General features: G+C 45.4%; 1 protein-coding gene across 1 annotated transcript; it reads left to right on the plus strand.

Moving 5' to 3' along the window:
- Positions 1 to 120258: 120258 nt before the first annotated feature.
- Positions 120259 to 233958, plus strand: LOC119186041 (sodium-coupled monocarboxylate transporter 2-like). Its single transcript, XM_075869692.1, has 14 exons — positions 120259 to 120320; positions 121384 to 121435; positions 130637 to 130704; positions 136887 to 137044; positions 138746 to 138886; positions 140791 to 140920; positions 160928 to 161016; positions 161657 to 161766; positions 208496 to 208563; positions 209430 to 209516; positions 218650 to 218819; positions 228315 to 228418; positions 230176 to 230273; positions 230347 to 233958. The coding sequence occupies exons 2-14, from the start codon at positions 121423 to 121425 to the stop codon at positions 230482 to 230484; spliced, it is 1374 nt and encodes a 457-aa protein (XP_075725807.1). The 5' UTR covers positions 120259 to 120320; positions 121384 to 121422; the 3' UTR covers positions 230485 to 233958.
- The last annotated feature ends 50085 nt before the right edge of the window (positions 233959 to 284043 follow it).

Raw genomic sequence — 284043 nt, forward strand, 5'->3', positions numbered from 1 at the left:
GCGATCGTTGTACAGCCTCTGTTCGCACAGCCTCTGTTCGCGCTTTTCAGACACAGCCAAGTAACAACTGAGACGCTTATTCGCGTTCATCTGTACCAGTGAGTACGTTTCGTGCGTCATTTACGCGAGAGAAACGCGGGGCACGTTTCGATCTGCTTGCCATTCTGCGCGTGACCATTCCTTCGCCTTTCACGCTCATTCCTTTACCTCATTCCTCCGCTTTTCCGGCAAAGCTGTGGCTTTTTATGTGAGACCTAAGTTCCCAAAATACAAATATGTTTATGAGGGACGGCGTAGTTGGGCGCTCTGGAAATTCCTACTACCTGAGGTTCTTTACTTGCACCTCAATTTAAGCACATGGGTGAGAGTGTACTGCCACAGTTACTTTGCGCCAAAGCAGTAATTTCCGACCAAAAACGTCGCTAAAACAGCGAGCAAAGTGACCCTGGTGCTTTCTGGAACTTGAATGCCAGCACAGGGGTGACACGTCATCCAGATTACGTGACAGGTGGGCGCCCCGCTACGCTTGGAGACACGAATTTAAAAGAACACCACACGCTCATCACGGCGTTTCGCAGACCGTAACGACGACACGCTGAACTCGGTGAACTCGGTAACGGCGACAGTACATGATGTATATAAAAATTTGGCATATCCCACGTACGTTGCAAATTGACTTTATGCGAACCAGGCACGTGCAGGCTGACTGGGTTTCAATGTTTTGATTGTGCAGAACCTGAGAAGTTGCACTAAATGCACGTACTGACATATGTTAAGCAGCCACACATGTTTTACATCATCAATTGTCCACAAGTGCGTACCATGCCCGCAGCAAGAAGGATATTGGCAACATCAATAGCAGTAATCTGATATCGTGCGCTACTGCTCGCAAAAATTGTAGCCCTGGACATTGACACAAGACACCTGGTTAGAATTTGTGTTAACCCAACAAGACAGCCCTATCATAGGAGCACATATGTAATATTTATAATATTGCAAAGCCAGTACTGCAACCACAATTGGCGTTTCGCGAACACTATAGGATCTCCATATTCCGGGACCTGGCATGGTTCGGTGGTGGAATGCTTGATTGGCATGCAGAGTGCCAGAGTTCGATTCTTGCGAGAACAATGAGATTTATTCACTGCATTCGTCAGGTCAACGCTGGTTATATCCAATTTTTCTTGATGATAAAGCATTTAAGCTACCCCTGCTTCTTCTCGCCGTTCTTAAGTAAGTTTTATCTGTTTATCCCCTGTGGCACATACCAGCATAACAGTGGCACGCACGCCCCCTCGGGTATGTACCGATGTTTTTTTTTCTGGAAAGTGTTTGACAATGAACGCGACGGGATCGTGACATCATCCAAATTATGACCAGTGAGTTGTAATCATCAAACCATTTGTCTCTTCCATACTAATTTGGTTTACTGCAAGCTCAGGAAGCAATCATGAGAGCACCGCGATGTAAGTTCCTACATATATGAACAGATATGCATATAGACACTCAAAGTGCCTACAGAACGCAAAGAAATGCTTCACATTTATTAAACCACCATTATTACTATGTATAAATTAGGATGTGTGGAAGAGTTGTTTCGTGGCGTGCGCTGTGAATTGGAAGGTTTGACTCCCAGTGACAAAACTTTTTCAGTTGTTTATTCTTCACCATCTGTTGGTGCACATTTTGTAACGTCATATCTATGACGGCAATACGTCGGTAGAGCCGTGGTGGACCTGTGCATTGAATACTTTTGTGTTAAAAATGATGCTTCAAAGCAAACACACTTTGCCTCGAATGAGTTGTGAGCCCAATATGAAAGCACTGGCCTGCAGGTTGGTCGCTACGGTGATCCCTGCCTAAAGCATTGCCAGAATCTTTCAGCAAATTTGTCTTGCACATGATTTCAACTTATCGCCACACATGTCAACACAGCGAAACTTTTTTAAGAATTTAGCTGGCCAGAGTAAAAACTTATTGCCGCAACAACATTTACCAGAACAACGTTAACCTTGAAAGATCACTTGTCGATACGTGTCGCCGCATGAGAACGTTTTTATACAAAGTCGAATTTAAACTTTTACTGCATTTTCATGAGCGATGTTGACAATTATAAATTATTGATTGATTGATATGTGGGGTTTACGTCCCAAAAACACCATATGATTATGAGAGACGCCGTAGTGGAGGGCTCCGGAAATTTTGACCAGCTGGGGCTCTTTACCCAAAGCTGAGCAGTCGGGCCTACAACATTTCCGCCTCCATCGGAAATGTAGCCGCCGCAGCCGGGATTTAATCGCGCGACCTGCGGGTCAGAAGCCGAGTACCTTAGCCACTAGACCACGGCGGCGGGGCTCAATAATAAATGAGGTCGTTCGTAAGAGCACAAGAGAAGCAATCATTCAACCATATGATTACTTAAGAAATATAAGTATGTCAGCAAAAGGAGACGATTGTCCGTATATATGAACTTACTAACACGTGGCAAGCACACGTATTGTTAGTTCATCGATTTTTGGGGGCCCGTTTCATTCGGATGTATTCAAACGAATCATAAAAGTTTCTTCATTTTGTCTCTTTCTGTACTAAACAAACTAGATTATGAACAGGTCTTAATAAGGTTTTGCGTCTTTCACAAGCTAATATTATGCGACATTAGAGGAGCGAATACACTTGTCGCGCATGAGCGCAGCTCACGCGTGGGCTGTGGTCAAGCGTAATGTCTACGCACGCAGGTAGGAAACTATTATTGTAGCTTATAATAACTCACCCCACAAACCCAGCGGCTGAAGAAATGTAAAGGATAAAGCGTTCGAAATTTGACGTCACGTTAAGTTTATGCACATAATTGGTATTCAGATAAATCTTCCTCCGCTTTGAGCACTCATGCAGAAATGTTTTGGTGAATCCTGATGCTGGATATATCAGTGAATTTGGCCGACCAGTCGCAAAAATCTTTACGCAAGCGATGTAGTTGGAAATGGCCCATGAAGTTCTTGGTTTGTGTTGTAAAATTTGAATCTTGTCCATAACGTTGAACTGGTGAAGAAAGAAGCCATTTAATAAGATTGAGTGATCCTTCTGAAAGCTACCTTTATGGGCAGAAAAGATAAGTTACAAGCGAGTACTGCTAATTATTGTCATTCGACACACTAAAATGAGAATGTAAAGTATTCAGTCACTGATACCTCGCTCTCTGAATTGTAGGTGCCACGTTAGCACGATACCTATTTTTTATTCTAGCTCACTAATTCATCTAGCAGCTTTATGGAGTTTAGTTGACAAACATTCAAGCACCCTATACTCAATTTCATTACAAGTGCTTGCTGTATTTAAGAAAAAGAGCACAGACGCAAAGCTGCGCAGAAGCGCGCACGCGTGATGTACCGATCATGAAACGCGTATAGATGACGCAGGACGTATGATTGACACATGGATAAATAAATGTAATTTCAGTAAGGCTTATTTCCATCGGATATTATTTTACTGGCGGAGCCCAGACGGAAGGCACAAAGAACCACATTTTTCCTGTAAAAAATGAGAACTGAGTTCTACAGTATTCAAAGCACGGCAAATTGTGCTGAATATCAAGTGTCGAGAGCCAGCGGCTCTGGTAGCGACCCCTCTGCAACTGCAAGTGAGGCCCAGTATTAGCGAGCGTAATCATATGGCTCAGCCCACATAGGCTGAATAATGACAAGGCTGGCTCATTATTTGACGACAAAGGCATTTGGCTCAGCCGCTATTGGTGGAATGATAGCGAAGCTAGCCCATTATTGCCTGCAAAAACTTAAAAGTAGTAAGGTGGTCCAACTTGGATGCCGAACATTAATGGCTCACCTTGTAATGGCTTACTTCCCGAAGAATGGAGTAAGATTAGGCGTTGCATAGCTCTCGAAAGAACAATATCGGTGAGACAATGTGTGCTGCCTGAGACCGCATGAACTGGTGCAGTACCTAGTGCTCTCGCCTGCTGTCTGCCATTTCGAATATGGGCACACAAATGCATCAGCCAGGAAGTGCTCGCTCAACTACAGAACATGCAGTTTAATGTACCTGAAAATCGGCTGTTTCGACTTGCGAACTAGTCCTGATGCTACTGTCATGTCTGAATAGCGCTCAGCTTTGTGCAGCTGGTAGCCCCTCAGAAGTTTCTCGATATGTGCGTTCACTTGCAAAATCTGCATGTGACAAAATTTCGGCCTCATTGCTGAACAGCAACACAAAATTTGGTTGGAGTAAACTGCTATGTTGCAAAGCAGCAGATACGGCATGAACCATGTCTATGACTGCATTACCCACAATGTTTTAAGCTTTGTGTACAGCTGATGTTCTCCAAGCATACAGGCGGTATAAGCAAAGAACTGCCTGCTACAAAGTGGCAGGTTAGTTGGGAACGATCAATTCTGGACGCTTCTTTATTTAGATAATCGAGAAAAGACAGTGTTTCTTAAATCTCAATGTTACGTAGGGAACTGATGAAGGGCCACGGTTTCTTCGTTAACATGTACGCTGATGCACCGAGATGAGTGGCTTCATTGTCTGGAAGGCCACCGTAGCCAGCGAAACAGTAAAAAGTGATGTTACGCCCTGGATGATGGAGTCAATAAATTAAAAAGATGCTTTGGTGACGGCAAGCCGGGCATGTTTCACTAGCATATCTGTAGTGTTTGTGCGCTTTAGGTATATCTAGAATGATGAAATGGTGCAAACTAACAATCGAATCGTACGTCGAGGAATGCAACTCAAAATGTGAAAGAAGCGATTGCGGCCGCACAAATTGGGGCTAAGTATGCATGTAAGCCCGGAAGCGAGGCGAAATGTTTTGTAATGCTTCATTATTAGAATATTTTTTTAATTTTATCGTGTGCGGTTCATGTTCACCTGCTTATTAATACTGTCGTTTGTAATATTTGCCCAAAGAATAATAGTTATACGGGATAATAAGGTTAACCAGTTCTGAAATACTTGGTTTTTCACGCAGGTGCCCTCCTCCCAGTAATACTCCGTCAAGCGCTGATAATAGGAGCTGGCCTAACTGCTGCCCTCAATGGCGTCCGAACTCAAATGAAACTGCGTTCCTCCCTACACATTAGACATTGCTTTGTACTGTACAAAAAATTGTAGTAGGTGATGACGGAAGGTGCCGGGAAATTTACATGTCAAGATCAACATATCTATGACAAACCTGTCGAATAAAGTACGCTAAGCTATTATATTCAGTAATAGTGTAATTCATAAAAGAATTAGAGTGGTGTTTCTGTAGCAAAAGAAAAACAGTCCTAGCAAAACACAGGGAGGCCTTACGAGGCTGTAAAATGTTCGTAAACATGGATGTGGTACCCAAGGAGGCCCCGGGGTACCGAGGGGTATGAACCATCGCCATCGTACCGACAGCGCTTCATCTGTTTACGCCTGTATACTGTTCCATGATGACAGCAAACAAGCCGCAGGCTAAGTTGTCAAAGATGAAAGACTCTTAGATCATCTTTTGCCGAAAACATTACGTAACACTCACTGTACAAGCCATTAGCTCTTACAACTCCATGATAGCTGCGAGCAGAATTCTCTACATTCGACTGTCTTGCCATTGGCGAATGAAGTCAGGTTTTTTACATGAATGGCTACAACTTCAGGCGTTTTAATGACACCCAAGGAAGTTCCAACGTTAATTTGACTACTCGCATCTGGCTCATAAACTAATCACAGAATCTAAAAACGTGAAGTTTCTTACACACTTCAGCTTCGATTGCGGCAAGCATTAGTCACCCGTGTGGCAGTGATCAGGTCACAGGATCATATTGAAATCAGCATTCGGCGACACTCCCACTACTCAACGATGAGGGAAACATTGTCTTGATTCCGCTTATATAATAGTTGTAGTTTGCCGTTCAATAAAAGTTCTAGAATTATGAGAGACACCTTTGCACTGGATCTTGCCAACTTCGGCCTTATCGTGTTCTTCAAAGGAGCACTGACATAATTTACTCATGCCAAGATTTTTGCGTCAGCGAGTAGCTATAGACCCCGTAGCAGCGATTCGCGACCTAAAACGCAACTGAGGGATGAGTAACTATCACTTTTATTGATTTATATTACTGGGATCTAGCACTATTCAAAAATGGCAAGCAATCCCATCATTTTTAGCGCTGGGAGCACCAGCAGTGGCACTACCTTACGGTCACCTTTAGATCACGTCACAGCTGACCATTTCTCCACAGAAAAAAGTGACGTCAGGCTCAGCTGCTCCGCAAAAATTTCGTCTTCTAGGCGGACACATTCCGTCATGCCTTGTCACCTGCATTGCGGTTCTCGCCGTACAAAGTGTCGGCTCGATCTGGAGCTTGGAATCCCCGCGATTCGTGAATTATTTTTGCTTCGGTCGATCTTTTGCAGAACAGTGATTCCGAAATGGACGCCAATCGAAGCAGTACTGCTGCGGTGCCCGAGGATGCACGCTTCAGCCACGTTCGCTCGTGTGTCTCAGTTAGCTATATTGTGTGTTTTGGCACACAAAGCATTCAAATATACGCAGAGAGTCAATGCAATATAGCTTTCGCAAATGAGCATCAGCGGAGAAATATAATACGTTTACTGTTTGTCAGGTTCTTTTTTGCGCCTCCAGATGGCCCCACCTATCTAGCCTCTCGCAGTTGACACGGTATTACCACTTTTACGTAGACGCAAAGTCTACAGATGAGCTAAAATTAAACAGTACCTGCATGTTACTTGTTAGCGATTATATCTGACTACACGATCTTCCACTTTTGATAGCTTGTGGTCATGTTGATGCGTAACACATATGTTATATGAAAGGACACCCTCATTGCGCTTTTTCCGTGCTTCGAACTAGACGACTGCAACTCACCTGCAACTCACAACGATTTCCCGAGGGGCTGACCGAGAAGCACACGTTTAATCATGCTCTTTTCTTTCGCCGTTCCTTTAAAGGTGTTGTTTTGTTGATAATTTCACGAAATCATTCAAATTGGTGCGATGTAGGTCAGACACGACGAGCCACGGCCGGACTTGAATGCACCTGCGCGCGCTAGCTGAACCCTAGCCTGCCCGTGGACAAGCGATTGCGTTTCTGCACTTCGGCGTCAGTCGACGCCACAATAAGAACACTCGGATCGTACACGTCATCGCTACAAGGACATCGTAACTCAGGATGGTATTTGTGGAATGTATCACACCGAACCTGTAGCACTAGTGTCGATGTCGATGGGCAGTCTATTTTTCGTTTTTTCTCCTTAGCTTTTCTATCCTGTTTTACAGCGAATTAAAATTACTTCTACGCGACGAATGCCATTCATATATCGCCAAGAAGATCTATACATACCAAGGAATCGAAGGATGGGCACATCTCGATCTTGAAATTTGATGTAAGTGCTCCTTTAACATGAACCTAAATCTACTTACAATGATCTCGAGCATTTCTCCGGCATCCGAATGCAGCCACCGCAGCCAAGATACAACAAAGTGATCGGGGTCTCGATTTTCTCAAGGAAATTATAAAGGGGAAAAAATATGAAAAGCGGGTTATAGAGGGCGAGTCAGGTTGCAATACTTCACTTCTTTGTTCATAGCCACGTGCTTGTGCTTGAGTGTTTTTTTTTGTTTCCTTGATCCTTTTGTGTACTAAACCTGTTGAGCTTAGCAGTTCCTAAATACTTCTTTTTTGTTATTATATAGCAACATTTCTTGTTGTTTTCCTTCACTGATCTATGCAACCACCAATTTTTCTCTTTATAATTATGTCTTCTTAAAAATGTAGCCCACTCCTTTCTGTAAGGCCCTCGGGCCCTGAGGGTATTGAAATAAATAAATTAAAATAAATAAACAATAAAATAGATGTACTATATTAACTTGGGCCGTAGCACATGTCATAGTTAAGGTCACCGTGTCAAACTGTGATTGCGTTGTACGAACGCACATGACAGGATACATATTTTAACACAGTGCAACAGCGGAGTGTCAGGGAGAACCCTAAGTATTGGCGGAAAAGTTTCCAAAGGACATGATGGCTTAACGGCGTCTATACCCACAACTGATGGCCGGCTTGGTATTTGTTAGAGCTCCACTGAAAACTATAGCGATGGCTGTTTCAAACTAGCATGTCGCCTACTTGTGTTGATGCGTAGTCCGACAAGTTGCCTGGCACTTGTTAGGCAACTTGTCGATATCTTCTTCATCTGGGAGGTTTCGTAGCATGTAGTCAAGAGTTATTCACGATCAATTCCAGAAGCTATACTCAGTCGAAGTATCGGCGTGATTTTTTCTACAACCCAGTTGTAAGTAAAAATTACATAAGGGTGCAAGACTCTCACATTCTGCTCAATGGCGACCCACAAGATTAACATATAGGCCATTGACTCTACCGTTTTTAGGCTATATACATGTGGCTGGTCGAGCATTCTTCTGCAGAGAGAAGTGTGGCTGTGTGTCGAATCACCTGAGTCACCTCCACCGTAAAAGGCGTTGATGCCTGCATAATCAGGAACTCTGGCTATCTATGTCACAGTACGTTGATTTAGATGGAGCACTTCGTCATTTTTCCAGCGCAGTATTTGAGTAGGCCGTTTATTTAGGCCCAGTGGGTGTCATACCGGCCCTCATATGATTTTTTTATTTCTTGCCAGGTGGTGACGTCCCGAACACACTCAATAGCTGAATCTATGTTTACCGACGGGGCCGGCTGTGCTATTCTACTGCCAGATGCAGCTATCCTTTGGGCATTATCGTAAAAGACCTGCGGCCACGGTATTTCCAGCGCGACAGTCGAGTCGACAATCGAAGCAATTTGAATGAGGTCGAAAACACTGTTTACAAGCATGAAATGAGATGGTTTGACCTTTGCCGAAACAAAAGTATAATTGCACCCCCCCCCCCCCCGCAAAAAAGTGAAAGAGAACAATATCAGGCCGAGTAGAAATAAATGCCGTTCATAATACCAAAAAACATCTTATATTACGTACACACGTGTTACAAGTCTACAGGCTAAAGTTGTCACAACAATCCTGATACGGGAGAACAGCCCGGAAATGTAAACCTATATATAGTTGTGGGATTCTGTGAGCTGAAGTTTTTAGCCAGACGACTGGTTCTGGTTCATGGCGAACACCAACATTTTCATTGCTTAAGTCCGCCAAAGCACCACATACACATCGCGCTAGAGCCTCACTAGTAGCCTCCGAGGTAGAATATACAGCGGTAAAATGCTCACCAGGGCCAACGAAAGGACTTTACCGGAAAGTATATTACATAGGGACCAGGTTACAAGCAACCGAAAAGCTTGAACTAGGTGCCCTATCAATCATTGTATAACGTTATTGCATTCAAGAAATCGTTCCACAGAAATCCTGCCGTCGGCATCAGCGTGGACACCTTTGGTTGAAAGCTAAATATAATAATCTTCCTTGTGACCGTGAAACCAAGAAACACGTGCGTAAATAAATTAATTCGGCAGATCCCACGTATTTTAGGAATCGACGTTATGCGAAGCATGCGGATGAAAGGTGGCCATGTTATAACTTTTTTATTCAACAACATCTTATCAAAGGACGCGTTCCACACACAGACATATGTTAAACAGTCACAGATGTTATTATGACCAGCTGTTCGCACTTGCATAACGGCGCTAACATAACAGGAGTATTGGCAACACCAGAAGCCATAACCTGACAGGAAGCACTGGTGCTCGCGAGGATGATAGCCCTCGACCCTGCTACTTGAACAAACTTAAGCGGATGGCATATAACTACAATCAAGGTTAACGCGACATGACGGCTTTGCCTTAAGAGTACATATGTAGTATTTGTAAAATTTGATAACCAGCCCAACAGCTGCAAGTAACATTGAACGAACATTAGGTTGCAGTTGAAAAGTAATTCTGAAACCTAGGGGGGATAAACAACAAGAGGGAAGGCAGGGAGGTTAACCGGGCACATGCCCGGTTTTCTACCCTGGGCTGGAGGAATGAGAAGGGCATAAAGGTGAGAGAGAGAGAAAAGAGAAGAAGAAGAGAAAAAAAGGATTGTCAGTCATTGGGCTGACGCGTATGCAGCGGTGGCACTGCACAAAAGTTAAAGGTGGTCACATAGGCCTGTAGTCCTCAAAAAGCACAAGACAGCTTTGACTGCTTTTTGAGCCGACGAAAGGCAATGAAGGTGTTCCGGTAGCATCTGCACAGAGAGTGGCCGATCGTCCAATTGTCGCAATGCGTCCGAAAGCTTCTGTCTTTCAGAGGCAAATCGAGGACAATGGCATATGAGATGGTCAATGTCTTCTTTGGAGCAGCAGACGTCGCATTCCGCAATGTTATTCAATCCGATGAGGGCTCTATATGCTTTCGTGAAGGCAACCCCCAACCAAAGGCGACAAAGAAGTGAAGCTTCACCTCGATAAAGTCCGGATGGAGGTCGAAGTTCCAGTCGAGGGTTTATTTGGTATAGTCTCGTATGTCTTATGCTTGGGGTGTTCCACTCCTGCAGACTCAGACTACGTGCCAGGTGACGAAGTTGCTTTGCAGCGTCAATCCTTGACAAAGGAATCGGAAGGGTGTGTTCTTCTTGGAGTGATGTGCGAGCCGCGTTGTCTGGGGAATCATTGCCACTGATCCCAAAATGGCCAGGAAACCACTGAAACTTGACCTCGTGGCCTGTTTCTGTGACGTGGTGAACAAGCTTGACAACTTCGTAAGTTAATTGTTCATGGCAACCTCGTCGAAGGACTGACTGCATGCTCTGTAGGGCTGGTTTTGAGTCGGAAAACACAGTCCATTTACTCGGTCTTTGGGATTTGATGTACTCTAGGGCGCCACGCAAAGCCGCAAGTTCTGCCGCCGTGGACGAAGTGACATGTGACAGTTTGATTCGCAGAGTGATTCCTCTAGCTGAAATCACCACCGCACCACCAGAACCAGACGCTGTGGTTGAACCATTGGTGTATATGTGCACGTCGTTGTTGTACATTTCGTGCAGATGGCTCAAGCTCAATTGTTTTAGGGCTGATGAAGGCAAATTTAATTTTTTGTGTATTTCTGGAATTGAAACACGCACTTGTGGAAGTGTCAGGCACCACGGAGTATACACCAGTTTCTCATCAGGCGTAAAACCTGACGTAAACGAGGCACGATGAGCACAGACAATTGCACTAAATTTCGTGCGGGGCCTCTCAGTAGCAAGGGTTGCCAAGTGGTGGGAAGGAGTCCTAGCATGTTGCCTGAGGTACGTACGCATCGTTTCAATGGTGATGTGCGTCATGATCGAGTAGTCCTGTGCAATGGCAATTGTTTCAGCTGTCGACGCGCAGCGGGGTAAACCAAGGCATATCCTAAGCGCTTGGGCTTGAATATTTTGGATTAAGCGCAGGTTCGTTTTGCACGTGTTAGATATAACAGGTAGGCTATACCGCAGGAATCCAGTAAATACTACCTTGTACAGCTGTAACATAGACTCGACAGACATTCCCCAACTTTCCCAGCAAGAAACCTGAATAAGTGACAAATGGCAGTCAGCCGCTTTTTCACGTAGTTTACGTGGGGTGTCCAAGACAGGTTTCGGTCGATTACGACTCCTAAGAACCTGTGACTCCGGCTGCATGACACCAACTGCCCGTTAATTGATATGCCGTAAGCGGACATTGGTTTTCTGGTGAAAGCCATGACTGCACACTTCTCACTTGCGATTTCAAGCCCTTGTTTGCGTAAGTGGTGCGATGTAACTGATGCTGCCTTCTGAAGTCGAGCGCGAAGTTGAAGTCGAGTCACACCTGATGTCCACACACAGATGTCATCAGCATAAATGGAAAGTCGTACACTGCTTGGTTGCTTGCCAACTAGTTTAATGAGTGTTAGGTTGAACAGCGTCGGGCTTAGCACTCCGCCTTGCGGGACTCCTCGGCTGCAGTAATACTCGGGTGTCGGGCCATTCTCTGTCTGCACGTGAAATGATGTATTCTGTAGGTAGCTCTGAACCAGCGTATATATCCTGCCACCGAGTCCCACTCCTTCTAGTGCGCTGAGAATGGCTTCGTGGGTGACATTGTCGTATGCCCCTTTAACGTCAAGAAACAGAGCAGCAGATAACCGTTTGCAGGCCTTCTGGTGTTCTACATATGTCACCAAGTCAACTACATTGTCAATTGACGAGCGGTCTCGTCGGAACCCGGACAAGGCATCTGGATATATTTCATAGAACTCTAAGTACCATTCCAGACGCGTTAAAATCATCCTTTCCATAACTTTTCCCACACAGCTCGCGAGGGCAATCGGGCGGTAAGAGGAAATGTCCAAGGGTGACTTGCCGGCTTTGAGAAGTGGAATCAGGCGACTTGACTTCCATTTCTGTGGAACCATGCCAGTTGGCCAGGAGTCGCTGTACAGCTGCAAGAGTTCCTGCCGAGCTTGATCTCCTAGGTGACACACAGCGCGGAAAGTGATGCCGTTAGGTCCTGGCGCTGAAGAGCGTGTACACAAAGCAAGCGCAGCCTTTAGTTCGTCCATTGAAAACGAAATCTACATTCGGGGATCACGTGAGGATACAGAAAAGTCGGGCGTCTTTGTCCCAGTGGAATTTCAGCCGCAGGCAATCCTTCGACAGAAAGAATCTGCGACATCAATCTCTTCGCAGCGTAAATGAAGTGCCAGAGATTTTAATGGATAGCGCTGAGTAATGGTTGTACGAAGACCCCGGACAGTTCTTCAGATTAGTGACAGAGGCTTTCTGGGATCAAAAGACTCGCAAAAAGATACCCATCTTTGCTTGTCCAACTTGTCCATGTGACGCTGTATTTTCTTTTGTGTGCGTCTGGCCACTCTCAGATCATCAAGTGACCTCGTGCGTCTATAATGTCGTTCTGCACGACGACGAATCGCTCGGAGTTTCCCGAGATCAATGTTCATATCAGTGCGAGATGAGCTCACCGGAAGCGAACGCGTCGTTGACTGTAGGGCACTCTTTATTGCGTTCTCTAGGTTGAAAGGTGAGGTGCCAACATAGTCTTCCATGATTAACTTGTATTTTTGCCAATCGGTGCACTGGACGGCTCTGGAGGACTTGAAACTTGGAAAGCGGTCAATCTTCAGGTATGTTGGGATGTGGTCACTACCCCTTGTTTCCCAGTCAGAAAACCAGTGCACTCTGCGTGTGAACGAGCGTGAGACGAAAGTGAGGTCCAGGCAACTGCTATAGGCCGATCCGCGCAGATAAGTGGGCTACCGTCATTCACGAGGATAAGTTCACATTCAGAAGCGAAAGACACTAACTGTCTACCTCTAGTGTTGACCCTGGAGCTTCCCCATAAGTACTGGTGGGCATTGAAGTTACCAGTTATATCCCATGGCTGGAAAGTTGAATTCGAAATTCCGCGCAAGCGCTCACGGTCTATACGACTTGATGGATGTAAGTAGGCTCCGATGATGGTGAATGTGGTCTTCTTGTTTTTTACTGTTATGGAAAAGTACTGGTTTTCTTCGTCAGGGGGTACAGGGAGATGAACATAAGTTAAGTGGTGCCGTATGAACACAATGACCTTGCTGCGCTCTTTATGGGTAGAAGACATAAAACACTCATATCCAGACAGTCTCATCTGAGCTGACAGGTTCGGCTCACAAATCCCAATTATGGAGAAGTGGTTCGTGAATACATATTGCCGGAACTCGGACATACACGCCCTAAGTCCTCTGGCATTCCACTGAAGCACAGACGCGTTCTTGACCTCTTCTCGAAAGGATAACATGTTGCGGGCCATCGTTTTACCTTAGAGCTGCAAGCACCGGACTCAAAGTGTCCAGAACGTGCAGTGCGCTGTGCGCTGATGGAATGTTCATGTTGCTTAGGAGCATGCGCATTGCGCTCATAAGGGTCTGCAACATGTTGATGACCTGGCGATCCTCAGTTGTCTTTTCATCAGTGGTTCGTGATGGCATCGAGGTTGGTGGGGATCGATGCACCTCTGAAACAGGATGTGTTCGTGGAAATGAAGGCCATTCTTCACGTGGTGGGAGTGTTGACCCTGATTCTGTTTTCGGTGTATCTGTCTTCACAGAGCTTGACGATGGGGGGCCAGTTCTTCTTGCTTGAGATTACGGGTCTCTATCGGTAGATGTCACGTTGCGTGATGATCTTCTGTGGTGACGCCGACGTCGCCTGACAGTAGCAGCGGCTTCCCTGTGCGTTAAATTGTCGTGCACCATGCGTTTCAGCACCGCGCGTTCATATCTCACTCGTGGGCAATCTTTAGACGACGCTTTATGAGCGCCATGGCAATTGGAGCATTTGAACGCAGTTGCGTGGCAGGTGTCCTCTGAATGAGGTTCGGCACACCGCGGGCACACGACACTGCTGGTACATACTCCTTTGACATGTCCCATCTTGAAGCATCTGAAGCATTGTAGGGGCTTCGGTATGTATGGACGGACCTGATGGCGAACGTGGCCAACTTTGACGTGTGGGGGAAGACTTTCTCCCTCAAAAACAATCTTCAGGCATCGTGACTGACCAAGCCTTGTGATGTGCTTGATGTGGATGTCGTCTGTAGTTGGCTTTATCAAGATTGGGAAATCGTCAGTGCGAATGGAAATGTCCACGTCATAAATGACGCCAACACTGCCCTTACAGTCAATGGGGATCACTGATTTAACTATGACTCTGTCGATTTCCGAGATGTTCTGTAGGCTTTGCAGTGCACTACGCTGTAGAACATCAACTGCCAGAACATTCCTCCGTGAGTTGATCCGGACGTCTTTAATTTCATTTGGAGCGAGTCCTTCGAGGTATGCAGAGAGGACTTGCCTGTTAAGCCGCCGTAGGTTAGCTGAAGGGTCCACAGCCATGACAAGTATAGTGTGTGGCCAACGCTGCGCGGTAGCCTGCACAGTTGATATACTCGTCGTCGACGATGTTCGTAGCAGTCTTCTTTTTGCATTGCGGCTCGTCACGACTGTGTAGTCATCCGCTGACTCGAAACCGTCGCAACAGAGCTCCGTTGCCTCGCTGTTTGTGCCACTTGAGGTGGTCCCTCGTTTCCTAGCCGCTGCCAGACGTAGCGGCTGTCCACCTCAAAAATCCTGAGAGGCTTCTTCATCCATTCTCGCAAGGAGGGAGCAGCAGCTCTCAGAGTTTGCAGTAAAACAAGTAGAAAATTTGAGACAAGGGTACAAGCGTTCTATGAAATAGACACTTCGTCGTCGTCCTCTGAAACCTGGCGCAGCACTGTGGTATAATACCTGAGTGCCACGCTGAATACCGTGCTTCGATTCCTGTTGGGACTCTGGCAATTATACTTTACATTCGTCGGATAAAACCTGCCATTGTCAGCTTTTTTTTAGCGTTCGCGAGTTGAAAGTGCACGCGCATCTGTGTTTTCGTCATTCTTGGGTAGATACTGAGCGTCAATCCCCTGCATCACATACCTTCGTACCAGTGGCACGTACCCACCCGAAGGTACGTGCCATTGTCTGGCAGAAAGTGTTCGACGACGTACGCGGCGGTATTTTGACATTAGTCGTGTCTTGACCAGTGCGTCATATTCGTCAAACTATTCTACTCTCACAGACTAATTTTAATTCATGTGAAGGTAAGCGGGTGATCCTGAGAGCACCCAGACGTAAGCAGCAGTATATATATATATATATATATATATATATATATATATATATATATATATATATATATATATATATATATAAATATATATATACCCTTACAAAAATTCTCATTGAAAAAACAAGGAGAAATTATTGAGAAATGCCAACAAATAGGATTGAAAATACATGAGAGTTCAATTAAAATATCATTGAAGAAATGGTCGACCAGTATTGAAAATCGGCCCATGACTTTCAATTGAAAGCCATCAATAGTTTATCTATGCAGAAACAATTATTTTTTGCATTTGACAGCGACTTTTCGCCGATATTGAGGTAGATGATATGATTAGAGGGAATTAGAAAACCCTCACTATTACAATCGCCTACGTCTGCAGACCACCCGAGCACAGGAATCGAATTTGGGACCTCATGCACGTGAAACAGGTGTTTTACTCATTGGAAAACACCGCCGCTGCGTGAAGCCAAGGTTTTTTTTTTTTTTTGCGGAGGTATATATATATACCAAGTGGATTTTTGGCAAATCGTCGGCGGAACTTTGAACTTTATTTGTACCATATGCATTTGTTAGCGCATGCATTTGATCAGCGCATAGTTTGTAGGGCTTCATGAACTCGAGACAACAACGGTGATTGCTTTCAGCTCCGACTGCGGTTCGTGGTGCACCGTTCCGCAAGAACGATTAACGTGCATTGGTGACTCGTGTTAGTGCTCTCCCGTGAATCGCGGGTGTTTCGCTGACTGAAATTCGTGGATACGAGCGCTACGACGCTGTGTTCGGTTGTCGAAACCTTCGTATGTTTCTCGCACGTGCGTGTGCTGTAAGCAACTTCACTTATTTGTGTCACAAAGTACACTCCCGTCAGTGCCAACAGCCTATTCTCAGCTATTTGAAAACAATGCACTTTTGCACGTAAACGTTGCACGGGTATTTTAGCGTGCCTACTCTAACATTTGTATTTCGTACGCGCGAACTGCCGCGGGCTGCACGCTGGGACAGCAGCACCTTTTTAGGGTTTCGAAGATTACTTATTTCCGCAATGAGAATTTATGCACATTATTTTGTGATATAGAGTGGTTTTTAGTCATTTTCGGTCTTTAACTGATCCTATTCATGGGAAGTGGCTACTATTACCTTTATTCAGCATCACACCACTGTTCAAGTGAATGCCGAAACGCGCACCAAGCTCTAGTATGACGTACACAAATTAACGATGGATAGGTCGGTCTCCCTCCAAATAAATAATGCTTCTGCGCATCTCTTTCGCGAACGTCCGCGTGCGGATGGGGTCAAGAAATGGTGCAGAACGACCCTTAAAATCATTATTGTTACTGCATGTAGTTCATATTTAGGAAACGGGGATATTTATAGCTGGTACATTATCTCCACAGCAGTACACTGGTTGTCTTGGTCGTGGTTCACTGTCAAAAATCCATGCGGGAATATGAGAATGGTACTTAATATTCAAAAGAGCCAGCAAATATTGGTGGCATACGCTCTCCTGCTGACTTCTGCACCTGACTTCTGTATACTTGATGTCCAAGCACATCATCGAATTACGCAACACTAATCAAACGTAACGAACAGATTTTCAATTTTGATGTTTCTCTGTCTCGCTGCCTTCCGTTTGTTTCTTTCTTGCCACGCTTTCCTAAATTCATCAGTTCAATTTGTCTTGTAGAACACAAGCGCCAACATATAGGCCAGTGTTTCAGAACTGTCCCGCATGCACTATAATGTGGCCGCACTGCGAACACGAAACTTCTCAGCTTCCGCGGTTCTCGCCTCTGTTTTCTTTTTCTATTCCCCCCCCCCCTCTTCCCGCGCGCGCACTGGAGAACATAAGCGGGCGTGCGTCTAAATTTTTTTTATGAAATATTGCTTACGAAATATTTTGTTCATGTTTTTTGATAGAAATGAGACAATATAAACTTTATTGCAAAGTGCTCAACAGATATATTGTTTACGAAATATTTCGTGCATGGTTCTTTGATAGAATTAAAGAAGACAATAAAATTTTATTGGAAAGTTCTCAACAAAAATATTGTTTAAGAAATATTTTGTCCATGTTTTTTGATAGAAATGAAACAATAAAATTTTTATTGCAAAGTGCTGACCAGAAATGTTGTTTACGAAATACTTCCTCAATGGTACTTCAATAAAAATGAGTAAATAACATTTTTATTGTAAATGCTCAACAGAAATATTGTCAACGAAGTATTCAAGCAAGTCAATGAGTATTGCGGAACCATTGATGATTAATAGAGTCAATAATTAGATCACAGTTCGACAATAAAAAATCAACAGTTACTTTCATAAGGATAGATACATAGATAGACAGACAGATAGATAGATAGATAGATAGATAGATAGATAGATAGATAGATAGATAGACAGACAGACAGATAGATAGATAGATAGATAGATAGATAGATAGATAGATAGATAGATAGATAGATAGATAGATAGATAGATAGACAGACAGATAGATAGATAGATAGATAGATAGATAGATAGATAGATAGATAGATAGATAGATAGATAGATAGATAGATAGATAGATAGATAGATAGATAGATAGATAGATAGATAGATAGATAGAAATGCACAAGCATGCCCTTGCAACTTTTGACGTTCGGGGTCATGCCTAAATTTTTGGGCAGTTGACACAGTTCAAGTACATTTAGCCTATCCTGTGCATTTGACGTAGAGATGGCGAAAAGGACATACCAAACACTCGTACTCGATATCCTTTTATTCAATAGCGCTTTCATTAGAGGAGAGAAACGGCAATCCGTCCACTCAGTACTATTAGCGTAACCCATGCTTCTTCTCATGAATGCACTACCGCGCAACGCCTCATGGGCACGACAAGCAGGGTTCATTCATGTAGTCCGAACTGCGCATACGCGAAGGCGTTTCGCGTCCCGCTGGCGTGGCTCTCGTGGATGAGTGCAGCAACTGTGTGGCATTCACATGACATCCTGAAATATTGCGAACTTACGATTAGGTGTTCACATGAATATTCAGATTCCATGCGTTATTTCGGATGTATGCAAATTATTTGTCTGGTTTCCCGCGAACAACAACAAAAAAAGAACTATTTAGAGAGTGAGGGTGCGATACTTCTTTTTGCGGTAATGTACGAACCCGGCTTATAAATTCACAGTGCAGATTCTCTTTTTTAGCTGAACAGGTTGTAACTATGGCATATTCGCAGCTGTGCTTCAGTGGAAAAAAATTAAACGGAAATATCATCGAGTGAACTGCCTGCGCCAGGTGTCCATGCCACAGGTACTAAACAAAAATGACTCACTGTGGCTACTCATTCTTTCTCAAAAGGTGCAGACGCACACGGGTATGTATAAAAGCAAACTAGGTCCACAGCTATTCTCTCAATTATAACTCCATTTTGACTACTAGAAGCATTGATTTGTGGGGTTTAACGTCCTAAAACCACCATATGATTATGAGAGACGCCATAGTGGAGAGCTCCGGAAATTTCGACCACCTGGGGTCTTAACGTGCACCCAAATCTGAGCTCACGGGGCTACAACATTTCCGCCTCCATAGGAAATGCAGCCGCCGCAGCCGGGAATCAAACCCGCGACCTGCGGGTCAGCACCCGAGTACCTTAGCCACTAGACCACCGCGGCGGGGCGACTACTAGAAGCAAAGTTTTGCATCTGTCTAACAGGCACTAGTTTCTGGCCCTCAACAAGGGCTTGTGTTCAACTGACACACATATTCCCCGAAATACTCGTAGTCAGTGGTTCCGCACGCGTTTTTTTGTAATCCTGCAGTAGTTTGATTTATTTGAAAGGGAAGTGTTTGAGAGTCACCGCTGTACAAGTGTCACGGAAACTAGCTCGAAGCAGCACACGTGAACGAACAACAAGCCCGTTGCGTAGGGACTCATTGTGTGAGTAGTTCGAAATGGCGCTAGTAGTAGAATACGCTGTGTTTGGAGCCTTGGTAGCAGTGAACTTATCCCTGGGTGTCTATTTCTCATTTCGGAGGATAAACTATTCCATCGGGGGCGGCACCACGAAGGATGAAGTCTTTCTTGGAAATCGAGTGCTCGGTATCCTTCCCCTTGCGGCTTCATCGGTCGCTTCTCTATACTCATCACCCGCACTGGTGGCTTTTCCGGCACACTTCTACGCTTACGGCTGGCACACATCAATTCTAGCTTTGGTGCCCTTTTTATTCTTGCCTCTGGCTACGCAAGTCATCGTACCGCTGCTCTATGGACTGAGGATTACATCAATATTCGAGGTAGGATGAATTACACAATATACCTTTTAATGTGGCTGGTTTCGCCATATGCTACTATAGATGTCCAAAGACATGGTTCAGACTTTTGTCTTCGCAGTTTGTGGGCCCAAGTTGAATTCGCTGGGGTAGTTGGGTGACTTGGCTGCTATTGATGGTTGAAGGACAGCTCGAAGGATTGACAGCACACCTTCACAACGGAGACAGGACGACGTACTACTAGCAGCTGAAGTTTTATTCCAAATCGTAGCAATATATACACACACATTACACCAACAAGATCAATAAACAGGAAATCGAGTGTTTTTAGCATAAACTGTCCTTCGTTAGCGCTGTCAAGCCGCGAGGTAGAATATCTTGATGCAACTAAATCTGGTGATGAAGCCTGCGTAAAGCCTTTATTTTACATACATACTCATTCTGCGGTTGCCTGTTTCATCTTCTTTTTTGTAATGTGTAGTGCATGTTATTTTACACCTCTAAACAAAGGTTCAACTGTTAGCACATTGTTCAGTCTCCTTCGTGCCTTTGAGGTATTTTTGCGTTCTTTTAAACATGAACCAAGTTCAAGTGTAGTCGAAGCAATTATCCATTCGTACTTTATGACTGAAAATGACCTGCATACAACGAGAAATGTTCAGAGAGATGGATGAGTAGCTTTATCGCAGAGTCGACGTCATAGTGCTGACGTATTTATTTAAATTTCGCTTTTGGGAATTTATAAGTGCGAAGTTAAACTACATGGCAGGGATAAAAAAGCAAAAGCTTCTGTTAGGAATGTAATAATGACCTCTCATCACGCTGCAATGCAAAATACTGTGCTTTTGACATTTCTACACGGACGACAGACAAAACGGGCGACTGGGAAAACCTGGGCCAAAAGCTACAGAAGTGCAACAGTCCCATGGTGCAGAGAAACCCAGGAATGACACGAACATAAATCTCTTAAATGTTGCCTATGAGAAGACAGCCTTAAACTACAAGCAAGCTCACACCTGCTATTTAGCGCCCAAGCTTCTCCAATTTTTCAGATAATTTTCTCGGGCTGCTAGAACGGTGATTGCATCCTGACAAAATCAGGATACTCAAAAGCGTAAGATCGAACTGACTGCTGTGCCATAAAATTGTTTTGGCACGCTGTGAGAGGCCATACTTATTCCATCATACGAATTTCACCGTAGGGGTGGTGTATTCAACCTTCTATCATCATGCATTGTGGTAGGAGATGGTGTATGCTGGCGTATGATGAGTGATGATGAATATCCGAGTGCTTAACGACTCTGCAGTGTTAGAAGCTTCGTGCTGAGCTGCGAAACAAAAATAATTGTACAGAAGGAGGAGCAGGAACTATCAGTATATAAAGAACTAAGTAAAAATGAAATTACAAATCGAACGCGGCACATCCGGTTCCCGAGCCGAGTTTTCTATAACCACTACGCGATGCTGACTTTTTTTTTTCTTCAATACTTGGAATCATTACCGGGAATCATTGTGTACTGGGCACAACACATGCGCTGAATTCGGACCTTTGTAGCAATGCTACTGAACTTAGTAACCTCCCGTTTAAATTTTGTTTTGTGCGTTTGTCGTATGCCTGACGTGATCTTCATCTCCTACTGAAATTTCCATTGAGATGTAGTATTGAAAACTAGGCAGTGCTTGTCTTGTGTCTGTCTATTTCTCTGTTTTCGTTTTTCGCGTTGTTTACCTCGAACAATGAAACTTCTATGTCAATGAAACGCAAAAAACTTCGACCAGTAACAAAAACATTGCAATATCTACTACGCTAATTACTGTTACAAATAAAAACTAAAGAACTCGAGTGGACCGAGGAGCAGGTGTTGTTTACCGGATATTGCTGCCAAGTTTAAGATTTACTTCTCACTGTTTCCCAAAGATGACATGCATAAAGGCTCAATGTCACCTCTATGCTCATTCGATAAATACGAAGGTATAATGCGTTGAGGAATCCTAAGTTTTTCACCTAACGTACAGTTAAGCCGTGGAAGCGCAGCAATATCGTTAGCTAAACCTGCATAAAAGCTCGACCGAAAAGAAATGCAGTAGCGGGAAATGAATTTGTCATTATATTGACTCAGTATAGCGTACAAATGGAGAAGTCTCTATTCTGGCATACGAGTCAAAGTACCGGTGAGCTCGAACACGCGAGCACGCGTCGAATAGCCTGCAACCATACATCGGTTGATGTGCAGGGTTCTTTATGAAACAGAGCGCTCAAAATAGCACGGAACAGAAAGAGATTGAAATAAGCACCCACTACCTGTTGAGGTCTCGGTTCATCCTGCTATCTGCAAAAGAGCAAGAATTTTTGGCATAGACACTTGGCTTTTTTTCGTTCTGTTCTTTTTTTTTCAGTGCTTCAATGAGTGCTAATTTATGCTCTGATGCTGCGATAACATTTCAGTTGGTAGTAATATCTTGTCCTAACCTTTTTTTGTGCCGTGTTTTTATATGTACTCTGTTTTACGAAGAACGATGAATCACTAACACGTCCAACCCTTCTGTTTTTGATTTGTAGCGGCTGCTTATAGAAATAGAGTGGAAAACTCGGCGCGCTTCCGCTATAGCTGTTGACATTCTCGCCTTGGTTTTGTTGCTGCAAAACACCTTTTAGGATATGTCACGGGCTGATAGCGGTGATATAAGCTCCCATAAGTGCGTACAGACAAAACTGGTAACCCAGCAGGCTGTGCAGTTAACGTTATACGGTTATACCAGCTGTGACGTCGCCGGCCTTCTTTGATACAGACACGACCTTCACTTATTTCGTTGTTGGTGCATATTCCTTCAGTGCAACCATTGCTAACAGCCCATGGCACGTGATCAGCTGCACTTTCAGAGCAGCACTTTCGCGGGAGTGGCATCAGTCAGCAGAAAAGCGCACTCCTTTCGCCTCCGTTTTCGGCAGTGCCTTTCACGTATAAGGTTATATCAGTTTCGCGGCTATTTGCCACGAATATGCGTGTTCGAACTCATATTGCTCACAAACGTACGATTGCTGGAAATGCGTCGCATTATTGCTCGTCGCTTCTTGCATGTACACCGCGCAAAAATTGCGTCATTTAGATCAAACGATCGATGGCACAGCCGCGTCGTAGAATCATTCGTGGTCTTCGTATTTGTGTACCCTTAAACCCAGAGCACCGCCGTGGTGGTCTAGTGGTAAAGGTGCTCGGCTGCTGACCCGCCGGTCGGGGGATCGAACCTCGGCTGCTGCGGCTGCATTTTCGATAGAGGCGTAAATGCTGTAGGCCCTTGTGCTCAGATTTGGGTGCACATTAAATAACCCAGGTGGTCTAAATTTTCAAAGCCCTCCACTACGGTGTCTCTCATAATCTAACGGTAGTTTTGGGACGTTAAGCCCCATATGATTATCAATCAATCAATCACTCAATCAATCAATCATCTGAAACCCACAAGCACCTATGGCACTCAGAATGGCTTGGTCCGTGCGCTGGGCCTAAGCCTTGGTTGAAATCTAGATTGTAGAATGAAATACTAGCAGTCGTAGTTGCTGAGGCTCTTCTGGAAGTATATTAAATATGATTGTGCATTTTGATGACACACGTATCTTTACTGTTAACTAGAAGTGTGGGGTAGGTACGCAAGAATTGCCAGAGTACCATTCCTAGCGTGGCGATATCAAGCGGTGGCTCTACTGTAGTCTACACGTTAGAAAGGAGCCATTGAACAGCAGAGTCCAGTACTTCTCGATAACTGCATGGCGATATAACACAATTTCTGCCGCTGTTCACTATGACAGCACTAATCGTCTGAAGATAAAAACCAAGCTTCGCATCGCGTATGTCAAACTGATGTCAGTACGTGCACAAAATGTAAACTCTCACGGCTGTTGTGCTCCACAAACGTTGAGGGTGATTATTGATGCCGCATGAATAAAAGAAGCGTGCCAGAAAGCGTAATCTTCGGCGTTGGCTTCTTTCGACTGTAAACATATTTTAGGGGCGAAGCTCCTTATAGCAACACCCGTTCGTTCCTCGTAGTCGTTGTAGTGTGTAACTAGTATAACATTCTGACCTCCAAGGTGATGCTGGTGAGAGATTTATTCTGTGCGTTGTTAAACAATATAAAATAGTGCTCAATGTACATGTCAATGGGTGCTAATGTGGAATAAGAGATAGGAGCATTCGGCTTTTAGTTAACGCGCACGCTGCGATCCCCATTAGAAGGCATTGGCGTGTACATTGAACACTATCTGACAAGAAAGGGTTGCTATGTTATACTCGCTGGGTGTAACCTCCTTCGTTTTGGAAAGGTTTAGCGAGCGTTGGGCCGTGGTGCCATGAATACAGTGAACTAGTATATACCATGAAATCGGGGTGGTTAAAGGTGGGAAGTAGACCGGAAGCACAAGCCGTAAGAAAGTGTGCGTGTGCCACCTCTCGTTTAGTCCTTGGAATGTCCGCTGGATGGCGGTGCTTCTATATGGGGAATAAGTGATTAAAAGATGCGAGATGGTGAAACTTGGAGTGTTGAATAGAGGAGTGAACAGACACACAGACAGATGCATGGATGGATGCATGAACGGATGCAGGGGCGGATGCATGGACAAAAGCAGGGATCGACGCACGAACAGATGCATGCGCGGACGGGCGGTGGACGCATGGACGGTCACACAGACGGACGCATGGACGGACGAATGCTTCGCCCCACTGTTCATCATTCATTCCGTGTATATGCTGGCAAATTTTTTCTGTGCAGTGAGAAGTAAACATTATGAATAAAGGATTTCACATACGACCATGTGCTTTACGATACTTACACTACCAACAACCGTGCTCTCATACCACCACCAAGTCAACCACCAAACATGTGTTGCATCTCTACTATCGGCCTGCGTTTTCCACTCTCACGTCCATTGGCTCTGCAGCACTGTCACCACCATCAATGGAAGCTTGTAACCATCATTACCATGTGCCACCAACTTTCCACTATCGTTATCATCAACTATTATGAGCACCATAGATGTCAGCACCGTCATTATTACTTTTATCACACCCACTATCCACCAAACATATTTGCCACCAATTCCAGCATCAAACAACTGATAATTTATCATTCATATTCTTTTATTTTATTTAAAATTTGTCTTCAGTGAATCAAAAACTACAAAACATGCCCTTCAGAAATTGAAATGCGTGGATGCTCACTTGATCCAGCGAAATATTAATCATTTAGTCACTCTTAAAGTCAGTACGTTTTTGTTACTATATCCCTTTCACTCCTGATTTTTTCGAACCAGCAGATAATTTGTTTCTCGTTAATTGGGAGTTACTACAACATCAAAGACACGAAAATATTTTTTTTCTGAGCATCTCATCAGTATACAAGAAAAATAGCTCCATTTTCTTCTTGCAAAACACCAGGACTTATGGTTGCCCAGTGAAATATGGTGAATTTAAGTACATATACTTATTTAACTCTGTAAGTGCAAGTTTTCGTTCTGAAATTAATATACAGCATTCACGTATTAGTTCGTCAAATTGTCGAATTCTGATTGTGAAATTCGGCGAGCGATACGTTAGGGTTAGGGAAAACCTGCTTTGTAACCAGCAAGGTAAACATTCTAGAAAGAATACAAAATATGCGATAGCTACTGATTTAATAGTTAACCAGTAACGTACCAATTGTTCTATGGTTGTGGCGAGTGTCATTGTCATCGCATTTGGCCGTTTTCTTTCCCGTTTTGCAGTGTTCCATAAAGAATAACGAGAAAAAAATTACTACCTAAGCTTGCGTAGGTGTATTGAGGATAGTTCGGATACTTTTTTCAATTTCTGACTTCTTTAGGACACATTTGGAAGTAAAATGTATTCCTGTTCTTTTTATAGGATGCCATGGCCAAAAGAGCTATCATATATCTGTATAATGTCGAAACCTACACCATTGTTGCAAATCATAGGTTAAAGGTAGAGCAAAAAATGCTGGAAAAAAGGATGAAAACATTGAAATTCTACTCGAAACACTCGTCTGTTTCGGAAAAGAAAGTTTATTTAAATAATTGTGAACTGTTGATGGTGGTATTTTTAGAGGATTGCGAGCGTGTGGCGGCTGCATGCCAAGAAATATGGCGACATCAAAGTCACCGAGTCATATAAACCAAGCATATTCCTTTCTAACCGGCTATTTTCGTTTCTCCAACTCGGATTTATTTCTCGCTCTCCCTATTTGACAAATGCGCTGACAGGTGCCCCATAGTTAAGCGGCTTTACCCCACTCGGGAGCACTGCTCAGTTCAGCTGCCGGTCGTTTTTGGTTCTGGGAACCGTAGTGACAGCTGCGTGGACTGATAGATGCGTGCGAGGGCTTGCATTACTTGCCTGTCCGTTTCCGGCGATTAAAATTCACTAAACGTCGCGTACTTTACTCTACGACAAGGTAGATGTACACAAAAATTTATAAAGAACACAATAAATTCATTATTCATTGTTACTACCTGAAATAAAGGCGGCGCCCATCGATTTTAGCGCCCGATATCTCAATCTGGCTTAAAAACTTCGCTTCAAAAAGATTGTGTAGTATACCTTCAGGTCCTATTTGAGGGAAACAACTGCGTCTGTGCCTAAGGTGCAATTGATGCCGGAAAAACAAAAAAAAGTTGAAGCTAACTTACCCACATAAAGCGTGCGAACCAGCATATGTGCATTCTAGAGATAATAATGATCCCGTTTAATATAGGTGAGAGCGAACCATAGAGACACTCAATGCGTAAATGTATATCTGCAGAAGATGAAGAGGAATTTTAGCAGCCCTCGTTGTCTGAATTGAACCTTCTACTATCAAGCTCGTAGTGAGCTGTGCTATCTAAGTGGCCGAGTGCAGTCCACGATTGTACAGTGGCACTAATAATCGCGTATTTTCAAGTTATCGGGAGTGACTTTGGCTTTTCTACGAAATCGCACCACCCCCACTTGCTTGCTTTCACTATCAAAGTTAACGATTTTCAATGTATCATCTCACGACAATGGAATGCCACTGCGAGAACTAGTGGGAGTGATGTGCCCTCACAGGGTCAAACGAGGGCGTAGTCAAGGAGAGGAGCTGCAGATTGAATCATCCCCTCACCCTCCCCGAATATTTTCATCTCGCTTCAATATGCATACGTACATATACCAAGCGAATTCGCAAACATACATAAAATAAAGTTGACCTCTATCCTCCAAAATAATTGTGGTTACGCCCTAACACAATGAATGATCATCCTGATAACGTGAGCATACTTCCCTTTCAGCAACACTGACAACCTTACAATGCCCTTCGCCAGAAGGTTCCGCTATGCAGCTCATACTAAGCAAGAAAAAATGTTTAGACACAGTGTAATTATTTCTAATATTAGTATAGCTAAACAAGATTACGTTTCTTTTCACGAAATCTGCGTCCTTTTGTACCAATTGTGCATAATTCGTAAAGATAATACATTCACTGTACAAATTGTAAATTCAATTTGGAATCAGCTGACCAGTTCATTTTTTTGTGGAAAACTTGCGGGATGCGGAAAATGCTTTAAAAGTTTGCAAGCCACCTTTTCCATTTAACAGTGCTGCCTTCGCCGATTTTGGCAGGTTTTCATAGGGTCCAAAACAACCGGTATCGCCAGCGCCTCAGCGATTCCTACAAGTAAACTAGAGAGAACAGTGGTGCTTGTGCTCGTGGGAGCTACAGAGCATGCCGCTTGAACGAGCTTGGGAATTACGGGTAGTGCGCACATTTGTCTACTATATTTTCTACTCGGTATGGATTCGCATGGAGCTGCTTTGTCACTAAATGACATGAGGCATGTGTTCAGCAGTTGTAATTCACCACCTTCGCCTTTTATCTTCACCGAATCAAATCAGCTCATGAAGTTCATAACGACCCATTCTTTACATTCAAAAGAATAAAAAAGCACGACAAGAAGATAAGTTACAAAAGTTTTCGAAGCATGTGAGCACTCAGAGTAGGCAACATTTTGTACTACGCATCATTCTCGTTGTGGTTCAACAATTGCAGTGCCACAGTCTCCTTTAGTAAAGTTTAGGAAACTGGATGGCCAGAAGAAAAGCCTCCAAGAGCCAGAGACGTTTTGCGACCACTCCGCAGAGCACAGGGCGCATGCGCAGGCACTTTGTAGAAGAGGTGGAATAAAGCAGTCATGTCCATGATTTATACAGGAAAGCTGACAACGCCCTGATGCAGGTGTTGAGATAAAAATTATATGCTATTGTATGCTTCTGTGAGACAACCATAACTTAACGAGACTTGTGCGAAATTCGCGCACGAATTACTTTTGTTTGAAACAGTAACTATTTTATTTACCCGAAGAGAAAAAATGCCCCACCTTCCCGAAAAGAATCGTGAGGAATTTACATGACTTCATGGCATCGAGAGAGAGAGTACCGTTGCGGTTAGACATTCGCCTTCACCGACTTGCGCCATCGCCCTAAAAGACGCCCATTCAGCGAACTATCGAGAGTGAGAAGCGAGTGGACGGGAGAGTAGGGCCCCAGCGTTCTCGGCTCGGCGTAGACGTTCCACAGCGGTGTCTCGAGCAGACATTTTTGTATTGTCTTGAGACGCGCCCAGCCAGCGAACGGTCGAAAGCGAGGCGCGAGCTGACGAGGGAGTGAGAAGCAGGGAGAAGAGAGAGCGAACGTAAAGAGACGGAGCAGAGAAGTACTGCACCTACTTTCTCCTACATTCTCTCGCACCACATGCTCCTCTGGTTAGGGGCGAAGCAAAGTGCGTGTGCCCGCAGCTGTTGCTATGGGATAGGGCGTGAGAACGGAGCAATAACACCACGCTGGGACACGGCCGCGGGCCACGCCGGATGCCTGGCATAGCCCGACTAAGAAATGTATTCGAATTTAAAATTTGTGTTTGTAACCTGTGATAGTTGTGCACATAAGGTTCTCACTGGCGCGAATGGGATGGTGCAGTGTATAACACGAATAATATCACCGGCAATATCTAAAATATTACCAGCAACAGTCCAATTGAATAACGATAATAAGTAACACCAGTAAGCAATCCAAAGGATCAATACCACCTTAATTCAAAGTTGAACTGTTCGATCTGCAAAATAAAGCTGTGTTCTTGTGAATAAACTTGTATTCCTACATGATTTCATAAAATTAAATACACTTGCAAGAGCCTTGAAATCACACCTGTTGTTGAATAGACTTGTAGCGGCCGGGAATGTCGGCTGCCGGAGGCAGCGAGAAAGGAGACGTGAAGCAGGTTTGGAGTTGCAAGGCAAGACTGTTTATTTCCACTCCGTGCGAGTGACGAGAGCTCCCCTCGACGAGGGAGAGAAGGAGGCACCCCCGCGTTCTTCTACAAGAAAGAGGAAACGGGGGCCACCAAGCGAGCAGACGTAGAATGCCGCCGGTCTAATCCCCGGAGCCGGCCCCGACAACACGTTGTTCCCCGAACACGGAGGAGGAGGAGCTGGCGCCGCGAGTAGGCGCGCTGACGACGGCCGGCTGCAGACGGGATAGAAAAGAATGCGGTGGTGCTTAGCAGCTTCCGCTACAAAGGCTCCCCCCCCTAGATTGCGGAGCTTTTAAAGAAGGACAGCAGTTACTGGCTGAATAGTGGAAGGTCACAGTCCAATGGTTAGCACTGAAATCGTACGTGAGAGGCTGCTTGAATGGAAACTTCAATATGAGCAGGCTTGGCGCGGTCAACGGCGACGACTTCTCGTTTCCCCCGCACGTCGATTGCGATGGTTTTGTTAGTACGTCCCAAAACTTTGAATGGGCCATCGTACGGCGGAGTAAGGGGCGGCTTCGTTGCGTCGTGTCGCACGAACACATGAGTAGCAGAGTCCATGTCAGGAAAAGTGAAAACTTTCCTGTTGCGGGCGATGCGAGGTGCTGTTGGCCTGAGTTGCGCGAGCCATGCGCGCAGCTTCTCGATGTGATCGGAGGCTGTTGGGGCGGAAGGTGTGTGGTCGGAGAAGAATTCTTCAGGGAGGCGCACTGTTGAGCCGTAGAGCGTTTCCGCTGCGCTGAAGCCGAGGTCTTCCTTCACCGTTGAGTTGAGCGTAGGCCAAGAAGAACGAGCGGGAGCTTCTGCACCCAGTGCTGGCGGTCGAGTTTCGCTGCCAGTGCGGCTTTGAGTTGCCGGTGGAAGCGCTCAACCATTCCGTTGCTGGCGGGGTGGTAGGCGGTTGTATGCTGCAGCTTCGTGCCGAGGAGCGTTGAAAGTGCGGAAAAGAGGTTGCTCTGGAATTGCCGTCCCCGGTCAGTTGTTATGCGGGCGGGGCAGCCAAAGCGGGACACCCATGTTTGAATGAAGGCCTGCGCGACGGTCTCAGCTGATATGTCCGCAATTGGTATAGCTTCGGGCCACCGGCTGTACCTGTCGATGCATGTGAGCAGGTACCTAAATCCTTGGCAGGGCGGTAGTGGTCCCACGAGGTCAAGGTGAACGTGGTCAAACCGCGACTCAGGAGTCCGAAATTCCTGTAGTGCAGCCCGATTGTGGCGAGTCACTTTCACTTGCTGACACGTTTCACATGTCCGAGCCCATCGTCGCACGTCCGCGTTGACTCCGGGCCAAACGAAGCGTTGCGTTATCAGCCGCTGGGTGGCACGGACACCTGGGTGGCTGATGGAGTGGAAAGTGTTGAATACCACTCGGCGAAAGTTCAGTGGGACAAAAGGTCGTGGTGCTGCCTGGGAGGTATCGCAGGTTATCGTGCTCTGGACGTAGGGAAGTGCAACCTCCGAGAGCACGAGTGAAGATCCCCCTCCCTTCAGTCTTGTCAACTCGGGGTCGTCCCGCTGAGCTGCGGCCATAGCTTCGAAGTCCAGGACTTCTGTGCTGGAAGCATTGACGCGAGACAAGGCGTCAGCTGCTTCGTTTTCGACCCCGGGAACGTGGCGGATGTCTGTAGAAAACTCGGAGATGAATGAGAGCTGGCGGATCTCTCGTTCTGAGTAGGAGGAACTGTTGTTTTTGAATACGTAGGTGAGGGGCTTGTGGTCTGTCAAGATGTAGAACTCACGGCCTTCGAGGAAGTAGCGGAAATGCTTAATGGAACAATAGATTGCGAGCATCTCCCTTCCAAAAGTGCTGTACCGTGCTTCTGCAGGCTTCAGACGTTTCGAAAAGAAGCCCAGTGGCTTCCACTGGGCGCCCTCCTGTTGCTGCAGCACTGCTCCGACCGATGTGGAGGAAGCGTCCACCATGAGGCGTGTAGGAGCTTCAGGCCGTGGATGAATGAGAAGGGTAGCCGCGGCTAGCTCGTCCTTAGCTTTCTGGAAAGCGTTCTGGTGTTGGTCAGACCAACAAAATTCTGGTGCCTTTTGGTCGTCTCGGCGCAGCAGGTCAGTCAATGGCTGGAGCACTCGAGCACAAGACGGAATGAAGCGCCGGTGGAAGTTTAAGAGCCCGAGGAACTCCCTCAGCTTGCGAAAAGATGTTGGAGCTGGAAACTTCTTGACGGATTCCACCCTCGATTCCAATGGCATAATGCCTTCAGCAGTGATGTGGTGGCCGAGGAAGTTGAGCGCCTCTACTCCAAACACGCACTTTTGAGGTTTCAACACCAGACCGTGCTCATCCAAACGCTGAAAGAGCTGGCGGAGGTGCTCTTCGTGCTCCGCAGGCGTTCTGCTGGCCACCAAAATGTCATCCAGGTAGACAAAGATGAAAGGAAGACCCCGGGTGACCTCATCCATGAACCTTTGAAAGGTCTGTGCGGCATTTTTCAAGCCGTAGGGCATGCGGACAAACTCAAACAGGCCGAACGGAGTTGTTATGGCTGTTTTTGGTATGTCCTGCGGTTCGACGGGGATTTGGTGGTATGCCGCTACAAGGTCGATCTTGCTGTATATTTTCGTACCTGCCAGCCGCGCGCTGAAATCGTGAATGTGTGGCAGAGGATACTGGTCCGGCGTTGTCGATGCGTTCAAGGCTCTGTAATCACCACACGGGCGCCAATCGTCGTCCTTAGGCACCATGTGTAGCGGCGATGAATGGTTGCTAGACGAAGGGCGAACAATTCCCAGCTGCAGCATATGCTCGAACTCCCTGCGTGCAGCTTGAAGCCTTTTGCTGGACAGCCGTCGTGGCCGGGCGGTGACTGGCGGCCCGGTGGTGACGATGTGGTGAGTCACGTTATGTTTCACCGGCTGTTCCGTGTTGCGGGGCTTGGTGAGCGAGGGGAATTCGGCCAGGACGTGGTGGTAGGCTGATACTGGCTGGAAGGCGCAGATGCCAGATGAGCAGATGTTTGACTCCAAACCACGTACTTTGAGAGATGTGTTGTTATCCTTGAGGCAACAGTCACGTACGCTCACATCCAGGTTGAAGTGGCTGAGAAAATCTGCTCCGAGTATGGCGAAATGAACATCCGCCACCACGAAGACCCAGCGAAACAGGCGCCTGAGTCCGACGTCTATTGTCAGCGAACGGAAGCCGTACGTAGCGATGGCAGTGTTGTTCACTGCCTGCAGCGACGATGTGTTCTTGCTACGTCGGCGATCCTCGGGGGTTGCCGGGACAATAGAGATTTCGGCTCCCGTGTCGACTAGCAGGCGCGAGTTGCTTACGCGGTCGACTACGAAAAACAGGCGGCTGGGTGGAGGGCCGATGTCGTAAGCCGCCGTTAACGACTGGCCGGAGCGTTTCCCGGAAACGAGCAAGGTTGAGTGCAGCGGCTAGCACTCGTGCCGAAACGACGGTGGTACCAGCAAACTCCGTCCTGTGTATCTCGTGCATGGCTTCTCTGGGAAGAGCTTGGGTGTCTTGAAGGGGATCGGTTGCGTCGTTGCTCGTCCTGTTGGGGAGTGCCAGATAGCACAAGTTTCTGCATGGTCTCGGTAAGGTGTTGCAGTTTCTCCTCAAGGCGCGACAGTCGATCTGGTTGCTCATGTGTTCTTGCAGCAGCTATGGGCGCAAAGGGTGGAGTTGAGTATTCCGTGATGCGATCGGCAAGTTGCGCGAGTCGATCAAGGGACGTCTCATTTGAACCCGCGAGAACCACGCGCACCGACTGGGGGAGCCGTTGCAGGAAAAGTTCACGAAGAAGTGGGAGCTGGCCGTCCTGACGCGCGTGCACACCGAGTAGTTGCCGCATACGGTGCAGCAGTTGGGAAGGTCGTTGGTCGCCCAGCTCTTCGCGACACAAGAGCTGCTGCAGTCTGCTTTCTTCAGGCGCCTCGAGGCGGTCCAGCACCGTCTTTTTGAGGGTGTCATATTCTTCTTGCGCGGGGGGTGAAACCAAAATGTCGTCGATAGCGTCGGCGATTTCGGGGGGCAGGGCTGCGACGACGTGAAGGTATTTTGTCGACTGCGAGGTGATGTGCCGGAGTTGAAAACGGGCCTCCACTTGGCTGAACCAAACTCTTGGATTTTTCGGCCAAAAATTTGGTAGCTTGAGTTCTGTGGCGATGACCGCAGGCGTGGAGGCAGCAGCGTTGTCTTCGGAGCTCATCGCGGCGTGTTCGTTGAAGCGTTCGGGTCACCAATTTTGTAGCGGCCGGGAATGTCGGCTGCCGGAGGCAGCGAGAAAGGAGACGTGAAGCAGGTTTGGAGTTGCAAGGCAAGACTGTTTATTTCCACTCCGTGCGAGTGACGAGAGCTCCCCTCGACGAGGGAGAGAAGGAGGCACCCCCGCGTTCTTCTACAAGAAAGAGGAAACGGGGGCCACCAAGCGAGCAGACGTAGAATGCCGCCGGTCTAATCCCCGGAGCCGGCCCCGACAACACGTTGTTCCCCGAACACGGAGGAGGAGGAGCTGGCGCCGCGAGTAGGCGCGCTGTCGACGGCCGGCTGCAGACGGGATAGAAAAGAATGCGGTGGTGCTTAGCAGCTTCCGCTACAGACTTGTAGCGAGTGAGGAAGACGTGACGGCGGCCAGCATGGTCGTGTCGTTGTCTCATCAAAGTCGATTTTGCCGAAGCCGAGCGGTGGCGGCTGCCACGTCCAAACTGTCAGGCGCGTGAGCTTGTTCAAACCCTCGCGCAGCTCGAGCTAGCATCAGCTGCGCGAGAGGCGCGGCGCGGTGATCGAGAAATGATGATGATGATCACGCATTACAGGGCTCCCCCCTAGCGCTTTGCGCGATTTGAAGTGTATATAACAAAGAAAAAGCAAGAGACTATGTACATGAACAACAATCTGCAAAATGTCCGTGTGGGAAGTCCAGTTTGTCAACGGGTAGTGACCATCGGGAACCATTGGGCCTGTGGTGGCCGACACTGGGAGTTACGCAGTGGACGAAGAAGTCAGCGTTCGGTTGCTTTTTTTGAACCCAAGTGGGTGACAGGATGATCAGCTGGGGCCAGCTGGGAGCGCACAGGGTATCGCAAGTGAGCATTGCAGGAAGAGGTGCGTTCAGGGTGAGGTGAGGGCAGGTGTTCAAAAGCTGATTTGGCCCCTGCGCGCGAAACAATGAGAAGTGGCGTAGTGAAGTCTTGCAGACCACCCATCGACAAACAACGGCTTAGAGGGTGCTTTCGCCGGCGTGCACCGCACTGGCGCCGATGTCGGTACGCAGGCGTCGTGACTTGAGCGGTATTTGAATATGAGTGGACTTGACCACTTACGTTGGCAGTGGGTAAGTAGCATTGTACGCGTCGAGTAGAGGTGAATGACGTATGCGGCTTGTAAAACGGTGTACCTACATTCAAGTTACACGCCAGCTGGCCCACGGTTTCCGTCAAGAACTCAGTAGGAGGCATGTCAAGTGATCCAGCAGATGTGGACTCTGGAGGAGGCTCAGTTGGCGTACCTTGCCTTGGGGAAGCACATTCAGTAGTCGGCGCACGTGGGTTCGTGTGCAGGTTGGTACGGAAGATGGGTACCTGTATGGCAGGCGTAAGATGTGCGGTCTGCTGTGACAGAGACGGACCAGGCACGTCGTCCTCAGGAGCGCCTGTCATAGTCGCAGCGTCTCGGAAGTTTGGCCGTGGTTGATGGCTGGTGGCTTTCACTTCGGCTGCGGGAGACTGTGCAGGTGATGCTGGTCGCTGCTGGCAGGACGCGCAGAGCGTTGAGGCTGGTAGAGAGTCCCTTTCAGACACTGGCGATAGTGAAGGTTCCGCGACCGGGAGTTGAATAGCGGGCGGAAGGTTGTCTGCGCCCGACTCCGAGCTGTGCGTACAGGTAGCTGCCGTCGAGTCGGGTGAGGCCACGGTGTCGCGTGCCGTCAATGTCACGGAAGGCGTGCAGGTGGCAGGCACGTGCGACAGAGCTGCGCACAGGGGCTCTGGGGAATGTACCTCTCGGAGGGTAGGTCAGTCGCAGTGGGGGCGTCTTCTACATCGTGGTCGCGGTCAGGTGCAGGAGTGGGTATTTCTGCGACCGCACCAGGAGTGGAAGTAGTCGAAGCCGGGGTGCTGAGGTAGCGGTCATTAGAGGGCTGCGGACCGGTTTGTACCTTGCTCTGCGATGCCTGGGAAACCTGCCAGGTGTAGGTAAACAGAAACGAACGGTACGTGTGGCCGTAACAGGCGAGAACCACAGTGCAGAGGTCATCGTTAGGCTGCGGGCTGGTGCTTGAAGTGGCAGCGAGATGGCGGAGCTCTACCGGGAGGGCGTCGAGAGAGAATGGCGTGCATCAGCGGCTGGTACGTGATGCCATTTACCGCAAGAACAGCGTCGAGCTGCATGAACTATACCTTGGGGTAGGTCGATTAGAATGGCGGCTCTGGCGGGCAGAGTCGCGGAAACATGGCAGCCGACTGCGCGTCGAAGGGCGCGTTCTCCGGGTCACCAATGTAGCAAGCGAAGAAGACGTGACGACGGCCAACGTGGTCGTGTCGTTGTTTCGCCACTTTATTATCAAAGTCGATTTTGCCAAAGCCGAGCAGTGGTGGCTGCCACGTCCAAACCGCCAGGCGCGTGAGCTTGTTCTAATCCTCGTGCAGCTCGAACTAGCATCAGCTGTGTGAGAGGCGTGGCGCGGTGATCGAGAAATGATGATGATGATGATGATGCACTACAGACTTCTCGAGTATTTAGGTCGTCGAATTTATTGAGGGTTCGTAGATATACAATGTGTGCTTGAATTCAGCCAAGAATTTACAGCGCTAAGCAAGCATCTCCCACACCTGAGTCTTCTTTTCCAATCATTAGGCTTTGACGAAGTCTTTCATGACATTCTTCGAACTTCCATAACATATGCTCTTAAGAAAGGCGTCCTTGCCTCGGTCAAGAAAAGAACCATTTTCAATATATCTGGTTAACATTCGTAACGACCGCTAGGTACTGCGCTCGCAAATTCATATCCTGTAAACTGCTTTGTGTACGAGTGCACATGGTCGGAGGTTGAAATCTTAGGCCCCATCACAGCTCTATTTAAGAGGCGCAAAATTACAAAGCATATGTGATCTGAAAGAAAACTGAACTAAAACAAACGGATGTTGCTATTAGAAATCGGAATAAAATTACAGCATGTCCACGGACTGAATGATGATGAGTGGAGCACAGCGTCCGTCTTCGCGGGCGTGCTTTCGTACGTTCGTCGATCCACGCTTCCGTTCACCCGTTCCTCCGTTATCCGTTATCCCGTTATACGTTCACCGTTATCCACCCGTTCGTTCTTGCACAGTGAAGGAAACACATTGATGGCAAGCAGGTCTTCGGAGGCTTTGGTCGAATGTTGTTTCATCTCTGTGTGTGCGCGCTGTGGCGGTCAGGACGGGCACTCGACCTCCGCTGTCAAGACCGTTCCCTCTGCTTTTTTGTGGCTCCCCGAATGCAGGGCGTTGGTTGGTGGTGGTTGAGGCGGAGGCAGTGGTGGTAGTTGTCGGGAAAGAGAAGTCAGGCGGTCTTCTGTGGTGATGATTCAGATTGTGCTGGTTATCCAAATGACATTGCATCTTCCTTGTGTGTTGAGTCATCTCTAACCAACTGTTTCCTTATGCTCTTTTTTTTCTTCACTGCTGGACACTCTCTAGGTGCAACTTCATGCAATCCGTGGCAGTTGAGGGATTCCAGGATAGTTGCTCGGCTGGATTATGCACTGTGGGCTGTGCACACTGGGGGGCGAACAACCACGTTTCGTCAAACTCCGCTTACATCGCCCATTTTCTGACACTAGGGCTTCGTTGTTGTCTCGGTGTAAATGGACTAATCACGTGTGGAAATCATGTGCCCTACCATCACGTAGGATCGCACTGTGCCACGTCTGGATATAATATTCACGCAAAGCGACTTACCAAATCATGATGTTTGAACGCAATTGGTGTGACCACTTGCTTGCTCTATCAGCGTGAGCAGATCGGTGAAGAAATGGTGAGGTCCACACCGTACACTAAACCAACAACCATGTTCTTGCTTCATAGAATAGGAGCGTGCCACCTTCATAACATCTCGGTCTGTGGTGTAGATCATTGATATAATGGATGGTTTGAGTAGTACGTCGGTGGCGAAGGCATTCTCGCTGGGGTTGACTCGTACGTCCTTGATTTTGTCAGGCGCTAAACACTCGGGTATTCTCGAGATAGGCTGCCGATTCAGGTTCCCGAGGTTGTCCGATCGCGTGACTGGCGGAAAACTGACGGCGTTTATAGCTATTCGAATTCACATTCGGCTTTACAGTAGAAGCTTGCTTGCTTGCTTGTTCCTGTATGCCTTGGCTCCTACCTACCATGAGGGATTACCCATTAAACCGGTGGTTATTGTAATAGAAAACACAAATTTCTAAACTTTGAAGAAAAAATAGTTATTGAGTAATTTAAGAAATATAAGAGCGGATATATATAGGAAGACTTACAAAAAAATTAGGTAAATAACTACTTATTGAAAGAAACAAATGAATGGCACTTTTAAAGAACTAGATTTTAATTAGATAAAAAAAGAAAAACGCACATTCTCATAGAATTTCTTTTTTTCTCAGAGACACAACACAAAACGAAAGAATTTCTCAGAGACACAACAAGTAAACCTTCTTGCGTCTCTGAGGAATTCCCAAAGTGCTACGCAGATGCTCCTGTTGCTGTGGCCCAGAGAAGAAGCCCCAAAAGAAAGGATGTTTTCCAAATTAGGAGTAATGCTTCATTTTCTGAATATACTTTCTAATTGGTTCTTCCTGTAGCTTGTGAAACGTTGGCAAAAAAGAAAAAAAAAATGATTGATGTTTGCTGGCTCAGGACAGTAAGAGGAAAGGAGAGGTGGCATCTGACCAGACCTGTGTGAATAGAAACTAAGAGGTGGTATGCGGCATTGAAATTTTGTATTACACACCTGAAATTTGCGAGAGGGGCCTCATTTATCATTCCAAGCAAAATAAAGATGACCGTATTCTTGAACTGGTGATTTATTCTTCACGGAATCCTGGAGTAATGAATATTTGCAAAATCAGGATTCAGTGACAAAACTTGTATCAGGTACAATAGACATTACAAGACCATCCAAAGACCACCAAGCGAGAGTGTAAGCCATCTCATTTATATATATCCCTCGGTAACCTGGCACCCACACTAATCGCACTGTACTTAAGTGTTTCGGGATTAAACAAGTGAAAGCATTCTGAAGGGAGTACTTGAATGAAGAAGCTAAGACTATCGATATACCTACTGAAAATGAATCAGTAACAAAACCTGCCGAATGATTGACTGAAAGTTTTCCAATAGCCAAAATAAGTGCTCAAAGCTCTGTAATAAGTATAGGAGTGTAATCTGGGAGACGTACTGAGAATGACCAAAACAATGTCTCTGAAAAGATGCCAATCCCCGCTTTCTTTTCACACATGGAAGCATCCGTAGTAATAGCATTAACAATTCACAGATGAAGTAAATAATCTTCTAATAAGCCTTTCAGATATCTGTCAGGTAGCAGTTTGGCAATAGAAGGAAATATATAATCAAGTTCAATTTTGTTTTTTGCCAATGAGTCATTTGAAACAATGCTGCCTAAGCTAACCTTTAAATGTTCTAGCTGCTCTTAAAAAAAATTTGAGGTCTTTAAACTGTAGACCATAACTCATTCAAAAATGTTCTCGGATCAAAAATGAATGTGAACTGGGAACGTCTAATTGAAGGAGCCTAAATATTTAAATATGCTTTATTGGTAAGCATGTGGAATCTACAAGCCAGGGGGTGGGGGGATTCGGGCTTCTAGATATAATACACTGTTCGCAGTAAATTTTGGAACCCTCAGATAACTTCTTAGGGTTTCTCGTTCTAAGATAACGAGCGGATTATTTTTATACGCTGGCCCGCTAGATTATCAAACGGAACCAAATTCTGGAAACTGGGAGAACATACATACGGTTCATTATAATTAGACTATCCTTGCGTAGGCCACTGGGGTCTGTACGAAGCTTCCGAATTGCTCTAATAGAACGAGTTGCCTTAGAAATAATACGTTTAGAGTGGTTTCGCCAAGTCAATTTTTTTATCATTGAACACTCCTAAATATTGAACACAGTCATTTTGTGGTATCACCTCGTGGTGACATTGAAGGAAAAATGGAGAATTCAAAGGAAAAACAGTCACTGAACTTTTGCTAACATTTAGAGTAATCTGTTGAAAACAAACTTCTAATATTGCTAAAAATGATTGTAGTGTAGAGTGAAAATAATGTATATCCCATGCAGCAGTGAAGAACGCAGTGTTGTCTGCACATACATACACTTGAACGTTATTGTGGAATAGAGTTGAACAGAATAAGAAAATAAAATAAAACGGAATATAGGACAGAAACTTGACAAACCTCTGTGTACTGACTATATTTTTTTAGATAAACCTCGTTGTCAACAATAAAATTTACTTCCCTATAGAAATTTGTAAACCCATCGATAATATACGAGAGGAGTTCAAGCTTTGTAATGTGTTGAGTAGGGTGGCATGTTCTGCACTGTCGTATGCCTTAGCTAAATCTAGAGTTACTAATGTTAAATAGTGAAGCCTATGTCGAAAGCTTAACGCGTCTTTCTAAATTTATATGTGCATCTCAAACTGAACATCTTGGTCTGAATCCTACCTGAAATGTACTTAGTACAGTTTTTGGTCATAAATTCAACGATTCTAAGGCTTAATATTATTTCAATTAATTTAATACAAGCGAAGTCAATGTGATTGGTCCTATGTTATCAATATGTGCACCTGCACCTTGTTTTTTAAGCAAGGTTATTATTTCTGCAATTTTCCAGTTTGAAAAAAATCGAGCCATTCCCAAGTGAATGGTTAACAAGATGAAGAAGATTCTGAAAAGACTTCTCGAATAGCGTTTTTAACATACATGTCGTAATGCCGTCTGAACCTGGAGCTGAATTGGGCAGAGACCGGACAACATGATAAAGTTATTCTATAAATACTCTTGCGAAATAATCCACACAGGATGGCTTGAGAAAGAATACTTGTGTTTGAGACGTAAAAAAGTTTTGTAAACTCACTGCAATATTATTTAATAAATCAGCCAATTCTTCGGAGGTCAGGACAAAGGACTTTATGGTTATGAATGTAGGAATAGCTTTTTTAGATCTAAAAAATCTGTAGAGTCAATTTTTGTTTCAATTTAAAAAATCCATACCGGTTTTTTTCATGTTGGGATTTCACCTTATAAACAGTTATTTTAAATATAGCTTTGACGTACTTATAATTGCTTCAATTAGTAGGGCACTCGTGAATAGCAAGTTTTCCCTGCAGCTTTTCTGCGCCGTACTCACGTTCACTGTCATAATTCTACCAGACACTTAAAATTTTTCTTGTACCGAGTCTATGATGAATTGCGAGTTTTTCTTACAGCGTTTCAGTACCGGACACAGACTCATGGTTTCAATGCTGGTTTCACACTTATTGCAAGAGGCCAAAGCTGACTGTGAAATTTTTTAAAATTTCGAGTGGCTTACAAAAGATCTAGTGTGATGATCTAATGAGACTAAGGAGTATTTGACGCGAATCATTATTGGGCAGTCATCACTATTAGTGGCGGTATCAACTATTGCCCGAGAAGAAATCGGAAGGCTAGAGCTAGGAAGCGACAAGTGTAGCCCAGATGTGGCATTACTTCAGATAAATGTGGGGTCCTTGGAATTTATACATGCATAGCCAGGTTTGCTAACCCAGTCCCCCAAACTTTTGCCTGATGCGTTTGTACAGAATCCCCATGTTACATAACGTGAATTAAAATTGCCCATATATATTGTCGAAGGCCTGCAGCGACTCTGAATGAAGTCAAGCATGCTTTCCTCCTTTACTCCAGTTGGAAATAGCTGTTCACGAAAGTAAGCGGCGCCCAACCAGGAAGTACAAATTTCTTTACTAGAACTTCGTAATCACATAATATTGCCCGGAAGACAATGTTTACTTTATGAGAAAATTCGGATGATATACAAATCGCTACTCCTCCCCTCCTCGTGTATTCGCATCCAAACGAAAACATTCATAATTTTGTAAATGACATTTTTTCAGATGATAACCAAGTTTCTTGTAATACTATTCATCTGGAGATTGTTGAGAAGTAAGCTATATTTTATCTGTTATCTCGGCAAGTATGGAACGGCAGTTCTATTGAAGCACTCTAAAGCACCCTATTTTGATGATAGCTAAGCAGCCGCAACAGCTTGGTTCAAAACAATATTCTTTAAAACATCATTCTTTGTCAAAGGCTCCTTCACACTTTTCTTTGTTTTTGAATGAAGATTCTGTATATTGCTGTTTGGGGATCTGGTATGTTTAAGGATTCGAGCATCCATCTCTACATCCTGAATATCCTGTGATTCGGAATCAGACAGAGAGTCCTGCTCAGTTCTTTGTGAGCTAGTAGGTCGAATCTCCTTATTACTAAAAGCATCCGACTGAGATCGAGGTGATGAATTATTTAGGCGGACAGGGTTTTGAAAGCTTTTGAATAGTTGCTCCGATATACCAGATAACTTGAAGCAAGAAATAACTTGAGGCAAGGTCTCAGATTTGTTAAGAAGCAGTGTTTCAAAAGTCTTTTCAACCGCTTTCTCCACGAGAGTGAAGGAATTGACTGAGCCATAGACGCATCCATAGGAGACAGGTGGTCGGGCTTTCACTCCAGCATATCCTTGAGTCCTGCTCAGTAATTTTGCTAGTTTCCCTGCGAGAGCAACGCCTTCTTTTAATTATTTGAATAACTTGCAGTTGCTTAGATGTAGCAGGAAAGTCAGAGTGCTAGGCTTTGCAATTGTCTTGACATGAGCAGCACGACTCCTTATTAGACTCGCAGTCGTTAGTGCTGTGATCGGCCCCGCAGATGCGACATCGGACTTTAAGTGACAACCGTTCATGCTATGTCCATACCTGCAGCATTTTTCGTACTCAAAAGGGTGCGGGGCAAGCGCTTCAACTCAATAGAGGAAAGGCCGGGCCTTCATCTCGGAAAGACGCGATGAACCGGTAACTGTGGCAATAACCGGCTCGGAAGGAACCCTCACGTTATTGACAAGCCTGTTGCAACAATAGAGGAATACAACACCTGCCTTTGAGAAAATATCCAAGGTTTCTGTTGGAGTTAAGCGGACATCTAATCCTTGAGCTAGGCCTTTACAACAAGCAAGGTGAGCGGGAATGTAACAGCACACTGAAGATGAGGCAACGCTGCTACACTTTAGAAGGTTCTTTATACAGGCATGGCTGGGAGAATGCCACCACGTCCAAAGTGACGGACCTCAGTTATTTATAGATAATGGGGAGACACCATCCGTAGCTCAGACTGGATGGCTTTGGGCGTCTTCATCCAAATAACTTCCACACTTATTGGAACCACAGCCACACGGATGCTTTTGATTCCGTTCCGCAGATAGAAATGCAGTGAAATATCCTGTGAAGAAGTGGAGGCAGACTAGAAGGAAACCCTCTGGCGCGGAGATGACACATACATCGAGAAAGGTATACCTAAAACGAAACAAGCTCAAACTGGGAAAATAACAGAGATTGAAGTAACCGCCGGTTACAACACTGCAAACCATCGGAAGTGTACCACAGCTTTGCCAAGCAGTGAAGCCTTAGAAAGGACGCCAAATGCTTGCGATGGAAGCTGGGTCAAAAGCACTTCGCTGAAGTAATCCACCCAGTGGTCTTCATCCTATTTAAGACAGTAAATTACCAACCGTATTCGGTCGAATTCTTGCGTAGTATGTTCTGCATTACAATGACAAATTATTAACTTAGGTAACGATTACTGATTCATAAAAATATTCGTATTCTGTGTTATTTGCATTTGAAAAGAATATACAAAATATTAGGTATTCTTTAAAGTAAAAGCTTACCAACACTTCAGACTACACAGAAAATATGTGTCCCTTAAAATAAAAATATTTAGTTATGGATTTTGATAAAGCTTTTACGTGATTCCTTGAATTTTCAATACTGCACCAGTGTACGCAGAATTTGTACACAGTGGTTTTTATATTCGTTGAGTTTTCCGCTAAAAATTTTACGTGCACGATTCGTGCCAAAAGATACACCGGTTAGCCAGCAGTAATCCTATATAAGGCACTCAAGTTCCGGCTCATAAACTTGCTGGAAATGTTTAAAAAAAACATATTTGCTTTCATGACATATATATTTGACGAGTGATTCACTCTGTTTCTCAAAAACTTAGTGATTTTTATTGATTAAACTTCTTTGTGAAAACTACCTACTGCCCTTGCCACTCGATTCTATAAGTGACTCAGTTCAGTAGACAGCGCTTGATTGACGGGCTGAGCGGGAGGTACCTTTGCAGCTACGTTTCACCAGCGCACAATTTTAAAGAACAATATATCAAAAGCTGAAGCAAACAACCAGATATCACATCCGCAGATAGTGAAAAACAACACCTGGTAGGTAGGCCCATTTGTTCCCATAAAAGTGTGTCAGGATGCCGCGAGGTCTAAAAGTAAGTCAGCCATTGAACTGCTGCCTGAGCCAATGTCATATAAGCTTGAAAATGAAACAGATATCATAGCATTTATTTAGCCGCCGTGAGCAGCTGGCGTCCATGCAGGCCTCGTGTACCGCTGACGGACGCCATTCCGCGAAGTATTTTCTGGAAGCCTCTTGTTGAGTGAAGCATTCTGTCCTATTTCTTTTGAGCTCAAGCATTTGCGAGACACTGCTGTAGAATTTTATAAAATATAGTTCAGAACAAACTTTGCGCAGGTCCGCACAGTTTCAAATAAACGAAACACCAGTGCGGGGATTCCAGAGTCCATAGTGCGTGAAATTATTAAGTGTGCGACCTAGCGGAAACGCGTGGTTGTGAACAAACCCCTGGTCATCGTCCTTCTACCTTTGAAATACAGGATATCCAGATGGCACCACAATTGGAATACGCTGTGTTCGGACTCTTGATAGCAGCGAACTTATTTTTGGGTCTATATTTCTCACTACGGAGGAGTAGATTTCCCCTCAGAGGTGGCACAGTGAAGGATGAAGTGTTTCTCGGAAGTCGTGCGCTCGGAATTCTTCCTCTTGCAGCTTCATCGGTGGCGTCACTCTATTCGTCCCCAGCACTGGTGGCCTTTCCAGCACACTTCTATGCCTATGGATGGCACACTATAATTACATCTTATGCGACCTTGCTACACTTACCTCTGGCTACTCAAGTTATTGTGCCAATGCTTCATGGACTAAGAATTACATCGATATTCGAGGTAAGAACAAGTGCTTCTACTGCATCAAATAATTTTCCCCGTCTCGCGAACAAACACAGTCGGAAAAATAAATTAATAATAGTTGAGGTAATTTATGTAACGGGAAAACTTCCGAATTATTTGTCGAGTCTTTATGAACGTTCTTGGCCCCAAAAGTGATCAATATTATTTAAATGATGTAAAGTGTCTACGCATGATTTTTGTAATATGGGTCTGTGTGATGACTAGGTGCAGAATCTTATTGTAGGCGGTTTGCTTCCCCAATGAATTGTTTTGTCTGTCGTCTGCATTTTTTTTGAACACTTGTTGGTTTATGCATAGGCAACACAGCAAGTGCATTGCATAATAGTCCAAAACGTTGAATTTCCACAAATCCTTTGAAAAGAAAGGTCATTTTCCTCATTTTTGTGCATAGTATGTCTGGATTCTATCTTTTGTAGTACAGATCTACTGTTTTAACTCTGTAACGTACAACGAAAGTTTAATAGAAATTGTTTACTTTAGTGCTTTTTGCGCACCATTGACATGGTGCGTGCAAAGGTTTCCATTTCTGAACTCATTGCACAAATGCGTGCACTAATGTGAGTATGCGCACGCATATTCCCACTTTGCAAAACTGAACACAACAGTATAAAATAGTGGTGAGTGCTGGCGCTAGAGTACCTGGTTCCTTCCGAGTGTGTGGGCTGCGGTTCGAACCTAGCGTCACGGAAAATGAAGGTTTATTGCGTTCATTTTTTATGTTGGTATCTTTCCTTGTGAGCGATTGACAGTTAGACGTGCAGGGCAAAATTGTTCTCAGTAAGTTGGGCGAGAAATCTATTGACTTTTTAGAAAGTTTCAAGGTGATAAATACTCTTGGCAGGAACTAAATTAGTTCTGTTATGTTAAAAATAGTTTCAGTTTCAAATCTAATATTCGCATTTATATGTCTAATGTGGTTTGCTGCATGGCATTTGGCTTCTCTTTTATTATGTACACAAAAGACAATGCAGTAGTTACAAAGACTTAGTTATTTAGACCAAGTGTTGTTATATTAACAGGGCCATGCCCATCATAGACTAGGCAACTGAATAAATTTATACCATTTGGAGGTTGATAATGCGGAGACATGCACAAAACACATTAATCAAGCTTGTGAAATTACCAACGCATATTTGTCGCCAAACACAAATTATTTTGATAGTGAGAAGCAGTGAACTACATTGAAATAATCTGTTTGGAATACATCTCAGCAGCACGTTTTAGTAAGCCAGAAAGCCCCGCAAAATATCATGTAAACATGTCTTCAGACATAATAAATCTTTTTTGTTGTATGAACTGTCTGTGAAAGAAACGCCAGGCCTGCGCAAAAGGCGCAGCACAGTCACTGCAAAATCGTGAAGACCTGCATTGGAGAGCCTTTTGTAAACACTATTTGGGTAAACGCTGGAAGCACGCATGCAAGGTACCCACTACGCCATGAGTATTCATATCTTGAGCATAGTAGGCTGGCATTTACCATGCTATCCTTCGGCATCCTTTGGAGCAGCGTGGTATCCGCTAAAGCTTTGTAACGAATCTTGTGTTGCATTCAGTGGCTGACGACGATACAAATATACGCCTGAAGTGGGTATTCCCTTCTAAAGCCGAAATTCTACCTAAGAATGTATAAAAGGCGTTATTAGAATACTACCTACTTCAATTGAAAATTCTCGTACTGCTATTGCTACAGATGCATCCATGTGTGAAGAGATAGCTGTCATGGGCGTCTTCTCAGAAAAATGTTCTTGGTCATTCTCAATACGTCTCTCAGATTACAGTCTTATATTTGAAGCAGAGTCTTTAGAGAATAATTTGCCCTTAGACAACTTTCAATCAATGATTCGGCAGTTGTTGTTAGTGATTCACTTTCCATATGTAGATCGATTGCCTCAGTTCCTTCACTCAAGTATTCCCCTTGGAATTCTTTCGCTTTTTCAATCCCAAATGACTTAAGTTCAGTAGGATTGATGTTGTTGCCTGGTCACCAAGGCATGTATATAAATGAAGTGGCTCACACTCTCGCTCGGTGGTCTCTAGATGGTCCTGCAACGTTCTTTGTACTTGATACCAGTTTTGTCTCTGAACCCCGATTTCGTAAATATTCTTTACTCCAGAATTTTATAAAAATTAGATTACCAATTCAACAATACGGTAATATTTCTTTTGCTTGAAATAATAAATGGTGCCCCTCTCGCAAATTTGATGTGTGGCCCGTGTTTTCAGATTTGAGTGCACGTTAAAGAACCCAGCGGTCCCAATTTCCGGAGCCCTCCACTACGGCGTCTCTCATAATCATATGGTGGTTTTGGGAGGTTAAACCCCACAAATCAAATCAATCAAACTAGAAGTGTGCATCACAAAATGGCGATGCCGAATTCGGCCTCTTCATTTCTTTTTATACAGGTATAGTCAGGCGCTATCTCGCCTTTGCTCTTACTGTCAAAAACCATAAAATATTGATCATTTTTATGTTATTCGCCGACGTTTCACAAGCCACAGAAAGAAACATTTAGAAACTATATGCAGAAAGCAGACGTTACCTCAATTCTGAAAATATCCTTTTCCTTGGGCATCTTCTCTGCGTCACTGCAACAACAGCGTGTGCCTAGCAATTTGTGAATTTCTTAGAGACACAAGGAGGATTGCTTGTTAAATTTTCTCTTTTTCGCCTTTTTTACCTAATAATATTGTAGTACTTTGAAATTAACATTAGCCATTGCTTTCAATTATTATGTATTTACCTACTTTCTTCGTAAGTCACCTTACAATTATATACTCTTACATTCCCGAGGTGACTCCGTAATAATTTTTTACTTGTTCAAAATTTAACAATTCGTTTTACCCATTACAATTACCACCAGTTCAATGACCGTCCCCTAATAGTAGGTACGAGCCAAAGCATATAAGAACAAGCAAGCAAGCAAGCAAACAAGCTTTTGTATAGTGTTGGATCATTGGCTGACCCACTCGTTACGTGATTCGCATTGTGTGACGCCTGGTTGTTTTCTTGGTGTTTCAAAACTCTTTATTATATTATTAACGCGATTCCTTTTCCGACATCAAACCTACCTAAGGCCAGTTATCGTACGAATCCCAAGCGCCGGCGTGGCTCAGCGGTACAATAGTCGGCTGCCACGCAGTGGACCCTGGCTGAATTGCACTATGTCACCACGTCCTTTCACTTTTTTCTTATATGAATTTTTGTTTCTTATTTCGTGCGATAGTGGTTACCGACACCGGTGGGGGCGGACAACTACCGCACGGCGCGGGACTTGAGTTGTGATCCGATAACAGCTTTTTCTGTAAAAAAAGACTTTCGGTGCGTAAGCCTAATGCATTACACTTCCTGCAAGTGTGAGCCTGGTTTTCCGGTGTATCCGTTCTAGGAAAGTGTAATGATACCTTAGCGCGTGAAATCATGAAAGCATATCCCATTAAAAAGAAACGAGACATGTGTGATGGTGATACATCGGTTGCTCCACAAAAGGGTCAATTTAATTTCTTCGTATCACTGTTAGTTTCATGGATATTTTTTGTCTTCATTTTTTTGTGACGTTTGCATGTGTGGGGACGTACGCGCTCGCGTGGTTTCCGCTGTTATATATGCCGCTGATTTTATGAAGCCATTTGGGCGTGACGCCCTGTGTGTTCTGTTCGTGTATTTTCGCATTTCAAAGAGCATGTACCGACAAAAAAGATTTATTATTATATACATTTCATCTATGGTGGGCGCTGCATTCGGTTCTCTTTCTATTATGGAGCTGCCGATCGCGCAAATTCTATGAGCCGCGCAAGATGTTTGGCGTTTCGCAACAACAATAGGGTGCTGCTCTCAGAAATGCAAGTTCTGCTTGGTTGTGTTAGGCCATGCACTGTGTCTTTCAAGTAGGATTTGCCGGATTCGCGAATCGGAGCTGTGGCGTCAGGTTTGCTTTCCCCAAGACTGATTGCTTGTCAAATAGTTACAGTGAGATACTGGGTGGTTTGATCACTAAGGGTGAAATATCAGACAGCAAGCCATAGCCCAGACTTCTGAATTTTGGAAGAGACGTACGCTTCATCACCTTCCAAAAAAGAAGAAGAAAACTGCTCAGCCTAATTACCTACACACCTTAGGCAACATATTCCTCCCTGAGGGAATTCCCAAGACTCTAAAAGAAAAGGTCAAAAGAATTTCGTGCCACCAGGCATCCGCGTTCACGAGCTGCTGGCCTCAAATCGGAGTATAGCCAACTGAATAGATTTGAACGACCACGAAATGCGCCTTTTGGAGGGTTTTGATTGCCTGCTGAAGATGGTGAAGCGTAAATGTTCATCCCAAATATACGACTAGTCAAGTGGTCACATATATTAGTACTAATGACCTCCAGCTTTTGCGGGCTGATAAGAAGGGTGGCTTTTTCGTGTTGTGAAAAAGTAGCGCCAGCTATAGACGAGAACTTCGCCCAGTGAAGACACAGCTGGACTAGAATGTATTCAATTTTGCTGTGCAAAGACCTGAGGCTTCACAAACTCTCAAACGCTATCAGTTCCACAAAGCATGCAGTGCTCAGTTTTACAGTGTAAAAACTCAAACACTTCTCATGCCATCTAGGTGCATTTTTAGCGAACAGGAATCGTGGCAACAATATGTAAGCAATCCTTTATGTTAGCATTCTAATGCGCTTGTTGTGGATGATTTTTTTCTTATTGAGAAGCCAAATGATGGTACGCGCAGTTCTTACTAGGCCTAAACAAGATGGCGATGCGTTTTGTGTTGATGTATTCACATTGAAGATTTATTTCGCTCGGTTCCCCACGCAGAGTTTTCAAGTGTAAGAAACTATATTGAGTGGAATGGCCTCCTTGCCTTCGAGAGCACCACTGTAATTTTTGTTGACAACATTATCACGTTGCTTGAGATTTAGCAGTGTGGCCCCGCCACGTTGGTCTAGTCGCTAATGTGCTCGGCTGCTGACCCACAAGCCGCGGGATCGAATCCCAGAAGCGGCAGCTGCGTTTCCGATGGAGGCAGAAATGTTGTAGGCCCGTGTGCTCAGACTTGAGTGCAAGTTTGAGAACCCCAGGTGGTCAAAATTTCTCGAGCCCTCCACTACTGCGTCTCTCATAATCATATGGTGGTTTTGGGACGTTAAACCCCACATATTCATTTATTTAGCAGTGCTCCACGCTCGTGTGTCACGATAATCTGGTATACATTGAGAGAAAAAAGATCTACACAGGTTCATGCATAACCTATTTCCCATGAAGCATATTTCCAGCGGAATTTGGCAGAGAAGTGGCTCACGTTATTAACAAGTAAGTGAAGATTCTAAGTATGTGTAATACTTTTTACTTATCTTATAAGCTAAACCTTCTTTCACAACTACTAACTCTGAGTGATATTACCGCTCTTTTTAGACAACTTGCCAAGCGAGTACTTTTTACGCATGAGCTTCCTGTTGGCATTTTGTTGAAATATTTAAACCCGGCTGTTCCTTTCTCGGAGACACAAACGTGTAGGACATATTTGTCCGCGTGCACGCAAGGCACTTCTACGGTTTGATTCACACATTCCAAACTTGTCACAACGGCCGTTGTTTCCAAGTGCATGGACGGAGCATTGTTGAAATTTTGTCCGCATAGAATGCAGGAAGGTTTCATTATGGAGGTCACGTGGCTGCAATAAGCTGGTTACCCTGGTTCTGTAATCATTGCAGACTCAGAAATCTCTCTCGAAAACAGAAGGGGTCGGTAAGAAATAGCCGTTGCTGAAAAGCCCCTGCTTGTGTTATACTTGCACAAGATGGCTCAAAATCTTTAAAAAAAAACGTGGTACAAGGTACCTTTGGTGTTATGGGCTCCCCGCAAGTTGGCTAGCCTGGGCCCATGAAGTTCCACTGCACCAAGGCCCTCCCACCAGTTCTTCTTGCTTGAGATTACGGGTCTCTATCGGTAGATGTCACGTTGCGTGATGATCTTCTGTGGTGACGCCGACGTCGCCTGACAGTAGCAGCGGCTTCCCTGTGCGTTAAATTGTCGTGCACCATGCGTTTCAGCACCGCGCGTTCATATCTCACTCGTGGGCAATCTTTAGACGACGCTTTATGAGCGCCATGGCAATTGGAGCATTTGAACGCAGTTGCGTGGCAGGTGTCCTCTGAATGAGGTTCGGCACACCGCGGGCACACGACACTGCTGGTACATACTCCTTTGACATGTCCCATCTTGAAGCATCTGAAGCATTGTAGGGGCTTCGGTATGTATGGACGGACCTGATGGCGAACGTGGCCAACTTTGACGTGTGGGGGAAGACTTTCTCCCTCAAAAACAATCTTCAGGCATCGTGACTGACCAAGCCTTGTGATGTGCTTGATGTGGATGTCGTCTGTAGTTGGCTTTATCAAGATTGGGAAATCGTCAGTGCGAATGGAAATGTCCACGTCATAAATGACGCCAACACTGCCCTTACAGTCAATGGGGATCACTGATTTAACTATGACTCTGTCGATTTCCGAGATGTTCTGTAGGCTTTGCAGTGCACTACGCTGTAGAACATCAACTGCCAGAACATTCCTCCGTGAGTTGATCCGGACGTCTTTAATTTCATTTGGAGCGAGTCCTTCGAGGTATGCAGAGAGGACTTGCCTGTTAAGCCGCCGTAGGTTAGCTGAAGGGTCCACAGCCATGACAAGTATAGTGTGTGGCCAACGCTGCGCGGTAGCCTGCACAGTTGATATACTCGTCGTCGACGATGTTCGTAGCAGTCTTCTTTTTGCATTGCGGCTCGTCACGACTGTGTAGTCGTCATCCGCTGACTCGAAACCGTCGCAACAGAGCTCCGTTGCCTCGCTGTTTGTGCCACTTGAGGTGGTCCCTCGTTTCCTAGCCGCTGCCAGACGTAGCGGCTGTCCACCTCAAAAATCCTGAGAGGCTTCTTCATCCATTCTCGCAAGGAGGGAGCAGCAGCTCTCAGAGTTTGCAGTAAAACAAGTAGAAAATTTGAGACAAGGGTACAAGCGTTCTATGAAATAGACACTTCGTCGTCGTCCTCTGAAACCTGGCGCAGCACTGTGGTATAATACCTGAGTGCCACGCTGAATACCGTGCTTCGATTCCTGTTGGGACTCTGGCAATTATACTTTACATTCGTCGGATAAAACCTGCCATTGTCAGCTTTTTTTAGCGTTCGCGAGTTGAAAGTGCACGCGCATCTGTGTTTTCGTCATTCTTGGGTAGATACTGAGCGTCAATCCCCTGCATCACATACCTTCGTACCAGTGGCACGTACCCACCCGAAGGTACGTGCCATTGTCTGGCAGAAAGTGTTCGACGACGTACGCGGCGGTATTTTGACATTAGTCGTGTCTTGACCAGTGCGTCATATTCGTCAAACTATTCTACTCTCACAGACTAATTTTAATTCATGTGAAGGTAAGCGGGTGATCCTGAGAGCACCCAGACGTAAGCAGCAGTATATATATATATATATATATATATATATATATATATATATATATATATATATATATATATATATATATATATATATATATATATATATATATATTATATATATATATATATATATATATATATATATATATATATATATATATATATATATATATATATATATATATATATATATAAATATATATATACCCTTACAAAAATTCTCATTGAAAAAACAAGGAGAAATTATTGAGAAATGCCAACAAATAGGATTGAAAATACATGAGAGTTCAATTAAAATATCATTGAAGAAATGGTCGACCAGTATTGAAAATCGGCCCATGACTTTCAATTGAAAGCCATCAATAGTTTATCTATGCAGAAACAATTATTTTTTGCATTTGACAGCGACTTTTCGCCGATATTGAGGTAGATGATATGATTAGAGGGAATTAGAAAACCCTCACTATTACAATCGCCTACGTCTGCAGACCACCCGAGCACAGGAATCGAATTTGGGACCTCATGCACGTGAAACAGGTGTTTTACTCATTGGAAAACACCGCCGCTGCGTGAAGCCAAGGTTTTTTTTTTTTGCGGAGGTATATATATATACCAAGTGGATTTTTGGCAAATCGTCGGCGGAACTTTGAACTTTATTTGTACCATATGCATTTGTTAGCGCATGCATTTGATCAGCGCATAGTTTGTAGGGCTTCATGAACTCGAGACAACAACGGTGATTGCTTTCAGCTCCGACTGCGGTTCGTGGTGCACCGTTCCGCAAGAACGATTAACGTGCATTGGTGACTCGTGTTAGTGCTCTCCCGTGAATCGCGGGTGTTTCGCTGACTGAAATTCGTGGATACGAGCGCTACGACGCTGTGTTCGGTTGTCGAAACCTTCGTATGTTTCTCGCACGTGCGTGTGCTGTAAGCAACTTCACTTATTTGTGTCACAAAGTACACTCCCGTCAGTGCCAACAGCCTATTCTCAGCTATTTGAAAACAATGCACTTTTGCACGTAAACGTTGCACGGGTATTTTAGCGTGCCTACTCTAACATTTGTATTTCGTACGCGCGAACTGCCGCGGGCTGCACGCTGGGACAGCAGCACCTTTTTAGGGTTTCGAAGATTACTTATTTCCGCAATGAGAATTTATGCACATTATTTTGTGATATAGAGTGGTTTTTAGTCATTTTCGGTCTTTAACTGATCCTATTCATGGGAAGTGGCTACTATTACCTTTATTCAGCATCACACCACTGTTCAAGTGAATGCCGAAACGCGCACCAAGCTCTAGTATGACGTACACAAATTAACGATGGATAGGTCGGTCTCCCTCCAAATAAATAATGCTTCTGCGCATCTCTTTCGCGAACGTCCGCGTGCGGATGGGGTCAAGAAATGGTGCAGAACGACCCTTAAAATCATTATTGTTACTGCATGTAGTTCATATTTAGGAAACGGGGATATTTATAGCTGGTACATTATCTCCACAGCAGTACACTGGTTGTCTTGGTCGTGGTTCACTGTCAAAAATCCATGCGGGAATATGAGAATGGTACTTAATATTCAAAAGAGCCAGCAAATATTGGTGGCATACGCTCTCCTGCTGACTTCTGCACCTGACTTCTGTATACTTGATGTCCAAGCACATCATCGAATTACGCAACACTAATCAAACGTAACGAACAGATTTTCAATTTTGATGTTTCTCTGTCTCGCTGCCTTCCGTTTGTTTCTTTCTTGCCACGCTTTCCTAAATTCATCAGTTCAATTTGTCTTGTAGAACACAAGCGCCAACATATAGGCCAGTGTTTCAGAACTGTCCCGCATGCACTATAATGTGGCCGCACTGCGAACACGAAACTTCTCAGCTTCCGCGGTTCTCGCCTCTGTTTTCTTTTTCTATTCCCCCCCCCCCTCTTCCCGCGCGCGCACTGGAGAACATAAGCGGGCGTGCGTCTAAATTTTTTTTATGAAATATTGCTTACGAAATATTTTGTTCATGTTTTTTGATAGAAATGAGACAATATAAACTTTATTGCAAAGTGCTCAACAGATATATTGTTTACGAAATATTTCGTGCATGGTTCTTTGATAGAATTAAAGAAGACAATAAAATTTTATTGGAAAGTTCTCAACAAAAATATTGTTTAAGAAATATTTTGTCCATGTTTTTTGATAGAAATGAAACAATAAAATTTTTATTGCAAAGTGCTGACCAGAAATGTTGTTTACGAAATACTTCCTCAATGGTACTTCAATAAAAATGAGTAAATAACATTTTTATTGTAAATGCTCAACAGAAATATTGTCAACGAAGTATTCAAGCAAGTCAATGAGTATTGCGGAACCATTGATGATTAATAGAGTCAATAATTAGATCACAGTTCGACAATAAAAAATCAACAGTTACTTTCATAAGGATAGATACATAGATAGACAGACAGATAGATAGATAGATAGATAGATAGATAGATAGATAGATAGATAGATAGATAGATAGATAGATAGATAGATAGATAGACAGACAGACAGATAGATAGATAGATAGATAGATAGATAGATAGATAGATAGATAGATAGATAGACAGACAGATAGATAGATAGATAGATAGATAGATAGATAGATAGATAGATAGATAGATAGATAGATAGATAGATAGATAGATAGATAGATAGATAGATAGATAGATAGATAGATAGATAGATAGATAGATAGATAGATAGATAGAAATGCACAAGCATGCCCTTGCAACTTTTGACGTTCGGGGTCATGCCTAAATTTTTGGGCAGTTGACACAGTTCAAGTACATTTAGCCTATCCTGTGCATTTGACGTAGAGATGGCGAAAAGGACATACCAAACACTCGTACTCGATATCCTTTTATTCAATAGCGCTTTCATTAGAGGAGAGAAACGGCAATCCGTCCACTCAGTACTATTAGCGTAACCCATGCTTCTTCTCATGAATGCACTACCGCGCAACGCCTCATGGGCACGACAAGCAGGGTTCATTCATGTAGTCCGAACTGCGCATACGCGAAGGCGTTTCGCGTCCCGCTGGCGTGGCTCTCGTGGATGAGTGCAGCAACTGTGTGGCATTCACATGACATCCTGAAATATTGCGAACTTACGATTAGGTGTTCACATGAATATTCAGATTCCATGCGTTATTTCGGATGTATGCAAATTATTTGTCTGGTTTCCCGCGAACAACAACAAAAAAAGAACTATTTAGAGAGTGAGGGTGCGATACTTCTTTTTGCGGTAATGTACGAACCCGGCTTATAAATTCACAGTGCAGATTCTCTTTTTTAGCTGAACAGGTTGTAACTATGGCATATTCGCAGCTGTGCTTCAGTGGAAAAAAATTAAACGGAAATATCATCGAGTGAACTGCCTGCGCCAGGTGTCCATGCCACAGGTACTAAACAAAAATGACTCACTGTGGCTACTCATTCTTTCTCAAAAGGTGCAGACGCACACGGGTATGTATAAAAGCAAACTAGGTCCACAGCTATTCTCTCAATTATAACTCCATTTTGACTACTAGAAGCATTGATTTGTGGGGTTTAACGTCCTAAAACCACCATATGATTATGAGAGACGCCATAGTGGAGAGCTCCGGAAATTTCGACCACCTGGGGTCTTAACGTGCACCCAAATCTGAGCTCACGGGGCTACAACATTTCCGCCTCCATAGGAAATGCAGCCGCCGCAGCCGGGAATCAAACCCGCGACCTGCGGGTCAGCACCCGAGTACCTTAGCCACTAGACCACCGCGGCGGGGCGACTACTAGAAGCAAAGTTTTGCATCTGTCTAACAGGCACTAGTTTCTGGCCCTCAACAAGGGCTTGTGTTCAACTGACACACATATTCCCCGAAATACTCGTAGTCAGTGGTTCCGCACGCGTTTTTTTGTAATCCTGCAGTAGTTTGATTTATTTGAAAGGGAAGTGTTTGAGAGTCACCGCTGTACAAGTGTCACGGAAACTAGCTCGAAGCAGCACACGTGAACGAACAACAAGCCCGTTGCGTAGGGACTCATTGTGTGAGTAGTTCGAAATGGCGCTAGTAGTAGAATACGCTGTGTTTGGAGCCTTGGTAGCAGTGAACTTATCCCTGGGTGTCTATTTCTCATTTCGGAGGATAAACTATTCCATCGGGGGCGGCACCACGAAGGATGAAGTCTTTCTTGGAAATCGAGTGCTCGGTATCCTTCCCCTTGCGGCTTCATCGGTCGCTTCTCTATACTCATCACCCGCACTGGTGGCTTTTCCGGCACACTTCTACGCTTACGGCTGGCACACATCAATTCTAGCTTTGGTGCCCTTTTTATTCTTGCCTCTGGCTACGCAAGTCATCGTACCGCTGCTCTATGGACTGAGGATTACATCAATATTCGAGGTAGGATGAATTACACAATATACCTTTTAATGTGGCTGGTTTCGCCATATGCTACTATAGATGTCCAAAGACATGGTTCAGACTTTTGTCTTCGCAGTTTGTGGGCCCAAGTTGAATTCGCTGGGGTAGTTGGGTGACTTGGCTGCTATTGATGGTTGAAGGACAGCTCGAAGGATTGACAGCACACCTTCACAACGGAGACAGGACGACGTACTACTAGCAGCTGAAGTTTTATTCCAAATCGTAGCAATATATACACACACATTACACCAACAAGATCAATAAACAGGAAATCGAGTGTTTTTAGCATAAACTGTCCTTCGTTAGCGCTGTCAAGCCGCGAGGTAGAATATCTTGATGCAACTAAATCTGGTGATGAAGCCTGCGTAAAGCCTTTATTTTACATACATACTCATTCTGCGGTTGCCTGTTTCATCTTCTTTTTTGTAATGTGTAGTGCATGTTATTTTACACCTCTAAACAAAGGTTCAACTGTTAGCACATTGTTCAGTCTCCTTCGTGCCTTTGAGGTATTTTTGCGTTCTTTTAAACATGAACCAAGTTCAAGTGTAGTCGAAGCAATTATCCATTCGTACTTTATGACTGAAAATGACCTGCATACAACGAGAAATGTTCAGAGAGATGGATGAGTAGCTTTATCGCAGAGTCGACGTCATAGTGCTGACGTATTTATTTAAATTTCGCTTTTGGGAATTTATAAGTGCGAAGTTAAACTACATGGCAGGGATAAAAAAGCAAAAGCTTCTGTTAGGAATGTAATAATGACCTCTCATCACGCTGCAATGCAAAATACTGTGCTTTTGACATTTCTACACGGACGACAGACAAAACGGGCGACTGGGAAAACCTGGGCCAAAAGCTACAGAAGTGCAACAGTCCCATGGTGCAGAGAAACCCAGGAATGACACGAACATAAATCTCTTAAATGTTGCCTATGAGAAGACAGCCTTAAACTACAAGCAAGCTCACACCTGCTATTTAGCGCCCAAGCTTCTCCAATTTTTCAGATAATTTTCTCGGGCTGCTAGAACGGTGATTGCATCCTGACAAAATCAGGATACTCAAAAGCGTAAGATCGAACTGACTGCTGTGCCATAAAATTGTTTTGGCACGCTGTGAGAGGCCATACTTATTCCATCATACGAATTTCACCGTAGGGGTGGTGTATTCAACCTTCTATCATCATGCATTGTGGTAGGAGATGGTGTATGCTGGCGTATGATGAGTGATGATGAATATCCGAGTGCTTAACGACTCTGCAGTGTTAGAAGCTTCGTGCTGAGCTGCGAAACAAAAATAATTGTACAGAAGGAGGAGCAGGAACTATCAGTATATAAAGAACTAAGTAAAAATGAAATTACAAATCGAACGCGGCACATCCGGTTCCCGAGCCGAGTTTTCTATAACCACTACGCGATGCTGACTTTTTTTTTTCTTCAATACTTGGAATCATTACCGGGAATCATTGTGTACTGGGCACAACACATGCGCTGAATTCGGACCTTTGTAGCAATGCTACTGAACTTAGTAACCTCCCGTTTAAATTTTGTTTTGTGCGTTTGTCGTATGCCTGACGTGATCTTCATCTCCTACTGAAATTTCCATTGAGATGTAGTATTGAAAACTAGGCAGTGCTTGTCTTGTGTCTGTCTATTTCTCTGTTTTCGTTTTTCGCGTTGTTTACCTCGAACAATGAAACTTCTATGTCAATGAAACGCAAAAAACTTCGACCAGTAACAAAAACATTGCAATATCTACTACGCTAATTACTGTTACAAATAAAAACTAAAGAACTCGAGTGGACCGAGGAGCAGGTGTTGTTTACCGGATATTGCTGCCAAGTTTAAGATTTACTTCTCACTGTTTCCCAAAGATGACATGCATAAAGGCTCAATGTCACCTCTATGCTCATTCGATAAATACGAAGGTATAATGCGTTGAGGAATCCTAAGTTTTTCACCTAACGTACAGTTAAGCCGTGGAAGCGCAGCAATATCGTTAGCTAAACCTGCATAAAAGCTCGACCGAAAAGAAATGCAGTAGCGGGAAATGAATTTGTCATTATATTGACTCAGTATAGCGTACAAATGGAGAAGTCTCTATTCTGGCATACGAGTCAAAGTACCGGTGAGCTCGAACACGCGAGCACGCGTCGAATAGCCTGCAACCATACATCGGTTGATGTGCAGGGTTCTTTATGAAACAGAGCGCTCAAAATAGCACGGAACAGAAAGAGATTGAAATAAGCACCCACTACCTGTTGAGGTCTCGGTTCATCCTGCTATCTGCAAAAGAGCAAGAATTTTTGGCATAGACACTTGGCTTTTTTTCGTTCTGTTCTTTTTTTTTCAGTGCTTCAATGAGTGCTAATTTATGCTCTGATGCTGCGATAACATTTCAGTTGGTAGTAATATCTTGTCCTAACCTTTTTTTGTGCCGTGTTTTTATATGTACTCTGTTTTACGAAGAACGATGAATCACTAACACGTCCAACCCTTCTGTTTTTGATTTGTAGCGGCTGCTTATAGAAATAGAGTGGAAAACTCGGCGCGCTTCCGCTATAGCTGTTGACATTCTCGCCTTGGTTTTGTTGCTGCAAAACACCTTTTAGGATATGTCACGGGCTGATAGCGGTGATATAAGCTCCCATAAGTGCGTACAGACAAAACTGGTAACCCAGCAGGCTGTGCAGTTAACGTTATACGGTTATACCAGCTGTGACGTCGCCGGCCTTCTTTGATACAGACACGACCTTCACTTATTTCGTTGTTGGTGCATATTCCTTCAGTGCAACCATTGCTAACAGCCCATGGCACGTGATCAGCTGCACTTTCAGAGCAGCACTTTCGCGGGAGTGGCATCAGTCAGCAGAAAAGCGCACTCCTTTCGCCTCCGTTTTCGGCAGTGCCTTTCACGTATAAGGTTATATCAGTTTCGCGGCTATTTGCCACGAATATGCGTGTTCGAACTCATATTGCTCACAAACGTACGATTGCTGGAAATGCGTCGCATTATTGCTCGTCGCTTCTTGCATGTACACCGCGCAAAAATTGCGTCATTTAGATCAAACGATCGATGGCACAGCCGCGTCGTAGAATCATTCGTGGTCTTCGTATTTGTGTACCCTTAAACCCAGAGCACCGCCGTGGTGGTCTAGTGGTAAAGGTGCTCGGCTGCTGACCCGCCGGTCGGGGGATCGAACCTCGGCTGCTGCGGCTGCATTTTCGATAGAGGCGTAAATGCTGTAGGCCCTTGTGCTCAGATTTGGGTGCACATTAAATAACCCAGGTGGTCTAAATTTTCAAAGCCCTCCACTACGGTGTCTCTCATAATCTAACGGTAGTTTTGGGACGTTAAGCCCCATATGATTATCAATCAATCAATCACTCAATCAATCAATCATCTGAAACCCACAAGCACCTATGGCACTCAGAATGGCTTGGTCCGTGCGCTGGGCCTAAGCCTTGGTTGAAATCTAGATTGTAGAATGAAATACTAGCAGTCGTAGTTGCTGAGGCTCTTCTGGAAGTATATTAAATATGATTGTGCATTTTGATGACACACGTATCTTTACTGTTAACTAGAAGTGTGGGGTAGGTACGCAAGAATTGCCAGAGTACCATTCCTAGCGTGGCGATATCAAGCGGTGGCTCTACTGTAGTCTACACGTTAGAAAGGAGCCATTGAACAGCAGAGTCCAGTACTTCTCGATAACTGCATGGCGATATAACACAATTTCTGCCGCTGTTCACTATGACAGCACTAATCGTCTGAAGATAAAAACCAAGCTTCGCATCGCGTATGTCAAACTGATGTCAGTACGTGCACAAAATGTAAACTCTCACGGCTGTTGTGCTCCACAAACGTTGAGGGTGATTATTGATGCCGCATGAATAAAAGAAGCGTGCCAGAAAGCGTAATCTTCGGCGTTGGCTTCTTTCGACTGTAAACATATTTTAGGGGCGAAGCTCCTTATAGCAACACCCGTTCGTTCCTCGTAGTCGTTGTAGTGTGTAACTAGTATAACATTCTGACCTCCAAGGTGATGCTGGTGAGAGATTTATTCTGTGCGTTGTTAAACAATATAAAATAGTGCTCAATGTACATGTCAATGGGTGCTAATGTGGAATAAGAGATAGGAGCATTCGGCTTTTAGTTAACGCGCACGCTGCGATCCCCATTAGAAGGCATTGGCGTGTACATTGAACACTATCTGACAAGAAAGGGTTGCTATGTTATACTCGCTGGGTGTAACCTCCTTCGTTTTGGAAAGGTTTAGCGAGCGTTGGGCCGTGGTGCCATGAATACAGTGAACTAGTATATACCATGAAATCGGGGTGGTTAAAGGTGGGAAGTAGACCGGAAGCACAAGCCGTAAGAAAGTGTGCGTGTGCCACCTCTCGTTTAGTCCTTGGAATGTCCGCTGGATGGCGGTGCTTCTATATGGGGAATAAGTGATTAAAAGATGCGAGATGGTGAAACTTGGAGTGTTGAATAGAGGAGTGAACAGACACACAGACAGATGCATGGATGGATGCATGAACGGATGCAGGGGCGGATGCATGGACAAAAGCAGGGATCGACGCACGAACAGATGCATGCGCGGACGGGCGGTGGACGCATGGACGGTCACACAGACGGACGCATGGACGGACGAATGCTTCGCCCCACTGTTCATCATTCATTCCGTGTATATGCTGGCAAATTTTTTCTGTGCAGTGAGAAGTAAACATTATGAATAAAGGATTTCACATACGACCATGTGCTTTACGATACTTACACTACCAACAACCGTGCTCTCATACCACCACCAAGTCAACCACCAAACATGTGTTGCATCTCTACTATCGGCCTGCGTTTTCCACTCTCACGTCCATTGGCTCTGCAGCACTGTCACCACCATCAATGGAAGCTTGTAACCATCATTACCATGTGCCACCAACTTTCCACTATCGTTATCATCAACTATTATGAGCACCATAGATGTCAGCACCGTCATTATTACTTTTATCACACCCACTATCCACCAAACATATTTGCCACCAATTCCAGCATCAAACAACTGATAATTTATCATTCATATTCTTTTATTTTATTTAAAATTTGTCTTCAGTGAATCAAAAACTACAAAACATGCCCTTCAGAAATTGAAATGCGTGGATGCTCACTTGATCCAGCGAAATATTAATCATTTAGTCACTCTTAAAGTCAGTACGTTTTTGTTACTATATCCCTTTCACTCCTGATTTTTTCGAACCAGCAGATAATTTGTTTCTCGTTAATTGGGAGTTACTACAACATCAAAGACACGAAAATATTTTTTTTCTGAGCATCTCATCAGTATACAAGAAAAATAGCTCCATTTTCTTCTTGCAAAACACCAGGACTTATGGTTGCCCAGTGAAATATGGTGAATTTAAGTACATATACTTATTTAACTCTGTAAGTGCAAGTTTTCGTTCTGAAATTAATATACAGCATTCACGTATTAGTTCGTCAAATTGTCGAATTCTGATTGTGAAATTCGGCGAGCGATACGTTAGGGTTAGGGAAAACCTGCTTTGTAACCAGCAAGGTAAACATTCTAGAAAGAATACAAAATATGCGATAGCTACTGATTTAATAGTTAACCAGTAACGTACCAATTGTTCTATGGTTGTGGCGAGTGTCATTGTCATCGCATTTGGCCGTTTTCTTTCCCGTTTTGCAGTGTTCCATAAAGAATAACGAGAAAAAAATTACTACCTAAGCTTGCGTAGGTGTATTGAGGATAGTTCGGATACTTTTTTCAATTTCTGACTTCTTTAGGACACATTTGGAAGTAAAATGTATTCCTGTTCTTTTTATAGGATGCCATGGCCAAAAGAGCTATCATATATCTGTATAATGTCGAAACCTACACCATTGTTGCAAATCATAGGTTAAAGGTAGAGCAAAAAATGCTGGAAAAAAGGATGAAAACATTGAAATTCTACTCGAAACACTCGTCTGTTTCGGAAAAGAAAGTTTATTTAAATAATTGTGAACTGTTGATGGTGGTATTTTTAGAGGATTGCGAGCGTGTGGCGGCTGCATGCCAAGAAATATGGCGACATCAAAGTCACCGAGTCATATAAACCAAGCATATTCCTTTCTAACCGGCTATTTTCGTTTCTCCAACTCGGATTTATTTCTCGCTCTCCCTATTTGACAAATGCGCTGACAGGTGCCCCATAGTTAAGCGGCTTTACCCCACTCGGGAGCACTGCTCAGTTCAGCTGCCGGTCGTTTTTGGTTCTGGGAACCGTAGTGACAGCTGCGTGGACTGATAGATGCGTGCGAGGGCTTGCATTACTTGCCTGTCCGTTTCCGGCGATTAAAATTCACTAAACGTCGCGTACTTTACTCTACGACAAGGTAGATGTACACAAAAATTTATAAAGAACACAATAAATTCATTATTCATTGTTACTACCTGAAATAAAGGCGGCGCCCATCGATTTTAGCGCCCGATATCTCAATCTGGCTTAAAAACTTCGCTTCAAAAAGATTGTGTAGTATACCTTCAGGTCCTATTTGAGGGAAACAACTGCGTCTGTGCCTAAGGTGCAATTGATGCCGGAAAAACAAAAAAAAGTTGAAGCTAACTTACCCACATAAAGCGTGCGAACCAGCATATGTGCATTCTAGAGATAATAATGATCCCGTTTAATATAGGTGAGAGCGAACCATAGAGACACTCAATGCGTAAATGTATATCTGCAGAAGATGAAGAGGAATTTTAGCAGCCCTCGTTGTCTGAATTGAACCTTCTACTATCAAGCTCGTAGTGAGCTGTGCTATCTAAGTGGCCGAGTGCAGTCCACGATTGTACAGTGGCACTAATAATCGCGTATTTTCAAGTTATCGGGAGTGACTTTGGCTTTTCTACGAAATCGCACCACCCCCACTTGCTTGCTTTCACTATCAAAGTTAACGATTTTCAATGTATCATCTCACGACAATGGAATGCCACTGCGAGAACTAGTGGGAGTGATGTGCCCTCACAGGGTCAAACGAGGGCGTAGTCAAGGAGAGGAGCTGCAGATTGAATCATCCCCTCCCCTCCCCGAATATTTTCATCTCGCTTTAATATGCATACGTACATATACCAAGCGAATTCGCAAACATACATAAAATAAAGTTGACCTCTATCCTCCAAAATAATTGTGGTTACGCCCTAACACAATGAATGATCATCCTGATAACGTGAGCATACTTCCCTTTCAGCAACACTGACAACCTTACAATGCCCTTCGCCAGAAGGTTCCGCTATGCAGCTCATACTAAGCAAGAAAAAATGTTTAGACACAGTGTAATTATTTCTAATATTAGTATAGCTAAACAAGATTACGTTTCTTTTCACGAAATCTGCGTCCTTTTGTACCAATTGTGCATAATTCGTAAAGATAATACATTCACTGTACAAATTGTAAATTCAATTTGGAATCAGCTGACCAGTTCATTTTTTTGTGGAAAACTTGCGGGATGCGGAAAATGCTTTAAAAGTTTGCAAGCCACCTTTTCCATTTAACAGTGCTGCCTTCGCCGATTTTGGCAGGTTTTCATAGGGTCCAAAACAACCGGTATCGCCAGCGCCTCAGCGATTCCTACAAGTAAACTAGAGAGAACAGTGGTGCTTGTGCTCGTGGGAGCTACAGAGCATGCCGCTTGAACGAGCTTGGGAATTACGGGTAGTGCGCACATTTGTCTACTATATTTTCTACTCGGTATGGATTCGCATGGAGCTGCTTTGTCACTAAATGACATTAGGCATGTGTTCAGCAGTTGTAATTCACCACCTTCGCCTTTTATCTTCACCGAATCAAATCAGCTCATGAAGTTCATAACGACCCATTCTTTACATTCAAAAGAATAAAAAAGCACGACAAGAAGATAAGTTACAAAAGTTTTCGAAGCATGTGAGCACTCAGAGTAGGCAACATTTTGTACTACGCATCATTCTCGTTGTGGTTCAACAATTGCAGTGCCACAGTCTCCTTTAGTAAAGTTTAGGAAACTGGATGGCCAGAAGAAAAGCCTCCAAGAGCCAGAGACGTTTTGCGACCACTCCGCAGAGCACAGGGCGCATGCGCAGGCACTTTGTAGAAGAGGTGGAATAAAGCAGTCATGTCCATGATTTATACAGGAAAGCTGACAACGCCCTGATGCAGGTGTTGAGATAAAAATTATATGCTATTGTATGCTTCTGTGAGACAACCATAACTTAACGAGACTTGTGCGAAATTCGCGCACGAATTACTTTTGTTTGAAACAGTAACTATTTTATTTACCCGAAGAGAAAAAATGCCCCACCTTCCCGAAAAGAATCGTGAGGAATTTACATGACTTCATGGCATCGAGAGAGAGAGTACCGTTGCGGTTAGACATTCGCCTTCACCGACTTGCGCCATCGCCCTAAAAGACGCCCATTCAGCGAACTATCGAGAGTGAGAAGCGAGTGGACGGGAGAGTAGGGCCCCAGCGTTCTCGGCTCGGCGTAGACGTTCCACAGCGGTGTCTCGAGCAGACATTTTTGTATTGTCTTGAGACGCGCCCAGCCAGCGAACGGTCGAAAGCGAGGCGCGAGCTGACGAGGGAGTGAGAAGCAGGGAGAAGAGAGAGCGAACGTAAAGAGACGGAGCAGAGAAGTACTGCACCTACTTTCTCCTACATTCTCTCGCACCACATGCTCCTCTGGTTAGGGGCGAAGCAAAGTGCGTGTGCCCGCAGCTGTTGCTATGGGATAGGGCGTGAGAACGGAGCAATAACACCACGCTGGGACACGGCCGCGGGCCACGCCGGATGCCTGGCATAGCCCGACTAAGAAATGTATTCGAATTTAAAATTTGTGTTTGTAACCTGTGATAGTTGTGCACATAAGGTTCTCACTGGCGCGAATGGGATGGTGCAGTGTATAACACGAATAATATCACCGGCAATATCTAAAATATTACCAGCAACAGTCCAATTGAATAACGATAATAAGTAACACCAGTAAGCAATCCAAAGGATCAATACCACCTTAATTCAAAGTTGAACTGTTCGATCTGCAAAATAAAGCTGTGTTCTTGTGAATAAACTTGTATTCCTACATGATTTCATAAAATTAAATACACTTGCAAGAGCCTTGAAATCACACCTGTTGTTGAATAGACTTGTAGCGGCCGGGAATGTCGGCTGCCGGAGGCAGCGAGAAAGGAGACGTGAAGCAGGTTTGGAGTTGCAAGGCAAGACTGTTTATTTCCACTCCGTGCGAGTGACGAGAGCTCCCCTCGACGAGGGAGAGAAGGAGGCACCCCCGCGTTCTTCTACAAGAAAGAGGAAACGGGGGCCACCAAGCGAGCAGACGTAGAATGCCGCCGGTCTAATCCCCGGAGCCGGCCCCGACAACACGTTGTTCCCCGAACACGGAGGAGGAGGAGCTGGCGCCGCGAGTAGGCGCGCTGACGACGGCCGGCTGCAGACGGGATAGAAAAGAATGCGGTGGTGCTTAGCAGCTTCCGCTACAAAGGCTCCCCCCCTAGATTGCGGAGCTTTTAAAGAAGGACAGCAGTTACTGGCTGAATAGTGGAAGGTCACAGTCCAATGGTTAGCACTGAAATCGTACGTGAGAGGCTGCTTGAATGGAAACTTCAATATGAGCAGGCTTGGCGCGGTCAACGGCGACGACTTCTCGTTTCCCCCGCACGTCGATTGCGATGGTTTTGTTAGTACGTCCCAAAACTTTGAATGGGCCATCGTACGGCGGAGTAAGGGGCGGCTTCGTTGCGTCGTGTCGCACGAACACATGAGTAGCAGAGTCCATGTCAGGAAAAGTGAAAACTTTCCTGTTGCGGGCGATGCGAGGTGCTGTTGGCCTGAGTTGCGCGAGCCATGCGCGCAGCTTCTCGATGTGATCGGAGGCTGTTGGGGCGGAAGGTGTGTGGTCGGAGAAGAATTCTTCAGGGAGGCGCACTGTTGAGCCGTAGAGCGTTTCCGCTGCGCTGAAGCCGAGGTCTTCCTTCACCGTTGAGTTGAGCGTAGGCCAAGAAGAACGAGCGGGAGCTTCTGCACCCAGTGCTGGCGGTCGAGTTTCGCTGCCAGTGCGGCTTTGAGTTGCCGGTGGAAGCGCTCAACCATTCCGTTGCTGGCGGGGTGGTAGGCGGTTGTATGCTGCAGCTTCGTGCCGAGGAGCGTTGAAAGTGCGGAAAAGAGGTTGCTCTGGAATTGCCGTCCCCGGTCAGTTGTTATGCGGGCGGGGCAGCCAAAGCGGGACACCCATGTTTGAATGAAGGCCTGCGCGACGGTCTCAGCTGATATGTCCGCAATTGGTATAGCTTCGGGCCACCGGCTGTACCTGTCGATGCATGTGAGCAGGTACCTAAATCCTTGGCAGGGCGGTAGTGGTCCCACGAGGTCAAGGTGAACGTGGTCAAACCGCGACTCAGGAGTCCGAAATTCCTGTAGTGCAGCCCGATTGTGGCGAGTCACTTTCACTTGCTGACACGTTTCACATGTCCGAGCCCATCGTCGCACGTCCGCGTTGACTCCGGGCCAAACGAAGCGTTGCGTTATCAGCCGCTGGGTGGCACGGACACCTGGGTGGCTGATGGAGTGGAAAGTGTTGAATACCACTCGGCGAAAGTTCAGTGGGACAAAAGGTCGTGGTGCTGCCTGGGAGGTATCGCAGGTTATCGTGCTCTGGACGTAGGGAAGTGCAACCTCCGAGAGCACGAGTGAAGATCCCCCTCCCTTCAGTCTTGTCAACTCGGGGTCGTCCCGCTGAGCTGCGGCCATAGCTTCGAAGTCCAGGACTTCTGTGCTGGAAGCATTGACGCGAGACAAGGCGTCAGCTGCTTCGTTTTCGACCCCGGGAACGTGGCGGATGTCTGTAGAAAACTCGGAGATGAATGAGAGCTGGCGGATCTCTCGTTCTGAGTAGGAGGAACTGTTGTTTTTGAATACGTAGGTGAGGGGCTTGTGGTCTGTCAAGATGTAGAACTCACGGCCTTCGAGGAAGTAGCGGAAATGCTTAATGGAACAATAGATTGCGAGCATCTCCCTTCCAAAAGTGCTGTACCGTGCTTCTGCAGGCTTCAGACGTTTCGAAAAGAAGCCCAGTGGCTTCCACTGGGCGCCCTCCTGTTGCTGCAGCACTGCTCCGACCGATGTGGAGGAAGCGTCCACCATGAGGCGTGTAGGAGCTTCAGGCCGTGGATGAATGAGAAGGGTAGCCGCGGCTAGCTCGTCCTTAGCTTTCTGGAAAGCGTTCTGGTGTTGGTCAGACCAACAAAATTCTGGTGCCTTTTGGTCGTCTCGGCGCAGCAGGTCAGTCAATGGCTGGAGCACTCGAGCACAAGACGGAATGAAGCGCCGGTGGAAGTTTAAGAGCCCGAGGAACTCCCTCAGCTTGCGAAAAGATGTTGGAGCTGGAAACTTCTTGACGGATTCCACCCTCGATTCCAATGGCATAATGCCTTCAGCAGTGATGTGGTGGCCGAGGAAGTTGAGCGCCTCTACTCCAAACACGCACTTTTGAGGTTTCAACACCAGACCGTGCTCATCCAAACGCTGAAAGAGCTGGCGGAGGTGCTCTTCGTGCTCCGCAGGCGTTCTGCTGGCCACCAAAATGTCATCCAGGTAGACAAAGATGAAAGGAAGACCCCGGGTGACCTCATCCATGAACCTTTGAAAGGTCTGTGCGGCATTTTTCAAGCCGTAGGGCATGCGGACAAACTCAAACAGGCCGAACGGAGTTGTTATGGCTGTTTTTGGTATGTCCTGCGGTTCGACGGGGATTTGGTGGTATGCCGCTACAAGGTCGATCTTGCTGTATATTTTCGTACCTGCCAGCCGCGCGCTGAAATCGTGAATGTGTGGCAGAGGATACTGGTCCGGCGTTGTCGATGCGTTCAAGGCTCTGTAATCACCACACGGGCGCCAATCGTCGTCCTTAGGCACCATGTGTAGCGGCGATGAATGGTTGCTAGACGAAGGGCGAACAATTCCCAGCTGCAGCATATGCTCGAACTCCCTGCGTGCAGCTTGAAGCCTTTTGCTGGACAGCCGTCGTGGCCGGGCGGTGACTGGCGGCCCGGTGGTGACGATGTGGTGAGTCACGTTATGTTTCACCGGCTGTTCCGTGTTGCGGGGCTTGGTGAGCGAGGGGAATTCGGCCAGGACGTGGTGGTAGGCTGATACTGGCTGGAAGGCGCAGATGCCAGATGAGCAGATGTTTGACTCCAAACCACGTACTTTGAGAGATGTGTTGTTATCCTTGAGGCAACGGTCACGTACGCTCACATCCAGGTTGAAGTGGCTGAGAAAATCTGCTCCGAGTATGGCGAAATGAACATCCGCCACCACGAAGACCCAGCGAAACAGGCGCCTGAGTCCGACGTCTATTGTCAGCGAACGGAAGCCGTACGTAGCGATGGCAGTGTTGTTCACTGCCTGCAGCGACGATGTGTTCTTGCTACGTCGGCGATCCTCGGGGGTTGCCGGGACAATAGAGATTTCGGCTCCCGTGTCGACTAGCAGGCGCGAGTTGCTTACGCGGTCGACTACGAAAAACAGGCGGCTGGGTGGAGGGCCGATGTCGTAAGCCGCCGTTAACGACTGGCCGGAGCGTTTCCCGGAAACGAGCAAGGTTGAGTGCAGCGGCTAGCACTCGTGCCGAAACGACGGTGGTACCAGCAAACTCCGTCCTGTGTATCTCGTGCATGGCTTCTCTGGGAAGAGCTTGGGTGTCTTGAAGGGGATCGGTTGCGTCGTTGCTCGTCCTGTTGGGGAGTGCCAGATAGCACAAGTTTCTGCATGGTCTCGGTAAGGTGTTGCAGTTTCTCCTCAAGGCGCGACAGTCGATCTGGTTGCTCATGTGTTCTTGCAGCAGCTATGGGCGCAAAGGGTGGAGTTGAGTATTCCGTGATGCGATCGGCAAGTTGCGCGAGTCGATCAAGGGACGTCTCATTTGAACCCGCGAGAACCACGCGCACCGACTGGGGGAGCCGTTGCAGGAAAAGTTCACGAAGAAGTGGGAGCTGGCCGTCCTGACGCGCGTGCACACCGAGTAGTTGCCGCATACGGTGCAGCAGTTGGGAAGGTCGTTGGTCGCCCAGCTCTTCGCGACACAAGAGCTGCTGCAGTCTGCTTTCTTCAGGCGCCTCGAGGCGGTCCAGCACCGTCTTTTTGAGGGTGTCATATTCTTCTTGCGCGGGGGGTGAAACCAAAATGTCGTCGATAGCGTCGGCGATTTCGGGGGGCAGGGCTGCGACGACGTGAAGGTATTTTGTCGACTGCGAGGTGATGTGCCGGAGTTGAAAACGGGCCTCCACTTGGCTGAACCAAACTCTTGGATTTTTCGGCCAAAAATTTGGTAGCTTCAGTTCTGTGGCGATGACCGCAGGCGTGGAGGCAGCAGCGTTGTCTTCGGAGCTCATCGCGGCGTGTTCGTTGAAGCGTTCGGGTCACCAATTTTGTAGCGGCCGGGAATGTCGGCTGCCGGAGGCAGCGAGAAAGGAGACGTGAAGCAGGTTTGGAGTTGCAAGGCAAGACTGTTTATTTCCACTCCGTGCGAGTGACGAGAGCTCCCCTCGACGAGGGAGAGAAGGAGGCACCCCCGCGTTCTTCTACAAGAAAGAGGAAACGGGGGCCACCAAGCGAGCAGACGTAGAATGCCGCCGGTCTAATCCCCGGAGCCGGCCCCGACAACACGTTGTTCCCCGAACACGGAGGAGGAGGAGCTGGCGCCGCGAGTAGGCGCGCTGTCGACGGCCGGCTGCAGACGGGATAGAAAAGAATGCGGTGGTGCTTAGCAGCTTCCGCTACAGACTTGTAGCGAGTGAGGAAGACGTGACGGCGGCCAGCATGGTCGTGTCGTTGTCTCATCAAAGTCGATTTTGCCGAAGCCGAGCGGTGGCGGCTGCCACGTCCAAACTGTCAGGCGCGTGAGCTTGTTCAAACCCTCGCGCAGCTCGAGCTAGCATCAGCTGCGCGAGAGGCGCGGCGCGGTGATCGAGAAATGATGATGATGATCACGCATTACAGGGCTCCCCCCTAGCGCTTTGCGCGATTTGAAGTGTATATAACAAAGAAAAAGCAAGAGACTATGTACATGAACAACAATCTGCAAAATGTCCGTGTGGGAAGTCCAGTTTGTCAACGGGTAGTGACCATCGGGAACCATTGGGCCTGTGGTGGCCGACACTGGGAGTTACGCAGTGGACGAAGAAGTCAGCGTTCGGTTGCTTTTTTTGAACCCAAGTGGGTGACAGGATGATCAGCTGGGGCCAGCTGGGAGCGCACAGGGTATCGCAAGTGAGCATTGCAGGAAGAGGTGCGTTCAGGGTGAGGTGAGGGCAGGTGTTCAAAAGCTGATTTGGCCCCTGCGCGCGAAACAATGAGAAGTGGCGTAGTGAAGTCTTGCAGACCACCCATCGACAAACAACGGCTTAGAGGGTGCTTTCGCCGGCGTGCACCGCACTGGCGCCGATGTCGGTACGCAGGCGTCGTGACTTGAGCGGTATTTGAATATGAGTGGACTTGACCACTTACGTTGGCAGTGGGTAAGTAGCATTGTACGCGTCGAGTAGAGGTGAATGACGTATGCGGCTTGTAAAATGGTGTACCTACATTCAAGTTACACGCCAGCTGGCCCACGGTTTCCGTCAAGAACTCAGTAGGAGGCATGTCAAGTGATCCAGCAGATGTGGACTCTGGAGGAGGCTCAGTTGGCGTACCTTGCCTTGGGGAAGCACATTCAGTAGTCGGCGCACGTGGGTTCGTGTGCAGGTTGGTACGGAAGATGGGTACCTGTATGGCAGGCGTAAGATGTGCGGTCTGCTGTGACAGAGACGGACCAGGCACGTCGTCCTCAGGAGCGCCTGTCATAGTCGCAGCGTCTCGGAAGTTTGGCCGTGGTTGATGGCTGGTGGCTTTCACTTCGGCTGCGGGAGACTGTGCAGGTGATGCTGGTCGCTGCTGGCAGGACGCGCAGAGCGTTGAGGCTGGTAGAGAGTCCCTTTCAGACACTGGCGATAGTGAAGGTTCCGCGACCGGGAGTTGAATAGCGGGCGGAAGGTTGTCTGCGCCAGACTCCGAGCTGTGCGTACAGGTAGCTGCCGTCGAGTCGGGTGAGGCCACGGTGTCGCGTGCCGTCAATGTCACGGAAGGCGTGCAGGTGGCAGGCACGTGCGACAGAGCTGCGCACAGGGGCTCTGGGGAATGTACCTCTCGGAGGGTAGGTCAGTCGCAGTGGGGGCGTCTTCTACATCGTGGTCGCGGTCAGGTGCAGGAGTGGGTATTTCTGCGACCGCACCAGGAGTGGAAGTAGTCGAAGCCGGGGTGCTGAGGTAGCGGTCATTAGAGGGCTGCGGACCGGTTTGTACCTTGCTCTGCGATGCCTGGGAAACCTGCCAGGTGTAGGTAAACAGAAACGAACGGTACGTGTGGCCGTAACAGGCGAGAACCACAGTGCAGAGGTCATCGTTAGGCTGCGGGCTGGTGCTTGAAGTGGCAGCGAGATGGCGGAGCTCTACCGGGAGGGCGTCGAGAGAGAATGGCGTGCATCAGCGGCTGGTACGTGATGCCATTTACCGCAAGAACAGCGTCGAGCTGCATGAACTATACCTTGGGGTAGGTCGATTAGAATGGCGGCTCTGGCGGGCAGAGTCGCGGAAACATGGCAGCCGACTGCGCGTCGAAGGGCGCGTTCTCCGGGTCACCAATGTAGCAAGCGAAGAAGACGTGACGACGGCCAACGTGGTCGTGTCGTTGTTTCGCCACTTTATTATCAAAGTCGATTTTGCCAAAGCCGAGCAGTGGTGGCTGCCACGTCCAAACCGCCAGGCGCGTGAGCTTGTTCTAATCCTCGTGCAGCTCGAACTAGCATCAGCTGTGTGAGAGGCGTGGCGCGGTGATCGAGAAATGATGATGATGATGATGATGCACTACAGACTTCTCGAGTATTTAGGTCGTCGAATTTATTGAGGGTTCGTAGATATACAATGTGTGCTTGAATTCAGCCAAGAATTTACAGCGCTAAGCAAGCATCTCCCACACCTGAGTCTTCTTTTCCAATCATTAGGCTTTGACGAAGTCTTTCATGACATTCTTCGAACTTCCATAACATATGCTCTTAAGAAAGGCGTCCTTGCCTCGGTCAAGAAAAGAACCATTTTCAATATATCTGGTTAACATTCGTAACGACCGCTAGGTACTGCGCTCGCAAATTCATATCCTGTAAACTGCTTTGTGTACGAGTGCACATGGTCGGAGGTTGAAATCTTAGGCCCCATCACAGCTCTATTTAAGAGGCGCAAAATTACAAAGCATATGTGATCTGAAAGAAAACTGAACTAAAACAAACGGATGTTGCTATTAGAAATCGGAATAAAATTACAGCATGTCCACGGACTGAATGATGATGAGTGGAGCACAGCGTCCGTCTTCGCGGGCGTGCTTTCGTACGTTCGTCGATCCACGCTTCCGTTCACCCGTTCCTCCGTTATCCGTTATCCCGTTATACGTTCACCGTTATCCACCCGTTCGTTCTTGCACAGTGAAGGAAACACATTGATGGCAAGCAGGTCTTCGGAGGCTTTGGTCGAATGTTGTTTCATCTCTGTGTGTGCGCGCTGTGGCGGTCAGGACGGGCACTCGACCTCCGCTGTCAAGACCGTTCCCTCTGCTTTTTTGTGGCTCCCCGAATGCAGGGCGTTGGTTGGTGGTGGTTGAGGCGGAGGCAGTGGTGGTAGTTGTCGGGAAAGAGAAGTCAGGCGGTCTTCTGTGGTGATGATTCAGATTGTGCTGGTTATCCAAATGACATTGCATCTTCCTTGTGTGTTGAGTCATCTCTAACCAACTGTTTCCTTATGCTCTTTTTTTTCTTCACTGCTGGACACTCTCTAGGTGCAACTTCATGCAATCCGTGGCAGTTGAGGGATTCCAGGATAGTTGCTCGGCTGGATTATGCACTGTGGGCTGTGCACACTGGGGGGCGAACAACCACGTTTCGTCAAACTCCGCTTACATCGCCCATTTTCTGACACTAGGGCTTCGTTGTTGTCTCGGTGTAAATGGACTAATCACGTGTGGAAATCATGTGCCCTACCATCACGTAGGATCGCACTGTGCCACGTCTGGATATAATATTCACGCAAAGCGACTTACCAAATCATGATGTTTGAACGCAATTGGTGTGACCACTTGCTTGCTCTATCAGCGTGAGCAGATCGGTGAAGAAATGGTGAGGTCCACACCGTACACTAAACCAACAACCATGTTCTTGCTTCATAGAATAGGAGCGTGCCACCTTCATAACATCTCGGTCTGTGGTGTAGATCATTGATATAATGGATGGTTTGAGTAGTACGTCGGTGGCGAAGGCATTCTCGCTGGGGTTGACTCGTACGTCCTTGATTTTGTCAGGCGCTAAACACTCGGGTATTCTCGAGATAGGCTGCCGATTCAGGTTCCCGAGGTTGTCCGATCGCGTGACTGGCGGAAAACTGACGGCGTTTATAGCTATTCGAATTCACATTCGGCTTTACAGTAGAAGCTTGCTTGCTTGCTTGTTCCTGTATGCCTTGGCTCCTACCTACCATGAGGGATTACCCATTAAACCGGTGGTTATTGTAATAGAAAACACAAATTTCTAAACTTTGAAGAAAAAATAGTTATTGAGTAATTTAAGAAATATAAGAGCGGATATATATAGGAAGACTTACAAAAAAATTAGGTAAATAACTACTTATTGAAAGAAACAAATGAATGGCACTTTTAAAGAACTAGATTTTAATTAGATAAAAAAAGAAAAACGCACATTCTCATAGAATTTCTTTTTTTCTCAGAGACACAACACAAAACGAAAGAATTTCTCAGAGACACAACAAGTAAACCTTCTTGCGTCTCTGAGGAATTCCCAAAGTGCTACGCAGATGCTCCTGTTGCTGTGGCCCAGAGAAGAAGCCCCAAAAGAAAGGATGTTTTCCAAATTAGGAGTAATGCTTCATTTTCTGAATATACTTTCTAATTGGTTCTTCCTGTAGCTTGTGAAACGTTGGCAAAAAAGAAAAAAAAAATGATTGATGTTTGCTGGCTCAGGACAGTAAGAGGAAAGGAGAGGTGGCATCTGACCAGACCTGTGTGAATAGAAACTAAGAGGTGGTATGCGGCATTGAAATTTTGTATTACACACCTGAAATTTGCGAGAGGGGCCTCATTTATCATTCCAAGCAAAATAAAGATGACCGTATTCTTGAACTGGTGATTTATTCTTCACGGAATCCTGGAGTAATGAATATTTGCAAAATCAGGATTCAGTGACAAAACTTGTATCAGGTACAATAGACATTACAAGACCATCCAAAGACCACCAAGCGAGAGTGTAAGCCATCTCATTTATATATATCCCTCGGTAACCTGGCACCCACACTAATCGCACTGTACTTAAGTGTTTCGGGATTAAACAAGTGAAAGCATTCTGAAGGGAGTACTTGAATGAAGAAGCTAAGACTATCGATATACCTACTGAAAATGAATCAGTAACAAAACCTGCCGAATGATTGACTGAAAGTTTTCCAATAGCCAAAATAAGTGCTCAAAGCTCTGTAATAAGTATAGGAGTGTAATCTGGGAGACGTACTGAGAATGACCAAAACAATGTCTCTGAAAAGATGCCAATCCCCGCTTTCTTTTCACACATGGAAGCATCCGTAGTAATAGCATTAACAATTCACAGATGAAGTAAATAATCTTCTAATAAGCCTTTCAGATATCTGTCAGGTAGCAGTTTGGCAATAGAAGGAAATATATAATCAAGTTCAATTTTGTTTTTTGCCAATGAGTCATTTGAAACAATGCTGCCTAAGCTAACCTTTAAATGTTCTAGCTGCTCTTAAAAAAAATTTGAGGTCTTTAAACTGTAGACCATAACTCATTCAAAAATGTTCTCGGATCAAAAATGAATGTGAACTGGGAACGTCTAATTGAAGGAGCCTAAATATTTAAATATGCTTTATTGGTAAGCATGTGGAATCTACAAGCCAGGGGGTGGGGGGATTCGGGCTTCTAGATATAATACACTGTTCGCAGTAAATTTTGGAACCCTCAGATAACTTCTTAGGGTTTCTCGTTCTAAGATAACGAGCGGATTATTTTTATACGCTGGCCCGCTAGATTATCAAACGGAACCAAATTCTGGAAACTGGGAGAACATACATACGGTTCATTATAATTAGACTATCCTTGCGTAGGCCACTGGGGTCTGTACGAAGCTTCCGAATTGCTCTAATAGAACGAGTTGCCTTAGAAATAATACGTTTAGAGTGGTTTCGCCAAGTCAATTTTTTTATCATTGAACACTCCTAAATATTGAACACAGTCATTTTGTGGTATCACCTCGTGGTGACATTGAAGGAAAAATGGAGAATTCAAAGGAAAAACAGTCACTGAACTTTTGCTAACATTTAGAGTAATCTGTTGAAAACAAACTTCTAATATTGCTAAAAATGATTGTAGTGTAGAGTGAAAATAATGTATATCCCATGCAGCAGTGAAGAACGCAGTGTTGTCTGCACATACATACACTTGAACGTTATTGTGGAATAGAGTTGAACAGAATAAGAAAATAAAATAAAACGGAATATAGGACAGAAACTTGACAAACCTCTGTGTACTGACTATATTTTTTTAGATAAACCTCGTTGTCAACAATAAAATTTACTTCCCTATAGAAATTTGTAAACCCATCGATAATATACGAGAGGAGTTCAAGCTTTGTAATGTGTTGAGTAGGGTGGCATGTTCTGCACTGTCGTATGCCTTAGCTAAATCTAGAGTTACTAATGTTAAATAGTGAAGCCTATGTCGAAAGCTTAACGCGTCTTTCTAAATTTATATGTGCATCTCAAACTGAACATCTTGGTCTGAATCCTACCTGAAATGTACTTAGTACAGTTTTTGGTCATAAATTCAACGATTCTAAGGCTTAATATTATTTCAATTAATTTAATACAAGCGAAGTCAATGTGATTGGTCCTATGTTATCAATATGTGCACCTGCACCTTGTTTTTTAAGCAAGGTTATTATTTCTGCAATTTTCCAGTTTGAAAAAAATCGAGCCATTCCCAAGTGAATGGTTAACAAGATGAAGAAGATTCTGAAAAGACTTCTCGAATAGCGTTTTTAACATACATGTCGTAATGCCGTCTGAACCTGGAGCTGAATTGGGCAGAGACCGGACAACATGATAAAGTTATTCTATAAATACTCTTGCGAAATAATCCACACAGGATGGCTTGAGAAAGAATACTTGTGTTTGAGACGTAAAAAAGTTTTGTAAACTCACTGCAATATTATTTAATAAATCAGCCAATTCTTCGGAGGTCAGGACAAAGGACTTTATGGTTATGAATGTAGGAATAGCTTTTTTAGATCTAAAAAATCTGTAGAGTCAATTTTTGTTTCAATTTAAAAAATCCATACCGGTTTTTTTCATGTTGGGATTTCACCTTATAAACAGTTATTTTAAATATAGCTTTGACGTACTTATAATTGCTTCAATTAGTAGGGCACTCGTGAATAGCAAGTTTTCCCTGCAGCTTTTCTGCGCCGTACTCACGTTCACTGTCATAATTCTACCAGACACTTAAAATTTTTCTTGTACCGAGTCTATGATGAATTGCGAGTTTTTCTTACAGCGTTTCAGTACCGGACACAGACTCATGGTTTCAATGCTGGTTTCACACTTATTGCAAGAGGCCAAAGCTGACTGTGAAATTTTTTAAAATTTCGAGTGGCTTACAAAAGATCTAGTGTGATGATCTAATGAGACTAAGGAGTATTTGACGCGAATCATTATTGGGCAGTCATCACTATTAGTGGCGGTATCAACTATTGCCCGAGAAGAAATCGGAAGGCTAGAGCTAGGAAGCGACAAGTGTAGCCCAGATGTGGCATTACTTCAGATAAATGTGGGGTCCTTGGAATTTATACATGCATAGCCAGGTTTGCTAACCCAGTCCCCCAAACTTTTGCCTGATGCGTTTGTACAGAATCCCCATGTTACATAACGTGAATTAAAATTGCCCATATATATTGTCGAAGGCCTGCAGCGACTCTGAATGAAGTCAAGCATGCTTTCCTCCTTTACTCCAGTTGGAAATAGCTGTTCACGAAAGTAAGCGGCGCCCAACCAGGAAGTACAAATTTCTTTACTAGAACTTCGTAATCACATAATATTGCCCGGAAGACAATGTTTACTTTATGAGAAAATTCGGATGATATACAAATCGCTACTCCTCCCCTCCTCGTGTATTCGCATCCAAACGAAAACATTCATAATTTTGTAAATGACATTTTTTCAGATGATAACCAAGTTTCTTGTAATACTATTCATCTGGAGATTGTTGAGAAGTAAGCTATATTTTATCTGTTATCTCGGCAAGTATGGAACGGCAGTTCTATTGAAGCACTCTAAAGCACCCTATTTTGATGATAGCTAAGCAGCCGCAACAGCTTGGTTCAAAACAATATTCTTTAAAACATCATTCTTTGTCAAAGGCTCCTTCACACTTTTCTTTGTTTTTGAATGAAGATTCTGTATATTGCTGTTTGGGGATCTGGTATGTTTAAGGATTCGAGCATCCATCTCTACATCCTGAATATCCTGTGATTCGGAATCAGACAGAGAGTCCTGCTCAGTTCTTTGTGAGCTAGTAGGTCGAATCTCCTTATTACTAAAAGCATCCGACTGAGATCGAGGTGATGAATTATTTAGGCGGACAGGGTTTTGAAAGCTTTTGAATAGTTGCTCCGATATACCAGATAACTTGAAGCAAGAAATAACTTGAGGCAAGGTCTCAGATTTGTTAAGAAGCAGTGTTTCAAAAGTCTTTTCAACCGCTTTCTCCACGAGAGTGAAGGAATTGACTGAGCCATAGACGCATCCATAGGAGACAGGTGGTCGGGCTTTCACTCCAGCATATCCTTGAGTCCTGCTCAGTAATTTTGCTAGTTTCCCTGCGAGAGCAACGCCTTCTTTTAATTATTTGAATAACTTGCAGTTGCTTAGATGTAGCAGGAAAGTCAGAGTGCTAGGCTTTGCAATTGTCTTGACATGAGCAGCACGACTCCTTATTAGACTCGCAGTCGTTAGTGCTGTGATCGGCCCCGCAGATGCGACATCGGACTTTAAGTGACAACCGTTCATGCTATGTCCATACCTGCAGCATTTTTCGTACTCAAAAGGGTGCGGGGCAAGCGCTTCAACTCAATAGAGGAAAGGCCGGGCCTTCATCTCGGAAAGACGCGATGAACCGGTAACTGTGGCAATAACCGGCTCGGAAGGAACCCTCACGTTATTGACAAGCCTGTTGCAACAATAGAGGAATACAACACCTGCCTTTGAGAAAATATCCAAGGTTTCTGTTGGAGTTAAGCGGACATCTAATCCTTGAGCTAGGCCTTTACAACAAGCAAGGTGAGCGGGAATGTAACAGCACACTGAAGATGAGGCAACGCTGCTACACTTTAGAAGGTTCTTTATACAGGCATGGCTGGGAGAATGCCACCACGTCCAAAGTGACGGACCTCAGTTATTTATAGATAATGGGGAGACACCATCCGTAGCTCAGACTGGATGGCTTTGGGCGTCTTCATCCAAATAACTTCCACACTTATTGGAACCACAGCCACACGGATGCTTTTGATTCCGTTCCGCAGATAGAAATGCAGTGAAATATCCTGTGAAGAAGTGGAGGCAGACTAGAAGGAAACCCTCTGGCGCGGAGATGACACATACATCGAGAAAGGTATACCTAAAACGAAACAAGCTCAAACTGGGAAAATAACAGAGATTGAAGTAACCGCCGGTTACAACACTGCAAACCATCGGAAGTGTACCACAGCTTTGCCAAGCAGTGAAGCCTTAGAAAGGACGCCAAATGCTTGCGATGGAAGCTGGGTCAAAAGCACTTCGCTGAAGTAATCCACCCAGTGGTCTTCATCCTATTTAAGACAGTAAATTACCAACCGTATTCGGTCGAATTCTTGCGTAGTATGTTCTGCATTACAATGACAAATTATTAACTTAGCTAACGATTACTGATTCATAAAAATATTCGTATTCTGTGTTATTTGCATTTGAAAAGAATATACAAAATATTAGGTATTCTTTAAAGTAAAAGCTTACCAACACTTCAGACTACACAGAAAATATGTGTCCCTTAAAATAAAAATATTTAGTTATGGATTTTGATAAAGCTTTTACGTGATTCCTTGAATTTTCAATACTGCACCAGTGTACGCAGAATTTGTACACAGTGGTTTTTATATTCGTTGAGTTTTCCGCTAAAAATTTTACGTGCACGATTCGTGCCAAAAGATACACCGGTTAGCCAGCAGTAATCCTATATAAGGCACTCAAGTTCCGGCTCATAAACTTGCTGGAAATGTTTAAAAAAAACATATTTGCTTTCATGACATATATATTTGACGAGTGATTCACTCTGTTTCTCAAAAACTTAGTGATTTTTATTGATTAAACTTCTTTGTGAAAACTACCTACTGCCCTTGCCACTCGATTCTATAAGTGACTCAGTTCAGTAGACAGCGCTTGATTGACGGGCTGAGCGGGAGGTACCTTTGCAGCTACGTTTCACCAGCGCACAATTTTAAAGAGCAATATATCAAAAGCTGAAGCAAACAACCAGATATCACATCCGCAGATAGTGAAAAACAACACCTGGTAGGTAGGCCCATTTGTTCCCATAAAAGTGTGTCAGGATGCCGCGAGGTCTAAAAGTAAGTCAGCCATTGAACTGCTGCCTGAGCCAATGTCATATAAGCTTGAAAATGAAACAGATATCATAGCATTTATTTAGCCGCCGTGAGCAGCTGGCGTCCATGCAGGCCTCGTGTACCGCTGACGGACGCCATTCCGCGAAGTATTTTCTGGAAGCCTCTTGTTGAGTGAAGCATTCTGTCCTATTTCTTTTGAGCTCAAGCATTTGCGAGACACTGCTGTAGAATTTTATAAAATATAGTTCAGAACAAACTTTGCGCAGGTCCGCACAGTTTCAAATAAACGAAACACCAGTGCGGGGATTCCAGAGTCCATAGTGCGTGAAATTATTAAGTGTGCGACCTAGCGGAAACGCGTGGTTGTGAACAAACCCCTGGTCATCGTCCTTCTACCTTTGAAATACAGGATATCCAGATGGCACCACAATTGGAATACGCTGTGTTCGGACTCTTGATAGCAGCGAACTTATTTTTGGGTCTATATTTCTCACTACGGAGGAGTAGATTTCCCCTCAGAGGTGGCACAGTGAAGGATGAAGTGTTTCTCGGAAGTCGTGCGCTCGGAATTCTTCCTCTTGCAGCTTCATCGGTGGCGTCACTCTATTCGTCCCCAGCACTGGTGGCCTTTCCAGCACACTTCTATGCCTATGGATGGCACACTATAATTACATCTTATGCGACCTTGCTACACTTACCTCTGGCTACTCAAGTTATTGTGCCAATGCTTCATGGACTAAGAATTACATCGATATTCGAGGTAAGAACAAGTGCTTCTACTGCATCAAATAATTTTCCCCGTCTCGCGAACAAACACAGTCGGAAAAATAAATTAATAATAGTTGAGGTAATTTATGTAACGGGAAAACTTCCGAATTATTTGTCGAGTCTTTATGAACGTTCTTGGCCCCAAAAGTGATCAATATTATTTAAATGATGTAAAGTGTCTACGCATGATTTTTGTAATATGGGTCTGTGTGATGACTAGGTGCAGAATCTTATTGTAGGCGGTTTGCTTCCCCAATGAATTGTTTTGTCTGTCGTCTGCATTTTTTTTGAACACTTGTTGGTTTATGCATAGGCAACACAGCAAGTGCATTGCATAATAGTCCAAAACGTTGAATTTCCACAAATCCTTTGAAAAGAAAGGTCATTTTCCTCATTTTTGTGCATAGTATGTCTGGATTCTATCTTTTGTAGTACAGATCTACTGTTTTAACTCTGTAACGTACAACGAAAGTTTAATAGAAATTGTTTACTTTAGTGCTTTTTGCGCACCATTGACATGGTGCGTGCAAAGGTTTCCATTTCTGAACTCATTGCACAAATGCGTGCACTAATGTGAGTATGCGCACGCATATTCCCACTTTGCAAAACTGAACACAACAGTATAAAATAGTGGTGAGTGCTGGCGCTAGAGTACCTGGTTCCTTCCGAGTGTGTGGGCTGCGGTTTGAACCTAGCGTCACGGAAAATGAAGGTTTATTGCGTTCATTTTTTATGTTGGTATCTTTCCTTGTGAGCGATTGACAGTTAGACGTGCAGGGCAAAATTGTTCTCAGTAAGTTGGGCGAGAAATCTATTGACTTTTTAGAAAGTTTCAAGGTGATAAATACTCTTGGCAGGAACTAAATTAGTTCTGTTATGTTAAAAATAGTTTCAGTTTCAAATCTAATATTCGCATTTATATGTCTAATGTGGTTTGCTGCATGGCATTTGGCTTCTCTTTTATTATGTACACAAAAGACAATGCAGTAGTTACAAAGACTTAGTTATTTAGACCAAGTGTTGTTATATTAACAGGGCCATGCCCATCATAGACTAGGCAACTGAATAAATTTATACCATTTGGAGGTTGATAATGCGGAGACATGCACAAAACACATTAATCAAGCTTGTGAAATTACCAACGCATATTTGTCGCCAAACACAAATTATTTTGATAGTGAGAAGCAGTGAACTACATTGAAATAATCTGTTTGGAATACATCTCAGCAGCACGTTTTAGTAAGCCAGAAAGCCCCGCAAAATATCATGTAAACATGTCTTCAGACATAATAAATCTTTTTTGTTGTATGAACTGTCTGTGAAAGAAACGCCAGGCCTGCGCAAAAGGCGCAGCACAGTCACTGCAAAATCGTGAAGACCTGCATTGGAGAGCCTTTTGTAAACACTATTTGGGTAAACGCTGGAAGCACGCATGCAAGGTACCCACTACGCCATGAGTATTCATATCTTGAGCATAGTAGGCTGGCATTTACCATGCTATCCTTCGGCATCCTTTGGAGCAGCGTGGTATCCGCTAAAGCTTTGTAACGAATCTTGTGTTGCATTCAGTGGCTGACGACGATACAAATATACGCCTGAAGTGGGTATTCCCTTCTAAAGCCGAAATTCTACCTAAGAATGTATAAAAGGCGTTATTAGAATACTACCTACTTCAATTGAAAATTCTCGTACTGCTATTGCTACAGATGCATCCATGTGTGAAGAGATAGCTGTCATGGGCGTCTTCTCAGAAAAATGTTCTTGGTCATTCTCAATACGTCTCTCAGATTACAGTCTTATATTTGAAGCAGAGTCTTTAGAGAATAATTTGCCCTTAGACAACTTTCAATCAATGATTCGGCAGTTGTTGTTAGTGATTCACTTTCCATATGTAGATCGATTGCCTCAGTTCCTTCACTCAAGTATTCCCCTTGGAATTCTTTCGCTTTTTCAATCCCAAATGACTTAAGTTCAGTAGGATTGATGTTGTTGCCTGGTCACCAAGGCATGTATATAAATGAAGTGGCTCACACTCTCGCTCGGTGGTCTCTAGATGGTCCTGCAACGTTCTTTGTACTTGATACCAGTTTTGTCTCTGAACCCCGATTTCGTAAATATTCTTTACTCCAGAATTTTATAAAAATTAGATTACCAATTCAACAATACGGTAATATTTCTTTTGCTTGAAATAATAAATGGTGCCCCTCTCGCAAATTTGATGTGTGGCCCGTGTTTTCAGATTTGAGTGCACGTTAAAGAACCCAGCGGTCCCAATTTCCGGAGCCCTCCACTACGGCGTCTCTCATAATCATATGGTGGTTTTGGGAGGTTAAACCCCACAAATCAAATCAATCAAACTAGAAGTGTGCATCACAAAATGGCGATGCCGAATTCGGCCTCTTCATTTCTTTTTATACAGGTATAGTCAGGCGCTATCTCGCCTTTGCTCTTACTGTCAAAAACCATAAAATATTGATCATTTTTATGTTATTCGCCGACGTTTCACAAGCCACAGAAAGAAACATTTAGAAACTATATGCAGAAAGCAGACGTTACCTCAATTCTGAAAATATCCTTTTCCTTGGGCATCTTCTCTGCGTCACTGCAACAACAGCGTGTGCCTAGCAATTTGTGAATTTCTTAGAGACACAAGGAGGATTGCTTGTTAAATTTTCTCTTTTTCGCCTTTTTTACCTAATAATATTGTAGTACTTTGAAATTAACATTAGCCATTGCTTTCAATTATTATGTATTTACCTACTTTCTTCGTAAGTCACCTTACAATTATATACTCTTACATTCCCGAGGTGACTCCGTAATAATTTTTTACTTGTTCAAAATTTAACAATTCGTTTTACCCATTACAATTACCACCAGTTCAATGACCGTCCCCTAATAGTAGGTACGAGCCAAAGCATATAAGAACAAGCAAGCAAGCAAGCAAACAAGCTTTTGTATAGTGTTGGATCATTGGCTGACCCACTCGTTACGTGATTCGCATTGTGTGACGCCTGGTTGTTTTCTTGGTGTTTCAAAACTCTTTATTATATTATTAACGCGATTCCTTTTCCGACATCAAACCTACCTAAGGCCAGTTATCGTACGAATCCCAAGCGCCGGCGTGGCTCAGCGGTACAATAGTCGGCTGCCACGCAGTGGACCCTGGCTGAATTGCACTATGTCACCACGTCCTTTCACTTTTTTCTTATATGAATTTTTGTTTCTTATTTCGTGCGATAGTGGTTACCGACACCGGTGGGGGCGGACAACTACCGCACGGCGCGGGACTTGAGTTGTGATCCGATAACAGCTTTTTCTGTAAAAAAAGACTTTCGGTGCGTAAGCCTAATGCATTACACTTCCTGCAAGTGTGAGCCTGGTTTTCCGGTGTATCCGTTCTAGGAAAGTGTAATGATACCTTAGCGCGTGAAATCATGAAAGCATATCCCATTAAAAAGAAACGAGACATGTGTGATGGTGATACATCGGTTGCTCCACAAAAGGGTCAATTTAATTTCTTCGTATCACTGTTAGTTTCATGGATATTTTTTGTCTTCATTTTTTTGTGACGTTTGCATGTGTGGGGACGTACGCGCTCGCGTGGTTTCCGCTGTTATATATGCCGCTGATTTTATGAAGCCATTTGGGCGTGACGCCCTGTGTGTTCTGTTCGTGTATTTTCGCATTTCAAAGAGCATGTACCGACAAAAAAGATTTATTATTATATACATTTCATCTATGGTGGGCGCTGCATTCGGTTCTCTTTCTATTATGGAGCTGCCGATCGCGCAAATTCTATGAGCCGCGCAAGATGTTTGGCGTTTCGCAACAACAATAGGGTGCTGCTCTCAGAAATGCAAGTTCTGCTTGGTTGTGTTAGGCCATGCACTGTGTCTTTCAAGTAGGATTTGCCGGATTCGCGAATCGGAGCTGTGGCGTCAGGTTTGCTTTCCCCAAGACTGATTGCTTGTCAAATAGTTACAGTGAGATACTGGGTGGTTTGATCACTAAGGGTGAAATATCAGACAGCAAGCCATAGCCCAGACTTCTGAATTTTGGAAGAGACGTACGCTTCATCACCTTCCAAAAAAGAAGAAGAAAACTGCTCAGCCTAATTACCTACACACCTTAGGCAACATATTCCTCCCTGAGGGAATTCCCAAGACTCTAAAAGAAAAGGTCAAAAGAATTTCGTGCCACCAGGCATCCGCGTTCACGAGCTGCTGGCCTCAAATCGGAGTATAGCCAACTGAATAGATTTGAACGACCACGAAATGCGCCTTTTGGAGGGTTTTGATTGCCTGCTGAAGATGGTGAAGCGTAAATGTTCATCCCAAATATACGACTAGTCAAGTGGTCACATATATTAGTACTAATGACCTCCAGCTTTTGCGGGCTGATAAGAAGGGTGGCTTTTTCGTGTTGTGAAAAAGTAGCGCCAGCTATAGACGAGAACTTCGCCCAGTGAAGACACAGCTGGACTAGAATGTATTCAATTTTGCTGTGCAAAGACCTGAGGCTTCACAAACTCTCAAACGCTATCAGTTCCACAAAGCATGCAGTGCTCAGTTTTACAGTGTAAAAACTCAAACACTTCTCATGCCATCTAGGTGCATTTTTAGCGAACAGGAATCGTGGCAACAATATGTAAGCAATCCTTTATGTTAGCATTCTAATGCGCTTGTTGTGGATGATTTTTTTCTTATTGAGAAGCCAAATGATGGTACGCGCAGTTCTTACTAGGCCTAAACAAGATGGCGATGCGTTTTGTGTTGATGTATTCACATTGAAGATTTATTTCGCTCGGTTCCCCACGCAGAGTTTTCAAGTGTAAGAAACTATATTGAGTGGAATGGCCTCCTTGCCTTCGAGAGCACCACTGTAATTTTTGTTGACAACATTATCACGTTGCTTGAGATTTAGCAGTGTGGCCCCGCCACGTTGGTCTAGTCGCTAATGTGCTCGGCTGCTGACCCACAAGCCGCGGGATCGAATCCCAGAAGCGGCAGCTGCGTTTCCGATGGAGGCAGAAATGTTGTAGGCCCGTGTGCTCAGACTTGAGTGCAAGTTTGAGAACCCCAGGTGGTCAAAATTTCTCGAGCCCTCCACTACTGCGTCTCTCATAATCATATGGTGGTTTTGGGACGTTAAACCCCACATATTCATTTATTTAGCAGTGCTCCACGCTCGTGTGTCACGATAATCTGGTATACATTAAGAGAAAAAAGATCTACACAGGTTCATGCATAACCTATTTCCCATGAAGCATATTTCCAGCGGAATTTGGCAGAGAAGTGGCTCACGTTATTAACAAGTAAGTGAAGATTCTAAGTATGTGTAATACTTTTTACTTATCTTATAAGCTAAACCTTCTTTCACAACTACTAACTCTGAGTGATATTACCGCTCTTTTTAGACAACTTGCCAAGCGAGTACTTTTTACGCATGAGCTTCCTGTTGGCATTTTGTTGAAATATTTAAACCCGGCTGTTCCTTTCTCGGAGACACAAACGTGTAGGACATATTTGTCCGCGTGCACGCAAGGCACTTCTACGGTTTGATTCACACATTCCAAACTTGTCACAACGGCCGTTGTTTCCAAGTGCATGGACGGAGCATTGTTGAAATTTTGTCCGCATAGAATGCAGGAAGGTTTCATTATGGAGGTCACGTGGCTGCAATAAGCTGGTTACCCTGGTTCTGTAATCATTGCAGACTCAGAAATCTCTCTCGAAAACAGAAGGGGTCGGTAAGAAATAGCCGTTGCTGAAAAGCCCCTGCTTGTGTTATACTTGCACAAGATGGCTCAAAATCTTTAAAAAAAAACGTGGTACAAGGTACCTTTGGTGTTATGGGCTCCCCGCAAGTTGGCTAGCCTGGGCCCATGAAGTTCCACTGCACCAAGGCCCTCCCACCTTTCTGGGACAAGGCACGCAAGGCAGTCGCCTTCTCGGTTCACGAGGCGTTCGAGATCCCGATTGGTTCCCGCAGGCCAAACAGGCCGCTCCATAAACGACACAATTAGGGACCATGAATGTTCAGCCAAAAATAAAGTTTCACCAAATTTGCTGGTGTTTCCTACACGCGTAAGCTTGGATTTTCCTGACTCTTCGTTCTTGAACAGAGCAATGATGTCGTAGCGCACAAAATTATGAAAGTATACAACTATAGAATGAAATCATGATATGTGTATTATTTGTATATCTGGTGCACTAGAACGTGGTGACTTTACTTTCTTTGAATTGTTTTTTATTTAGCGACATTTTTGTAATCATTTTTTGTCAAGCTTATCATGTGTTTCCTGACGACTATATTAGGGTATGTGTGTGCGAGTATGGTTAATACGATTCTATTTTGCACTGATGTTTTGAGTAGAAAGTTAGTTACCGGTGACGTCCTTTATGTTTTATCTTTATTTTTTTTTCTTGATGATAAGTGCCTTTTTGAGTCTCCGTAAGTATCTCTTGAGGCAGATTGGAAACGGAGGAGTCAGTCAATAAAAATAAAGCCCGTATTCATAGATAGACTTTATTTTTGCCTGGAGTTTTCTCTTTTTTTAGTTTTAAGTGTTCGTTGCTCTTTATGAACAAAGTAGGCTAGTAATGAAAAACCAATGTTTTTGTTTTGTTTTACGCTGTTATCATTTTTGCGCCCTCAATAGGCAAGTAGAAAGTGAAGAGACTTAATGAAAACATGAGCTTAAGTCAATGTGGGTTTCTGAATACGGGCCAAATTTTTTCGGTTCCCCTCAACATAGACGTAAAATCCAAGGGTGCAGAGTTGTAAATGGATGTCTTACAAGGCTATCGACTACACATGAACCCTACGCCTACGCCTAAATAAACCGGGTCACTTGGAAGCTTGCTGACGCCACGCGTGGTGAGGGAGAATGTTCCCTCTTGGAAACTAGTTTCCAAGAGGGTGCCACTAGTTTCCAAGAGGGAGAATGTTCCCTCTTGGAAACTAGTGGCAAACCACGTGGCACGCAGGTCAGTTCAGAACAGAAGCAGACTGACAGCCACAGTAGGGGCACCGACCACCAGTGGCGGCTGGTGGGTGGTGCTCAGTTGAAAGGCACGAATCGGACATTTTCGTTCGTGCTTAACGCTGCATTAAAGACTAGTGGCTGAGGGCCTATTCACTGTTATGAGGGAGATGTGGTAGTTGGAGGCCGAGGCAAGGCTCGCAATAAATATAACTTCTGCGCTTTCCTGCAAAATAGTATTAGGTATTTTGTCAGGTTGTTTCTAAAGGCAAGAATCACCTCGGCGAAGACCTTTAAAAAGCAATGTATACGCTTGCTTACCTCTCTACAGTACATATTGTATTGCATCAATCTATATCGCCTTCATTGATTCTAGTAAAATATGATGGCACGATGTCTCTGAATGGGTCGGGGTGGGGGGGGGGGCATGTTGCGAGTAATACTATTTTTACGGTTTCTTGGTTCTGTAACTAATCGCGCTCGGCTTTCTGCTGCGTTATCAATTTAAAATCATCCTTTATTTTGCTCGCGCAAGTGAACACTTCACCACCAGGGCTTTCCGATACAAGGCAACCCCGCTGAATTTTCTGTATTTTGATTGTACTTTTGCAATTATCTGACAGAAAGCTGAATTCATTACCATTTTAACGCTTCATCTCTGGCGTAGAAGGCCCCAGAAGTGTCATCATTTTAAGACTCGTCATATTTTACCACACATTACTGCTTGTGGCTTTTCAGCCCTGCTCTTGTTATTATGCTAAGCCAGTCGTTAACAGCACAATGACGAAGCAATGACAGCCTGTGCTGACGCGATTCGAAGTTCATCCCAATATTTGATTACCTATACTGTTTTACAAAACAGGTTGTTTGGGATGAAGCTTCCTACAATAGTTGCTAAAGGTAGCTGTGAAAAAGCGACCGTTCAATCTAAATAGGAGTAGCGGGTAAAGCATGGATCTACCTGTTCTTCTTTCTAGCGTCTTTGAAAGAACTGGAGTTTTGGTTTATTGTTGTATTTTCGCTTTTGTTTTGTATAAATTATGGCTCGTTTTGAACTTCGCGAAATTAGCTGTGCCTCGGGGAGCTGCATTCGCCAGATTCTTCGTACACGACATTGTTTTTCCTCATGGTTCTCATCACTGATTGCGGAGCAGCATTTACTGCAGAGTTATTGAAACAGGTGACAAGGATGACGCACACCAACCCCCAGACGACCACAGTTCAAAATGTTGAAACCAACCGCTCGACAGAGCTGTTAAACAAACACTAGCTCACATGCTACGTATGTGATGTAGAGCAGGAAATGGTGGGATGAAATTTTGCCGTACGTAACGTTTGCTCAATACAGCTGCGCAGCAAACCACCATGCTAATATAATTCGAGCTTGTTTATAGATGTCACATCAAAACACCATTAGACGCCATGCTCCCAGGAGACTAGGACCGAAAACACTGTACTGCACCTGCATGCAAGAGCATACTGACACGCGGCGCTGCAACCTTGGCCGAAGGAACGTCCACGATCAATCAGGCGAATACGTATGGATTTGGACAGCTATCCGACATCATGGGCACTCTGAAAAACTATTGCTATACGCTACTTTGGCCTTTATGAAGTTTTGCGCTGTCTCAGTGACAATATTTACGAGGTGGCGCCACGGAGCTACGATACCAGTTTAAGCCGACGACGTCCATATGCGCAGGTAGTCAACGCGATACAAATAAAAGCATACCTCGTTCGCCATAGGATAACTCTTCTAACTTTTTTTTAATATGTACACTATCACTGTAGTTAATTTTTCGTGACGTGGCCATCTTTCTTCTTAGGCATATGACACATTATAGTCAATTGACTACAGCAGTCGTTCGTCATAGAGGGCAAATAATGCGAAGTAGACTGGCAGCTATATTGGCCAGCCTGTCGAAGGAGGACAGCGAAGTGGTTGGGTGTCCGTGTTCTATGGTGTTGACAATGTTGCCTAGAGAAAACGCCCTCTCTTGTATCCATGTGTTCATGTCTTCTAGCTTTGTGACAATATCATCGCAGGGCAATACGAAAGCTGGCGCTAGAACAAATGAAGGCGAGTGCTTCCACGCGGACAGCAACACCCTTCCTCGATAACTCAAAAAAATATCGGGTTTCGCGTCACTAGCGAGTAATAGCTAAGCGGCTCAGCGGGCTAGCAGGTCCAGCGGATGAGGGGAGAGGGCAGCGGAGCGCAAGACGCAAAAAAGAGTAATATCTGAGCATTGCCTCTCTCTTTTAGCGGATCGCATTGCGGCGCCATCTGTTGAACAACGTTGAAGTTACTCTCGATCGAGCAGAGTCTTTGCTGCGTCACCTGCCGAATGAAATTGACGTTACTGCGAAAAGAATCTCACGAAAGGCATTTTTTATGACGTAGCAGGTGTGAAGCGGAAATAAATTTTTGTTTTTTCTGCATGAATTGATGTTCGCAGTGGTTTGAATGCATGACGAACTGTTCTACGTTGGAATAAAAAAGTCGGCGCGGAAAGGTTGCAGGTGAAGCCAAGCCAAGCAATCGAGTGGGTGTGTTTTTAGCGGCACTGTTGTTGCAGTGTTTTGCAATTCGTTGCGGTTGGTGCTATGCCGCGAAGCGTATTGCATAACCCTTTGCTTCTCTCTCAACTCAAATGGTCGCAGATAGAAGATCTAGTAGCACTAGAGAAGCTAGGCGAGACTCTCTGTGAACTACTTTTCTCCCGTGGCCTGTTCAACATTGACGCTATGGACAACGGCATGTTCCGAATTTGTTTTCGTTTTCAGAAAGAGGACATAGTGAAGGTACGAGTAGCTTTGCGCATTCCAGAAACGGTTATTACTGCTCAGAGAGTGCCGATCTCAGGAGACGAAGCCCTCTGCATTACTCTTCGACGGCTGGCCTATCCGAACCGACTTAAAGACCTCGAGAACTTCTTCGGCCGACACAGCTCGACAATATCGTCCCTGACGATAGAGGTCTTGAGGCACATCGATGAGAAGTTTTTCCACTTGCTGGACGATGTGAATTATCACAGCTGGCTGACCATCGACACGCTGGAGAATTTGTCGAAGGTAAGGAGCAATGACAGCAGAATGGAAGCTGCATTTGTGCAAATTGGAGATTGTGGTATACCTGTTGACTTTTCTGCGTTTGTTTTTCAGGCCATTTACTCTAAAGGAGCCCCTCTTACCAACTGCTGGGGCTTCATTGATGGCACTGCGCGTGCTATATGCCGACCAACTAGGCAACAGCAGCTGTATTTCAGTGGGCACAAAAGATTTCATGCCCTGAAGTACCAATCCATAATGTGCCCAAATGGTATCATTTGTCAGTTGGATGGATGTTATCCGGGCAGCAAGCACAAAGCTGGTGAGTAAAGGGTAGTTATATGCCTGAAAGTCACATTTTCCTTCATTTTGCCGTGGGACTGTCAAGTACACCAAGTATCAATCAAAACAGGTCAAATTCTTAGGGCTACAGTTCGTTTGAAATATATCCTTTCCTCACAAACTATGGTGCTGACTTACAGCTCAGTCAAACTCACATTAGATCACTGTTAGTTAGATTGGAGTTCACCAGGTTAAGTGGCATTCACTTAATCCAAGAAAGGTACCTCAGACATCCATATAAATTCTCACAGCGCGATTCGACTGCAGCTTTATTTAGTCACTATAAAGTGACCAAAGCACTAAACCCTCATGAATTTTGCCTTAGTGTGGTATTCATGTCGAAAATAAGAAATAATATAGCCAGCCTCAGGAATTTAGCTGAACTACGTAAGGCTTGAGTAGGCTATTCAAGAAGAAGGAAAAGTTAGTGCTGACGCGTGAACTTTATGTCTGAAATGAACACCTTCATTATACTCTTGCGTCTTTCAATAAGTGCTATGCTGTCATTGATTTTAGTTTGCTTTGTCTCTGCTACGAATGACTTCCCACTGTATTGAATTGGCATGCCTTAGGTTCACTTATGTGTGAACAATGCTGTTTTCTGTATTCTTTGGTGTTGCCTTAATAGGCTTCTCTATTTTAAATTTTATATATAGCTTTACTACTTCCTCCTTGTTGAACATCGATCTTGCAAGAAGAACAAAAAATTTTTGTAAAATAAGCAGACGCATTGAGAGCCTGCTAGGGCATCTCGCCTATTCTGCTGCTACTTTTATATTCTGTACCACACCTGCACCCAATGTTTGAACAGCAGGCGTAGTGGTGCTCACAGAGTATCTCATTTCAATTTTTTTCAGGTAACTTTGGCAACAGCCAGGTGTACTCTAAACTGGAACAGCTGGTGCAGGGACACCACTACAGTCTTTACGGGGATCCTGCTTACCCATTGCGGCCACTTCTGTTAAAACCTTACGGCGGTGCATCGTTGACACCGGAGCAATGTGCGTTTCACCATGCAATGAGCAGCGTGAGGCAGGCCGTGGAATGGGGCTTCGGAAAAATTGCTGGACTCTTTGCCTTTGTAGGTTTCCGAAAAAACCAAAAGATCTTCCGCCATAATGTTGCAAGGATGTACAAAGCGAGCGCATTGCTGGCAAACTGCCATACTTGCCTGTATGGTGCACAGGTCTCGCAATACTTTGATCTGCAACCACTATATTCAACTGCTTCCAGACATTTTTCTTGTTAGGTCTGTTACTTCTTGGCTGAGTTTATTGAAAGTCTGTTCCACGTGCTTCACAAAGTCCAGGCGTTCCTGCTGGCGACTTGTAACCTCAAGTTCGTGCTTTTTTTTTGACAAGTGCCAGCTTGCGCTCCTCCAGAGCTAGTCGTATCTCTTCAATGTCCAATTTTCTGTTTTGCACTGCAAGTTCGCTTTGCCGGGTCTCTAATTCATGCGCTTTACGCATAGTCAACAATGGTAAGCCCAAGCTTTGTAGGCCTCTGATTCCTACAAATTTAGGAAAATGAGGCCAATCAGTAAGTCAGTTCACATACGCGTATCACATGTCATAGAAAGCTAATTTGATGGACTCGTAACACAAACTTATCAGCCTTCAAATCTATGCTATCGCACATCATTTAGTGATAATCTGTTTTGTGCTTCAGCAGGGCGACCCCCGAAGATTGATAACATCGCAGCTGTTGCTAGGATCCTGACATTTCGTGTAATGACAAAATAAAAACTGTTCAGTTACTGCTATTTACAAGTGTACAATGTAGAGAGAGGGTCAAAGTTTCCAGTTGTCGTATGCTAACCTCATCCAAAACTCCCACTCATGCGTGGTAAAGAAAGCAATCACTCTTTTCACCTTGCTTGTAGTACATACAGATTGTAAATCATGGCCGTGACCCGCATCACAGTGTTGTCCTAAGTAACTTTTCAGAGTTGTCACACTCGTCTAAAAATAACACTAACGAACAACATTCATGTGTCTATGCCTGCATGCCATGTGCTTTTTAAACGTGATGTTCGCATGCTACCAATATTCTAGCATTGAATGTAAAGTATTGGGCTAGTTGGTCTTGCATATAGTGAAACCAGGGAGCCCAATGTTCTCGACTCAATGTTCATTTTAAACGTGATGTTCACATGCTACCACTGTTCTAGCAAGAATGTAAAGTATTGGGCTAGTTGGTCTTGCATATAATGAAACCAGGGAGCCCAATGTTCTAGACTCTACAGAGACATCATGTTGCCCATTTGTACTGCACCTTGTGGCAATATTGCACCATGCTACGACGTGAATAAAGAGTCCTTCAAGATTTACCTCTACTCGCAGTTACAGTAACTCGTTGCCTAGCTGCAGGTGGCGGTTGTGGGTGCAGCAGCTGCTGCTGCTGCTGCTGCTGCTGCTACTGGTGTTGCTGTTCCTCCTCCTACTCGTTGCATGGCTCTCTAGTGATTTCAACAGCAGCTGGACTGCGCGGGGCGGTCATTGAGAGCAGGAGTTGTGCAGCATGTCCGGATTGTAATGCATAATGGAAAACAGGGAGATGCCACATAATAGCACACTAGCACATTTCATTACAACTCTGGAACATTGGGAACCCCCCGTAGAGAATAACTTTCTTGTATTACAATAATACATAGCCGTTCAAATGGCTAACTAATGTAATGAATGAATATTGTGAGCTCACATGCGAATCACACTTTGAAAGTTTACTTTGCATGTTCTAGGTAATGTTAAATAGTAAAAGCAATAACAGACTTACTTTTACTCAAAACCACAAATGAACAATGCGCACTGTTGTTATGCAAGTTCATGGATTGACAACTTCATTAATGAGTTAGGTCGATACATGATAATGCACCTGCTGCTCGACATCACTGCATACTATTGATTTTTATTGCTGTTACTATACGAATCAATAGAGTTGGCAGGCAGGGCAGTAAGAGTGCTCCATTTCTTTTTCAGTGGTTGCAAATATGCAAGCACGTTATAGAATGCGAGATACTTCAAGTGTCACGAGATATTGCGTACACATGCCTATGATCGTAGAACCAATTAGTTGATTTCAGAGATATGAGGCTTTGGGGACATAATTTATAGACCTTATATATATTCCGACAGGTCCTGCAGTATCTGCTCTTTTTCGGCGTATTGTTCCTCCGTTCGCGACCTGCAAAGCGAAATGCGAGCATGTTACAGAAGGCATGCTTTTCTCTAAAACAAGTCTCTAAATACCCGCACACGCTAGCGGTACGGCGATGGCTCTCAAAAAGGATGCCGAATCGGGACGAATACATTGCTGTCGAAGCTTGAGGACATGAATATAAAGCGAGTGTAAGCATCAATTCGGAGCTTACAAGCTACAGAGCACACGGCGGCCACTTGATAGATTTGACGTAGACGACCAGAGTTTGCTTTTGACAGTGCGACTATGTTTGTCGGAGGCGCGAATGGCTTTAAGCCTCGCCGGCGTTGCCGTGCACGTTGGACAGCTCTCACGCGGGATTCAATGCTATCTGCGCAGACAATACATAAAAATTGGTACTTACCTTCTTAATATCTGGTGTCTTCTTGCCTCCAGTAACCGTTTAAAAGATCTACAAGAGAGACATACGGATGGTCCATCTGACCATCCGTATGTCTCTCCATATGTGTCTATGTATGTATGTATGTATGTATGTATGTATGTATGTATGTATGTATGTATGTATGTATGTATGTATGCATGTATGTATGTATGTATGTATGTATGTATGTATGTATGTATGTATGTCCGCTTGTCTATATGTCCGTCCATTCAGCCGTCCATATATGAACATTACAAGTACCAACATATCGCATCTTTTAATCTTACATTCATCATAAGGGATCTTTCATGTGCGCGGGTCTGCGTGATTTAGGGTGGTGTCAGCCTTTGACCGCCCACTTGCCGCTGCCTACTAAAACACATTGTTGCCAGGCCCGGTTTCCATGGCAACGAGCGCCATGTTGCTTCTCGCGGCCAGCGCGGCGTTCCTGTCTCGCCGCACTGCACTAGCTGCATGTTGGCGCCGGTGTGCAGGCTGCAGTTTGAGCTACCTTTGGCTACACTGTAGACCTAGCTTCTACTAAGGCACTATCATCTCGCTAAGCACACCTACAAAAACTTTGGAGTGTAAATGCTAGGCTGCTGCGTTCTGCAATCTAAAACCATGTGGAGACTGTCTATCCTACGGGAACACTGGATTGCACAAGTGAATTGAGATTGCTTGGAGCCGACTACTTCTCCCCGTGTTTGTGAGCTTAGTACCCATTGTATTGCGAGTGGGTTGAGTATATCTCCACATATTTCGTGAAATGGTTGACTTAGTCATGCGACGAAAAGTATTTTGAGCAAAGTAAACGCGACAACTTGCAGAGTAAAAAAACGAAAAACTGGCAGATCCCATGGACAGCGGGATTCGCTGATATGCGAAGCACGTATAACAAAGGTTGTTATGTCATTCTTAAATCAGCACAACGTTACGAGGTGGAGGTACATGACTTCCGTGTCATGATTATGATGTTTGGATGTGTCGTTTACCTTCGTCATCTGTTAACGTCACGTAATACCAAATTGAGCATATGTGGAGCTAGCGAAACGGACGCGAGCACGCTATGATCGTGGTAGGTTGTCATGCTCTTACATAACACGCATGTCAAGATTTCATGTTTGCACCAGTCATATATTTTATCATCCATTGACGTCCCGTAACACCCGATTTGGTATATGTGGAGCTAGCGAAACGATCGTGCGAACATCATGAAGGGCCCAATATACTCCAATGTAGCGCTGACGTGTGCGCACGCTGGGCACAGCGACGCTCCGTTAGCAAAACTCGAGCACTCTATAGTATGATGCCAGGCGCGACCAGCGCGACCAGCATCCGTTGGCGCGGCCCTACAGCAACCGGTGCGAAATACGACATGCTGCATTTCGCGCTGATACGTTGCCCGACAACACTACGTCGCCCTCTTTTTCTGACGGAGGGACGCCAGACGCTCTGAAACACGCATGCGTCAAAGCGACGTAGCGCGGCGCGCACCTGCGATTATATGGCTGGACGTCGGCTCGCGTCGCTACGCCGGCGTGACGCATCGAAATGAACGCTGGCGAGCACGCGCACCACGTCACGTCCAAATGTATTGTCGCCTTGACTGTGGCATGTAGTCATGTTCTCACATGACACACATCTCATGATTATCATGTTTGCACCAATCACATACCTTCCTCATTCATTGGCGTCTCGTAATACCAAATTCGGCATATGTGAAGCTAGCGAAACGGCCGCGAGCGCTTCATGAGTGTGGCGTGTAGTCATGTTCTTACATGACACGCACGTCGTGATTATCGTGTTTGGATGTGTCATTTACCTATGTCATCCATTCACGTCACGTAATACGAGTTTGGTACATGTGAAGCTAGCGAAACTGCTGCGAGCGCATCGTGAGCGTAGCATGTAGTCATGTTGTTGCATGACACGCATCTCATGTTTATCATGTTTGCACCACTATCATACCTTCGTCAACCATTCACGCCTCGTAGTACAAATTTATTATCAAGTGAAGCTACTGAAACGGCTGCCAGCGCATAATGAGCGTGGCATGTAGTCATGCTGTTACAAGACACGGAACTCAAGATTATCATGTTGGGGTCTGTCGCTTGTGTTCGCCATGCAATCATGTCATACCATACCAGTTTTCCAACATGCCATGTGAACGAAACCACCGCAAGAGCTGCAGGACCATGACATGTAAATCATGACCTTCATGACATCCATGTCATGATTTTCATGTTATGACTAATCAAACATGTTCTTCATATAGTCATGTTATGGCATACCAAGTTTGTGATCGATACCATTATCGAATCGGCCTGGAGAGCTAAAAATTGTGGAGGGTAGATAGATAGATACGTTCAAAGTCACCGACGTTGGCTAAAAAAGGCTTCGCATTTAAAAAAAAATAGATCGGGCTTCGTTCGGCTACGCTGGGTTGGGCAAGCGAAAGCTAGTTAACTTGCCTATGCGTGTTTACCCTCGTCGTCGAAGCGCAGTTCACTAATTGAATTATATGACCAGTGGAACGTGCGGTCCTGCATACATTCGCTATCAGTGTTTCATTGGTTTCCAAAGCCATCGCCGCATTCATGACAGGAAACGCTAGGACCGTAAACCACCAACAGACGCTCGCGTTCGCGTCTTCCTTTCCTCGCAGATGTTCGATTTGCTGCACTTTCACCTCGGTCGCTGAGGAAGAGCATTTGGAGAGGTAGACAGACGAGCCGACGAACACGTTCCCTAGAGACCCTTGTAGTCTTGCACAGTTCCAACACAATTAAAATTGGTGCGACTTGCCTTGGCGTATTCGTTCTTCCCTTCATTGACACGCGGAACCACACCGAAACTTGCTCAACAATGGCAATTAGGATTTCGCTTTATTAATATAGATTGCAACAGATTTACTGTTATTTCCGTCCGCCCTTCTGTCTGTCTGTCGGTCCTCTACGTTACAGTGTCTGCGCACTAAGCAAGTCGCTTGCTGGCCCATAACTCAAGTATGCCCTACGGGAGATTAGCGCTGCGTAGTTATTAAATGCGAAGCATTGTTTAGGGAACTTCGGCTACTTTGAGCGTATCTATCTGTCTATCTAGCCGCCTATAACTTTTAGCTCTCCTGGCCTTTTCAATAATGGTATCGATCCGAAACTTAGTATTGCATTACATGAGTGTATGCAATACGTATTTGACAAGTCAGAACATGAAAATCATGATATGTATGTCATGAATGCCATGAGTTACATGTCATGGCCCTGCAGCTCCTGCGGTGATTTCGTTCACATGGCATGTGGGAAAACTGGTATGGTATGACATGATTGCATGGCGAACACAAGCGACAGACCCCAACATGATAATCTTGAGTTCCATGTCTTTTAACAACATGACTACATGCCACGCTCATTATGCGCTGGCAGCCGTTTCAGTAGCTTCACTTGATAATAAATTTGTACTACGAGGCGTGAATGGTTGACGAAGGTATGATAGTGGTGCAAACATGATAAACATGAGATGCGTGTCATGCAACAACATGACTACATGTTATGCTCATGATGCGCTTGCAGCCGTTTCGCTAGCTTCACATGTACCAAACTCGGTATTATGCGACGTGAATGGATGACATAGGTAAGTTACACATCCAAACACGATAATCACGACATGCGTGTCATGTAAGAACATGACTATACGCCACACTCATGAAGCGCTCACGGTCGTTTCGCTAACTTCACATATGCCGAATTTGGTATTACGTGACGCCAATGGATGACGAAGGTATGTGATTGGTGCAAACATGATAATCATGAGATGCGTGTCAAGTGAGAACATGACTTCATGCCACATTCAAGGCGTCAGTACATTTCGACCTGACGTGGTGCGCGTGCTCGCGGGCGTTCGTTTCGTCGCGTCACGCCGGCGTTGCCGCGGCAGGCACTGGTCCTGCCATATACGCGCAGGCGCACGCACGCTGCGTTGCTTTGACGCATGCACGTTTTAGCGCGTCCGGCGTCCCTCGGTCACGAAAAGAGGGAGACGCAGTGTTGTCTGGGTAACGCATCGGCACGGAATGCAGCATGTCGCATTTCGCGCCGGTTGCCGTCGGGCTGCGCTGACGGACGCTGGTCGCGCATGGCGCCAGACTATTAACGAGAGCACGCCTATCTCGAACCCAGGCGCCTACGGCGGTATACCCTCGCTCCCCGAGACGCCATAAATTGTTTGCAACTGCCGAGGTACGCCTCTCTAGTATGGCAAGCAGTGGCTATGGGAGTTTAAAATGCGAAAAAGCGGCTATCCACGTTGCGCCTGCTTATTAAATGTCATTTGGGTACCATTGTGCTGTCATCTTATGCGACAACAACCAGAGCAAGAGAAAAAGTTTGCTGAGCCAACGCATATAAAAAATGGCAGCATATCCAAGGGGTGAATGATGGAGAGTGGGGCGAAGCATCTGTCCGTCCATTCGTTCATGCTTCCGTCCATCCATGCGTCCATCTGTGTGAGCGTGCATACGTCCATCCACCTGGCCACGTGTGCATCGGTTCGTGCGTCGGCACGTCCATCCGTGCGTTCATCCATGCGTCCGTCCGCTCGTGCAGCCATCCGTGCGTCCGTTCATGCATCTGTCTGTCCGTTCATCCATCTAGTCAGCATCTAAGTACCACCATCTCGCATCTTTTTATCATATATGCGTCCGTCTGTGTGACCGTGCTTGCGTCCATCCGCCCTCTCGTGCGTGCGTCTGTTCGTGTGTGCACACATTCATCCATGCGTCCGTCCCTGCGTTCGTCCATGCATCCGCCCCTGCGTCTGTTCATTTGTTCATCCGTCTGTCCAGTCATCCGCGCGTCCGTCCATGCATCTGTCTGTGTGTCCAATCGTCTATCTAGTCAACACTTCAAGTACCACCATCTCGCATCTTTTCATCATACATTCCACATATAGAAGCACCACCATCTAGCGGACATTCCAAGAACTAAACGAGAGGTGGCACACGCACACTCTTTTATGGCATGCGCTTCTTGTCCACTTCCCACCTTTAGCCACATCGAGTGCATGGTATATACTAGTTCATTGTATTCATGGCACTGCGGCGCAACGCTCGCTAAACCTTTCTAAAACCGAGGAGGTTACGCCGAGTGAGTATAACCTAGCAACCCTTTCATGTGAGAAAGTGCTCAATGTACATGCCAATGGCTGCTCATTGGGAATGAGAGACAGGAGCATTCAGCTTTTAGTTAAAGTGCACGCTGCGAATTTTTTTATTGTTCTACAACGCACAGGAGAAATCTCCCACCGGCACCACCTTGCAGGTCAAAGCGTAAGACTGCTTACGCACTATGACCATCACGAGGGTGCTGCTTTAGGGAGCTTTGCCCCTAAAATCCCTACGTTTGGTGGCATCCGGGACGGCTTTCAGCTCTCCCATAGTAGAGTACTTAGTACTCTAAATCGTTAACCCCTTTTTTCAAAGACAAAAACCACCCTTTTCTCGTTCAAACCCACGCTTCATTCAATGTAACTGAGTGACCACTGAGCATAGAGTTTCCTGAATATGCACTAGAGGGAGCTCTGGCGCTAGTGTGTATGCGAGCTGCAACACACGGCGCATTAGCGAGCATGGGAAGGATCGGTAGTACACGGATTTGTTTAATCTCGGTTCTTCTGGCTCCGTGTGTGTTCATGTTTCTTGGAGCTGTTTTCTCACAAAACAAAATCAAAAATTGTTCAGTGCTTGCGCTTCACCACCTTCACATTTTAGGCTTACTATTTCAAATCGGGTCACGCAGTTCTAAAGAGTTCGATGTTTTCTTTGAAAGAAAACCGAAACACAGCAATAAACGAAGCCAGCCACGAATGTAATTTGCCGCCCGCAAGTACGAAGAGTATAAGAATATCCATGTACTACCCATAATTCCCATGGTCGTTGAATGATCGCAGCGCCAGAGCCCCCTCTAGTTAGTCTTAGGGAACTCTATGCCACTGAGAACTAACATGGTGGCCCGTCAAGTACAGCGGCCATTTCAGTCAGTTGTAAGCCACCATGATCGAAGTTGTCACCACCCTAAAACATGGAGGCGCGCGCACATGGAGGCTGCCTTTTCATCATATACAAGTACCGTCCCTCAGCACACATTCTATGAACAAACAACTACTATTACTCCGTGAGTACATCGAGGACGCACGACCCGCGACTTGAGGAGCTTCGCCCCTAGAAACGCTGCTCAATCGTTCGCTGGCCACATCGTATAGATAAGCACTGACGGCGCAACCTTCTAGGTAGTGCCCGTGGGAGATTTCTCCTGAGCGTTGTTGTACAATTATTATTCGCAGCGCGCGCGTTAATTAAAAATCACACCACCACCCAGAAGTGGCCATGGGGTGAAGCAGAGCATTGTGTGATTGCCCAACAAACGTTCACGTGATGCTTGGTAACAAACCAGGTGAGCTACCTAATAGCACACAAGGTTCACCATAAGGGCTGAACCGCAAACCGAAAAGCACCGCCGTTAAAAACGCCAATCAAACTTCCCGCTACACTCGACATCATCCCGGAATCCGTGTCGGGGTGATGACGCAATTTTTTTATTGCATCCGTCGCATCTTTGGTAGCGTCTCGGTAGAGTAAGTCGTGTTGGAAGCCTCATCAAATATGATTCAAAATTTTAAGGAACACAGATAAGCACCACAGGAGTGCCCTACTATAGGGATGATATTGTCTGTGCGAGTCTGTCTTGTCTGTCTCTGTGCTGATGTGCTACACCCTGAATAATTTTTGTAGGGGCTCGAGAAAACCGACATAGCTAGAAGAAAAGTTTGCAAGATTGATGACTGCTTGTCTGCTTTTTTTTTCGCTAAGGTAAGGGTGCATACGCACCGATAACGTGCAACAGGTAAATTCAAACGACCACGCCAAGAATTCACGCAAATAGATTGAGGACCGCAAAAGTATGCTTGGGGAGCTGTGAGCTAACTAAGGTGTTTTAGCTTTGAAATATGTAAGTGCGCTTTGGTGAGGCAAGCGTTATGTGATGGAATATGCACAAAACAACTTCCTATTTTGTGTCATTTTATTCTCGAAATGGCAACAATAGCCACTCTTTTTCTCCCAAATAAAATCATTTGGCAGTAACCTGTAATGCTTATATGTTACTATTTTTTCACTACATAAGATGAGAGGGTAATATATGTAAAAGTAGTAACATTACTAAGAGTATTTAGGAGAATGCTTGCGTAAAGTGTACGGGAATAAAATGATATATGACTAACTTAATTATTTATTTAAAACCCACAGAAATACTTGCAAGTGGCTTACTCGTAAAAAGAATAAATATAGCAATAAATAGAAGATTACCAGCACTTCGCGCGTATGATAAAGATATCTTTTCGCGAATAAAAAAAGATGTAGCTATCAAATTTGACAGAACTTCTACATGAATCCTGAAATATTGAACACTTTACCACTACTCGCATGATTTCTAAAGAATGGAGCCTTTCATATTTGTTAAATGCTTCCCACATATAATTTTTGCGCATATAACCCACAGTTGCACACGCTAGCCATCATTAATCACTGCACATATGAAGCACCCCACTTTTAGCTCTTAAATTTTTGCAAGTTTTTAAATAAAAGTGTAAATGGTTGATTTCATCACATGCTGTTTTAACAAAACAATTCGCTTTGTTTCTCCACAGCATAACGACCTTTACTGAAAGTGGTTAAAATTCTTCAGTACAAGTGGTTACTGCCCTTTGGAATCGATATACTATAAAAAAGACTTTGTTTAGTGAATCACTTGATCGGTGTACTTCAGTGTAAAGTGAGTTCGCAGCAGGGCTACAGCAGCGTTGATCAGATAAAGAAAAATGATGAACTTAAATAAAAACAACAATCTGCCACTGCAGCACGTAAGGAAAACAACGAGACAAGGCATGCGGGCCTAGTTTTTCCGCAGGAAAATGTGACGGCCGCAAGGTCGAAACGATAACTAAGCGCCCAACTGCTGCCAAGGTCAATTTCATATGAAGTTTATGAGAACAAGACAGGTACCTAATCTTTTATTTAGCAGCCGTGAGCTGCAGGTGCTCACGAAGGTCTTGTAACAAGGCTGACGCGGGCTAGCCTGCGAAGAACTTGTTAGGAAGTCTGTAGTTCAACGACGAAGCATTTACTCCCATTTCTTTGCACCTTTTTTCTTTCTTTCTTTCTTTCTTTCATTCTCTTCTCCCTTTTTTCTTTCTTTTTCTCCTTCTTTCTTTCTTTGTTTCTTTCTTTCTCTTTTTCTTTCTTTGTTTCTTTCTTGCTTGCTTTCTTCCTTTCTTTCTTTCTTTGTTGATTTATTAAGAAGAATTGCGAAATTGTCCAAAGAGACCCGGCAAAAGGCAAACATTGCCTGTCTGGGCCATGCCACCCATACAACAACAACAACAACAACAGCAACAACAGCAACAACAACAACAACAACAGCAACAACAACAACAACAACAACAACAACAACAGCAGCAGCAACAGCAGCAGCAGCAGCAGTGATCAACTTCACACAGTCATATAGGAATAAAAAAGAGAAGAAAACAAAAGTACAGTTTTACCCCCAAAAAAAACTTACTAGGAACATCTTGTAGGGCTCACAATCCACATGTGGGAAGAGAAAAAGAAAAATCAACACAATACATAACATTCATACAGAACCATAGTATTCTTTTGTTTGCATTAGTCCTCTGAAAATAATATTTCTTTTACTGTTTTTTATAGGCTTGCTTCCTAATTCCGGACTTTAGGACATCTATGGTAAAGGTATAGTATAGTCTTTAGGGAGGTTTAAAATTCGAACAGCGAGTTTTTGTTCCCCGTAATTTGTTCTACTATGTGGTATGAACACAGAACTATTTCTGAATTAGTAGCCAGTTGTTTTCACACAGTACTTACTCTGGAATGAATGTTTGTCAGACTTGAAATTGCCGCAGAATTTCAAGAAACAGTTTGTATGAGTCGAGTTTGAGCACCTTTGATAATTTATTTTTTTGGAATAATATATTTGGGTGCTCATCATACGTCCTAAATTTTCTATTCCACGTAGGGCACGGTTTTGAAGCATTTGAAGTGATCCTAAATTATACTGTGTTGAAGTCGACCAAACTAGTACACAGTACGTTAAACGGGAATATATGAGTGCGTCGTAGATATGATGCTTCACGCTTGCTGGTAGTAAATATCGCAGCCTGTATAATGCACCTACAGCACGCGCAATACTACTTTTGAGAGAATCTATATTTGGTAACCAGGACATGTTTTTATGGAATATAATTTCCAGGAATTTTGCCGTGCTTGACCGTTAAATATTTACTTTTTGAAACTGTAGTTGAGGATGACAAGCCATGTTCATTTGTTTTTATATAAAGAGCAAGTATTTTGTTTTACTTACGTTTATTTGAAGTTTATTTGCATTAAGCCACATATCTAACGATAATATATCTCGTTATTATCTAACCTCAGATAATATACGAGAGACTGCCGTGAGTTTTGGGAAAATCAGCTCGGAACAGATGTTGGGCATGCCCGGACGTATTTAAAATAATGAAGCGCCAGTGTAGGGATTCCATAGTGTTGCATAGCACATCACATCCGCAATTGTGCAACTTTGCGGAAACGTGCCATCGCATACATCAAACCCCCATCGCGTAAGGCTCACTAGACGCCTAAGGCTCACTCATCGCATAAGGCTGCCTCAACGCGTAAGGCTCTCTAAATGGTGCTTCTACTAGAATACGCTGTGTTCGGCTTGTTGGTAGCAGTGAATTTATTCGTTGGTCTTTATTTCTCACTGCGGAGGAGGGCCTATTCCACCGGAGGTGGCTCAATGAAGGATGAGGTTTTTCTCGGAAGTCATGTGCTTGGTATCCTTCCCCTTGCGGCTTCATCAGTGGTATCGCTGTACTCGTCCGCCGGACTGGTTGCCTTTCCGGCACATTTCTACGCGTATGGTTGGCACACTCTATTTTTATCTTTTGCGTCCTTTCTTTTTTTGCCTCTCGCTACGAACGTTGTCGTGCCGCTGCTCTATGGACTAAGAATTACGTCAATATTTCAGGTAAGTACGTGTGCTTCTTATACGTCAAATTATCTTTTGGATCATGAGAGCATACACTAAGTCTTTTAAAGAATCTATTTTCCAATACCATAAATACTTTTAATCGCAGCAATATATATTGAGAATGTGTACTACGTAGGATGTCTAGGGAATTCTGCCACAGTCAAAGGTGTAAAATATTTTATCAAATTGCAATATAGCCAGACATACTTTTCTATGATAATTGTCTCAGTGATGCTTAATCAGAGAGTCTTGTAGATTGCGTGCTTCTCTGCAACGTCACTTTCAAGCATCATCGAGATCTCATCTGTATTTTTTCTAGCGTGCGTGAGTGCCTGCCAGGCCACCTCAGATTCACTGCGGCACGCATGTTCAATGATGAACCAAAGTTCTTTTTGGTCGCAAATTTTTGAATAAAGATAAATTGTTAAAATTTTGTATAATATTTGAAGTCTTGTTTCAATCTATCTCTGCACAAATCTGTTATTCCACCGGGAGCCTTGCACGTATATGACCCGCGAATGAGCTTCGGGCTCGGGTCGGGCACGGGCCTGATTCAGGCGCGTGTTAGGCCCAGGTGTCATACACAGGGCATTTTAAGACACGTTTTCAATATTATTTCAAACTACAGATAGTAAGCGTCTGTGTGCTACGTGTGGCGTTGCCTTTACAATGGCAGAAGGCATCTTGAAATGTGTAGAAACTATAATTTCGACTTTAATTTGAAAAATATAAACAGTCAGCTGTTTACACGAGCAAAACAATAACTTTTGATGGAGGCCGTTTTTGAAGTGAACAGTAGATGCGTTGTTTGGTGCGTCGATTTCGGGTTCGCTAGCTAAGTTAGCCAGATTTTATCATTCTGCGGTTATTACCAGCAGCCGCTTTTCCAAAAATTTTGATTCGCTATAGACCACTCGTAGGAAGCTCCTATATTCACCCACGTGATTCGATTGGCTATTTCCACAGGTTAAAAATCTAAATTTTTATTTAATATAATTAGTGCTGTAAATATTCTTTTTACGTGTCTGAAGATGCCTTCTGCCAAAATAAAGGGAACGCTGCAGGTGGGACGCCAATGCCTTCTTTGTGTCATATTTAAATAATATTGGACGCATTTCTTGACACAGCCTGTATATCGACATAATGGCGTGTCTACACTGTTCGTTTTTTTTCTCTGTGTGGATTAGCATTCTAAAGCAACCCGGGCCATGTAAGATGGCGTAGTTAAGTCACCGACTTGATATGACGGGAGGCTTATGGCTCCCCTGAATATCTGTCCCTCAGGACCGAAGTAAAGTTCTTGTCATGTCATGTTAAGGGCTTCGGCTAAGTTAGACCTCCTGGAGTGCATTCGCATGCACCGAAAACAGAAAATACAGGACGTGTAGCAGTTTTCTCTGATGGCATATGCTACACGTTATAGAAAAAACTCGTAATATAAGTTTTATAAGTTTTCGCCATGAGAATGAGGGAAAGACGCTCTTGCATACCATAAAAAAAGGTTTCCCAGGTGGTACTGCTGCAACAGCAACGGTACATTGCTGCTAACCTTAGACCGTGTTTATAAGATGTGCGTTCTTGTACCTAGGCAAAAATTCAAGTTTGCAGACACACTCCCATGTTCGCCACGCCTTTTCCCGCCTGCCTATACTCCGTAGACTAGTCAACGCGACTCATGAGTCATGAATATCTCTGAAGCTGTTTTTGTTGCACCTTAAGCGCAAGATAGGGAGTTACCTATATATCGCAGGCCTGCCCATTAATGCAAATATTGCCAATTTTTTGCGCAATCAAGGTAATTGCAAATATTTAGCAACTGGCAATCAGCCAAAAGTTTGTAGCATTTAACTGGAACGCCCATCGTTTAGAATAAGTTTTTGCATTTTTTTACGGCCAGTTTCGTGATTTTCGTATTTGGACAATAGTTTGTAAGCGTCCTCATTTGTCGATGCGCAGGTGTTCTCACGAAACTCAACTCACGACTTAAGCAAGGCTTTTGACACTGTTACACACTCGCTCCTTTTACTGAAATTATCGTGTCTCAATATATCTGCTAACACACTGGCATGGCTACAAGCTTATCTCTCGTGCAGGAAACAATGCACCATCATCGATAGCGCGCCGTCGTCACATGTTGACGTCATTTCAGGAGTGCCACAAGGCTCCGTCCTGGGGCCGCTTCTCTTTTTTGATTTATATCAATGATCTTGCTGAATGCGTGGACCGTCAAGTGAGGTTTTACGGAGATGACTGCTGCATATATCGTGAAATTAGGTGCACTCAAGATTCCGAACAACTGCAGAAGGGCCTTGACTCAGTAATAACATGGTCGAGTACGTGGAAAATGCAGCTTAACGTGTCAACGTGCTGTGTCGTTAGGTTTACCAAGAAAAAACACGAATCACGAATCACTTCATTTACGAATCATGAATTACTTTTATCACGAATGACTTAATGGACAGGATACAACTATCCGTGGTAAATGAATACAAGTATCTTGGCGTTGTCATCAACAGCACATTATCGTGGAATGATCATGTTCGCATGGTATCAGTTAAAGCCAGTCGCGTGCTGAACTTCCTACGCCGCAATTTCAGAACCACCCCTCTGTTCTTAAACAAGTTCTGTACGTGTCAAATGTACGTCCGATTTTAGAATATGCTTGCTTGCACTGCCTTGGACCCGGCCACAAAGTTAAATATTGATGCAATGGAGCGAAGTCAGAAACGTGCCGCCCGGTTTTTGACGGGTGATTACGACTTCACCGCAAGGTCTAGCGAAATTGTTAGTGCACTTGGTTGGCCGTTACTCTCCTGAAGGCGTAAATATATCAGGCTATGTCTTTTCTACAACCCAATAAACGACAAAACAGGGATCGATAAAAACAAATACATCAGACCACCAACATACATCTCATCACGACGGGACCATCCTTTGAAAGTGTGTGAATATGTGTGCCGAACATCAACGTATGCAAATACTTTTTTTCCTAAAACTATTCACGAACCGAACAGTCTTCCAAAAAACATTGTTACCGCCCCTTCCACAGCGTTTCCTTCTCTTTTAAAGGAGTATGTGGTCACACAATGATATTGTATGCTTTGATTTAGGTTTTTTGATTTGTTTTTATTTTTTGAGTGCCGTGCAATTCAACTTGTCCCAACTGATTTAAATGTACTTTGAATTTGTAAACCCCCTCGAACAATGCCCCTAGAGGGCGCTGTAGGTATAAGTATAAAAAATATAAATAAACAAAAACCGCTGAAGCCCTCTATCAGACGAAATAAGGGCTCTATTTAAGAGAAGTCACCTTCATGATGTGTATTTGCTATTGTATCGTTTAAAACAGGCGAGGGGGGGGGGGGGTAACATAGGCACAGTTGTATTGATACCTCTGTCCGCACGTCCGACGATTGTTGAGGGACCCTGAGTGCAGAAATTTGTCATCCCTTCAAACTTCTTCCTTCAATTTCTGCCTTTTTTGGATATAACGGATAAGTAACATACATCGAAACTGGAAACATGAGTTCCTACACTTCTAAAAGTTGATCGTATAGGGGTTGCATAGTTTATCTTTTCTTGATGTCTCCAGAGGGCCACCCGACTTGCGACTCATAGTATCCCAAGGAGTAGAGCTGCTTCCTTGGTGACCTCATGGGGCACATGCGCTGCGCACCACAAGCTTGTTAAAAACTCCAAGAATGCCTGTCACTTGGCTCGTCCAAATATCCTTGGCGCACGTGCCTCTTTTTGTTTTCCCACCGCCATTTCTCCCTCACCATAGCGTCACCTTTTCTTTTCTGCCATACATGTCCGTCTCCTACATTATCGCTGCCACGAGCTGAAAGCCTGAAACCACAGCAACACATCACCCTCCTGCACGTACCGAGGCCTTCGGCCGTCGGTGTCTGGGCAACCCACTGTCCTGCTTCCAATCCACGCAGAGCATCACGCTGCTGTTGTGAATAGGGCAGTTTGGGCATTCCGCGTTTGGTACCACTGTTACGAAATGGGTGTCGCTGCCTTCCACCGCTTTCATGACTGTAGTGAAACGGGTGTCACAGCTTCCCATTGCTGACATCGCTGTTGCCACTTTGGGTAGCGTGGGCAGGATAGAAGCCATCTTGGTATCAGGGTGTACATGAGCACAGTAGCCATAGCTGAAAACAGGAGCCTTGATTTACAGGTTTTAGCATGACGAAGGTAGCGCGATATTGCATGATGGTACCATTCTTCGAGCGTCTCGAGGCCCGTTATTTACAGCCTCTGTCTTCCTGAAGTTTCCTGCAAGAGAAAACAACGTAGTAAAGAACAGTCCCATGAAGAGGGAATCGTCATCTCCGCGCCCAATAGAAAAGATTAAACTCCTCTTCCTTCCCTACCCAGGAAAGAAGGAAGAGGCGCGCCCACTTCGTCCCACGATGAGGAAGCAGCACTACAAGATGCAGAATGCGATAAAGCCACAAAACAGCACAGGACAAGCAACATGTCTGACACGTGCATGTCATCAGTGTAGTGCGGTGCCGTGTTGACTCAATGATAGGCTTTCCCGTGGGAAACGTACCCGATACGAATCCCAGGTGCTCCTCTCCTTGTCTGGTGCCCTGCCATGGAGTTCTATATTGGCTAAAATAGTAGGCTGCTGACCCGCAGATCACGGGATGGAATACTGGCTGCGGCGGCTGCGTTTTCGATAGAGGCGCAAATGCTGGAGGCTCATGTGCTCAGATTTGGGCGCACATTAAGGAACCCGAGGTGGTCAAAATTTCCGGAGCCCTTCACTACGGCGTCTCTCGTAATAATATGGTGGTTTTGCGCCCTTAAACCCCACATATCTATCAATCAAATCCTTGTTTGGTGCAGCCTGCTGAACAAAGCAGTGTCGAGGTGACCACGTTTATTAAGCAGCTCAAGCTGCAAATACCTCTTTTGAGCCAGTACATGGTCGAGCGAGACCAAAGAGTTTTCCACGAGGAGAGCCACCGGCCCTGCGAAATTCGCAGTAAGACTGCCATGACAAAAGGTTTCATTAAAACTATTTTATTGCAATAGCAATTATGTAGAAACTCTCAGCTAGATTTTGCCGCAGGCGCCGGCGTTGACATCGGCATCGCCATAACTTACTGTATATGTATATGTATCTATATATATAAATATGTATAGCTATATATGAATATATATATATATATATATATATATATATATATATATATATATATATATATATATATATAGTTTTACTTGAAAGAAAGAAGAAAAATCCAGAGAAGGCCTCCAGCGCGAAATCGAACTAAGGTATTCTGAATCGTGAGGGCGACGCGTTAACCACTGAGCCACCGAGGAGCACATTCTCAAAAGTTGAAACGGCAAGCTATCTGTACCTACGACGCAGCGCTGCTGACGGGCATCTCGAGGGGAGGAAGACTAACGCGTTTTCAGTATTACCAGCGAGATAGCGCATTGAGCACATGAAGCAACATCGTCACGATGCGGCGGCTGCACTGTCATCTCCCACGTGCACTTCGCCCCTCGAAGAGCAGGGGGTCGACACTCCTCGCACGTCTTTATCTCGAAGTAAGCATCATATGTCTTGGCTGTCCTTCGGCTTTTACCGAAAGGATTCTGTGTTGTGCTGTGATTTACATGTTTTCGTAAGCGTCAATACCACGCTGTAATATGACGCAGCTCTGTAGCAGGAGTCTCTAAACTCTAATCAAAACTGGCATCAATTAAGCACGTGTCCCACTTTCTTCTTATTTACAACACAGCTTTTATGGTCAAAGATTGATATATGTGGAGTTTAACGTCCCAAAACCACCATATGATTATGAGAGACACCGTAGTAGTGGGATCCGAAAATCTCGACCACCTAGGGTTCTTACACGCGCAACCACATATGAGAACACGGGCCTACAACATTTCCGCCCCCATCGGAAATGCAGCCGTCTCAGCCGGGATTCAATCCCGCGACCTGCGGGTCAGCAGCCGAGTACCTTAGCCACTAGACCACCGCGGTGGGGCATGGTGAAAGATTGTCGTGTGTCATTGATAGAAAGTGATTATCATCATCAGGCGTCCCACGCTCAATCACTGCTCGAGCATTTTGCGCAGATGATTAACAGAGGAAGTTGAAAGGTGCACCCTAGCTCTTTCCCACTGTTAAAGATCTGTTTTCCACTGTTAAAGAAAGCTGTTATGAGATCACAACGCGAGTCAAGCGCAGCGTCCGGCCACCGCCGCCGCCGGTCTCCGTAACCACATCGCGCGAAATTAGAAAAAGAAAATCTAGTACCAATGACAGAGTTGGGCTCGAACGAGGGTCCGCTGGGTGCCATCCCAGTATTATACCACTGTGCCACGATGGTGCTTCGAACTTGCGTGCTAACTTGCCTTAGGCAGGCTTAATGTGAGGAAAGCAATGGCGTTAATGCGACTTATCATCATCATCATCGTCGTCGTCGTCGTCATCGCCATCACCATCATCAGCCTGGCTACGTCCACTGCAGGACAAAGGTCTCTCCCATGTTGCGCCAGCCAACTCGGTCTTGTGCTTGCTGCTGCCAATTTATACCCGCAAACTTCCTTATCTCATTTGCCATTCTAACTTTCTGTCTCCCTATAACCCGCTTGCCTTCTCTAGGAATTCAGTCAGTTACCCTAATCACCAGCGGTTATCCTGTCTACGCGCTACATGCCCGGCCCATGCCCATTTCCTCTTCTTGATTTCAACTATTTTATCCTTAACCCCAGTTTGTTCCCTAAACCACCCTGCTCTCTTCTTCTCTCTTAAAGTTACACCTCTTTGTAAGACTCTTTGTAAGTCTCTTGAACCCAGGTTCCTGCTCTGTAGCTAAGTACCGGCAAGATGCAGCTGTTATATACCTTCCTCTTGAGGGATAGTGGCAATCTACCTGTGATAGTTTGAGACTGCTTGCCAAATGTGCTTCACCCCATTCTCATTCTTCTAGTTACTTCAATCTCATGGTTCGGCTCCGTGGCTACTTCCTGTCCTACGGAAACATTCTTTTACTACTTCCATCGTCTCTCCACCTATAAAAAGTGCTGTTTTCTTCCGAGACTGTTGCACACTATAGTTCTCCGCGTATTTATTTTCAGACCTACTTTTATGCTCTCCGTGTTTAACTCCGTAATCTTGAGTTGCAATTCGTACTTGAGTTACTCAGCAATGGAATGTGATCGGCGAAGCACAGGTTATTAACGTCCTCTCCATTAAGTCTTATGACTAGCGGTTTCCATTCTAGGCCTCTCAAAACCTCCTGGAAGCACGCGGTAAATAGCATTGGGGAGATTGTAATTTCCTGCGTTACACCCTTCTTGTTTGGAAGAATGCTAACATCATCTTAATACATAAGAAAGGAGATGACAAGGACTTGAAGAATTATAGGCCGATCAACTTGCTTTTTACAGTACACAAGCTATTTACACAGGCAATTGCTAACAAACTTAAGACAACATTAAAATTCAATCGAACAAAAGAACAAGCAGGATTTCGAACAGGCTACTCAACAATCGACCACACTCATACTATCAATCAGGTAATAGAGAAATGATCAGAATATAGCCAAGCACTATTCATAGCCTTCATAGATTACGAGAAGGCATTTGATTCAGTAGAAATATCAGCAGTCATGCAGACACTGTGGAATCAGGGCGTCGACGAAACATACATAATTATCCTGGAAGAAATGTGCAGTATATCAACTGCTACCATTGCGCTTCATAAATAAAGCAACAGCATAAGACTCCTAAAGCTTTTCAAAACAGCGAAACAAGAAGCAGTCGTCACTCAACGCAAATAGCGCAACGAGTAAGGCGTCCAGTGCGCCAACCCATTACAAAAGCTTTTTGTTCAGCTAATAATCATGGCGAATACTAATTTCAGGCATAATTCCTGATCGACGTCAGCCACTGTACTAACAAATGGCACAAAGTTTCTCGCAAGAGTTTAGCGGATACCACGGTTGTCAGAAAAATGACCATAAATAGCAGAGCGATTGCCAGCCTACTACCGTAAGATTTTTATTATTAATGCCGAAGTGGGCATCAAGCAAGTGTGATTGCAGCAGTTACCCAATAAGTATTTAGAAAAGGTTGTGTAAAGCCGCTCTTTTAGCTCAGTGCGCTTGGACTGTGCTTGCCTTTCGCGCAGGCCGGGCGTTTTTTTTTTTTTTTGAAATCTCCCTCGAATATTGAAGCTTCATAGGTGTTTGCTGCTTGTGGGCTCGTTTAACCTTTAGCAAGGCATGGTGGTGAGCAGTGTGATTTGGGCTATTTCTGTGTCTCACACGCTATAGAGGCTTTAAAGCATTGTGGTTGACATTTGCCGCATGTCGAGAAAGAAGATTATTCTCAATAAAAACCAGCCCTCACTCAGTTGCCGCCGAACTATTCTGTGCAGATAGCTTACGATAGAAGCGGAAATTCGCCCAGACTCGACTTATGTTAGTCAGCCCAGCCTGGTGCGATGCAAGCTACGCACACTCTAAAATTTTCCGCAAACGTTGCTTAGCAACGACCTTGAAGTAAGACACCTGTATAATCTTCTTACAAAAGTTAATAATATAAAAAGACTTCACGAGGGCAAGCAGCCGACATCGTTGTGACGCACTGAAAAGAAAATTTAGTGCTTAATGAAGCAAAGAATAATAAAGCAGAAGATGAAACACATGCACTAGGCAAAGCGTGCACTAGGAATTAGTCCAAGGATAATTAAAACAAAGCGCAAGAAAAATGTTCAACTGAATAAACGTTCCAACACGCGTTAGTCACTACATGTTTAAAGAGAAATAAGAGCGCATATGGTGGACGGAGCAAAAGAAGCACACAAAAGCAGGCGCTGACTGCCTATGGTGCAGAATCGCAACAAAGCTGCGGGCAATTATTATGATGAACCATGTGGAATCACCACAAAAAAGACATTTCAACTCGAAACTAATCTGCATCATTCACAAATTAAGGCCTCATACTTACTCAACTATGTACTCAACACATCTTCAATAAAACACGACATTGAGCCAAAAAAGATCATGAAAAATACCACAAATAATGCATTTTACTACCGTCGTCTATAGAAAAAACATGCGGGATTTATATATCAATATTTATTCATCAATATTTTACCAATTCTCGCTGAGCGCCATCTACGCTGGCTTGTAAAAACACTGAAACGTCACAAGGCAGCAAGGCTTCTTCGGGGACCGACTAATCTATTGAACTGCCGTTTAAAATGAACGGCGGAGTGCTGCAAGTATGTTAGAGCTGAAAGTTGAAGATGAGATGAATGTCGCAGCGACAACTTGCATTTGGTAGCGCTAACACCTAAATTGTTTGGCAGCTCATCGGTATCACTAAACAAAACGCTGGCACAAGCAAGGCAAGCTTATATTGAAGTGCGGAACTTCACTGTGCTGTCGAATAAAAGTGTTGAACATAGCAGCAATAAACGCTCAAGCGCGCTCTTGGAAGCGGCGTTGGCAATGAACTCATCTCGCGAAGCATCATCTGGCAAAAGAGCCTAGCTCTTTTGTCGAGGGTTCGACGAAACACTGTCTGGCGAGAGCCATGCATTTATTGCAAGGAAACGCTCGACAAAGTTGAGCAACCCAAGACGTTTTGAGGCGCGTACGGATCTTTTGTTCACATACAGGTATGTGAACAAGGGACCTTAGGGGTCTCCAAACGTTATAAATTCTTTTTTGGTGCAACTCTGGGGAATGTTAGATCAATTGCAAGAAACCCTACCTCTCATAGGACGGCAAATATTTATGAACAGACGCACCAAAGCGTTCGATGCAATACTGAAATTAATGGCTCTGGATGCCAATTCTGCATCATGTCAGTAAGCGATGCGTAAGTGTGGTGAGCGCCGTGTGGTATTTGTCAGGTCTGGTCATGGCAGGCTTGCTATCAGGTTGCTGACGACACTATTTGGTTGTGCATGCTCAATGTGTGTGCATAATCTCGTGGAGCTGAACCACGAGATTGAAGTAACTAGAAGAATAATGGGGTGGACTACTCGGCAAGTATTCTCAAACCATGACTGGTAGAATACCCTTAGCCCTCAAAAGGATGTATATAACTGCGGCATCTTGCCGGTACTTGCATATATGTAGCGTGAACCTGGAGGATTACAAGGAGCATCCAACTTAAGTTGATGACGACGCACCGAGCAAAGCAAGGAATATGATAGGTGCAACACTGTGGGACAAGAAGAGAGCAGAGTGTGTCAGTAAAGAAACAAGTGTTGGTGACACTACAGCCGAAATCTAGAAGACGTCGGCAGGGCACGTAGCCCAACTGCAAGATAACCGCTGCTAATTAAGGATAATAGACTAGATTTCAAGAAGGAGAAAGTGGGCAAGGGGGAGAGAGAAACTTAGGGGGCCAACTGAGATTAGAAAGTTAGCATGCATAAAGTAGCAGCAGCCAGCACAAAACCGAGTTGACTGGCGGAAAATGAGAGACGCCTTTGTCGTGCAGGGGGAATAGTCAGCCATATGAAGCAGGTTAACGACGGGAAATGGCACGACCACGGACAGAAAACAAGCGGGAACGGGGATTATACCGAGTGTTTTCTGTCTACACCTGTATTTTTCGCGCTTAAATACCTCAAGATTACAATGAGGCTTTTCGTTGAGGTCTGTGACCATGATATTGGAAGAAACTCTGTCGTCAAAACGGAAGGCCCAAAGTCTCCAAAAATAAAATATTGCCGCTTTGCATTCCTATGGCTTCGACTCTGTGGCCCCGGATGCTAGCAAACAAACGTTGGGCAAGCTATCCCACTGCTACCGTCACAATGACGTGCGACCTGGGGTCATAATGGAGAACGGTGTGGGAGTGATCCTGGAGAAGTAATACACATTCTGGGCCAACTTTAAGGGTCTAACGTGGCTTCGGGCATGTTCACGATGTCCTCGTTGCCAATGTACGAAACCTGATAAAGAGGTAGTCAATTTCAGTAGTCGCGACATGCTAAGTACCGCTTTATAAAACATACACAACAATTCTATACAAAGAGCAAGAGCACCGCTTTGGGAGTAAAGAAAAACAAAGCAATGGCAAAGTTGAGTGAACATATATATATAAAATGAGTGAACATATTAAAGACTATAGTCTTTCTCTTGGGGACCTCCGACGCAAAAAATTTTGTCTGTACAATTGTCTGTTTGTCCACCCTTAACGAGCACCGGGTACTCTAAGCAGCACCAGCCGAAACTCAAACGGCCGACCCCATCCGCAGCGCCCACTAATGTCGCTCGAGATTCAGCGTTCATACTTGTGCGATTGTCAATTAAAGAGCAATTATCGCGCATATCTGAGGCACAAAAACAACACGCATATATTTTGCATGTGCGTATTTTACTAGAAAAGGTATACATAAGTATACATAAGCACCTATCAAGCTGCGCTGACCATGCAATGCTTGCTCGAAGAAGCGATTGTTTCCAACACTTTGCTAAGACGACACGGTGGTAGCACTTACCCGTCGCCTTGCGTTCTTCACGTTATCACCTCTGAGACGGGCGCGCACGCCCGTCTTAGGACCACGCGCTTCGTTTTGCCCCCCAAAAATTGGCCCCGTATCTGCATGTATTCTGCAAATGTCGTCAAAAGGCGAGTCTTGCGTGTGGAGAAAGTGAACAAAACATTTATTTGATGCTCTGCGTAAGAAAATCGGTGAATGGTATTCCGGATGCGCTGCGTTAGATTGCCTCGAGCGGGCAGCGGAGGCTCACGAGCGCATCACGTTATGTATGTCACACGTGAGCCATAAGTGCCATCTGGCAGTTTCTTTTGGAAAACAAAGCGCGTGGCCGTGCGCGCCCACCTCAGAGGTAATAAGATGTAGAATACGAGGCGACGGGTAGGTGCCACGACCATCTGGTCTTAGCAAAGCGTTGGAAACATTTCCCGTTTCGTGCAAGCATTGCATGACAAGCACCGCGTGATAAGCGCTACGGTCCTTGAAATTACCTCTGTATGCTTTTTCTAGTAAGAAATGGATATGCAGAATATATCCGTGTTGGTATGGTGCCCCAGACATGAGCAATAATTGGAGTTTATTGACAATAGCACAAGCATGAACGCTTAACCTTGAGCAACATTGGTGGTCACTGCGGATGGGGTCGGCCGTTTCAAGTACCAAATACTGGTAAAAGTGGACAAACAGACAATTTACAGACAGAAAGACAGACAGACAGACAGATAGACAGACAGACAGACAGACAGACTAAAAGTTTTGCGTCGAAGGTCCCCAAGAAAGACTCGTCTTTAAAGAACTGCCAGATGGTGCTCATGTCTCACGTATGACGTGACTTGATGCGCTCGTTTTCCCGCTGTACGTTCTAATGCAGGGCCTCCGGAATACCATTCACCGATTTTCTTGCGCATAACATCAAATAAATGTTTTGGTCACTCTCTCCACACGAAAGACTATCGTCTTTTGACGACATTTGCAGATTACATGCAGATACGGATCTAGAAAATCAAGTGAACAGCACCATAAATGTTATACGCTGCATCGCGGGAACAAAATGGGGCGGTACATCAGCGTCTCTCCTCCCCGTCCATTGTGCACTAATCCTACAGAAAATTGCCTACTCTGCGCCAGTTCTCCCCAACATCTCTACACCGATCTCTACACCAACGTCGCTACACCGACTTCTGCTGGTACAAGCACGAAGCTTACGCATATGTCTGGGGGTTCCACAGGCAACATCAAGTTCTTTGACACTGGCAGAGGCAAGAGAACCCAACTTTATAGTAATTAGAAATGTGGAGACATGTCGGCACCTCTTTCGTCTAGTCACATAACACCCTTCCCATCCGCTCATATCCAACATCATGAACCGTTCTGGAGTGCAAATACACCATGTGTACCAACAGTACATTTCTCAGCTTCCTGTGTCGACACATTGGCCACTGGACCAAAACTACCCTCCACGGCTGCTTGAAGTAGCAACTATTGAAACGTCAATAGAAGGACTTCGCAGCAAACATGAAGTGCCAACCGTTGCCGCTCAGCAGCTGGCATCACATCATTTGTTTGACAGGTACCAAGGATACACTCATGTGTACACTGACGGCTCCATCACCAAAGAGACAGCGACATCAGCATTCATAAGTCCGGAATTGCACGAAGAATATGCATGTCGGTTGGGCCACCTTTCTTCTTTAACAACGTCGGAGCACGTAGCGATTTTGCTAGCCATAAGCTTTAATAAACTTTCAACGACACGAAGAAAATGGGTGGTAATTACAGACTCTCTGGCAGCACTGGCATGTGTGGAAAGTGCCACTTCAAGACACATTGATGTGCATATAGTATCCGCTGTACTAAAAGAGCTCTCAGAAGCTACGAAGTCGAATCATTGAGTGGCATTTCAGTGGGTCCCAAGTCATTGCGGAATTAGGGAAAATGAAATGGCGGATGAGTTGGCGAAAACCGCTCATAATTCTACGCAAACGTGCCTCATTCCGGTATTTCAATATGATGTAAATAGAAATTTAAGAACAACAAAACGTGATATATGCCTGTCTACCTGGTTCACAGAAAATACAAAGGAATCGATCCTATATTCTGTTGATCCTAATCTTGAATACCAATTAGACCGTGACCTCCCAAAACGTATCGATACACTTATTCATCGCCTACGACTCGGAACTTCTTACACAAAGCACTTCCTACTTCGTATTCATCGTGCAACATCGTCAGCATGTTCATGCGGCCACGCCGACGAAAACATCTATCACTTCTTGCTCGACTGCCTGAAACACGACACACACCAAAAACGACAAGAACAAGAACTGCATAGGTTAGATCCTGCGCGACCATTCGGGTTGAATAAAATACTAGGTCCATGACCATGCAAAGCAAACGGCAAAGCAGTAAAGGTGCTGCAACAGTGCTTCGAAGAAACGAAGATTTGGGACTAATATTGAGCGGGCAAAAGTTGAAAGTGAGCGTGTTGTCTACGTGTTTGTTCTGCCCATATAGGAGAACTTTTGCTCTCACCTATGTAGGACTGTATATATGTATACATGCTATTGTTTTTTTAAATATTTAATTGTACCAAATAAGTGGAAAAGGGTAGCCGTCGCCAAGTAACGGTGACAAAACTCCTTCGTTTTTTTTCTATCTCAATAAAAAAATGAACGGACAACTTCATTTCCTTTTAAACAGCTTTATGTGGCCTGCAATATAAGTTGGCAATGAAACGTAGGGGGAAAAAACTACTTGAAGCAGGACTGCTCTGGTCCACCAGAACAGTCCAGAATCACCTCCTGAATATCGGCTCCCGAGCGGCGTAAGGTAGCGTCTCACTGCTCCTCATGAAAAGTTAGGCGTCAAGGTTATATGGCATCTAAAAGACCATGTCGTAAACTGTTTACTTGTTCCAGCAAAATACATCATGACCCGACATTAAAAACACTGTGAAAAACCAAGTGGCATTTGCCTCTCTCCCTATCTAGTACATTGCAAAAGGACCGTCTTTTTCACCAAAATTGTCAAGCTGAAAACGTACGTGACATATGCCGGCACAACTTATCTTTCGCTGAGCACATTGGTTCTAGTGGATTTCCTTTCAGGCAGTTTGTGGCCTTTGGGATATCTCGTTCTGTAAAGTTTTCTGGTGAAAGACATCGTTATCAGCTTTTACGAGTAGTGTACATTTCCAAAAGCAGCAAGGCTTGCCGGAAATGATGCCGGGATACGACATGTTAAAGTTGATATATCTACATCTACAATAATAATGACAATGTAGTCACGATCATTTACATAGTCGTTCTCTAGATCCCGAGGCAACCTGCTTTTCTTGAAACCAAGTTTTGAGTATTCCAGCGAAACAATGATGTCAGTGCTTTAAGATATATGTAACCTACACCTGTGATGCTTGAAATGGCTGACTTGGTTTACAGGGTGTGCTCATCTGCATGGAAGCTACGAAATTGACTGATTAACAGCAAGTAAATATTTATAGTATAAAATGACTAGCACTGAACGTTCTTTGTGGGATACATTCGGATGCATTTACGGCACATTCACATATGTGATTGGTTACGCAGTCATAAGATGAAATGTCAGTCGAGTGCATAATCTGACAGCACTTGAAAGGGGCATTTGGGGGATGGACTTGTGTTCAACCATGACTGAAGCGACGTAGTTGTCGAGATGTGAGCTGTTCTTCCTGTGTGCCATTGTTATTTTGAATGTTCTAAACAAATAACCTTTTTTATGCAGTATATTCGCCTACGATTCAACAAAGCCATTGCACTGACGGCAAGCGCCATCTATATTTTTCTTTCGGTAAGACTCATGCCACTTTGCTTTTGCAACAAATTTCGTGGCGTATGAAAATTTTATATTTTGTAACTATAATTTTTGTCATTGTTTATCCATTCATGTACATCATAGCAAATCAAGTAGTAAATATATAAAAGTCCTGCCTAGACGCACATATTGCCCCTACGTGGTGGTGTAGTGGCTAAGGTACTCGGCTGCTGACCCGCACGTCACGGGTTCGAATGCCGGCTGCGGCGGCTGCATTTCCGGTGGAGGCGGAAATGCTGAAGACCCGTGTGCTCAGATTTGGGTGCACGTTAAAGAACCCCAGGTGGTCGAAATTTCCGGAGTCCTCCACCACGGCGTCTCTCATAATCATATGGTGGTTTTGGGACTTTAAACCCCACATATTATCATCATTAGACGCATTTCTTCAATTTTATTTTTTCCAGTAGATGAAATACCAAGATGTTTTTTGTGTGTACATATATCTTGCAAAAACATGTCTGACAGAGCATAATTGCCGGAAGCAGATGGTTATATGAATTTGTGACACGCGAAAACTGTTCTTGTCTCTAATTTTTAGCGTTTCATTTGTCAGAGGCCGCACGCGAAGTGGCTGACCTGGTGGCTACATGGCCGAATTTCACATCATTCTATGTTGTTGATATGTTTGAAGTGCCGCCATAAATAAATACCAAAATTTCCAAGAGCTGTCCTCAAGAGGGCGAAAAACGGACGCCCTTCTACGGTATTTTTCGATAGTGCAGTCATCTCGAGTAATTCAAGAATGCAGCTAATCTACCCGAACACGCTAATAATATTAAACTTCTCATAAGTGGTTATTCTTGAAAAATCTGCACGGCAACATTGGTCTCTGTACGTTAGACGTGTGGTACATTTACAGTACTTAAAAGTTGATAATAGCTCAAAACAAACAAGTTTTATTAATGCACCTCTTGACTTAGAGGTGCATTTCTGAAGGCTACTATGATAACCATCATACGTCATTGTACATATCTGTATTATAATGCAGTATCCAGGCTTCGAAGAGGCATTTCTGAATTTTGCTCAATTTTCGTTTCAGCAAAGTTGTGGTGCCATCTCTATTCTTGCAGCATCAGTCATGCTGGTCAAAGGTATGTATTAATTACTTGGAAATCTGAGTTGTGGTCGACTTCTGCAAAAAACAGGACGTGGAAAAAAAAAGCGGAGAGACTTTATTAGGTTATGAACCGCCATTGTAGTGATATCTCTTCACGAATGATAGAAAGTCGCATGTCTTTATGAAAGGCATATTCATGCGAGAAAATAGGAGTCAATGTTCATAACCCTAACTGTTTTCCTAGAGGCAATGGCAGAAAAGATTCTTGAGGAGTAAGGCCAGGTATTCATACTCAAATTTCATTCAGCTTTCAAGCTCGCGGAACACTTTGAGTCTAGAGGATCCACGCACTTCAAAGTAAGGCACTTCAAAATGTGTCATATGATATTCCTGTTTGATATAACACGCCGCTACGTTGCATGCGACTGGTCGCTGGATTACCAAACATTCACAGCATCGCCTCTGGCTGGGGGCGCGTGAAAGTGAGTGGCTGTCGAGGCAAAGAGCTGCGATGCCTAGGCCAGAAACTACCGCAGCGAGAATTTGAACATCCGGAAGAAATCAGTTCATCTTCACTCGCGAGAAGCGCCGATAGTAATATTATTCAGTGCAGTTAGAGGGACACTCATAGCCATACTTTTTCTGGTCATCTGTGGCACCATACTTTGTATTCATAAAAAAGAGTAAAGTAAGTCCTTTTGAGGGCTTACTTTGCTCTTACATATTTTGCGGCATACGTGATCATAAGGTGCCCACATATTGACAAAAAAAAATACTTGGTGTAGAAGTCACATAGTACTGCACAAAGGATTGTCCCAGCACAAAGCCAACATCATATTTGTTTTAAAAGGTAACTGGAACTATGCAGACCTTCGTTGAGCTCGTGTATTTATCAAGAATACATGAACTTCCCATACAGTGAGCTAAGCCGCTTCAATAGCTTCTAGCGCACTTGCCTATTGCACGAACACTAGTGGTAATGACTTTTGTATAAGCCTCCCATGACTTAGGAAGTGTGAAATTATCTAAATAATCGAGAAACTTTTTTTTCTTAAGTCAATGTCTGAGAAAAGAATAGGTGTGTGTAATTTTCTGTTTTATCATATAAGAAGTTTAGATGTGATGAGTGTTTCAAGCAATGTGTCGAAAATTATCAAAATTAAGAGAACTGGAATGTTGGCCAGTTGCCTTCCTAATATCTTAGGATGAATAGACGATGAAATACAGCTGGTCGAGTGTTGAGGAATACAGGTGGTCGTATCACTGAGTGCGCTCCCTTTGTAAGACTTCTCTTTAGAATTATAGATAAAAACGGCCTGTTATAATTATTCTGGAGCATGTCATTTTAAGCAAAATTGACTGTAAAACCCAAACCAAAGCTTCCTTTCGTGCAACTAACAACGATGAGTATGGTCTCACTTCTCCGTATAGTAATCGGCTTGGTGTTAATTCAACAATTTTTATCCTACGAGGGCCAAGCGTGCTTTAAAAGCAGACAATGCCCCACACAACGGCAAAGCAATATAAACTGATTGATAGTACAAGGATGTTTGCTCATTCTGGACATCTCTGAAGAGTGGGATGCTCACACTCTAACTTGAATTTCAGATTCACTGGTGAAATAGGTGCTATTTCATAATTTGTCAGTAACTGTGAGTGGTTGCTTCTGCGAGAACCACAAAGCGACAACAAGCTCTTTTTGCAGAAAGGGCTCCTAGTTTTTTATATGACATGAGCACCTAACTGAAGTGGTTTAGAAATCAGTAAATGCCATTTCTGTAATTATTATGATAATTTAAGCCGCTCATTGTTTTAAGAGGTCTGCCATCACAAAAAGAGTCATTACACTCTGAAAATTATCCAGAGTAAGTGCTTAGTTTACCTGAAAGGGGCGCTTTGTTCCTCAAAAAAACGAAATGTGTGCAAAAGCTGGCACACTGCACGCGGAAACGGCACTTTCTACAAGGAAATAAAGTGCGTTTTGGGGGGTTGAAAAAGAATTTTCGTGCAGTGCTCAAACGGCTTATTGGTGCCTACATCCACTCGTTTTATTCCCGACGGTGCTGTGGGGTTGTCTGGTGTAGCGGTTAGTGCGCGCGCCTGCTGATTCAACGGTCGTGAGTGTGAATCTACTTATTTACGGATGTGATGCTTGCATGTATATTGTGCATCTGATTGCATGCCTGAGCGCACTTCAAACTGCTGGTTAAGTAAGCCAAGAACTGATTGTTCTTGTTGCACAAAAAGTAAAAGTGTCTTCCTTGAGCAGTAGCGGGACGAAGGTGGTGGGGAAGTAGCCTCGCAGATACCCTTGAAAGACAGCTTAGTTACTTCCCCTCCCGGTTAGTTTTTCCCTAAATACCCTTCTTTCTCCTCAACTTCTCATAGTGTAGGAAGGCAGCATATTATAATTAAGTTTCATTATTTTCAGGTTCTTCGGCCAGGCGAAAACGATTTTACTAAATCGCACTGTAAGAAGGTTGCCTTAGAAAGTTACTCCTTTTTGTAAAATTACTTGTAAATGTTTCAGCATCGCTGCGTCAAATCAAGTTTCGGCCCTAATCTGTTTCAAATATTTATAATATTGAATGTTCGTAACTGCGATGCATAGGATAAGCCAGCTTTACGGGAAGGACATGAGCTGCACTGGCTGGGTCTGCGAAAACTATGAGAACACTTATATTATATTTCAAGCTTCTTACTATAGCAATGATAGATTACCCTTATTTATGCCCATGCTTGGTTTCTTGACACTTTTCCCGCAATTCAGTATAGATGGGGTAGTACTCAATTGTTGCTGCTAGCCTTATAGAATCGTACAGAGCATAGCTTTTTCCACTACTATCAATGGTTTGCTTAGTGCGCTTGTGTGTGATGACTCAACGCAACAGATGTTTTATATACTTTCTCGGTACTCATATCTGCTTTATAATTACCGCAATGCTTCAGCGAAAGCTCACGCGATTACTCGGTAAGGTTTAAGCGACAAAACAAAGCACCGTAAACATTCATTTCTAAAACTGGTACTCCATCCGGAGTTTCGCAGCTTGACGCAAGCCTGTCGACGATGGTGACGTGCATGTACTGCTCTGGAGTTTCATTTTTTGCTTGGGCTTGTTAGTTTATCAAAATTTCTTCGCAGCCTCATATATGGCACCAGCACCTGCAAGCAGTTTTTTTAGATAAAAGCGAAAGCGGCAAAGTTGTTCAGTTTTGGTATTACCAACGAGCTTTTTCAAGAGAAAGCACTTGAGAAGTAATGATACTACATTACTGATATTTCTTTCGCATGCCTCTTATACATTCCCTTATTTTTCCACCCACAAAATAACAGAAGGAGAAAGCAGATACTGGTAGGTACAGGCGAGATTTGGTCGACCAAGCACACAGTCTTTCAGACTGGTTACATATATTGCCAGGCATGTCCAGCAGTACCACCTAAATGGCCTATGAATCTGATCCTCTTTTGAGTTCATGTTTTTCTTACACTGTCACCCACGACTAAGCTCATGTGCGAAATTATGTCTCCATTAAAATTACCTGTACGTACACGTTTCACGTTCATGGCACAAAATGCGACCTCTGGGTCAGCACTCCACCCAAATCTTAACAATGAAGCTCTTTATATTTTAATATGAATACTATTATAAAAAATCGAGCTTCTTGCTGCGTAGAAAAGGGGGCTTATTCAATCAAACCGCCACCCGACTCGGTGGGTTGCTGCTGCTGCACGTGATCCTATGGCCAGCCCTCTTGGTCCTCTTCATCGTCGATTTTTTGCCAACAAACTCTTCATGCACCTAAGTTCTCGAAAAGGGTTTTTTTTCAGTTGGTACATATGTTCAACAGCCCGTGAGACGATAGTTTAAATTGTCCACTCCGCTTTCGAAGCATGTTGTCTAACCAAACTGTAGCATGCTTGGTAGAGTTGGTGAAGATACTTCGTGGTGACCACTCAATTTCTTCGCAAACAAGCCGTCCGATTCCTGTCCACCATTCTCGGGTAGATGCTCGTTTTGTTAGCCAGTCACCAGTCTTATGTTTTCCGGGATTCTGGTTCCTCTTAACTGGGGAAGACTTCAACCTGCCACGTAAGTAGTGTAATCGAGATGTGGTCGACAGGATGAAGCGTTTCTTCTCGGCCCTTTGCTGAATGAGTTTCTTAGCGTTTATCACACTATACAAGATAACACGCCGGTGTCAAAGTGCCATAGCAGTTTCAAAGCCGTCAGTACCCTTTTCAGATTAGCTAGAATAAACTGTGGGTGAGGCGTAGACTTCAGTTAATTAACACGTGAGTCGTTCGAACCACTGTTGTGTAACACCACAGAGGAGTATGAAGTCTCGTTGGCTTGTGGCCGCTGTTGGGACGAGTTTTGGAGTGAAGCAGCTCCTGTGTTTTGGTTTTAGGTGCTCTTACGTCCCTCAGATATCATTTTCATTACTTCGGACTCCACTTGGCTCTCTGTTCTTGTCTTATGGTCCATCACTTCCTCTTTCAGTACGATAACGCTGTTGTATAGTTCCTAGAATCATGAAGTTGGCGTAGCTTATCCTTCAGCTTCGCTGACGTAGTCGTGGCTCGATCGTTGTATTCCACAACCCGGTCAACCTCTGTTTCCGCTTCCGTGGTTGATAGCAGAGGGACGATGTCGAAGTCAGTGGCCTTCGAGCCGGTGTGCAGCTGGTTGAGGCGTTCGTTTAGAATGAAAAACTCTTTCTTCGTGACGCTTTCTTGAGTGAGCGTTTTTTCTATCTCATTGATAATGCGTGTTAATTAGGCTCCCTCATATTTTGCTTCAGTTGGAGACTTTCCATGGTGCGTCTGCGCGTTGCGCAGCTGTTAGTCGCTTGGTCGAATCCATGAGCGGGAAAACGATTACCTTGGGTTCATCAATATGGTTTGCTGTTCTGATGGTTTTGGGCACCACTTATAGAGAATGGAACCTCCGATTGCGTCAAAAAAAGTGGTTTATTTATAATACACCGCAGCCGCATTGGGTTGCTGCTGCACGTGATCTCAATCCCAAGGCCAGCCCTCTTCGTACTCTTCTTCGTCGATATTTTTCAACAATCATATCACGAATAATCAATGAGTATGTATTACAGAAATGGGTTAGTTCTACTAAAACCACTTGTCCACTAATAAACAAAGCAGCTCAACGCTATAGAATGGCAAAAAACAGCGTATTCATGGCGTGATTGATGACGAGTGGAGCTAAGCATCCGCCAGAGAGATAGAGCTGACACGTGGCGAGCACGTGACAGGTGGGAAAGAGAGACATCACTGTGCACTGCTAAGAGGGTGTGAGCTAATTGGCACCGCTCCAACACCTGCGGCAAGGTGAGCGGTGCGGATGGAGGGACACCGTTACACAGGCTAGTCAAAGATCCGCTTTGCACCTAAGACAACGGCGGCAGCGAGGGGACCCCGAAACGATGAAAGACGTGAAAATGACGACGTGCCCGTAGATTTAGAGGTACAGCTGTTTCATTTCAGGGGGAGTTTCTGTCTAGATGGACATCCTTATCGTGCCCGTAACTGTACGAGATGTGCGAGTGCTTGGTTTCAGAGGGAGTTTATCTCTCTGGAATTCAAAAATTTGCGAAGTGTCTTCTTGTAACTCTGTGTGGTGTAACTGAATCTCTCTAAACCGAGATTTAACGTAGAAGCAACCTATGACTAACTACCTAAAGCCAAGCAACGGCCAACAAGCAATACGATTAGTCTTCGGAATTTCCCAGTTCTGTTTTTTAATACTTGCGTGGCTTTGGGTTTAGTGAAAGATTCACTAATATTTTCTTCATTCATTAACTCAGACTGGGGTGCTTGTGGCTTAACCCCGATAAATAATGTCGCGAATAATCAATAAAGCTTTTACTCACTTAAATTGAGATCCTGTTTCGTAGGCATGTGTTCAATTCGAAATTTTGATGGTCCACGATGTTTTGGTAGAGAATCACGCAGTTAGTTATGCGTGATAGAAGAGCTTCGCTTTCTCTAACGTAAACAGCGCAAGATTTTAAGACATAAAGTGGGACACCCATTGCCTCAAGCTCTTATCACGTCCACGCCCTAATCATTGCTGTTCTTTATTGTTGATGGGACAATTGGGGAAGTAATTAATATCGTTCAGCTGTGGGTATCAAAGCTACTATATATTATTCCTTTGTGGTTTAATCAATGCGTTTACAGGTTAACATAAATTACTTCTGTGTAATACTTAAATATTATGCCTAGAAACAGTATGATACGAATGCCAGTAAATACACTACCATGATCATTTAACTGAGTAAGGGTGCACACACCGACATGGACACCACAAGAAAATGCACACATCTCGTGAGCATTTCCTTGTTCTGGAGTTCGTGTCTATGCGTGCGTCCTTAATCAGTTATGAGATGAACCAATACTATTATACGTGCTACTGATATGACCATTGTTTTACGACAAAAAAGTGGGACGTATCTGTCCCACTGACCCATGAAGTACATTCGAAAAAAAAAATGCAGCATATCCACGAGTGCGTGATGATGAGTGGGGTAAAGCGTCCATCATTCCGTCGGTGCATCTGTCTGTCCTTCTGTACCTGCATACATCCCTGTGTCCATCCATGTGTTCGTCCGTCCTTCAATGCGGCCATCCATGCGTCCATTCGTACGCCCGTCTGTGCATCCATTCCTGCGTTCATCCGTGCGTCTTTCCATCCATAGGGCCTTCCATCCGTGCGTCCGTCTTTCTGCACGTGTGTCCGCGCATCTGTCTGTCTGTCTGTCTGTCTGTCTGTCTGTCTGTCTGTCTGTCTGTCTGTCTGTTTATCCGTCCATCCGTGCGTCCGTCTTTCTGCCCATGTGTCCATGCATCTGTCTGTCTGTCTGTCTGTCTGTCTGTCTGTCTGTCTGTCTGTCTGTCTGTATGTCTGTCTGTCTGTGTGTCTGTCTGTCTGTCTGTCCGTTCATCTGTCCATCCGTCCGTATGTCCGTTTTGTCCGTCTGTCTATCCGTCCATCCATTTAGTGAACAATCAAAGTACCACAATGTTGCTGTTTTATTCATATATTCATCTTGTAGAAGCACCGCCATCCAGCGCCATTCAGCGGTCACAGTGCCATATACTAGCGGCGGTGAAAGGTGGGAAGTTCCCACCTTTCTGCGCTGCTAGTTCATGACACTGTAGTCCAACCTTGCTAAACCTTGCTAAAACCAAAATTATTACGCCCAGCGAGTTTAACGTGGCAACCTTCTCGCGCCAGATAGCGCTTGAAGTGCGTCGTTCTGTTACTAGTTTTATTAGTAAGCATTAAAATCAAGGCAAATTTATTGGGAATTAAGTCAACAATACTCGTCTTTGAAGCTTAGTTAATCAGAAACAACTATTTTTTTATGGTTAACGTGCACGGGTTTTCTCCTCAACTCAAAAGAGTGCGCGCGTGCCACTCCTGTAGTGCGGCCATGGAGGCGGCTACCTACTACTACAATTACTGCTACTACTACTACTACTACTACTACTACTACTACTACTACTACTACTACTACTACTACTACTACTACTAAATATATTGCGGACACATGAGCCACGGCTTAAGGAGCTTTGCCCTTAAAAGTGGAACAATACCTGTCTCTTTGTGTCATTACGGCACCAAGCTCTAATCATTTTGCCAAATTTCTAGGATAAAAACACCCTATGCAAGTGGTACAGAGGGACGCTTAACAACTGTGCGAAAAATCCCAGGATACCTTATTTAGAGATGTGGTACTCAATCTACGCCTCGGCCAGTTGTGTTCAGCCCAGCCGCTCTGTCCGAGGTCTTCGCATTTATCAAACGCATCAACGTATTTTTGTTTATTTTTTGGTGTAGACAAGGAAAAACACCTCAGTTATGCATGAATTTCTGCTCATATATAAATTTGTGGTCAAGAATCATGGTGATCTACATCAACAGAATGTAACTGAATACATTGAAACCTGTAATTGCTCTTGCAACTGCTGAGTCAAATTCGTGAGCTCTATTCAGGGTTGAAATTTTCGTTTTTCTCATAGACAATGTGCATTTGTTTTCTGTTTCACTTCCTGGCTGTATAAAGCACCAGTTTTGTCATTCTTTACCTTTGGCACTCAATTTCAGAAACACAATTTTAGCCCCAGCTTTTTCGTATAGTTTCTACTGCCCTCATATAAGTAAAACAGGATAAAAATATCTTGAGGACCTTCTTTGTACCAAAGCATTGTTTTCAGAAACAGAAATGGTCCTTCAGATTGAGGAAAAGCAGCTGTGCGTGCATCGTATGAAGTTAGGATAAGTAGGGAATTGCTTCATCTTTTGTGCGTACTGTTCCAAGAATAATTTTGGCTGATATATTGCTACGATTCTGATGAAAATTTAAAATTCATCCCAAAATTCAACTCCTTTCAAGTTTCAGAAAGGAGAAAAATACCATAAATATAGACTTTTAGCTATCTTGCACACAATGTGTCAATGCATTAAAAAAACGTTCTACAGCACAAGATAATTTACACTGGACATATCACTGGTATCTACTTTCGCAATCGTGCCGAACACAATTTGTGATTTTCAAAATGTTATTCATACGCTATAACAGAAGAGTATTGAGCTGATGACAACATGAAGCGGCGGAGAAAGCTTTTACTAAAGAAGCAAACGTGGGACATATTTGTCTCGTGTTCCCTCAAAGGGTTATGATGGGGTGAGCTGTGATGGATGGCTTCGAATATTTAGATCATCGGATGAACCTCTAATAATTATTGTCCATGAAAAGGACACCACTGCCACCGAAATGTAGCCCTCAGTCTACCGTTGAGTAGCGAAGCACCGTAAACACTGCAAAAAAGGCGCACATTTTGGTGAAGTTATTCATTACAATCAACCTAATTATCTATTGGGATTAGCGGTTCTTGTTCGACTGAATGTTGAATGTTCCGAAATTCTAAAACTTTGAAACATGCACAACTTACTCGTTCACAGGTTTTGAAGTCATTATTCTTAATTACTGATAAATTAGAGTGATAATCAGTAATACGCTTGTGTGTTGCCTTTAGATATGTGTGTTGTAAAAGTGTGTTGTGGCTAGCAGAGTTGGAGCTAAAGGTTCGTAAAAATTTCACTCAATATACGTGTACTGTCAATTGCCTCAAAGTAAAAAAAAGCAGGTAATCAGTTTCACATTGTTTGCATACTTACTGAGACAGCTTCGCCATATTTACCATCTCTTCCAGTGTTCAACGCTCCCCTGTTGTGGTGCAACATCGCTATCGGGCTTTCTGGAACGATCTACACAGCACTGGTATGAAACTAGTACTATTTTGTCATAATTGTGTTGCGATGGTGATACTACATTCTCTGCTTGTCACAGCGCTTGAAGTATTTTGGACATCACCATCATCAGCCTGAACACGCCCATTGCAGGGTGAAGGCCTCTCCCATGTTCGGCCTATCAAGGCGGTCCTGTGTTTTCTGCTTCGCCGTTATATCTGCAAACTTCTTAATCTAATTTGCCCACATAACTTTCTTTCTCTCCATCACACAATCACCTACTCTTGGAATCCAGTTAGTTACCCTTAATGACTAGCGGTTATCCTGCCTATAGCCTACGCCTCCTGCCCGTGTTAATTTCTTCTTCTCAATTTCAACCATGATATCGTTAGCCCTCATTTGTTGCCTTGCCCACTGTGCTTTCTTCATGTCTAAGCATGGTACATACCTAGCAGAGTACATGTAATATTAATTAGAGTATATACATAGCTTGCGATGCTGGTACACTGGTTCTAATAAAATCTAATCTGCTATCAGTACATTTGGTAATTATAAGGTAGTGTACTGTGGCATTATGTTCAGCTGCAGTATGTTATTGCTGAATTCTTGGTAGAGTGTATATGTCTAAAACACTAGTTTAAAAAATTGGGAGATATCACGTACAGTGGGAATCGATGATAAGCGAAGCACGAATGAGGAAGTAATTTATGTCACTTTAAAATAAGCACAATGTTACGAGGCGGACATGAAGTATGCCGTACATGGCTTCCATGTCACGATTATGATGTATCGTAAACTTGTGTTGGTCGTTCATTCAGTTCACGTAATAGCAAACTTGGTGCAGGAGAAGCTAGCAAAACGGCCCCGAGCGCGCTATGTGTGTAGCATGTAGTCCTGTTTTACACGACACGCATGTCAAGATTGTCATGTTTGCCAATAAACAATGTTATCGGGCCAGTTCGTATGAATTCATCTTGGTAGGAAGCGCTTGTGTTGTGTGTTCTGTGTAATAGTAGCTGCGCTTCCTACCAAGATGTCATGTTTGGACATGTCATTTACCTTCATTGTCCATTCAAGTCACGCCATATCAAATTTTTGCATATGTAGGGCTATAGCGAAATGGCTGCGAGTGCATCACGAGCGTCTTATGTTGTCATGTTCTCACATGACACAAATCTCACAATTATCATATTTGCACCAGCCATAAAGCTTCGTTATTCTTTCATGTCCCAAAATACTAAATTTGGTATATGTGAAGCTAGCGAAACGACCGAGACCATACCTTGAGCGTGGCGTGTAGTCATGAAATAATTGACATGCATGTCATGATTTCCCATTTGGGTGTGTCATTTATGTTCGCCATGCAGTAATGTCATACCATACAAGTTTTGTATTATGCCTTGTGAACGAAACTACAGCAAGCGCAGCAACACAATGAAATATAAATTCGGCATAGATTTCGTGATTTTCATGTTATGACTAGCCACTTGTGCTCGACATGCTGTCATGTTATGCAGCGTCAACTCTGGTAAAGATACCATCATCGAAATGACCAGGAGAGTTGAAGGTCATAGATAGATAGATAGATAGATAGATAGATAGATAGATAGATAGATAGATAGATAGATAGATAGATAGATAGATAGATAGATAGATAGATAGATAGATAGATAGATAGATAGATAGATAGATAGAAAAAGCGTCTTTTTTACGGCCAACGAATTTAACGAGGCAACCCTTTTGAATGAGATAGTGCGTAAAGTGTGTCCTCATGTTACTATACTTTTTTTCTTAAGCTCCGAATTCAAGGCAAATTTTATTGGAGATAAAGTCCCTGATACTCACCTATGGGGGTAATTTCATCAAAAGCAACTATATTTTAAGTAATAACGAACGTAGCCTCAACAGTGACAGATCAGATCCACTTGATGTATAAGTGGGCAGCAGAAGAAAACAGCATTTTGCTGGGATTTTCGGAAGGCAAATGCAGTCTTCAATATTGCTGGCAAAGCATCGCGGAAGCTTCCAATCCAGCATTTTTGAAACTTGGAGCATTTCTTCATTGCATGATGTCGCGCTTCGACGTCGGCAGTGGTGGTGTATCTATACCCCCACTGCGCATGCTCGCGTCTTGTGCCATCTTACGAAGACATACGCAAAACTGTCGCTTCCCCCGTCTCTTGCCTCGCAAGGCTGACGCAGGCAGCGTATGCTAGTAAAAAAAAGCCCCGTATCTGCATGTTTCACCAAAAATGTCGTCAAAAGACAATAGTCTTGCGTCTGGAGAGATTGAACAAAACGCTTATTTGATGTTCTGCGCGAGAACATCGGTGAATCGTATTCTGGAGGCACTGGGTTAGAGTGTCTTGATCAGTACAGAGGAGGCGAACAAGCGCACCGAGGCTTGTGAGAAACGAGCGCTATATTGCAGTTATCTTCGAAAATGAAGGATGGCGTTCGCGCCTGTCTCAGAGAGAACAGGGTGTAGAACGCAAAGCGACAGTTAGGTGCCACCATCATGTCGTCTTAGCAAATTGTTGGAAACACTTGCGTTTTTGTGTATATTGTTACATCGTCAGCGCCACGTAATAAACGCTACAGTCCTAAGAAATCGTCATGTATACCTTCTCTAGTGTAAACAGACATGCCATTATTATTGACGTGTTGCTATTGGGCCTAATAAATGCGCAATAATTGCCGTTCAATGATGATCGCTCAAACATGGAGGTTGAAACTTGAGCATTATTGGCTGGCGCTGCAGATGAGGTTGCATTTTGATCGTTGCTGTAACGGTTTTGGAGGAAAAACAGACAAATGTACTGACAGACAGACATACCAAACTTTTTGATTTGAAGTACCCAAAGAAAGGCTATCGTCTTTAAAAATTGACCATCTCCCTGAAAGGAATCGTGAAGAAATGCGAATGCATTTATTGCCCCAATAGTACATGGCGTAGTAATTATAAAGGCGTAAATTAGTGACGAGACGAGTATTTCGACCGCAACAATTTATTTGAACCTTGATCAGCCAGTGAACAGTCGAGAGTCAGGCTCACTCTTCACTCCATTTATATATACGTACGTGTGAGTGAACGGGAATGTGGAGCGCAGGAAAGAAAGAGAGCAATTGAAGAGAGAAAAAGCGGCGAAGCACTGCACCTACCCTCTCGTACACTCTTTCCACCCATGCGGGAGCCCCATCAGGGCTCCCGCGATTCAAACGCCCTCGCACGTCTGAGGGCAGTTTTCTCTTCGCTCACTCTCCGCTACTGCACCCTCAACACCTGCACCAGTTAAACCGGTTGCAAAGGGAGACAATAAGCGTGCGTCCCCGCAGCTGTTGCTATAGAAGAAAGAGTGAGAGCACCGAGATAACACTTGCCAGTGAGTGGACGCCGCCGGACGCCTGACATAGCCCGACTGAGAAATGCATTCGCATTTTCAACGACTGCTCACGCTACACTTTCGTTCAGTTGCCCCCCAATGTACATACAATGGATCGCACGTTCGGAATTTAGTCGAGGGCGTATTTTCTTGGCTTTCGCTTGATGTCAAAGGCAACGCTTCTCCTTCATTCAATAAGTAAGAATAATAAATACAAAATAACAATAAGCATTCCAAAGCGATACCTAATTGCGCAAAAATCACACGCGATACCCCAACCACTTTGCGACGCATATTTTGGAGCTCCCTGTGAGACGATGTGTGTTTCTATTTCTAAAATCTATTTGAAGGCAATAAGTGTTGCATTTCAGCGAAAAACAAAGGTGTATTTAAGTGTGCTCACTCCGAACCTAAAAACTCGCCAACGTGAATTTTTAATAAATAACAATACCAGTGGCCACCTACTCAACCACTGCTCCGAGTGTAAGAGGAAATTGATGCTGAAAGGTGACACTAAAGAGCAGAACGATCTTTCGCGTATTAGTGAAATCCAATTTCACAATCCCGAAAACACCACTCTTACCACGACATGACGCTTAGTAACCGACAAAACACGCGAAAAGAAAAAAGTGGGCAAAGACGACACTGTGAGTTTCCCCCACCGAACATCCTGACGTAGTAAATTTCGATGCCGTCTAGTGTGTCCTACTGAGCTTGCACTCGATAGCAATTAGGTACTTTGTAATATGTGAGTGCCATAGGCTTAGCATGTGATGTTTCGGAAATTTTCATCCCATCAATGCTGTGAAAATACGAAATTTTGTTTTGAAATTGGTTACGTCACGCGCATAAATATAAAAATTAAACTTCAGTCTTGATTTTTTCCACTAGCAATGAACTCATGACAGTGAAGCTTAAAGTATTCGATTTTCCAGAGCGCAGTTTTTCAGCCTCCACAAGGTCATTGTTTCTCTTTTCTATCGCTTTAAGATATTTAGCCACAGCCACGAAAACGGAGTAAAGGATATTTACGAAGCGCACTCATTTAAAAATACGGGAAATGAATGCGTCAGTGAGCCTTGTGGGTTTCGCAAAACACCAAGATTAAATTTATCGATGAGCGTTGTAGAGGCGACGACTTCTGGTTGCTCAGGTTTTTTTGTGTGTGTGTTGATACCTTACAAAACACCACATGCGTGCTGATGGTTTCAGTGAGGCGTATTTACAGGTGGACTGTGTGAAAGAAAGGCTAGCTGCAAGTCTACACCTACGTGTGTGGGTCTAGTTTTTACGCGTGTATATGAGGGCAGTTGTCCGTTTTCTCTTAATGCGATTGTTGTCGAAGATTTTCGAGAAGTCCTCTTGTCAAAATGTCTGCTACAGCAGCACAGTTCTTTCAACACAAGTTTTGTTGCTTTAATGATGGCTGACTTAAATGTGATGCGACGGTGTTTGGCAAGTGGTATTTCAAAATTCACAAGGTGAATGAGGTAAATGAAAAGATTGGATCTAGGCTAGTCACGTATTAAAAAAACAGACATCTGGTAGATAAAGAAACTTAGCAAGGGATGAAAAATTTAGTTGAGGAAGAAAGAGGATAGATAAGGTTCGTAATTAAGAGCTTCCGTAGAGAGAAAAGGGAAGCACATTGAATAGGATAGGGTAAGCTAGAGATCATTGAGAGACTCCTTAGTCGTCCAGTGGGCATGCTGAGAATTATCATAGTGAAAATTTATTGAACACGTTGAAGGTTCTTGATGAAAATTTATTTGACTACTTTTATAAACCTTCGAACCATATCGATTTCTTCAGGTATGCTGGCGTAACGTGGCGTCTTTACTGTAAATTTTTGGTGAAGGAGTAGGAAGCGCAGTTTCTTGGTCTCACTTTCATTCAAACAACTGACTCGGGCTGAATTTTCCCTATCCCAGCTATGCCAGTATAATAACAGTAACACACGTAGTACTTATTTTAACAAGGAACCAGCAATGCACAATTAATTATTCATTGGAAGGGCAAGTGAGAGCCGAAAACTTTCTTTTTGCCATAACACTAAATAAATACAGGTTTTTATCACAGCCCACCTCACAGGCTCCTTTGGATATACAGAATGGCTTCTGGTAATAAGGACTCTTTTTTTAATGCTCCTTTGGCCACGTATTTATCAATGTTCTCGCTTTAACGGAGTATAAACTTCGGCCTGGTTGGTCTTTTTCCGAGTTGGGGAGTACAGCATTGCATATACATACGGACGACTGCTTCTCGTAATATAAAATGCGGCTCTCTCCTTAGCACCACACATGGTAAAGCAGGGAGTGCGTCTGTTCCGGAATGTGGGTATACTATTCTAACCGTAGGGAAACCTTCCTGGTTTGACCATGGATTCCGGATTAGTTCTTTTAAAAATGAATATTATTTTAACCAGCGTGTTCACTTCCGCTTAACGTCGCTCACTACAAAAATGATTTTTTTTTGTATTCTTGCCTTGATGCTTTTCCGCTGGTGCAGCATGACTGATGTAACTTTCCTAATTGATATTCAGAAATCAAAGTTACTCTGCTAAGAGTTTCACAGCTCTTTAACTTCTTTAATGCAAAAGACAAGAGTCCATTTTATGGTGTGTCATCTACAAATTTACTTCGAACTGATTCGGTATCGTGTCTCTACAAACTCTTTAATAAAATTGTCTATTTTATTTCGATGCAGCGTACTCTATATTATAACATTTTAGAGCTTTCAGCAACATAAAATAAAAATAAATGAGATGTGCCTGCTGAAATTGAAGTTATTCTCATAGTAAGTGCCTGTAACTATGTGTATGGTTTCACAGGGAGGGCTTCGTGGAGTGGTGTGGACAGACTGCACGCAGTTCATCATTATCATGGTCGCACCAACTGCCGTGTTTGCAAAAATTATGGTGGATGCCTTCTCTCCAAACTCAACTATTCAGCCACTGAGTGATATGGACGTCGGTATGTACATTGGGAAGTAAGTATACAAAGAACAGCGCACTTGAGTCCACTAGAAGAACTGATGTTGCTGCTTATATGTGATTGTTTTAAGCGTTTTTCAGCTTTCCACCTTGGCGCTCCTGCACAAAACAACACAGAGACGTTTCTCTTAATACCTACGAATCTATTACTGTAATTGTACGTTGTTACTCTATATTACATTCTCTCGTTTTGCATTACTTCACAAAGTGGATGGGTCACACCAGGACTGAAATAGTAAGAAAAAACATTTAGTTAAGCGTACATTCGTTTAATTGAAAAGCAAATGGCTTTATAATAAGTCATCTTACTTTTAAGCCACGTTAAAAGGTGACCACCGTAAGCAGTCATACCGACTGCCTAGTTGGCTTCGAAACAGGTGTTCTTGAATGAGCACATACCGGGTGCTATTATTCGGGCTAGTTTCATGTTCACATGAGTCTGACACCTTCTTCCTCAATAAATCGAATGTTATTTATAACGACTGGCATTATGTAGACCTAATGCCATTTTACCTGTGCGCTTTCACACGAAGAAAAGAAATGTCACTTTAATGCGATGACCATGACCTTAGCCCTCCTGAGCCCTAACTTTGGCAGAAATAAAAATTATAAAACTTCCATGCATTATGCGCGTAAACTGAAAAATAAGTTTTTATCAATAAAAAGGTGCTCCTAGATTGTAAACTCAGCTGTCTTTGCGCAACTTAATACAGCTGCATGACAACAACAAAGTCAAGCCAAAGGCCAGTCTTAAACAAACATGGCAAACACTATGAGCGGCCAGCGTGTGTATATTGTCAACTGCAGCGTGGGGGGGCGAGTTACGACTACCTGCCCGGTTGCAAAAATGAGACGGTAGCAGCAATTTTCTCTAGTTATGACTGTGACCACCACAACACGTGCGATCAAACGATCGACACCGGGGATACAGGCAACAACAATTATACAGCACGAATGAAGCATGGCCGGGGTCCGGCTGCACGTAGTGGAGGGTAGCTTTACAAAAAATAGCACCCTTTCGCCTGTGACATTACGTCATCAAACCAGTAATAATGTAATCTAGTAAAGAATAAAGTATTTAGAACGGACAAAAGTTACGCATGCACAAGTTAACAGCCATGATCCTAAAAGTTTCTGGCGTCGAGACTACGCATTCAGCCTACAATCGATTGTGAATGTGCTTCATAAACTCATATGACCGGAAGTGTCGTTTTCATTGATTGGCATTACTTTTCCGCGTGACAGGGAACAAATGACATTACAAACGAATGATATTTGGTGTAAATAACATTATAATTGCCGTGTAACAGAAGTATCATGTACGTTCTCCCCTCTTCCAAGAAAGGGAACATATTATTTCCTGCAGCAAGTTCGACCTGTCGCTGCTGTGCCTGAAGTAAAGAGTTAACAGGTTCATTATTCAATGAATGCGTTAAATAAACACATTAAAAACTATCATTTCTTATAATCAGCAAGTACCCAAGCAGAGATAGATGGAGAGACTAATAACAAATACCCTGCTCTTTGTTTGGTGGTGGTAACATGAGCTCTTTCGGTTGCTTCTTTGTTGCGAGCATGATCGACAAGGCAGCATCTTCGCGTATCTATGTGTCATGCCAAAAGATTACTGAGTGCGCAAAGTTATCTGTTGCGCTGATGTTCCAGCGTTAAAGGCGCCACACGGGTTCTTTTTTCAGCTTCAAGTTTGACCTGACCAGTGATGAAAACGTATGGTCCTGTTTAGTGGGAGCCTCAGGAATGGGAATGTATCGGCTCTGCCTTGACCAAATGGTTGTCCAGCGAATAATGGCATCTCCGACAGTGAAGAAAGCTCAAAGGTTAGTTGGTTTTATTTGGGCTTTATTGCCCTCAGAAGTACGTGTACTTGATACTGGTCATCTACATCGGCAAAGTCGAAGTCTATATTAACTTTGGTTTTAACATAACCAGATTCTTCTAGTTAGCAAATAAAATAGTTGTGGAGGAATATATTTTTGGGCAAGTATGTGTGATGGGGGCTTTCGAAAGCCATAACTTTGCCAAATACAATATATACCAAGGGGTGCCACTTGTATGCAATGCATACACGGGAACACTTATGCTTGAATGACCTTCAACAGTACACACGCTTATTTTTCCGTGTATATTTCGGTGCACAAACGCTTTTCTTCAGTTTTAAAGTTATATGTATTGTCTTTCAAACGTCCACGTCTTTATTAAAATGCCTATGTATTTCATCATAACACGTTAAATTTGTGGTCGAACTCCATCGGCATGAAGCAGCATCGCAGTCAGATTTCTGAAAAATTCAAATTTAACTAACTGGGGCTATGAGTACTCAACGTTCATAGGTGTACCTGAAAATCTTATTAACTTATTACAGGCCCATAAATTGACTTAGGTGTATGGTGATCGACACCAGCTTATTCTTGATAATTCTATTCATAAGACAAAGGTTGCTCTTTTTGTCCAAGGCATGAGCCCGCCTTCAAATTGGCAACATTATTAGGTGTGTGCACTCAAGCCGGTCCCACCACATTGCTTGTCATGCTATTTCAATACATAGGTGTTTTAACAACTCCATTTTTGCTAGTTCCTCAGTGTTCTCCATGAGGGAGTTTTATCGCGAAAAACTACCAGCCATAATGTGCTGTCTGGGAATAGCATGAAATCATACAGATTTCTTTCCGTAAAACTGGAGCATACTGGCTTATGCGGTATTCCAGAAAAAAATGAATTAAGGAGTTTATTGCGAATGCTGTGTGAACTAAAAAATTTGAAATCTCAACTGTTCTTCATAAGAGAAAAAACTGCAGCGGAAAAGTATGAACACATGTGGTGAGGGTTAATGAGATCATACATGGTGGTTATAGAAGATAAGATAATACACAACTGCTAATAACGTCTAAGTGGGACGCTTTGTGCAAGAGCCAGGTAACTTTTTCCGGGATTCACTGTCATTTTTTTAGTTCAAGGCAGTGATAAAAAGAGGGCAGCTTTCAGGGCGCCTTCTTTTCATGATTACCTTCAACTCTGAAAACCGGATGTGCGTTTTGTTCACGTGGTCACCTTCATTTTTCTCCTCTTTAATTCTTTAGCCTCATTTCTTACTGCTGCTTGTTATTTATTTTCGATGCTGTAACCATTCCTTCGTTAAATTTGGGTCAAGTACCGTTTTTGATATTTCCAGTACGCCATGTGCACCACACATGATTGGAGTATCAATATACACGGAAACAATTTTGTTACACTTGATGTAGTATGTTCTATTGCGACTAGTTTAAAGATGGTAATACCAGCAAACTTTTGTTTACACGCGTGCACCGAAAGAAAGACATCTGATGTGCAGCGGGATACCATTATGAAAAAAAAAGCGGGCAGCTTGGCACTGGGGATGCAGAGCCAAAACAAAGGTCAGAAGTGCACTGCCTTCTTTACCATTCTTTATTTTTTACTATTTCTATATAATGATTATTTCTCCTATCATTCTTGTTGACACCACCGACGGGGGTTGCCAACGACAAACTGTGGTCAAATTTCGCGTTTGGTGAGGCGAGCATTTGGCTCAAAAGCAAGAGAGAAATGCGATAAAAGGCAGGTCATGTTTTAGGCTTGCCATTAAAGTTAGCCTCGAATGACAAAGGACCAACCAGCTCGAAGCATGACGCTAATGCTAGGAAAGTTGTCTGCCGAAATATGTGCTCAAACTTTCTTCTCAGCTTTGTTTTTTTTTTCTTTTCAGAACCGTAAGCTTCGGTGCCCTTTTACTTCTTCTTCCATATCTTACCTGCACATTATTAGGCATCGCAATAACCATATGGTATAGGGGATGTGATCCCGGACTCTCTGGAGCGATAAAAAGCATTGATCAGGTAAAGCTTTTTATCAAGGCAGTTCGTCGTTATTCTTAGGGAATGTTTAGAGGCGTTATGCAACAGAAACTGTTATGGCTGTTGTCAAGTAGAATTAAGTCACCGTGAGGAACTAATGACACTGTGACTGTAGTAGTAAGTTATATTTATGAAAAAGGTTGAATAGTGCTTCTTTATAGGTTTTCGTGTTACCTTGCGGACGAAAACAAACCTCTTTTTTTAATGCTTTATTTCGTTTATTGAACATTTTTCTACTCATGTTTTATTAAACCGGCCTGTAGAAAATGACCTGTTCGCAAAGTTTTTGAATTCAGGGAATTTGCATGTGCAACAAGATTCTGCAACATTTCGCGCATGATCACAGGATAGGTTTGTTGGACCGGACATGGAGTTGTGAAAACTCCTCACAAAATATGAAAAAATGCTTTTTGTTATGTCGACGTTCCTAAAACATCTTTTAGCGTCACCAGGTAAATAAATGACGTCATAACTGGGCGTCAACCTTGATACACGATTACAAAGTCCAGTATTTTCTTCCAGTTTAGAAAGAATTTTCTGAAATGATGATTTGCAGTGTTTGAGAGCACCTATATTGTTTACTTTTTCACTTTAGCACTTTTATATGTCTTTTTCTGTTCTGGAAATCAAATAAAGTGGCATGGGGTAGGGTTGAGGTATTACGAGGATCTGAAACAGGGTTTAGGCCGATCTTGGAAAAAAAAGTGTTTTTCCAAGATGGGCTAACCCTGATATGCCTGAAGTGAAGAAACTCTGTCATTTGATGCGAGGCGTCAAAGAACAGCTTTTTGCCAGCCTTCTCCGCAATCCACCGACTACCGTTGTGAAATTCACCGAAGACGCTACAGCTATCGAGCGAGCACTGCAGCAAAGGTGTCGCTATTACGAGCGACCAAACGATGCCTCCATCAGCGTCTCTGCTCTGACGGCCGGCAGTGACGGTTCTCTGCGTGAGCTTATTCGCGAGGTTGTTCGTGAGGAGATCTGCAGCTTCCTTGCGACTCTGCAAGAACGGGCGATGGCTTCAGTTGGAGAAGTTGTGTGGCAGGAAATCAGGCAAGCATTTTCGCAGCCCGAATCACTACCAGCCCAGCAATCTCTTAACTATGCGGCAGCCCCCCGTCGTCCATCGCCAGTGCCGCACAATTTGCCTGCACTGGCTCACTCTTACAACGCGCCGATGGCACCAGTCTTCAACCCACCGCCGCCACCGCCACGACCAACGACGACGACTCCGCAATATAATGCATGTACAGAAACTACGTTTTACCCGCCTTTCTACCCACCGCCGACACTTGAAACTTGATCACTGAGGGTGCCTACCAGTCGACCATTCGTTCGCAAGACGGATCTGTGGCGCACCGTCGACCGCCGTCCACTGTGTTTCCATTGCGGAGAAGATGGACATGTTTACTGCGTCTGTCCATATCATGAACAAAGATACCTTACTTATGCGCCGAGTTCTTCATGGTCTCATTTCGACATCCGACGTGACAGCGCGCACCCGCAAGGACAGCCATCTGCTCTGCATCGTCGATCCCGCTCTCCGTTACCTTCGCCGAGCTCTTCACCAAACCGTCGTAGTTACGCCGATGCTGTCCGGGGCAGGTCCCCAAGCCCTCATCGGGAAATTAACAGCTGCGACCTTTGGAGGGAAGGTTGCTACTCGTCGAGATGATGCAATACCTCCAGTACCAGTACGATACGACGATACGACGAACCATGCAACGCCTCCGACCCCACAGGAAATTGTAAGCGCCGACATAGCTGTTTACAAAGACGGACGCCCTGTGACAGCGCTAGTAGACACTGGCGTAGATTTCTATATCATGGGCAGAAAGCTTGCCGGTTGGCTTAAAAAAGTTAAAACGTCATGAACGGGGCCTAACGTAGGAATTGCGGAAGCCAAATGATGACGCCGACTGGAAAGTGCACTGCCAAAATTAGTATTGGTGCTTCAGCTTTCGTTGCCACATTCGTAATTTTGTCCAAGTGCTGCAAATACCTGATCTTGGGGATGTATTTCCTTTGTAAATACGGCACCGTCATAGACATTCCAGACAGGTCAGTTACATTTTTGATGGCCCCGGATCAAGTTTCAGATATGAGATGTAACGACCAGCGGCGTAAACATCTGCGCGTCTTCGAAGATCACGTGACCCTTCCACCGCATTCAAGTGCTGTCGTAGCTGTAACATGCGACCACCCAGGCAACTTCGACCACATCGCTGAACAAATTCCAGCATTGCTATTCAGCCATGGACAATCTCTTGCAGAAGCTGTCGTAGGCCTCAATCGCTGACCCACGCACGTTCTGGTTACGAACTTCAGTACTGAGCGACGACATCTTGCAAGAAGTATGGCCATCGCATACGTCAAGGAGCTCATTGATGTTGCAGGCTGCTTGACCGTGGAGAAAGCCGATGTCACCAGGTTCACCCCTCTGTCCATTGACGTTGGCCCAAGTTTACTGCCCCCACAGAAGCAAAGCCTTCTGAAGCTTATTAATGAGTTTCAGGACTGTTTTTCTTCGACGTACAGAGTTCGCCAAACGCCGTTGACGAAACATCGCATAATTACGGATGAAACGGCCGGACCCATACGGCAGCACCCATACCGAGTAGCTCCGCGGGAACGTGAGGCCATATAAAGTCAGGTGCGAAAGATGCTTCAGGATGACGTTATTCAGCCGTCAAAAAGTCCTTGGGATCACCTGTAGTAGTGGTGAAGAAAAGAGATGGCGCCTTACGTTTCTGCGTTGATTACCGCAAGCTCAATCAGGTTACGAAAAAGGACGTTTACTCGCTGCCTCGTATAGACAATTCTCTCGATCGACTTCGCCATGCCCGGTATTTCTCTTCGATAGATTTACGGAGCGGATATTGCAAATAGAAGTTGACGAAAGAGATCGAGAAAAAAACAGCATTCGTGACACCCGATGGTCTTTAAGAGTACAAAGTTCTCCCGTTCGGCTTGTGCTCAGCACCGGCAACGTTTCAACGACTCATGGACACAGTCTTGTCAAGTCTAAAGTGGCAAGCGTGCCTGGTATATTTGGACGATGTTTTTGTATTTTCAGTGACATTTGACGAGCACTTCAAGCGTCTACACACGGTATTTCAAGCGATACGATCGGCTGGACTAAGACTCAAGCCAGAAAAATGTCACTTTGGCTTCGAAGAGCTTCTTTTTTTGGGACACCTTGTCAGCAGGGAAGGTGTACGGTCTGACCCAGACAAAATAGCCGCTGTTGCAAGTTTTCCTACGTCATCAGACAAGAAGGCAGTGTGGTGATTTTTAGGCCTGTGCGCCTATTACCGACGTTTAATTCGGAATTTTTTTTGCGTATTGCATCACCTTTAACATGACTCATCAGGGAAGACGTCACGTTTGTGTGGGGTGAAGAGCAGCAGGAAGCGTTCAACGAGCTGCGACAACGTCTTCAAAGCCCGCCAGTTCTCGGACACTTGGACGATGACGCTCTGACAGTGGTTCACACTGACGCAAGCAATGTCGACTTAGGAGCTGTTCTTGTTCAGTGGCAAGATGGCGCCGAACGAGTAATTGCTTATGCAAGTCGGACTCTCCCGTACACAGGAGAATTATTCTACCACTGAAAAAGAGTGTCTTGCGGTGGTGTGGGCGGTCATAAAGTTTCGTCCATATTTGTACCGTCCGTTTAAAGTCATCAGCGACCACCACTCGCTTTGTTGGTTGATGAACAAGAAGGACCTGTCAGGACGATTGGCGCGCTGAAGCCTCAAGCTTCAAGAATTCCATATGACTATAGTTTATAAATCCTGAAAGCGACATACAGACGCCGATTGCCTTTCTCGCGCCCCATTAGAAAACGCAAATGCTGAAGATGATGACGATGCGGCGTTTGTCGGTGTAGTCAACACGTCTACAATCGCACAGCAGCAACGCGACGATCCCGAGTTGCAAACCCTTATTGATTCCTTAGAGGGACGCACATCTACTATGCCAAAGCTCTTCGCAAAAGGGGTAGCATCGTTTTGCTGGCGAAACGAGGTCGTTTATAAGGTAAACTTTTCTTCGAGCGGCATTACCTACTTACTTGTTGTCCCAACACCACTCAGGAAAGAAGTACTAGAAGCGTGCCATGACGAACCAACATCCGGTCATTAGGCTACACACGAACGTCATGCCGAGTGAGACAGAAGTTTTACTGGCCGAAACTGACGGCAACCGTTCAACAGCACGTTCATACTTGTCTTGAGTGCCAAGGTAGGAAAGTGCCAGCCGTCAAACCAGCAGGGCTCCTCCATTCAATTGATGTATCGGAAACTCCATTCGCTGAAGTCGGAATGGATCTTCTAGGACCATTTCCAACTTCGGATGCTAGTCGCAAATGGATAATTGTAGCCACAGACTACCTAACTCGCTACGCCGAAACCAAAGTATTTGGAGCGGGGCACAGCAAGTGAAGCAGCCCAGTTTTTCATTGAGAATATAGTCCTGAGGCATGGCGCTCCATCTGTAGAAATAACTGACAGAGGAAAAGTGTTCACAGCCGAGCTATTACTCACAGCTTTAAGTCTAAGTGGAACATCTCACCAGCGCACAACGGCATACCACCCACAAACAAACGGTCTGACGGAACGGCTGAACAAAACACTTGCGGATATGCTTTGCATGTACGTCGAGTTGAAACATAAAAACTGGGACAAGATACTGCCTTACGTCACTTTCGCTTACAATACGGCACAGCAAGAGACAACACGCATGACACCATTCCGTCTTCTCTTTAGCCGTGGCGTCACAACCATGCTTGATGCTATGTTGCCTCATGAAAGTGATGGCGTTGACACAAGTGCAGACTACATAACTCAGCTTGCTAAAGAAGCCTGCCAACTTGCCCGCGCACGCGTTTGTCGCCGCCAGGAGTATGACACAAGGCGCTATAATTATCGTCACTGACCTGTCTCTTATGAACCAAGACTTAAAGTTTGCATCTAGACTCCAGTTCGCCGTCGTGGCCTCTAGGAGAAACTCTTAAGACGGTACTTTGGGCCGTATAAAGTCCTCCGTCGTCTCGGTAATGTTAACTATGAGGTGATTCCCGACAGTCCACATTGTTCAAGACGTCAAAGACATGCACCAGAAGTTGTGCACGTGGTTCGGATGAAACCTCATTTGTCCGAATGAACCCGTGGGCTGCCAGTGACTCCAAACCCTTCCGTCATGATGATGAAGCATCGGGACGATGCCTTCTCGAGAGGAAGCCTAATGTCACGGTTATTAGCCGTAAACACAAAAGGAGGAAGAAGCGAGCATCACAAGCGGCAGTCTCTGGCGTTTTTCGAGGAAGACGATGTTGTGCGTTTGCTCTTGCGCTTTGTTTTTTGTGTTTGAATAGAGCCTCTCTGTTAACGTGGAAAGGAAGCCTTCTGTCCTGTTCTTTGCACGTTGCGACAATATATACCATGTTTTATAAGCTCTCAAATTGTCATGATTGAAAAACCAGTCACTGGGCCGATACCTATCACGCCGCTTTTCCCCGACACTCTACTGTAATCTCTTTAACACCTGCAAGAAAAAAGCCTAATAAACTGTCTGTCTTGCTACAGTGCTTATGGCATTCGACTGCTAACCCGAGGGTCATGAGATCAAAAGTGGGCTATAGCGGCTGCATTTTCAATGAAGGCGAAAATGTTTGAGGGCCGTGTAGTAAGTTTTAGGTGATTGTTAAAGAACCCTAGATGGTCACAATTTCCGCATCCATCCACAACAGCGTCTTGAATGATAATTTCATGGTTTCGGGACGTCACGCGCCAGTTATTATCATGGTAAACTGTGTGCTCATTCGCCCCGCTGCGTACTCGGCTACTAACGCACGGGTCACGAGATCAAATCCCGGCTGCAGTGGCTGCAGTTTCGATGGAGCTGAAAATCCTGCAAGCCCGTGCACGTTAAGGTGCACACTTGGGTGCACGTTAAGGAACCACAGGTGGTCGATCTTTCAGGAGCCCTCCACTACGGAATCTCTCATAATGATACCGCGGGTTCGTGCTTAAACCCAACACATGAATCAATCACGTCTCATCTTTGGAAAATATTTGAATGGATGCCATCTCATACAGAAAAGACAAAATCATGATCGTTTTTTCTTTCATATTTCACCTGACAAGCTTTCTTGGGGAGAGGCGAACTTGAGGTTTTCTAGTATTTTTTATTGTTGTTTTGATTAAGAATAAACGCATTTTTAGTTACCGATAATGAACACGAGAAAAAAATAAATCCTCCATTTCAATGCTAGCGAACTGAATGTTGTCTCATTAACCTCCCTACCTTTCTTGCTTTCCTTCTCTTTTTCTTCCTTTTCGACACCGGTAACCATTCTGAAAAAAAAAACTTTGAGTCAGTGTGGGACTCTTGTTGCAAAGCACATCATGCCTCCTGGCACCCTCTTTTTTTGTTCAACAGTCAGTAGTTTTAACGCGAAAGCGTTAAAGAGCTCGTGTCGCAGAAATTCCGCCGTCGGTGTCGGCCCTGTTGGTTGTGAGTGATACATCGTCCGTGCGCGAAAAAGCTCGTTACAGAAATCGCCGCGGAAGGCGGCTACTTGTACACGCGTGTGCGCGCGATCACGCTGAAAAACCGCGCATTCGAAGAAAAAGAAAGTGCTCAAGATCACGAGGAGCGGGTGACGTAGTTTCTTTGCCTCTGCCACCCCTTCCTGCTTAGCTTCCAGCACTTTCGTTTGGACGAGAGAAGAGAAAAATGCAATTGCAGCATGCGACAAACCTTTGTAACTCCACTCGCAGTGCACGGATTCTTAAAATTTTTGCGGCGTTGAATTTGTAAGAAAATAAGCTCTTCTAGTGAATTATTTCCATGGTTACTTGAAAAAGTGTTTCATAGCCCTTTAAACGCATTTTTACTGGAGTGATGAAGAAAACAAGATCATTCGGCGATTTGTAGGAGCATTTTAGAGGCGTGAAACTACGTTGAAAGTGGCCGGGATAGTGCAGCCATCGCCGCTAAAAGCACACAGGAATTTTCAAACAGCTCTGTAATAGACAACTGTGTCCATCTAGTGGAAAACGTATGTTGCCTTTCCAGAGGCGTTGATCAAGCAAACAGGAAACCCTAGATAATGTGCTGCCATCTCTGAGATTTTAGAGACTTTTTATGGCCTCTGAGATGGCGAGCGCATGGCGTGTCTCTTGGAGGTCATGCGACTCTTGCTTTCGATCAAAAACCTGTATGTAACACTCGTGCGCGCGCTAGTGCAATGTACTGTGTGCGTGTGTGTGTGTGTATGTATTAAAATATATTAATAATTATGCACTTAGCCGTTGAAAAGCGCACTAGGGGCCGGATGTCGCTATCGCGTTGAAATCTTAAAGGCGAAGCTTCAGGGTACCCGAATTTTTTTTTTTTTGGCTCGGACTTGGCATCCACCCTTTTCATTCACAAGTTTTTGTCGAAATTCTGACCCGAATTCACTTCCGACAGCTCCACCATTTCTTCAGTGGCCCAGCTTAAATCTTCGTTAATGAACGGACTAATATTTTTGAGCATTTTCTTGTATTCAAATCGTGTCAGAACGACCACAATTAGTACTGTATGACATCCTGCCGCAAGTAAAAAATACCCACATAATAGAGACACAAGCACGACGAAATCGACAGCTTCTTTTGTAGTATTTGACCACAATGAGGTTTATCATCAACTGACATGCCATCGTTATTGGAAGCATGACTGACACCCTTGACGTTTACCCATGACATCAGCCTTGTAAACCGTTTTAACATTTCAAAAGTTTTTTTTTGAATTTTCATCGATGGATGGATGGATGTATAAATAACTCTATTATAGTTCTTTGGTTCGTGCGTTTAGCGTGCAGCGGGCCACTCCCACCTAGGAACAGAGATGATAAAACGGAATATCACAGAGGCCCGCTTTTCACAAAAATTGCTCACCGCGATACCCCGCCGCGGTGGTCTAGTGGCGAATGTACTCGGCTGCTGGCCCGCAGGTCGCGGTATAAAATCTCGGCTGCGGCGGCTGCATTTCCGATCGAGATAAAAGTGTTGTAGGCCTGTGTATTCAGATTTGGGTGTACGTTAAAGAAACCCAGGTAGTAAAAATTTCCGGAGTCCTCCACTGCGGCATCTGTCATAATCATATGGTGGTTTTGGCGCGTTAAACTTCGTATATCGATCAATCAACTGACAGCGATAATGCTAATCACACAAAACAGTTGTCACGAGACGCTCTGCCGCAACTAGTTCTGACATGACGATTTTATTTATACATTTATACATGTACCTACATCGCCCTTACGGGCATTATTGTAGGGGGGAGAACAAGCAAAAGAATACAGTACAGTCGATATGCCGAAAAAAATGGTTGCGGATAAAAGGCTGTATCGTTTGAAAGAACATAGTCATAACAAAGTGAAACTACAAAGTGAAACAACACTGTCATAAATAAGGCATCAAATTGCAAATACAAAGCAAAACGTTGAAAGAGAAGAGTGCTATTGGTAACACAGGGCAATAAAAACAAAAGAAAATAATTAGTACGGAACGCATCAGAAATGTACAGTAATGATTAGTTCAACAAAAAATTGTGCAAATTTTTAACAAAAGTAAGGGAGGCGCAGAGACAATTTCCTCTGGCAAGCCGCTCCACTCATGCGTGGTTCTTGGAAAAAAGGCGTATTTGAATGCGTTGATCCTGGAAGTGAATTCACGCAGTTTTAAAGAATGGTCAGTACGGGGTAACACATAGGTAGGTGGCCTTATATACTGATCCTTGTCGATGCCTGTTTTGTTCATGAATATGCTGTAAAATAGGGACAGTCGTAGGTATTTTCGCCGGTCAGCTAACAGAGGCCATTGCAATCCTGAACGAATGTCAGCTGATCTTATGGTGAAGTTATAATTGCTTGCCACAAAGCGTGCTGCGCGTGCCTGTACACGCTCCAGGGCTTCTATATTTGATTTTGTTGAGGGGTCCCAGGCACTGCAGGCATATTCTAATATGGGACGCACATTGGATATGTATAGTGTATCTTTCAACTTAGTTGGTGCCTGTCTGAAATTGCGCCTCAAAAAATTTAGCACTCGACTAGCCTTTAATGTTAAGTAATTAATATGAGCGTTCCAAGACAGGTTGGCAGAAAAAATGACCCCTAGATATTTATATTCTGTTTCGACCGGCAAGGTAGCCCCGGCCATGACGATTGCTATAGAGTGAAAACAGAACCTCTGGCTTCTTTGCTGTCGTTCTGTTCTCGCGCTATCGCAATCGCCATGTCACACCTAATAGCCCGAACCGCCGTGCTTCTAGATTACAATTTCAGCTCTGAGTTTCTGCATTGATGGCACACGGTATAGTTGCCACTGGGAGGGCTTGAAAAAGAGGCAAGGCAAAAACCATAAGTATCAAAAGTAGTGAAGCCATTTAACATGATCGTCAACTTTGCATTCGAATATAACACAAGCGGTATGATAAATAGAGCTTTGAGCACTAACCAATGCTTGCCATTTTCAATGAGCAAGACCATAAAATAGGAATTTTTTCCAGCTTTTGCTGTTTGGTCTTCCAGGCATAAGTAAGTTTCTCATCGATATTCAGTCAGGATAAGTTCATTGTGCGAGCTTTAGTTTATGTAAAAAAAATGAGTTGAAGTCAGATGCACTTACATTAGAAAACTGCAGCCAGAAAGTGAAAAGAAACGTCAAACCCTGAATTAGGCTTTCTTTAAAACTGCAGACCGAATTTCATATTAACCTTGACATACTACGAAGCCAGCTCCAGATAGTCAATGCTCATCAAATATTAGCGCACCACCTTAAGTTTTTTTGTCGATCACACTTGTTGTCAAGCTTACACGAAAACGTGCGCTGCACACTAGAATTAGTCGTGGAAACGCGTGTCGTATCAGCGTATCTTTCGGGCAGAGTAAGCAGCGTACACGACGCACTTTGTTACCATGCACGCAACTAACTTCACCACTCTATATTTCAAGGTACCGTTACGTATTCTGGCGGATCAGCGTGGACGAGCCAGCTCGTCGGTCGAGGACACAAGCCCGATTTGTCTGAAATGATAAAAAATCAAGAAAACAACGTATTTGTCTGAACATATTGAGTAGAAATGGCTATATAAAGTGCTACTTCAGAAGCTTAAAAGTAGTTGAAAAGCAGGCATTGAGCTAACCTATAACTTTTGTCACCAAAACGTGTTGAAGAGTAGCCAGTCTGGCGCAAAGTAGCCACCAACCGCAACATTTCACCCAGGCTGCTGACTGCCAAATGTTCGGTCTGCACGCCCTTAGCATACAGCCGCGATACTGCAAGATTGCTGCCCATTGTAACATTATTGCTGTTTTTTTCTGGTACTCCCTGTATGCTTTGTACATGTGTGATCTTGTGCTTATTTCTTAACTAGAGGGTGGGATTGGGCTAGTTGGGAATTTCTCGGACATAATAGCCATTTTCGTCGATTCTATTTTGTCGTGTCGTTTAAAGGGGCACTGCCCCGCCGTGGTGGTCTAGTGGCTAAGGTACTCGGCTGCTGACCCGCAGGTTGCGAGTTTGAATCCCGGCTGCGACGACTGCATTTTAGATGGAGGCGGGAATGTTGTAGGCCCGTGTGCTCAGACTTGGGTGCACGTTAAAGAACCCCAGGTGGTCGAAATTTCCGGAGCCCTTCCCTACGGCGTCTCTCATAATCATATAGCGGTTTTGGGACGATAAACCCCACATATCAATCATTTAAAGGGGCACTGAAGGCAAATAACACTTTACCTCAGAGTGAATCTCAATGTATGACAACGTCTATCCTTATCAACAACAGCCCGAGCCAACTTATCAGGAAATCGGGATAAATATACGACATGATGGGGCCAAATAGGTGGGATATTTTTAAAATAGTACTGATGACGTGACAGCATCCAACTATAATTTATCACTAATAATCAAACTAGCTTCCATAAAATAAAAGTCACAGCTTTGCTGCGAGCGCAAAGCAATGAACACAATAGCAACAAATTGGAAGGTCACGAGCAGAATGGCAAACAGACCGAAACGTGCCCCGCGTTTTTCACGCAATATTGACACACGAAACGTACTCAGAGGTACACAAGAACGCAAATAAGCGTCTCAGTTATTACTTGGCCTTGTCTGAAAAGCGTGCCCTTTTCGCAAGCGGAGGATGTGCAACGATTGCAGTGACATTTGTGCGCCCGGAAACTACAACAGAATACGCACCAGGCGTTCCGACCTCCCCACTGCAAGATAAGGGCGCACGATGGAGCGTACACTCCCTTATTCTCCACGTGAGCCGAAGTACGCATGAGAGATGAGAAAAACTGTGAGTTGGACAAGTTGGTTAGGATCCTTCGTGAAATTATTTACAACACAACACCAGAAAACACAGACAGGGAAGGAGCAAAAGAGAGCGCCGTCTTTTCTTTCTCTTTTGCTCCTTCACTGTCTGTGTTTTCTGGTGTTGCGCTGTAAATAGGTTCAGGATGAGAGGTGAGAGCCGCCGCGCTCATTGCGCCAACTTGCTGATAATGCTGAGAACATGAGGGTTCTCTTCCGAGATGCCTGTCAACAGTGGTAAGTGGTAAATATAAATACCTTGCCGTTTGATCGTTCAAGGATGCACTTAACGGTGACTCAGTGGTTTACGCTTCGCATTCACAACGCGGTTGTCCCACGTTCAGTTTTGCACGCTGGAGTCTTTTTCTGTATTTTTTTCTTGCGTATATATATATATATATATATATATATATACATATATATATATATATATATATATATATATATATGTATGTATATATATATATATATATATATATATATATATATATATATATATATATATATATATTGTAACGGGGTTTATTTGCAGCGCAGAACGCAGACAGCGAAGCAGTCAGCAGCGTCCGGCCAAGCGCAGCAAGCACGAGCTTATGCTGATGGCGATGCCCCTGATGCGCCGAGAAATGCCGCTGAAGCTCCTCTTCTTCACTACAATCGCCCTCCGCACAAAAAGACGCCATCCTGGCGGATTAGGGAGAAGAAACGACTAATGGGTCGTAGTATGGCTTGAGACGAGAGACGTGGACAGTGTCGCGGCCGCGGTAGCGTAGGTCTGTGGATGGGATGATGGGCTCCACGATATAGTTGACGAGTGACGTTTGCTCTACAACGCGGTATGGCCCGATGTATTTGGGAAGAAGTTTTGCGGAGCGGCCAGGTGCGGTAGCAGGTGCCCGAAGCCATACTAATGAACCAGGTGGAAAGTTCGGAGCCGAACGGTCCCCAGTCTGGCGGGATTGCTGCTGCCACTGGTCCTCGGTAGAAAAAGAGCGGGCAAGCTGGCGGCATTCTTCAGCATGTCGGGCAGCTTCGGACAGAGTTGTACTTTCGGACTCATATGGTTTATATGGAAGAATAGTGTCTACTGTATTTGAAGGTTCTCGTCCGTACAAAAGAAAGTATGGCGAAAACCCAGTAGTAGCTTGTACGGCAGTATTATACGCGTAGGTGACGAACGGGAGAACTTGGTCCCAATTTGAATGATCAGAGGCGACGTACATCGACAGCATACTTCCAAGAGTACGGTTGAAGCGCTCCGTCATGCCATTTGTTTGAGGGTGGTACGCTGTACTTGTGCGGTGCACGATTCGGCATTCGTTGAGTAATGCCTTCAAGGCGTCAGAAAGGAAGGCACGGCCTCTGTCACTTAAGAGCTCGCGAGGGGCCCCATGACGCAGAATGAAACGTTGCAACAGAAACGTTCCAACGTCACGGGCTGTGGCAGTCGGCAGCGCGGCTGTTTCGGCATAGCGTGTCAGATGGTCTATCGCAACAATAATCCAGCGATTACCAGCTAGAGTTGATGGTAGTGGTCCGTAAATGTCAATGCCGACGCGATCAAAAGGTCGACTAGGACAAGGAAGAGGTTGTGACGGGTAGACTTGCCCGGGAGGTAACTTTTGTCGTGGGCACTGAGCACACGAGCGAATGAACTTTCGCACGTAGTTATACATGCCACGCCAATAATATCTGAGTCGAAGCCTAGCGTATGTCTTGAAGAGGCCTGCGTGGGCGCACTGTGGGTCCGCGTGAAAAGCTTCGCAGATGGCAGCTCGAAGATGGCGGGGTATCACAAGGAGACACTTGCGACCGTCAGAAAGGTAGTTGCGTCGATAAAGAAGATCATCCCTTAGGCAAAAGTTGCTAGCCTGGCGGCGGAGAGCGCGAGACGGCGAAGGAGTGAGAGGATCAGAAAGAATGCTTATGAGGCCACTGATCCAGGGATCCTTTCGTTGTTCCACCGTCATGTTGCGCAAGGCGGATGACGCAAGTGCAGGCTCGAGAGAAGAGAGGCAAACACTTTCATCCGATATGGGTGAGCGAGAAAGGGCGTCGGCGTCCGTGTGCTTACGACCAGATCTGTAAATAACGCTGATGTCGTATTCCTGAAGTTTGAGCGCCCAGCGAGCAAGTCGTCCGGAAGGGTCTTTAAGTGTGGATAGCCAACAAAGGGCGTGGTGGTCAGTGACGACGTCGAATGCGTGACCATACAGGTAGGGGCGAAATTTTCCAAGGGCCCAAATAATAGCTAAACACTCTTTCTCGGTCACGGAGTAGTTAGCTTCGGCTTTCGTCAAAGTACGGCTTGCGTAGGCGACGACATATTCATCAAACCCTGCCTTTCGTTGCGCGAGCACAGCGCCAAGTCCAACACCGCTGGCATCAGTATGAACCTCCGTGGGAGCGGCAGGATCGTAGTGGCGGAGGATGGGTGGTGAAGTCAGCAGGTGGCGTAATTTGGTGAATGCATCGTCGCATGCTGGTGACCAGGTGGAAAGGTCCTTGTCGCCGCTAAGAAGGTCCGTAAGGGGCGCACATATGGAAGCAAAATTTCTAATAAAGCGTCGGAAGTATGACGACAAGCCGACAAAGCTTCTAAGTTCCTTCAAGTTTTTTGGCTTCGGAAAATCGGCGACTGCTCGAAGCTTGGCGGAGTCGGGAAGTATGCCGTCCCGCGATACGACGTGGCCAAGAATGGTGAGCTGCCGAGCACCAAAACGACACTTCGTGAGGTTGAGTTGAAGGCCGGCGTCGGTGAGACGTGTGAGGACGTGCTCGAGACGATTTAAATGGGTGTCGAAATCGGTGGAAAAGACAACTACGTCATCGAGGTAGCATAAACATGTGTTCCACTTGAGGCCTCGTAAAATAGCGTCCATCATTCTTTCAAAAGTGGCTGGAGCGTTACAAAGGCCGAAAGGCATAACGGTAAACTCGTATAAACTATCAGGTGTGACAAATGCTGTTTTCGGTCGGTCAGTTGCTTCCATAGGAACTTGCCAGTATCCAGACCGTAAATCCAGCGAAGAAAAATATTCTGCTCCCTGCAAACAGTCAAGGGCGTCGTCTATTCGAGGTAACGGGTAAACGTCCTTGCGGGTGATCTTGTTTAAACGTCGATAATCCACACAGAACCGAATGGAGCCGTCCTTCTTCTTAACAAGAACGACCGGTGACGCCCAGGGACTGTTAGAAGGCTGTACAATACCCCGCTGGAGCATGTCAGCAACCTGGTCATCAATAACACGGCGCTCCGACGCTGAGACTCGGTAGGGGCGCTGCCGTAGAGGCGTATGGCTTCCTGTGTCAATCTTGTGAGATATGTTCGATGTGCGACTGAGGCCAGAAGCGTGGCTGTCAAAAGAAGTACGAAACTTTTGCAGCAAGTTCACTAACTGGCTTCGTTCTGACGAAGACGTTGCGACATCGATGGAGCGGTGGAAAGCGTCAAGGAGTGACTGGTCAACAACAGAGTCAGAATTGAGTGCGCTGAGGTCCGTAGAAAGTAAACTAGATGGAGCGTCAAAAATGTGACGGGCGTCGATCGGATGCACGTGACCGAGACATTCACCATAGAATAAAGGTAAAGGCCCTTCTAGCGTATTGTACACGAGCATCTTCGTGACGCCATGGTGGAGAGTAAGGAGAGCAATGGGCAGTGGAGAACATTTCCGTTGAATGAACAGGGCAGAGGGCGTAAATACAACATCACCGTCGGAAATAGCGTCACACGACACAGTCACCAGCAGAGAAGAGCGCGGTGGTACGGTGGTGTCGTCGGAAACAAACAGTTTATAACACGGCAGGGAGGCTTCGACAGCGTCAACATCAGAAAGTGCAGATAGCTCAAGTTCAGCGCGACAGCAGTCAATAACGGCATTATTATTCGCAAGGAAGTCCCAGCCGAGTATCATGTCATGGGAACACGAGGGCAGCACTACGAATTCGACAATATACACAATCCCTTCGATGACGACTCGTGTGGTGCAGGCTGCGAGAGGTGTTACACTTTCTGCGTTGGCCGTTCTAAGAGAGAGGCCGGATAATGGTGTCAGAACTTTGCGGAGTTTGCGGCACAGGTTCATGGACAGGACGGATAGAGCGGCTCCGGTGTCAACAAGCGCCATGACGACGATACCATCGACTGACACTTCAACGACGTTAGCTGGACAGGGGCGAGGACTTGTGCATGGCGACGGGGACACAGTTCGTGCCTCGGGAACTGCGGCCGTTAGTTTTCCTGGTCGGTGGGTCCGGAACGGCGACGCATAGGGGAAAGCGAACGTCGACGTGGAGATGGGGAGCGGCGGGTCGGGCCGTGTGGACGATCAGAAGGAAAGGAAGAGGAAGGAGGGCTTGAAGGCGTAGACGAAAACTGAGGGTCGAAAGAGGGCATTCGTCGAATGTTCTGGGCAGCCTGGCGACGACGACAATAACGTGCCACGTCGCCAACACCACCACAAGAAAAACATATGGGACGGTTGTCGTAGGTCCGCCATTGGTCGGAGTAGACTCCGACTTGCGGCTGGGGGGCAGAAAACTGCGGCCGAGGTGGTATCTGCATAGGCGGCGGTGAATAGGTCGGCGGTGAATAGGTCGGCGGTGAATAGGTCGGCGGCGAAAAGGGCGGCGGCGAATACATAGGCGCTGACTGGAACGCAGGCTGTCGAGGTCGAGCAACGGCTTCGGCGTACGTGAGAGGTGCGGCGACTGGGGGAGGTTCACGGGCGGGAAGAAGAACTTGTGCGACCTGGTCTTGAATGAAGTCGCGGAGTGTAGACGGCGATCTGCGTGGTTGATCGGGTACACAGGACATTAAAGAGAGCTGACGAGCGACCTCAGCGCGGATGAACTCTTGGATCTTGGAGAGAAGAGGGGCATGGTCTTCTCCTATGCCAAGGGTGGAAAGGCTGGACGAAGAGTCGTCGAGCACCGAGGGACGTCGGGTGGAAAGACGTTGCCTGCGCAACTCGTCAAAACTCTGGCATAACTCGGTCAGTTCTAGGACAGTGCGAGGACTCTTTGAAAGCAACATTTGGAAAGCGTCGTCCTCAATGCCCTTCATGATATGCTTGATCTTAAGCTCTTCGGACATTGACTCGTTCACTCGCTTGCAAAGGTCCAGAACGTCCTCAATATAGCTTGTGAAATTCTCACCAAGCTGCTGGGACCGAGTATGTAAGCGTTGTTCCGCACGGCGTTTGCGTACCTCAGGCCACCCGAAAACTTGTGTGAGGCTCGTTTTGAAGGCCGACCATGTAGGGAGTTCCGCTTCGTGGTTTATAAACCACAGCTTGGCCACGTCCGACAGGTAGAAAGAGACGTAGGCCAACTTGGCGGTGTCATCCCATTTGTTGTGAGTACTCACTCGCTCGTACATTGAAATCCAGTCGTCAACGTCCTTGTCTTCTGTGCCTGAGAAGACAGGGGGATCTCGCAGACGCAGAGAACCGGCGCAGAGAACAGTAGGCGGTGCCGGTGGAGGAGTTGGAGCGGCGCTTGCGTCGGTAGGCATAATGGATGGTAAAGTGCGATTCCGAAGCTCCAGGGTGATCGAAACCCAGCAGAATCCACCACTTGTAACGGGGTTTATTTGCAGCGCAGAACGCAGAAAGCGAAGCAGTCAGCAGCGTCCGGCCAAGCGCAGCAAGCACGAGCTTATGCTGATGGCGATGCCCCTGATGCGCCGAGAAATGCCGCTGAAGCTCCTCTTCTTCACTACAATCTATGTTTATATATATATATATATATATATATATATATATATATATATATATATATATATATATATATATATATATATATATATATATATATATATATATATATATATATATATATATATATATATATATATATATATATATATATATATATATATATATATATATATATATATATATATATATATATATATATATATATATAGGTCAGTATACATATATGGTGCATGACATTGACGCCAACACCGGCGGCTTAATCCAGCCAAGTTTGTCCATATATTTCCTACCGAAATAAAAACAACATTCGGTACAAAAACATACGTAATAAAATGATGCTTGTTCGTTTATGTTTGATTTATAGGAAAAAGAAACGCCGGAATGGCTATGTGAATGACTTGAGTCGTTCAAAAGTTCCAATTTCGCCTTGTTAAACTGGGTAGGCGGGAACAAATAGCATGGCCCAGTTGAGCGAAGTCCACCCGTCGTCTCGAAAGCCATGGCACAAACATGTTTAATGACCCTTGTTGCTGCTATGGCTCCCGCTAATTTCGCTCAGCTGCTGCTATAGTGTAGGCGGCCGCGCAGTTTTGCCGGGCAATGTTGTGCACAGCCACAGTGACCTGAGAAGGCCCACTTTCATGTGGGGATTTGAACTGCGCGAAAACAATGCGGACCACTAAAACGTCATTTGAACTCCAAATTAGCATTCTGTTGCCAAAAACGTAGCACTACATGGTTTCTGGACCGTTATTTCAGACACCAACATCAACCTAATACTTGCCTTTAGTGTGCCATATAGAAATGTACCGCCTTCATTTCTACGTTCATTCTGCTTGATTGATAATTGGTATGTGGGGTTTAATATCCTAAAACTTCCAAATGATTATGAGAGGTGCTGTAGTAGAGGGTTCCAGAAATTTCGAGCAAACCCAATTCCTCAAAGTGCACCCAAATCTGAGCACACGGACCTACAGCATTTTCACCTCCACCAAAAATGAAGCCGCTGCAGTCGGGATTTCATTCCGCGACCTGCGCGTCAGCAGCTGAGTACCTTAGCCACTATACCACCATGGCATGTCTACGTTCATTCTCAATAGGGTGGCCCTTAGCTCCTGTATATTATCTGATACTAATATAGTACCGGCTGGACAAATAGTCACTTTTGCTAAAGTAATTTACGCTGCGAAGTTTCACTTTCTTTAAGTAGGTTGTGGGTACAGTTTTCAGGTCAAATTAAGCAAGTACGGATCATGGACGTGATCTGGCTAGCCACGTTTGACGCACTACATGAATTTTTGTCTACATTTGTCTTAACAGGCTCCTTTTCTCGAGTGAAAACTATATAAGAGGTGCTCCGAATTCTAGTTTGTGAGATGAACATTTAGTTGGGTAATCATCTGAATCAAAAGCTGCACTAGCCGTTAGAGGAAGATAAAAATAGTGATTTTTGTAGTTATTACAAGTTTTTCATAGGATGTCTCATATTTGAAATGCCGTGTGTGTTGGAATACCTGAACTGTCAAGAAGGTAATACTGACATTTCTCTTCAGTGGTACGTACATTCTCGCAACTGTATTGAAGTGGGTTATTTTGAAGAAAACTTTTGTAATATTTTTCCTCGTGTAAGTTTTGTGCGAAGGCATAGAGTAAATTTTGGGTGCATCACGATATATTAGTGTTAGAGTTCTCTAATTATTCCCTCGATTACTACCTGCAGAACAGGAGAAAGATTACATGCGGGTCTGTGTTAAGTCATGTTCAGGACTACGTGCGCTACGTACGGATTCTTGGTAAAATTCGGAAGCATAAACGCAAGGAACGTAATGAGCGTGTTCACATGTTGTACTTATCGTTAAGAACGTAACGTTAGGGAAAAAAGTGTTGCCGGGCCCGCGACTTTTACGACAAATAGCGATGCGACCGTTGCGTACGGCCAACAAGCAAAGCAGTGTGAGTTTCCACTCTGCATTCGTGGGGATTTCCCGCTTCCCCGATTTCACGACTTAATGCACGTCTTCAAAGTCATGCAGTTGCGTTTCTGCGCAGTTGGTTTTCCGTACTAGAAATGAGACGCTACGTGCGTTGATGACAGCGCTAGTTACGTCTCTCCTTTATCCCAGTCTTCCCAGACATGGACAACTGGGTGAAGCTTGCTAGGCTGCAACAATTGTAGCGAGAACGCAACGCACACTGAGAGTGTTGGTTGACGCTTCGTAAAAAAAACGTACCGTACTGAATGGATCAATGCAAAGATACGCGGTCGCTAGCTATGCAAACGAAGATACAGCTGTTACAAAATACGACATAATATGACAGATGTGACTACAGTCTGAGTGTTGTTTACTTATGTCAGATATGGTCCCCAGTGTTTATTACACAATCCTAGAAGTAGGTTTTCACCACATCATATTGATGTCAAAAGTTGGAAGTTTCGAAAAATCAATATTGGACGTTTTTTTTTTTTTGCACTTTAGTCATTTATTACGCTAGGCCTACATTGTTGAATACAAGCTGTACGGTACAATACGTTTTTTCTGTAATTTCTTGCAATGATGTTGAAGCCTAGCATAAAAAAAATAATCGATTCACTTGTAGTACCAGAACCCACAATTTACGATAAAAACGGCATATATTGTTCCTTTAATAAAATTGGCGTAATCTTAAAGGGCTCGTTTTCTTTCTTAGGTGCAATATAATGAGAAGTAACCAAAAATTTGGCATGCAAATGTATAGGGTTTGTTATAAAAAGTTATTGTAATGTAAATGTGAAAAAAGTGTGGACAAAAAAAGGACTTTAACCTGTTACCTTCTATTCTGACTGTTCTCTCTTCTCATTATTGTTTTAAATATCAGTAGTTGATATCCACCCAACTGTTCTCGCTTACTTTTTTTTTCAGATTATACCCCACTATATTACTACTGAACTTGTAAATATACCGGGATTCGTAGGGCTCTACCTGGCGGGCGTAGTAAGCGCAGGAACAAGGTATGTTCAAAAAAGCAAGCCATGAGAGAAAATTTTCTAGCGACTGTGATTGAAGTGCCTGGTGAAAAAGTTAAGCGTGCTTTCACAGAAAGCATTTAGAATATCGGTTCATGTTGTAGACGTTTTCTATAGGGTTCTTTATCGGTGAAATAGGCAGTTTTGCGACCCTAATTCGCTTGAGAAACAGCAATTCGAAGTATACCTAGCAACTTCAACCAGCCTCACTGATTATATCTTCACTCAATTGTGTTGCCAGCCTTCAACAGAGGGTGACACCACCGGTTAACACATTCTTCTGTCTAGCGCACACATTGACAACACTGCGCCACGTAGTGCCTCGTTGTATGTGTCCCTTGCATATGCGCAATGGCTTAAGAAGAAAGACGCTGCGTGAAAAAAGTGTGTTCGAATTTCTGTGGAAAAAGAGCCAAGTACTATAAGCACTCCGAACATGTCATGTCCCCTTTGCGTCATGCTTTGAGAGTGAGCCTTGTATTATTATTCTGTTTCAATTTCTTGCGAGGTACGGCTACTGAACACTGAATAGAAAACGGGCACTGATTGAGAGCGCGCAACGGAATGCATCTTGTGCCTAAAAAGTGCACAATAGTCCTCACTACAACTGTTTCCTCCACTCCAGCACAATATCCTCGGCGATAAATTCTCAAGCAGCAATACTCTACGTCGACGTTATCTCTCCCGCATACAAACGAGCAGACGAGCACGTGCTGCTTATTACACGCTGCACCGGTGAGTACATGCATCTTGGTCTGATTGTTATTAATTTTGCACGCATATACTCTTGCACACATATATTCTTTCACCACAAATCATTCTATTGAAGTTGAAAGGAACAAGATAGATCAGGAGTTTCTAACACTGTGTTTCGTAACTGAGAAGCGCAACAAAACCCTGCATCCATCTCTGTATCAAGGAGGTGTTTATCAAGTATAATAAAAGTGGGCATTGGACTCACAGTGATGTTATTGCGCCACATTGTATCGGTGACGTCACGGACACTCGAACTCTTCAACGTACGCAGTTTAAAAACATCCAAACCACCAGATTTGTTCTACGTATTTGGAGGGTTCTTAACCACGCGTTCAATATTTACCCTAGTTTCGGGAATGCACATCAACTTACGACATCTGATGAAGTTGTGTAAAAAGTGCATCAACATTCGAAGGAACGTGGCCTCACCAAAAAAAAAAGCCTTAGGGTATTTATTTTTTATTCTATAAAGTAGAAAACGCAACACACGACGAGAAACACAGCACTCGAAAATATTTCCTTACTTTGCTTCCCTTCTTATTTTGCACATTTATAGGTTCGCACACAAGCGTAGTTTTTTTTATGAAGGCGAAATTTCTAGCGCATCGTTCGCTTTCCGAATATTTTAGTGTTTATTGCAGCAAGCTCTGGGCAAGCAGATGTTACGACTGGCAACCAATGTGTCCCTAAATACCAATGTGACATTCTTTGTGGCTGCCAAATTGAGTGGAATGAAAGAAGGGTTATGCCAAATTGAGATAACCCTTTTTTCATCCCACTCAATTAGCTGGTTTATTGCCACAGCCTCAATAACTTTATACATTTATGGGCAATATACGACAACGCCTTCCTTGTAGTCACTACTCCTAACCTAACACATGCAGAGTGCAGTGATAGAGAGAGGGATAGATAAAGATGAGAGGAAAGGCAGGGAGGTTCACCAGACGCACATCTCGTTTGCTACCCTGCACTGGGGAAGGGATGAAGGAGTGAAAAGAGGTTGCAGAGAGATAAAAAGGTACACACAATCACAAGCACACTTGGGAGATCACAAACAGCCTACAGGTGATCGCTCAGGTTTGTTGTCTTTAAGTAAAGTAGGAGTGTTTTAGTCGCTTTCTGAGCAATTGAGGCAGATGCCCAAAGTCCCCGAATCTTCTGCACACAGAATGGTCTAGAGTCAAGTTGATTCAAAACCATCCGGATCTGGCATCGCTGCGTGTCGTAGCAAGCGCAGCTACACATGACGTGTTCAATGGTCTCTTCAGCTCCGCAGGAGTCGCATGTAGAGGTGTCTGCCATACCAATGCGAAAGGAGGACACCTTCGTAAATGCAACACCCAACCAAAGGCGGCATAACAGTGTCGCATCGGAGCGGGAAAGTTGTGATGGTAGCTGTATCTTGAGTAAAGTATCCAGTTCATATAAGTGACACCTTTTGAAGCTGGTAGACGATTAGAACGTACATGTAATATCTCAAGCCAGCAATTAAAGTTGCCTTGCTGTATCAGTCCTTGACCGAGGAATCGAGACCACATGGGACCCTTCAAAGGCCGGAGCACACCGTACTCAAGATCTAGGCCCTGGGACTATAGGACTCTATTAGCTATAGTGTTCAGATAGCTATAGTGTTCAGTATTAGCTATAGTGTTCAGAATACCCGCGCCCTGCGTGGCCGATGACTTCCCACACGCTGGGTGCGTAAATAAATGTTTTTTTCTCTCTCTCATGGGATGAGCGGGTGGCATCATCGGCTAATTTATTTCCGGTAATACCGATATGTTCAGGCAGCCATTGATATATAATATAATGCCCTCATTCTAGAGCTTCATGATGACAATGTCTTATTTCATGTACCAATTGTTCATGATTCCTCCTACGCATGGGAAACTGCAAACTCTGAAGTGCTGCCTTCGACTCACAAATTATGACCCATTTTTCTGGACGCTCTTGAACGAGATATTGGAAAGCAGCTCTTATAGCAGCAAGCTCCGATGCCGTAGGCGTAGTCATGTGCGACAACTTAAATTTAATTGTCGCAATTACAGCGGCACCTAATGAGCTGCTGGACGAGAATGAGCTGCATCAGTGTACATCTGCGTTCGGTCCAAGTACAACTCATATAATAATAGCAGTGTTGCTTGTCTAAATGCTACTCTGGAGCGATTGCTTTTTTTGATACCCGGAATTTTAGACGTACTTGCGGCTAGTCGAGGCACCACGAAGGACATGCCATTCTCGCAGCTGGCATATATCCTGATGGAATGCTGCTTAGGTGCTTGGCTATGACGTCTGAAAACGTAGCACGCGGTCTTTCGGAGGGTAGAAGGACCACGTGGTGGTCGGGGACACGGCTAGCATGTCGAATGTGTGCTCTGAGGCAATCCACAACTCTATATGTCTTGACCGGATGGTCTTTGGCAAGCACGAATGTGGCATAAGTACAAGCACATCGAAGCAGCCCTAGGCAGATACGCAGCGCCTGACCCTACAAACTCTCCTATGAACGAGTATTGGATTTGCAAGTGTTAGTCAGTATCGGCAAGCTGTAGCGCAATATACCAAGAAACAGGGCCCTGTACAGCTGTATCATGGAGGCCACAGAAGTTCCCTATGCTTTCCCGCACATGAATTTCATTATATGCCCAATAGAAAGCGGTCTCTTCTTCAGGTACGCACAATGCGGGCTCCACTAAAGACTTCTGTTGATTATTATGCCCACGAAACGATGCGTCTGTGCATATTTGACATTCTACCCATTGATGTAGACAGGATATGGCGTCATTGATTTGCGTGTGAACGCAATCAACGTGCACTTCGCAGTTGATATAGTCAGGCCTTGTTTCTGAAGGTAGGCTGTTGTAAGGGTTGCTGCCCGCTGTATTCGTGCACGCACCTGAGGGTGAATAACTGCAGCACTCCAGAGGCAAATATCATCGGCGTAAATGGATAGGCACACCAACCTCGGCAGAACCTCTGCCAGACCAATGAGGGCAACATTGAACAAGGTGGGGCTTAGAACACCTCCTTGAGGTACTCCGCAGAAGGTGTAATGTACAGTAGTTTTACCCTCATCTGTTTGAGCAAAGAAACTCCTGCCAGTTACATAATCTTTTATCCTTTGAAACATTCGTCCACCAATGTCCATTGCTGCGAGAGAAGTGAGGATGGCATCGTGAGCTACATATTCATATGCACCCTTCACGTCAAGAAAGGGTGCCACTGATATGCGCTTGCGACTTTTTTCTTGCTGAACAAATGTCGATAAGTTAAGGACACAGTCGATGGAGGAGCAGCCCCAACGGAAGCCTGCAATGCACGAAGGGTAGTTGGTATATCGTTCCAAGTACCACTCGAGACGAATTGGAATCATTCTTTCCATCACTTTTCCGAGGCAGCTTGCGAGGGAAATAGGGCGATACGCTGTCAAGTCCAATGGTGATTTTCCCGATTTCAGAAGTGGTATTGTTCGACTTATTTTTCATTCTCGGGGAAGACTGCCCCTGAGCCAGGAGTTGTTGAAGCGTGGTAAAAGTTCTCTGCTGGCTTTTTGTCTAAGATGTCCCAACGCAATATAAGTAATGCCATCAGCAATGGCGATGACGTGCGCTTAGAAGCGACTAACGCACCTTCCAGTTCTTCCATTGTGAAAGCAATGTCCATTTCTGGTAATCGCGTCTCCGGAACGATCACGGCGTCGATGCTTTTGCTCATAATATCCCCGGCTACTCTTGTGCCCTCAGCCACCTCAGCCTCAGCCACCTTTTCCTCAGCCACCTCGAGTACTGTTTTTCCATGACGGAGTGCCAAAGCTTCAAAAGGGTGCCGTTGTTGCGGAAAAGAGCGAAGACCACGAACTGTTTTCCAGATATATGACAGCGGTTTATGAGGGTCTAGAGATTCGCAGAATGCTTTTAAGCGTTCGCTCTCCAGCTTGTCAATGCGTCACTGAATCTTTTTCTCGAACCGTCTTGCTTCCCTCAGGTCATAAATTGATCGTGTGCGTCTGTATCTTCGTTCAGCATGCCTTCGTATAGCTCGTAATCTTTCCAGTTCACTGTCGAAGTTTGTTATTCTAGACGAGAATGATAATTTACATTTGCACGCTTGTATAGCTTCCACGATGGTATTTTCCAGCCTGCAGGCAGGGACTTGTTGGCAAGCGTCTTCAACACGCGATGCTAAGATTGACCACTCAAGGCCAACTAGAACACCACAAGAGAAATTTTTTCTTATACCATTGATCTTCACGTAGGTGGGTATGCGATCACTCCCATGAGTATCAATGTCTCAAAATAATTTAACTTTGTGAGTGAAGCACCATGACACCAAGGTCAGGTCAAGGCAACTGCCGTTTGTGAGACCCCGCAGATATGTTGGCGTACCATCGTTAATGATGGAAATGTCGTTGTCGGAAGTGAATGTAACAATAATCCTGCCCCTGGCATTCGTCCTAGTGCTTCCCCAAAGCATGTGAGGGGCGTTGAAGTCACCGGTGATTATCCAAGGCCCATCAGTCCTCATTAAGATGTCTTTTAATTTGTCGCAGTCAAATCGCGATGACGGAGATATATATGCACCAATAAGTGTGAACGAAACAGCATCCTTATTTACACCAAGACACACGTACTGATTGTCGTCATTTGAACTTATCAGGTGTGAAACATAAGTCAAGTCCGTGCGGATGTAAACAATTACTTTGCTTCGTTCTTCGAAAGTGGCTGAACAAAAAGCTTCATAACCGGACAATCTATAAGGCGTTGATACGTTTGGTTCACACACAAAAAGTATAGGAAATTGATTGGCCGGAACAAATTGGCGAAAGTCCGAGATACGGGACTTCATGCCTCTGGAATTCCATTGAAAAACCGACGCACTTTTAACTTCAGTGTGGAAGTTGAGATTTTGTTGAGCCATTGTGCCTATACGATGTTAGCAAGTACTGTATTTAGTGCATCCAGTATTTGCAGTGCACTCTTAGCAAACGGAGTTTGTATGCTCTTCAGTAGCGTGCGAATAGTGGCAATTCATGATTGAATGATTGCAGTCACTTGCCTGTCTTGGTTGGAAAGATCTCGAAGCGGTATCCCGGGCTGGCCGTCATGAAACTCCTTCGGTTCGCTTGATGCTGCTTCCCTTTAAAGTGCAGGCCACTCTGTCGCAGTTAGGATATGCTCAATGACTTTGTTCTTTACAGTCTTTCCCACAGCATGTAGTCTGGGAGGTAAAGGAGGTGGTAATGATGAGAGAGCTGGCAAACGCACCAAGGAGGTAGCGGGTGTCCTTGAAGACCGACGTTGACGTGAACGACGCCTTCTAACTTTAGCGGCGGCTTCTCGATGAGATGAGTGATCGAGCACCATCTCCTTCAAGATAGCAATTTCCTTCTGAATACGCGGGCAGTCCTTCGATGGGGCTTCATGAGATCCATTGCAATTCGAGCATTTCTTGACAGTAGCGACGCACTTATCCGCTGCATGGGGCTCGGCGCAGCAGTGGCTTACCCCCGAATTCTCGCAGAGGCTGCTCACATGTCCAAGTTTTATGCATTTACGGTACTGGAGAGGCTTTGGAATGAAAGGCTCACAACATGTCTGAAGTACGCCACCTTCACATGAGAGGGGAGGCATGTGCTCTTAAACGCAATCTTCACACAGTGAGGCTTGCCCAGCCGGGTGACATAAACAATTGGAGTATCAGTTGTAGACTTAACAAGAAATTGTAAGTCATTAGTTGAAATACCCACATCTATGTCGTAGATCACGCCGGTTACTACATTACATCCTTAGGGAACATGAGAGCACCCCTGATTGCCATCAAAGTCTGTTACACTGCGCTAAACGCCAAAAGCACTTGCGTGCAAAACGTCAACAGCCAGTAGATTCTTTCTGGCTCTCACTCTTATGTCCGTGATCTCATTTTGCATGAGCGCTTCCAGAGACCTCGACACAGACTTTCTGTTACGGCGTTTCATGCTGACGGTAGGAAGTGCAGACAGAAACAGGATGGTATAGGTGTTCGACTTCGGCGCTTCTCTTAGAGCTTGAATACTTGAGGATGAGGATGTCCTCGTATTCCTCCTCTGCGGTTTGCGGCTCCGCACAGGTTGGAAACCGTCATCTGAAAAGTCGTCACTGCTGAGATAGTAGGCATGAGTATCTTCACTGTCGGTGTCGCTTGTTAGTCGAATCCGCTTCCTGGAGGCAGCCACCACTGACGGTGCTTGTGCCGGCAGGCGCCCGGGGTGGTTTACATCCATGCCCTCCAAGGGAGCAGCGAAAACCGATCAACAGACTTAAATTGCCACTGAAATACGCCGTAGTTAGCAGAAGTAGCTCTTATTCAAAACACTTCTTCGTCTTCCCTTCAGTGCAGTGCTAAAGTAGAAATAAAATTAGCACTTCAATCAACTCAAATATGTCTGAATTCATCACTAATATTACGCTACTTTTCGGAAAAGTTTTTCTACTTGCTTTATATATAGATTTATATGTGCGGTTTAACGTCCCGAAACCACCATATGTTCATGAAAGGCGCCGTAGTGGAGAGCTCCGGAAAATTCCACCGCTTGGTGCTCTTTAATGTGCACCCAAATCTGAGAACACGGGCCAACAGCGTTTCGCCACCATCGAAACTTGCTTTATATAGGATGAAATTGAAGGTCTTGCCACGGCTGAAGCGTTAGTAAAAAGCATTTACCCTTTCATTGTGTGCTATCTTGCACTTCATGCATTACGACAATTACTCGGACCTGTCAGATATCCTCTTGAGTATATATATATATATATATATATATATATATTGCTACGGAGAGGAAGAAAAGGAAGAGGTGCGACTGACAGGCGCGCGACTGGGCCAATCAGCCATTGTGTCTCTTGCCTGTAGTTTTTACTCTGCAAATACATCTCGCTCAGAAGCAACCAACCTCGTAACATATTGGTGAGAGGTGCTGGGTAACCATCAGGCAACGGAGCTCCGCAGCGGACGTCGCATCGCCCTTCCAGCCATGGCCAATGCTCAGCCCTCCGCGTCAACGTCAGCGTCTCCGACGAACATGGCGTCGCAACCGTACGTTTTCACGCCTCTCAAGGATCCCGGTACATTCTGCGGAACCGATGGCGTCGACGTTGACGATTGGCTGGCCATGTTTGAACGAGTGAGTGTGCCGAACAGATGGGATCCCACACTTCAGTTGGCTAATGTGCTGTTCTATTTGAGAGGCACGGCCAAGGTGTGGTATGAGAACAATGAAGAAGAACTCACAAGCTGGGACCAATGCAAAGCAAAGATGCGGGAGGTGTTTGGCAAAACCGCCAGTCGGAAGATCGCCGCCAAAAAGGAATTGGCCTGCCGTGCCCAATCCCCTACGGAGTCATACCTCGCTTACATTCAAGACGTGCTGGCCCTCTGCCGAAAGGCCGAAAGCGACATGACAGAAGGTGACAAGGTGGGACATGTTCTGAAAGGGATTGCCGACGACGCGTTCAATCTCCTGATGTGCAAGGGCTGTTCCACCGTAGACGCGATCATCAAAGAGTGTCGTCAGTTCGAGCAAGTGAAAAGTCGCCGCATTCTACAAACATTCGCTCGACTCCCAAACACCGCTGCAACATCTACTTGCGAGGACCAGTCAACACCACAACGTGCATCGCCGCCGGGAGACCTTACACGCATTGTTCGTCGTGAACTGGAAGCTATGGCGCCCTCGGCGTTCTATTCGCGCAGTACCGATGCCACTCCTGTTACTGTTCCTCTTGTTCAAGCCATCGTGCGCCGGGAGCTTGAAAACATCGGAGTGCATTCCGTGTGCCATGTCACCGCGCCTAGAGTCAGCGAACGCCCTTTCGTGATGCCCTTCTCCGACCGACGGTCTTCTCCACGTACTCGCAACCCGGCTGAGTGGCGAACTGCAGATGACCGCCCTATATGTTTCAACTGCCACCGCGTTGGACATATTGCCCGTTACTGCCGCAACACATGGTCCTCGGCACATCGCGCAACGACCAATATGACCCGTTTCGACGATACCGCCCGCACCTTTCCACCTGCCGAAGAGCCCAATGCCATTGACCATTCTCGGAACACTTGGTACAGCCGCTCGCCTTCACCACGTGGGCACCAGTCTCGATCGCCGCAAACACGTCGCCCATCGTCCCGTTCGCCGCAGCCACGGCGCTTCTCGTCCCCCGTGGCTTCCGGCCGCGTTGTCTCGGAAAACTGAGAAATGCAGCCCCCGGAGGTGGTGCTGCATTGACGACTTCCGCAGCAAATCCTCTTTCCGTTCCCACCAGACGAAGTGTAATAGACGTTAAAGTAGACGGCGAACCTGTACAAGCACTTGTCGACACCGGCGCAAGCATTTCGGTCATGAGTTCAAGCCTACGCACACGTTTAAAGAAAGTTCTGACACCAGCGGCTGCACAAATGCTCCGTGTGGCCGATGGCGGCACGCCGATGGTTCTCGGTCTGTGCACTGCCCGCTTACGTATAAAGGACCACACTACTTCTGTCATTTTAGCCGTGATTGACCACTGCCCTTATGACATTATCCTAGGCCTGGACTTCTTGTCGAATCATTCTGCTCTGATCGATTGTGCTACAGGCGTTCTTCAGCTAGAGTTGCCTCAGATAGTCGCTGACCCCCCCACTGCCCCGCCGCGCCTGTGCTCTCTTCAGGATGTGCGGCTGTCAGCTCAGGCAGCCACCTTCGTCGTTTTGACCGCACAGCCCCAAGTTCCCGATGGTCAATATGTCCTCCTTCCTCTCGCCGACGTCCTCTTGAGCCGCAACATTGCCATTCCTCATACGCTTGTGACTGTTACTGACAATTGTACCTCGCTTCCACTTCTCAATTTCAGCTTGTGCCCTCAAGTGCTTCCTCGTGGCATGTTCTTGGCCAGCGTATCTAATGCTGACGAATTCGAAATAGCAGCGCTCACCACCGAGATTGATTTACTTCAGTCTCCAGTAGCGAACAGCACCTGTTCTCGGCCAGATCGTTTCTCGAAGATGATTGCACCCGACCTCAACCCTGCGCAAGCCAATGACATCCATCGCCTTCTCGCGTCATATACCGACATTTTTTCTTTCGACGACACACCTCTAGGGCAAACATCCACTGTTCAGCACCGTATAAATACTGGTGACGCCAGTCCTATTCGCCGACGCCCCTATCGTGTCTCCCCCACTGAGCGTAGAGTTATCCAAGCAGAAGTGGACAAAATGCTCAACAAAGGTGTCATAGAACCATCAAGTAGTCCTTGGGCCTCCCCTGTCGTCCTTGTGAAGAAAAAAGATGGTACCTGGCGCTTCTGCGTTGACTATCGCCACCTAAACAAGATCACACGAAAAGACGTGTACCCACTACCACGCATCGATGACGCGTTGGACTGCCTACACGGGGCTACATACTTCTCGTCTATAGATCTCCGGTCCGGCTACTGGCAGATTTCTGTCGATGAAATGGACCGCGAGAAGACGGCCTTCATTACACCAGATGGTTTATACCAGTTTAAGGTCATGCCTTTTGGACTATGTAACGCCCCTGCCACATTCGAACGAATGATGGACTCTCTCCTGCGTGGTTACAAGTGGTCTACTTGTCTTTGTTACCTAGACGATGTGATAGTCTTTTCATCTACTTTCGATAGCCACCTGACCCGTCTCGCTGCAATTCTCGCAGTCTTCAGAACAGCTGGGCTACAACTCAATTCCAAGAAGTGTCAATTTGGTCACCGTCAGATTGCCATTCTGGGCCATATTGTAAACGCCGATGGTGTCCAACCAGATCCCGAAAAGATCCGCGTCGTCCGTAGCTTTCCAGTGCCCCGTTCTACATCCGACGTCCGTAGCTTCGTCGGCTTATGTTCCTACTTTCGCCGTTTTGTGAAAAACTTCGCTGACGTTGCCCGGCCACTGACAGATTTGCTGAAGAAGGATACCACATTCTCATGGGGCCCTGAGCAGGCTCAAGCGTTCGCCGCTCTCATCGGCTACCTAACTACGCCCCCCATACTTGCCCACTTTAATCCTTCTGCTGCCACAGAGGTTCGCACCGACGCCAGTGGCCACGGTATCGGCGCAGTTCTCGCTCAGCGGCACCACGGTAGACAGTGCGTGATAGCTTACGCCAGTCGCCTGCTTTCTCCCCAGGAGATGAATTATTCCATCACCGAGAGAGAGTGTCTAGCTTTAGTTTGGGCCGTCGCCAAGTTTCGGCCATATTTATATGGTCGCATTTTCACTGTCGTTACGGACCACCACGCCCTCTGTTGGCTGACTTCTCTGAAGGACCCGACTGGACGTCTGGCTCGCTGGGCTCTGAGGCTTCAGGAATTTTCGTTTAGCGTCAGCTACAAGTCTGGCCGTTTGCACAAGGACGCAGACTGTCTTTCTCGATATCCGGTAGATCCTCCTGATCCCGTTGCGCCTGACCTGGAGAGCAGAGTAATGGCGTTTACAGACGTCAGCGATATGCGCATCGAACAACGACGGGATGAGTCATTGCGCACTATCATCGACGCCATCCAGTCTGACAGCCATGACGCTGAATCCCGTATGTTCGTGCTGCATGACGGCATCCTCTACCGCCGCAACGTCACCACTGAAGGCCCTGAGCTTCTGCTTGTCATCCCTCGTCATCTACGGCCTGCCATACTTCAACAACTTCACGACGCACCAACAGCGGGACACCTCGGCGTTTCCCGCACATACGACCGCGTGCGACGTCGATTTTTCTGGCCTGGATTGTACCGCAGCGTACGTCGATATGTCGCCACTTGCGACCTCTGCCAGCGCCGGAAAAGACCTTCTTTGCTGCCAGCTGGATATCTTCACCCAATTGAAGTCCCCTCTGAACCATTTCATCGCGTGGGACTCGACCTTCTTGGCCCTTTTCCGACGACGACACTAGGAAATAAATGGATTGCCGTCGCCACAGATTATGCGACCCGTTACGCGATAACAAAGGCCATGCCAACCAGTTGCGCCACTGACGTCGCGGATTTTCTTCTTCATGACGTCATCTTACACCATGGTGCACCCCGACAGCTGCTTACGGACCGCGGCCGCTCTTTCCTGTCCAAAGTTGTCGATGACCTCCTTCGATCGTGTGCTACAGCCCATAAGCTATCTACCGCCTACCACCCACAAACTAATGGCCTAACTGAACGTCTCAACCGCACGCTCACAGAGATGCTTTCGATGTACGTCTCCGATGATCATCGAGACTGGGATACAACGTTGGCCTATGTGACCTTCGCATATAACTCCTCTCGACATGACACTGCGGGATTCTCGCCTTTTTATCTTTTATATGGTCGCGACCCCATATTGCCATTTGAAACCACCTTGCCTCTCGTGCCATCTCCTTCCGAGTACGCGCGCGAAGCCATTGATCGGGCTCACATGGCTCGTCAAGTTGCCCAGTCTCGCCTCACCAGGTCACAGGATATGCAAAAAGCCCGCTACGACCACCGGCATCGAAATATAACGTTTGCCCCAGGTGACCACGTGCTCCTCTGGTCACCGTGTCGCCGTGTAGGTCTCTCCGAAAAACTTTTGTCCCGATACGCCGGACCCTACCTAGTCTTACGTCAAGTTAGCGACGTAACCTACGAGATAGCGCCATTGCACTCCAATACGTCACCAAGTTCGTCACTAGTTGACATTGTCCATGTTTCGCGCTTGAAACCCTACTTCTGTCGCACTTCTCCGGACTCTCGCCGAGACGGCGCTCCAACGCCCGGGGGTCCTGCTACGGAGAGGAAGAAAAGGAAGAGGTGCGACTGACAGGCGCGCGACTGGGCCAATCAGCCATTGTGTCTCTTGCCTGTAGTTTTTACTCTGCAAATACATCTCGCTCAGAAGCAACCAACCTCGTAACAATATATATATATATATATATATATATATATATATATATATATATATATATATATATATATATATATATATATATATATAGAAGAAAAAATAAAGGTAAAAAGGCAATGAACATGAGATGGACCCTACCCCTCCCGGCGGCCCCTTTCTGCCCCCCCCTTTTTGCTTTTTCACTCCCCTTCATATGCCCCTCAATTTCCGGCGATCACCTTTACGATGTCCGCGGTCTGCGTATCCTCCTTTCCTCTAACGTATTGTTCCCGCCGGGAGCCCAACGCCAAAGTCTCCGCTTCTACGACGAAGGCCTACCAGACGTAACTACAATCTGCGGACTGCATCAGTGCCATTCCCGCACCCAAAATAAGATGGACCTCTAAACAATAAGTCCAGTTCATCACTTCTCAGTTGCAGTGCCACCTTTCTTAAAGTACGAAAACTCGCTGACGAATGAATTAGACATGAACTGCATAAATCAACATTGCAAGTGTACCTTGGTGCTAGAATAGCCCCCAAGGGTGTGCCACTCTTCCCTACACCAGCCGCTACAAACCTAGATGATTACGACCAAATAACATGAAAAAATGTCCTCCTTGAGGTGTCTCTTGAATTAACAGAAATTGCTATCAATCACAGTGATAAACAGGTGAGGAAACTGGTCGCTATTACCAACATCATTCTCTGCCATAGCATTTGATCGAACGCGGGATCGAATCCCGGCTGCGGCTGCATTTCCGATGGAGGCGGAAATGTTGTATGCCCGTGTGCTCAGATTAGGGTGCACGTCAAAGAACCCCAGGTCGTCGAAATTTCCGGAGCCATCCACTACGGCGTCTCTCATAATCATATCTTGGTTTGGGAAAGTAAACCCCACATATCAATCAATCAAAGCACTTCATCGAACAAGAAAATCACCCTGTTAACAGAATTTGAGCAGAATAAATACCAAGCCATTACGACTACGAAAAATCGTAAACTCAAAAGAGACCATGTCCCCAACCCTGTGTTTCCTGAGATAATTCCATACCACTACAACATCCCCACTCAGGAAACCACTAACGGTACAAACAAGTACCCATCTATGTACACACCCTGTGACACTGTGACTGTAAACCTATCGGACCACAAAATTTTTTGACAAATTTCACTTTCTCCGAGACCTCAACAACTTCGCTAGAAGCTTAAGGTTGCACAAATAATTCTTGGACAGGCGTTCTAATGACGAAACAATTTATCGTCATAAAACGAGTTATTGCACACCGAGCAGTAATCGAGACAAGTGTCTGGACCTTTATGTCACCACAGTACAAAAAGATATAGTATACAAATACCACAGACCAAAAGGAAAGCGAGAAAACTTAACAAAATCTTAAAAAAAAATTTAGTGTAAAAAATTTAGCATCAAGGACAGACATAACAATAAAACCAGTAAAATCAGTAACCATCAAGCATTTCTTGACCAATTGCGTAAGCATTTCTTGAAATAGAATCATGTCGTCACCATTACTTTTTATTTCGCGAATTCTTCTGCCATTCTTTCTTTTGTGAGTGTGTGTGATTGGCGAAAAATTGTTTCATGGAATAAGAAATGCTGTTCCTCTGTTTGAAAATGCTTTGCACTGTACATATGTATGTGTGTATATATATATATACATATATGTATAATGCCACAGCTCGACCAACGCAGAAGACGCGTACCACAATTCGCGTTCGTAAAAGCCGTCAAGCAAGTAGCAAGAAAGCCGCGCCATGGAACGCCGTCCTGCACGCGCCACGATGCTACGCCATTGGACTGGCACGAGACTCGAGGGGCAGAAGAGGAGACCGACGAAGTTAGAGTCAGCGGCGCAGACATTTTTTTGGCTGACCATTTTTAGCTTCGAGTTTACGGGCACAAGTTCGCCCTGAATAAAGAGTACCAAAATATAGTACCAGGTGCTATATTTATTCGTAACAATCTGGTGGAGGTGCTGGGTACTGCGAGGAAAGGTCGGTGGCGTAACGGGAGCTTGTGCAAAGCTCGGGCGTCTCATGTCTTGCCGTACGACTTGCGCGTATGACAGCTGTGGCTGAGGTTCCGGTTGCGTGTAGTGTGGTACCTGAGGCTGCGGTTGAATAATTGCTTGCCGCACTTCTTCACGCACAACGTCCGCGATTGAGGGCATCGCTGAAGGACTTTGAGGAAGTTGCAGTTTCTGGAGCTCCTCCTTAACAACAGCCCTCACCAAACAGTGCCATCATCGACTTGCAGAAATCCCAAGTTTCTTTCTCTACAGAGAACGCTGTCGCCGTGTGTCATGCGGAGCAACCAATTGTTTCGTCTCTTCGTATTGTGTATGAAGGTGTGACAGTTCCGCCACGTAGCAGCGTGACAGTTTCTGTGAAAAGCGACGTTTTTCGTGAATATACCGGACTAGCTGATGGAAATGTCGAACTGCTGCTCACAAAGGGAATACGCGTGGCGAGAGGTCTAGTGAACCTGCGGAACGGATATACTGATGTGCTATTGACTAACTTTACCAACGAGGTACAGCATGTGGCGAAGGGAGCAGCCATAGCATCACTTCATGACTACGTACAAGTCTCAGATGTTTGCACCATAGAAAAAGTACCTACAACGCCCTCAACAGTGGACAGTGTCCTCGAGAAAATAGATATTGACCGAGAGCTTTCATCTCTGCAGAAAGACCAGATTGTGGAGTTGATCAAGGAATTCGCAGAGTGTTTTTCTTCTTCTTCGAAAGTCGGACGTACGCCTGTAGCAAACAAAGCACCGCATTGTAATCGAAGGGCATGTTAGACCAGTATGTCAGCATCCATACCGAGTAGCTCCAAAAGAAAGGGAGGCGATAAAGAAGCAAGTACACGAGATGCTCGACGACGATGTCATACAGCCCTCCAAAAGCCCATGGGCATCGCCGGTAGTACTGGTGAAGAAGAAGGACAACACCATGCGGTTCTGTGTTGATTACAGAAAACTCAACCTCGTCACGAAGCGAGACGTGTACCCACTCCCACGAGTCGACGATACGTTGGATAAACTGCGCAATGCTCACTTTTTTTCATCGTTGGATCTAAAGAGCGGGTACTGGCAAATAGAAGTCGACGAACGAGATCGGAAAAGACGGCGTTTGTGACACCCGACGGACTCTACGAGTTCAAAGTACTCCCATTTGGTTTGTGTTCTGCTCCCGCTACCTTCCAGAGGATGATGGACACTGTGCTCTCCGGCCTCAAATGGCAGTCATGTCTTGTCTATCTGGATGACGTAGTAATTTTTTCCACTACGTTCGAGCAGCATGTACAGAGATTGAGAACGGTACTGGACGCTATTCGTATGGCTGCACTTACGATCAAACCCGAAAAGTGCCACTTCGGGTTCCGGGAGCTCCGGTTCCTCGGGCACATTGTCAGTTCTCACGGTGTCCGTCCAGATCCGGATAAGATCACTGCGGTTGAAAATTTCCCAAGGCCAAGAGACAAGAAAGCTATGCGACGTTTCCTGGGGCTTTGTGCCTACTATAGGCGCTTTGTTGAAAATTTCTCCAAGATTGCGGAACCACTGACATGGCTTACGAAGGAAGGTGTGCCATTCATCTGGCACCAAGAGCAAGAAGACGCCTTCTCTGAGTTACGACGGCGTTTGCAGTCACCTCCCATACTTGCTCATTTTGACGAAGATGCCAAAACAGACATTCATACGGACGCCAGCAACGTTGGCCTCGGTGCTATTCTTGTTCAATGGCAGAACGGGGAAGAAAAAGTTATTGCTTATGCAAGCCGCACTCTGTCGAAAGCTGAGTATAATTATTCAGCTACGGAAAAGGAATGTCTTGCAGTGATATGGGTCATCAGTAAGTTCCGTCCATATTTATACGGTAGACCATTCCGAGCCATCAGTGACCATCATTCATTGTGCTGGCTTGCGAACCTCAAGGATCCTTCCGGAAGACTTGCTAGATGGAGCCTACGTCTGCAAGAATATGACATCACCGTAGTCTACAAGTCTGGCCACAAGCACAATGACGCGGACTGCTTGTCACGAGCACCAATCCAGAACTCGTCTCCTGAGCATGAACAAGAGAGAGAGAGAAAACTTTATTAAAAGGTCAGTCAATTGCTCAGGCATGGCCCGTTGCCCCTAGCTGTCGGCCGGAATCCCTTGGGACGCGGCAGCAGCAAGGGCTTGACTGATGATGTCGCGCTGGACGTTGGGATCTGGGCTGCAGAGCAGGGCCTCCCAGGATTCTACAGTGCGAGAACCATCGTTTTGACTTGGACATGTCCACACCATGTGGACCAAATTCGCTACGTCATCACAAAATTTACACTGGGACTGGAAAACTGCGGGGTGCCACTTGCTGTAAAGTGCGGAATTTGGAAAAACCCCGGTCTGTAACTTTCGCCACAAAATCTCGTTTTTCTTACTTAGTGAGTTGTCCACTCTTGGGTATACTTGCCGATTCAGCCTGTAGTGTGCGACGATTTCATGGTATGTGCGCATATACTCGCTTCTTTGTTCGGTAACTTGGGAGGTTCCAGGGGTCGACCGGTAGGTGAGACCTCGGGCGACGGAATGAGCCTCCTCGTTCCCTCTAAGTCCTTGGTGAGCTGGAGCCCAGACAAACAGAATCTGTTCTTTGGGTACTCCTACCATGTTTAATATACGGACGGCAGTCTCCGTCACCCTTCCCGATTCGTAATTTCTCACAGCGTTTTTGGAGTCGCTGATGACCACCCTGATCCCCTTTTGGCTGATGGCCAAAGCTATGGCCACTTCCTCGGCCTCTACAGTCTCGACACCAAGTACTGTGCAGCACGCAATTAGGCCACCATCTCCCCTGACCGCCACTGCCGTGTGTGCCGCTTTGCTTTTATATTCCGCAGCGTCTGTATACGCGACGTCCTGTCGACCAGTGTACCTAGATTGTAATGCCTCTGCCCTGGCTTTACGCCTGCCTTCGTGAAAGTTAGGGTTCATATTTCTGGGTAGCGGAGGTATCTTTATCTTGTCCCTGGTCTGTATCGGTATGTCTTTTGAACGCGCTTGCTCACGCGTGGGCTCATAGCCCAATCTCTTTAATATTGCTCTCCCCGTTTTAGATCCGAGTAGTCTTTGATGTTGTGCAGTCACAGTAGCCTCAATTAGCTCATCGAGTGTGTTAGATACCCCCAACTTCATAAGTCTGTCAGTTGACGTGTTTGGGGGAAGTCCGAGCGCGACTTTCACACTTTTCCTGATAATGGTGTCGAGTTTGCCCCGCTCCGCTTGGTTTAATTTTAAATAAGGTGCCACGTACACTATCCTACTTATTATGAAGGTCTGCACTAATCTAAGAAGGTTCGCCTCCTTCATCCCAGCATGCCTGTTTGCTATTCGTCTGATGAGACATGTCTGATTAGAACTGGCTTCCAACCTAGCAAGAGTCTCAGAATTCTTACGGTTCGCCTGAATCCTTAGTCCAAGGACACGGATGCTGTCGACCGCGGGGATTTCTGCGCCGTTAACGTACAAGTGGATGTCCACTTCAGGCCTGTTGTGGAGCCGCCGTTTTCCGGCGGGCATGAGGAAGAGTGCTTCCGACTTTTCAGCCGAGCATTTAAGTCCTTTGGGCTCCAGGTACTCCACGATTTTATCAATGGCGATTTGCAGAGAGCCTTCAATTTGGCCGTCACTGCCCTTGTTCATCCATAATGTTATGTCATCCGCGTAAACGGTGTGATTTAAATTCTCAATATCCTTTAACTGTTCAGGCAGTTTCAACATCACAATGTTGAAAAGGGTGGGTGATAACACCGAGCCCTGAGGTGTCCCCCTGTTGCCTAATTTAATGTCCTCGATGAATTCTTCCCCGATTTTTAAAGTGGCTGTCCTGTTCGAAAGGAAGTCCTTGACGTAATCATAAAGTCGCTTTCCGACGTTCAGGGCGCTCAGATTCTCCAAAATTGATACGTGCCTCACGTTGTCAAATGCTTTTGCCACATCTAAACCCACGATAACTTTTGTGTCTCGCGTTGGCTTGTCTATAATTTGGTACTTGAGCTGTAGCATCACGTCGCACGCTGATAGTCGGGGTCGAAAACCGATCATGGTGTCCGGATACATACCATTGTCTTCCATGTACCTATTGAGCCGTGTCTGAACGACATGCTCCATGAGCTTACCTACGCAAGACGTTAACGATATCGGCCTAAGATTCTCGAAACGGAGTTTTTTACCCGGTTTAGGAATGAAAATTACATTTGCGAGTTTCCACTCCTGCGGTATCGTCCCTTTTTCCCAACACTCCTGCATGTACGTTGCTAGGTTAGCGATGGACCTATCGTCTAAATTACGGAGCATTTTGTTAGTCACTCTGTCCGGCCCTGCCGCTGATCTAGTCCTTAGCCGATTAATCTCCGCTCGCACCTCAGCCAGGGAGATAGGGGCGTCTAAGGCTGCGTTTTCCCGCCCTCCGTAATCTGGGAGAGGTTCGGATCCGGCGGGATTAATGTATCTGCTCCGAACTTCTTCTAAGAGTTCCTTCCTAGTACCTTCAAATTGGTGCGCCATTCGTTCCAATTGTTGTTTAGACGCTGTCTTCGTGCTCTCCGGATCTAAAAGGTGACGAAGAAGTCGCCACGTCCCGGACGTACTTATATTTCTATCCATCTCCTGACAGACGTTCCCCCACCTTTGCTTCGTGAGCGTGATGGCGTGCTCTTCAATTTGCCTGTTTAAAGCTGCTATTTGTTTCCTGATACTCCGATCCCATCTCCTCTGTTGGAGTCGGTTTTCCAAAACTTTCTTTTTCTTCCAAAGATTTACTAATCTCGTGTCTACCACTTCGTTGTCCTCCTCGGTTTCCACCACTTCAGTGGCTTCCTTAACAGTACGTAACACCCCATCGCACCACTCGGCAATGTCGGAAATGGGAGTCGGGTCGCCCCTGAGGTCCCTGAAAGAGTCCCAATTTACGGCCTCTACCCTTCGTTTCCGAGGTGGTGCCGGGCCTCCCTCTACCACTATTTCTATGATCATGTGATCACTGCCTAGGTCCTCGTTTGTGTTGCACCACGTGGCACTAGTGCCGCTCCCCGTCAGGGTAAGGTCGGGTGTGGTATCAACCGCGACACTATTTCCCTTCCTCGTTGGCTGCAACGGGTCGGTTATCAAGTCCAGATTATGAGTTTGCATGTCATCCCACAATTTCCTGCCCTTAATTGAAGCCTGCTTATATCCCCATGCCGTGTGGTGAGCGTTGAAGTCACCGACGATCAGCAATGGGTTGTTCTTACTTTTACGACGCGTAGAAGCGAAGAGATCCCCAAAGTCGCATCGCCTTTGTCTCGGAGAGCTGTATATATTTAATACGAACAAGCTAGCGTTTTTCTTTTTTTGGGGTATTAGTTCTATGAGAACATGGTCGATGTGTGCATTACCAATGTCATGCTGCACCGCCGTAACGTTTCGCCTGACCAGGGTGGCCACCTGCGTACTCGTGCCTTCGCCTACATAGGATTTATAACCCGGCAACGTCGCCTTTCTCCCACATTCCTGTAAAGCTATAACATCCGGTCGATCCCCTTTCCTCAGGAATTCCTGCTGAACCGCACGCTTGCGCGTGAAGCCTCTGCAGTTCCATTGCCAAACGGTGTTCTTACTGAATCTGTGAGCCATGATTGCCACTAAGGTGGTTCATCGGCCTGCCTAATACTTCTTGGGCGAGCTGTTCATACGCCCGATCCCTCTTCGCGAATTCTGTTTTAAATTCCTCGGTAAGTTTATTATCCCGCTGATGCAACTGCTGATTCAGATTTTGAAACATCTCGAACATTTGTTTCTCGAAGGCCTTACGCCATTCATCGTCCTGGGTAGATTTGGCTTCAATGTTTGCCTCCAGTTGCGCTATTTTCATGTCTATCACTGTCGCTACGTTCTCCTCTATTACGGGCTTTTCCGCTTCTTTTGCCCTCTTTTTCGCTGGAGGTGGAGTAGCGCTCTGCTCCTCCGGCATTTTTATATCTTGATTCTGTGGCATTCGTGGTAGAGAAACCGGTGTTGTGTTAGATGACTTAATAGCTATTTGAAGCTCCTCTATTTGCCCACTCATCATTGCTAGCTGCTCTTTAAGCATGCGATTCTCTTCCTTAATGGTTAACATTTCTTCACCGCGTTTATCCTGGGAGGCCCTATCTCCCCAACCCACCTTGCGGTTCGGCGACGTGGGTCTCCCACTGTTGAGGACAGCACTGCCGGAAGTCCCCTCGTTTACTGGACCAGTCAGTGGTGGCAGATCTCCTTCTTGTCTTTCCGGTAGTCTTGGGAAGGAACCTGCTCTTCCTCTTGACCCTCTTCGATGCTTCGACCGGCTCCTGGACCGTTCTTTGATCTCTTCCATTCTGCACGTTTGTGGATCGGCGTCTTTCGCCTTCCGCTCTTCTCCTTCCATTCGCCGCCAGGCCTCCCACTGTCTCTTCTTTATTGTATAAGGGGTCCTGAAAGCTTCCTTGCATTTCCGATCTGCTGTCAGATGACCTTTGCCACACAGCTTACACTTGGGCTCACATGCATGGTCCTCGGGTGGAGCTGTCATTCCGCATCCCCGGCAGCGAACATGGTCGCTGATACACACGTCCGATCTGTGTCCTAGCTGGCCACATCGGTAGCACACCTCGTATCGTTTCTTATAAAGCACGCACTTCAGCGGTACGCCGTAACAGTACATCCACCTGGGCACTGTCTCATTTTTGAAGATGATGACCGCTGAACTTGAGTTCCCCAGCTTCCTAACACCAAGTATCGGCGGGTTCCTTGAGTTGTCGAAAGCCTCTGTCAGTTCCTCTACTGACAATCTCGGGTCGATGCCGCGCACCACACCCCGCCCGCTATCCTCGTGCGGCGCGAGGTACGCCGTGACGTCATAGCTCTTGCCTTCAATCTTGATAGACTTAATTCTGGTCACCTTCCAGACAGTGTCTATGTCTGGAGTGCTGAAAATCAGGGTGCCTTGCTTGTCGTTAACAATGAACACTTCCTGTTCTTGTCCCTTAATCCACGGAATTTGCGCTGCCAAGCGCACCGCCTCACTGAGCCTGGTGTTCGGAATTTTTGTGAGCGCCAGCCCGCACTTCGGACGAATGATTATCTTGTAGTCGTTCACCGGCAACCGTGGTAGGTACGACGCAATCGAGCGCTCCGCGATCTTGTGCCCCAGCTTTTTGTATGCTGCGTTCGCAGCCGCCGTCTTCTTCCTGTCTTCGCCGGGCTCGGTTCCACTTTCTGCCCGAGCGTTGCCATCTTGGCGTCCCTGTCTGTCACCTCTAGCGGCGTCACGCAGCTCTTTAACATGTTTTCCAACTTTCGTGATCCAGTCAGCGGTTCTAAATTCTTCAGGGGTAATTTAAGTACCCTCCACGGTCACCTCCGTTGCCGTCGCGTCTCCACAACGGGGCTCTGAAGCGAACGCTGGGGGCGTCGGCCACCGCCGAGCCGCCGCGTTTGTTCACCGCTAGCGTTAGGCTTTGCTGGGCGGAGACGCAGTCGACACCAAAATAGCCATAAAATGCCCCAAAACGTACTCACAGTCCTGAAGTCGTGGTCTAGATGGTCCAGAGAACTTCAGGCAGGAGATTATAGGAGTTGTTTGCTGTAACTGCACAATTTCCACCAGACCAAACAACTTTCCGCGGAGCTGATGCGAGGCACATCCGAACTCCCTGGCCCCCTGGTGGCCATCTTGAGCATGAACAAGACTCCGCATTTCTTGGAGCTGTGAATGTGTCGGAGATGGCTCATTATCAACGAATGGACCCAGAATTACTTCTGCTCATTTAATACTTAGAGGGGCAGCAAGTCGAAGTACCGCGAGTTTTCATGCGTGGACTACGTTCCTACGTCCTCCGCAACAACGTTCTCTACAAGGGAAACTTTCAACACACCGGTGAAACGTTCCTACTGCTGATACCATCGTCACTGCGAGCGGAAATTTTAGAAGCGTGTCATGATGACCCATCGGCAGGTCACTTGGGCATTAGTAGGACTTTGGCAAAAATCCGCCGCAGATATTACTGGCCAAAATTGATGGATTCAGTACAGCATTACGTAACATCATGTCGAGAATGCCAAAGACGCAAAGTACCACCCCTAAAACCAGCAGGTCTTTTGAAACCGATAGAGCCACCGAAAGTCTCGTTTGAGCAGGTCGGAATGGACTTGCTAGGACCATTTCCTATGTCATCGTTTGGGAAGCGCTGGATAGTTGTAGCAACCGACTACATGACCCGGTATGCCGAGACGTCATCTCTCACAAAAGGAACGGCAAATGAAGTGGCTCAGTTTTTTGTGACCCAGATAGTGCTGCGACATGGCGCACCTAGAGTTCTTATAACTGACAAAGGAACTGCGTTCACTGCCAGGCTAGTACAGTCTGTCATGAAACTAACGCACACCGACCACAGAAGAACTACCGCATACCATCCGCAAACTAACGGGTTAACTGAAAGGCTGAACAGGACGCTTGCTGACATGATCGCAATGTATGTGGACGTCGAGCATCGGACTTGGGACACCATATTACCGTATGCTACATTTGCATACAATACCGCAGTACAAGAGACAACCCACTTCACGCCATTTCAACTTGTTTATGGTCGGACAGTAATAACGACATTAGACGCGATGCTGCCTGTCAACAGCACGAATGAAGAGGACCCTGACATAAGCGAATATGTAGAAAGGGCAGAAGAGGCACGACAACTAGCACGGAACCGCATCATTCAACAGCAGAACATCGACGCGCACCGTTACAATCTAAGACGAAGGGATGTTCAGTACTCCCCTGGAGACCAAGTGTGGGTCTGGACGCCTGTACGTGCACGTGGCCTATCAGAAAAGCTTATGCGGCGCTATTTTGGCCCTTACAGGGTTCTTCGTCAGCTAGGCCCCTTAAACTACGAAGTGATCCCTGAAGGTCAAGTATGCACAACACGACGCAGGAATCTCCCGGAAGGTGTACATGTAGTACGTATGAAACCATACTACGACAGGAACTGAACAACGTCGTGTAACACAAGGAGAAGTCCTATTGTTTAGAAACTGTCAGCCGGCTCTACGCATCGGGGCGATGCGTGCTAGTAGGGGGACTAATGCCACAGCTCGACCATCGCAGAAGACGCGTACCACAATTCGCGTTCGTAAAAGCCGTCAAGCAAGTAGCAAGAAAGCCGCGCCATGGAACGCCGTCCTGCACGCGCCACGATGCTACGCCATGGGACTGGCACGAGACTCGAGGGGCAGAAGAGGAGACCGACGAAGTTAGAGTCAGCGGCGCAGACATTTTTTTGGCTGACCATTTTTAGCTTCGAGTTTACGGGCACAAGTTCGCCCTCAATAAAGAGTTTATATAGTACCAGTTGCTATATTTATTCGTAACAATATATATTTGTTTTTGTTTTTTTTTGCTGTTTTTTGCCTTGTGTAAAAAAGGGAAAGGGAAAAGGGGAAGGAAAAAGGAAAGGGAGGAGGGAGAAAAAAAAGTTCCCTAACTGCACTGTACCTTTTTTTTCAATTTCGTTTTCCTGTATTTAATAATGCATTTATCTCTGATATTTTTTGTTTCGTACTTGCTCCCCTTACTCAATGCCCTATCGGGCCCTGTAAGGTATCATGAATAAATAAATAAATAAATAAATAAAAGGAGGAGCGATTTTAGTCCTCAATACAACCAACTACTAACAACAAGCATACCGCCAACTAGACGACTTAAAATTTTATGAACACCTCCTAGTTGATCCGACAGACGAATACAAACGTATCGAATCAACAGTACTAGAGAAACTGTTGGACGGAGAGAAGATAACCAACACTGACCACAATCTAGTGCGAGCAGCACGCCCTCGTTCAGGTCGCTTCTACATCCTCCCAAAAATTCATAAACCCGCTCACCCAGGTCGACCAATGACATCAGGCATAGGTACAATAACTAAACTCATATCAGCGTACGTGGACAAACTAGTAAGCCACATTCTATGCCCACTCGCGCCGTACTTAAAGACACCAGACATTTTCTTAGAGACATTGCAGGTCTGTGTGTCCCGAAAAACTCGTACTTTGTTTCTCTTGATGTGTCCTCGTTGTATACAAATATTCCTCATGATGACGGAATAGCTGCATTAGAAAACATGTACACAGACCACAAACAACCTCATATCCCAGATTTCTCTGCCATCGCAACTTTGACGAGGATGATTCTAGAATTAAACTAATTTGAATTTAACCAAGAGTATTTTCGACATGTTAGCGAGGCCTCTTTGGGCACTGAAATGGCACCCAATTATACCAACATACTTATCTGAAAGCTACAGTTCAAATTTCTTGCACAAAGTTCTTTGGAATCATTCCTATAGAGAAGATACATCGAGGGCATCTTTCTTATTTAGACCCAAAGCGAGGATGAACTTTTCAGCTTTATCGACACTTGCAACACTCTCTATCCAAACATACACTTCACACACATGCCTCCTCGGAAGCAACCGTAATTTTTTTTGTGTTACCATAACCATAGTAAAAGAGCAGCTTTCTACAACCCCCTATCGCAAGCCAACGGATGGACAACAATACTTCCATTACCAAAGCGATGTACCGCGCCACTGTCAAAACAGTATTCCATGCAGCCAGGCTCACCAGTGTAAACAAATGTGCTCAAGAGACGATGATTTTGACATGAGCTCACAAAGGCTAAAACTTATGCTCGATAAACAAAAATACCCCGCACATGTAATTAGTGACACTGTTAAAAAAGCTAGTTAACTGATGCTTGATGACGTACTTATGAAGCTAGCTCTGCAAAAAAAAACCTCTGCTTAACTTATGGCACAAACTTCTCTAATGTAAAGAAAATTCTTGAACAAGATTAAAACACTCTGGAACAAAATGAACGTATGAAATGCGCATTTCCATCCGCTCCTGGCGTTGTTTACTGAAGACCACGCAATCTCAAAGACACATTTGTCCACTCTCAAATCAATACTTCGCCTGTGGTAATTCATGCCAACCTTGTTTAAAGTCACGACGTCTTGTATGTAAAGCGATGCGAGAAACAGACAAAGCAACCAGCACACAATGCAAGTTTTCGATTAACATACCAGAAAACCTAACATGCGATTCCTCTAATGTGGTATACCTACTCGATTGCAAAGTGTGCAATATGCAGTACATCGGAGAAACAGAAACACCAATTAGGATTCGTTTCAATAATAACAGAGTCCATGCGAAATCAGCCCCTAGTCTACCTCTGTCAAAACATTTCAACATTCACGACCATGCATTCGACAAACTATCAGTAACACTATTAGAAACGGGATGTAAATCAAACCAAGAACATAAACAACGAGAGCCATACCTTATCCACCAATTTAACACCCTCAATAGAGGAATAATTGAGAATACGGGTACACTTGCAGAAATTGAAGCATTTGAAAACAATAATGGCAATAATGACAATAATGACTGAGTTCACGGCACTGCAGCTGCGACGGGCACTGGACAACTGAAAACACCAAGTGTAACTATCCTTCCTAAGTACAGCTGTTGTCTGTTTCTGTTTCTACCTTACTATCCAATCAGTTGTGCCAAGGAAGGCATGTCCAACAGCAACGCTGTGCACAATCAGGACGCCTCTACTGCGTAAATCTAGGAGCAGGCCTGATTTGACATTGCACCCGCTTGCCAGCATCTGCAGCAATAGGCGGCACCCCTCATTCAACAACGAGACATTCACGAGGCGCAGAGTAGTTAAAGGCTTAAGCTTCTTGAAAAAGCTTTTTTCCCTTTACCGAACCGCCAGAGTCATGCGGCGCCGCCTGGTCGTGAAAAATACGTTAGCTGAAGGTAGGATACGCAGACCACGGACATCCTAAAGGTCATCGTCGGAAAAAGAGGGGGCAAGGAAGAGGAGAGAAAAAAAGAAAAAAGGGCTAAAAAGTGGAAGGAGGTGGCCGGGGAGGAGTCCACCTCATGTTCTCATTGCCTTTTTAACTTTGCTTTATTTCTTTCTTTTTCTTTTGGCGTACCATCTCTCACTAAAGAATATATATATATATATATATATATATATATATATATATATATATATATATATATATATATATATATATATATATATATATATTGTTACGGGTAACGTATTTAATAAGTTAAATAGGATGCACTGTGCTCGGCGAACAAGATGGCGACAGTTCATCAACAACCAGCCACCAACGTCGTCTTTCTCTTTCTTCCAGACAGGCTGTGCCGGCGGTTGCGTATCATAACCCCCCGGCGGTAGAAGCACCGTCTCGGTGCTTGAGCAACTCGGATGCGGTAGAAGGGGGGTGATAGGGCTTGAGTCGAGCTATGTGCACGATGTCACTCGAAGGTGACGATGATGACGTTGAATCGGCTGGCACGATCTCGTATGTAACGTCAGACACCTGGCGAACGACGCGGTATGGTCCAGTGTAGCGTGACAGCAGTTTTTCAGAAAGCCCTACACGCCGAGTGGGGGACCAGAGGAGGACAAGGGAACCCGGTGAAAAGTGCACGTTTCGATGATGTGAATCGTAGAGCTGTCTTTGGTGCTCCTGTGAAGCCTGCAGGAGGCGGCGGGCGAGTTGGCGTGCGTGGTCGGCTCGCGCGATGGCTTCGCCGGCATACTCCGTGACCGAGGGCAGCAAGGTGTCAAATGGTAGGGCGGGTTCTCGGCCGTATAGAAGATAGAATGGTGAATAGCCGGCAGTGTCGTGACGGGACGAATTATATGCGAACGTCACAAATGGCAAATGAACGTCCCAGTCCTGGTGGTCGGCCGCTACGTATTTGGAAAGCATGTCGGTTATGGTGCGGTTGAGGCGCTCCGTAAGACCGTTCGTTTGCGGATGGTATGAAGTGGCAAACTTGTGTTTGGCCGAGCAAGAGCGCAGGATTTCTTCAACGACAGCTGATAGGAAGGTGCGGCCCCGGTCAGTGAGAAGTTGGCGTGGAGCTCCGTGTACTAAAATAATATCATATACCAGAAAGTCCGCCACATCGGTTGCGCAACTCGTCGGAAGTGCTCGTGTGATAGCGTACCGTGTCGCATAGTCAGTGGCGAAAGCGATCCATTTGTTGCCTGAGCTGAAGATCGGGAATGGGCCAAGCAGGTCGAGGCCAACTCGAAAAAAAGGTTCAAAGGGAATGTCGATCGGCTGAAGGAATCCAGCTGGTAGCGAAGATGGCTTTTTGCGGCGCTGGCAGGGTTCACAAGCGGCGACGTAGTGTCGAACAGAGCGGGCAAGACCAGGCCAAAAGAAACGACGACGTACACGGTCGTATGTGCGAGAGACGCCCAAGTGGCCCGCCAAAGGAGCGTCATGAAGTTGGTTGAGAACAGTCGCACGAAGATGTGCTGGTATGACGGGGAGCAAGTCATGGCCATATGGATCGAGGTTACGGCGATACAGGATGCCGTCTTTTACCAAGAACATTTGTAGAGATGCGTCGGGAGGCCTTGACTCAAGCTTGCTAATGATGGTTCGCAGGGAAGCATCCAGGCGTTGTTCGTGGCCAAGGTTGAGTAGCTGCATCACAGACAGAAGGTCTGGAAAGGTGTCAGTATGGGCAGCCTCTTCCACAGGGTAGCGTGATAAGCAATCAGCATCTTGGTGTGACCGCCCTGTTTTGTACGTTACGGTGAACGTGTATTCTTGTAATCGTAGGGACCAACGAGCGAGGCGTCCTGTGGGATCCTTGAGTGAGGCCAGCCAGCAGAGCGCGTGATGGTCGGTAACTACCCGGAATGAACGCCCGTATAAGTATGGGCGAAACTTGGCGACTGCCCACACGAGAGCGAGACACTCACGTTCCGTGATTGAATAGTTGCGCTCGGCTGTAGATAGCAGGCGGCTTGCATATGCTAGAACACGGTCATGTCCGCGTTGATGTTGCATTAGCATTGCTCCGATGCCATGCCCACTAGCGTCAGTGCGAACCTCGGTTGGAGCTGATGGATCGAAATGGGCTAAAATTGGCGGTGTTGTAAGGAGCGTCGTGAGCTGGGAAAAAGATGAGGCTTGATCGGCGCCCCAGAAAAACGGGGTGTCCTTTTTCAGGAGGTTTGTGAGTGGGCGTGCAATGATGGCGAAGTCCTTAACAAACCGTCGAAAGTAGGAGCACAAGCCCACAAAACTGCGAACGTCCTTTGTTGACTTCGGAACAGGAAAGTCCGTGACGGCTCGAATTTTCTCGGGATCCGGGCGGACTCCTGCGGCATCGACGATGTGGCCAAGTACGGTTATTTGACGTCGAGCAAAGTGGCATTTCGACGAGTTCAGTTGAAGTCCGGCTCGACGAAAAACTTCAAGAATCGCCGATAAACGCTTGAGATGGGAGTCGAATGTGGGCGAGAAAACGATAACGTCGTCTAGATAACATAAGCAGGTTGACCATTTAAACCCTTGGAGCAACGAGTCCATCATTCTTTCAAATGTGGCCGGTGCATTACAGAGACCAAAGGGCATAACTTTGAAGTGATAAAGTCCATCAGGAGTGACGAATGCGGTCTTCTCACGGTCCATCTCATCCACAGCGATCTGCCAATGGCCAGATCGAAGGTCGATAGTGGAAAAATACGTAGCACCGTAAAGGCACTCTAAGGCATCGTCGATTCTAGGCAACGGATAAACATCTTTCTTCGTAATTTTGTTGAGATGCCTATAATCTACACAAAAGCGCCATGTTCCATCCTTCTTTCTGATCAGGACGACAGGAGAAGCCCAGGGGCTACAAGAGGGTTCGATTATGTCTTTTGCAAGCATCTTTTCGACTTCCCGTTGTATGACGGTGCGCTCGGACGCGGAAACACGGTATGGACGTCGGCGAATGGGACTCGCGTCACCAGTATTGATGCGGTGAGTAACAACACTCGTTCGGCTTAAAGCCGTGCTGGCGAAGTCGAAAATGTCACTATAGGACTCTAGGACGTGACGAAGGGCTTCCGCTTGATCAGGAGTGAGGTCTGATGGTACCATGTGGTCAACGTCGACGCCCGATGAACGTGATAGAGTTGGTTCATTGTCTGAGGTGCAGCAATCATCCACTCCGAAGGGTTCAACCGTATGGCCTTGTAGAGCAGTAATTTCGGCCAGGGAGATACCTTGTGGAAGAATTTGGGCTGTGAGGGCGAAATTGACAATAGGAAGGCATGTGCGGTTTTCAACGATTGTCAAAATGGTGTGCGGAACAGCGACGCCATGCGTAAGCATCACGGCATGAATTGGTGCCACCATGTATTCACCGTCAGGTGCAGGTGGTGTAGAGAAGAGGTCGATATGTGTGACACAGTTAGGCGGAAGGCGTGCGAAATCAATGCAGCAAAGGCGACTTTGGGGTGGGTTGGTCAGATCAGAAAGTAGAGGCATTTCAAGCTCAAGACAGCAGGCTGAACAATCTATAAGGGCCGAGTGAGCGGTGAGAAAATCCATGCCTAGAATTACTTCATGAGGACAGTTTTCTATAACGGTGAAAAGAACAGCAGTGCTTCTATCGGCGATAGTCACACGGGCGGAGCACATGCCGATAATCGCGGCAGTTCCCCCGTCGGCGACTCGAACGGCTCGGTTCAAGGCGGGTGTGACAACTTTCTTTAGGCGGCGACGAAGAGCAGCACTCATTATGGACACATGCGCGCCAGTATCGATCAACGCGCGCACAGGTACATTGTCTAAAGTAACGTTCAACAGATTCCGGGTGGTCGGTAATGTCACACGAGGATTTCTTGCAGAGGTCGTCGTCAATGCAGCTTCACCTCCAGAAGCTGCACTGCCTAGTTTTCCGGTCGGGGGCGCTGCGAATAGGTCGGAGAGGCAGGACGGCGTTGTGGGGGCAAACGAGATTGACGGCGAGCAGAGGATGGCGAGCGGGCGTAGCGAGGTCTCGTCAGAGGTGCGGCAGGATCAGAGGATGTGGTCGGCATAGGGGAACCAAAATCAAATGTTGAGGACGACTGGTGGTCACAAGTGGCTTGGGTAGGAGGCCCATAGCGTGCCGGCGGAGCCCAGTGATTGCGGCAGTGGCGAGCAATATGACCAACACGTCGGCTGTTGAAGCATATGGGCTTGTCGTCCAGTGTACGCCATTCGGACAAATTGCGCTGTCGAGAGTAGTTGGAACCATATCAAGGAGCGGATGGACGACGATAAAAAGGCTCGGCAGAGTAGACTGGTTGAATGGGGTGTAGGCCGACATTCGATAATTCTTGACGAACGACGGCTTGTATCAGTGAGATTGTGGTCGGTGAAGGATCAGGCGTTGGAAATGGAGTAGCTACTGGTTGGGCTGCCTCGACCTCACGACGAATGATGCGGGTGAGGTTGTCACATCGGGGAACTTGGCGGACGGAGTCATCACACGAGGAAGTAGCAGCTGTGTTCGGCAGGCGCGTGATGCCGTGGGTGACGCGGCGGGCTTTAGCCTGTTCTAGACGGCGGCATTCTGTCAGGATCGTGTCGATGGTCGTGACATTATTAAAAACCAGCAGGTTGAAGGCATCGTCAGCAATCCCTTTGAGGACATGGTTAACTTTTTCGTCTTCTGACATGCGCTGATCGACCTTGCTACAAAGCGCCAAGACGTCAAGAATGTATGACACGTACGATTCAGTAGACGTCTGGGCGCGAGTGGCGAGAGTCTTCTTGGCAGCGAGCTGACGACCAGATGAATCGCCGAAAAGATCACGGATCTTCGATTTGAGAAGATCCCAACTTGTGATTTCGGCTTCGTTGGTTTCGAACCATGTCCGCGGCGTGCCGTCGAGGTAGAACACAACATTGGCCAGCATGAGCGTCGGATCCCAGCGGTGGGTAGCACTGACTCGCTCGTACCGGTGCAGCCAGGAGTCAACGTCGATGGTGCCGTCAGCGGAGAAAGTTCCAGGATCCCGCAGGGGTGGCAGGGTGACATAGGTTGTTGACTCGGATCGAGAGACCGGTGGGGATGAGGCACTGGCAGTTGAAGTAGCCGAAGAGTCCCCAGTGTTGCGACCGCTGCGCGTCTCCATCGAGGTACGGGAGTCGTCCACCTCCACCAATAATGTTACGGGTAACGTATTTAATAAGTTAAATAGGATGCACTGTGCTCGGCGAACAAGATGGCGACAGTTCATCAACAACCAGCCACCAACGTCGTCTTTCTCTTTCTTCCAGACAGGCTGTGCCGGCGGTTGCGTATCAATATATATATATATATATATATATATATATATATATATATTGTAAGGCAACGTTTTTGCTGCAAGACACTAATTTTTCTTGCCGAGCGTCTGCCCCACAACACAGGTCAGACTGATGATGATCAGTATGTACATATGACAAGATGACGCGCATGAATAATGCTCACACTTATTTCCCCCCCCCCCACCGCCCCCCCCACGCTTGAGCGGCCAGCCCGGACGCGTCTTAGACGGAAACGGAACGTCGAACGAATGGCTTCAGACACGACACGTGGACAATCTCCGAACCACGACAGCGACGATCCGAAGAAAGGTCGCTGGGAGTGACACGGTAGTTCAGTGGTGACGTTCGTTCGTTGATTGTATAGGGTCCAATGAAGCGTGGCTGAAATATATGGCACAATCCTGGAGTACGAATGGGCGTCCAAAGCAACGCTTCATCCCCCGGACTGAAAAAGACGTCGCGATGAGAGCTGTCGTAGCGTTGCTTGCGATCTTGCTGATTGGCTTCTATATTAAGGCGAGCCCGTTGCCGACATGCCTCGAGCCTTGTGATGAACTGCTCTGATACGGTTGCCGAGAAGTCAGTTGGAACATTCAGAAAAAAGACATAGATGGAGAATGCCGGTGTACGGCCGTATACGAGGTAGAAAAGCAAGTAGCCAGTAGTTCTCTGAACAGCGGTGTTATGGGCAAGCGTCACAAAAGGCAAAATCGTATCCCAGTTGTCGTGGTTTGGTGCGATGAACATCGATAGCATGTCTGTTTGTGTCCGATGAAATCTCTCTGTCAGCCCAATAGTTTGGGGGTGGTAGGCTGACGTCGTCTTAGGTACTGTACCACAGGTTATAGGAGGGTTTCGATTATGGTGGACAGGAACGTCTTGCCGCGATCACTTAGGAGGACGCGAGGTGCACCGTGACGCAATACAATGGCGTTGAGAAAGAAGTCTGCGACGTCTGAAGCAGAACTTGTGCGTAGTGCAGCAGCCTCTGTGTACCGTGTCAGGTGATCGACAGTAGTCACAATCCAACGATTACCTGCTGGCGTGATGGGGAGAGGTCCTAGTAGGTCTATGCCAACGATGGCGAAAAGTGTCTCGGGACACGAAATGGGTTGCAGAAGGCCAGCACGAGACGAAGTTGGTCGCTTCCGCCGTTGACACAGATGGCAAGATGCAACGTACTTGGCCACAAAAGTAGAGATGCCAGGCCAGAAGAAACGTTTCCTCATGCGGCTTTGTGTTTTGTGAAATCCCAAGTGGCCTGCACATGGGTTGTCGTGAAAGGCTTCGAAGACTTGGTGACGTAGAGAACGCGGAAGTACTGGAACCCAGTGGTGTCCATCAGTAGTGTAAACGTAACAATGGAGCACATTGTTATCGAGCCTAAATTGCCGTAGTAGTCGGCGCGATCTAGCATTAGGAGTAGGTGATATACCATTTAAACGTTGAATAATGCTATTGCAATAGGGATCATCACGCTGGCGTGTGGCGAACTCGGTGTAGTGATTTGAAGCTGGCGTGTCGATAACCGCAAGTTGTGATAATGTGAGGGGTGACACAGTGTTTTGCCCACCAGACGAGCAATCACCTGAAGTGCTCGATGGTGACAGTGGAAGGGGGCAGCGAGAGAGAGCATCTACATCTTGGTGTCTTTTGCCAGGCTTATAGATGACGTCAAAATCGTACTCTTGTAGGCGGAGCACCCAACGACCAAGCCGACCAGACAAGTTTTTCAATGACGATAGCCAGCACAAAGCGTGATGGTCTGTAATAACTGTGAAGTGGCGTCCGTAAAGATATGGTCGAAATTTTTGTATGGCCCAGGCGACAGCAAGGTACTCCGGCTCATTTATGGAGTAGTTTTGTTCAGCAGCCGTAAGAGCACGGCTAGCATAAGCAATAACGCTTTCCCGTGAAGTGGCATCCCGCTGTAGAAGAACTGCACCAATGCAGTTCTCGTCGAAATGACACAGAACAGAGTGGGATCTTAAAGCATGCTTGAGGGCTTGAAAGGCACGCTCGCAGTCGTCGTTCCAAACGAAAGTTGATCCGGATGTCACCAGCTTATGCAGTGGCGACGCGATGGCAGCAAAATGGCTAATGAAGCGGCGGAAGTAGCATGCCAGGCCCAGGAAACTTCGTAGGTGTTTCTGATTTTCTCGCTGAGGGAAGCGTATCACGGCAGCAAGCTTGACAGGATCCGGGCGAACGCCATTTTTGCTGACAAGGTGGCCCAACACATTGATGTTCTTGTTGGCGAAGAGGCATTTCTTTGTGTTTAGCTGAAGTCCAGCTTTCGAAATACACGTCGAAACTACGTCTAAATGATCAAGATGCTGACAAAAAGAAGAGGAGAAAATGACGATGTCATCTAAATAACTGAGACATGCTTTCCATTTTAGACCACGTAGAACTGTGTCAATCATGCGTTCGAACGTGACAGGAGCATTACATAAACAGAATGGCATCACGTTGAATTCATACAGCCCGTCTGGTGTTGCAAAGGCAGTTTTTTCTTTGTCCGCTTGGTGCATAGATATTTGCCTATAACCAGACCGTAGATCGAGGCTGGAGAAAAGTTCAGCGCCTTGCAGAGAGTCAAGTGCGTCGTCGACTCGTGAAACGGGTACACGTCTTTGCGCGTGATCTTTTAAAGTGCTCGATAATCAACGCAGAATCGCACCGAACCATCCTTCTTTTGGACTAGCACTACAGGTGATGACCATGGGCTGGACGAAGGCCGGATAACATCTCGTTTGAGCATATCAGCAACGTTGTTCTCGATTATTTTCCGCTCTGCGGATGACACTCGATATGGGCGGCGGCGTACAATTGTATTGCCCTCCGTTTCAATTCGATGTACGGCGACGGAAGTGCGACCCAAAAGCTTGGAATTGACATCAAATGAAGCACTGTGTTTTTGAAGGATATCCAAAAGTTCTTTCTTTTGCGCTGACGTGAGATCGGAATTTATTGTGGCTGTTAAAGCAGCCGTTGTAGCATCGTCATCATTACTCGTGGAGAAAGATGGTGCGTCTGCGTGAAGGGGCATCAAAGAAAGTAATTCGGTATCTGTGAAGCGAACCACACTGGTGCCCTGGGGCAGTGCAACAGGCAAAGAAGTAGGGTTAACTGCCGTAACTAATGCTCTGTCATCATGAAAGCGCACCAGGCTAGGAGTGATGGTAAGCCCACCAGAGATGTAGAGTTCACACGGTGCCAGGAACACATCACCAGTACTGATCTTATCTGATATCAGGGTCAGAATATGCTCATTACCTGGAAGAATAAAACAATCATCAGCGGTGACGAAGCGCTGGCTATGAGCATCTTTATCAGACGAAAGCGCAGTATCTGACATGCGAATGACCCTCTGACGGCAAGATATCACGGCTGAAGCTGAGGAGAGAAAGTCCCACCCTAAAATGAGCGCATTAGTACACGATGACAGAACGAGAAACTGTATATGGTGAAGGATTCCCTCAATAAAAACTCGTGCTGTGCAAATACCAGAAGGCTGAACGAAAACCGCATTATCACAGCGAAGGGAAGGGTCATCATACGGTGTCTTCACTTTGCGCAAACGGGAACACAAGTCCACACTAATAACTGAGAGTGATGCACCTGTGTCCACCAAGGCTTCAGTCCGTATACCCTCAACACACACTGAAAGTACATTTGAAGGACGTTCCGGAGGAATTCGATGCAGTCCGCCAAATGCAGTTTTCCCTCCTGAAGCTGCACTGTTTAGTTTTCCGGGTGATGATCAGTCGCCGTGGTAGCCCGACGAAGTGGTGACGAGGAACGGCGCATAGTGGACGGGGAACGACGGCGTGAGGAGCGGAAGGTACTGGCTGCATTGAAGTGCTGCGGAGATGGTGAGCGGCGTTGGTACAGTCGATGTGGGTGGCGATGTTGTGGAGCAGGGGCAAGCTCATTCCTCTTGTAGTCACCATAGCCCCGCCTTTCGTCTTGTTGACGTCGACGACAGAACCGTGAGGTGTGGTCACGTATTCCGCAATAACAGCAAATCGGTCGAGATGGACGCCAGGCGTGGAAAGAAGGAGGTGGTAACCTTGGGGCGAGGACATTTAGGGAGGGCTGCGTAGTTGACACATACTGCGGTGATTGCTGAGAAGGTGACGCTGCAACCACCTGAGCGTATGTCAGCTTTGGAGTGGTATGCGAGCTCGGGACTTGCTCACACGTCATGGATGCCAGTTCCTCCCTGACGATGTTGCGGAGGCTGCCTGGAGAAGGTTTGATGCGGAGCTCACAAGATGACGAGGTGGCTTGGAGTTGCAGCTCCTCGCGAATCATCGACCGTATCAACGCATGGAACTCATTGTCATGCGATGACCTGAGATCTCCTGTGTCAGGTTGTAAACGTATAAGTTGAAGGTCGTCGAGTCGCAGACACGTACTGATGATATCCGCGACCTTGGTGGGGTTCTTTGCCACCAAAGCGTTGAATGCGACGGCGCCTAAGCCCTTGAGCAGCTGGCGAACGTGGTCATGTTCCGCCATCGAGCTGTCGACGCGACGGCATAAGGCAAGGACATCTTCAATGTACGAAGTATAGGACTCGCCGAAGTGCTGGACATGTTCAGCAACCTTCCGTTTGGCGATGTCGGCACGTACAGAAGGGTTGGAAAATATCTGACGGAGCTGCTGCCTAAAGGTAGGCCAGTCTGGGAAATCCAGCTGATGGTTGAGAAACTATGTCTTAGCGACCCCCCTCAGATAGAACGGCACGCGGGACAGCTTCACAGAATCATGCCAATAGTTAAGCGCACTCACACGGTCGTACTCATCCAACCAGTCTTCAACGTCTTCACCGCGAAAGCCAGCGAACATCGGGGGATCTTTTTGAGGGGCGGTGACAGTCCATGAAGGCATGCCTAGGGGTGTAGGCCGGGTGGATGGAGCCGTGTTGTTGTAGTGCTCGTCTTGCGACATGACCGTGGGCTGGCTGCGCAAACGGTGACCCGACCGGAGCTAAAGGGATAGTTGTTAGTCGAAGATAACGAAAAAGCGCTGCAGGGAGAGGACCAGGGGACCGGAAAGCACTCTCCACCACTTGTAAGGCAACGTTTTTGCGTCAAGACACTTCTTTTTCTTGCCGAGCCTCTGCCCCACAACACAGGTCAGACTGATGATGATGAGTATGTACGTATGACAAGATGACGCGCAGGAATAATGCTCACAATGTATATATATATATATATATATATATATATATATATATATATATATATATATATATATATATATATATATATACACATATGAAGAAGCTTTTCCAATCAGCCAAACGTACTTGAGCACTTGGGAAGAAACACAACTTAGCGAGGCGGTTGTCTTAATTTTATTAGCAACGGTTTCGACCGGTGGACAGAACTTCGTCAGGGTTTGCAGACAAATGTATATATATATATATATATATATATATATATATATATATATATATATATATATATATATATATATATATATATATATATATATATATATATATATATATATATAGTGCACATGGTCACATGGACACATGGGCGATCTTCAATGCTGTGGATCGCCCCGTGGCCTAGTTATCATATGCTACATATTCCATGGGTCCGCCTCCCATGCGACAAGAAGGACTACTTTTGGGACGTTTGACAAAAATGTTTGTCCTTGGTATTTGCGTTGATTTTGCGGATGCATTTGACTACACAAATCTCATAATTTTGTTTCATATACTCGATCACTACAGCATTCGTGGGTTTTATCTAACGTTACTAAAAGCTACCTTTCAGAAAAAGTCACTCGGTCTCCGGGAATGAAACGGTACTAGACAAAAAGAAACGTGTCTCATGAGTGCTGCAGGGCAATATTCATAGACCTTTGATTCTTAATTTGCCATAATTGATACAGTTTACACTTCTTCAGATATCAAAATTGTAATTTACGCTGACGACACCAGCATATTTGTTTTGTCTCCAAGATATGACTATCTCCTTCACAAAGCCATTCTTTTGTTAGAAGGGTTAAGCACAAGGGGAGCAAAAAACTAGCTACAAATGAATAGAAAAAAGACAAAAGCCATTGTTTTTCTTTCTATTGACACGATGGTTTCTGAAAAAGACATCCTTGTTTATTGTGAATCACAGATAGAACTGGTTGAGTCTATTAAGGAACTAGGCATGTATTTCTCCGAATCAATGCAGTGGGATCATCACTTGAAAACATTATCACAAATGTTAGGTGGTATTACTGGTATTGTGAGTCGAAATTTCTATTTGATTCCGAAACCAGGGAAGATCTTGATTTATAATGCCCTTTTTGCCTCGTGTTTCAACTACGGCCAACTGGCTTGGAGGAATCGCATTTCTTAGTGCTATTAGTTACGCAAAAAAAATTTAAGAATAACTGCAAATGTACCAACTTTGCATTTTTCCGAAGAGCTGTTTAAAAGGCTCAAAATATTTAAAACACAATACATTTACGTGTACAAATTGCTCCGTGAATACCGAATACAATGCGATTAGCAGGGTTCTCTTTTCATGGAAAAGTAAAGTAGTGACCCTCATACAACATACAAAATACCAAGACAAGAATGTTCAACACTGTGGGCCTAGTTACGGCTTTCAAGTAGCCCGTAACAAGCTCCGGCGTTTATTGAATGATGATAGATTATATCAGTAAGAAAATTGATATTCTTCACGACGTAAAATTTTCAGATATGTATGGTCTGTTCTTAACTTAGGCTCTTTGCTTCAATATACATATATATATATATATATATATATATATATATATATATATATATATATATATATATATATATATATATATATAGTCCAGTAGATCCTCCGTGAGCGGTCACAACGTGGTTTACTTCGACGTTTCGGCCTAGAGTCTAGCCTTCATCAAGATTAAAGATACAGTTTGTTGCTGCTCAGCTTTATACAATCTCAAATCAGAGGGCAAGGAAAGAGGAAAAAAGACAGAAAAGAAAAAAAAGAAAAAAAGGAATAAAAGAAAAAGAAAAGAAAAAGAAAAAAAGAGAGAAGAAGAAGAGAAAAATAATATACGGTGGACTCCCCTCGGGCGCCCCCCTTCCACTCTTCCTTCCACTTTCCCCTCCACTCTTCCCTCCACTTCCCCCTTCATCTCTCTCCCCCTTCCCCCCTTCACTTTTCTGACGTCAGCGGTCTGTGTATGTTTCCTTTCACTAACGCATTCCTCCCGACCAGACGGCGCTTCCTGGCACTGGCGGTTCGGTGTGGGGCAAAAAAGAGCTTTTTTAGGAAGTTCTAAGCCTTTAACTACTCGGAGTCCCGTAAACAATTCGTCGTAGAAGGAGGGGTGCCGCGTATTGTGGCAGAGGGCGGTAAACGGGCATATTGGGAAGTTCTAACCCTTTAACTACTCGGCGCCCTGTCAACATTTCGTCGTAAAAAGAGGGGTGCCCCGTATTGCGGTAGAGGCTGGTAAGCGGGCGCAATGCGAATTCCTTGCCTGCTTCTGGATTACTCGTGTAGTGGGGGCCTCCCAGCTGTGCACAGGGTTGCTGTTGGGCATGTCATGCATGGCACAATTGAGTGGGTAGTAAAATAAAACAGAAAACAGACGACCGCTGCACTTAGGAAGAGTAGTTACACTTGGAATTGTTTTGGGTTGTCCAGTGCCCTTCGCAGCTGCAGTGCCGGGAACTCAGTTACTATTTTCATTGTTGCCGTTATTGTTTTCTAATGCTTTAATTGCTGCAAGTGTACCAGGATTCCCATTTATTCCTCTATCGAGGGTGTTAAATCAGTGGATAAGGTATGACTCTCGTTGTTCACGTTCGCGATTTGATTTAAATTTCGTCTCTAAGAGCGTTACTGATAGTTTGTCGAATGCAAGGTCAAAAAGATTGAGATGTTTTGATAGAGGTAGACTTGGGGCTGATTTCGCATGGGCTCTGTGACTATAACATTGGTTTCAAGGAATGTGCCGAAAAACTCGTACTTGGTTACTCTTGATGTCTCTTCATTATATACAAATATTCCTCACGATGACGGAATAGCTGCATTACAAAACATGTACACAAACCATAGACAATATAACACCCCAGATTTTTCTGCCATTGCAACTTTGACGAGGATGGTCCTCAAATTAAATTCATTCGAGTTTAACCAAGGGTATTTTCGACAAATCAGTGGGACCGCTATGGGCACCAAAATGGCACCTAATTATGCCAACATATTTATGGGAAAGCTAGAATCTGAATTTTTTGCACAATGTTCCTTGAAACCAATGTTATACAAAAAATACATAGACGACATCTTTCTTGTTTGGACCCACAGCGAGGACGATCTTCGCAGCTTTATCGACACTTACAATGCTGTACATCCGAACATACACCTCACACACACATACTCGCAAGTTACCGTAATTTTTTTTCATGTTACCATAACGATAGAAGAAGAGAAGCTCTCTACAACGCTATATCGCAAACCAACGGATCGACAGCAATACCTCCAATTCCAAAGCGATCACCCACGCCACCGTAAAAGCAGTATTCCATACAGCCAGGCTCACCGGTTTAAGCGAATCTGCTCTAGAGACGCTGACTTTGACACGAGCTCACAGAGGCTAAAAGTTATGCTCGAGAAACAAAAATACCTCCCCCCCCCCATGTAATTAATGACGCTGTTCAAAAAGCGAGAAAACTAAATCGTGAAGACTTACTTATGAAGCGACCACCACGAGAAGACCCACAACGAACAAACATCTGCTTGACTTACAGCACAAACTTCCCCAATGTAAACAAAATCTTTGAACGACATTACAACATTCTGGAACAAAGTGAACGTCTGAAACGCGCATTCCCATCCGCTCCAGGCGTCGTTTACCGACGACCACGTAACCTCAAAGACACCCTTGTCCACTCCCAACTTAACACATCACCCCACAATAATTCATGCCGCCCTTGTTTAAAGCCACGATGTCTTGTATGTAAGGCGATGCGAGAAACAGACAAAGCAAGCAGCACGCAATCCAAGTTTTCGATTAACATACGAGGAAACCTAACATGCGATTCCTCTAATGTGGTATACCTACTCGAATGCAACGTGTGTGGCATGCAGAACATCGGACAAACAGAAACACCATTTAGGATTCGCTTCAATAATCACAGAGCGCATGCGAAATCAGCCCCAAGTCTACCTCTATCAAAACATCTCCATCTTCCCGACCATGCATTCGAAAACTATCAGTAACGCTCTTAGAGACGGGATTTAAATCAAATCGTGAACGTGAACAACGAGAGTCATACCTTATCCACCGATTTAACACCCTCGATAGAGGAATAAATGAGAATCCTGGTACACTTGCAGCAACTAAAGCATTAGAAAACAATAACGGCAACAATGAAAATAGTAACTGAGTTCGCAGCACTGCAGCTACGAAGGGCACTGGACAACCCAAAACAATTTCAAGTGTAACTACTCTTCCTAAGTGCAGCTGTCGTCCGTTTTCTGTTTTATTTTACTACCCAATCAATTGTGCCATGCATGACATGCCCAACAGCAACCCTGTGCACAGCCGGGAGGCCCCCACTACACGCGTAATCCAGAAGCGGGCAAGGAATTCGCATTGCGCCGGCTTACCAGCCTCTACCGCAATACGGGGCACCCCTCTTTTCACGACGAAATGTTGACAGGGCGCCGAGTAGTTCAAGGCTTAGAACTTCCTAAAAAAGCTTTTTTTCGCTCCACACCGAACCGCCAGTGCCAGGAAGCGCCGTCTAATCGGGAGGAATGCGTTAGTCAAAGGAAACATACACAGACCACTGACATCAGAAAAGTGAAGGGGAGAAGGGGGAAGTGGAGGGAAGAGTGGCAGGGGGGCGCCCAAGGGGAGTCCACCGTATATTATTTTTCTCTTCTTCTTCTCTTTTTTCTTCTTTTTGTTTTCTTTTTCTTTTTCTCCTTTTTTTCTTTTTTTCTTTTCTGTCTTTTTTCCTCTTTCCTTGCCCTCTGATTTGAGATTGTATAAAGCTGAGCACCAACAAACTGTATCTTTAATCCTGATGAAGGCCATACTCTAGGCCGAAACGTCGAATTAAACCACGTTGTGACCGCTCACGTAGGATCTACTGGACTATATGGAACGCTAGGGGCACTCAACCACCATGCCTGCCTATATATATATATATATATATATAACCAAACTAAAATGCTTATGTTTTATGTTAATTGTTACAATATTACAGTAAAAGTGTGAGTGTGACAATGTTAAGAGTTAATGCCTGAAACTGAGCAGCTGTCTTCTTCCTACGCTGGTGATGGACGCCCCCAAGCCATTCAAATGGATTTTTCCTTCTTCTATCATGGTTTATTGTGAGGAAACAACAAAAATTCAATTCAGTTAAAAAGACCCCAGCATATCCACGGAGTGAATGATGATGAGCATGATGAAGCGTCCATCAATCTATCCGCGCATCCGTCGTCCGTCCATCCTTCCTTCCCTCCGTCCGTCCACCAGCCCTTTCGCGCCTCCATGCATCCTTTCACGTGTCCATCCGTCTGACCATGCGTCTGTCTGTCCGTGCGTCTGCCAATGCGTCCCTCCGTGCTTCCGTCGGTGCGTCCATTCGTCCGTCTGTTTCTGCATTCGTACGTGTGACCGACCATCCACGCGTCGAACAGACAGACAGACAGACAGACAGACAGACAGACAGACAGACAGACAGACAGACAGACAGACAGACAGACAGACAGACAGACAGACAGACGGATTAGTCAACGCTGGTTTCGACGTTGGTTCTGACAGCATTATTGTATACCCTCTAAGGCAAAAGGGTGTGTGGTTCGTCCTTTTGGGGACTAATGGGGCTGTTAAAGACTAACGGCACCAGATCTAACAGTTAGTCCCTACAGATGAGCTCAAGGGACTAACATTTATTCCTCAAATTTCCACCTTAGTGAGTAACAGTTTGTCCTGCACTTCAGCTCAAAGGACTAACATTTAGTTCTCACATTTGCACCTTATAGAGCTACTGTTAATTCCCACATTTACACCTTACTGGGCAACCGCTAGCCCTCACAGTTGCACCTTGCCGGACCAACGTTTGATCTATTCAAATACTCCAATCGGATGAACTTTTTGTCCCCAGTTCAAACATTGTTTTTTGTTTATTTTCTGTCAGGCCTAATATTTTTTCGCCTGTTTTACTGCGCAGTGAGCAACAAATTGCTCAGAAAAGAACACACGAAAACGTAGTTAGCCACCTATGTGTAACTGCTTTCGCAGTCACGGCAACAATGAACGACAAAAGTGATACACATGAAGTTTCTCCAATCGTTTAAGTGATTTCATGGTGAAGTGTACAAGTCCAGTTTTGTCAAATATTGTTTACTCCTTGGGGAGCTCCTCCGACGGAAGCGATAAATGACAGGCATTGCAGACGCCACCGCAGGCAGCCTTCTGGCTGTTGTGTTCCCACGGCTGCACGTACAATAATATAGTAAAAATAGTGAGACACACGTGACATAAGACGAAGATGCACGCATATGTCAAGTACGTGAACGTTAATATAAAAACAAGTGTTAAAATATGACACGCAAATAACTTTACCTTCACATCTCGCAGAGTCCTTCTGAAGCTGCTCTGACTAAAGCGATGGATGACAGGCATCGCAGACGCCAGCGCACACAGTCTTCAGCACAGTGTGTGCCCACGGCTGCACAATAAGTATGTGAAATAGTGAGTCACATGCGACAGATGATGAATACAAATGCATGTGAGAAATACGTGCAAGGGGAAATGAAAACATACGTGAGATATGACGTGCTAATAATTTCACCGTGATGTCACACATCGTCAAAGACTCATTTCGATCCCCGTAGTGCAACAGCTTAAGAGCGGCGGCTGCAGCCACAACTGCGCGAACCTCCGTGCCGCTAACAAGTCAGCGAGTCCTAAGCGAGTGACGTAGTTCAGCTCGAGCAAGCGAACGCGAGACCAAACATGGCGTTGCACGCGGAGTGTTTGCCGCCAGCGAACTTTGAACAGGAGAGCGAGCGTACGCTTGGCCGCCACCACGAAAAGCGCCTAGCTGGTTTAGAGTTAGCGTCGAAGAAATCGACGGTAATGCGGCCCTCTTCCACAAACTCGAGCGAGTACAGCGCGCAAACGCGAGTCCGCCGCCGCGGCCAGCGGACGGCTCCGAGCCGCTTGCGACCGACTGACGGGAAAGCCAACTGTGATGACGACCAATTTTCAGTGAGTTCCGACGCTAGCGAAAGCCCCGCCAGCCCGTGCTGGTGCAGTTACAGCGCGCGACATATTACCAGCAAGCTCTTTACGAGAGCCCGCAACGTGTTTTAGATGACTCCCAACACAGCGACAAGGTTTCAGCCCAATATCGTCAGCCCGGAGCTCATCGCGGTGGCGAAGACAGGCGAGCACGTGATGAGCGAGCGCACGGGAGGCCGACGGCAAAGGCGGCCAATTGCCAGGCGGTCGCAAAGCACAGGCGAACTGCAGACGCCGTAGCTGACATTCGCGATGCAATTTGTGCGTGCGATATACAACACGACCAAGCCCGTTGTTGGCAAGCGCGATCCGTATCGCACACGCGACAAGTAGAAAAGAATAAAGTATTGTAACCTCCTTGCGAAAGAATCCAGCGCTGTTTTCTGCCCTGAGTCGGACTGAAGTATATATCCCATAGGCCTGCTGCTTCCTCGGCCGCCATGTTGGCACTCCCAACTGTTGTTGTCGTGGGTTGGTCGTGACTATCTTGAAGCCAGACATATACAGCGTGGCGTGGTGACGTGTCGAGACTTGGTCCAGACTTCATGGGTGCAGCGAAACGCGAAAGCAGCAGCCCACACTCATCCAGGCGTACACACAAGCACCACGTCATAATTCTTAGATCGTCGAATCCAGGCGGCCCTGGTCGAGCACTCCGAGCGAGACGCAACGCAACCACCGCCCGCAAAATACGGGGAAAGACTGAGTCAGCAGAGGAGGAGAAGAACATGTGTTCTGTGGAGGAGGAGGGTTGGTCACCTTGGCAACGCTTTTCGCGCTGCCTGAGATGCCCGGGCGGTTCAACCCAGTGGAGACTAAGCGGTTTCGCGCAACACGCTTTCCTCTGTGGTTGCTCCTCTATGGTCTATCCGTTGATTACGGTCTATTGAGCTCCGTTACTCCTTTTTCGGGTGATTTTGCCTTAGAAAGTACGAAGGCGGTGATTTTGGCAGAAATGATGTTTTTGCTGTCGGAGAAGACCAAACAACCGATTCGTCCCGTTGTTACGACGAAGGAAGATCTTTACAAGTTGCAATGGCTTCAACGCCAGAAGTCGCCATTCCTAGTTTCCCTTGCGGGGACTTGGTGACCGGCTCCTCAAAGAGGCGTAAACGACAAGGACAAACTAGGTAAAGTAGACCGGTGAGGTGATAAGGATCTCGATCGGTGGGGCTGAATAGTCGAAAGGTTTCGCTGACCTGTCAGATACGCTTCAATTCTATAGCGGTGCTCACCAAAGCGTGGGCATCGAGCATAAGGGTGAAAGCCGAGGAGACCTAGTTAGCGGTACTGACAGTTCTGGTACACGTGACCCGCTTCACAGCAGTGATAGCAGAATGGACGGTTATGCGAGCTGCACCACGTTTTTGCCTTGCTAGCTCTTGGTCTTGAGGCAGACGGCAGATAGGAGAGTGCAATCGGAAACATTGAGTCGAAAGGTGGACTTAAGCAGTGTCCTGGGAAGAGTGCAAATGCTGATCTATTGTCCGCACAGTAGGACTTGTCGTGACGGCGCAGGATGTTGCAATGCCACCGCATATATCAAAACTGTGGCCATAGATGTCGGTGGTGCGATTGGCGCCAGTGCTGCGACTTTTTGCATGATTTCCTGTCTGATTACATCCGTAGAAAATGGAAAAGGTGGATGGGATCGCAGTGCCTGAAACTGTCGCAGTCCGTTTCACACGATACATCGAATGAAGTCTGTGAGGGTGCGTCTCTTGCTGTCCAACCCGATAGAGTATGCGGTGGCCGGGATGTGGCGTTCGTATTGTGACGAACGCTGCTGCAGTGTGCGCTCTATTGTAGTTGTCTCACTGAAGAACGCGGCGACTGTCATTGGTGAATTGCGAACGAGTCCAGCAAAATGCTGCTCTTTTGCTCCACGCAATAAATGCTGCACCTTCTTTTCCTCCGACATGGCAGGGTCTGCCTGCCTGAAGAGCCTAAACATGTCCTCGACAAACATAGAAACGTGTTTGTTCGGCCACTGGTTCCTGCAGGATATGGCTTGTTCGGCTCTCTCCTTTTTTTCGGCATTGCGGTAGGCGTCATGAAGCGGTCGGCTTAACTCTTTGCCATGTCGTAAAAAAAACGTGTGTTCTTCATGCCACGTCTTCACAGAATCTTCCAGGTAGAAGTAAACTCGACGCAGCTTGCAAAGATTGTCCCTTCCGTTGATACTGGCGACGCGGTCAATGTAGTAGAGCTAATCAACAACATCAATGTAATGGCTTGGTTGACTGTGGAGCATGAAAAACATGCGCGAGAGGAGAACCATGGGTATCGTTGTTTGAATCACCTGGTTTGTCATCGGAGTTGTCATCTTTCTGTGTGTCGTCGCCAAGGGAACAAATTCAGCGGTAACCGAGGTAGATGGCGACTGCTTTTTGCTCTGGGAGATGTAGCTGTTTTCAAGGTGATAGAAGAGATGGCTGGCACAGCCAAGATACACGTACCCAGCACCTCCGCCAGTAATGACGTTAGCGAAACAGGACCAACAGCCGACAGCAAGAACTTGAACGGAACTGGAGAAACAGTCTTTCACTTCTTCCTACTTTAAGCGTGAATGAGCCACAGCCGCTCGTTCTTCAATTGTGGCATGCATATATATATATATATATATATATATATATATCAATATATATGAGATCTAACAGACAAAGGAATGTATAGGGGAAGTTATTAGAACAAATGAAATGTAAATAAGAAGAAAGAAAAGTGGGTGAAAAAATAACCAGCCATGAGCAGGAAACGGGTGGTTACGGCTGCTCACGGCTGGTTATTTTTCCACCCACTTTTCTTTCTTCTTATTTGCATTCCATTTGTTCTAATAACTTCCCCTATACATTCCTTGGCACTATTGTGTGTTATATCTCATTAATACTGTGCCAAAACACGAAAAAACGAGCCCTTAGGTATTTACTTCTTTCCCATATATATATATATATATATATATATATATATATATATATATATATATATATATATATATGTAAAGTTTCATAGATTATTCCTAATCGTTGAAACGAATGCGTTCTTGCATCATCAGGTTTCTGAGGGCAACATGAGAGCCAGCATTCCTAAACATCACAGAGCTATGCAATTTTGAGTGCGGCATTTATTATAGGTTTATTGTAGACTTTTGTACATTTATTGTACATCTACTTGTAAAAAAGATGCAGCTTTTATAATCATATTTCTTGTACATTACTAATCTGTTAGATAATTACAGCATCCACAATTCTTATGTTTAGTAGAAATTGCCCCATCACCGCTTTTTTATAATGCGGGGGTACTTTTATTTTTACAGCTGTTATTCTAGGTGTGACAATGACGGCTTTTAGTTCACTGGTCGTAAAAATGGGATCGCTAACTCGGGTAAGTGACCATCGTTTTTTATAAACAATATGGAGGCAGTTTATTAGCGGTGTCACAGAGGAGGCTGTTCGTAGCTGGCTAGAATAATGATCGTTTAAATGACGTATTTCATGCATTTGGTGGTGTATGAAATTGACAGTTACAGGAAAACAACGGCCACCTTAACTCCATACTTTGTGCTTTATTCCGCATTCAGTCGCGCTTCTGCGCCAACCACGTTATGCACCCATGACTAGTGCTTTCTTACATTCCACATCAAGTAATTCGCAGTTGACTTGGCCAGTGCTTATCCAACAGTTTGATAACCTATCACCACGACCATTACGCGCTCAAATTGATGTTGAAATGCTGCTTGCTTTATTTGAGAAAGCTATCAGTCCTTAGACAAGCCATGCGTTGATTCGAGGGAAACCAAGAATGCACCATTGCTGGGTTTGTACGTTTGGAAAATGTTTCAACTTAGGATGCTTAAAGTTCTGCGTCATATTAAAAGGTGAGTGAGTAGGCACCGACGGCATACTTTGATGACTAAAGTAAAACCTATTTGTGTATTAGCATGTCACCAAGCACCCTGTTGGGGTTAATTTCACAAAAAGTGGGCACCTCGTAACCACACCATAAGCTTACGCAACTAAAGCGGCGACTTGTTCAAACCGTTTGTGCCTCATTCGGGGCCAGTACCAGAAAAAACTCTGGAATGAGAAATTCTCCCCTTGAGGAAGCCCACTGAATTCCTTCGCCATTTTAGCCATGCTCGAGGTTCTCTCATGCCTTCCGCACGTTCACGACTTATAGAGAAGTGACGGGGACATTGTATAGTTAACGTGAAATTATCTAACACCTTGTGCCTCTAACGTGCTTTCTAGATACTTCTAATGGTCAACACAGCAGTGACGGCGCCTTTTGTGGGACTGTGCATCTTGGCTGTGTTGTTTCCTTTTGTTCACTGCAAGGTACGTACCGCAATGCACATCTTGTTACCATTCATTGTAAAGAACTGGACGTCATAGCAATTGTACCATGTTATACGTATACTTATTCAGTTAGTAGAAAAGTCGACTTTCATGAAAACCGCGAAGCAATAAATGCTATTGCAACGAATTGTAATGTTATTAGAAGTGGGCTTGGCAGCTAACTCTTTGGAATGCCTTCAACCGCAGTTCTACAAAACGCTGGTGTTAAATAATACGGCCACTCGAGGCACACTTATCGCACCGTCTCGACACGTTGAGTGTAGAACGTAGAAGGCTATAGGAGACGCTCACTGACGGCTGCCGTGACAGTCAAATAATGCGTGAACCAGGGAAAACAGCGCTCGTAAAATCGAAGGTCACCATCGTTTTTCGCGCATACCCCCCCCCCCCCGCCCCCTTCCACTCGTGTTTTCGCGCTCGTTAAAGACGGGCGGGGTATTTCTTCTCTGCTTGAGCACTCGATGGCCGGTATAGCAAGTGGGGGGGGGGGGGGGGTAAATCTCGTATGCATCTTGGAGATGGGATGGCTTGGTTCATCTCTGCTTCAGCCGCATCCATCGCCTCCGCTCGCGCGATGTTACCCACTCACGGATTGAACATATGATGCGCTGGTGATCTTATGAATTTGTATGTTATACGCGACGAAACACCGATGAAACATCCACGACGGAACGTCCGTTCTTCCGTCGGTTCATCCATCCGTCCGTGCATCTGTTCGTGCGGCCGTCCTTCTGCCTGTCTCTCTATTCATTCGTCCGTCCGTGCATGTCTTCACCCCTCTGTCTGTCTGTGCGTCCATCAGTTCGTCCATCTATCTGTATGTCCATCAATCCGTCTGTTTATCTAGTGAACACTCCAAGTACAGCCATCTGACATCTTTTCATCATGTAGTCATCATATAGAAGTGGCGCCATCCAGCGGACATTATAAGGACCGCTCTTTCGGGTATGTGCCATCGGTGGCTACATACACTATCAGAGGATGGACAGATCCACGCCCTAAGGAGCATCGCTCCTCGAAGAAAATGTGACAATTGATAAGACAAGATCACCAAGGTATTCTTTTCGGTGCTCTATATTCTAATAGGCGTGTGTCAAATTGTTAAACGGTGCGTTTTATTTCTATTTCTTTTAGCCCTTCACAAAAATAACTCGAATGTCATGCCCGTTACAAGCTTTTTTCGCCAAATAAAAGCTGCGTTAGCCAGAAATGGGAGTTGTACCATATTAAGGAGGTTCACGCTTGCTGCTCTAAAGAACCACTTTGTGTCGAAGCATGCATTTTTACAACATATATTAGTTTCTCTATTCTGCCATTTCTTATTACCCGTTGACGATCGCAGGCAAAGCAGTGAAGAGTGCCCAGGGAACATTGTGGGCCTTACACTCATTAGCAACAATGCATGACCACCTGGAAGGTTCCCTTGAATATCAGCCACAAATTCACTCGTCAAAACCTAAACAAACGTTGTATGCGCTCTTTCACCGCAGTGTTTTATCAACGCAACGGGAAGCGGAGAAGAGGAGCTGATCTCCCCAGAATCGCACTATGTACACTTACTACAGTTTTGATGGGGTCAGCTCTACTAAAAAATGATTAATTATTTTCTTTTTATAATCACTAATCTACTATAATAAACCATCTAGCATCATTAGCACAACATTCTTACTGGAACACAGTGTGTCTAACTTGCTCTACAAGCCTCGACTTTCATGCTTCACGTCATTTAGTAGCGGTGTGGCAAATTGTTACACAAGGCCGCTTGGTTTCAGCACGGAAAGCAGCCTATGCGGCTGCGCGCAGCATACATTCGTCAAGAGACTACGCACGGCAAGAGGCCTCACCTTACAGCGCGAGCAGCACCCACTACATTTCTTAACTTCTTACCTGTGTGAAATTGAAATGAAATGAGCCCAAATCTGTGTGCACAGCCGCATATTGTACAGGATGTAGAAGTAGTTGACAAGATTCCGCGCCGGAACCTAAAAGAGGTAAGAGGTCGCATTCGCCTAAATTTAAAAAAAGTGAAGACATGAGCGGATACGCAATACGCTGAATGTTGAGCTGGCGGTGAAAGAGACAGTAGATAATTCAGGGTTTTTCTTCAGAATAGGTTCGTCGCTCTAAACGAGGTGACCGGCGTCAGCGTTGACAGAATTAACGATGATCTCGCTAGCATCGTCAAAGAGTGCAGTGGAAGCCGGAGGTACAGTCACTAGACAAGACACATGAAAACTATCTCAGGAGACCAGAATCCTCATTCAGAGACGACAAATAATGAAAGCTCTAAATGCAACCGACAAAATTAAGCTGTTGAGCTTCCGAACATAATCAAAATGCGTAAGCTAGCAAACATAAGAAAGAATAACAAAGAGAGAATCGAACTGGCTGCAAAAAGTGGCAGAAGCCTAAACAAGGCAAACTTGTGCATAGGAAAAACTTGGATGCATGCAATAAAACGCAACGAAGGCTATTTTATAACCAATATGGGTAGGTTAGTTGAGGTGGCGGAGCAGTTGTACATGGAGCTGTACACAAGCCGAGCATACAAGATGATATCGTAAGCACCAATAATAGCCCAGAAGGATTCCACATCCTACCAGTAACTACATGGGACCTAAAGAAAGCCCAACAACAAACACTAAGAAGCGAAGCCGCTGAAAAGTATAAAGTAACAACTCACTTTTTGAAGAACTATGCAGAAATTGTGTTTCAAAAACCACCTAACAAACGAGCAGTCTCTTGATGGGAAGGGTACCAGAATATTGCAAGAACGTCAACATCATCCTAATCAATAACAAGAAAAAAGTCAAACATTCGAAAAATTGCATGCCGATCAGCGTACTGTTCGTTCTCTCCAAACTATTTTCAAAGAAATGGCAGCATATCCCCGGAGTGAATGAGAAAGAGTGGGGCAAAGCATTCGCCCATCCATTCATTCTTGCTTCCGTCCGTCCATGCGTCCGTCTCTGTGACCGTCCATGCATTCATCCGCCCGTCCATGCGTGCGTCTGTTCGTGCGTTCGTCCCTGCGTTCGTCCATGCATCCACCCCTGCGTCCATTCATGCGTCGGTCCATGCATCTGTCTGTGTGTCCGTTCATCCATTTATTCAACACACCAAGTACCCCCATCTCGCATGTTTTCATCATATATTCCCCATATAGAAGCACCGCCATCCTGTGGACATTCCACGGACTAAATGAGAGGTGGCACAAGCACACTTTCTTACGGCTTGCGCTTCGGGTCTTCTTCCCACCTTTAACCACCTCGAACTTCATGGTATATACTAGTTCAATGTATTCATGGCACTGCGGCCCAACGCTCACCAAACTTTTCTAAAACCAAGGAGGTTACGCCCATCGAGTATAACGTAGCAACACTTTCCTGTCAGATAGTGCTCGAAGCACATGCCAATGGCTGCTAATGGGAAATGAGAGACAGGAGAATGGGGCTTTTACTTTCTTACGACTTGCGCTTCGTATCTACTTCCCACCTTTAACCACCTCGAGTTCATGGTATATACTAGTTCATTTTATTCATGGCACTGCGGCTTAACGCTCGCTAAACCTTTCTAAAACTAAGGAGAATATACCCAGCGAGTATATCGTAGCAACCATTTCTTGTCAGATAGTGCTCAATGAACATGCCAATGGCTGCTAATGGGGATCCCAGCGTGCGCGTTAACTAAGAGCCAAATGCTCCTGTCTCTCATTTCCCCTTAGCAGCCATTGCATGTACATTGAGCACTACCTTTTATTCTTCAATAACGCACAGAAGAAATCTCTCGCCGGCACTTTCTTTGAGGTCAAAATGTTACACTTGTTACAGACTACACCGGCTACGAGGTGGGAACAGGCGCCGCTATAAGGAGCTTCACCCCTAAAACATTAGCTAGTTGAATTAGGGCAACATTACAGTTCAATGAACCAAAAGACTAAGCGGGACTTTATACAGGCTACTACACAAAAGATCATATTCAAACTATCAATCAGCTGATAAAAAAATGTTCGTAATGCAACCAGCTGCTAGACAAAGCCTTTATGAATTACAAGAAGGCGTTTTACTCAGTCGAGACGTCAGCAGTGATTCAAGCACTGTGGACTCAGGGCATCAAGGAACCCTACATGATCATAATAAATGATTGATATGTGGGGTTTAACGTCGAAAACTCACCACATGATTATGAGAGACGCCGTTGTCGAGAGCTCTAGAAATTTTGACAACCTGGAATTCTCTAACCTCCACCCAAATCTGAGCACACGGGTCTACAGCCCTTTCGCTTCCATCAAAAAATCAGTCGCTGCAGCTGGGATTTGATCCCGTGACTCCCGGTTCAGAAGCTGAGTACCTTAACCACTAAACCAACGTGGCCGGGCGACGAACTATACAGCCACCATATTTCTCCATAAAAAACGACAGAATGTCAAGATAAAGGTGTAAGGCAGGGAGACACGGTCTCTGCAGAGCTATTCACCGCGTAGTTGCAGGAGGTTTTCACGGCCCTAGATTGGGAAGAGTTTGGGTTAAAGGGTACTAAAGAGTATCTTAGTACCCTGCGATTCACTGATGATATTGCCTTCATAAGGGGACGAATTATAGGTCATGGTTACTCGACACAGAAAGCAGAAGTGTAGGCCCAAAAATTTTTACTCATAAAACTAATGTAATCTGTAACAAGCTTGCAAGAAAATAACGCTTTGCGATAAACGAATAGACGCTGGCAGCTGAAAAGAAATCCGTATACTTAGGACTGGTAGTAACCACGTAGCCGAATCACCAGAGTGAAATAACTAGACGAATAACGATGGGGTGAATCACATTCGGCAATTATTATGATATGACGAATGGTAATCTACCATTCACTACCATACCACTAACCCTCAAGAAGAAGGTATATGACAGCTGCATTTTGGCGGTACTTAGCTACGGTGTAGAAACCTGGAGGCTTACAAGAAGGTTCAGCTTAAATTCAGGACGACGCAGTGAGCGATGGAAAAGAAAATGATAGGTTTAACCTTAAGAAACAAGAACAGAGTAGAGTGGGTTCTGGAAAAAAATTGGCGTTTGGGGTATTATATTTGGAATCGCAACGTTTAATGCAACGTTATCTAGTTAGGCAAGTCTAGCTGTACTAATCAAGAAGCTAGAGGGCGTTAATGGGGATGTTATAGGGCTCAGTGAGGTTAGGAGGACAAATGAGGCATATACGATGCTACAGAATGGGCACGTCTTTTGCTATTGGGACTTGGCTGACAGATGAGAACTGGGAGCGGGGTTCCTTATCGACAGAAACATAGCTCGGAACATAGAGGAGTACTATAGCAGTAATGAAAAGGTGGTAGGTACTGTAATTAAACGGAACAAAAGATACAAGATGAGGGTGATACAGGCTTAGGCGCCTGTATCCAGCCATGATGACGAGTCAGTTGAAAGCTTCTATGAAGACGTGGAATCGGCACTGAGTAAGGTAAATACACAATATGCTCAACTGATTGGAGACTTGAATTCAAAGGTAGAAAAAGGCAGGCTGGAGACCAGGTTGTAGGTGATTGTGGCCTCAGTACTAGAAATGCCAGACGGGAGCTATTAGTAGAATTCGCAGAACGCAATAATTGATGCATATTGAGCACTTTCTGCCTAAAACAAGGTAACTGTAAGAGGACATGGAGGAGCTATAATAGCGAAAATAAGAACGAAATAGTCTTAGCCTGAGTGCACACCCACACATCGTTCAGGACGTGGAAGTGCTTGGCGAGGTTCGCCTAGACTTGAAGAAGGAATTAGAAAAGCTGATACGCAAGAAGGCAATCAAAGAGCTAGCACTGAGCGGGAAAGCACGGAAATTCAGAGACTCGCTTCAGAACAGGTACTCGGCTCTTATCGAGGAAACCAGCGCTAGCGTTGACGGATTGAATGATAATCTGACCAGTATTATTACGGAGTGTGCAGTGGAATTTGGAGGTACTGTAGTTGGACGGGACGCTGGCAAGCTGTCCCAGGAGCCAAAGAGCCTCATTAAAAAGCGTCAAAGAATGAAAGCATCAAATACAACAGACAAAATTGAATTGGCAGAGATTTTGGAGCTGATTATTGAGCGTAAGTTTTCTGATGTAAGAAGGTATAACACGGACAAAGTCGAACACGCTATGAAGAACGAAGGAAACGTGAAATCAGTGAAGAGGAAACATGGGATAGGCAAACACCGTGTATATACCAAAAGACAAGCTAGGCAAAGTGACTACCAATTTGGATAGGATAGTTAAAATAGCTGAAAAGTTTTACAGAGATCTGTATAGTAGCCCGGACAACCACGACCTAATACTATAGGAACTAGCAGTAACCCAGAATACACTCCACCAGTAATGATAGAAGAATTCAAAAAAGCCTTGGAGAGCATGCAAATAGGCAATGCTGCTGATGAGTATAAGGTAACACAAGATCTGGTGAATGATGAATGACAGATTGTGTTCAAAAAACTAGCCAACCTGCTCAAATTGTGTCTCCTGACGGAAAGAGTACCAGAATCTTGGGAAGAATGATAACATCGTCTTAATGCATAAGAAAGGTGATGACAAGGACGTGAACGATTACAGGCCAATCAGCTTGCTCTCCGTAGTATACAAGTTATTTAGAAAGGCAATTGCTAACAGAGTTAAGAAAGCATTAGAATTCAATTAACCAAAGGAAGAAGCAGGATTTCGAACAGCCTACTCAACAATCTGCAACATTCATAGTATCAATCAGGTGATAGAGAAATGCTCAGAATACAGCCAACCACTATACTTAGCCTTCATAGATTACGAGAAGGCGTTTGATACAGTATAAATATCCGCAGTCATGAAGGCGCACGGAATCAGAGCGATGAAGCATATATAAACATCCTGAAAAAAATCTACGGGAGATCAACAGCTATACCATAGTGCTTCCTAAAGAAAGCAACAGAATACCAATCAAAAAAGGTTTAAAGCAGGGGGTACAATCTCCCCAATGCTATTTACCGCGTGCTAGCAGGAGGTTTTCAGAGGCCTAGAATGGAAACAGTTACTAATAAGAGTTAATAGAAAGTACCTTAGTAACCTGCGCTTCGCTGATGACATTGCATTGCTTAGAAACTCGGCGTATGAATTGCAACTCACGATTTCGGTGTTAGACACGGAGAGCAGAAAAGTCTCAAAAATAATCTGCAGAAAACAAAAATAATGTACCACAACCTTGGAAGAGAGCAGCGCTTCGAGATATGTAATAGCGCACTTGAAGTTGTAATAGGCTATGTCTACTTATGACAGGTAATAACTGCGGAGCCGAAACACAAGATTGAAGTAACTAGAAGAATGAAAATAGGGTTGAGCACACTCGGAAAGCACTCTCAAATCATGACAGGTAGACTGCCACTATCCCTCAAGAGGAAGGTATATAACAGCTGCGTTTGGCCGGTACTTAGCTACGGAGCAGAAATCTGGAGACTCATAAAGATAGTTCAGCTTAAATTGAGGACTATGCAGCGAGCAATAGAAAGGAAAAATTGTAGGTGTAACCATAAGAGACGAAAAAGAGCAGAGGAGATTAGGGAACGAACGGTGGTTGAGGATATAATAGCTGAAATAAAGGAGAAAAAATGGACATAGGGTGGGGATATAGCGCTTAGAAAGATTAACCGCTGGCCATTAAGGGCAGCTAACTAGATTCCCACAGAAGGCAAGTGGGTTAGGGGGAGACAGAAGGTTAGGTGGGCCGATGAGATTAAGAAGTTTTCGGGCATAAATGGACAGCAGGAAGCACAGGACCGAGTTGATTGGCCTTTGTCCTGCATGGGACAGGCCTTTGTTTTGCAGTGGACATAGTCAGGCTGATGATGAGGATGATGATGATGAGTTGAAATCAGGACGAAGAAATAAACATGGGCAGGGCACGTAGCACGTAGGCAGGATAACCACTGGTCATTAAGGGCAACTGACTGGATTCCCAGAGAGGGCAAACGCATGAAGGGGGAAGATAAAGTTAGGTGGACCAGTGAGATTAAAAAGTTCTCAGCTTTAACATGGCAGAAGAAAACACAAGGCCGGGTTGATTGGTGTATTGTTGGAAAAGCCTTTGTCCTGCAGTGGCCTCGTCAGGCTGATAATGATGAACAGAATATCGTGGAATCGTAATGAAGCATTGATATCTGTAGTGGGAAACACTGTGTTCAGTAGTATGCAGAGATAACACAATAGAAGCACATTTCCACGTGAGGGCTTTGTCCAAATGATATTGCAATAAATTATACCTGTGATGTTGGTCGATTAGCAGCGCGTTATCGCTCTGCATTGAAGCTCCTCCCACGCCATATGAATCTGAAAACGCGTGGCTGGTTTTCAAGGTCGCAGCCATTATGGGGTCTTGCTGAATGTGATCATTTGCCCGTATGTGGTATATATGTTATTCTGATCCCAGAACAATGTGGTAAAAATTTGGGATAAGCATCACACGAAACTCTGCAGCACTCATGTGATGTGTTGCGTATTCTTTGCTTCGTCTCCGTTTGTAGCCGCACAGTTGCCTGATATAGAAATGTTCAAGCAATTATACGAGTTGTCTTTATGCATGTCACTATGGGAGCATTTTACATACTATCATGCAGAGGTGGTTCAATAAACCAAATCACCAGGAATACCTTCTGCTGCATAATAATATGGTAGCACTTCCACAATAAGTGACACTATTTGATTATTATGCAAAGGTAGGCCTAATGGAGCAAGGCAGTAACAAATAATGTATTCCACATAAACTTCCCTTACAACGACAGAAAGCTAGCCAGTTGGGTCGAAGCGCTTTGAGAACAGCAGTATAGTAGTAAGGCTTTCAATGATCAATGCAGATATTTTACCTACATTGAGAGTTGCTCTTCATCAGAGCCCCAGCGATGCTCGCACTGAAATAATGCTAGTAAAGGTAAGTATGTAAAGTATATTTGTGACTGTGACGTGATCTCCCGATATATATATATATATATATATATATATATATATATATATATATATATATATATATATATATATATATCCGTGTTGCTGCCCTGCTTCAACGAGAAGACATAACTTTTTCTTTTCAATGTTGTGACCAAACGACAGGGCGCCGGCGTATCGACCCTACTAATGGTTGTGTACCAGCTGTGGCACATGGCGGGAGTTATCACATCAGGAATCAGATCACCCAGACTTCCAGTGTCTACTGACTACTGCCCTGGAAACCACAGCATGTTTTTATTTCAAAACGTTACTTCGGCTGCACCAAACACACAGTGAGTATAGTACACAGGCTACCTTCATTGATATTTGGAATGTGAGTCAATTTTAGCCGGCTGCAGTCACTTCGCGAGTTTCCATTTGCATATATATCTACCTAATCACCTACGTCTGGGTGATCGCGTGTCCACCGCTTTATTTAGGAAATATCGAAATTATTAAGGAAGGGCAATATAATTTGACGAATACGTCCGACCTGTCAACGCAGGAGTAACGTGAGAATTCTGCTACGCAGTCGTCGAACCCTCTCCTACAGATTCACATGGCACACTCATTGCATACCTGGTACTGAGGTACGTGGGGAGAGCCACAGTTGATGGAGACTTTGTCTACCCAGGAACAGAGTGAACAGACGTTGCTAATTTAAACTGAAGAACGTTAAAGAAAACATGCATTGGCAGTGTTGACTAAGTGAGGGCAAAGAATAAACACAAGAGTGTTAGCAGGTATTAAACCCAAGCAGCTTGCGTGAAAAGTAAATATTTCACTGTAGAGCCACGCCAGGTCTCGATACTACTTTCAAGAATGTCCCTTTGCATCTCAAGTGCTGGTGACACGTCCTTTGTGGTTGCATTGCTGGCTATTCAATTGTGTAAACTATACATATGCATGCCTATAATGCAGCCTTTACGTTGAGTAAACGTCCACTGTATTCGTAAGTGACATCCACTGAAGATGGTCTACGAAGAATTATCCGGGTTTACCACCCTTGCAATCCCAAGCACGGCATATGAGCTTACCGCTTGTGGTTCTGGTAGTACATGTGTTACCGTTACCATCATTATGCAGCTGGAAACATCTGGTTACGTAAAACATATGTGACTATTACACATAAGTCTCTGCGTAAGATATACTGCACATATGTTCATTGTCATTTTGTAATGCTTCACCCGATAAAAAAAACTACACTACAGTAATCTTCTTTCAGCATGCTTCGCCTTACGTCGATTTCCATGGTACGTAGGATGTGTGAAAAATTGCAGCAACAGTGTGGCCATCTTGTATCAGAACTCAGCGAATTAGTAGCTTTCTCCAAGTTATTCAGAATGCAAGGTGTATCGGTTGGAAAGAAACCAGAGTAATTTTCTTTGTTCACGAATCGGCTGTATAATAATGCAAGCCAATTAGTACCCCTGACGTGTTTTTTTTTTTTGTCAGAATTGAGAACATACCTTGTAGAATAATTCGTCGGGTTTAACGTCCGAAAACCGCCATGCAATTATGAGGGACAATATACCGTGTTGATTGAGATCGCCATAACAAAAACATAAGGGTATTAAAAGAGAAAACAACGTCAAGTAGTTTTTTTTTATTTTTGTCTCATACAAGTTATCAGAACGTGCCCCCTGTGTACAGCAAGGCGTTCAAATTTTGTTTCAACTATGCGCAAGTGCATTAGAAGAAGGAGAAGATGTTTAATTAGAAGATGCAGAAGAGATAGCCCCAGAAAGCGGGTTTCTAGCCTGCTATTTTTCGCGGTGGTAAGAGGAAAAGGGAAAGAAAAAGAGACAGGCATGATGTGGGGTGATTGTAGAATTGCAAAGTGAGTCACACCTACACTGTTCCATGCGGGGTAGGACATGGACAAAAGTCTTTACATTATCTACACTTGCACGTGCTCTGAAGACAGGAATTTAATCCTGTCTTGCTGAGGGATGTGAGAACGCCCTTTATACTTCGTTAGGAGTGATTCACCCGTCTCAAAGCAACCAATAGCTTCTCCTTTGAAAATAGTCAGTAGTCTAGTAGATTTGTGAGGCGCTTTACTTATTCTGTTTCCACCTCGTATTGAAGACACACGCGGAATGAGATGAATGCTCTCTGACGTGTCACACTCACTTCAGTTAGGGTTTTGCTGCTGTCGAATCTTGGAAAGGTATAGTTGCATACCTGCAAAACCCAGCCACAGTATATGTAGTATCGTTTCCTGGTCTCTCCTTAGACGGCATGGAAGACGAAAAGTACGACCAGAGTCAAGCCTAAAAGTTCGCTCGTGGCGACTATCAGGATCATTTTATATTTGTGTCTTAGTTGTTTTCATAGCGTTAAAGAGCAATGCGTTGAGTCGATGACATATCGGGAAAAGTGATTTGATATGTCTTCTCCGCTAGTGTGTGCATTTTCGCATCTGCGTCAGCTTGTTCATTTTTGGCTATGCAACAGTGACCGAGAATATATTGTAACGCAAGGGATGACTGAATTCAGATGCTTCGTTTAACATATTCATTATGTTGCACATCGGGTTCTTGCTTCATAAAGTTTCTGATTGACTGTAGTTGTGGCTTGACGTCGCAAAATTGTGTCTATCACTGCACTAGGCTGTAACATGTAGTAGATAGCCTATCGGACACCGGTCAGCTCAGCGGCAGTCGACGATACCCGGTGTGCTTTATTGAAAGCTTTTGTAATTACCATGTGAAGTACAGTGAAAGCTGTTGCTAAGGAGGTCTGTGTGGCAAAGCCAACAGCAAAATATGCACCGTATATACGTACATATGCCAATTGAGGACAAAGCAAAATACTGAGGTCCAGCAGTTGGTGTTTTTTACTTCTTTGTTATTCAAAGGATCGAAATCCACATGACCGGCTTAGGTATCATCCACAGAAAGGTATTTGAGATGCCAAACGTGGTACATAATTCGAAGGCAGCATATCTCGGTGTGACATAACAGCTGATGAGTATGTAGCATTGGGTCGTGTGTTAATAAAGTCTCCCAGTGGATGGTCTCCATGCTTCGTCAACAACCACAGGTATACTCGCATTGGCCGTGTTGAAGATAAACACTATCTAGACAACCACGTGCCTCTGAATTATTGTCCCATCATGAATTACATCGAGGTACTCCTGGGTAAGTTTTAGCGCCCTAGCTTGCCCCCCCCCCCCGTGCAGGTTCTACAGATGTGCAAACACGGGAGAAAACAGAAACACTGAAGCGGAGGTATCTGACAAAAAAGTGTCTGGTATAGCTGTACTCCAGCTATACCGGACAGTATAACAGACAGATGAGATGATTTTGATCGTGCCCATGATTTTTGACATATATTGTGAAAGTGTGACTGTACAATCCAGGATTGTGGTTGCCATATTTTACGTTGAGCTCATGTTTTTTTTTTTCATAATACCTATATTTAGGATATCGGACAAGCTGGTACTGGTTTGTGGCATTGTTTTAGATATTGGTCTGGACCTTCCAAATATATATATATATATATACACAGGAGTTAGGGCAACTTTTTGTATATTTTACCTTAGAATATGCACAGTGCTGGGCGCCAGAATGTCATCACTTCGGCTAATATGTCGCGCAACCAAAATGTAATACGAACACTAAAGGGTCATGAATTCGCTAAAATTATGTTTGCTTCTGATAAAATGACGCAGCTGTTATCGCAGGTGTCCTGTCACCTGGAGAGGTTAAAAATTTGGACCAGGTGTGGGAATGAATGATGGCTGTCTTTTCATGGGAAGAGGGGGGGGGGGGGTCCGCTGTTATCAGAGAACAGTGAACTTCACGTCATTGCATAAAAAAGCATGTTCTATTTTGCCGTTACAGGGTATGCCAGTGCTAAAGATATTTTAATTTTTGCAACCTCTCAAATCATAGTGACGCTTATGCATATTTGTTGTGCGTTCCTAGATAATAAGGGAAGACGAAGACGAAGTGTTGCTTTAGCTGAGGGCTTGCCGTTCATCTTCGGACTTTTCACACATTTTCGCAGTTATACAGGGAAAATAGTTCCCTTTTCGGCGGCGATGGAAGTGGACTCATCTGCACGCCCACTCGATTTGCCGGCGACAGCGCCGGCAGCTTCAAGGAAGTGAAACTGCCTTTCCAGTGACAGCGAGGCTACCCTCATTTATACTGCCGAGAGCGCCGACAGCTCCGACGACGAATACGTGACGGTCATGAGCCAGAAAGCAAAGCAGGGGATGCTCAGGGCATCCATGGATGCATCTGCTGTGAGGGCCCAGCAAAGCTCGCCGAGGTACACCGTCCTATTCTCGCTTACGCAACCATCCATCAACATGAGACTACTGAACAAGCAAGCTGTATCTTCAGAGCTCCAGACACTGTTGCCGAACAGCATTAAGAATATCAGAGTAAATCCCCGGTAAAATGTTGTAGCAGTGGACGTCGCTCAAGCGTCAGCGTTAGATACACTGAGCAAAGTCACCGTCCTTGGCGGCATGAATGTTCACACTATCATTCCACTAGGAAATCAGGCAACTACAGGCGTCATATATGACATTGATGTGACCATTTCTAACGAAGATCTGCCGATTTTTATTGGTCCTGCTAATGATGGGCCCCAAATACTACAAGCGTGCCGTCTAGGAAAATCGAGATGTGTGAAGATAGACTTTAAGAGTGATTGCCTGCCGACACATGTTAAGGTAGGTCATTTCCGACATGCTGTGCGGCCATTGTCCCTAAGTCACTTCAGTGCCGAAAATGTCAGAAATTTGGAAATGTGAGCGCCGTCTGTGGATATCCTACAACAAGTTCTCGTTGTGGTGCACCACACTTTGCCGACAACTGTAAGGCTAATTCCTAGAATTGCCCGAATTGCCAAGGGCCCCACGACGCCACATCAAAAGAGTGTCTGAAAATAAGGCAGAAGATTTTAGTTTTGAAGAAAATGATGCAGAAACGTTCGACTTATCGAGAAGCGGTTGCTGTCGCCAGGCGACATCGTTCTCGTCGCAGACGCTCATCTAGAAAGCCTGCCCATAGTATCAAGCCTTCTGTAAAGTCTCCTTTCGTTGAATCAGCCAAACCACCACCGCCGGACAGAAGGAACACGTGCACTGAGAATGCTGCCCCTTAAAAGGAGGCTCTGGAAGAAGCATGGTCATCACTTCCACGGATAACCCCTGCAGAAAAACTGGAACGTGCACCGATAGCACCATTTTCTGCATCTCGCCAAGATGAGGCGACAGAGCGTGACCGTGAAATTTTGACGATGATCAAGTCTCTCATTAATGGCATTTGCACGCTTATTGGCAACACGAACACGCCTACAGCACGATGCGCAGAGCAAGTATTGGATGCCCTGAGTCGAGTACTTGCCAACTTTGCAAAGACAAAACAGGACTTAAATCACGGATCTCATGTTTTCGACAGTACGTTTTCCGCAACTGAATTCCTATATTATTAATATGTGAACCAAACTTGTTAAAAGCGATAAAGCTTCCTGGCTACGAAGCCTTCACTTCATCAACTTGTGGCGAGCCCAGCAAAGTAATTATATATATTCGCACAGATTTACCCTACATTCCACGTTTGGTGCAACCCCATAACGGAAATCAATACGTATGCATCCGCGTTGCAAAAAAGGTAGCCTTCACGCTTATCGGCGCATGCATCTCACCATCTGGTCAGTTCGGTGGTGAAAGACTACATGACATCTTGACCGCTACACCTTAACGTTGGATTGTTTTTGGGATTGTTTTTGGTGGAATGCTCATCACTTGCTTTGGAGAAGCACAAAGATTATTGATGTGCTTTGTGCTTCTCCATCAAAGATTGATGAAGAAGCACAAAGTTTCCGTCCAGAGGACGGAAACTTGCTCAATTCGCCTCACGCCACGAACTTAACGTTGTGAATGACGGCAGTCCAACGTATTTGCGTGGTTCGAGATATAGCAGTTGCTTGGATCTTGCATTGGTGTCACGGCGATTCACCCAACAAGTGTGATGATTCACTGATATTGAGACTCAAGGCAGTGATCATATTTCAACGTATCTGAAGGTCACAGGTTTGGCAACTTCCTCCTCATCAACTAACAGAAGGGTTAATTGGACAATGTACAAGACAAAGGTGAAAGAGGCATGCGATCATATCACTTGCGGCCTCGAGGAGGTAATGAAAAATGTGATGGAAGAGGTTACGTGCGCCTTTAAATACACATCAAAGCGCACAGAAGTTGAAATAGAACTTGAACAACTACGAACGATTTGTAGGCGGGCGGAGATGAGGTACAGGCGCACTAATTCGATTCATGAACTCAGAGACGCTCGACGTCTACAAAAGAAAATCCAACGTCGAATGGACAAGCTGGAGGACCAACGGTGGAAGAAATTTTGTGAATCACTCGATCCTCGCAAGCCCATGTCTCATATACGGAGGACGGTGCGTGGCCTTGGCTCGACTCCACAACAACGTCCATTCAGCACATTGGTTCTCCATCAAGGCCGCCTGCAGGTTGACGTTGCTAAAGATTTCTGCGTGAGGATTGTGGGCAATGTTGTTACCATGAGTGACGAAGTTCTCGCGGCTGTTCCTGTAGCACGAGTTTTTGAACTGAATATTCTTTTCTCACTCGAGGAACTGGATGCAGCTCTAGCCACCTGCAGACGTTCATCGTCACCTGGGCCGGATGGTATTACATACGCTGTTTTATACCATCTTGGAAGACGCGGCCGAGACCAGCTACTAAAATGCTACAACCAGTCATTGAATGATGGCGTCGTTCTATAAAGGTGGAAATCCAGCCGCTTGGTACCAATCCTCAAACCTGGAAAGTCGCCACTTGATCTGGCATCATAACGACCCATTGCGCTATCCAGCTGCGTGGGGAAAATAATGGAAAGAATTGTTCTGACACGCCTCGAGTGGTACCTTGAACGCTATAATATTTACCCAGAGGCCATGGCTGGTTTTTGAAGAGGCCGCTCTTCTATTGATCATGTCATCGACCTCGTAACCTCTGTGCAACAACAGAAATACCTCAAGCGCATCTCGTTCGCAATGTTCCTCGATGTGAAAGGTGCATACGACAACGTAACGCCCTCATTGGAATCGGTGGAGAAATGTTTCGATGGATTCGGAGGTCCCTACAGAGGAGATCCTTCTTCGTGCTCACTGCGGAAGGCCGAACCCTTGATCCTTACACCGCTCGTGGCGTTCAACAAGGCTGGGTTCTCAGCCCTACGCTGTTAAACCTCACGATCATTGGCCTTGTACAAAGTCTACCTCAATCAGTCAATCTCTTTTCATACGCTGATGATATATGTATCTCGGCTTCAGCAGTGACACGACCCCAGGTACGCGTACGGCTCCAAAAAGCAGCAAGAAAAACGTCAACATACCTCCATGCTCGAGGCATCACAATTTCCACCGAGAAGTGCGCCTTAGTCCTTTTTACCCACAAGCCCATGATCCATATTCCTGTTTCCATCAACAACGTGAACCTTTCGTATACGAGACGTCACCGATTCCTGGGCGTCATTATCAACAGAGGTCTCTCGTGCGTGCTGACATCTCGCACTTGAAGAAGAGGCTCAGCTCTATCACACACGTGATGAGATTTTTCGCTGGTAAAACGTGGGGCACATGAGTGTCATCTATGCTTCAGCTGAATAGAGCGCTCTTCTTCGGAAATTTGCGGTATAGCACGCCCGTGCTATGCAACGCTGGAAAAACTAACATCAGGGTCCTGCAAAGCATTCAAGGCCGAGTACCCCGCACATGCTTGGAGCTACCTCGGTGCGCTAATACGTTAGCAACAATTGGTATTGCTAAATACTATCCGATCACGACATATATAACTGTCGACACACTCCGGACACATATCCGTCAAATATCCAGAGTGCCTACACACCACCTTGCTAGCCTGCCACTAGAAAGACCAAAGGCAGCGTTTTCCAAAGTTGTTGCAGCTAACCAGAATTCCATTTCGTGGAGATTATCGCCCACAACCATACCACTATCTCCAGAGTGGTGCATGAAAAGACCCACAGGGCATCTTGAAGTGCCGGGGATATCTAAAAAGGCAAGCCTGTCATCTGCAGCCCTCAAGCAGATCTCACTGGACCTTTTGCATTTGACGTATGCTAACCGAATTCATGTTTACACGGACGGTTCGGTCTCGGGAAGTTCAACAGGTGCCTTTGTTTTACCATCTCGATCAATCACTGTCATATTCAAGACACCACACGTCACGACATCTATGGGATCCGAGCTCGCCGTTCTTCAAGCAGCTGTGGAGTTTGTTACGCAAGAATCCCCTAGTAGATGGGTCATTTTCTGCGACTCCAAGGCAGCCCTTTAATGCGTGCGAAGTCTACAATGTGGAAACTACCACCAGATGGTCTATCGTATTAATGAAATTTGTCATCGCGCCGCTGATCAAGGACACAACATAGTTTTACAATGGTTCCCGTGCCACTGTGGCATCAGTGGTAACCACCTTGCCGACGACGCTGCCCGATGTGCCCACAATGGAGCGCCCACACTGGTAATACCCTTGTAAAGAGTAGACGCAGCTAGAGAACTTCGTCACATCGCACATAATGCCACGCTAGCGCACTGGAATTCTCCCCTTAACTCCAATCATTACCCTAAGAATCTTAAGTCATTACTCCAAAACAACTGCCATCCGAGATTTCTCAACGTGACGCTACAATGCTGTGCCGGCTGTGGACTGGGGTAGCGTTTACTAAGTCATTAAGCCATCGCATTGGCTTGGCAGATTCATCCATGTGTGAAAGCTGCAACTGTATAGAGACTATTGAACATCCAATGTGCCACTGTGCCCAATTTGATGGAGATCGCTGGACTCTCCAGTGTGCCTTGAATAGACTCGATGACCGGTCATTTAATGAAGCAAAGATCTCAGGAGCCTGGTCGTGCAGCACATCAGCATAAAAAGCCACACGAGCCCTCCTGAGATATTTGACAGCAACTTCATTGAGGGACCGCCTGTGAAACTTGGCATTGTGTATGTGATGTGACATGTGTCTATCCTTCTCTCTTTTTTTACTCCCCTCTCCCCCTCCCCATGTGTAGGGTAGCAAACTGGACGCATAGTCTAGTTAACCTCCCTACCTTTCCTACATTTCTTCTCTCTTTCTCTCTCTCTCTCTAGATAATAAGAATTTTACACTACTACCTTAATGACGGTAAGATTTTACTATTCAGGTACATCTTCATAAAGAGACAAGCAGAAGCTGCATTACTTTTACATTTGAAAGTTTTACTGAAAATACAAAATGTTCTCGTCGCCCCGCCGCGGTGGTCTAGTGGCTAAGGTACTCGGCTGCTGACCCGCAGGTCGCGGGTTCGAATCCCGGCTGCGGCGGCTGCATTTGCGATGGAGGCGGAAATGTTTTAGGCCCGTGTGCTCAGATTTGGGTGCACGTTAAAGAATCCCAGGTGTTCTAAATTTCCGGAGCCCTCCACTACGGCGTCTCTCATAATCATATAGTGGTTTTGGGACGTTAAACCCCACATATCAATCAATCAAAATGTTCTCGTGCCGATAGCGCAACTGAGTGTGATGCTCGCAAACAAATAAGAATGTGACACAGATGTGACGCTCGTTAAGGAGACAAGGACAAGAGAAAAAGACAAGGATGTGACGCTCACAAGACCTGGTGTCTTGTGGGCACAATACATGGCTTCTCTGAAGCACCAGCTGTGCGAAATTGCAAAACTCAGATGACTGAAAAAGTAATAAAGTTGCTGTTTTTTCAATCTCTGTGCAGAACACAGGAACCTTTCTTCATGTTTCGCCTGTCGTTCTTCTGGAGCAGCTTCTTTGCTTTCATCGGAACTATTGTGCTCGCAGTAATTATTAGCGCTGTCACAGGTGAGAATAATTCTTGGCGTATTGCATATTGTGTACCGAAATGTACGTGATGTAATTGTATCTTTTTCACAAGACTCTCAAGACCACTTTTGAATGGATAGCACACTTATAAAACAATAAAATCCTTGCACGTTTATGGGAATCAGTGTAACTGCAAATGTGTCATTAATTTCCAGTAATCGATATTTTCCGGTGAATGTTAATTATCGAAACCCTAACTTCTAGGGTATTTATCAGCGCTTTTGTATTTGTTTCTGTGGTTAGCAATAATCCGAATGCACGCAAAAAATAACACTAACTGCACCGACTACGTCCTCGATACAAATGTGTCTCTATTTGTTCTACACGTACTAATAGGGTAGTTCTATTTTAGTTCTTTCTAAAATGCCCGCTAAAACCACAAATCATGCTTTCATACGTCTTGTCCATAGTTCGTCACAATGCATGTCATATACGCACTTACTTCTTCACGCTCTCGTTTGTAATGCCGTCTTTATCGGCCGTGCTATGAGGGCAGCGTTTTGTGCTCCACAACCTCAAATACTGATCTTTTTGTTGGACCGCCAATATTGCCGACACTGTCAATGTGGATATTGATGAAAGTATAGCATAATGCCACGAAAGTGTTAGCGACCAAGCAACACCAAGACACCTTATATGTTCTCGTCTCGCGATGTATACTCTCACTGATAAGGTCAACGTTTGGCTGGGTAAACGTATGCGGAGAATCATCACGTACGTCGAGTCCGTGGTTAGTAACATTAAGCTAAATCTAGGCATACATTTTGAGTACCTGCCTCTTCCACATCAGTGCGTCGGCATCTTGCTATGTAACAATAAAATCTGTTCATATCCTAAGGGTTCCTTTCCTCTAACGTTGTATTTACCTACATGCCGACTGTACTTGGCACCGACAAGTTGTGTTGAGGCTTGGTGCCATTAAAGCTAAATGTTAACGAGCTCTTCTCCCTGCCTCAATTTTAGTTCATTAAGAAACCAGTGCGAGCACCTAAATGTTTACATAACTTTCACGACTTCTATAGCCCATTGCTTAACAGAAATAACAATGAAATCCGTAGTTGCTTTATGAAATATCATGTGGCAAAATAGACTTCCTAAAACAGTGTAAAGAGCAGAAAAAAGGCAGTGCCACAAGAGTGCTAAAAGAGCAGAAAAAAGAGTTTTATTTACCCGTATGGTCTTTTTGTTTACGTCATATTATTGCTTGCGACGCTCCATGGCATCAAACATACTGTGATGTGTACCGCCAAAACACTATGCAGCACAGAATTGCCTCCATTGTTCGATGAAGAAAAACCACTTTTTAGACATAATTGTTCTAACATTAGAGGCTTGTGCGATTTTAAAAGAGAAGCCGGTGTAAGTTTCATGATCGAAATGAAGTTTGAGCTGCTCGTTTGTTTTGTCATTAGGGCCTTCACTTTACTAAATATTTATAAAGACACATAGCATCGCTTAAAAAAAGCTGGCCAGTAAAACTTGCCAGCTTCTGTAAATCGTAACACTGTGCTGTATTGTTGATCAGAAATGTGGTGCAGCGACTCCCAACTCAAAAGTCATCAGATCAGGCGTACAAATTTTTCTCGATCTTCATTATTGTTTAACAAAACGATCAACAGAAAAAAAGACAAGCGAAACAGCTCGCATTGTCGCGTAATTCAGACCATGTATTCGCGAAATGAAGAAAAAGGCATTGCGTTATACAGATGTCTGTTTGTTCTTGCTTTGGGTTGCAGGCGAAACGAATTGCAGGAAGGATGAAACATTGTGCAATTATGCCCTTGTCCGGCTGTGGCAAAAGATGAGGAGCCTCGCTTCTGATAAGAAACATCACGTGAGTCGTAGGCACAAATTCGCGCCTGTGTTGTTTTTACTTCACAATCACTTACAAATTTTTTGCCTTTCAGGTTGCGAAAGGCAGCTGTGAGGCAAAATATATAGTGGAAGTAGAAAAGGCAACCCTCATGGGGTGCGACTATACCACGCGCAAGGACAAGTACTGGGCTCCGGATGACCAAGATGCTACAACTCTTGCTGTGGCATAAAAATGAAAGCTTTGTATCTGCAAAAACACGTGGTACAATGAACTGTTAGCTTGAATATGTTACTTCATTTTTTTCGTGCTCTTGCAAATTTTCTAAAAACAAAATTACGCCATCTTCCCCGCTAAAGGGAACCGCGCGTGAGTGCGAGAAGATGGAAGATTGTGAGTGGCTCCCACATAAATTGTATCCGTCGCCTTGAGCACGTGTGCCAATATTTAAAGCGTCAACCTGACTAACGCAACCAGTGATCAACGCTGCTGGTGACCGCTTAACAGCCGGACCCTCAACACACACGCTAGGGACATCGAGCGTGATGTCTCTAGCACATTACAGTGTTGATGTCATGACACGTTATTAGCTTTTTCATAGCCTTTTGTGATACGATAATAATTTGGCGAGTTTAGAATTGACGAAAAGGAAGTAGTAGCACCAAGACTACATCCTAGTCTTTATAGCACACATTACGTAATGTCTATGTCATGACGTGTCATTCATTTTGGTCATACACTCATGTCGTTGCATGACATTTTCAGTCTATATCAGTTGAGAGAAAGAACCGCGGGAGCACTAACTCTAGTGGTCGAAGTTTTTGGAGCCCCTCGTGATTATATCATAGTTTTGATAGGCCGAATTTCGACAGTTATCATAATTTCACTATATCGTACGCACGATCCGTGTAATGCACTTCATTCTTCATTTGACACGAGCACCACCGACTACTGTAGTGTATACGATCACACATGTATAAGTGACGCTGTTTTCCAGCGTTTACCATATTATAGTGTGGCCGACGATTTCTCTCGCAATCGTCATTGCTGAGTGTTACCAATCTCATTGGGTGCATGTTTGCTCAATAGATTCTTAAATATTTAGTGATTTCAGTTCGGCGCGCGTCAACGTCATAACCGCAATAAAATATCCACAAATCCTTTTTGAGTCGTTCTTGTACAACAGCGCACAAGTGTAGTTTTCATACGGAATACAATAGGGCCCTAATAATAATAAAATATGAACGCTCAACCACGTGTTTATTTTCACTACGCCTTTTCAAAAGGGGACTGAGAACGTGAAGCTGTTAACGCACTGCCTGGCCCAAGATGAGGCCCAATGCAACTTTTGCTATCAGAAGAAAAAAACATGCGATGCGAAACATGTCGCACTGCGCAACTCCAACATGAGCAAATGACATTAATACGTTCGCTGGACTAGATCTTCGAACAGCAGCGGTGTACATGAACCAGCGTGAGCTTAGGATCAGAAAGAAAAAGAAGTCCTTGAATGAAGCAGCAGAAAAGCGGGGTAAACTGAAGATATAGGGATTTGGATATAATTTCAGAGTTTCAAAGTCCCAAAATAACGATATATTTATGAAAGACGCCGCGATGAAGTGCTGCGGTGATTGTGATCCCAATGGGTTTGTTGCACGTGCGACTAAATCTAAATGCTCGGGTGTCGGGCATTTCCACCTGCAATGAAGCGATGGATCTGCAGAAGAACCAACTGAAGGGATGAAACGACCGCTCGTAATATCTATCATTTATGTCCTGTTGAAGCCCCCTTGGATCGCCAAGATAGCGGATAGAGTTTCCAAAATGGAAGAAGTGAGTGGTTTGAAAGAGCTGTACAGTGATTCACAAATTACACGAGAATTTATGAGTCATAACATAGCCAATGGAGATCGCACATGACAGCGCTGCCGAAAGGTTTTTAGTTTCTCCAAGTCATTAACAGCTATCGCTCTAAAAGGGATGGCCACTAGCCAGGGTGCGAGAAAGAGAACAAAAATCTCATTGTCCAGGCGGTCCCGGAGAACACGCAGTGAACACGCAACGGCACATGAAGCGAGCGAGTATTATATAGATTAATGAAAGCATGGGGCCGCTGTTTGCTAGCGGCAGTGATCTCAGCTGTAAACAGTGCCAAAATCTTGCCGCGTATTCGTCTCGCACACGATATTGACTGTAGGCCACACACGTTCACACCACTGCCCCTTCCTGAGGAATTATGCTGGCAGGAGCGACAAAACCTGCCGTTTCAACAACCCCCCCCCCCTTCTCGCGCCTTTATCAGGCAGACTAGCCTTCAGTACTTAGTCAAGTGAAATTCAGGTCAATGACGCTTAACAAGGGCGGGCGACGGGAGCTACTGTGAAAGAACAGAAACAGCGCGCCTTGACCAGACGAAAATTTTGAAGCAGCACACATATACAGCGCTGACTAAAAGGTAATGTTGACTTCCAATGGCAGATTCAGATCAAGTGTTTCTGCTCTGAGCGGAGCATTTACATTTCAATGGCGAATTGGGAGCGTGAAATGTGTGTTCGAATGGCAGATTAAGGCAACCACAGATCATGGATTGCTCCGTGCAAGCAAGAATTCATGCTCCGCCGAATTGGGCGCATTTGAAGGAAAGTTCAAATGACGAATCCTGTGTGGCCGGGCTTTTCATTCAACCACTGATGGATGTTCAAGTGACGCATTATATGCACCCGCCTTTCATCCAATCACCGATGGATGTCCGGAAAACGCTTTGCACTTCCTCCAACCCTATCATGCTCCCTCGCTAGATTTCCGCTCACCAACAGCCCCCGTGGAGACGCAAGCGTTTCAATCGCAGATTTGGTGCGAGCAATCCCGCTCGGATCTGTGCACTTCATTTGCAATTTGGCCTAGAGCTCGCCATCTGCCATTGGAAATCAACATATGTTTATTGTCACGAGAAATGAAAAAAAAACGGAAAATCAAAAAGTAAAAGCACAAGAGAACAGATACGGGAGGTCACAGCACCAGCAAAGTGACCCCCACCCCCCCAAAAAAAACAACAACAAAAAACAAAGATGTCTACAAGAACGCATTTCGTTAAGAGTGTTTGTCAAATTTTCAGTGCATCACTTATCACACCCTTTCGTTACATGCGCCTCCCATACGCCGTCTCGACGTGATCATCCACTAATCCGTTAAACAGGTTCTTGGGTTACAGAAAATGTGGATGACCTAGTTAATTTGAAAATATTATAACAAAAAAATACTTGTCTTGACTTGGTCCCTAGTGTTTTGACTTAATTCGTACCTAGTTTCCTCAAGTAACGAAGCAACTAACTCAGCAACACGCCTTGCTAACCTTTTTTGCGTTTTTTACAGGGTAACATTATGTTACACCACTAAAGCAATTGCACTGCTTTCGCCTAACCACAGCACGTGCGTTCTGCACACACAGACAACAAATTAACCACGTAGTATATGAGACGTTGCTTTATATAAAAGTTTTCCTATATTAAGCGAAAAGTCGAAAATACAAATTTCGGATTTACATCTATTCATATGTTTTCTCATTCCACTGTGTGAAAAAATCTCGAAACTTTAGCGCTACACAATCAGCAGCTAAAGTATTTAATGAATATAGCGCCATAATTCCAATTTCATCGTTGCTTTCTGCGCTGTATTGGTATACTAATAAAATTTTCCACAAAATAAATTTGTTCGGAGTGATTGTGTGAATTCTGGCTCGTGATATATTAGCGATGCTGACTGACTAACGCCAAAAACAGTTAGGCAGATCCCTGGTACCTGGGAAACGTATCAACACCAGGAGCTGATATGAAGCACTGATGCTCGCGAAGATGCTGGTCTTGGACACTTCTACATAAATTAACTTCAGATGCTCGCGAAGATGCTGGCCTGGGACACTGCTACATAAATCAACATCAGAACATGGCAACTAACTATAATTGACGTTAACACAACGTGACGGCTGTATTGAAAGAGTACATATGAGGTGTTTATGAAATTGGTAGGCAGCACTGCAACAACTATTGACGTTTCACGAAGAATAGAGTCTATTTGAAAAGTAGTTCCAAAACCTGGCTTAGCTCTGTGGTGGAATGGTTCATTGTCACGCAGAATGCTTGGGTTCGATTGCAGCTGGGTCCCTAACATTTGCTCTTTGCGTTCGTCGGGTTGACGGTACTGATGTCGGCTATTTCTTACGCTCGCGCGTTTGAATAACCCATGTGTGTTCTTGTCGTTCCTAGGTAGATACTAAGTGTCACACCTGTCACACATATCAGCATACCAGTGGCACATACCGACCCGTGGGTATGTGCCACTGTCTGGCGGGAAGAGTTCAACGACGTACGCGACGGGATTGTGCAACACTATTCATGTCTTGACCAGCGTGTCATTTTCCTCAAGCCATCTTACCCTCTCATGCTAATTGCAACACCAGGGCGTTTTAGTGGCTAATACCCGTGACACACGGGAAAAAGTAAAGTACTTTGAAGTAAACCCCTTTTGTCGCCTAAGGGGACCATTTGCAGAAAGGAGTGGCGCTGATGACACATGGCACCGGACTACTGCTTTAGGTGGTGCCTCAGAAGAACGCTGCAGAAAAAATGGCGCTGCTTGTGCAAGAAGCAAGATTGGAAATATTAAAAAGAATCTGCGCATTTACATCACATTCAGCGACGCCGGAGCATAAAACCGTTTTTTTATTGTCTGGTGGCTTATAATGCGCATACCTGTAATTTTCTATCGCTTTTTTGCATTTTTAGCAGCAACTTAAGTTCGTCTGGCAACTCTGAACAGTCGGTGTGTTGCTGTTTTTGTTTTTCGTCGTGCTTTTTACATGACTGCGTCCAGCTGGGTCAGTGACGGCGTGCCTCGTTTCATCGTGGTCCTGTGATGTCTCAGCGCAGAGACAGAGATAAAGCAACAGTTGTGGTGGGCCTGACTCGTGTCGCCCTCGGCTCCATCGAAGATGAGCTAAACGCTGCGAAGGCAATTTCGCTGTGAATTTGCGCCCGTGTACGGGGAATACCGGCGTCGATGAGGCTCTCGGCCATCGCCTGGTACACTCCACCGCTGTGCTTTTGCCTTTGCAAGGCGTCCAAATGGTCCTCCCATAGCTTTATCAGCGTCCAGGTCTTCTTTTCAGTCCACTGGACGCGCGGTTTTTTCTTCGCCGACTGAGCCGACACCACTGTTACAAGATACTACGTCACCGACACAGCAACTGCCGCTGCCAACCCTAATATGATCGCGCTAGTGACGTAATGCAGGCGTTTGAGAGTATGGACAGACTATAGGCCTTCACTTTTGAACAAATCGCACTGCTTCTGAAAATGAAAAAAATTTTCTCAGTGCAAAAAAATACTGACAGGGCACCGCAGTGTTGCAACACGTTTTCTTCTATTGATAAATTATGCACACTGTATGCGAGAGTACTCCCTTCCTGCCAGAAAAGTAGATGCGGGATCTGCTTTTGCGAAAAGGATCTTTGCCGGAAAGGAGTTACTCCTTTGTCGTGTGTCAATGCGCCCAAATGCCTTTCCGAAAGATGTCCCCTTTTCTAAAGGACTTCAGGGTGCACGTGTGTCAGAGGCATAAGTTACTCATCTGTTGACCCGCAGGTCGCGGGACTGAATCCCAGCTGTGGTGGCTGCATTTTCGATGGAAGCGAAAATGCTGTAGGGCCATGTGCTCAGATTGGTGTGCATGCTAAAGAAGCCGGAATGGCCTAAATTTCCAGAGCTCTTCACTACGGCATCTCTCATAATTATGCGGGGGTTTTGGGACAATAAACCCCACATATCATCATCCCATGCTAATTTCGGTTCACGCCAGGTTAAAGGAGTAACCCCAAGAGCACCGAAATGTAAGCGTCTAGATAGATAGATAGATAGATAGATAGATAGATAGATAGATAGATAGATAGATAGATAGATAGATAGATAGATAGATAGATAGATAGATAGATAGATAGATAGATAGATAGATAGATAGATAGATAGATAGATAGATAGATAGATAGATAGATAGATAGATAGATAGATAGATAGATAGATAGATAGATAGATAGATAGATAGATAGATAGATAGATAGATAGATAGATAGATAGATAGATAGATAGATAGATAGATAGATAGATAGATAGATAGATAGATAGATAGATAGATAGATAGATAGATAGATAGATAGATAGATAGATAGATAGATAGATAGATAGATAGATAGATAGATAGATAGATAGATACGCTCAAAGAAGCCAAAGTCCGCTAAGAAATGTTTCGCATTTAAAATATTTACATTGAATTTAGCCGATAAACTGATGGTTTATTTTATAAAGTGCCAGTATTTAGTAGCATCGAACAAGTGATCGACAAAGTAGTGATCTAACGCAATCTAGTCATAATTTTAAGGTTGTATTTTTAGGTAAGAAAGCTGTCTATTGATAACCGTTATTCGTTGTCATAGCAAATATTCAGAAGAGAATGTAAGCTATTCGTTAAGGGATACTTCGAGTGCCAAATCAAAAGTGTGGCATTAGCACTCACGCCGTAAACGCAATTTTTTGTTTTCACGAGTACACATATTCATGTAGCCACTTTCTGCAGCTACGCGAGAAGAATCGCGGTGCCTAATGCTTCCTCTCATTGCTATATAGTGCGTTCTAGATTGCTATATGTCATTGCAGTGGTGTTAAAAGAAGCTCATGAACAAAGCTACTAGTCATAATTGATACGAGTACTTTCGTCCATGACCTTCTTTGGGTGAGACTGCCTAATAAAACTATGTGATCGTCATAGGCGACGTGCAGTAGAAGGCTCCGGAAATTTCAATCACTATTGTTTCTGCAACGTACACCCAAGTCTGAGTACTTGGCTCTCACTTTCTCCTCCATCGAAAGTGCGAACGTCGCGGCCACGATTTTATTTCATGTAGTGAGGGCCAGCCTCCAAGAGCTATGGCGGCTAGATCACCACAAGGATGAGAAATTACTTAGAAGCGCGGACGCATGATGTTCCGGCAATGAAACGCTAACATAGGATGGTCGACGTCAAAGCAATACGCCAATCCATGAGCATAAGTTTGGTACCGGTAGACTCGAGCGGAACCATCAGCTCGACCACAGACAGGTTCCAAAATGCCGAATATTCAGGCGCATAAATATTAGTTTGGAAAAGCGGCAACACGACAGCAATGCCGCGTCGTTGTGTGCCTCGATGGGATTCTACCAAGTGCTGAGAGCTGGGTATCAGGGCGCCACGTAACGATACGCTTAATCCTGCACAACTCCGTGTGATTTCTTCCACATGGGCACCAAAGTCCGAAGTCGGTGAAATCGGTGACACTGCCGTAGGTGTCAGCCATATTGTTTGGCTAAAAATGGCGAAACTAGTGCTTCAGGTACTTAAGGTATTTAGTACTTGCACTTAGCTTTCTGGTGTATAAGTGCCGATTTATGATGACTTTAAGTGAGGATCTGTTTGTGAAGCGCGTTAGGTGCCCATCAGTTACTCGAGTCATAAGTTCAGAATACGCTTTTTTTTTTAATACGGGCATGTCAATAAGCTCTACACTGTCTCACGGACGGCAGAAGGGGCTCAAAGCTAGAAACCTCAAGCCAATAGCCCAATAGCCCAGTTTGGGTCGGCTTAAGAGTGGCAAGACTGACCTAGTAGCTATTGTTTCAGCCGACTGAGGCTGAAGAACGGCAAAAGCAGCCCAATTTCGGCGGATGGAAGTCATTAGCTCAGCTAATATGGGCGGGATGACGGCAAATTAGACCCAGTCACGGAGGAAGGAAAGGTAGGAGAGGGCATGCCCAGCCGGCGTGCGGTGTGAAAAGTGTGGAGGAAATGACATCATGGCAGCCATATTCACTGGGCGCAATGGCGGCGTTGCTATGGTTACGTGTTGTGCATTGGAGCTGGTCTAGTGTATCGATGACATGATACGCCTGGTAGCCGGTGGGGAAAAAAACCCGATTTATTAAACGTCAGCTGGTTATATGCGCTGAATGCGTGCGTATCAGGTACATCTCGACACAGTTCATGCGCATATCTTGCGCCACGTGTACGATACATCTTTCTTCTTTCAGAAAACAATAACAGAACAAGAAAACATCGCACCGCTTCCGCAAGGTTAGTACATTGTCAGTGAAGTGTTAGTACACTGCTAGTGGCATGCACCAAAAAGCACGCTTCTGGAACTTGTTCAAAGTCTCTGTCATAGCCTAAACGATTTGGTGGTCTACGTTGCCTCTGTGATCTTCGGAGTGTTGAAGCGTTCGTCACTGATGCCCCAGTTGAAATCAACTGTTCTTGTGCTGACGCACCTCCACTGCTGTCGAGTGGCTCGTCTTCAATGTCGTCTTCGTTGTCATCTGAAAAATCACGCACAAAATAATCTCTGGTTCGCAACAAATCTCTCCTGTTAAGTCATAGGATCCTCCCCTCTTTTGTGACCACAATGTAAGATCTAGGTTGTGTGCAGTGCTCCACCACCCGCGCTTTTGTGTCCCACGAATGCTTCTTTAGACGCACCACATCACTGCGCTTCAGAGCTGGCAGGGGATGCATCTGGCTGTCTGTCTGACGATGCTTGATGCGGAGACATGGATCACCTCCGAAGTCCGGTATGCTTATTTTCAGTTTCCTGCCCTGGAGAAGCTCCGCCGGTGCCGCGCTGCCTTCCAGGGGTGCTGTCCTGTAGGGAAGCAAACCGAGCCGAAAGTCTTGTTTTGCTTCATCAGTTTTCTTTAAAATCCGTTTCTCTACTTCTAACCCCTATTCTGCTAGACCGTTCGATTGTGGGTAGCCAGGGCTAGAAGTGACATGCTGAAAATCATACTTTCGCGCGAACGCGGCAAACGACTTGCTCGAAAAAGGTGGCCCATTGTCGGAACACACTTCCATTGGTATACCATATCTGGCAAAAATGGCACTTCTTGCTTGGATAACCGTGACAGCCGATGCATCTTTGAGCATTTCTACTTCGGAAAAGTTCGAAAATCCATCGTAGACGCATAGGTACGTATTGCCGCCGTAGTGGAAAATATACCTACTCGGCTCCATGCTTGCTCAGGTATCGGTCGCATCTGCAATGGTTCACGGGGCTGGCTGCAGGCAAATTTCTGCAAACTGAACACTTTCGTACAAAGTCTTCAATGTCTCGACTCATTCCAGGCAAGAAAACGCTATCACGCGTTCTGGACTTGAACTTCGTGATGCCTGAATGCCCTTGGAGGATTTTTTTTATTACTTAATGCTTCATGCTAGCAGGAATCGCTATTTTGTACCCTTTCAACAACACACCTTGCACGTGTGAGAGCTCTCCGTTAAACACTTTTAGCTGACCATCAATAGGTGTGTTTTTGCTACGGAATAAAAGCACACTCACGGCGTGTACCTCCGCAAGGTCGTCGGTGAAATTGTTGCAGTTGACAGTCGCCCGGAAAAGCATATCGGTGAGCACGAGGTGTTTCCGTGGAATAAACGTAACTTCCACGTGGTATCGAAGCAGGCGTAAAAAAACAAGCGTTGCAGCCTTCGTGGCATGTCTCCGATTGGTTTCTGTGAAATCGCTATCAGTGGGTGGTGGTCTGTTTCCACGATAATCTTACGACCATATGTGAAATGGTTGAATCTTTCGCACCCATACACTATTGCCATGGCTTTCTTTTCGATTTGCGAATACCTTTGTTGAGATTCGGTGAGCGATATAGACGCGTATGCCACAGGCTTCCACGTGCCATTTTCACACTCTAACAAGGCAGCACCTACTCCGTTTTGCGAAACATCACATGAAACTTTGGTTTCCTTTTTTCGATCGAAAAGTAATAGCAAGGGCTGGCGACACATGCTATCACATAGAATCTGCCATTCTTCAGCGTGGTCATTAGTCCATTCAAAATGTGCGTCGAGCTTTAATAAGCTCCGAAGCAGTACCGTTTTCTGAGCCAAGGATGGCAAAAACTTGCTGAAGTAGTTTGCGACACCCAGCATCCTTTGAACCACATGCTTGTCTTTTGGTTCTGGCATTTGAGTCATGCCCTTCACCTGATTAGGATTGGGTCTGATGCCCTCATGACTAATTACGTCACCTAGGAACTTTATTTCTTTTACACGCACCGCACACTTATTCGCATCAAAAGTTAGTCCAGCTCGTTCTGCTGCTTGCAAGGCAGACTTGTGTCGTTGATCATGCTCCTTCATTGAAGAGCCCCAGATCATCACGTCGTCAACGTATGCCTTTACCCCTGGCAGATTCTCAAACACTTCATTCAAAGCTTTTTGGAACACCTCTGGAGCTGAAATGCCGAACGGTAGGCTCAAGAAGCGGTATCTACCAAAAGCCGTTGCAAACGTGCAAATTTTTGAAGTTTCTTCATCCAATAGTACCTGTCGGGTGGAAACCAGCATTAGCATCGAGCCGGTTGAACACTTTTGCGCAGGCTAGTTCCGCTTCTATGTCCTCTCGCGTCGGCATTTGATAGTGCCCCCTTTTCATGCATTGCTTGAATTTCCTCGGATCTATGCACACTCGAAGCTTTCCATACTTTTTACGTAATATCACGAAAGGACTCACCCAATCCGTAGGCTCTGTCACCCTTGCAATGATGCCGCCTCGTTACATACGCTCCAGTTCTTCACGCAGTGGTTCTCGCAAGGCTAGTGGAATCCGCCGTGCTGGTTGGACCACCGGAACTGTATCGTCGCGAAGTACCATGTGCTAATGGTGCTTGACGCATCCCGTGCCACAGAAAAGCCGCCAGAAATCCTCCGCTACGCCTTCCGCTGTGCTATTTTCCACGCTGTGCACTCGGCGTGAAACCAGATGAAGACATTCACATGCTTGCAGTCCCAAGATTGCTTGACCTTTACGTACGACGAAAAATTGAAGGACTGCGGTATGTCCGTTCAGTGTCACATCGGTTGTTATTTCTGCCGCAGTGTGTGATTTAATTGCCGCTGTACGAGAGTACAACTGAGCAGTTGGACTATAAAAGTGGTTTTGGCTCCATCTTGGTGACGAAACTGAAGGGAATGATATTTGCTTGCGAGCCAGTATCGGCTTTAAAGCTCACTGATACGTGAGCAACGTTCGTGCGAACAAGCCAGTCGCGGCAGCTGACCTTGCTTCTCAAGGATACATTCAGCACATCAAAGCATTCTTCATCGCCAGTGAGCTCGTTGACTTGACTCCCTACTTTGCTAGAAATTGCGAAGTGGTTCTTCCGCTGGCAGTTGTAACAAGCACGCCCGAACGCAGGACACTTTCTTGGCGCGTGTGATCACGCGCATCTGGGACATACGTAGTGTGGTGGCTTCCTGGCGTTGCTGTTTCCTTGTCTCACTTCTTGATGCTGTCTTCCTGGCGTTGGGAAGTTCCGAATTGGATCCACTTCATGGTCCCCTAGCCACGTGTTTTGCTGGGCTGCTGTTGCTTCTGCTGCCTTGCAAGTCTGTTACGCTTTCTGTAGCGTGAGATTTGTGCTCCTTGGCAGATTCTCTCGTAGTTTTTGTTTTGTATTTCAAAAACAATCTGATCGCGGATCATGGAGTCACGCAAGTTTTCAAAGGTACACAGACGAGCTTGTGTCTTCAAGTCTCGCAAGAAGTGCTTAAAAGGTTCCCCTGGCTCTTACATTCATTTTCTGAACAAGTAGTGTTCATATGTCTCATTGCTCTGGCTCTCACAGTACTCGTCAAACTTTTTGACTACCGTAGCGTAATCGGTGTTGCTTTCGCCTTTCGAAAAAAGGAAGGTATTAAATACCTCTATGGCTTCTTCGCCTGCAGTTGTCAGCAGCAACGCAGTCTTCGTCTGCTCTGGTCGTGGTTGTCCGGAAGGTTCTGTAGCCGTCAAGAAGAGCTCAAATTTCTGATTGAACAGTGGCCAGTTCTTGCCTATGTCTCATGTGAAGCGTGCTGCATCCGGCGGTCGAACAAATTCCATCCCGACTGCTGAGCGCGCCGTGGGCGCCTACGTGTGCGTCGATGGGTGCGTGGCACTTCTGACACCATGTATCGATGACACTATACGCCTGGTTGCCGGTGGGGAAAAAAACCCGGTTTATTGAACGTCAGCTGGTTATATGCGCTGAATGCGTGCGTATCAGGTACATCTCTACACAATTCATGCACATATCTTGCGCCACGTGTACGATACAGTCTAGCAGTGAGCGGCCGCACCTGGCGGTAGCATGTGTGTCTCCCGAGTTCTCGTGCTGAGCTGTGGCGGACAATATCCGTGCTCTGCACCACGTTATTGATTACGCAATGTTCTCCTGATAGTTACTGTATTCTTAGCAACGTTTACAAATTTTTTGTCCATCACGGGGCTTCAACAGTACGTAGAACGAGTGCGTATCCATATTTCGTGCGGCGGATGACGCGTATGAACAATTAGTGTTCAGCGGAATTGCTTTGGGCACCATGACGAAGCGGAACGATGACGAACGCCTTGCAGGTCAGTGACGGTTGTGCAGTGCGCCTGCTTGTGACAACGAACGACGCTGTTGAGCCCAGCAAGACGCAATGAAGACCATGCGCACATACGTAGTTTCATGTTGTGTGTGTGCAGTAACAACTTGCATGAGGGTATTAAAACACTTTTTCTTTTCCGCTTCGTATACTCTCCCCAAGCATCGCATGTAATCTCAACGTAACATGAACCGCGTTCAAGTGTCACTTGCACCATGCTCAAAGTCACCACGGTCGGAGAATGCTGACACCGGTGAGTTTCACGCGGAACACGGACACAGTGACTGGACGCTGCGTCGGCCGCGTGGCGGAATGCAACTGTAGAAGGCGAACGACCGATCGTGTTGTGTGTACAGTTGCTGAATTATAGACGTGAAAACACTCACCGTTGTCAGTGCATCTAGCGCGCGTTTTTTTGTACTTGCTTCGTTGTCGGTGAGCTGTTACTTTCTGTTAATAATGGTACGAAATGATTTCCCCGAAGGTGTCGCGCTGGCCCAGAGTGTTGAGCCCCGTTCCACTAGTTTCGGATCGTCAGGACACGCGCGGTGCGCAGCTCACGTGCTTTCCGAGCCGAAGAGAAAGTCGTCCCTTGTGCTTTACATTCGAATGTAAACAAAAGAGGAGAATTTGCCCAGTCAATATGGCCGACTTCCGGCTCCATCACGTCTTCAAAACGAGTGACGTCAGGGCCTCTCCTACCTTTCCTTCCTCCGTGGACCCAGTACTGCCGGCGAGAATCCAATATTGGATGAAGGATGGCAAAACCAGCCCAGTGTTGCCGGCCAGTCATCCGCTCTGCCGACATAGGCTGAAGAAGAGCAAAAGCGGCCCATTATTTGCCGATGAAAATCATTGTCTCAGGCAATATTGGCGGGAAGGCGGCAAATTAGGTCCGATATCGCCGGTCAGAATCTAAAAGTGGCTGGAGGACGGCACAACAGACCCAGCGTTGCCAGCCAAAGTCATCCGCTCATCCTATAATGACTCACCGCCAGTAACACTGGGCTTCGACTGGGCCTCGCTTGACCGCCGTAAAACCAATATCGGCCCTACGCTCCGAGCTGCCTGAGCGTTCTCTGTCACTGCCCTTGTTACAACGAGCACTGACAGCCGCTAGCTGCTGCTTTAGCCCACCCTGACAACGGAATCTTGTCAGTCAGTGTTCAAATGCCGACGTGATCCGGTTTTGCACAGATAATGAGTCGAGGCCTCATTGAAATTTTTGCACGGTATTGGCCGACTGAATAGCCATTGTAGAAAACAGATTGAAGATGGAGCTCGGAGGCGAGGAAGAAGAAGTAGCCAGGGTCACGCTCTGCACTTTTTTTCTGTTCTGTCAACAATAAACCGAAGACGTATCGGTTCTGCGGTCTCTCTGGTCCTTCTGAAACATGGTGCTGTGACCAGGAGGATCTGAAGACAGACGCACAGACTTCAACCCCATTCGCAACAACGGGTTGAAGAACGAAGCAGCGGCGTCTGGCTCAAGGATGAACTGTCGAGAGAAGGACCACGACCGACGACTGTTGGAGACGCATATAAAAAGGCAAGAGCTCTTTCAACAAGTTTTAGGCATGAATAAAGAGGTCCTATCGAAGAAGCGGAAGACGCTTCGAACAAATGTGACGACGCTTACGAGCGAAATCGATAAGAAGATAGAAGAAGGCGCCGATCGAGCGCAACTTATGACGCTTCTAAACCAGACGAAGAACGTGTCACAGACGCTAAGACAAGTTAACGAACAGATAGAACCGTTAATTGAAGAAGACAGCGCGGAGGCAGAATTTGAAAGAGTTTTGTATTATGAGATGAAGATCGTCGCTGCAACGACAAAAATAGAGGAGCAATTACGCGAGTTAGAACAAGCGACGCAACTGACTACGAGAGTAGTCACAGAACAGGCGATGTCGGTGCAAGGTACTAACAAAATCTCGGAGACGCAAGAGCTTGTTAAGTTGCCACGCCTTGAAATGATCAAGCTTGATGGGAAAAAAGCAGCATGGCCAAGGTTTTGGCATCAGTTCGAGACATCGGTGCATAACAGAGCGAACATGCCGAAGAATCAAAAATTTAATTACCTTCTGGCGTCTCTGAGCGGGGAGGCTGCGTCCCTCATAGAAGGTTTGCAGTTTTCTGATCAGAAATACGAGCATGATATCGCTCTTTTGAAGGAAACCTTCGGACGAGAAGATAATTTAAAAGAAAACTACATAACAGAGTTTGCAAATTTGGAAGCAGTGAAGAGTCCTAAAGATGTAGATGGGTTGAGGAAACTCTTCCAAAAGTTCAAGTGAACACACGAGCACTGCAGTCGTTAGGAGTGGAAATGGATAGTTATGCCACTGTGATAGCTCCTATTGTAAAACCTGCGCTACCGGTGGATATGAGGATTGATATGAAGATGAAGGAGTGAAAGAAAGGTGACAACAGACCAGCAACTACGGAATTGGACTCAACGTCAAGAGACAGCACGAGCAGTTTGAAATAAATTATGGAGTTTTTATACATATATATACGCAGCAGAGAAGAAACTCGAGAGGAAAAATACGACGTTACCCAGTCACCGCACAGTGTGAGAAGGACTAGAACATCTGCGCTTAGAAGCACCTCGATGAAAAAATGCATCTTCTGTGAGATGACTGGACACTACACGGAAGATTGCAGAAGAAGCATTAGTATGCAACAGAAGAAAGAAGCCTTGCAACGGGAACGAAGGTGCTTCAGATGCACCAGACCTCACCACACGGCGATGATATGCCGCGCTAACGTACGCTGCAAAACATGCAAGGGAAGGCACGCGACATCCATGTGTCGACCACGTACGCCTGCAGGAAAGGCAGCACAGCAGCAAAGCGGTAATGATGTTGAGCAAGTGCGTAAAAGCGCGCAACCTGACCGGTTAGACACCAGAAAGTCCTGCAACATGCACGCACAGCAGTCTGATGAACACAAGTGCATACTACTGCAGACAGCCTTTTCGTGGATGGAGGGAGAAGACAGCGGGTGCTACGCATGGATTCTGCTGGACAACGGGAGCCAGAGGACATTCATCCTCAAAAGATTGGCAAGAAAACTAGCGTGCAAGGTAAAAAGATCCGAAAGGATTACCGTAGGATCATTTGGAGGAGGAGAGATGGAACTAGACATGAAAGTCATCGAGGTCAGCATGAGGAAGGATCCCATCTCGGAGCCAGTCACGATTGAAGCACTGGAGATAGAAGTTATATCCTGTGACGTGCTACCATCGCCACCGTTGACAATACACGAAAGAGCAAGATAGATGGGAATTCGTTTGGCTGATGACAACCAGAAGACGGACAAAGCAAGAAAAAAATATGGAAACTTCTATATTAATTGGAGCAGATTATTACTGGACTGTCGCCACTGGTCGCATTTGCGAGATTCATCCAAAAGTAATGGCAATAGAAACAACATTGGGATGGACAGTCCAAGGTCCTGTAGGACTTCATTGTGTGCCGATGAAATCATCGACGGTTACGGTACTCAAGGTCAGTGCCAAGTCGGACACGACTGCGGACGAACTACAGAGATTCTGGGACTTGGAAAACATGGGCATCTAGGAGAAACCAGCAACAAAGATGAACGATGAACATGTGCTCGACTACGTCCGACAAACAATGGAGTTCAAGGCAGGAAGATACCAAGTGCGGCTACCATGGAAGGAAAACGTGACATTGGACGACAACACCACCATTGCAGAAAAGAGGCTTATCCAGGTGACCAAAAAATTATGCAAGGATAAAAATAAACTCCTAGCCTACGACAAAGCTATTCGAGAGTACTTTGAGCAAGGAATAGCAAAAAACGTCGAAGAAGATGCTGGATCCGATATACAGAACAAATTTGTATACTACATGCCGCATCAAGCAGTAATTAAGAAGGACCGAACAACGACAAAAATACGGATCGTCTTTGACGCATCGTCAAGCCAGAATCCAGGTGAATCCTTAAATGATAACTTGGAAAAGGGATCAAACCTAAACCCCGACGTCACAAGCTTGCTGATGAACTTTTGACATCACAAGATCGCTATGTCAGCCGACGTGGAAAAAGCATTCTTGCAGATAAACCTACATGAAAATGACCGAGACGCACTGCGATTCATGTGGTGGGAAAGAATACCCAGCGAAGATATGCCAACCCGGAAGATAAAAACATGGAGGATGACGAGGGTTACTTTCGAAACTACACCAAGTAGCTTCCTTCTAGCGGCCACGATTCATCGACATTTGGATAAATTCGAAGAAAAATATCCTGCAGTTGTGGTGCAACTCCGGAAAGGAATCTACGTCGATGATGTTTTACTAGGAGCCGACAAATACTCGACATCAACAAAGATATACAAAGAAGCACGAGATATTTTTTGCTATGCGGGAATGAATTTAAGAAAATGGATTTCAAATGACGCCGAGCTAAGAAAACTCTTTGATGAAGAAGGAGAGGATCTGGATTGAGGGATAAGAAAAGAGGGACAAATCAGGATTTTGGGACTGAAATGGAATTTCGAAGACGACATGTTGAGCTTTCCCGACACTACATGGCGAAATGACAAGGATATAAGAAAACTCACAAAAAGACAGGTTTTGCAGGACACGGCAAAGCTATATGACCCTTTGGGTTTTTTGACACCATTTTCAGTCAGAGCAAAAATATTGCTGCAGAATATTTGGATGGATAAACTGAAATGGGATGACCCGTTACCAAGCCAGCATAGATCAGCTTGGAAGGACTGGTCGGAGGAGCTTCAGCACTTAGATGACTTCACCGTTAACAGATGTTAGGACAACAGGCAAGCTGAAGTGAAAGCATCGACTCTACACGTGTTCTCCGATGCGAGTCCAATGGCGTATGGAGCAGCAGCATACATTGTAATAGAATACTACGATGGAAGCAATGAAGCCAATTTAATCATTGCAAAGGGTAGAGTCGCTTCAATCAAAAAGATCACACTAGCAAGATTGGAGTTGTTGGCGGCAACAATATCAGTCAGGTTGGCCAGTCATATAACTGAGAATTTCATCAGGAAACTGAGGAGTGTGAAATTCTGGACTGACTCTCAAATTGTGTTATACTGGATAAAGTCAAATAAGACGAAAGATCTGTTTGTTCGCAACCGCGCAGCAGAAATTAAGAGCAAGTCCAATGAGAGTCAATGGGGTTATGTTAAAAGCGATGAAAATCCTGCGGATTTGATTACAAGGGGGATGAAGAAGAAACGTTTGCTGGACAGTGAATTATGATGGAAAGGCCCCACGTGGATCAAGAATGAAAAACAAAGGCCTGATTATGACATCACGCAAGAATCGGACAGTCATAACAACAAAGACGAAGAAAAGACCATGGCAAGCTTAGCTACCACCACGGGTGAAGAAATGATAATTGATGTGAGCAGATTTGGATCATACAAGAAAGCATTACGAGTTACCGTGTGGGTGATGCGTTATATAGGAAACCGACGAAAAGAAAGGAAAACAGGTTCGCTGACAGGAGAAGAATTGGACAAGGCAGAGTTCGTGCTAATAAAGCAGGAGCAGAAAACGCTACAAAATGCAGTGACACGAATATATGACAACATGAATCTGTACGGCACGAACATCTTCGAAGATGATGAAGGTGTCCTGAGAGTAAAAGGGAGGCTTCAGTGGAGTGATTTGAGCTTTAATGAGAAGCTACCTATTATTTTACCAAGAGAAAGTCACTTTTCAGAACTCCTAGTTCTGAACGCGCATACGGTATCAATGCACGGTGGCGTTGCGGCAACATTGACACATCTAAGAACGAAGTTTTGGATTCTGCGTGCCCAACAGATGGTGAAATATGGGATGAAAAATGCATCACATATAGGAGACTCAACTCTAGACCAATGGCACAAAAAATTTCACCACTACCAGCTGACAGGATAACACAGACGAGGCCATTCGACACTGTTGGTATAGACTTTGCTGGACCGCTAAATGCTCGAGAGGAGAAAGGCGAAAAAGTTACAAAGTTTTACATTGTGATATTTACGTGTGCAGTAACAAGAGCCATACAACTGGAGTTGGTCAAGAGAATGTCATCAGAAGCGTTTATACAAGCATTCCAAAGATTCGTAGCTAGAAGAGGATTGTGTACAACTATTTACAGTGATAATGCAAGAGCGTTCAAGAAATCTGAGAAAGAGATGAACAAGATATTGAAGATGGAAGATGAAAGGGTTCAACAGTATACCAGTAACCTGAAAATAAAATGGAAGTTTATTGTAGAGTTAGCTCCATGGTGGGGAGGATTTTATGAAAGACTGATCAGAAGCTTAAGATATCCACTGCAAAAACTATAGGTGCTCGACTTTTGGATGAAGAAGAACTACGGACGGTGGTTGTTGAAGCAGAAGGAGTACTTAACAACCGGCCTCTTACATATGTGTATGACGATCCTAACGAGCCACAACCCATCACACCGGCGGACGTTATAGGAGGCAGGCAAGCAATGAACAAGCGGGAAGAAAACAGACTCAGAGAATACAGTTTGCTGGATTACTGGAGTGCGAGAAAATGGGCAATGATAACATGGTGGACCAGATGGAAAAAAGAGTACCTGAGGGAGCTTAAGTGTGCCAGCAGAAAAACAGAGCGTCACACAAATGTACAAGAAGGAGATGTACTTCTGCTTGGAGAAGCGCGAAAAAGAACTCAGTGGAAACTCTGCAAGGTCGAAAAGATTTTCCCAGGTAAGGATGGAGTAGTGAGAACATGCTTGCTTCGTACACCTGAAGGAAAATTAGTCAAGAGGCCGATTCAACTGTTGTATTCGCTCGAAGGTTGCTTCGGTTGAATATGGCCAGCGGGAAGATGTAGAAAACAGATTGAAGATGGAGCTCGGAGGCGAGGAAGAAGAAGTAGCCAGGGTCACGCTCTGCATTTTTTTTCTGTTCTGTCAACAATAAACCGAAGACGTATCGGTTCTGCGGTCTCTCTGGTCCTTCTGAAACAGCCATAGCACCCCTTCTCTTGTCTACTTTATTTTTCGTGTATCTACTTTTCCCTCCACTGTCCTTTTCATCTCTTTTCCCCAATCCCCTCCCCATAGGGCATTGTAGAAAACCGGATGGTACAATGCAATTCTGCTTGAGCCCCATGCCTTTCTCTTAATTCATATTCTCTCTCTCAGGATAAGAATAAAGTTTTTTATCAACCCAAATAAAAATTTTCATTCATTCATCTCTCAGAATAACTTGCACCCTATTATAGGAAATCACCATCGATAAAGGAAGGTTTATTCAATTAGTATACGTAAACACTAGAAACACTTCTACAACAAAGACTTGGAAATTGCGTTAGTTCAGTTCATGCGAAAACTAGATGCAATTTCATACAGCTTTTAGTGGTACACTGTGCGCTGCTGCAAAAACTATGAGAAAAAAACAACAAAATCAGGTTTCAAGCAACTGAAAAAAGAGAAAAAAAAGGCATTGGCAGCATATCCACGGAGTGAATGATGAAGAGTGGGGCGAAGCATTCGTCCACCAATTCGTTCTTGCTTCCGTCCGTCCATGCATCCATCTGTGTGACCGTCCATGCGTCCATCCACCCGTCCGTGCGTGCGTCTGTTCGTGCGTCCGTCCCTGCGTCCGTTCATGCGTCCATCGATGCGTGTGTCTGTGTCTCCGTTCGTCCATCTATTCAACACTCCAAGCACCACCATCTCGCATCTTTTCATCATATATTCCCCATATAAAAGCACTGCCATCAAGCGGACGTTCCAAGGACTAAACGAGAGGTGGCGCACGCACACTTTCTTATGGCTTGCGCCTCGGGTCTACTACCCACCTTCAACCACTTCGAGTCCATGGTATATACTACTTCACTGTATTCATGGCACTGTGGCCCAACGCTCACTAAACCTTTCTAGAGAGAGAGAGATAGACTTTATTAATTTCCGGCAGATTGCTGGGATGGGCTCCCACCTAGGGGCCAACGAAGAGACCGTGTCTCTCGGCAGCTTCCTTGGCCTGCTGGATCGCCCAAAGTTGTTTGTCCAGGCCCGAACTGAGCAGTGCAGCCCGCCAACACGCCCGAAGGTCTTCATTGGAGGCCGCGACCCCAGAATTTATGACTAATGCTGGACATTCCCATAGGATATGGTCGAGAGTGGCTCTGGTGGTACAGTACTGGCATAGATTAGAACTATAGACGTCAGGATATATGTGGTGCATGATGACAAGGTTCGTGTATGTGCGTGTTTGTAGCTGTCGCCACTGAACGGACTGGGCCCGATTTAGTTCAGAGTGAGGCGGAGGGTACTCCCGCCTTTGCAGTCGATAGTGTTGAATTATGTCATTAAATTTAGTGAGCCGATCGTTCCATTCCCACACCGGCGCAGAAAGGTCCGTTTGGGTGGCCGCTTCGTCTGACGTGACTCGGAACGTAAGACCTCGAGCCACGTTGTGCGCCACTTCATTCGAACTGGCCTCCGCGTTACCTAGTGGTGTGTGGGCAGGGAACCACAAGATGTGTACGTATTTGTCCACCTCGTGAATTTTGCCTGTATTAAGAATCCGCAATGCCTCGGGGGAGATTCTGCCGCTGGCGTAGTTTCGAACGGCTGTCTGCGAGTCGCTGATTACGCATGAGGCGTTAGTGTGGGCTATGGGTATCGCAATAGCCACTTCCTCTGCCGTTTCTACGTTCCGTGTGATGATTGACGTGCTGCTTTTGCATTGTTGTGTGTGGTCTACGACAGCAGCCACGAAGTGGTGACGTTCCTGGTAGCGTGCTGCGTCGACAAAGACTGCCTCATGGTTGCGCCCAAACATCTTTGACATGGTCCTGGCTCTACTGAAACGTCTGCCCTTGTTGTGTTCACGGTGCATGTTTCTTGGTATGGGTGGTACTGTTAGCTTAGCACGAATAGTGCGTGGTATGTCGTGTTTGTCTCCGTGTTGAGTGTGGTAAGTAATACCGAGATTACATAGAATCTGGCGGCCTGGCTTAGTCTTGGCTAAACGCTCGAATTGGGAGATTTGTTGCGCCTCAATAAGTTCCTCAAGGGTATTGTGTAAACCAAGTTGAAGGAGTAGTTCGGTGCTGGTGTTTTGAGGCAAATCTAGTGCTTGTTTGTAAACTTTCCTAATTAGGCTGTTGAGTTTGGCTTTTCCGCGGTGAACCGTCGGTGGCACGCCACCGTATAGGTGATGTGAGTTAGAACAAACGCTTGTATAAAACGAATGATGCTGACCTCTTTCATGCCGTTGTGTTTATTGGTAATGCGCCTAATGAGGCGCATCGTGTAAGACACTCTGGCTTCAATGTTGCGAACTGTCTCTCCGTTGGTACCCTTACTTTCTATGATCAAACCTAGCACTCTGATTTTGTCCATGGTTGGTATGGCGTGACCATCGCTTGTGAGTTTTATATCAGCGTGTGCCTGCGCTTGGAGATGTTGTTTGGGTGGCCGACCTCTAAGTGTAGGGCGATATAGCAGTAGCTCAGATTTCTCCGCCGAGCAGGATAGTCCAGTTCCTTGTAAATACCGTTCGACTGTGTCAATCGCCTCCTGTAATCTCTGTTCAATGGAACCGTCACTGCCGTCGCACACCCAGAGGGTGATGTCGTTGGCGTAAATGGTGTGATGAAGTCCTTGGATGGTTTGAACTTTTGAAGGAAGACCAATGAGGGTGAGGTTAAAGAACATGGGAGATATCACGGAATCTTGCGGGGTGCCCGCACATCCTATGGTTATTTCAGACGATCTGAGTGCTCCCACAGTGATCGTGGCCGGTCTGCCCGTAAGAAATGCCCTAATATAGTTGCACGTGCGAAGCCCCAAGTTTAGGGTACTGACCTGATTTAGAATGGTGCTACGCGTGACAGAGTCAAAAGCCTTCGTCAGATCAAGACCAAGTATGCCCTTAGTGGAGCGTCCCGTACTGTCTATGATGTGATGCTTAAGCTGCAACATGGCATCCTGCGTTGAAAGATGCCTGCGGAAGCCAATCATTGTGTGTGGGAAAGAAATCATTGTCTTCGGGGTAATTTGTCAGTCTAGCCAGGAAGGCGTGTTCTATCAATTTGCCTATGCAAGATGTTAAGGAGATGGGCCTAAGATTGTCAGTATTCAGTGGTTTGCCTAGTTTCGGAATCAGAATCACCTTGGCAGTTTTCCAATGCGGGGGCAAGATTCCGGTGTTCCAGCAGTTAATAATATAGTCTTTGATATGCGTGATTGACTCATCTTCCAAATTGCGTATCATCTCATTCGTAATGTTATCCGGACCTGGTGCAGATTTGGTGTTAAGTTTTTGTAAGGCGGCACGGATATCCGCTTCGGTGAATTCTTCGTCTAGAGTATTGTTGATCTGGCCCGTATAATTTGGATGCCGCTGAGTAGGATCCTGAGAGATATATTTGAGCTCTACCTCCCTAAGAAACTCCTCGTCGGTGCCCTTGTAAGCATGCATTAGTTTGTTGATGGTTGGTCGTTGGGCGGTTTTGCTGTCTTCTGGGTCGAGCAGGAACTATAGAATATGCCAAGTTTTACTAAGACTTAGCTGCCTGTCCATCGCATCGCAGGTTTCATCCCAGTGTTGCCGGCTTAGCTGTGTTGCATACATCTCTATCTCTGTGTTGAGGAGTGCTATGCGTTTCCTGAGGTTTCTGTTGTGTTTCTGTGTCTTCCGCCTCTTTTGGAGCGATTGCTTTGCCTCCCGCATGTGGAGGAGCCGGCTATCGATCTCTTCGAGGTGTGCCTCGGGAGGTACTATTCGGGTGGCATTATTAATATCCTGTTTAAGCGTGTGTATCCAGTCCTCTATGTCGCTGATGGGTTGGACCTGGTTCTCACGTGATTTGCGGAACTGGGTCCAGTCTACCAACTTTAGCTCTTTTCCCGTGGGTTTACGTGGGCCACCTTGAACATGTACCTCGATGATGTAGTGGTCGCTACCCAGGTCCTCTAGGGTATTTTTCCAGGTGGCTGCTGATGTGTTTCTCGTGAACGTCAGATCAGGCGTTGTGTCTTTACTGGATCTAGTGCCCGCACGTGTTGGTGTGCTAGGTTTGGTGATGAGAGTTAATCCCTCTTGCTGCGAGTCAAACCCGAGGGCCCTACCTTTAGAAAACACATAAGATTATCCCCAGGCAGTGTGTGGTGCATTGAAGTCCCCCGCTATTAGGATGGGATTTTGGCCAGCGATGTTGAGGGCGCGTTTAAAGAGTGTGAGAAATCTGTGCTTCTTTTGTTTAGGGTTGCTCTATACGTTTAGTATAAAAAGACTTTCCTGTGTCTTGCGTTGCGGAACGAGTTCAATAAATATAATGTCTATATTGGTAATTTCCGTGTCATGTTGCGTGAACGTAAGGTTTCGTCTAACTATGGTGGTAAGGACAGTCGTCTACCCGTTGGCATATCTGATCGAGCGGTAGCCTGCCAATTTAGCGAGACAATGTGTCTCCTGCAATAAAATGATATCGGGCTTAACTTTCCCCTAAAGGTATTGGTGAAGATTAGCTTGCTTATTCGCGTAGCTTCTACAATTTCATTGCCAAATTGTGTAGGCGTGATTTCTAGCTGTGATGAGTTGCAGGGGGTAGGAATGTCGCCGGCTGTATCACACTGAATGCCGGCGAAAAAGGTTGCTTTACATTCGCTGTGGGGTCCAGTCCACTAGGTGGCAGAGGGGTGAATCTAGCCTCCACAGCGATGAGTCGCTGTTGTAGGTGTTCGTTTTGTTGCTGGGTAATTTTAGCTATAGTCTCTACGCGGTCAGTAAGGGCTGAGATCAGTCGGGATGCGTTGCTCATCCGCTCATTTAATTCTTTGACTGATTGCTGAACTTCCTTCAGGACTTTATTCTCGTGTGTCACGCGTGCGGGTTTGTATTCATTGGCCTGGGTTTCGGCTCTGCGCTTGGGAGGTGGTGGTGTTGTACCTTCCTCCATTTTTTCACTGGGTGTAACAGCCGAGAGCGGTGGTACTACTGGTGGAGCATGTTTTGTTTTTTTATAGTGGTGTAACTCCTCCTTGAGGGTCCTGTTTTCCTCTCCTAAAGCTGTCATTTTCCGGTTACATTGTGCTAACATCTGCTTTAGCTGTGCTATTTCAGCCTCTAATTTATCAAGTTTGCCTTGAGAAGCGGCCTCCTCAGACCCCGAGCGTGCCCCCTTGACTACGTCTACCCAGCCCACCTTGAAGGTTGCGCCAGGTCCAGGTGTACGGCTCCGAGATGTTGACTGCGACCGGGAGCGGCGCCGGGAGTGGGGCCGGGAGCGGGACCGGGAGCGGGGCCGGGAGCGAGGCCTGGAGCGGGGCCGGGAGCGGGGCCGGCAGCGGGGCCGGCAGCGGGGCCGGGAGCGGGGCCGGGGGCGAGACCGCGACCGAGATCTCGACCAGGCTTTCTTTCCGGGCTTCCGGGTAGAGGTAGTGTCCCGTTGCTTGAGACTGTTGTCGACAGGCGTTGGCTTCGTCGGGTAGTCTTCATATTGTTGTTGTTCTCGCTCCCATCGCCTGCGTTTCACCAGGTACGGCGTCTTGTAACGTGCCCTGCACGCCTTCTCGGCCGTCTGGTGGTCGCCGCCGCATAGTTGACAAGTGGGCTGGCATTGGTGATCTTGCGGGGGGTTGGTCGTACCACAGCCACGGCACAGGTGGTCTTTCGGGTTTGGGCATACATCTGCGCGGTGCCCCAGGTGACCGCATTGGTAACACGTCTCTATCTGTTTGCGGTAAAGGGAGCACTTCAACATTGCCCCACCGTATCGAACGTATGTTGGCACGCAAAGACCAGCGAACAGTACGATCACCGTCGTTGTGTTGCTGAGGCGTTTTGCAGGGATGGCTGTAGGGTTCTTTGTTGTAATCACATTAGCTGTAATATTTCGGGCAGTTCCTTCCAACGGGATATCACGTATCGCGCTTTCTGACGTACCATCTGGTGCTGCTTCATATGCGCTGGTATCGTACGTCTTGTTGCCGACCACAATGCGAGCGATTTTCTGGTATCTATCAGCATGCGCCTCGATGGGTGTGCTCACAACGATGATATTTTGCTGGAAATTTGGGCATATTGTGTCCTCATCTTGGGCGTCTCTCGGAATTTCAGTGGCATGGTAAATGCTAGTCGCCAGTCGGGCGGCTTCATGATCGGTGAGTCGAAAGCCGCCTTTTGGTCGGATGATGATCTTGTAGTCACCTCGGGGCAGTGGAGGCATCCGGCTTAATCTTGTTATTTGACTCAGGCATTGCTCACGCCGTTTCCTGCTGTTATTCCCTCGTTGAGAACCCGCACCAGGTTCTAGTGATTGCCCGTGGGTCGACTTCTTTGATCCTACGGTGCTCCATCCTGTACTTTCTTCGAATTCTTCACGAGAAATGGGTTCTCCTTCCACAGTGACCTCCATTTCTTCTCAAAAAGTCGGACGCGTCAAACGCGCCGACCGGCGTTTCTTGGTGCCCGCAGAGCTAGGCCGGCCTAGGCAGCAGCGTCTCTGGTAGCTGCGCTACCGGTGGCTTGGCAGGCGTTAGGCCTATCTCTCTCGCCAGCGTGGTTGACAAAAATGCGTCGGTAAAGGTGTCAAAATTCAAGTCCCCACCTGGAACTTGGTGCCGGGCGATTCCTGATGACAAGCTGAATACGCGGGTACCAAAATCTTGTAGGCTTCTAGGTGACTTCCACTGCAAAACATTCCTTGAAACCGGAGCTGACACGACGCACGTCCACTCACCGTAGTGGAGGGCTCCGAAAATTTCGACTACCTGGGGTTCTTTAACGTGCACTCGAATCTGAGTACACGGGCCTACAGCATTTTCGCCTCCATCGAAAACGCAGCTGCCACTGCCGGGATTCATCCCACGACATGCGCGTCAGCAGCCGAGTTATTTATCCACTAGACCGCCATGGCTGGGCGAAGTTTGGACCTGTCATTTACTTTCGTCGTTCATTGATGTCACCTAATAGCTTGATATGTAGGGTTTAACGTCCCAAAACCACCATACGATTATGAGAGACGCCATAGTGGAAGGCTCCGGAAATTTTGACCACCTGGGGTTCTTTAACATGCGCCCAAATCTGAGCACATGGGCCTACAACGTTTCCGCCTCCATTGGAAACGCAGCCGCCGCAGCCGGGATTTGATCCCGCGACCTGCGGGATCAAATCCCGGCTGCGGCGGAGTTCCTTTGCCACTAGACCACCGCGGCGGGGCCACGTCACCTAATAGCAATTTTTGTATATGTTGAGCTAGCAATACAGTCGCGAGCACCCTATGAGCGTAAATTGTAGAACTGTTTTACATGACACGCATATGATGATTATCATGTCTGGACCTGTCATTTACCTTGGTTGTCTAATTACGTCAGGTAGTGCCAAATTTGGTAAATGTGTAGTGAAGTAATCGGCCGCGAGCGTGTCATGAACGTGGCAAGTTGTCGTGTTCTCACATGACACGCGTGTCATGATTATCATGTTTATACCAGTAATATACCTTCGTAATCCAGTGACCACACGTAACACCGAATTTCGTACATGTGAAGCGAGCGAAACAGCCACGAGTCCTTTATGAAGGGCCCAATATACTTCGACATAACGTTGACACGCTCGCACGCTGGGCGATGTGACGCTACGCTAGCAAAACACAAACACTCCTTAGTCTGACGCCAGGCGCGATCAGAGTCCGTCGGCACGGCCCGACGGTAACAGGTGCGAAATGCGAGCGACATGCTGCATTTCGGCCCGTGAAAGTCACCGGGACAGCACTCCGTCTGCCTCTCTAGTGATGGAAGGACGCCGAGCTCTCACGAACGCCCATGCGTCAAAGCAACGCAGTGCGCCGTGCACATGCGGGTATTTGACAGGCAGATCGGCGCTGGCGTAGCATTGCCGCCTTGACGCGAAAAAACGAAAGCCGACGCACACGCACGCCGGGTCACGTCCAAGTGTATTTGGCACCGTGATTGTGGTATGTATTCTTGTTCTTGCATGACACGCATCTCATGATTATCACGTTTGCACCAGTCAAATACGTTCATCATCCATTCACGTGACGTAATAAGAAATATCGCAAATGTGAGGCTAGCAAAACGGCCACGAGCGCATCATGAGTTTGACATGTAGTCATGTTGTTACATTGCACGCATGTCATGATTATCATGTTTGGACATGTCGTTTACTTATATCGCCCGTTGTCGTCACGTATTAAGAATGAAGCTAGCGAAACGTCCGCGAGTGCATCATGAGCGTAGCATGTAGTGATGTTACATAACACACATCTCACGATTATCATGTTTGCACTAGTCACATACCTTTGTTTTCCATTCACATACCGTAATACCAAGCTTGGTATATGGGAAGCTAGCAAAACAGCCACGAGCGTATTATGAGCGTGACATGCATGTAGTGATGTTTTTACATGACCCTCAACTGATGATTATTGTTTGCATCAGTCACATACCCTCGCCATCCACTATCTTTTCTTAATACCAAATTTGGCATATGCGAAGCTAACGAAACGGCAGCGAGTGCATCACGAGTGAGGCATGTAGTCATGTTGTTACATGACACGCATGTCATGACTTTCATGTTAGTGTCTGTCGCTGATGTTTGCCATGCAATCATGTCATACCATACCAGTTTTGCAACGTGTCATGTGAAAGAAACCACTAGAGAGCAGCAGGACTATGAAATGTAAACCCTTACATTCATGACATACTTGTCTTGATTTTCGTGTTATGACTAGTCAAATATGCTCCTCATACAGTCATGTTATGCTATACCAAGTTTGGTATCGATACCATTTTTAAAACGGCCAGGAGAGCTAAATGTCCTAGTTGGCTATATAGATAGATAGATAGATAGATAGATAGATAGATAGATAGATAGATAGATAGATAGATAGATAGATAGATAGATAGATAGATAGATAGATAGATAGATAGATAGATAGATAGATAGATAGATTCATAGATACGCTCCAAGTCGCACAATTTCGCTAAGAAATGCGTCGCATTTAAAGCTGTAAGTTGTCACTGCTCTGTAATACCGCAGTGTTTCACAGCAGGTACATGAAACTCTGAACGCGTGTTGCGTACTTTTTAAACAAGCAAAATATTTTGATATTCGTTCTTGCACAACGTATCCACTGAACACAGTAAAATTCAATGTGCAAATGGACAACCATAAGTGACTGAATCGTGCCTGTAACCAAGTCATGGTCGTTGTCGCAAAAAAGGCGATGTTTAGTGTCATCATCATCATCATCATCGTCATCAGCCTGGCCACGTCCACTGCAGGACAAAGGCCTCACCCATGTTCCGCCAGTCAACTCGGTCCTGTGCTTGCTGCTCCCAATGCATACCCGCAAACTTCTTAATCTCATCTCTCCATTTGAACTTCTGTCTCCCTTTAACCCGCTTGCCTTCTGCGAGAATCCAGTCAGTTACCCTTAATGACCAGTGGTTATCCTGTCTACGCGCTACATTCCCGGCGCATGTTCATTTACTCTTCTTGATTTCATCTATGATATCCTTAACCCCCGTTTGTTCCATCATCCGCTCTGCTCTTTTCTTGTGTCTTAAAGTTACACCTACCATTTTTCTTTCCATTGATCGCTGCGTCATCCTCAATCGAAGCTGAACCTTCTTTGTATGTCTCCCGGTTTCTGCTCAATAGCTAAGTACCAGCAAGATGCAGCTGGTATATGTCTTAAATATCTTTCTCTTGAGGCATAGTGGCAGTCTACCTGTAATAATTTCAGAGTGCTTGCCAAATGTGTTCCACCTCATACTTATTGCTCTGGTTACTTATATCTCGTGGTTCGGCTTCGCGGTTATTACCTGCCCTAAGTAAACTTAGTCTTTTACAACTTGAAGTGCACTGTTACTTATCCCGAAGCGCTGCTCCTTTCTGAGGTTGTTGTACATTACTTTCGTTTTCTGCAGATCAATATTAGGACCCACCTTTCCGCTCTCCTTGTCTAACTCCGTAATCATGAGTTGCAATTCGTCCCATGAGTTACTCAGCAATGCAATATCATCGGCGAAGCGCAGGTTACTAACGTACTCTCCATTAACTCTTATACCTAACTGTTTCCGTTCTAGGCCTCTGAAAACCTCCTGTAAGCACGCGGTAAATAGCATTAGGGATTTTGTATCCTCCTGCCTTACACCTTTCTTGATTAGTATTCTGTAGCTTTCTTTATGAAGCTCTATGGTAACAGTTGATGCGTTGTACATTTCTTCCAGGGTGTGTATACATACTTCATCGATGCCTTGATTCCGCAGTGTTGGCATGACTTCTACTACTTCTACTCAATCAAACGCCTTCTCGTAATCTATGAAGGCTACGTAGAGTGGTTGGCTATATTGTGACTATTTCTGTATTACCTGACTGATAGTATGAATGTGGTCGATTGTTGAGTAGCCTGTTCGAAATCCTGCTTGTTCCTTTGGCTGATTGATTTCTAATGTTTCTTAACTCTGTACGCAATTACCTTTGTAATTAGCTTGTATACTACAGAGAGCAAGCTGATCGGCCTGTAATTCTTCAAGTCCTTGTCATCTCCTTTCTTATGTACTAAGATGATGTCAGCATTCTTCCAAGACTCTGGTACTATTCCCGTCAGGAGGCACATCGTAAACAGCGTGGCAAGCTTTTCTAACACAATGTGTCCTCCAACTTTCAGCAGATCTGGTGTTACCTTGTTTGTAAAACCGCAGTGTTTCATAGCAGGTACATGAAACACTGAACGCGTGTTGCGTACTTCTTAAAAAAGCAAAACATTTCGATATTTGTTCTTGCACAACGTATTCGTTCCTACACAACCAGCAGCTTTACCTCTTTGCATGCTCTCGAAGGCTTTTCTGACTTCTTCTATCATTACTGGTGGAGTGTCACCTGGGTCACTGCTAGTTCTTATAGTATTAAGGTTGGGTTTGTCCTGGCTACTGTACAGGTCATTAAAACTCGTCCGCTATTTTAACTATTCTATCCATATTGCTAGTTATTTTGCCTTCTTTGTCCGTTACTACATACATCCGACTTTTGCCTATCCCAAGTTTCCTCTTCACTGCTTTGACGCTTCCTTCGTTTTTCAGAACGTGTTCAATTCTCTGCTTGTTATACCTTCTTACATCGGATACCTTACGCTTATTAATCAACTTTGAAAGCTCTGCTAGCTCTATCTTGTCTCTTGTACTTGAGACTTTCATGTTTTGACGCTTTTTAGTGAGGTTATTCGTCTCCTGGGACAGCTTGCCAGTGTCCTATGTACCGTACCTCCAACTTCTTATGCACACTCAGTAATGATACTCGTCAGATTATCATTCAATGCGTCAACGCTAAGGCTGGTTTCCTCCTCAAGACCAGAGTACCGGTTCTCAAGTTAGACTCTGAATTCCTTTACTTTCCATCTCAGTGCTAGCTCATTGATTAGCTGCTTGCGTATCAGTTTCTGTCATTCCTTCTTCAACTCTAGGCGAATACGAGACCGTACCATTCTATGGTTTCTGCATCGTACCTTGCCAGCCACTTCCACATCCTGCACGATGCCTGGGTGTGCACTCATTAAAAAGTCTATTTTATTCTTATTTTCGTCATTAGGGCTCCTCCATGTCCACATACGGTTTCCTCGTTTTAGGTAGAAAGTATTCGAAATTCGTAAATTATTGCGTTCTGTGAATTCTACTAGTAGCTCTCCTCAGGCATTTCGTGTACCGATGCCATAATCTCTCACTGCCTGGTCTCCAGCCTGCTTCTTCCCTACCATTGCATTAAAGTCTCCCATCATTATAACATGTGTTTTTGCCTTACTCATTGCCGATTCTATGTCTTCATAGAAGATTTCAACTGAAGCGTCATCATGGCTTGATGTAGGCACGTATGCCTGTACTGTCTTCATCTTGTATCTCTTACTGACTTTGATTGCAATATTTACCACCCTTTCAATAACGCTATAGTATTTCTCTATGTTGCCAGCTATGTTTCTGTGAATAAGGAACCCCACTCCCACATATGTTCGGTCAGCCAAGCCCCGATAGCAAAGAACGTGCCCATTCTGTAGCGCCGTATAAACCTCATCTGTCCTCCTAACCTTACTGAGTCCTGTTGTATCCTATTTAACACCCTCTAGCTCTACAAATATTACAGCTAGACTTACCTCACTAGATAAGGTTCTAGCCTTAAACGTTGCCAAGTTTACGTTCCAATGGTGGCCTCTCCGGATCCAGAGATTCTTAGCACCCTCTGCTGCGTTGCAGATTTGGCCACCGCCGTAGTCAGTTGCTTCGCAGCTGCTGGGGACTAAGGGCCGTGAGTTATATGACGTATGCATGTGGGAGGTAGAGGCCAGATACTACACCAGGGTGGCTTCTCTAGTGAGAGAGTGCGTTACTGGCGGTTGTCACCGGTGAGGCTGCACCCCAGGCCTCTTAATGTAGTTCCATCGCCACGCGGATTTTTTTATCCTGTTGGGAGCTACGCGGCACTGGGATTCGAACCACGGACCTCTTGCATTCGAGGAGAATGCTTTATTGTTTAGTGTAAACATACTCAATACTGATGGCGGTCACCGTCATCCTCCTTCCTGCATCCTGCTTCTGCGGCTCGATGGGAGGATCAAAAGCAGGGGTGGTTCCATGAAATGAGAAAATCAACCATTTTACTCGAGTGTAATCCGTTAGCATAGTACGTGGCACTCTTCTGACCGCGCTTGTTAATCGGGCTGTCATTTTTTTTCTTCGCCCGTGCCCTGCATACTGTACAGGCTGCAAACTTCGAAGAACAATAGGTTTCTAACACATGCGTATTTCCTGCAGAGGCATCGCATCTCCGTGCGACTGGTCGGCTGGAGAGAAACCCGCCACGCGCCCACCATTTCGGCGGCCATGATTCGTCATATAGAAGTACCGCCATTCAGCGGTAATCCAAGAACTACACAAGAGTTGGCTACCTACTACTACAACTACTACTGCTACTACTACTACTACTACTACCACTACTACTAAATATATCACGGATGCATGACCATTGTCAAAAGCCTCCTACAAAATCACAGCATATCAGCTGATCATCATGAAGAGTGGGGTGAAGCGTCCGTCAGTCCGTCTGCGCTTTCGTCCGTTCGTGCGTCCGTCCATCTAGGGAACACTCCGAGTAGATGTACCGACATCCTGCAGACATTGCACAAGTGGATGTAACCTCTCGTTTAGTCCTTGGAACGACTACTACTACTGCTACTACTACTTCCACTACTGGAACTACATACATCGCAGACGCACAACGCACGGCTGAAGAAGGGTCACTTTTAAAAGTACCTCCTAACGTAAGTATAAAATTTTCTTTTGCTTGTTCATCAGAAAACTACACGAACGCTATCTGTTTTATACCATCTTCATTGGTTTATTCCACCAACAAGTATCACCTAGTGGTGAATCCTAGAACTAAGTGGCTACGTACTACCTACATTGGGGATGACTGACGCACGTGGTAAAGAGCTTCGTCCCTTAAGATGTCCCCACATCCTCGAAGGGAATCGCGAGGAAATGCGCAGGCATTGCGTAGCGTCTATAACGGCTTTTCGTACGTGAGAACCCAGTGTTACAAGAAAATATTTTTTAAAGACGATAGTTATTCTTGGCGACCTTTGATGCAAAAATTTATGTCTGTCTGTCAGTACATTTGTCTGTTTGTCCGCCCTTAACGGTACTTTAGACGGCACCAAATGATACTCCAAACGGCTGGCCCCATCTGCAGCGCCCACCAAGATTGCTAAAGATTCAGCATCCATACTTGTGCGAGTGTCAATTAAAAAGCAAACATGGCGCATATCTGAGGACCATAACAACACGTCAATATTCTGTATTGTGTCCTTTTACTAGAAAAAGCATACATAAGTAATTCTAATAACCTTACAATTTATCACGCTACGCTGACATTGCAACGCTTTCACGAAAAGGCAAGTGTTTCCAACGCTTTGCTCAGACAGCACGGTCATGTCACCTACTCGTCGCCTTGCATTTTTAACCTTATCACCTCCGACATAGGCATGCATGCCGTGCACTTCGTTTTCCAAGATAACTGCCAGATAGCACCCATGTCTCACGTGTGACGTGACTTGATGCGCTCGTTCGGCTCCGCTCTACGCTCGAAGACTCTCACGCAGCACCTGCAAAATACCATTCACCAATTTTTAGGGGTGAAGCTCCTTGTGAAGTGGCTTGTGCGTCCCTCGTAGTACGTAACCATCAGTGGCACATACTTCAAATAGCGGTCCTTACGATTTTGACTTCCAAGGTGGTTCCGGTGAGAGATTTCTTCTGTGCGTTGTTGAACAATAAAAGATAGTGCTCAATGCACATGTTAATGGCTGCTAAGGGGGAATGAGAGACAGGAACATTCGCCCTTTAGGTAACGCGCACGCTGCGATCCCCATTAGCAGCTATTGGCATGTACATTGAGCACGATCTTACTAGAAAGGGTCGCTACGTTATACTCACTGGGTGTAACCTTTTTGGTTTTAGAAAGGTTTAGCGAGCGTTGGGCCGCATAGCCATGAATACAGTGAACTAGTATATATCATGAACTCGAGGTGGTTAAAGGTGGGAAGTAGACATGAAGCGCAAGCCGTAAGAAAGCGTGCGTGTGCCACCTCTCGTTTAGACCTTGGAATGTCGGCTGGATAGCGGTGCTTCTATGTGCAGAATATATGATGAAAAGATGCGAGATGGTGGTACTTGGAGTGCTGAATAGATGGACGAACGGACACACAGACAGATGCATGGATGGACGCATGAACGGACGCAGGCGCGGATGCATCGACGAACGCAGGGACGAACGCACGAACAGACGCACGCACGGACGGGTGGATGGACGCATGGACGGTTACACAGACGTACGCAGGAACGGATGGAAGCAAGAACGAATGAACGGGCGAATTCTTCGCCCCACTCCCCATCATTTACTCCGTGGATATGCTGCCATTTTTTTAGCTCAGAACATCAAATACCCGTTTCTTCACTCTCTCCAGACGTAAGACTATAGGCTTTCGACGACATTTGTAGTGTAACGTGCAGATACGGGGCCATTTTTTTACACCGTGCAGGCGATAGCGCCGTTAGCCACACGTGGCGTTTTTCTGTCGCGAGAAACGCGATATGCGTTCCCGGCTCTAGCAGCTAGCGTGCACGTTTAAAAAATGCTATAAAGTGAGAAAAAAAACGGTGTTCTCAGCTCGGCATGGGCGGGGGGAAAGTGGGGCTTAGGGAGCAGAGAGAGCGAACGGCTAGAGAAAGAGCGGCGAAGCACTGCACTTGCCCTCTCCTACATTCTCTCGCATCACACGCTCCGGTTGCTAGGGGCGAAGATAAACGCGCGCGCCTGCAGCGGTCTCTGGCAGCTGCCGACGCCGAAACGTAGCATGGTGGGGGCTCCCGGTGCCAGGGATGCACGCGCCCGCATCTGTTGCTATAGGAGAGGGCAGTGGACGGACCCCGATTGACGCCAGACATATCCCGACGAAGAAATGCATACGCATTTAAAAATCAGCAGCTCGCGATGATCAACTGAGATGCCCCGCGTTTCCCATAGTCCTCTTTGGGAAGATAGTGTAATTTTTTACTTTTCACAAACACGAATAGAATACGGTTTTTTGTTAGATTCACATTCTCTCGATGAGCAGGTGCAGTCGACGCTTTCGAACAGAGAAAAACCGCGGTTTACGAGCATCAATCACTTCGCGCAGTCCGTTGCACGTGAAGTAGTTTACACGTCACAGAGAGATTCCGGCAGACGGTGCCATGTTCTGTCCTCACCGCAACTATACTCAATGATGATGGCTCTTTCATCACATTTAAGGCAGTGATAGAGTAGCGCCTAAAGGTTCTGCTCTGAGTTTGCGGCATGCGCCATCAAACTCCAGTTGAAATAATTGCCTCCCTTGCGCCCCAGTGCTCTCGTGCTCAAATAGTAAAATGACCGCTAATACTACCGCTGACCTAGTCTTTCCTAGAAACAATTGAGAAAGTCCGAGTTATTATCAGCGTCCACTTGTGTCCCCTTATGAGTCTACGCCAAACAATGTACTGGTTCACCACAAGAGGCAGTAGGTGAGGGGCTGGCACCTACGTATCCTTTATCCTACACAAACGTTAGAAAGACGTCAGAAGGAAACGTGATTGTTAAGCTACAAGTGCTAGCTGAAAAAACATGCGAGCGCGCGCCTGTGGCACGTGGCTTCCAAAAACAGCTTAGGGAACAATGGCTAATATTTGCAGGCTGACGCTTGCCGGATGATATATTCAAGATAATGAATCCACACTGTGCATGCTATATTCCGGAAATACACATCTGCTCATATTTACGAAGCGCTTCTTTCAAAATTGTCACACGAGGATGAATTAAGTTTTCTTCTAAGGACTTCCGAGCGCAACTCTTCTTATTGCACTATTAGTTCTGTATCCGCTGTTTAATACCCATTCTTGCCGAAAACCTCATTTGAGTATTCGATAGCATAGCTGAAGTAAAAGTATAAAAATACCCACTAAATAAATTGCATCGATGTTTCACATGGATGTTCAAACTCGAACACCTGAAATAACACCCTGCTTTGAGCATTTCAGGTGATTGAGGTATAAAAGTAAAGGCATGTTGCGTTTCATCATGCACCGTCCTTATGCGCCATCTGTAAAAAATTTCAAAACCATCTCGAACACAAGGCCACCCAGCAAATACAACTTTTCAGTTGCCGCGGTCAGTGTTTTTTAGTATTTTATTGCGACATAGACTGGAACCTAAGGCAAAATAAATTTGTGCATCTGCCTGTCGACCCATTGTGTGACAACACCACGCATACGCGCCACTTTTTAAATGTGAAGCATTTCTTATCGAACTTCAGTGACTTTGAGCGTATCTATCTATCTATCTATCTATCTATCTATCTATCTATCTATCTATCTATCTAGCCACTTACGTTTGGGTGCTTTCGTGCCCCCCCCCCCCCCTTAAATTGGCGTGGACCAAAATTAGCATGGGAGGGTAAGATGGTTTGCTGAATACCACGCGCTGGTCAAGACATGAATAATGGTACAATCTCGTCGCGTACGTCGTCAAACACTTCTCGTCAGACAGTGGCACATACTCACGGGCAGGTATGTGCCGCTGGTAAGTGGGTATGTGACACAGGTTATTGACACCTAATAGTTACCCAGGAACGACGAGAACACTCATGGACAATTTTAACACGTGTGCGTTCAGCAATACCTGACATCGGTAGTGTAGGCCCAACAAAGGCATAGAATAAATGTCAGTTTTAAGAAAAACCAGACACAGACAGCGTTGACCCCCCCTCCCCGAATAATGCAAATAATGAATTTCAGGGTCCCACCAGGAATCGAACCCTGGCATTGTGCGTGGCCGTCAAGCATTCTACCGCAGTGCTACGCCAGGTCTCGGGACTATTTTTCGGACATACCGTAATCCTCGTGAAACGTCAAAAGTGGTTGCAAAGCTGCCTACCAGATTTTGTGATAATTACTTATATACTGCTTTGATACAGCCGTCACGTCGATTAAACTTCAATTGTGTTTAGTTGCCATGCGCTGAAGTTGGTTGATGTAGCAGCGTTGAGGGCCAGCGTCATCGCGAGCATCAGCGCTTCGTATCAGGTTCTGGTGTTGCTAATACGCATGTTCCAGTTAGCACCGTTGCTCAAGTGCAAAGAACTGGTTATATAAACATCTGCCGCTCTTAAACTTATATCTGTACGTGCAACATTTGTACATATATTTAGCGTCAATTCATGCTGTGTCACTTAATGAAAAATACAACAGTCTCCTTCCCACCGCATGCTTCGCACAAGGTCGATTCCCAGGTACGTGGGTTCTGCTAAATTTTTCTTCCCACATATTGCGTTGAAATCACCACGACAGTCACTCAATTCTTACCAAAATTTTCATAATCTTGAGCAAAATTTTTATGCCACGCTTTCAAAGCTCACGATCTTCAAAAACAGTTTGACGAAAGTCACGAGGTAGTCTACACCGATGCCGCTAAATCAAGCGAAAGCTGTGTTAAGTAGCGGTTCAACCAATGCTGCATACCATTAAATGTGTCACAGCGTCAAATAAAATAATAATAATTGGGATTTAACGTCCGAAATCTACCATACCCTTATGAGAGACGCAGTGTTGGAGGGCTCCAGAAGGTTCGACCACCTGGGGTTCTTTAACGTGTACCCAAATCTGAGCACACGGGCCAACAGCATTTTCACCTTAATCGAAAATGCAGCCCCTGTAGCCTGGATTCAATTTCGCGACCTGCGGGTCAGTAACCGATTACCCCAGCCACTAGACCGCGACGGCAGGGCGTAGCGTCAAATAAAACAACCTGTGCAGTGACGTCGGAAATGGCGGCGATTGCCCTAGCGATTCAAACTAAAAAGGCAGAGAATGCCTCCGGTTTAATCTTGTCTGATGTGCACAAAGCCTGCAGAATGTTTCTCCGTGGTGGACTACCGAATGTCGCTTTGAAAAAAAACTTGTTGGCAGACTAATAAAGGACCATGCTATAATCTTGTGTCCAGGCAATGAAGGTATCGGGGGTGAGGTGCTGGCACACCCTTTCGCTCGTGATTTGAGCAACCGAGCGAAGTATGACACTGATAATCAGCGCGCACCTTACACTGCATGCGATATACGGGAGCGTCATCGTAAGACAGATAGTGATATGCACCACCGCACAGATCACTTAAACTTGACGAAGCTTACACCTTTAAACAAATTCATGTTAACATCCACATTCGGAAAGAAGCGCTGCGCAGGCCCTTGGAACCTCCTAGAGCACCTGTTAAATGACTCGAATACCAAATCGAACCAGAGGTGCATGCTGACTCGCATACTTTATGCAGCTAAGCAAGATTCCTCAGACAATCAGGTACTCGTATAACTGGATGGGAAGTACCTGCCAATCGCTTCCCACCCGCCACCTCCAGCTCCCATCCACGGAGGGGTGCTAACACAAATCTGGAAGGTGTAATTGAAAGCGAAAAGATCAGGCAGGCATTGCATGAATTAAATGCCAGGTCAGTCCCGGGTGCTGATAAGATCACCAGCAAGGCTTTGAGAAACCTGAATGACAGGTCGGTGGAGTACCTGACGGATATCCTCAAAGGAGTGTGAAAAATGGTAGTGTCCTGGAAATGTGTAAGACCGCCATCATCATCCCCAAATCGGGCAAACCTCCAAGCCTCGACAACCTCCGGCCCATCTCCCTCACATCATACATAGGTAAGGTGACCTAACATGCTATTTTGAACAGGGTTACGCGGTACCTGGAGGAACCGGACATTTATACCTACAACATAATAGGCTTCAGCGCGGGCCTCTCGACACCAGATGCCATGAAGTTCATCAAAGATGAAGGCATTAATGCGAACACAAGGGAAATAAGAGCCATACTGGGCCTGGACTTGGCAAGGTCATTTGACAACGTTCTCCAACATTTTGTGCTGAGTCAGACGACTACACAAAACCATTCCTGACCGACAGAAAGGCTACACTCGTGATAGACGATGTTGTTTCTTGTCCGCAAAAGCTTAGCTTCAAAGGGATGCCACAAGGTTCAGTATTATCTTCGGCCCTCTTTAACCTCGTCATGATCGGCCTGTCTCAAAGACTCTCTGAATTCGACGGCATAATCATACCATCTGTTCTGACGGCATTAACATATAGTGTACAGGTGACAGCGATGGACGAATAGACGCTGTGCTACAGGAAGCTATTTAGGTAAGGGAAAACTACCTAAAAGAAACGGGTATTCGGGGCTTACCGTGGAAATCGGAACTTCTTTTGTACAGGCCCAAGCTCAGGGCCCCAAACCAAGCTGATAGAAGCCATTAGAGGATATCGACATCACTCTGGGGACAAGGGAGGGCAGCTTAATTCCCGAAATGATCTCTCTGTTGGTTCTAGGTATGACCATGCAGCTGAACGGCTCCAATAACGGGCAGTTAAGAGTCTCGCCTGAAAAACTGACAATACCATAATAGGAAGGCTTACCGATAGGCAACAGAGACTTAGAGAAGATAACCTCGTCAAATTGGTGCATGCCTTTGTGATGTCTGTTTCACATACGTTGCAGCTATGCACAACTGGCAAAGGCCGGAGCGTGATAAGCTCAACCCGTTAATCAAAAAGGCCATCCAGAGAGCTCCCAGGCATCCCATGTACACACGCTCAGACAGACTGATCCGTCTCGAGGGCGCAATTCGAGGGCGCAATTCGCCAGGCTGTCCACCACGCGTTCCGGTAGAAACATACTATAGGAGCTGGGGATTTAACTGATGTAAATGAAGTCTCGCTTCTATGGCATTCTTTGTGAACAACGAGAAGAATTCATCGTTGTCCCCATCACAAAAAAATGTCGACCCCAGGCATAACGAGGGTAAAATACGGGTCAGGGCACCGGCGCTACTACAAAAGGCTCAGGAACATGCCCGGGACTGCTTCTTTGTCGATGTGGACTGGTATCCCGAGGGGGAAGGTGTGTGCGGCAGTGGTCATCAACCACGAGGGTAGTATCACCAGCTCGACAATGAACTGGACGATGGTGGCTGAAACAGCAGAGCTAGTGGCGATTGCGTAGGCTTTGCTGTATATCAGAAGGTCAAACTTTTCACCGACTTGAGATGGGTGGTCCGAGCCTTTGCCAAGGTAACAGTATTGGAACCAGCTTTGTGAATTCTTCTAAAACAGAGACATCAAGCCACACACACCCCTTTAATTCTCAGCTCACATGGGACGCATTGAGGGGTCCCCGCCAAATCTCAATGGGACAGCCCACATAGGTGCGCGAGGACTACTAAACTGCGCAACTATCGGGGGGCGTGGCGCTGATGTTTTAACGTGATAGCGTTAAAGAGCTCGTGTCGCAGAAATTACGCTATCGGCATTAACACCGTTGGTTGATTGATTGATTGATATGTAAGGTTTAACGTTAAAAAACCACCATATGATTATGAGAGACGCCGTAATGGAGGGCTCCGGAAATTTAGACCACCTGGGGTTCTTTAACGTGCACCCAAATCTGAGCACACGGGCCTACAACATTTCCGCCTCCATCAGAAATGCAGCCGCCGCAGCCGGGATTCGAACCCGCGACCTGCGGGTCAGTAACCGAGTACCTTAGCCACTAGAGCACCGCGGCGGGGCATTGGCACCGTTGGTAATGAGCGAAAAATCTTCCATGAGCGAAAAATTGAGAAAGAAGCAAATAAAATGAAGAATAAAATTTTTGGTCCCATTGAGGATTAAACCCGGGCCACTCGCCCGGCAAGCAGGCGTCCTACCACACAGCCACAATGTTACTTGCAGCCGCTTCGGAAAAAAACACTGCACAAATGACACGTTGTGGAAGGGGTCTCCTTAACGCATTTTGTTCGACAGGTGTCACGACAAAAACGAGCCCATTCGGCGATTTGCAGGCGCATGGTTACATTTGATATATCTTAACTTGTAATGCAAGATGCATGATAGGTGCGTATTACCTCGGCATGACTGGTCGTTTCAATTATAACGTAGAATTATTTTGTGGTTTCTTTTTTAAACACTTTTCGTAACCATGAAAGAGGATTGCATAAAATCATCATGTGTCTGTCTAATAAACTCAGTTGTAAGCTTTCGCTTGTGTCCATCTATTCATTCATCCCATGTGTTCGTCTTTTAAGAAGTGCGCAATAAGGTGACAATAAACAGCAAACGCTGGATAATGTGCTGCCACCTGTGAGGCATTGCGAGACTCTTTATGGCTTGCGAAATGGCAAGTGCATGACGTGTATCTTGGAGGCCATGCGAATCTTGCTTTAGATCAAGAACCTGTATGTACCATTCGCGTGTGCGCTGGTACAATATTTTGTGTGTGTGTGTGCGTGTGTGTGTGCGTGTGTGTGTGTGTGTGTGTGTGTGTGTGTGTGTGTGTGTGTGTGTAACAAAACATATGAATAAGTATGCACTTAACGGTTGAATGGTGCACAAGGGGCTGGATTTCGATATCGCGTTCAACTCCTAAAGCCGAAGCTTAAGGCTACTCAAATTTTTTGAGAACCGTGACCCTCCCATCTCGTATCACGAAGTAGCAAAATACTTTTACCTAGTACGGCAACAATACCCTCCTACTCACAGAAAACTAGGCAGACCTCTGGCTCTGACACTCAGGCTTCTTCAGGTCGGGACATACCGTAAACCCGTGTTATTGAAAAAAATTATCGAAAAATACAGCCAACTATTACACGTTCCTTCTGCGACGATATAGCTAACTTGTAACATATGCTCGGTGGTGCCCGGCGTTACGATGTGGGGAAGTCAGGACGCCGTCCGAATGGGAGAGTGCTATCACAAGCTCCGGACTCGAACAACAGGTATGCATGGGCAGTCCATTGGGCCCGCGACGCAGCAGAGAGACTTGGTCTTTCTGTTCCGACATGGGAGAGGCCCGCAAGGTGCTAAAGCATTTTCCAAAGAACCAAGAAAAGTTCGTCCATTCATCCACATTTGGAAAGGTTGCCTCATATAAGCCCCTATGCATATGTAAACCAATATCCGTGATGCAAGTCGAGAGTGACACTGCAACACGGGAATGCTCGAACAAGCCCGTAAAGGTACAGTCGCCTCTCATACTCACTCTGCTGGGGGAAGCTTGGGAGGCCATCCGCACCCGACCTAACCAGAAGACCCAAAGGGTTCTGCTGGATAATCAATAAAACTTGTGCTGGATGTAGTTGCTACATAGCAAAATAAGAAAAAAAACTTCTTTGGCGCAAACAATACAAAAAACGAATAGATTGGCGCCAATTTGTTTCTTTCAGCCACTATTTTTCTTTTTCTTTTTCCGTTTTGTTTGAGCCAAAGAAGCTCTCTCCTTGATTAAGCCGTACGAGGAGCGGTGATCACCGGCATCCTAATAGAGGGAAACCACCCTCGACATTCGCCCCTCCCTTTTGTTTTGCTTTCTTTTTTCACAAATGAATGTTGGAACTTCAAGACCAGCTGTATTTTTAAAATGGCGTTGACTTTTGATCAGAAACGAAAATGCGTCCACCATGGTGTCATGTGTGGTCTGCATAGGATGCGTTATCAGTTACGTCATTCACAGCATCATACACAAGCACGCAAGCCATTGGCTGCACTGTGAGTGACGTCATCCACCCCGTCGCAACCATGGCATCAACCACACGCACGCATTGGGTTCTCCTCAAAGCTTCCATGTAGGTATACTACGGGTCAGTCTAGAAGAGTGCTGAAAGTGAAAACGTGAGAGAGCTCACATTCGCTCAATTAATGATGCGTGCAGTACGGGCACAAAAACAGGCCCGAGAGGCTGAGTGCTGGCAGCAACTGCGTACCGGTGATCCAGCAGCTTTCCAAGCAGCGCTAAATCATGAACGGGAACACAAGCGCCAGGGGCGGGTGGAACCTGGAAACAACACTGCCGAGTAGCTAGCAATTTCAAACGCTTGCAACGTCGTTGCGGCTGGAACGTAACGATTGCGGGAGCGCGTTCGCCGGGACAAACGCCCGCTATCGGCGGGAGTTTCTACCGCGGCACTTTGGCTTCGCCTGCGACGTCTCTGACCACCTGTGGTCGGAAAATAACCACTATGATTAACGCATTGCGAAACGCATTTAACAGCTGATTTCACTCCTCATGATTGCTATCATGAGAAACACGATGTGCGCCATGCGAAATAAACATTGTCTTAAACCCAAGCTAAAGGTGTGTCACTTATTCAGAAGCACTCAAATGTAACCAATAATTGTGAAGGGCTTCAGTGCCACGTCGGGTATACCTCACGGCTGAACGACGGGGCCGCATATTTAAGTCTCAGATGATTAACCATTTGTACGAGGTGCCTGGGTGGTGATTTCTTTTAGGGCGGAAGCTCTTTATAGCGGCACCCGTTCGTCCCTCGTAGCCGTAGTAGTAGTCGTAGTGTGTAACCAGTCTTACATTTTGACCTCCGAGGTGGTGCCGGTGAGAGATTTCTTCTGTGCGTTGTTGAACAATAAAAAATTCGGAGCGTGCGCGTTAACCAAAAGCCGAGTTCTCCTGTCTCTCATTCCCCCTTAGCAGTCATTGGCATGTACATTGAGCGCTATCTGACAAGAAAGAGTTGCTACGTTATACTCGCTGGGCGTAACCTCCTTGGTTTTAGAAAGGTTTAGGGAGCATTGGGCCGCAGTGCCACAAATACAGTGAACTAGTATATACCATGAAGTCGAGGTGGTTAAAGGTGGGAAGTAGACATGAAGCGCAAGTCGTAAGAAAGTGTGCGTGTGCCACCTCTCGTTCAGTCCTTGTAATTTCCGCTGGATGGCGGTGCTTCTATATGCAAAATATATGATGAAAAGATGAGAGATGGTGGTACTTGGAGTGTTGAATAGATGGACGAACGGACACACAGACAGATGCATGGACGGACTCACGGATCGCTGCACCGACGGATGGACGAATGGATAGACGCAGGTGCAGATGCATTGACGAACGCTGGGACGGACGCGCAGATGGACGTATGGACGCACGAACAGACACACGCACGGACGGGCCTATGAACGCACGGACGGTCACACAGATGGACGCATGGACGGACGGAAGCAAGAACGAATAGACGGACGGATACTTCGCCCCACTCTCCATCATTCACTCCCTGGATATGCTGCCATTTTTTAATGATAGCATCTGAATTTTTCCCGGCTTGTGCTAGATAGTACCTACCACTCAAAAGTCGGATAATTTCGCTTTCTCTGTCTATTACGACAGGTGATTTCTTTTACGATCATCATGTGTTTTTGTAAGTTCATAAATTAATCGATGACTGCACAGGATCATTTATACCCCCTCCAAAAATTGTCTCGATCATCCCTCAGCGCTGTTGCGCAAACATTTTTCTTGATATTACATACCCCTTCTAAAGTACGCACATATGCACAGACATCGTCTGTACTGAACAATCTCAACAGCAAAAGCAAGGACGGCCAAATAGACTAGAAACTAAATATGTGGTGGGTTCTTTCGATGAAGTAAGCTGAAAATTAACACACACAGTGCTATGAAGACCCTAAAAGGCAAAAATTCAGGTTGTGTTCTCCTGCCTAAATGGTAGTTCCACAGCTTTGCTCTTCACATCTTGAGATGCGATTTCCTGCGTTTTTTGCTTTGACCATTTCATTCCAACTACGCATTCATGCAATCGCGATATTTGGAAGTGCGGCAGTTTGGGCTAGTTGGTATGAAATGGCGATAGTTATAGCGTGAGAACAGAATGACGACCAAGAGACGTGTCCTTCTTGACAAATACAAAGAGCACTCGTGTAATTTTTACTTTTTGTCGGCGTCCTGTTCTCGTGCTATAACTATAAGAGTACTTGGCCTTCATGAAACTGTGCGACAAAGTTTTCTCACTTTTTAATAGAATTAACTCACATGAGCCAGTGGGACATGTAAGTCACACTTTTTTCAGTAAACTACTGACCAGACTTTTATGAAATTTGTTTCATACTTTTTGCTTGTACTTTGCATTATTATAGCAGTAAGTTTTATATCTCCGCTTTAGAAATATAGGCGAACCTACAAGTGGTTTAATGTGAACCGCTAGGCCAATTATGTGTTTATGCGCTCGTCAGAATATGTATCAAGATCGGTATTTCTACCATGGTCAGGTCCAAAATTACTGCTCGAATTAACATTTTTATAATATTTAAGCTCTGCATGTTAAGAGACGTAGCTGCCATCATCAATACCAATGTAATTTTTGTTTTCAAGAAAACATTCAAAATTTTGCAGATCCCACCTATACCGGGGATTCATGCTCTGTGAAGCATGCTGTTTAAAAATGACTATGTTTTAAGTTTTGATGGAGGGTAAAGTCATGAAGTAGCGCCAACGATAAGTACAGATGAACGCACAGACATACGCTTAACAGCCTCGCATGTTTTATAATAACCAGTTCACACTTTCGTAATGGTGCCAACAGCAACATTTGTATTGGCAACACCAGAAGGGGTTAGGTCATATGAAGCGCTGGTAAGTGCGAGAATGGTAGTCCTCAACATTGCTACATATAAATCAACTTCAGCTGATGGCGCCTAACTACAAGTGACGTTATTCTGATATAATTGGTGTATGAGAGGGCTGCGTGTGTTATGTTTATCAAATTGTATACCCAACATTGCAACCACAATTGAGCTCACGGGCATTACTGTCTAATTGAAAAGTAGTTCCGATACCTGACGTGGCTCTGTGGTAGGATACTTGACTGCCACGCAGAATGCTGGGTTCTATTCCTGCTGAGTCACTGACATTTATTATTTGCAGTCGTCGGGTCAACGCTGCCAAAGTGAGAGAGAGAGAGGTTCATTCATAGAAAGCCAGAGCCTGAGAAATATCATGCTTCAGCTTTCTACTCTACACTGACGACGGGAACGGGGAAGATAGAGAGTAATGGATGAGGATGGGGAGGTATGGGGATGAGTATGTAAAGTCCCGTAAGTTTACTGCAATGCTATAGATGTGCATCCAGTCCAGTGGCTCTTAAAAAGCTATGGCCGCTCTTGTGGCTACCATTGCACTGTTGGAATCATGCGAAGGACCCAACACATCCTTATCATTTAGTAGCTTATCACGCAAATCCTCAGTAGATGATACATAGTGCTCTCGTTCACGTGCCTAACTGGGCAGGTAGAAAACATGTGATCTAGAGCTTCTGGCATGTCACAGTGTTCACGAGCGGTCGGAATGCGCACTCCAGGGCCACTAGTTAGTGTGCATTTCGTTCACAACTGAACGGAAGGCGCACTTCGGGGCCATGGTTAAGATTGTTTCAGCTACATCTGCATCTTCATTTCCCATTGTAAAGCAGTGCGCAGAAATCCACAGGAAGATGACGATGTGGCAATTTGCTGAGAGAGTGAGAACTTTTGCAATTTCTTGGGCAGAGTATAATATGGACTTTGTCCCATGATGCAGGTAATGGTTTGCAAAGCAGGTTTTGCATCGCCGAATAATGTCCATGTTCGAAGTGGCTCTCCAGAAATGAATCTCATTTCTTCCCGAATAGCAACAAGGTTGGCGGCCGTTGATGTGATCTTGTGATCAATTGGGAAGCGTTGAGCAATAATCATTTGTTTAATGACAAAGACCTCAGCGCAGTTATGAAACGTGGTGGATCCTTGAGTGTACATGGGCACAAAATACACAGCATAATTGTGATATGGGGTTAGTTGTTTAAAGCGAGTTGATGAAAATAAACGAGGGACTTCTTCATAAATCGAGAAATCCTAAGGTTAATGGTCGTTTGAGGTGGCACCCATGGAGGTGTTCCACAAACACTGAAGGAAGGAAAACTTGATGATAGATTATTGTTACGCCGTGATATTGCTCTTGAAAAACTGCTGCCTCGGTGGGTGGCGGGAAATGCTGAAAGAGGGCTGCCCTGTGTCGGGTCAACAAGCGAAAATGCACACGAAATGGCTCGCAACACATGTACAGGCAGATTGGACAAGCCTGAGCTTCCGCGACGGTTCAGTTCGTTGACGTGCAGCCGAAGCGTGCCCATAATGCTTGAGCTTGAATGCTGTCAAGTGTGTGCACACAGCCTGGTTTGGTGCTTGAGAGCACCAGCATGCTGAACCGTATATATGCTACAGAGTGTTCTATAACAGAAGTGACGATTGTAATAGGCTCCAACTTGCTCCTGCCAAAGCCCGAAGAACAAAAACAAAGCTTTTTAACTTTGATTTCAGTGCTGCGACGTGCCTGGACCACAAAATATTTCTGTCTATGATTACCCCAATGGAATTATGGCGCATTACAGCTGGTATTGTTGTTCCATATGTTGGCGCATGAATGCAAGCACTGTGAAGACATTGACTGAAAAAGTGAGACGCTTATACCGTAGGTGATCGCGATTGCACGTTCAAGTCGGGCATGTATTAGTGGTCGTGCAGCTCTGAATGTCCATATGCATATGTCATCCGCATATGCGCTGACCATTAGCGTGCTGGGATTTTCTGCTGCTAGTCTAAACATTGTAACGTTTAACAGAATGTTGAGAACTCCCCCTTGGGCAACACCATGGTGAATATTGTATCAATTAGCATCTCTGTCACTTGTCGTAATGTAAACGGTATGGCCACTAATATACTTAACAATCCAGGTCTATAATCATCCACTGATGTTTAAATCTTCTAGTGTGCCAAGGATCACATTGCGGAGTATATTACCGTAGGCACCTTTAATGTCTAGAGAGACGGTCGCCACTAATATGCGTTGTCTTGTTTCCTACTCAACATAGGAGATCATGTCAACCACACCATCAACTGCAAACCATCCTCTTCTAAAGCCGTTCGCGAATTCGGCAAACCAATTCTTGCTTTCAATATTTCATTTTTATCTTGACAGTACCATTTTTCCATTACTTTTGAGACGCATCTACTTAAGGTTATCAGCCGGTAGGAAAGGTGCGCTCAAGGACACTGCCTTGGTTTAGGCGCCGCACTAATGCGACGGCATTTCCAGTTATCTGATACATTTCACGACTCCCACGAGATGTTTTAACGAGACCGCAAGATGTGCCGTGCTTTTGCATTAGGGGGGCGTAGTGCAGCGTATGTGGTTTCCTCAGGACTTTCTGCCAATGAGCGTCGGGAAGCACGAATTGTAGTGACAAGCTCGTGCACTGTGGAAAGCATATCTAGATGCTCGTCAGACGACGGGGGAATCACAATGATGCTAAGAGGCTCGATTATTCATAACACTCGCGTTGGTTGCGATGAGGTTGCAGTAGTTGTCGGCTACATCAGTTTCTGTCGACCTTGAAGTAGAGCCAAGGTCTGGAATGGTTGGTATGCATTACTGCAAAATTGCCTGCAGACCTCGTGCTACCTGCTAACTTTAAACGGAGGTTGCCTTGGGCTCAGAGATCAGCAGAACATCCTCCACCGCTGCCTGTCAAGCTTGTCGCGACACCCAAGAACATGTCGTTGAGCTCGGTGACAGTTCGAAAGGTCTGACGGTGATTTCGTTTTAAGTGTCGTCATTCTGAGAGCTGTCAAATTGAACAAAGGATCTCATATTGGGAGTCAATCGCTGATCTCTAGATTTGTCGGTTAATTCGTCTAGTCATTCGCGTGGTGGAGAAGCGGCGATGTTATCTTTTTCAGACCATACGGTCGTGTGTTGACTATCACTCCGGACAGCTGCTTTGAACAATGACTAATATGATAGATGTAAGAGGAGCTTAGCGGCGGAACCACTTCAACTGAACCTAAGTTGGTAGGTGATCGCTGCCACGAGTTTCCAAACTGTGTACCAACGTTCACTAGACAGAAGGCGCCTGGATACAAAAGTTAGGTAAAGGTAGCTGCTGTAAGAAGTTTCCCGAATAAATGTTGGTGACCCGTCCTTCTGTATACTCAACCGTTAGTGAACACAAAGTTCGCCAAATCTATGACATTGAGTTTTATTATCGAGCTGCTTCAAAGAGGATGATGCGCCCTAAAATTGACAATCGCAATGTGTAGACTTTATTACGGCTTGCGGCACTGTCTTCAGGTGGAAGCAGTTGATTTTCGCACTTGCGTGTAGGTAAACTCCGCTTACTGAAAACATCCGCCTTTTGTGTGTAATAATGAGCCCCGCCGAGGTGGTCTAGTGGCTAAGGTACTCAGCTGCTGACCCGCAGGTCACGGGCTCGAATCTTGGCTGCGGCGGCTGCATTTCCGATGGAGGCGGAAATGTTGTAGGCCCGTGTGCTCAGATTTGAAGCACGTTAAAGAACCCCAGGTGGTCGAAATTTCCGGAGCCCTCCACTACGGCGTCTCTCATAATCATATGGTGGTTTTGGGACGTTAAACCCAACATATCAATCAATCAATGTGTGTAATAATCAAGCTCACGTATTGGTTACTTGTGTGTGGAACGATGCCGTGTTGTATGTAAGTCAGATCGCGGTGTGTGCCAACGACTACCTTGCTCTTAGGTTGATCGCTGAGAGCACATATTTCGATATATCAAGAAATGCGAGAAATCGAGTCCATGTTAGGTTCACAGACAACTAACAATATCTGCAATGGAAATTGTTATTTAAAAGCTCATTGTCGGAAGTCTGATGGGCGGCCATGCCGACTTCCAGCACTCTATTGCATAACAATTTACTGGGTCTTCGTTCTTCGACCATTCTTCAAAGAACGCATTGTTCTTCGAACGTCGGTGCCATATTCGCTAATTCATCTATTGAATAACCATTACAAGGGACTCCAACAGATTCAGTAGCTGGACAGCAGCCTTAGCAGCGGGGGTATTCAGGCCGCCAAGAAATTTTCTCATTAACATATACATTTTAACACAATAGCACGAGAGTTTGTGTCGCGGAAATTCCGCCGTCAGTATCGGCACCGTTGAACTATTGGTTGTGAGCGAAAAATCCTCCATGGAGGAAAAATCGAGAAAAAGTCAAATAAAATAAAGCTGAACATTTTTAGTACCACTAGGATGGAACCTGGGCCGTTCGTATTGCAAGGAGAAAGCTACGATGTTACTTGCTGGTGTTTCGAGAAAAAGCACTACGTAAATGCCATGTAGTGGAAATAGTCTCCTTAAAGGGACACTGAATTCAACTAATTGGTCGACGTTGCTCGTCGAAATGGCTGTACAGAAACCTCGTAGTGTTACTTTTGTGCCAAGAAAGGGCTCATTTTGAAATAAAATCACGTTTGAGTGCTATGCTTTGGGTTTGCACACTTGAAATTGCCCACCTCAAGAAGCGGACTGACCGGACCGACTTATGTCACTGATGCCGTACACAACGTTGCCCGGCTTTACTGCGCTAGTAGCTGCAGACCGAAAGCAGCGAAAGCCACAGCAGCAACAACGGCCATTTTTCAATTTCCCACAATTGGCTTCGAGATTGCAGACGCTTTGTTTCAACTGCACCCCGCAAGATGGCACAACCTGTCCCCTGTCATAACGCAAAAAAATTAAATTTTCTAAATACTCACGCCATTCCCCATAGTAACGTGTGGCCATTTCTTTTTCCATGAATCAAGCAGAACTCATCAAAGACACTGACCTGATCGAATCAGGGGGTACATGGTGGCATAGGATGAACATCGTTTGAGTGCATGGAAGCTAGCAGCAAAATCGAATTTGAGCAGCGATTGAGAAAAATGGGAGAGGAGCGTTGAGCTAGGAAAGTTTTCAGTTACTTGTACATGAAGAATGTCGATACTAAATTGAGGAAACGAATTCGAAAGTTGTCAAGCAAGTATTTAGACAACAGCAAAATACCAAGCCAAAAGGAATCATCGATTAAGAAGAAGGTGAAGGAAACAGAGAGGGACATGTGGAAGATGGGAATGCTTACGAAATCATCACAGGAGACCTACCGGTAGGAGTAGCCCCGACCTCGAAAAGAGGCCTCGTACTGTCAGTTAAAGCCAACTGGTTCGCCAACGAAGAATTTACCCTGTAGCAGCTCGCGGCAAAAGGAAGGGAGTAAATGCGGATGTCCTCTACAGGCGTCCAGTCCTGTCCATCGGCGCGGCGTGTAAGTCAAACCACTAGCTGCGTTGAGGCTCGTGGCTTGGAAAGGCATGAAGAACCACGCGATTTCCACTTTTCCCGCGCCTCGGCGTGCAGGTTTTCACTACGCAAGGGTTCCCCGACATTATGGCACGCATTGTCACTATGAATGATCATAGTCACACGCTATGGAGCACAACACAAATCAGTTGATGCGACACAATAAATCGCACGCACGCTTCAACACAGCAAGGAGAGCCACTAGTGAGAGCATGGCTGGTAGTCGGCTCAAAACACATTCAGACATCATCAGCGTCATCATTACTAGCGTATCGTCCCTCGGGATGGTATTTGTGGAATGTATCACACCGAACACGTAGCACTAGTGTCCGTGGCGCAGAGAGTCTACGTTTCGTTTTTTCTCCTTAGCTTTTCTACGCTGTTTGACGTCAAAATAAAATAACTTCGACGCAACGGAAGCCATTCAAATTTGGCCAAGAAGACCTATGCATACGAAGTCATGGAATAATGGGCACATCTGGATCTTGAAATGTGATGTCAGTGCTCCTTTAAGCAAGAAATTGCAAGTGAAAAGATATACGATAATGCTCGTGGTAGTTCCTCGCTCTTCGAGGCTAGAACGGGAGTATTGTGTACCAAAACGTACTGAGCAAAACACGAAGGCACATGTACGGTATGTAGTGCGTGTGGAGAGGAAGAACATTATAATGTTCTGTAAGGGCCCCACCCCATAGTCGGCAGAACATTATAATGTTCTGTAAAGGCCCTACCCCATAGTCGAAGATAATGGCACGGAACCTTTAAAAGCATTGGGGTTTTGGGACAGTGAAGGGAAAATAGGCTTTAAACGGTTAGAAATAACCAGGAGGAGGCTAACTGATTGGTGGCTACAATCGAGGCGAGAGTGAAATTCAATCCTTAAACACAAAGTGATAGTACTTAACTTTAGCCTAGGTGACGTGAACCACCGCCCGATCTGAAGGGCACACGTAGTCGAATACGTCCATCATCCATCCATCCATCCATCCATGAAAGCTGGATATGTCAGGAATTTTGTAATCATCGGCGAATTTTCGTTCGCAGTTATCGTTTCCTTTCGCACATCTTCTTTTCATGACTACTAGAATTAGTATTAACGATATCCTTGGGATAGATATTCAAAGTACAATTTCATTTTTGGTATTTGCTTTTGTGTGCATGAGTAAAAGGTATGTAAAAGTAAAGTAAAAATAAGTTATGAAAGGGAAAGAAGGTACCACTCAGGAAAAGCATTGATACCAGGTTCGAAGACAGGACCAGGGCTAATTTTTTAGCAACTAACAGGTGTTTCTTTCTGAGAAATGCGCAGGGATTTTCTTGCGACTTCGTTCTGCAAATGGGTGGTTGTCTTCTTTCTCTTTCGTAAACCTTCGTTCATCTTGGAGGTCTCCGCAGAACTCATTTCTGAGAGTTTCTGTGGGAAACTTAAGAAAGGAGTGCCCAGTGTGACATTGAATAGAACCTTGTGGAACGGTAAGTTCTGGTATCAAAGCAAGAACCTCACCTAATGACAAAGCAATAACAAAATAAAAGCGACTTGACAAGCGTGTAATAGCCATCGTTACTAGCGGCAGTGTATGTGCAGAGCAAGCCATTTCACACGTGTCAACCTACTGTGGTGATGAATGTATTTCTTCAGGGATAATACGAGTTCGTGTCATCGTTCAAGGCCATATCTTTGATTCGACTTCAAATATATGAGCCTTTAAAAATTTTCCTACTTTTATGCAACGTTACGCAATAACAATAGCACAGTCATGGAAACATCTATTTTAGAACACTTGAACTCATAAACTCTTAATATAGGCTCATAATCCTAACAAAAGTTTTTAGTAAAGTTAGAACGTAAGCACCTATTTCCTGAGAAGATAACCCAACGATGTGCTAAAACGCATTGATATCACGTTAGTTATAACTGTTCCAAAACTGCATGTTTTTATTGTAAGTTTACTGTTTGGATGCCATGACGGAAAAGCTTTTTTTGTTGTTGATGATGATAACTTTGTGTGTGTGTAACGCGGCACAAGAAAACCACAATTATGCCTGATCTCAAAATTAGATGTAGATACCACTTATATGCAATCGTGTCGTAGAATTTAAAAGTTTATTTCTAATTCTCAAAAATAAAGCTTTTTCATTCCATTCCATTTCTAATTCTCAATTCTGTTTCATTATTCATAGAAAACTTGTTGGCTGTGCTCTATCAGCTGCCTGTAACACACTCTATACGGTGACACGCACAAATTAAACAGCACGAGAATTCTGAAAATCACAACCTCCTCAAAGAAGTGCCAAAGCCGCGTCCTGGTTTTTAAGAGCACGACAAGCGATTGCCTTGCAGAAGGGTAGTTGTAGTTACATGTACCCTTAACATCTTTTGACCTACATGATTTAATAGGTGCTCGGTCGGCACCTATACGAGATAGCTCTGCTAACTTTCTTCCCTTTATGATGACATGCCTCTAATGTTAATTTGCACGACGCGCAGACACCAACAAAGGTGAGGGAACTCAGCAGAGGCTCAAACACAAGCGTTAACTACACCTGTAGTGTCGAAGTTACGTGAGTATGAAATAAATGAGTTACTGTTTAAAAAGCCAAGGCGTTCACTCAGCAGTTCGAGAAAAGACTGTTGCAAGTTCTTGCGTGACAGTCAGAGGTGACGTTGGCAAT

This window comes from Rhipicephalus microplus, chromosome 7 (assembly GCF_043290135.1).
Source record: "Rhipicephalus microplus isolate Deutch F79 chromosome 7, USDA_Rmic, whole genome shotgun sequence".
In the NCBI taxonomy this organism is placed as follows: domain Eukaryota; kingdom Metazoa; phylum Arthropoda; class Arachnida; order Ixodida; family Ixodidae; genus Rhipicephalus; species Rhipicephalus microplus.

What these genes read in the sequence shown, in the direction of transcription:
- LOC119186041 (XM_075869692.1), top strand. An exon ending in CGATAAAAAGCATTGATCAG is followed by an intron (nt 140,921 to 160,927) that starts GTAAAGCTTTTT and finishes TTTTTTTTTCAG; the next exon opens with ATTATACCCCACTATATTAC. An exon ending in AATTATTAGCGCTGTCACAG is followed by an intron (nt 228,419 to 230,175) that starts GTGAGAATAATT and finishes TTTGGGTTGCAG; the next exon opens with GCGAAACGAATTGCAGGAAG.